Source organism: Sinohyriopsis cumingii, chromosome 9, assembly GCF_028554795.1.
Source record: "Sinohyriopsis cumingii isolate HCF-2022 chromosome 9, ASM2855479v2, whole genome shotgun sequence".
In the NCBI taxonomy this organism is placed as follows: Eukaryota; Metazoa; Mollusca; class Bivalvia; order Unionida; family Unionidae; genus Sinohyriopsis; species Sinohyriopsis cumingii.
Genome location: NC_142969.1, coordinates 90,529,427 through 90,784,426, shown reverse-complemented (window position 1 = coordinate 90,784,426; position 255,000 = coordinate 90,529,427). Strand labels below are relative to the sequence as shown.

The following is a 255,000-nucleotide window of genomic DNA, read 5'->3' as shown; positions in this document are numbered from 1 at the left end:
ACAAAATCTGACGTGTCTGATTGCTTGCCTGCTATATACAAAATCTGACGTGTCCGATTGCGTGCCTGCTATATACAAAATCTGACGTGTCTGATTGCTTGCCTGAACCATACAAACTCTAACACTTCTCGTTGCGTGCATAATATATAAAGAACTCTATCGTGTCTGCTAACAGTGTATTCGGTACGATATATGCTGCAGCCAGCACAAGGAAGATTGCTGTAAATGTTTGAGCATTGAACGTACTTCAAAATTGATATTTAAGCATACCTAAAGGTCCAAAGAGATCCCAAATATCTTCAATGTTATACCCTAGTGGCCAGTTTTGGAGATAGTTGAATCTTTTTATTTATATTTTTTATAAACATAAAGGTCCAACGCAATCCGAAATCACTACAGTGTTATAAGCTTGTGTCCATTTTCTTGAGTTAGTTGAATATGTACCCAAAGAAAATATCGTTACATAGAAAAAGTCTGCAAAAATGTAAAATGTCACTAAAGTACATAAAACAATACCTGAATTAAAAAAATCACATCGGCACAGATTCAAGATCACTGACTCCTTGTGTTTAAATACATAAAAGAAAAAGGTATATTGGGCAATTTATGTTTCAGTACGACACAATTATTAACATCACATTTGTTACCACAACATGATCTGTGCAGTCAATTTTCCAAAGCTCTTGGATAATTTTTCTTGACGCTATCATTTTATTTTCCTGAATTATTATTGCACCTATTTATGATATTGTTATGTGGCATGGCTTTATCATATTATGTAATGATATTGTTATGTATCATGACCCGATCATATCAGATACTGATATTGTTATCTGTAATGACTGTATCATATCATGTAATGATATTGTTATGTATCATGACCCGATCATATCAGATACTGATATTGTTATCTGTACTGACTGTATCATATCATATAATGATATTGTTATGTGGCATGCTTTATCATATTATGTAATGATATTGTTATGTATCATGACCCAATCATATCAGATACTGATATTGTTATCTGTAATGACTGTATCATATCATATAATGATATTGTTATGTATCATAACTTTTTTCATATTATATGATAATAATATTATGTGTTAGGGTTGTGTCATATCAAACAATGATATTGTTTTCAAGATTGACCCAGAAAATGCTGTTAATATTCTTGTTATTGATCACCTGTTACTTTACTCTTACAAGATTTGAGTGGTAATTAGTTTACGAATTAAGTTCAACATATTTACCCCTCCTCTTCATATTTCCCAACTGTTACTCGAGTTAAAAATGTGTATCTATACTATTCCGCAGCCATATTACTCGAACGTGCTTCTATTGCCCCATGAGGACAATCTGTGTTGAACAAGCAAATAAAAACCATAAATTTATTTCTTGTGCTACAAGGCGACTAACGACGTATAATTTAAGTATACAGCCAGTAGACTGGCACAATTTTACATTCTGACCACTTTTATTTTATATTCTGTCTAATAATCTGACACGGGGGACAAATACACTAACATACACACAAGTAAAACCAGTCAAGTCAGTTGACTAAGGAAATACATTGAAACACTCTCTACAAGTTAATTGCTTGGAAGGCATTAGCAGACCAATAATTCACAAGTCAGTGCTTGCCAAATATGCAAGCTAGCATCGTTTAAAGCAGAGCAACTTTTATGAGATTTAAAGACAAGGAAATAATTACTGAAAAGTTAGCAAAATGGGCAAAACATTTCTTAATTTAATTTACATGGAGAGAACTTTCCGAGTCCAAAATAACTTGCAAAGGGCACTCTTACTATAATATCAATTTTTGTTATATTTTCTAGCTGCATGAATCGTGATTATAAATGCTTAGTTACTAATAAATATCACATAAGACCAACAAATTCAGAATAAGTGATATATACTGAGATAGCTTTAAAGGTTTACTATAAGTATAGTAGATTCACTTCATGTGCATCCAAGTCTGTACTCGTCTATATATATATATATATATATATATATATATATATATATATATATATATATATATATATATATATATATATATATATAGACTTGGATATACATGAAGTGAATACTGATAGTCCATCGTGAAGATTGAATACTGATAGTCCATCGTGAATAATCTCTCCCTCTCTCTACACACACACACACACAGCCCCCACCCATATATATATATATATATATATATATATATATATATATATATATATATATATATATATATATATATATATATATATATATATATATATATATATATATATATATATTCTGTTATCCCTCCATTGTGAGTTAGATTTGAATGGTTGTCGAAATGTAAGGTTAATTAGATTGTTGATCTATACTGGTCTAAAAAGAGTGTAGCGGTACTACTGGTGGTGGTGTGAGGTTGAACCTTCTAAGAAGGTGTCCGCTTTATTTGGCTATCATTATCTAGAGAGTGATCGCTCTCTCTATTGATGCCCGGACCGAGTAAATATCAAAAATGGTGTGAAACTTATAGATGGAATAAATAGAGATCTGAGCAGATACATAGAACAGAATGACACGAGCCACCGTATATGGAAAACAAATGTTTAATCAATTACATAAACAACTGTGAAAATACGTTACATTAGGAAGATACATTTATTTTTGGAATAAATCTTTCATCGAATTTCAAACACAAATAGATTTATATAAAGAGCCGGTCTGTTATAAATGATAGAATTAGTTCATCATATAATCGAGTGAACGATCGAAGTCATTGCCTTGTACAACTTCATAACATGCGTATTTCAGTCCACTCCAACTTTACCACGGTGGTTGTTCTGGGTCATTTCGCTTTTTCCCTTTTCCAACCTCCCTACTGTCTCGCCTCTTTCGGCCCTCAAACTTTCTGTGAGTAGGTGTATGCGTAAGTACTTGGATAAGTAGGTACGTTGATACGTCAGTAAATACTTGAGTGGATACAACAGTGGATATTTCAGTGGATACGTCCTTAGATTCGTCAGTGGAGCTATTTATCCTTTCAAAATAAACAGAGATGCAACCTTAATCTTCAGTCAGTTGTCCTACTGGGAACAGGTCATTACTCCCCTCTCGTTATGTCAGATATCGTTCTATCGGAATTCAAACAGATACCAAAGGCTATCTGGTCATGCTAAACATGCAGACTATAAACAACCCTAGGTTCATAAAATTAATGTACTTACTAATGGGTATTCCCTCCCAACTCACATTAACATCACACGAGACATAACAGATCCGTTCTCGTCTCAATAACACAAATAAATGAATGAAATTCATTAAATGAATTAACTACGGTATTTTCAGCGAATACACACATTCGAGTCTTTTTCATCCATGCAATCATCTAAGATCAGTGAATTCATACGGATTCTCGTAATTCATATCAGCGAAAGTAATGCATGAAATTCTTAGATTCTTATAGCAATCAAGACGACAAATTCAAACAATTCGTGAAACTTATATAAAGACGATCATTGTACGAATTCAGATAGATGAACTCACAGTTACACTCATTTCGGGAATATTGATATACGTATTTAAACAAATAAATTCATGCAAATATACACAATTAAACTCAAGAAAATCATTATATATAGGGGCCCCGAGTGGCCGAGTGGTCTAAAGCGCTCTCCGTTACGGATCACTGCCATCTCACCTCTGTCTGCGTGGGTTCGAATCTCGGATTCGGCCAATGTAGGTATGTGAGAAAGCTTGCCAGTAGCTTCTCGAGGGTCGGTGGTTCTAGTCGGGGATTTCCCGGGTTCTTCCTCCACCATTAATACTGGCCGTCATGTATAGCCTATCGTGTGCTGGAAAATGGCGTTAAACCCTACAACAACAAAACAACAACATCATTATATTTGTATCAACGAACTACATGAAATTGACGCAAATACCTTGTGCTTCGAGCTTTGTTCGCTTCTACCTCCGAACTGTGTCCGTCGACTTTCCCGATATCCGGTCCCTTTGACCAACGTTTTACGAGAGAATGTCTTCCAAATTCACTCTTGCAGGAAAGATGCAGACTGACGAGAAATTTTTCCAATGAGGGCATTTTAACCCCAAGAATTTTCGTGTGGGAAAAACGCCCCTTATTTAGGGGTAACAAATCAGGTTTAAATATATTTACCGCCTTTTACAACCAGGCGCCAAAATTGTGGTCAGCCTGACATATATTTCCAAATAACTGATTCTGGAAAAGTTCAAATATGACAGTTCCTATATAAAATAGGAGTTAACCTTCCCTTTTCTTGTTGTCTAACTGTCAATTTAACGAAGGCTTAATTAAGAATCACTTCCTCTCCTGACACAGACATTATAAATCATTGCAGTATAGCGATTTAACAAGCACCTGTCCCCATACATATAATTGTTCTCTGTCCCCAAGTTAATGCGCTCTTCATACAGCGACAAGAAATTTGCATCCTTACAAAGTGCATTACATGCATTCTTCAGTGTATGAAACAACATCACATAGCTTCATAGTTCATTCAAAAGAAATGTTTGGGGTCAGGTAGGGAGAAACAACAAACATTTGAACATTGATCTGAATTTCTTCTAATGATCATGGAATCACTTTTGTTTGCTTAACTTATTTGCTGTTGATTGTATTGTATGTACCGAAATGTCATCTCAATATCTTTATATTCGATGATTCTATGAAAGCTTTTGTAATTGTGTTAAAAATTAGAATTGAAGAATTACCTGTCATTGGGATCTTAAAAAATTGACCTACACTGATTATTATCTAACATGAAAGATGTTGGCTTTTGTTGCACAAAGATGAGTAGATTAAAGTCAACGTGCAAACAGATAAGGGCATCCGCATTAATTAGAAAACTCTTCTGCGTTTACGATCAACACATATTGATTTATATTATTTGCTTATAAATTATCTTCTATCATTCTTATTTTTGTTTATCGTTTACTTCCTATAATGTAACATGCAAATCGATCATTGATGGCTTAAAATTTGCAGCTACTAAATTGGATGCAAATTATTCTTCTCGATAAGCTGCGAAAGTAAAATGGCAGCTTCCAGTTGGTTGATGAAAGCTTCTATTTTACTGCAAAATCGGAAGTAGTATTTTTCTTTTTCTCACGAATAACCAAGAAATTAAATCCACCATGAACAAATAATATTATAAGTGGCTCATAATGTTCAACGAAATTTTATCTTCACAAGATCACCCATATATTTCCCTACAAAACAAAGAAGTTGTTTCTTCATTAATATTTCTAATTTTACAACGAAACATTTCATAAACATTTATATAAAGAAACTGACAAGCATATATAAATATTATTTTCTGCTTGTGTGACACATAAGCATTTTGATGACTTTTAATGTGTGACACATATGCATATTAAGGACTTTCAATGTGTGACACAAATGCATACTGATGACTTCTAATGTGCAAGACATACTCATATTGATGACTTTTAATGTGCAAGACATACTAATATTGATGACTTTCAATATGTGACACATACGCATATTGATGACTGTCAGTGTTGATGATGAATTGTAGACTGAGGATAGCCTGTCCTGATATGGCATACGTGAACGTAACGTGGACGGATAATGCTTACTCAGATATCAGTTTTTTAATATTATATGCTTAATTTTTTCTCCGTTAACTTTATATTGTCAGAATCGTCAATATTTTACGATATTGCACTCGCGCGCAACTCGATATTGAACTCACGTGTTACAAACAGTATATTAGGAACTATGTAAACAAATCATGTACATTCTCGTAGCAGACGCTTTACGTTTTGACTGATTAAATTTGTTTCTGAATGAACTAAACGAGATGTTTCGTGGACTGCCACATACCAGATGCTTTGGCATACTTCGCGTTAACTTTTTTGATATAATGTTTTTTCTTCTTCTCGGATTTAGGCTAGCTATAGACGCCAGACAGGGTCTTTACAAATGACATGCGAGTGATAAGGCATAAACTGTTTTTTTTTTTAGCTGGTAATAAGAATGGCAAAAAAAAAAACAAACATACTTACAGTTTTACAACCTAAATTTCCTCAAAATGTACTTTCTTAGTTCTACAAATCCGAATTACATAAGCCATGTCATGGGTTCTCAAGCTTGATTACACATTTCGAAATTGTACTGTAATTTCTACTATATTCCAATTGCAATTAAATCCTCCTTACCACAGGAGTTCGTTACAAAGAAAACAAAAAATTAGGAGTCTAACATGTAACAATATAACACAAGGAAAGACGAGTCCGCACCCCTCGGCAGTTCCAACCCTGCTAGTTTGTCCTAATTGTGTCTACTAATTTTCAACGTAAGCCAACACAGCTCGACACACTTCGTTCAGTTTGTGACATATTGGAGAAAATGCAATAATTGTTCGCCGATTTTGATGTCTGGACAAGTACCGTCCCCAGCAGTGCTGTTTGCATTCGTATAGTCTTGGATTTCACCATTTACCAAAAGGTAAGATCCGAACAACCTCGAGTCTGTAGTTCAATGGTGAAATCAAAGACTATTCGAATGTAAACGGAACTTTGTAATGAACCCCTGTACTCCTTACTGCACCCAAAATGAAATAAACATTAAATTCCACAGCGTCTTTTTGATAATTACAATTGAAAGACTTCATATTTTCCCCACATTCAATGACAGAACAGAAACACACTTGCAGATGTCAGCACGCGTTTCCTTCTATGCTTCGATCCGATGTATTTCGTGTTGAATTGGCAGATAAATCCAGTCCATAATCATGAAATTTCGTAGAATCGACAAAAATAAAAAGTCTATTCATTCCAGATCACATGGAAAAGTTGTTGCAATGCGCATTCATTAACAATTCTAGCGCGACTAAGTTCAAATTTATCCGGGTGGAGTTATGTGCGCATTAATAATGTTGTTGTTTTGTAATGAATCTGCGCTTGTGTATTTAGTTTAGAATACGGCATACATTCAGTTACTTTGTTTCGTGTAGTGTATTTTTGTTTACACAATTAAGCCTTAGGTTGAATACGAAAATGAGCATATCATAAAAAGGTTACTGTATTTGTATGGGAAAATATGAACTCTTTTTTTCGGATGGATATACTCCACTCCTAAGGTCGTGCAGTATTTCCATCCGAAAATTCGTTCATATTTTTCCATACAAATGCAATAACTTATAAATACTGATAAATGAACTAAGTGTCTCATCAATTGCACGGTGTATCAATTTCAATATTAAATGAAGAGAGAACAGAAAATCCATATTCATGCGATTTTACACAAACGGAAGACATTTTGTGTTTTGTCGATTTCGAACTTCTTGATTCAAATATTATTTTACAAGTCTGTCCCAGACTGGTAAAGATTAAGGAGAATATTACACCCATCTGCTGTAACATCTGTAAGACGACCGGAAAACAGTTCGTACACAAATCTATCCCAGACTGGTAATGGTTAAGGAGAATATGACATCCATCTGCTGTAACATCTGTAAGACGACCGGAAAACAGTTCGTACACAAGTCTATCCCAGACTGGTAATGGTTAAGGAGAATATTACACCCATCTGCTGTAACATCTGTAAGACGACCGGAAAACAGTTCGTACACAAGTCTATCCGAGACTGGTAATGGTTAAGGAGAATATGACACTCATCTACTGTAACATCTGTAAAAAGCCGGTAAAGTAGTTCACATACAAGTCTATTCCAGACTGATGAAGTTTAAGGAGAAGAGGACACTCGTCTGTTGTAACATCTGTAAGATGGAGGTAAAAAAGTTTATATACAAGACACAAAATATATACAGATATACAAGAAGAGAGGCCATTATAAATAAGTATGAGGATGTGCTGCTGACTGTTCAGATCCCCATTATGATTATTCATGTATTGTCGTTTGGAAGCTTCTGTCAGTAAAATACATTCTTTATCATTAGAGAAAATACGTGACAATCTATGTACTAATTTCCTTCACTGGCGTACAACCATAACGATCTACATAGATATTAGCACATGAATCAAGTAGGTTAAAATTTCTGATGAGATGTATGAAAAGGAAGAAGATTGGTTGTCCCTATGCTCCATTATAACATGATTAGATTTCATTAAGATTACTGGCTTCACAAGTCTCTTAATCCCATTACTCTCCTCAAAAGTCCCAGCTCCATTGGTTCAACGAAACATGACATGCTTTATGCCCTAAACCTAACTAGAGGTAATTTCCCCAGGGATAACGCTAACGTTTAGCTTCAAGTTATGCAGAGAGAAATTCAATTTTCTTCGCTGGAAAAGTTACAGCTTTTGTTTTCTTCAAGAATTTGTGAAGGATAGATAATACAAAAACTTGGTTGTACCACCAGGAGCTTCAATGTGGATAAATGTTCGATAAAGTTGAACACGACTGTTTTTAGGTGTACAATTTAAGTTAGTTTCTGCTTTCTCTGAAAGAATCTACAAAGACAGGGAATACTAACATTTTCGAAATATGACGAGAAAATTGCTCTGCGTGAATTAAATGGTTGCAAAGCTATTTTCATTGAGAGGAAATGATTCATAGATAGGTTTGTCTGATGCAAATTCTCCAGCTAATGGTCATATTCATTTTCATATTTATCATACGCAAACTGCTTTAATGTAGAACGAAAAAAAAATGCGTTGCCTTGGTACGCGTGCCGGACTCGCTACCTAAAGAAACGGGTTCGAATTCTGCTCAGACCGGGGGAGGGGGAACGGTGTGTCATTGGGTAAAATACTTCACTAAAAGTGCATCGGCATGACATAACCTTACCTGGTGTATGTGCCCGTTAACACAATCAAATAGTCATTTAATCAATCAACAAATCAATCAGCTCTCTCATTATAAATGCGTTGAACTTTCCTAACAAATCTTGACCCGAAAACAAGGTTCGTTCATACCTATCAAGACTTAACGAAACATTTGAATCAAGAGACAAAAAATCAGTTAGTTAAGTTTAAAGCATAAATTGGTTATAGTTCAATTAAAGAAATGTTGAACACAGGATGTCAAATGATAATCTTCCAAAATATATTATCAAGAACTCAATGACTTTGTTCTTAGGTAGGAACGTCACAAGACAAACAATGATACATGTTCCACTATGTAATTTTGTTGGAGGCTACTTATTTCAATGGCTATCTGGATTCTCTATTTGCTAAGGTTCCAGCTTGCAAAAAGTTCTAAAACTATATACTGGTTTACTTTGGAGATAAGAAAGTTATTTACCAAACAAGATTCAACCGCCTTTTCCCGGTGAGCCGAAGATTAATTTTCTTAGGACTGTTATGGAACTCGATACTTTCCTTTCTCTTCTGCAAAGTTGTGATTTGTTCTCCGGCATCGCCATCGGCAATCGATATTCGCTGTTATTGCAGTTTATTGTACAGGCTTATAGGTTATCATACCGTAGAATTAAGCACACGTATCACAATGAAAAATAGGACATTCTAACATTTCTATATTTGTATGATCATATTTTTCAATTTGGTCGGGATCGAAATTTTGGAGTCTCGTGTCTCACGCAAAAATCTGGCTCTCGAGTCAATTTTCATATATAATACATATATATATATATATATATATATATATATATATATATATATATATATATATATATATATATATATATATATATATATATATATATATATATATATATATATATATATATATATATTAATCTAACCTCATCCTCCGCTATATCTTTTTTGTGTCAGAAAACCGTCCAATTCAAAGTTATATATACAATAAATGACATTATTTTATCTACATGTAATGTATAAAATAGAAACTGTACCTTATATTACCTTACAATCCCCGCCTTATTGTCCGGTTTCAAACCTTTTAACCTGTCTAAAAGTGATTGTCTGGTTTCAAGGCTTTTGACCTGCTTAAAAGTGATTGATGCTCAGTTTATCGCTGTTTGCTAATGAACAGGAAAAGTTTTATCCTGTCTTAAAGTGTTGGAGTTTGTCACGTAATGGTGAAAATGTGAAAATGGAAATCAATGTATATTCCTTGCACACTGTGACAGGGCACGGATTAAAGTTAATATCATTCACAGGCGGGGGAGGGGATTCGCTCATATCAGTTTGAAATGATCTTACGTCACTTTGACTAGCTATCTTTAACTTTACGTTTTGCTATTTAAACATCAATATATAATAACGAAAGTATCAGTTAGTACCATTAACACTAAGAGCATTTGGCACCTGGTATGTGTTTACCTACGTTTCTGTAAGATAGACTATTCCTGGTTGGAGAATACAACTCCATTTCTGTTAAATAAAACATTCCTAGTATCACAAGTGCACCTGAAGCTCATGGTATTTAATTAAAGAACAAATAGTGGTTTGGTTCACGTGTTTCTCGTGTGACAGTATCAGTCAGTGTCAGAATGGTGCTGACAATTGCAGTTTTCGAACATATTTAGCCAAAAGAAGAGTATGAGGCAGCTGTTAACTCGTAGAAACTTGACGGTTTAATTAAATCGCCATGTTACTTTGTCTATAAATTTAATGAAATTTACATAGTACTTTGACTGACTTTTTATTTGTCTTTTAAGTATTGCGTTGTAAATATTTTTTTAAAAATGGCACAAAACAGACAAATTAGTATCGTTGCACGTATAGACTGTAAATTTTGTCTCCGGGCGGATGGCTACATGGAAAAAGTCGTATTGAAAAAAAATCTGCCAAATTAGACTCTCGTGCCAAAAAACGAAAATAAGATATCTCTGAGATCCCATAGAAATGTTGATTTCCTTGTGCCTTAAAATAATCTTTATCTTTTCGGTATTGGTGTTTAGAGATTTCACTTTTCAGTAGGATGGACTGATGCTTTGTATATAACATGATGCCTTGTTGCAGTGTATATGGCCTTATAGTTTCTTACTGTGTATATAGCCTGCTGCTTTCCTCAAGTGTATATGCCCTGATGCTTTGTTACAGTATATATGGCATTTTGCTTTGTTACAGTGTATATGGCCTGCTGCTTTCTTACAATGTATATGACCTGATACTTTGTTACAGTGTATATGACATTTTGCTTTGCTACAATGAATATGGCCTGCTGCTTTCTTACAGTTTATGTGGCCTGATACTTTATTATAGTGTACATGACCTGGTGCTTTTTTATAGTGCATGTGTCCTTTTACTTTCTTATAGTGAATATGGCCTGATAATTTCTTATAGTGTATATGGCCCAATATATTTTTACCGTGTGGGTGTCATGATACATTCTTACTATGTATAAGGCGAGAAGCAGCTGAGATAATAAATAAAAAGTTTTGTGTTTTGATCAATGCAAAATACTTTACTCAGGTTACATTTTCATTGACACATTTGTCTTTGTATCGATATTTTCTTTGCCACATTTGTCTTCGTATCGACATTTTCATTGACATTTTCTTCGTATCGACATTTTCTTTACATGTTTTAATTAAACGTTGGTGCTGCTTTTCCAACTGTGTGGAATGGATTAAATTTAAATAAACTAATCACATATTTCTACAGGAAATGTATATCTTTTACGGAGAACACCACATCGGTTGTATATCATTTTTTCTCTAAATTAGAACCTTTATCTACACGATTCGGGATAATTTTATAGCATTTTAGGAACGAATACATTTTTTTGTTAATTTTCGTTTTAAGAATAGGAATTATATGAGCTTGAGTTCGAATGAGTTATTTAGAAAAGCAGCCAGAGAATTTTGGTGCCTCTGCCAATACTAAACTGTGTTGGTTTTAACGTGGTCTGCAAACAGGCTAATTACCAACTAACATTAATACGCAACAGCGTATGTACCGGTAGACCTCTCTTTCTAGTTCTTGTCCCAACCAATCGTCTGGCTCAGTTTTACTGTAGTTCATTGCTTCGCAAGTTCTCATCATTGCTTCAATTACAGTAATGTGTTTGTTGTCATTGCATTCGAAAACGGCAATTTATCTTGTACATTGTTTAATCGATTGAATCGTTTACAGGAATTAAAAGTCAAATAACAGAACCATTCAAATTCAGGCCTGAATACAACACCACCATTAAAATGAAAGAAAGCAGAACCTGCTCTTCATCCTTGATATGTATTGTATTAAGCGTGCCGATATAGATTTTCGGAGGTAAGGAGTGGTAATTTTATAAAAGAAAAATATCAGGGCCGCTGTATGCATTTATACTCTTTATTTTCATGCCAAAAATGTTGAAAACTGATATCATGGTTTCCTTTGGATGAAAGAAGTTTGCTGTAATGAAATCAAGGATTGGCCGCCTTTTTTCCAGCAGAGAGAAGATTAATTTGGCATAATCAGGATTTATATGAACTGTGCCACCATCTTTTTCATGTATGCATATCTAATTAGGTGTTACCTCATGATAATCAGCTATAAATGAACTATATATGCCAGACTATATGCCAGACATATGTTTTCAGTTAATCCCGCATGCTTTTCTCTATCTGCTTTCAACAGTCAGTAAATTATATTGTGGTTTCAAATTCTCCTTCATCTTTTATAAATTTTGGGGTGTTTTTTATGTGCTAGCGAAAACACTTCGTCAATTAGTTTGGAAACTCTTTCTTCTTGTTTACGTTCACATATATCGCATCAGGAAGCAGTTGCTGACAAAACCAATGCAAGAGCATGTCCACTATACAACCGTGTACCGATAGGATAGGTGTGGTGATATTGCTTACATTTCGTCACGCGATGAACAGATTTGTTGCCTGTTCTCGCGAGACTTTCCATGTTCGCTGCTTTAGTACCAGAAGAGAATGAAAGTTGATGACGTACATGCGTGTATCATATCTAATGCATCAGCAGTCTAAACGTAATATAAAATAGACAAATATTACTAAAATATCACATTTTCTACTCAGGTGAATAGCAGTGATTAGAAACATTTGGGCATGAAGATAGTCTTGAAACATTATAATTACAAAAATGATACAGCATTTAATTAATAAATACTGACAACTGCTGGTATTTACAAAACAGAAAGAAAAAAAATGACAACAAACAACATTCTCTGCAACAACAAAGCAACCTAAACAAACATCTCTACAACACTCTTCTAAATAGACTAATTTTTTTTCTAAGAGCAAACATGTAACATGTGTGAACCTCTAAGATGGAACTAGATGTACCAATCATGATCATTCTAAACAAACACCATCATACAAATGTCTACAAACAGTTCCTGTTAGGTAGGAACGTTACAAGACATCAATAGCGTAATTGTGAAATGAAGATTAAAAAAGGAAATACCGGAATTAAATACAGCAGTTTAGGTCAATCGTGTTCTTCGAATCTATCAATAATTGTTTTCGTACATCTACGTATTCTCCATACAAAACCAAAGACACGTTCATACTAGTGTTCAGATGCTAAATAAAGCACAGTTTACGCTTCTGGTTAAGCTGTGTTGGCTCGTTCGTTATATTCCACAGAGCTGAGAAATTGTGGTTTGAACAAAACCGCACCTGACATTAGCCAGTGTTTCTACCAGATCTTAAATAAGTCATTGTAACGATAACCTAATATTCCTAATCGCATTGTTCTTGAGAAAGGTGATTATTTATGATGTTACTGGTGGTAACAGAGGCCTTATTGTCGACTGATTATTCAGCAACCAGAGTAGGGTATGATCGTATCTCACTCAGTTCTTTGATAGCGCTCGGAAAACACCTACATTAGAATAATGATGCAAAATATTGTATGATGAGGTATTGAAATTTATCAGTGGGAGAACACTTATATCCTCTCGGTGGAGAAAGCACTTTCATCGCCATCGTGGCGGTATGACTTTTGAAACAACGTTCTTTTCCCATTTTGGTAAGGATGTGCCGTTATGAATCTTAATTAAACATTTATTTCCAGTTTTAGAATTATTTAATTTTTTTCTTTTATTCTCCCCCCCCCCCCGGTCAGGATGGACAGAACTAAAAATGTGCCAAGACTGTAGAGTTAAACGAATATAATCAATGTAGAGACGCCATCAAGAAAGTAAACTGTTAACAACAAAATATAGCCTTCAAGTCTTAACCTTTAGTCTAATAAGTTCCACACGAATCATGCGAATTGTCAATGACTTGACCTATTTCACCTATTTCAATTCGCCGTTCTGTGTTACCCAAAAAGCATCGTATACCAAACGGCATGTTACCAAAATGGCATCCTGTACTAAACGGCATGTTACCAAAATGGCATCCTGTACCAAACGGCATGTTACCAAAATGGCATCCTATACCAAACGGCACACTCTTTTAGGGATGAAAACCCTCTTAATTAAACACAGTTGTTTAAGTAGCGATTTTAACCCTCAACACAATTAAAATCATGTCTTAAAACGACGAAGTCAGGCATTCATGAGTATTGTTTTACAAACCGAAAGTTAAGTGAAAATCGAAATTTGAATGTAACATCTTTAACCTAACTAGACTGCAGGCCTTCAAAGGCCACACAAAACTTAACATTTTAATGCAGAGGTAACTAAACTATAGAATACACATCTTTCAAGTAGACACAATAACTAAAATCTTTTGTTTCAAGGGCTCAAGAGGTGTGCCTGACATTACCTCTATGATGTTTCCATAACACTCCTATCCCGCAACCTATACTGTATTAATATGCGCATGCAATGTGATGACAATAATAAAAAAAACATCGCTTTATTATCGTATGAAAACGGTATTAACTTGAGAACATCCAAATTTCAAACGCTATATGTGCAAAGTTGCTATCCTAAACTTATTGTAAACTTTCGAAGTTTCCTTTCATCGATGCAGCCGTTAATGGCATTGGAACAAAATGGAGTAAAAATACACGCAAATTGATGGTTTGTGCCGCAAAAGTATAAAATGAAAGGAAAAATTTACGTCGTTTAAGTTCACATAAAATTCGACCGTTCCGGTCGGCAAAGTGTTTAGAGCGTCCGCTCTGATTCGGGAGGTCGCAGGTTTGAACCTCGGCCAAGTCATATCAAAGACTTATAATAATTGAACTTACAGCTGCTCGCTAGGCGCTCAACATTAAGAGGTTAGTGTTAGGAGTGGTCTGCCTGGTGTCAGGATAATGTGACTGGGTGTGACATGATGCTACATGTCTGCGGCATGATGCCAGACATCACTATAAACTGCCACACTGCAGACATCATAGCGATATGACCGAGGCGGACGCTCTAACCACTAGGACATCCCTAAATCGTTCGATGATTCACAATCATGTGCTGATATGTCCAGTTTTGCCAGCTTGTTTTTACCTTTGTGAATGGTTATGGATGAACTGATGTGAAGACGATTTAAAAGTAATGCTTATCATTCTTTGGAAGGATACCATCTATTAATAAAAACAATGACTTGTGAAATCAATCATTGGTAATGCTCCCCTTACAAAATTCGTAATGCGCAGTAAAGTAAATGTTCATGTCATGAAGTCTGTTTTTTTTTAAAAAAAGCAAATTAAATAGGCAAAATATTATATAACAATCAACATTAAATATTGTGTACAATATCAGTCAAGTAAAATATTTAAGGACTTATATAGAATTTACTATTTACCCCCCACCCCCACCCCAATCCCCCTGTAGCGGTGTGTGGGTGGTTTTCATCGGCGGATTGTACCTACTTACAAAGTGTCCGCTTTATTCGGTTCTCGTTATCTAGGAGATGATCGCCCTTGGTGTTATTGCCCGGATCGAGTAAATATTAACATAGAGTGTGAAACTTATAGGTGGAATAAATAGAAATCTGAGCTGATATATAGAACAGAATGACACGAGCCCCTCTGTACATGAAAAAAAAAAAAACAATTGAACCAGTTACATAAACAAATGTGACAATGCATTACATTAGGAAGATACATTTCTTTTTGGAATAAATCTTTCATCGAATTTCAAGCACAAATATATTTATATAAATAGCCGGTCCGCTATAAATGATAGAATTAATTCATCATATAATCGAGTGAACGATCGAAGTAATTGCCTTGCACAAGTTCATAACCTGCTTATTCCAGTGCACGACAACTTCACTGTGCTTGTTCCCCCTATATCCTTTCGCTTTGTCCCTTATCCAACCTCCCTAAAGTCTCACCTCTTTCGGCCCTCAATCTTTTTGTGGGTAGATGGATACGTAAATACGTAGATACTTGGATCAGTAATTACGTGGATACGTCAGTAGATACGTCCGTGAAGCTATTTCCCCTTACAGAATAAACAGAGAAGCGACCTAAATCGTCTGTCAGTTGTCCTACTGGAAACAGCTCATTACTCCCCGCTTGTTATGTCAGATATCGTTCTGTCGGAATTCAAACAGATACCAAAGGCTGTCTGGTCAAACTAACAACGGCAGACCATAAATAAACATAGTTTCATAAGATTAATGTACTTCATAATGGCTATTCTCTCCTGACTCACATTAACATCACACGAAACATAACAGTTCCGTTCTTGTCTCCATTACACAAATGAATGGATGAAATTCATTATATGAATTAACTACGTTATTTTCAGCGAATACACACATTCAAGTCTTTAGCATCCATGCAATCATCTAAGATCGGCGAATTCACACGGATTCTCGTAAAACTCATATCAACTAAAGTAATGCATGAAATTATTAGATTCCTATAAAAATCAAGACGACAAATTCAAACAATTTGTGGAACTTATATAAAGAAGACCATTGTACGAATTCAGATAGATGAACTCAAACAAAGTTACACTCATATCAAGAGAACTGACCTACGGATTTGAACAAATAAATTCATGCAAATATCAGCAAATAAACTCAAGCAAATCATTATATTGGTATCAACGAATTACACGAGATTAACGTAAATACCTTGTGCATTCAAGTTTTGTTCGCTTCTACCGCCGAATTGTGTCTGTCGACTTTCCCGACAACCGATCCCCTTGACAAATGTTTTACGAGAGAATTTATTCTAAATTCAATCTTGGAGTCACTTATATTTTCACTCTTGCAGGAAAAGTGCAGACCGATTAGATTTTTTGATGGGTGCAATTTTAAAAACGAAGAAATTTCGTGTGGCAACCACGCCCCTTATTTAGCGTAACCAGTCAGGATTAAATATTTCTACCGCCTTTTATAACGAAACGCCAAAATTGCGGTCAGCTTGACTTCTAGATTTCCAAAATAATGATTCTGGTAAAACTCAGCTCTTACAGTTCCGATATAAAATAGAAGTTAACCTTCCCTTTCCTAGTCTGTCTAACGGTTAAATAAACGAAGGCTTAATTAAGAATCACTTGCTCTCCCGACACAGACATTATAAATCATTGCAGTATATCGATTTAAGAAGCACCTGTCCCCATAAATCTAATTAATTGTTCTCTGGCCCAAATCAATGTGCTGTTTATAGATCGACAGAAATTTGCACCCTTACACTCCCAACCCACACGCATCGTTACATAAATTCCATTTAATTCGATTTCTTCAAAGGATTTACACTTAAAGATAAATATTCCAAGAAAATAAAATTGTTGCAATTTTAAGAATAATTTAAGAAATTTAAATTCATTTCTGGTGACTCTTTAATGGCGACCTAAATACATTGAGGGCCTGTCAGCATATATGTATCACATGCTTTTCTAATTTGGAAATCAACATGTATCATAAAGATGCGAGATCAGATGGGTGATTAATTTCAATAAATATATGACACCGTTGTTTTGCCATGAATTGCTAATTATTCTTTCTCAAACCATTATATTATTCAAGGACGCGTTTGTTGACTAATCCTTTCAACACACGCAGTCTGCCTATGATTCAGTCATAATATATGACTTCCGTTGTGGGTCTCTATTTTGTTTTCAGTGTAACTTAATATTTGTTCAACATGCATGTCGGACATGCTGAAAAGAGCTTTCTATCAGTAACGTGCACATACGTGTTAATCTAAGTCTGAATCAGATTGCAAACCTATCGACACACGATGCCGGTCATTAGTAGTATGTAATATTTATTTGTAACGGTTTTATTATCAAAATATATCGGCTCGTACTTGGCATTGCGATTCAAAATTACTCCTCATAATAAGGTAGAATAGGATATTACTTTTTAAAATTTCTTTCTAAAAGCAACAAAAACAATTCCAGTAGGTCACACGCAAGTTGGCGTATAGGAGCACCATTTTTTAGATAATATGTGTGCAAAGTTACCACTCCGTCTTCACTGCGTTTATTTCTCTTATCTGGAAAGCTGTAAGGTGTAGTAAAGGTTCTAGTTAACTGACATGTTACAACAGATCTCAAAAGTATGTTTTCTGCATCTATTCTGGTTGAGGTGTGGAAAATCTATCATTTCTTTATTAGATCAAGGATATTGTTCATTTGTCTGATATAATGATGCCGCTGAGATTGATATGTATAACACAACTCTTGGATGAGCATAAACACCATGATGGCAATGATAGGTAGTAGTTCATGATTTATATTTATAACACAACTCTTGGATGGGCATACACATCATGATGGCGATGGAAGATAGTAGTTCACGATTTATATTTATAACACAACTCTTGGATGGGCATAAACACCAAGATGGAGATAATATAATAGGCAGTAGTTCATGATCAGCTCACCTCGTCTACATTCCAAAATGTACACGCTGTAATGCTTTTATTCTTTTTTTTTTTTTTGGGGGGGGGGTGTCTTTTGACTGTGGACCCATACATTTTTATTGGCAGTTATTTTATGCGAATCTATTTGTTTTATAGTTATTATAATATTTTTCCCAAATGCCAGTAAATATGCTAGTGATTTTTTTATGTTTGGATGGACTTTATTTTATAATGCTGAACTATGATAATAATGTTCCTGTTCTATTTTACTGTCTTGACCTTCATTGTCATTAAGAAAGCAAATTGCTATAAGAATGTCGAATGTACCTTCTTTCTGTCAACAAAGAAACCTTTTTTTTATACTAGCGTCAATCTTTAATACAATTACTTGTTAATAATGACTTTGATGAGACGGAAAGTTCAAACACTTGGTTTATACTGTTAAAGGTAGAAATCAGTCCTTCTTTGGTTGATGGCCATGTAATATGATTTAAACACATACTATAACAAACATATCAGAAAAAACAACAGAAGGGAAACATCAAAAGCACCCCTGTTACTTGTCAGATGTAGACAACATTCAGATAGTTTATATCTTATGTTGATGGCAACATTGTCTGTTCCTTGTCTGTGACGGTATTAAGCAGGATTGAATTTTATGTAGAATTTGAAACGCACGACTTCCGGATGGCCACAATACAGTGTTTATGTAGAATTTGAAACGCACGACCTCCGAATGGCCACAATACAGTGTTTATGTAGAATTTGATAAACGCACGACCTCCGGATGGCCACAATACAGTGTTTATGTAGAATTTATAAACGCATGATTTCTGTGTGGTGTCCACAATACATTGGTTACGTAGAATCTGACAAACGCATGATTTCTCGGTGTCCACAATACATTGGTTGAATAGAAGTAGACAAACGCATGATTTCTAGGTGTCCACAATACATTGTTACATAGAATACGACAAGCACATTATTCATTGGTGTCCACAATACATTGGTTATGTAGAATGTGACAAACGCATGACTTAGAGATGTCCACTATACAATGATTATGTCGAATTCCACAAACGCATGACTTCTGGGTGTCTACAATACAATGATTGACAGATGGAGGACTTAGTATCATTTTCCTGAGTATCATACTGGTTTACAACACATTTGGCAATCCATTATGTATCTTTTCACATGTTTTCACAAAATTACACACACACACACACACACACACACACACACGAGCTTTTTTTACATGCAGTTGTCCAACAACAGAAGGTTTTTGTTCTACCATAATCAAATCATAGATACAGAACTCTCCAAGTATCCACGTTCATGTGTGCTTTTCTCGTCTACTAACGCATTTCCTTGGCAATTATCGATATCGTAATTTTTTCATGTTGGTACTGTTGTATATAGTTGCGCTTTCTTAAACCTCTTTTACGAAAACAACTCGGAGATCCAAGATGTCACTCTTCATTTGGAACTCCTGGATATCTTGTAAATATGTTCGCGGGCTGTTTCTCTTTTTTTATGTCGCAACAAATAGCATCTTGACTCTAATGTGGATACATACGAATCGAGGCTTGTTGTATTCAGCAAACCGTATTGAAAATACAAAAATTGTCATAGGAGAGGAATTGTGGTATATGTATCTAACAAAACGTAATCGTCAATTTGACCATCTCAAGTGCGATAACATCGACGTCGTTTAGGCTGAGGTCGAATTGCCTGGTGATAAAGTAGCTATAGATGTGAAGTTCAGGTCAGTTTACTCTCACGTGGGATAGTAGTGGAACCCTAACTGACTTCATTGGTGACACATGTAACCAGGAGATTTCAATGTTGACTCGTGAAGCCCTCTATTTTTTCTAAGTTTACTAATCAGATACTATTTACGAAATATCTCCTCTCATTCAAAGTGAACGGATACTACAACATAAACATTACTCTGTCCTGTTGTTATGATTAATGATATACAAATCGATATGTCATACTAGTGTATAATAAATATTGATATATCTATTATTATTATTATTATTATTATTATTAAAAGCTTTACAACAAAGCTGATTTCAAACAATGTAATGACTTAATAATGAGTTAATGTATGGCCATTTTGCAATTCAATAACGACGGTAACCCAGTAACAGAAAAACAATCTAATTTCTAAATTTCTAGTTTAACATTTTATGCATTGTATCTACAATTGTTACCATCAGTCCGAATGATAAATCTGGTTAGATTCTCAACTACATTGAACAAAACGAACAATAATGCTAAAATATTTTTCGTAAAAAAAATCAGCAACATAAACAATTATATTAAATCAACTTTCAGGAATAAATTCAACAACATAAACAATTATGTTAAATCAACTTTAAATAAAACCAACAACATGAACAATTACGTTATATCAACTTTTAGGAATAAATCAACAACATGAACAATTACGTTAAATCAACTTTTAGGAATAAATCAACAACATGAACAATTACGTTAAATCGACTGCCAGGAATAAGTTTGATGTATATGGTGCTAGTCAAGTGATGACGATACCAATGAAGGTTTAAAAAGAAAAACATAATTGAAAGATAAAATATTTCCAGTCAGATGAATCTTGTAAATTTGATTTGTCTATATAAGAAAAGTGATATCCATCAAGTTCCTATCAGTAGGCCGATACTTCTACTAATTATATTGGAAAGATATTCGAAAGATGCTTTTTAAAACATGTTATACATATTTTAATACAAGAAGTGTCTTTCCCACATTTACCTATAAGGCTTATTTCCTGATCATTCGAACATTTTTCATCATTTTGAAAATTTTATCAGTGGATATCCAAACTCTCACAATGTTTATAATTAGATTCAGCCAAAAATCACTAAAGTTAAATCAAGTCTGTCTGAGGCATATGGTAATGTATCCATGCTGTGCTCCTGTGTCACGATGGCGTATATTTATGAGTCGATGCATCGTCATGAGGTAATTGGATACCCGTTGTACCGGGACAGGTCATTAGATGCGTTTCACAACTTTTGGCAAAGCTTTGGAAGCATGAAATTGTCTGATGCAGGTACCAGGACGACCAGGCATTTTGCCTCAAAATAATACGTATACAACCCTGATGATAGTCCAACTCAGTGAGGCGATTTGTGGTCTCTGCTCATTTTCTCCGATTCAGACTTTTTTGTTTTCTCTTTAGTCAGGTTCAAAACAATAAATCAATGACTCTTCATCTGTGACAATCTCTTTGAAAAGCGTCTCTGGTCTGTCTTTGAAAAGCGTCTCTGGTCTGTCTTTAATATCTGGCGAGTAGCTGCTTTGCGATTTCAATCCGATCCCGATTTTAAACAACCGTCAACAAAGGCGGGACCCATCTTGCACAAACTTTTCAGAGCTTCTAATTATTCTATTTAAAAAATAGCTGATGAATAAACGCCTGTGGTAATATAAATATCTTCCAGTGTGTGTTAAGCATTTTTATCAGTAGTCTCCTTCACAACAGTCACTTTCGCGCTCACCAGTTGCATATAATGGTCCTTCAGACATTGTGTCTTCTTTCATGGATTAGCAGTCATCTTTAAAACGACGAAAACAACCACAAAATTGAAGGATATGACAGAGAATTACATTTGTAAACGTTGCCCGATTCGGCCTTGATATCGACCAGAGGATACCCTAAGAGCGCCCAGATTTTGCTTAGTAGTAGAAATGTCTTCCTCCTCCGACATTTTTACGTCACTGTCGTTTTGCTATTTTGCGTCACACGCATATATTTGCAGGTGTCTTGTGTGCTGCACGCGCAACTGCAGATCATTTTATGTTACATTATTTTGTCTATATGTAGGCAGTCATCGTATTTACAGGTTGAAAGAAACAAGAAACATATAACAAGCCATTCGTAACTTTTATAATACAGCGTTGTTGAGGTACATAAATGTGTTTACTTCCTTTTACGTCTAGTCCAAAAACAGAGAAATAAGCCACTAACAAATATATTTTTCATATGTAAAATCCCCGTGGCATTAAATCTAATATCTTTTAGCAATGGAATATTAGGGTTGGTTTGACGGAGTGACATTAAGTTTTCGATTTTCCTTCTGGAACTCAAATAAAATCCCCATCTGGCAAGCCCATCCACACCTCCTTCAACCTATAATCACCTTTAATATCAAGCGGATCGATGACTTAAAAAAATGTATTCCCGATGAAGTCTCTTTGGAGAGCGATTGTAGGGATAATTGATGTTATTATATTTCACTTGAATAAAATTAATTGTTCTATCACTCGTATATTCATACACATAAGAAAAATAAGTGGTATTATAATTGTCTTTGCCCGTTCTATATTGAGAATATGATCACTGATAAAATAATTAACGAAGGCGGATAATTATTGTCTTTAAAACTGAGACAGATTCTGGAATAATATGTAATGACAACACTTCTAAGCACTGTTGGTCTTCATATCAAAAACATCGTAATGAAGAAGATATTTCGAGGTAGAGGTAAGTTTTTCGCTTTACGCGTTTTGTGTGTGTGCTTATTTCTTCTTCCTTTGTATATTTTTCTTTAAAGAGGAAGTCTACGAACACGTGCGTATACTTCGTGCTTCAACTGAAAAATATTGAATCTGCACGAAAGTAGACCATTAAAAAATGTTTTAAAATTTTGATCAATTATTCCGTGTGTGTCATATTCTTCATAATTATGCTACATTTATTCGATAAATTTTATAAATTCTTGAGACGTTAAAACTAGATCGATAACACAGTATATAAAGCTCTATCTGCCGTTACGATATTGACGTGTACCAACAGGACTGACCCTGTGATTTTAAATGGAACATTTGGTCATCTTGGTGGCATAGCCCTGAGACAATTAATATGCCGTATTCTACAATTCTTCTTGTAATGGAATTTTAAGATTTCTCGAACTATGTCTATATTCATGCTCTGTCCTGTGAAACAATTGATATCCAAAACCAAAAATTTACTTAGTTCTTTTTTGCCCGCCTGTATATGCTGTGGTTTTACATCAGTGATGCGTAAGCCGCAGTGATCCTTGTAACACCTTTATTGTCGATTAAATGCTGCCTAATACAAAATCGACAATCAATGTATACCATCTATTCCAGCCTGAACACAGCAGGTAGGAAAGGACCCTCTTGTTTCCATCATCGCGCATGTAGGATCTCTCAAAAAGGGCGCGCATATATCAACCCGGTCTTTTTTTCGATATAATTGTTTGTTTTGCTTTCGAGATCTAAGTAAGCGAAAGAGATCGTGAATTTTAAATCAAGGTTTTGTTTAGAACTTTTTGAAATTGTTGATGCTTAGGATTATGTTTGAAGAAGCAATGCAGAAGTGAGCCTAAAACTCAAATAACGTACCAAATTACTGGATAGTTCGATACAATCTATAGCACATTATCTGATGCATGAATACGTTTAGTATTATTTATGATTTAACCAGCTGGTGTTAGGTTACATTCATGTGATAAAAGAGAATGACACTTTTGTGCGTATGGATATATTGCTATATGCCGCAGCAATATTGTGCAATCGTAATTGCAGCCAAGTCAGAGTTGATGACAAATTTATTACGTGTTCCATCGTCATGGCAAGTTTTAGTATAGCTATGGGAATATTTCCTTACGAATGTACTCGTCTATGAAGCAGTCAACCCGTAAATATCTGAATAATTTAGTTTGGTTTGGTGCTTTACGGTACAGCTAAATATGTTGGCTATTTAGTGCCAAGGCAATTGATGTAATATGCCTTGCCCATGGACACACCACAGTAGCTAACCCAGGTTTATCCGATGGTAAGATTCGACCCAGCAGTCTTTCAGTCCTGAGTCTAACACGCTAACAACTGAGCCACAGCACTTTCACATATCCGAGTAGTCTGTAAATAACTCGTCGTTCATAATCTGAAAAATGATATTTAATTTGTGTTATAACTCCTAACACGGTTTCCTTTTTTAATCTAATACAAAGATAATGAAATCATGTTTGTGTAAGATTAATGACGAGAATGTTTCTTGTTATTAGAAATGAGTTTCTGAGTTAGCGACTTCCAGTTTTAAACAGCGCTGTAAGTTCGTGTGTCTGTGTGTGGTTTGTATTTTTAGCGTAGCGTTAAAAAGATTTCAGTCATATCGCTACGATGTCTGCAGTGTGGCGGTTTATAGTGATGTCTAGCACTGGGGCATCATGACGCAGACATGTAGCATGATGTCCCACACAGTCACATTATCCTGACACCAGTCCGACCAGTCCTAACACTAACCCCTTAATGCTGAGCGCCTAGCTAGGCAGATGTTAGCTGTAATTTCGTGTACTGTTTAGATGCAAATGTACATATGTAGTGAGGTATTTTTTTCGGATACCTCATGATTGTATTTGCTTTGCATGAAAAGAAATACTCCTTCAATTCTTACCGTTTATTAAAACAAATACGTCCGTACCATTTTTCTTTTCTTGTAGCACTTTTTAATACTATAACTGTGGTTTGAATGTAGGTCTCAAATTAATTATTCGAAAAACCACATTTTTGTTAGAAAGAATGAGATTATTGGCTTAATACATGGCATTGAATTCATTCTTCAAGCCAGTTATTGGTACAACAGTTATATATTAAAGTATGCCGAGCTTTGATGCCGTATTGAAACTAGGCGTCATTTCGTAAAATGAGTGTAGACCATTTTTATTCTCTACATGAATTGTAATGGAAATTGTCAATTTATAGTAAATTGTAGTTCTATAGTAACGGGAACATGCTGAAATATGTAGAACGAAAGAGAGAGATGTGCTAAATAGATTGATTTTACTTAGGGAATGAATATACTATACTGATCATCTATACTTTATATTTAGATTATTCCACGATAGCACTGTTTCAAGACAAGGAATATTTTTGTTTTCAATTATTCCATGATAGCACTATTTTCAGACAAGGAATTACTTATTTCAAGTATTCCACAATCGTACTGTTTTCAGACAAGGAATTTTATATTTCAAGTATTCCATGATATCACTGTTTTCAGACAAGGACTATTTTATATTTCAATTATTCCACGATAGCACTATTTCAAGACAAGATTTTTTTTTTTATATTTCATCACCCATCACACAATGAGGGTAAGAGTTTCCTAGACTCTATATTTAATTAGGCTCTATTATGCTATTCAGACGAATGAACATTGTGTTATAATGAAACATCAGCTTCCTTTTTCTAGATCAAGGAAGATTTGTTTCATGGGCTTTCATTATTTGACTGGCAGCTACAATGTTGGCATCATCAATCGGTGACCACGTTTCCTAATCGTTTCAGTTCTGCAGACGCCTCACCTTTCCATACTCTGAAACATAAACTAATGTCTGATTGAAAGAAGAACGCATTTATCCCGTTATTTATATATATTTGTCGTGTTATATGCAGTGTTAAAAGTTTAAAGACGCTTTCTCTTCGCATTTTTTTCTTCTTCAAATCACAGCATTATCAAACAATGCTGAAACAAATAACCGAAGTACACCCAGAATGCAACATTTACAATATTGATAGGTCGGGAGTTATATTTCATATTTGACATTTGTTTAAACATGTTTTCTGCTTTTTAATTGCTCGACGTGTCTAGATTGGTTAAACTTTGCGGAAGAAGAGAGAATAGCATTCAGTAACTGTTGTACATTGAATCTTAATTATACGTCACACGCACTTACGTCAGTTCCTAAAAATAGTCATTAACTCGATTTTGGACAAAGGGCACTCACATAATGGCTGCCAGAGCCCTTTCCCATATTATGTCCCTTATTAAAAACGCCGTGCCAGGCGATTATAGATGAGCATTCTAATATTTATTTTCCGCAATGGTTAGACGGTTGTGGCCTGTCCAAGACAGGCAACAGAAGCATACTGTTTACAAGGAGTCCGAGGCCATATACACATTTGTCGGATATATAGATATTGTAAATATCCGTGCGTTAGTCATATCGCTATTTAGATATCATTTCGGTCGTGTATGTTGTCATTTTGAGGTGCCCGAATGTCCCGTAAATAATGTTCCAATATGACTATATACACTACCAACAGTACAGTGCTACCTTGAATTTATATGTATGTTATGCAAAGGTTTATTCAACAAATGCATGATAAACATTAAATTGGCATAACGCACATAATATATATGTACAAATAGTTTTAAAAAGTACGACTAGTGATATTACCTATTAAGTGATGAGTCATTATTACACACCTCAGATATCGCACTACGTATATTTCGCTTTTGTGAACTAACTGATTATGGGTTAAATATTCTATTAACCAATCTTTCCTCCAACCATTATGTTCCACGATCAGCATAAGTATGCGGAATTATATCTTGGAATGTGTTATTTTCATTTATTCAGCAATTAGTAATCCCATTTTGATGGAAACGACACGTAAATTATGTATTCATGCTGTTATTCGTTTCTATTGGTAGCAAATTTATGATGGTACGGCAAAATATTGCAAATTCCGTGTGAAATTATTCAATAAAATTCGAAGTCTATTGTTCTCTTTCTAGTTTTAATGGAAGTAGACTAATGTGTGTAATTTTTTAGTGTATAGATACTAGAAAATATGTAGGAATGCAAGATCTCGATACAATGTAAAAGTTTCAATTGAATTATTGTTTCACGTTCTCAATAAGGGTTTCATTAGGTTATTTTAGAGTTGCCCTAGAAAAGGGAAGGATATATAGAAACCTGGAATATTACCCAATACTTTTTGAATACGGTTTTTGTTCTTTGAAGTGTTCGGGGGTGAGTCTCCGATACACATTATGTCTGGTTTACGTCATTAAACGGAGAAGGATAAGCAAGAAGTGTCTTGCCAAAGGACACGATGACAAAGACAGCATGCCAAAAATAAACCACTACGTCGTTATTTGTGCCTAAACGAACGGCTATCTGCAAGGTATCTGCCATACTGGTCATAAACCCAGTGTCGATGCAAAACACATGTAATTGTATTAATTAAAATAATGTATGTTATTGTTTAATTGTGAAATAAAATAAATACATCCTGTAATGGCATCAAATAAATAAAACATAGTCTTTAATGTTCTAATATAAATTAAACAGAGCCTTGTATTGCATTAAATAATTTAAAAACAGATTTGTAATGGCAAAAAATAAATTAAACACAGCTTTTTCATGACATAAAATAAATTAAAAAATCATTAATAAAATAAAATAAGGAATATAACATGTTAAAAAAAGAAAGATTTTTTTTTATCTACTTACATTTATTCCAAAATTTAAAATAAACCCAAAACATTGCTACGCAGTAACAGCTAGATGTAGTGTATATAAAACACTGCAATAAAATCTACAAAAAATACAATTTTAATGGGCGCACAATTAATGTAACATATGATGTAGCTGAAAAAGAAATGAATTCAATCCATTGTTACAACTTTGTGGTAACAAACTTAAAAACAGAAAAACTATAGAAACAAGTTGATTATGAAAGTGATAAATGAAAAATGTGAGAGGAACATACATTAAAATGATGTGAATCCAAATTTATCATTATAAAGGTCTAAGAAAGTCCTAAACGAGTGAAAAGTCCCTTATAATTTTCAATAGCGAAAATGAGCTGGTCTTCCATGAACCGTGACATGGTCAAGATGCCGTTGTCCATAATTCTTTCAAATAATTTATAACAGTTCTAGAATAATTTGAGTCCAAACAATGAGCACTTTCTATCACCACTGAACATCCCAAATGGTTTTCCTCTCGAAAAAGTATCTAAGTACAAAGTAAAATATGTCGGCAAACTTACATCAGGAACACAAAAGTGAGAATGACTCCAGAAATCGGAATGAAAGTGAATGCTCAATTTTCTCCTTCTATACACCGTATATTGCAACTGTAATTCGCAATAGACCCCATTTGACAACATACACTATTGATTTTAGATAAACTAACTATATTCACATGACATCAAGCAACCAGTGAGAATCCATATAATTAGTGTGGAAACATCGATATCCCATCAGTCACTGAGAAAAGATGCCATAGGCGCTATTTTATGTCTTATTACTATTATTATTATTATTATTATTACCAATTGTCCACGCATACTTAAACAACTATGTATAGATCATGTGTGGTTTGCGTTTTTAACAGAGCCAAATTATGCACACAATTTATAACAAAACATATTCTATACAGTTTATGACCATGAATAAAATTTATGAAAATTAAAAGCAAAATTATATACTATATGTTACAGAAAATATACATATACATAACACCACACAGCCAATCATTTTTAAAAGAATGTGCATTGAAATAATTTCTTTCTTTCGTGATTTTATCCATTTCGTGAGCGCAACAAATATCATATAATAAAGTGTGAACAAGTACGAAAGATTTTAAAACTATAATCATTTAACTATGTAGTTTACATGTTTACATGACATCATTGGTATAATTATTTTTCTTCTTAGTATTTTTGTTACTATTTATATAGTCCAAGACTATATTAAGGTAGCGAGAGACAAAAATATAATAGCGGATGTAGTAAGCGATAAATGGTATGAGAAGACGTTAAATAAATCTACGAGTAGCGGCATGCTTTGTTCGAACAATTGTATGGCGGAATAAAAATCAGCCTGGAAAAAGGAGGGGGTGGTGGTGACATCATGGCCTTTTTTTTAGCACAGGGTTGATTTCAGCACAAACGCCGTTACAAACACTTTGAGCATTGTGTAACACAGCAACAATATGTACGTCACTCGTGCTCAGCTAGAGGTGAGAACCGAAATAACACATTTATCATCTGCGGTGCAAGCAGAAAAGGTTGACCTGGGAGCATTAGAGTACAATAGCGTACAAAGACAATCCTAATCCAAGTAACAGATTCAGGACTAAACTGGCCGTGAATTGCCGGATGCTTCCGACTTGGGGGGGGGGGGGGCTGGGGGCTCGCATTGCCGTTTACATCAGTCTGCTATTTGGGGATACCTATTGTAATCACCAAAAGACCTTTAACTTGTTCCTCTATTAACTGTAAAGAAATTGCACTTGGTGTCATCTTTGGCAACTCTATTTATAATAAAAACTGGATTCTTAATTTGCAATGCTTCAGTTTTTGGTACCTCATTAAGTGATGGTATCTTTGAGGGTATAACTACAGCGTGTTTTATTATTAAGGTCTGAGTACGTCAAATGTATCATGATACAATTTACTCTTCTTACAAATAAGTCATTATTTTCAAACCACTCTTCTCATCGGCCATGTTGCACAGTTTTATAACAGACAGTAGTTATCTGAGTATAAAAGAAAATGAAGAAGATTAAGCTTGCCGGTAGGCCATTAAGGAAATTTCTTGATACTTCTGTTATCCAACAGTTTAACTATGATGAAACTGCTGCCCCGAAAATGGCGTCATCAGCAAAAAATTTTGATATAAAACTGTCTTTATACAATCTATCAATTTAATGGGACTTTTTAAGTATATTTTATCAGAATTTTCACCTCAAATGCATCATGGAAAATGTGGTAACTTTAAATAGATCCCACACAGGTATGAACTTTATTTCAGCTACATAACTGTAAAGTTCATCGTCAGAAAGATTTGGAACCGAAAAGATAAACATATTTACTAGTTCAGACCGAAAAAGTAACCTTCCTTTGTCTCAATTTACAGCAAATGTAAATGTACATGCATGCTAATTAGCGTCAGGGGCAATCGGGCAGAACTGAATAGGATCCAGACTCATCACGTGCAATGTTAAGAACAATTAGGTTATGCATTTACCTTTATTATGTAAGCGATCTGTATGTTATTTTTACTGCCGTTTAGGAGAATGTACAGAGCGGTTATGTTTGTAAACCTGTGGTTCAATATCCACTGAAATTACTCTTCTCCACGTAATAAAGAATGCTTATTACAGATGAACGCTAATATCGTACGTTGTCACGATTTCAATTGCTCGTTTCGTTTATTACTCTGACTGCGCCCGAGTAAGCGCGCACTCACCAACATTTGTATTCTGCATGATCGGGAATTTTCGCTTTTCCACTGTCAGAGGCGGCGTTAGGAGTACGCGGGTCCTAGGGCCATCCATGACCGCGCGGGGCCAGAGTATCGGTATCTCGATTGGTATGCTACTGCAAACACTGATATGTTTCAAGAAGCAGACTAAACTAAGTTGCTGTGGTATCTATAGGCTATCCGGGTACCTGGACAGGAATGACCATGGACTAGAGATAGACGGGACATCACCCGCCTAGCCCAGCGGCTTCCGCGCAACCCGGCGAAAATTTAAAAAACTGAGATCCAAGTTATCGGACAGCCGTTGCCCGCTGGAAGCGTTGAGAAAATGGTTGCGTCTGTCTGCATCTGTGCTGCCATCTGTTTATTGCGTTACGAAGTTGACTAAGTTGACTTCGCAACTTTGCATGCATTACGTGCGGCCTGTATCAGCGTTTCCAATATACTGGAGAATATAGCCTGTTGTTGTTGTTGTTGTTCTAGGGTTTAACGCCATTTTTCAGCACAAGATAGGCTATACATGGAGGCCAGTATAACTGGTGGAGGAAGAACCCTGGAAAACCCAGGGAAGAACCACTGACCCACGAGAAGCTACTGGCAGGCTTTCCCAAGTACCCACGCTAGCCGAGCCTTGGACTCGAACCCACGCAGACAGAGGTGAGATGGCAGTGATCTGGAACGGTGAGCGCTTTAGACCACTCAGCCGCTCGGGCGGGGGGGCCCAATATAACTTGACAAACTTATAAGGACGACCTTAGGCCTGAAGCGCGGCCACCCCCCACCCCCATCTCAAGAGCGGGGCCTGGGGAGGTCGCCCCACTTGCCACTCCCAAACGCCGTTCATGCCCACTGTGTTATACCATAGATGGAAAGACAGGTCGTTCGAGTTTTCTATGTCAAAATTCAATAAGATATATACACAGTCCAGTTTCAGGCTGGTAGACTGAAAATAGTCTACTTATATTATTGTTCATCATTATGAACGTGATCGTAATCACCATCATCATTACAAATTATTATTATTATTATTATTATTATTATTATTATTATTGATGTTTTTGTTGGTTAAGATGTCGAAATTGCATTCCTTCATTAATGACACCGGAAATCATTTTATACCAAATTCAGACAATTTAAAGGAACGTGTGCAAAATAAAATTTCGTGTCCGCATAGTACTTAGAAAGCAACAGCATTTTAACAGAGATCGGCGACGCATGATGTAAATGTGTCATGCGTATCACGTGATACACAAAAGTGAAAATGTAGGACAAACAATGACAGCGGCTGATAATAACGCATGTGTAAGGAAATACAAAACAATGGTATGCATTTGTATTGCTGCTTTTATCTTACTGCCTTCAACAATGAACATTTTGAAGAGTTAATCTACATGTATCATTTCAAAATATGAAGCTTTATATTCTTTTAGTGATAATACACTTGTACACACAAGAATTTTTTTAAACTGATGACATTGTGGAAATGTTTATATTTAGTAAATAACATGCCATCCTGAAATATTCATGAATAATTTTACTATTAGATACAATATCAAAATAAAATCTAATGGTGATGCAAGTTTTGTCTTTTTTAAAGGAAGTTTCCACCGTTTTGGAATCATTGTTTTCATTATATTCTTATTGGCAACCACATCACTGCCATATTAGGCAGTTTGTGTCCCAGCATCACAGACATGGGTTGCTCTACACATAATGGCCTCTTCTGGTATCTACAAAACGAATGAGAAGATATAAGTAAATATGTTACCTATCACAGCTGAATTTTAAATGTGTGAGATTTATACCTTTGTTTACTCGTGTTTTTATTTTTACACACAAAAGAAATATTTGAATAAAGGTTCCTACATATTAAATAAGCTGCCGTTTGAGCAGTAACATTGTCTTAATATGTAATATATAAACTGTAAATTTTGGTAATACATAAATTATGCCCCATGGGCCCCACTACTAGGTTATTTTTTTGCATATAAACATCGTTCTATAGTTTTGTATATCAAGCCTGTAGTAATCTACCATTATTTAGACACCTACAATGATAACATTTTTAAAATGTATTGTTAAAATATTTTTTCTTCTGATATCTGAATTGATGACGGGACCCTAAGTACCCCCACCCTTGCACTGAGCAGCCCTGTATATAATTCTGAAATATACAAATGAGTGAGGAGGCAGGACTCCATATATATATATATATATATATATATATATATATATATATATATATATATATATATATATATATATATATATATATATATATATATATATATATATATACTCTTTAAAGTTTGAGCTGTTGTGTATTTTTTTAAATTTATTTATCTAGACCCCTTCTGTTTCATTCTAGGATCCGCCCATGTATCACGGAACTGAAAGGCTTTGCATTACTAGCACATCTATTGATTCAAAACATCCCTCACCCTCGATATTAATCGAACATGTTCTAGTTTCTAAATAGATGCAAATGACGAACCTGATTTGGTGTAAGCTAGTCTTTGCCGACAAGATAACCAACAGGTCCCCTTACTTGTATTAACGAAGAAAGAACTACTCTTTAGTTTTCTTCCTCAGAGTCGGAAGAGTCTTTCTCCTCTTGCAGGACAATCTCAGACTGAAGAAATTCACTAAAAAGTCGTTACTTTAAATTCATTTCTTCCAGGGTGTACGCCTTAAGTTAAAAGGACCAATCGTAATCAGCCGTTCCTAATTGTTTTCCCCAAGATAATTCTTTCTTTCGTCAGATTTTGACTGCCTAGAATCTGAGAAATACGACACATACCAGCTTCCTTTTGTTAAATGACTATTCGACATGGCGTTCTCATTAAGCGGGTATGGTCGGCATCTTAATGTTTACTTTTCAGGGACAGCTTTGCGATGCCCGGGTCAATTCTAAATTAGCCGTATATGCTGCCTCTCCCTCTTCCACAAATTTAAAAAAATGACATAGGAAAAGCCCGAGTAACCATTCACATGAAACCTTGCTGGCTTGAATGTAATAAAATTTTAATGTACAATTTATTCAAGTTTAATGTTCAATACTTAGTCAAAATTCAACACATAACACCCGTCTTACTCATGCATGCCATTGTTTAAATTCCGTCTTACTCATGCCTGCCTTTGTTTCAAATCTGTCTTACTCGTGCTTGCCTTTGTTTAAACTCCGTCTTACTCGTGCTTGCCTTTGTTTCAACTCCGCCTTACTAGTGCTTGCCTTTGTTTAAACTCCGTCTTACTCGTGCTTGCCTTTGTTTCAAATCTGTATTACTCGTGCTTGCCTTTGTTTCAAACCTGTCTTACTCGTGCTTGCCTTTGTTTCAAATCTCTTTCTCGTGATTGCCTTTGTTTAAACTCCGTCTTACTCATGCTTGCCTTTGTTTAAACTCCGTCTTACTCGTGCTTGCTTTTGTTTAAACTCCGTCTTATGTCTTACTCGTGCTTTGCCTTTGCTTAAACTCCGTCTTACTCATGCTTGCCTTTGTTTAAAAATTTTAATGTAATTTTTGTACGGTTTATATATTTCGAATAAAGTAACATTTGAAATTCTTAAACTTCCCCATAGGACAGTGAAAAAAGATTCATTTAGCATAAAATATTACTGCTTGGAATTACTGACTTCACAATAGTGACTCAAGATCTCTTTAACATAAAACCTTCAGGCTTAGAGTTCCCGACTGTCCACATAGGCAAGTTAACAAAAGATTCATATGACATAAAATTAAAAGAATAATTGATGTGAACTTATTTTGTCCAGACAGTGGCATCTGATTTTAATATTTTAAAAATGCAGCTGTATTCGTGGCTAGTACCGCGTTTCAGGTGTGATTACGAATACCTAAGTATAATAGATGGCATATTGTAGATTTCCCATATTAATTACAATATGACTAATGTTTAGGAAAATTGCTCAGTAAGTACAGAAACAAATATAAACGAAGATGCATAATAAGAAACAGGGCCTGATGGGGGTGTAGTGGGGTCCTGGGTTCCCGGACCCCCCCCCCCATCCCTGGCTATAAGAAACGTACACACACAAGGGTACAGTCACTTCACATTTGAAATTTGTCAATCGTTTTATTTCTTGCGCAAGCTTATAGGGTATTATGCCCACTTTGACAGGCTTTTGCGCTAGTGCCCTTTCGTGGAAAGTCAGGGCCCGTTTGAAATTTTGAAAATAAACCATTCCCATCCACCAACACATGACCTAATCCGGCCGTGGATGTCACTCACTGTCCTTGTATTGTCTACTTGCGTCATTTCATATTTCAAGTGAGGGTGTGACATCGTATGTGTCCAGGAAAAGTGACATTTATGCCAGCGCATATATATATATATATATATATATATATATATATATATATATATATATATATATATATATATATATATATATATATATATATATATATATATATATATATATATCACAGAATCAGATCAAACTGAATTTGGATACGCATTATGAAGATGTAAGTTCTTGTGGTAACTTCGCAGTCAGCTGTCCCTAGAATGTTCTCGAAATGCAATAACACGTGATGTTAATCGAGGTCTTTTTGTAACAAAAGATCTAGCATGGAGTTGCCAATCTCTGTGTTACGTATGTCTCTGGTTATTGGACGGCACAGTTGTTTTGTTACCATCGTGATATAAATGAGCACTGCATTCTTAACATCTTGATATAAATGATCCCCGTATTGTTAGCATCTTGATATAAATAAACCCTGTATTGTTAACAATCTTGATATAAATGAACCCTTTAATTAACGGTAGTATGATATCAAAATATAATAGAGTTGTCTTGTTTAATCAGCCCGGTTCGTAAGTCGTGTATAAACTAAGGCATTAGTACAAGCCAGGTTTGATGTCTGAACATAGCCGCAGACTATAGTTAATCTCTTACGCAAGGTCACTTTGACCAGAGAGAAGATCCGGCATAGTGAATCGGCACAGGCGTTAGATCGAGTGACTTCCCATCTAGGTGTTACAGCTTTGTGCTAGATCAGAGGAACTGGGAGGGAACGGGGCGTGTTCTAAATCCGTCCCCCACGTGGACAGACAGAGAGAAGGACACTGTCCGCTAAGTTTGATTGGATCGAATCAAAGCGATATACTATCGGAATTGAGATGGAGAGTGTGATAACAATTTCGATCCGAATTGTAACTTCTGACTAGCAAGCGAAAAATATGGATGAGCAATATAGGGTTACTCCGAGAGAACCACTCGTAATTTGGCGGTAAAACTTAGAGATGAGATTCTAAGGAAAGCTAAAGCTTCGCAAAGGTCAGTATGTTATTTGCTCGATGTTTGCAGAATATTACGGCATTATAATTGTAATTACGTGTAGTATGTATACTTAATTACTATGAATGTTTAGAACGTAGTATTATCTGTGCACTGTTCATTTACAGGCGTATTTGAGTATTATGTATATAATTATGTAGATCGTTAGCTTGTGGTCAGATTTAATTCTGTAATTCGCTATTAGGTTACTTAGTAGTAAACTAGTGCATTTATTCATGTGATATTTTAGATTTTCCATATGCTTGAATTGTTAATTTGGAAAATGGTTGAAGTGTGTAAGATTAGTTAACAGGGATGTTTGAATATATCAGAGCATGGATATTTGAATATTTGCGTACTTTGTAAGAGTTATAATGTAAAGAAATGCGTCAATTTGTTGTGATATTATTTAGTATAATGGGATTAGGAATTGTACCGATGTGACACACTTTATTGGTGTATGTATGAGAAGTAATTGTTACCGTGCTTTAATGACGACGTTGTTGTACTATACAAGAACGTATGAGTGTTTCGATGTGAATGAATGCGTGCCTGAAGAAATTTAATAGCCGTTATCTGATGATATGCTGGGTGTAGTGTGAGATGAGAGGGCGTAGGAAAATATTTTACCGTTCTTGTGTTTTCACAGGAAGCTTTTGATGGGACGGAATTTCCGGTTCAGATAAGTCCCGAGTCGCTAAGAGGGGAAACTGAAGTGCGACTAGCAGAACAGCCGGAGTGGACATGTTTAGACGGCATAGAGTCGAGGAATAGGAGGAAAAGGAGTCGAGGAGGAGAAAGTGGAGAAGGAGAAGTAGAGAGAAGTGTAGAGAAGTCGAGGAGGAGAAGGAATTTGGAGAAAGTCGGGAAGAAGAGGAGAAGGACTTGGAGGACTAGGAGAGAAGAATACACAGATGAGTAGGATACAAGGACAGGTGGAAAGCTATATCACATCTCAAATCAAATGATGCAACAGGCTATAACAGGGTCGAGCGGAAGGAGATTACTTGGGAAATTTTAATCATTTGATTAATGAATTGTCATTAAATTATTATTAGTTGAATTTCACTTTAGTATATTCAATCATTAAACGTCGGCATTGCTGACCGGGAGCTCGGAGCTTTACGTCTGTCTTTCACTAATTTAACTTCCAACCAAAATTGAGCCTGGGTTGGGCTTCTAAAATAATTTAAATAAATGTTGGAAGCTTCCCACCCCACACCTACCACAGTAACGGCATAACAAACCCCCACCCCACAAGAAGTATTTTAAATTTTGTAATAAACAATTATCATCACATCGCCATAAATAATCTTTCCTGAAGAAGAAAGATTGATACTGCACAATATTGAACTGTCTTTTGCACACTGATGCAAGATATAATTCTGGTGATGATTGACAGGAACTTGGAAAGCAGATGTTTTGAAGCAAAATGTTTGACCTCAAACGAAAATATTGAGGCGTTTCAATATAATGCAAGCAGCTAAATGTATGGGCAGCAATTCAAAAGGTACTGTTTTATATCTTTTCATATATTCTTCTTCGAATTTTTTTGTTTCTATTTTCTGTCGACTCCAAATGAACATAATTTTATTGATTGTTCTTTTTTTTGCACAACCGTTCAAATTTGCGTCCAATTATAAATGTGAAAGTAGAGATAAATGAGTTACATCCTACCACAAGAACAAGTCAACTATCAAACCTTTGTAATACTGTACGCAATGCCAGCGCTAAAATTGATTAGCTAATATTTTATTAGATCGAATGAGACATCATTCTCAGTTAAAATATCTTTCGGGATAACTTAATCTCTGATCCATTTAGCTCATATGGGTATCCAAGAGAAAGTAATTATTATTATTATTTATTGTCTTAGTGCTGACCGTAGTCTCAGCATCGAAATATATTACGTCAAAAATCTTCTTTCATAATCATCAATTTTGACTTATTAAATGCTTTGGGTGTAAACGAATTTGACAGAATATATCAATTCAGAACGAAAGGCAGAAAAATTGTTATAAAGACGAACGGTTGCACTTAAATATATGGTATTTTATAGGACCTTTTCGCTTGTTCATTTCATATTTGATCGCTAATTTTATAAACCATCTCATCCCTCATGCATGCTTAATTTAATGTATAAATGAAATCTTCACTAATACCTTCTTATTTGACTTCATCATTCATCGTATCACTAATACCTGAATGATTCAGTGTATACTAAATCTCATAGTACTTTCATCGTCATTATCTGCTTGCGTGAATGTTTACTTATTCTCTTCATCGATACCTGACCGCTCCGGTGGCCTAGTGGTTTGAGCGCTCGCCTCGGATGCGGGAGGTCGTGGGATCGATCCCTGGCTGAGTCATAGCAAAGAGTTACAAAAATGGTACTTACATCTGCCTCGCTTGGCACTCAGCATTAAGAGGTTCGTGTTAGGACTGGTCGGCCTGGTGTCAGGATAATGTGGGACATCATGATACATGTCTGCGGCATGATGCCCCAGTGATAGACATTACTATGAACTGCCACTGCATCGTAGCGATTAGACCGAAAAATTGTTAAAGCTACGTTAAAAAAATCAAAATCGCATTACATCATCGATACCTGCTCGAGCTAACGTCTAGTTATTCTCTTCAGCGATACCTGCTTGCGCGAATATCTAGTTATTCTCTTCATCGATACCTGCTTACGCGAATGTTTAGTTATTCTCTTCATCGATACCTGCTTACGCAAATGTTTAGTTATTCTGTTCACTAATACCTGCTGGCATGAATGTTTAGTTATTATCACCACTAGAACCCGTTTGTTCAACTAAATGTTCATTTAGTCTCTTCACTTAGCTGGAATGTAAAATTAATCTGAGATGTACAAATAGTCTTGTCCTCATATACTCAGCATTAAGAGGTTAGTGTTAGGACTGGTCGTCCTGGTGCAAGGATAATGTGGGACATCGTGCTACATGTCTGTTGCATGATGCACCAGTGCAAGACTTCATAATAAACTGCCACTGCAGACATCGTAGTGATATTACTGAATAATTGTTAAAACTGCGTTAAAAGTCTAGATCACAGACACACACACACGCACACACACACACACAAACACACACACTATCATTAACCGAAGGGAGAAGAAAGAAAGCTTTTAACGGGTTTTCGGTTCTTCTATTGATTTTCTTAGCTAATAAAAAAAGACCTTGGTAAACACACGTTGATCATACTTAGGCAATTGTCAACTATAATGAGAGTCCGTATGCTTTGCCCGAACGCGATCATAGTTGAAAATGTTGAATTTTTCTATTCTTTGGATAAGGCCTTTGGTGTTTTGATTTCCACATTCCTTTTCTATCAAGAACGTAAAAATCTTTGAGATTGGTAATCCTACTCTCAAACGATTTCGAGAAGTTTCAGACTTCAACCTTTACTTGTATATAAAGGTCCTTCTTTCAGGTGTTTCGTATTTAAGTTCTCGAGGAAAGTTTTACATGTCGTACAGTACTGTGCCGACATACATCTAAGCGCATATTTTTTGTCTCGCAGAAATAGCCGGGTCGGTCCGAATGCGTTCTCCTGAAACATAGCTAACGATTAGCGCTGTGAAATATGAGAAATAAAAATTGTATTGTTTCTAATGATAATTGATATATCTGAGTGCAGTGAAGAGAAATGAAAAATCTTATCTGCAACGGGGATGTTAATTCCAAATCATTAATCACAAAAATCTCCCGCTCTCTATAAAATATGTATTATTTGTTATTATCACATAAAGTGTACACTTTACAAATAGTGTGTGCAGTTTAATATTTTTGATAGTACAACACGTTCACATATCACTTTATATGATTATGATTGGTCCAAATAATAAGATCATGAAATTATTCCGCTGTATTCTCTATACTGATTTTGTTGTGATCGTGGGAAAATTTTCTTTACCCCGTTTTCTGGAATTTGTTGATTTTGCTGTCAACATTTTGGCGGCCATTTTTCGAATCGACTGTCCAAAGAGAATTGGGACAAAAGGTCAGGTCTTTCTGAATATGGCGAATTTACCCCACAGTGGCTCGTTAAGCACTGCATTGATAATCATGAGCTGAAAAAATGGCGTTAAACCCCAAACAAGAATAACAACAACAGCAGCAACAAAGAAAACTATAAGTATTGGTCAATTGATGGTGTGTGTGAGGGGAGGGGTGTGCGGTAATCCTGTAACAAGGAATCCACCATATGTACAAGAATAGTTTAAATGTTAACTTCTAGAAGCAAATGAACTCACCTCTGTTCATGGAAGAATGCAGACGCAGAGCGGTCTCCAAACCGACAGAACGTTAGGCCTATCAAACCAAAGTATATTAAAACAGGTAAAATAGCTTAACCGATCTAATGTTTCTTACGTGATTTAATTCCGACAGTCTCCTGTTTCATATCAGCTAATACAAATATCCGGTCACAAATACATTACAGTAAATATGGAATTTCTTCATGCAGTAACTATTTTCACATGAATATCCAAAACTTCCAGTACTGAAAGTACCAACATTGTTACATTCATCGTCTAACCCAGGGGTGGGCAAACTACGGCCCGCCAAGGGCTTTCATGCGGCCTAGGAACAAGTCATCATTTGCACTGACTCTGTTTATGTTACTCTGTTTATCAAATAAATGTGCTTCTTTTGAAGTTTAAGTTTAAGTTTTCAAATATTAACAACATATTAACAACTGAAAATTAATTATGATGTTATTTAGAAAAACCTTTTGTTTTTGCTATTTCAAATATTAATTATTTTACTTAATAAAATATGCGGCCCGCGACATGGTGTAAATTTGTGTATGCCGCACTTGCACTGGAATGTTTGCCCACCTCTGGTCTAACCTCAATGAATCAAAAAATGTGACATCACACAGAACTTCCACTAGCATTCTGTGTCGAAAAACGATGTTCTCTAAGACAGTTGTTCCATTTTTAGTGAAGGACCTTTGCTCTTTAATTCTTGTTTGTAATTTTAAAAAATCTGCTTAAAAATTTTGTTGGTCATAAAACTACACAAATAAATTGGAACAAGAGTTTAGGACTATTTTTACGCGCAACAATGAAAGGAAAAGCGTAGGAGTCAGAATGAACGAAATTATTTCTTCTTTCTATCTATATCCATGATAATAAAAACTATGTGATAAAAATAATCTCAAATGGATAATGATTTAATATTAAATTTATGAAACTTGTTGAATAATGGCCAAGGCTCGCAAAAGCTGGAGATTATTCAACCCGTTTCATAAATTCAATATTAAGTCATTACACTTTTGATATCCCCTATTAATTACTTATTTTGCATAGTTTACATGAAAGCTGAAAGGCGACTTACAAGTAATTTCAGTGGACATCATCAAATGTAAATGAAGCCATTAAAAACTTAAACATTAACCATAAACTGCTTAGTAGTACGAAATTTTCTGACGAAAAATCGAATCAAATTTAAGTACTGTTTGCGGTAGTAAAGACCTAATTGAAGATAATAATTTTCCATGTACAGTGAACAATGCTCAGTCTAATATTCATTTGGTATCTTCGAGTAATGATCTTTGGGTATGCCCAGGGCACTGTTCTTTTGGTATGCACAGGGCACTGTTCTTTTGGTATGCCCAGGGTAGTGTTCATTTGGTATGCTCGGGGTAGTGTTCATTTGGTATGCCCAGGGTACTGTTCGTTTGGTATGCCCAGTGCACTGTTCATTTGGTATGCCCATGGCACTGTTCATCTGGTATGCTCAGGGAATTGTTAATTTGGTATGTTCAGGGTAATGTTTATTTGGTATGCTCAGGGTAATGTTTATTTGGTATGATTACGGAAGTGTTTATTTAGCACGCTCAGTGTAGTGTTCATTTGGTATGCCCAGGGTACTGTTCGTTTGGTATGCCCAGGGCACTGTTCATTTGGTATGCCCATGGCACTGTTCATCTGGTATGCTCAGGGAATTGTTAATTTGGTATGTTCAGGGTAATGTTTATTTGGTATGCTCAGGGTAATGTTTATTTGGTATGATTACGGAAGTGTTTATTTAGCACGCTCAGTGTAATGTTTATTTGGTATGTTCAGGGTAATGCTTATTTTGTTTGCTAAGGGTTGTGTTCATTTGGTACACTCAGGGTAATGTTGATTTGGTATACTCAGAGTAATGTTCATTTGATATGCTCAGGGTAATGTTCATTTGGTGTGCTCAGCTAGTGTTTATTTTGTATGCTCAGTGTAATGTTCATTAGGCATGCTCTGGCTAGTGTTCATTTGATATGTTCAAGGTAATATTAATTTGGTATGTTCAGGCTAATGTTAATTTGGTATGCTCAGAGTAATGTTCATTTGGTACAGAAAGCAAGCGAAACTATATACATGTTCTGTTCCAAATCAGCGGAATGAAAAAGTTCAATTGGGCCTGGAGATGCGCGGTATTGATTCCATACCCTCCATTATGGACACATGGTACTAATCGTATGAAAAAATGGGAACCAGTCTGGAAATGGGTGAACATAAAATAGAGTATATATGGGTTTGGCTGGCCAGGATTGGTTGATAATGTAAGTTATTTTTTAGGAGAAAGAATCTTTTGAGAGCTTATCCTAGTTGTAACTGAAAAAATCAAGACATTGTTTTATTTATTTAATTTCAGCCCTTTAACAGTCTTGTGTTTGGAACACTCGCTAATGAAATTAGCACCTGACTCTGGTGCGGAATTGAAAGCACATGCTTCAAACACATGCAAGTCCAGAAAATGCCGCCGTTCATACCGTTTTCTCTACACAGACGCTGTCATCCAGGTTTCATCTATGCTGATAAATTTAGGTTTGGTCATGAGCACTCAGAAATGTAACGTTTCTGAATTTTTAATATCATGGTGTTTGCATAGGTTTACTATGGGAACTGAATTAGTAGTGTGAATCCTTATACGCTTTGCGAATATTGCTTGGTACACATTACGAATGGAATTCAAACAATACTGCTATTTATAGAAGTTCGGTTTGGTGCAACTAAGATTAATAGCTGCGGACGTCAATGAAAACATCAAAATAGTTGCAGCTAGGATATTGAGAAGAAAGTACGGATTGAACATTAGTATCAGCCGCCAGATCAACATAATTAGAACGGAATAAACATGTTTATGTCAGTGAGGATGGAAAATAAAGATGAGATGCCTCTTGTTACACTCTTCAAAGTTTACTCCAAAAATGTATGTATCAGAGAAAAACAGGAAACCGATTTGTGGTAAATAAAGAGAAGCAAAATCCTTTAATTCATGAGAGAATAATTATTGATCTGGTTCAGAATCTTTGTGTGAGTGGTTCTCTTTCATAACACTTTTTTATACGAGAGTATGTATAACAAATTGATGTTGGAATTATTAATGTCAGCATCTGATGACCGCTCCGGTGGCCTAGTGGTTAGGGCGTCCGCTTCGGATGCGGGAGGTCGTGGGTTCGATCCCCGGTCGAGTCATACCAAAGACTTACAAAAATTGTACTAACAGCTGCCTCGCTTGGCGCTCAGCATTAAGAGGTTAGTGTTAGGACTGGTAGGCCTGGTGTCAGGATAATGTGACTTGGTGGGACATCATGCTACATGTCTGCGGCATGCTGCCCCAGTGCTAGACATCACTATAAACTGCCACACTGCAGACATCACAGCGATATGACTGAATGTTTTTTAAAGCTACGTTACAAATCCAAATCACAGACACAGACACACACACACACACACACAACACGCACGCGCGTACACACACACACACACACACACACACACACAAACACACACACACACACACACACACACACACACACACAGCATCTGATGACTTCCATGACTAGCATCCCTATCATTCTTTAACATTTATTAATCTAAATGGGAGCTTCGAAATGTGGAAACGAGCTCATCTGACTCCATATCTAAGAATCAGCCAATCCCACGTCACCATGAAGAGAGACATTGTTTCTATTGATCGGTTATAGAGGGAAATTTTGTGATTAATTTCGTCATCATGTCCGCGCTTTTCAGGTTTCACAGTCTTTCGGTGTAATTGCATTTGAATGCGTTATTCTTATACAACACAAACAGGACCGACCGGGGGTGGGGTGGGGCAACCGGGAATATATCTCCGGGGCCGGGGGCCGTAAGGGGGCCAGGGCCGAACAACACTTTTTAATTTTATAAAAGAAAATATTTGTTCGAACAAGAACTAGGAGAGGCCCGGATGTTTCTTACTCCAGGGCCCGTGAGTTCTCTCTACGACCCTGAGCACAAACATCAAGTTAGCGAAGAGGTTTCTATTTCTATTTTTTCAACCCTGTTTCCTTTACAATTTGTAACTCTGAAGCCTAAGTTTTTTTTAGCTCGCATAAGTGTAGATAGTGGCATTTCTGAGCATGACGTACAAATAGTTGATTCATCAGCACTTAATTATTGGAAGATATGCAGATGGAACTCGTGCATTGTTTATGGCATCTACGAAGTTCAGGCAGTAGAGAATATGTGTGTACGAAAATAGATCTTCAACTAGTAACGAATAGAGCGAGAAGGCTCGTGGATTACTAGCTGGTACCAATAACAGCTGTATTGGAGTAAGTTATCTGCAATGATTTGTGCTTACGCATTTAGGCCCCATTAGGAATGATACAACTTGTCAGGTGACGTACCAAAAAAACACCAGGCGATATCCTCATGACATGAACTGTTTCCAAACATGCAAACGTGTCACCGGACAAGCGACACTCTGCTGTGGGATGTGATAATCGATCTTGTCTTAGATGGAAGTATAAATACACTGACTGACATATCTGGGTAAATAAATCTATAATTACATTTATTCTCCATAGATATTTGTGATCAACTTAAAGTTGCTATTGATTTTTATTCTCAATGGGACAAAGAACGATGGCTGATGAAGATTATTTCCCAGAGCGGTAGTATTGGAATTTCATAATGGAATATACAAGTGAATCATATTTACAAATTCGATTTACCCAGACGTCAATACATACAGAAGAATAAGGACGATAGTCGCCATTTATTCCTGATTATTTTGGACCGTAGAAAGATGTTGTTCGTAAAGAATGAGTCGGCAATATTAGAACATTTCTGTGTTCGTAGAATAAATGTCATGAACCGTATTTAAAACGAAAAGAAAGCCAACTACTAAACACTCTTTAGATATTATCGACAGTTGTATCCATTTTCTTTCAAACATGACGCGGTTTGCATTCAGATGGTGAAAGACGTGCAGTTTTTACTAAGATTCCAAACTGTTTATTAGATTTGTAAAGAAAAATGTCCAGCCGTCATAACATGCTTGGAGTGCAAATACGATTACGATTTTATACCGAAGAGGAAATGCAAAGGAAACTTTGGCAACAAAACGCCAAAAACAATATTAAGAAAGCTACCTTTCTGGAGGGCATATTACTAAGGAGTGTTGAGCCAGAAAGTAAGTTAAAAACATGGTGCTAGACGTCTCCTACATTCTCTCTTATTCAAAAGCTAAAGGTCATTCCATTTCGTCAAACCTTCTTTAGATGATAAGAATTACTATTCATTTAGCACTTCTAATCTCCATTTTTTATTTTTTTTAATTTTAAATAATAGATGAGAACACATAAAAGATTGACTAAACTACTCAACAAAAACATTTATTATAAATATGGAGTTTAAATTTTTTTACAAATCCTGTGATTGTAGATGTTTGCATTGTTACCCAATACTGGGCTAACTTCTATCATATTTTACCTTGATTATGATCTGTGTCCAAGTTAGTGGCATATGTAAGATTGTTCTTTCTGGATGTATATGGCCATGATAAGGACCAAGTTGAAAAAAAAATTCCATGGTATTCTTGTTCTTCTAAGCCTGATATTCCAAGATAGCTCTGGCTATTAATGCCATTGGTTATTTGTCATAAAAGTATCCTTTTAGAATTATGCCGCAAGCAATGCTCACCACAGCTTTGAGATCCTCGATGTATCTGACAGTCATGCCTTTTAGTCAGGATAGCAGATTTCATGTACATTCTGTTTACAAAGTGGCTGTGTGGGTGAAATGACAAGGTCGTTGATGCTACTTTCTAATTTTTGGCATAATTTATAACCTTATAATAAGTGCCCGGTTGAATTGTTAGAGAAATGATTTGTCGAATATTACCAAAGGTTAACATTTAAAATTGTAAAATCTCTCTCTCTCTCTCTCTCTCTCTCTCTCTCACACACACACACACACGCACACACACACACACACAGGGAACTTGAAACAATATAACACATGGGGAGACATGAGTCCGCACCCCTCGTTAGTTCCAGTCCTGCTAGTTTGTCTTAATTTCGTCTGCTAATTATTTTATTTTATATACAAGTACTAGGAGAGAAGTCCCGTTTACGTTTGGATAGTCTTGGATTTCAACACTGACCGAACTAGATCAAATCTCTGGCCATCTCCACAGAGCATTTGGACCCAGAACACGTTTAATTTTACAATATAGGCTCTACATTTGTTTCTCAATACTGAACTTTCCACTGTGTGACAATCAATACAAATCATATGTTAATCTCAAATACCTTCAAAGATGACTTCGCGGTGAAGTTCTTGCCATAGGTTCACAGTCATTTCTTTGAGAGGCTGGACTGTAAACAAACCAGCCTGCAATGGAACACATATTTCACTTCCGGATCATCACCAAGACCTTATTACTCACTGTACACTGTCACTGAAACACACTCAGCCAAACACACCGTAAACTCATGTTCTAAAGAATACCTTTAAATCCACACAAAAAATGCCTAAATCTAACTCTTGTATCACCACCAAAAGAAGACAGGAAAAATGGTCTAAAAATAGACTGGAACTACATTCGTGGTACTGAATCGGAACTAATAATTGTGATCTGATTCCATTTTTAGGATAGTCTTTAATTTCACAATTGATCAAAAGGTAAGATCCAAACAACCTCTAATCTAAAGCTCGTTCGGTCAATGGTGAAATCCAAGACAGCTCCGCCACCCTCTCCTCCAATTCCCAATACTCTGCTGTTTGATGAAATGCACACAGTCCCTCCCTCGAGGAAAGCTGAACATGTTCCCAGCGTCTAAACGGCATAGACTGAACTAACGTAATGCAGAATACAAGTGGCTCTGTTTTCAAGTGTATTCTTTGCCAAAGCTTCGTGCTGATATAATTTAATATTTCTCGACATCATACGATTCATTAACAATTATTCGTTGGTGAAAAATGCAAAGTACATCTACAGAAAATAATAAATTTGAAGTCAAGCACAGAATGACCTGCAATTTTCTCATAGTCTGTTTAATAGCTACATGAAGTTGTTGGCGCTACATAGTCACTTTTGTGATGATGTGCCTTAAACACTACTGCATACATGCATATGACGCTGTCCTACTTGATGTCATGAATTGACACGGTCAAGAATGTATTTCTAACTTTGCAAATTTAACACTATAATCTGTCAGTATGTATCGGAGATCTGCATTTATTTGCCCACAATTGATTGGCTGCATTTATTAGTCTGCAATTGATTGGATGCTATGCACATTGTAAAAAAAAAGTTTCACTGCACCAATCGCATGCCTGGGTACAACTTCGTATGGACATTCAGTCAATCGAACACCGCTATCTGACTTATTCGAGTATATGATAGACTTAGTTTTTATCCGTTTAGACCTTTGTCTTTGGTAGTTAAGAAACTCTTTCTATCTTGCTATTTTTGTTTTAAAACTAAATATTTATAACCAATAACATGTTGAAATTTATTCCCAAGATTCATTCTGAGTAGTTCTATGATAACTAAAATAGACACTTGTAAGGCAAAATGAAGGATAAGACCTGAGTAAGCCACATGTTTTCCCCCAGCGGACCTGGGCGTCAAGCCTGTTGCAGCGCGTATGTCGAAATCATCAATACGCTTTGTTTTAAGTTACACGCTTGTGAAGTCCACTGCACCAATGCTTTGGTACTTAGATGAAACGAAAAATGTAACCTGCTTTTTTTTTCGTGGCTTCCGCTTGATGTGAATGTTGCTTGTGCATGTGGTTTCCATTAATCGTGTGGTTGCCACTGCGTGCAGTCAGAGATAAATAAACAATCCAGTATGCATGAAATCAATCCGTGAAAACAAACGAAAAATTAACATTAAACTGAAATCAGAAACATATGAATAGAGTGTATTGCCTTGCAAATAGTAATTTCCATTGATACTGAATCGGAAGTGTACAAAGCATAAGTGTCATGTACATGAACTGGCGGTGGAAAAAAAAACATACATATCGCTATCAGTATACAGGGAATGCTCTAACACAAAGGCACCATTGGCAAACTTAGCGGCCGTGGTCTTATGTTATAGACGAGAACATATTCAACACCACGGTCTCACGTTACAGGCTTAGTCGAATGGGCAAGGTTGTCTTTCTATTTGTTACAGACTTTCAATGCGTATGGCCTACATTTTATCGGACTAAAACGGATTGCAGAAGAATGCAAATATTTTATAGATTAAAAATACAAATGTATAATAACCAGTGATTTTATGGACAGCATGCTTGTCAGATTTTAATACAGGTATTCGTGTTAATTCATTGATCAGTTGATAGTTTTTATACTGAACCAATATGAAACCCATCCCTCTCTTTTTACATTTATTTTCGACGGTAATTAGCTATTTGGAATAGATTCCTATGACAGGAATGCTAAGATATTCAGTATTGGTCGCATGCGTGTTGAACATTCAATGATTGTTGTTGTTGCAGGGTTTGGTGCCATATTTCAGCACAAGATAGGCTATATATGGGCCCCAGTATTATTGGTGGAGGAAGAACCCGGGGAAAACTCCGGAAAGAACCACCGACCCATTTATATTGGTTATAAGCTTTTCTTACATACCCATATTGGCCGAATCCGAAACTCGAACCCACGCAGACAGAAGAGATTGAGGTCATCCGTAACGGTGAGTACTTTAGACCACTCGGCTACTCGGGGCCCCAAAATTCACTGGTAATGTCACGAATAGGCATGTTTCTAATCACCCCTCGACCATCTAGATTTTGGGATATTTAACGCTGTAACAGACAGACATAAATATGTAAACTAAATCGGCTGTTCATTTGAAGCCCAGGTGTAGTCTAGAGGTGACAGACCATTTTCAAACCCAAAGTAATTGTAAACCAAATTGCAGATTAGTTTCTGTGTGAGTTTATGAACATAAGGTACGTGCTTTTCACGAACATGCCTATTACCTTCAACATATTGTGTGTACGTGTATGTGCGCGCGCGCGTGTGTGTGCTGTCATAATACGAACGTATGATGTGGGGCCAATTGTGCTAGGGTATCTTTTAATTTTTGTTTTTTTTACATATGTTTAATGCTTATAAAGTTACCTCAGCGTATTGCAAAAGTAATTATATTTACTATGAACTGCAAAAGTAATTATATTTACTTTACTATGAACTGCAAAAGTAATTATATTTACTTTACTATGAACTGCAAAAGTAATTATATTTACTATGAACTGCGAAAGTAAGTATATTTACTATGAACTGCAAAAGTAATTAAATTTACTATGAACTGCAAAAGTAATTAAATTTACTATGAACTGCAAAAGTAATTATATTTACTTTACTATGAACTGCAAAAGTAAATAAATTTACTATGAACTGCAGAAGTAATTATATTTACTATAAACTGTAAAAGTAATTAACTTTACTATGAACAGCAAAGTAATTATATTTACTATGAACTGCGAAATTAATTAAATTTACTATGAACTGCAAAAGTAATTATATTTAATATGAACTGCAAAAGTAATTAAATTTACTATGAACTGCAAAAGTAATTAAATTTACTATGAACTGCAAAAGTAATCATATTTACTTTACTATGAACTGCAAAAGTAATTAAATTTACTATGAATTGCAGAAGTAATCATATTTACTATGAACTGCAAAAGTAATTAAATTTACTATGAACTGCAAAGTAATTATATTTACTATGAACTGCGAAATTAATTAAATTTACTATGAACTGCAAAAGTAATTATATTTAATATGAACTGAAAAAGTAATTAAATTTACTTTGAACTGCAAAAGTAATTAAATTTATTATGAACTACAAAAGTAATTACACGTACAGTAAACTTTAAACTCGACGAATTGTATTAATTAAAACATATCGTTGTCTACGACTAGTAACAAACATAATTATGTTTACCATCAAGTAGAAAATGCTCATTCTTTAATAGTTCTAATAATATTGGACAAGGCAATGATATTATTTACCATAAATATATTTAATTATGTACCATATGTATTGAAGGCATTTCAAATTACAGTGAAATTTAAATACTAATTATAGCAGAGCAATATATGCACAGCTCTGTCGATTTTCTCAGATTATTTCAATTTCGTGTAATTTGAGTCCCAACTTTGTCGTAAATAATACAAAACAAAGTAAACCACCAAATTTGCTGACAGGAATATTCTGTGTTAAAATGTTATAAATGTTTGAACATATAAAATTAGGAAAGAATTTAATTTGAATGATTTCGTGAAAGAATGCGAACACATTTAAGAAATAGTAAAACCATTGTAATAATACATGTTTTCATCAACCGTATTAAATATTATTTCAATACTGTTCAGTATTGTGCTGTATTAAAAAGATTCTGTGAATTGGCAATTATTTTCAATCGGTGTATTGATAAGGTCTGTAACAACAAGTTTTTAAAAGGATCTAAATTGGACCCAATTATCAATGTTATATTTAAAGAGACAGGCCTCTGTTTCCAAAACAGACAATGCTGAAGATGCAAATGATGTATGGTTAGACAGTTTTATTTCCAAAACACGTTTGACAGAATTCCAATATGTCTTAAGCAGACGGAAAAAAGCATGTCATGCAAACAATAATAGGACCACTATTTGCACAAATTTAGCATTCACTAACAGCTGGTGCCTTTTCTTCTGCATCCTTTCATTCGCTCCATTATTCTCAATAAAATTTGTTTCTGATCGATAACAAAATATTTCAAATAAATACACAGAGCAAATAGTAACCCAGACTTTGTGAGAAATCACTTAAACGGTTATCGAATACTCGTGTTTAGGAGATATTTTCATACGTAATTGTCAATAAATTTGCAAACATTTGTAATGACGCTTCAAAGTATCTTTATTCTGGCTTTACATCAGCATTTAGCTCCTTGACGTAAAATTCATAACTGAATAAATTATTTTTATCTTGGTTGTCCTCTTTTACTACTTGGAGTATGTGTGGGTCTCTTCTAATAAGTTTTGAATCGAGACAAGATGTCACTGTTTGTTTTAATGTAATGATATATGCATACACATGTATAATGTAGTCAGCATACGACTGAAACTTTATTTGGTCTTCTCATGCAACTTTATACTCTTAACTATGTCTGCTGACTTTGGCATATAGTCCATTATCGTCAAGCTACACATGTTGCATATCGTTCGTGTTTTTTTCTTCTTCTGGTGAACTGAGCGTGTTATGCGTTCCGTAAGGAATGCTATGCTATCAAACCGGAAAAAGCAACAAATAGAAAGTCGTCAATTAGAGCACATGTTGCTTTTGCTACATAGTCGTTCGAAGTGACATAATCACCGAGTAGCAATTATTATAGGGTGAAGATGAGGCTGTAGCCACTTTCACTCAGAGGCTCGGGGAGGGTTGGTGAAGATCCGTCATGTGTTTCGAAATTCTGATGAGATCATAACAGATAGAGACAATAGCAGGGGCACAAATTTCGATGGTGTCGACAGGATGAGAAATTACTGCCATATTACAGATAAGAAAAGTGACAAGGTCAAAAAGCATGTAGATTAAAGTTGTGCATCTATCAAGAAAGAAAAGATGGCGATTATGGTTCGTAGCTTGTACGGCTACGATGGTCACCTAATGATTGACAATCAGAACAGTGTTATCAAATACATCGTTGCAAACAACGTGGAAATGGACATGATGTTCTCACTTGGGCAGCTCCAATTTGTTGACATCCTCCAGTTTATGCACAGCAACATGGATAAATTGTATTTCGCACAAAGGTGAAGTACGCAGCGAACGCGGAATCGCAAGGCCTCCTAGTTTGAATTGCAAATGAGTACCGTTTTTCAAAGAAGCTGGCATTTGTGTAAGCACTAACGACCATCAACCACTAAGTATGGCCCTATGCCACCTTTGACAAACTTGCGGCCGGGTTGGAGACACTGGATGTTGGTCAGTCTTTTATTATGTCCAGGCGAGTGCTGCGATTGTATTAGCACGCAAAGTCATGTCCACAGCACGCTGAATCATTACGGTTTATTGGCGTCTGATGTCGAATATGAGGTCTTGTGCTGGCCGGCAGATTGTGTGGCAGATACTTTTGTCCAGAGATTCTTACTCAAATGAAGCCCAGAATATTTTCAAAGTTCGCAAAAATGACACCGCACTGCTTGCTTGAAGAATGGTTGGGCGTGATGGTTGTTCCACGATGATGTTTATTTTGACCCCACACACACTGTGCAAGAAGCGTGTGATTTGGATTAACGTGCCGCACTTTACTGGTCGCGCGCAGTCGCATTCATTCGCTTACAGAACTAAGAAAACGTGAGTAAAACAAGCAGCCCTTCAATAGCCGTGGGACAATCATGTTTCACGTCCTTGGCTGGTGCCATGGAGCTTATTGACATTACAAATACAAATAAGAAAGGACCGAATATTGCCATTCTCATTTCATTACAACTTAAAGCTGACTATTGGAAAATATGAAAAACCATTGATGAAAGTTGTGATGTCATTTTTGTGTCAAGAATGTGTATCCTTAAATGATTAACAAATTATTTCGTACGATGCATTTACTGAACTAAGATACATTATTCGAATAAATATATTGCAGCGCCGTAGAGGTGGGTGACGAGAACTCATTCACAATGTCTAGAGACCCTTGCTCCTATCAGATTATTAGCGCTGGAACCAGCTTTGTAATTAGCTCGGCGTCTATGTTAGCCGCTGAAGATGCCATCAGTTGCGATTTCCGCAACGTCAACGTACAGCTGATGGATGCGATTCTCAACGATTCTATATTTGGCTTGTTTTGGAGGTGAAAATTAAATTTCACATAGCCTGCATAAGTGCAACAATAGCCTTAGCAAGCCATTGGGAAGCAACCTATACACCACTAAACATATATCTAAACATATTTCCAACGTAAACATTCGAAGACAACAATTACCATCCGACTTTAGTAGAATTTATTCAATTCGCCATACAAAACGAGCAGTCTATAGTATGATCAGGAACAGTGCAAAACTGAAAGAAAACAAAGGAAATACAGTATTTATAACACCAATGAATACTGAAGGCATGCATATTTATATACAAACATGATAATATATAGTGTGTACACCTTTATACTTGACTATAAATTATAATAATCTGTGAGTGATGCTATATATTAAACATGAGTCATTTATACTGATTTACTAAAGCCGAGTCCTACCAAAGTCTTACAAAAATTGTACTAACAGCTGCCTCGCTTGGCGCTCAGCATTAAGAGGTTAGTGTTAGGACTGGTCAGCCTGGTGTCAGGATATTGTGACTGGGTGGGACATCATGCTACATGTCTGCCGCATGACGCCCAAGTGCTAGATATCACTATAAACTGGTTACACTGCAGAAATTGTTAAAGCTACGTTACAAATCCAAATCACACACACACACACACACACACACACACACACACGCTGCAGTTAACCATCAAATGAAACTATAAATGTTACAACAAATGCTATGTTATTGCTGTCTAAAGTACACAACTTCCCATTTGAATAGCGCATTTCTCATTGGACTAGAAAACTTCATATTATAATGGGTTTTTTTACAGACTGCGCCTCCATGCACGCCTTAATAAAGTCAATGATTAAACTGCATAATGCAAACTTTATAGTATGTTAGTTATTATGTCTAAAGAATTTAGTGTAACTACATCAATAAGTACTCAAAGATATTGTTTTCCAGGACTGAAACGAGAGCGGATAAAACAATAAAAGGCTAAAGCTCGGAGATAATGTCCCTGCTTTACAGAAAACGGAGAATGGAACCTCGTGCTTGCCACTAGCGATCACGTCACGTTTACTTTTAAAACAATATATTACACTGTAGACACCAGATGGCATAACACTATAAAAGTTAAAACATCGCATACAAGTTAGAATAACATGAAATATAAACCACTGATAGAAGAATATCTAAGTCACAAAGGGAATGACACGTTTTGGTTCAGATTGGTTCGAGGATGAAAAGATGATCGACATTGATCACTGAGACCACACAGAGCCCTAAGACAAAACGAGGCCAGCTAAGGGTAGTTGTACTTTCTCTATCGCAACAAAACCACAAAGTATTGTCCTCGTGGGGTTGTGGGCTCAATTGCTATTCTAATACGACGAGGTATTTGTGAATAGCCATGTGATCTTCAAAATATATGCTCTGTCGCATCACCATAATCAGCCAGAAAACAATCAATCGCTAAAAACGCGGACAGAAGACACGCTAGTCGAGATTGGTTCGAGGATGAAAAGATGATCGACATTGATCACTGAGACCACACAGAGCCCTAACACAAAACGAGGTCAGCTAAGGGTAGTTGTACTTTCCCTATCGCAACAAAACCACAAAGTATTGTCCTCGTGGGGTTGTGGGCTCAATTGCTATTCTAATACGACGAGGCATTTGTGAATAGCCATGTGATCTTCAAAATATATGATCTGTCGCATCACCATAATCAGCCAGAAAACAATCGATCGCTAAAAACGCGGACAGAAGACACGCTAGTCGAGACTCTGTGCGAACGTGTTGAAGACTTCTGTCATTTCTTGATCTGAAACTTAAATGTTTTCAACATCGCCCTTGCCAGTTCACCACGGCTACAGGTTAGATGTGCGTGCCCCCACATTCCCAATTATCGAGATCAATTAAACTTTCATATAATCCTTCTTAGAGAAGAATTGTCATAAATTCGCAATGCCCAAAGCTTCAAGACACAAAAGGTTTTTTTTACTGACAAAGGTCTTGGGATTGAAAATGACCTGCGTGCAGAGGCTAAACGTTGACGTTGTTTCGATAACAACAAAAAATACAGGCGCGCAGATAACGTGGTGAATAACACCGACACCACACTGGCAGACATATCCTTGGGTATCAGTTTGAGAGGCATTGGTATTCGGTAGACCATTACTGTTGTCCCGATTGCAATGGTAATTGAGATCGCTGTTATAGGCTGTGGTCTTTTCCCATTGGCTGTTCCTCACTATGAAAGCAACATTCAAGATGAAGTCTGCGTCTTGACTGAAACCAAGCTTGATACGATTACGTACCACACATCAATGGTGTTGGTAGATAACGTCATGTCCCTGGAGGTGTTTAAACTCATACTTGACGAGAATGTGAAACACGTGGCGCTCAGTAACAACGTGTGACCCAAGACACAAACCCTACACTTCAGTTGTAGTTGACTATGTGGCATAAACGAATTAATATCCCGCCAAAGCACGAGTAGAGAACATGACCTATCTGCCTGAAAATTCGTCATAAGTTGCGTATTTTTAGTCCAGATGACTATAACAGAAAAAGCAACAAAAATGTCAAAACCCTCAAAGTAACCATTGGATCCTAGGCCTACCACCAGAGCGCCTTAGCCCTTCAATGCGGACTTTTAATAACGGAACCAGTGTATTGCCAAACCAGCTAATTACTTCGCCCATTTTAGCACGTTTGAACGAATGCTTCTCGACTGACAACCTATTACCCTTATTCGAAAATGAACACAATGTCATCTACTAGCCCTTGTTGATCCTGTGGTTGTCCTCATCTGGTTAATGTGCCCAGACCGTCCGGAGACAGACTTTATTCCGTTTACTTACGAGCAGTTGTGTAGGGTGTCGCTTATATATACACACATTTATGTTGGTGTGTAGGGTCAGAGTCCAATGCCAATCGAAAAGTTGGAATTCGCCGACACCGGCATAGGGTGACCGCTAACTTGCCGACCTAGCTAACAAATGACCTTTCATCCTGCATGAAATCGAAATAAATATGATTTATGTTCTCAGAAATTGCGAGTATAGCATTCGTTATATTTTTAATTCAGTGACAGACGAGATCAAACTACAGCGTTGATGAATGAAATTAGACCTGGAACTCGCCACTTGCATTCAGAGTCACATGGCTACACAAATCTCGCAACCTTCATGTCATGAAATCAGAGGTCCGATAGTCACGTGATATATATATATATATATATATATATATATATATATATATATATATATATATATATATATATATATATATATATATATATACACATATATACATATAAATATATATATATATATATATATATATATATATATATATATATATATATATATATATATATATATATATACATATACATATATATACATATACATATATATATATATATATACACACATATATACATACATATACATACATACATATATATATATATATATATATATATATATATATATATATATATATATATATATATATATATATATATATATATATATATATATATATATATATATATATATATATATATATATATATATAATCAGTTGCCTCTTGCTATTGCAAAACTTGTAGAAGGAAATTCCTCTTCCGGTATTGCGATATAGTTCTTGATAGCTGAAATTTTCATACAGCTGTATCATACTTTCTTCGACAGTCTAGTATGTTCTAGGTAGCATGCAGTACAAGAGAAGAAAATTACAGCTCTAGAATTTTCATGGAATAATTCATATGTGGAATTTGTCATTACAAAGAATATGATTTTGTATGCGATAGAAGTTGCAAATAATAATAAATAATTACGAGGAGAAAAGGCAAATAAATGAGATGAGTGATGTTACTGAAATTATGCAAAAAGGGCAAAACCTATAATCCATCGACCTACATATAGGTTTGTATTACAGATGGCTCAATCGCACGCGCTTGTATCATTTTGTTAATACTTTGACAATTTTTATTTACCGACATTAGTTTGGCAGATGGAGGTCTTTACGTCCAATTTAAGTCATTTAAATCTTACTCAATCTGTCCCTTTTATAGCGTGTTCACCTAGGTATCGTCTGTACTCGCGTATAAGTCAAATCCAACTACTAACTGCATCAACCTTTATCTAACATAGAATAATGGGCATTCAGATATGGGTCTACGCAGCTGCTAGGAGTAATCAGTAGAACGTTAAACATAGACCCTGATTTGCTGATCAGAGTAAACCTTTATAGGTTGAAAACATCCAATAAAAAATTAACCATCGTCATATACTTATACGTCAAAATAAATTATTTGCTGCCTAGAGTCGTCACAAGCATCAGTTAAAAGAGTCTGGTAAATATATTCGCTTTACAACTGTAATCATAGAAATTATATCTGATCTTTGTTTTTGTATGCATACTCTTGTACACCGTTTCATTTCAATTCTGACGACAATGGAAATATACGATGGCCGATAATTCACGCCAAAATGGCATCCTAATACGATGAAACAAGTTTATGTGATACACGTCGAGAGGTTATGGTTATTTAGTGACACCATTAGAACAGTGAATACATTATCACCATGCTGAAGTACAAACTGACATGAAAAATCATGGGACTCATTTATGAGTTGCGTATTAAAAATCATATTTTAATCAAAGTCGAGAACATTTTTGTTTTACTGAATTGTTGATTTCTTTGCAAAACTAAAGTATCTAAAAAGGTTTAAATGTTTAACAGAATCAGCATGTTTCTAAGCCTGTATCAAAATGCGCTAAGTACGAGAAACTGCGTGCTTCTGGCTTTTCAAAAGAACGCAAGTTATTTTCAATTATTAAAGACAGAAAGCAAATTTGTCGGGAAATAACAGATGTCTCCTACGCTTTAAATACGCCGGCTGATTCGTCTCCAGCATGCAATCAAATCAATCGAGAATTATCCTCTAACACCATTTTTGAACCAGTATCTGACCATGTTGTCGACAATGAAGAACAGAGAATTGAAACATTTTACGTTATCCCTATTCCTATTAAAATTGTTACATTGATTAATCTTGAATGGCCCATATATGCGCTACCAATATTTATGAACAATGTCAAAAAAGGATAAAGTCCTATGCATGTAGCAGCGTTTTGAAACACATCAACACAATAGAGGCTATGTGATGCCAACTGTAAGTACAGTTCGAAAACATGAAGAATCGCACAAATAAAGTGGGAATATAAACCCTTTCGAATTAAGGTAAACATGAAGTACACCAAGAAAAATAAATGAAACGCAGTTGTGTTAATTTAAGACAAATAATATAATAACACGTATTAAGTTCGCAAATCATACCGTTAAAAACCCAATTCCCTCAAAATGTCCAGTATTTATTTGTATTGGGTGCTAGATCATCATACAATTTCTTCATGCATTTGACATGGCACTATTTATGATGTGTCGGAGGGTGGAGGTTGACACACTCGATATGAATGTTTTACACTGTCATCAGACATTCACATGATTTGCACTCTGATCCAAGTTAACTCTTCAGAAGTAGCTACGCATGAGTCAGGTGTATATGTCCGATACGCGATCGGCATAATGCCACGTTATCTCTGGGAAATAGTTCTATAAGAGATATCCAACTCTGTAAATGGAATGTTTTATACTAAAATTCATTGCAGGGTTGTTTTAATTCCTCTATCTGCTCTTTTATCGCCCACTATGTCAATGTGACTTGGCAGCCACCAATACGTAATGCATTTCCAAGATCGTACGATGATACAACATTTCTGTAATATCTGTGATACTAATGGATTGTCAGATTTGAGATTGTGCAAAACTTTCAATGTAGAAAAAGAATCCAAAAAGATGATGAATTTTTTTTGGAGATGTTTCAGTTTAGGTCAAAGCTTTTCAGTATGGCTTTAATTTCTGCTGTATATTTAAAGCTTTTTCAAATAACGAGATTGTGCCTTGGGGTATTGCAGTGGCGGGTTCAACTTTGTCTCCATCTTTAATGTGTGTACAGGGACATATAGCTACAATCGGAGTTTGATTTCACTGAATTTATTCTGAAAGAAGAGACCATTATTTTAGTACTTTTTGCGTTCGCAGAGATAAAATATAACTGTTCAGATTATTGATAACGTATCTGGTGATTTTGGAATTTTGCAATATATTCAATATTGATGTTTGGAATACATAATTTTGCATCATTTCCAACATCGATTTTGTTGTGAGGACGAACTGATATCCTAGAAGGTGGAATAAAGTTTGGATTCTGGGCGACAACTGTTCGATATTTGGGACTAAAGTCTACGTCATATGCGGCTATAGATGGACATATTTGGCAGTGCATTAAGAGCTATAACAGGCAAATGATTATGGTCATGCTATAGTGTCACGGATTTGGTCAACTGTAGGTTGACACAGGATAGCTTCTGGTCCTGCTAAAGTGTCATGGACTTGGTCAAACGTTGACACAGTATATCATCTGATTCTGCTAAAGTGTCATGGAGTCCGTTAAAAGAGTCTTCGAACTCTAAGAGCTAAAGGTGGGTTGTCCGTTTCAGCATCAGCAGATTTGAAATTTAGCGGAACCTTTCGTGTTTTTCACACGACAGAATTTACAGAAAAATTATCTTGCGAGGAGTTTTTGAGAAAGTCTTGGCCAATGTATTTGATATTTCTGGTACGAACGTGACCATTTCCCAAATTTCTTTCAGTGTTTGAAACACCTACTTTTACCTTTGCTCTAAGTTTTCGTAGCATATTCCGTTTGACTTTATAGAGGAACGAAATATAGTATGTCAAAGTTTTCCTCTTGCTCTCTCTAGTAGAACGACGAACGTTCAGCTCGATATGCATGATATCTATTCATATGTTCAGTTCGTGGATTGTCAATGAGATGTTTAAGAACCTTTTCCGGTTCCCTGATAGCGTATTTGCACGCGTCATCAAACCATGGATTATTTAAAAGTTAATAAGCAGCCGAAGTTTTGTAATATATACTCAGCAACATCCCGGAGTATCTTTGTAAATATTGTTACGAATCTACGTCTTAAATTATGAATGATACAGAAAGTTTAACCAGCAAGTTTAAGTAATGTCGAAAAGCAATTTATTTCTCTACAATATAAAGTGAAAATTCAAGAGAAACTAACAGTATTATGAATGAAATCCTTAAAAAATAATCATAAACGTCCTATCACAAGTAAAAGAAAATAGCATGTTCCGAATGAATTTAAGTAGTCTTGAATGTCATGATATAACACAACTCTAGAATGCCTTTGAGCGAGTTTATCAATAGTTCAAAGTAATGTTTATAAACCTAAATATGAATGAGCACTTATGAATGAGCACTTTATTAATTCCAATGAATAATTTAAACAAATATTTTTTCGAATGACATTTGAACACGAATGTAAATTCTGAACATAAACGGATTCTCTCAGGCTGGCAAAAAACAGGAATGCATTATTTATTAAATTCATATTTATAAACAGTGTTACTTGACATAGACGTGAATCGTTCAAACGTAAAAGTCTAGTCTAATTGTAAACAAGACTGGGCCTAGAATGTTCTGAACTCGAATACTTTGTAAGCATTCTATTTACAACTTAGTCATAGTCGAAAGATAGCTATGTAAACATTCTGTTGACAACTTACAATCGTGAACAAAAATTAAGCATGCAAAATAAATTAAATATACATTACAATATGAATATTGGATCCACTACTTTCTGAGAAAGATCAGCAGTCAAATTGGACACGCAGAAGGACTGAAAAGTTTGCACTCTCTCTTTTAAAAAATAAAATTCCATCTATACTTTGAGATTACGGTGTATTACTTTTCAACAATATGCAACGTGGTCAATACCACATAGGTTGTCATCAACTCACCAAGGGAAGTCAAGCAAAATAGATGTAGTGTAGATAGTCAGATATAAGGACGAGTATTGATCTGTGGCAAGACACATGTGGCCATACAACTTAGCTTTAAAAAGGCAAAGATTGTGCTTTGAAACAAAGTCTCCAATTATCTACTCTGGCTCTTGATATCTTTACAGGCCCGATGTGAATGGTGGCCGTTAAAGTCGTCAAGTAAAGGATAGGTTTGCACAAATTTTAAATAAGATTGTTGATATAATATTGATTGATTTGAGCGCTTGGAGGGATATATAATCAGCAAAGTGTAAGAGTTTTGTCTAAGGGTGTTCGCCTGTAGAGCAGAATTAAGATTCATTTGGCTGTGAAGAGTTTTATTATTTATGATAATGGACGCTTTTCCAGTAGCCTTATCAGTATTTATTGGAAAGTTCTTGTCCGGTGTGGAATTTGTTTTCTTTGAAACAGACACTTATTGGATCGTATGCTCTGTGTAGAAGATTAATTTCAGGAATATTCGCCTTTAAACCTCGGCAGTACTGTTTTTCATAACGGTGTTAGACATTTAATGAAGTAGTGGAAGTAAGGTATACGTGGTCTCTCCAGATCTATTATCTCTCGACATATAAATTTATTAAAGCGTTTGAAAGGATCCTCAAGCCTTTTGGGAAATATAGTAGGTTCTTTAATCCTCTCTTTATTTAGTTTGAAGCATACATTTTTCAGCGGCGCCAGCCATCTGCTGCTTTTTAGTTAACCGGCTCTAATCGGATTCTCGGTGGTAGAGAGAGCTTGGGATCTTATGTGATGCAATGATTATTTTACCACAGGGCCCAATGTTTACTACTCTTTTCTTAGGCTGGTTTCTTAATTGCTACGCTGTCACGCTAATTCTTTTAGTTACCTTCTTCGCTTTACATTTGGATGGCAGCTAACGCGGTTTGTTTTTGAGTCAAAACGGTGAAATTGCTTTAACTTTCTGGCCGTGTAATTGCTGTCTGGATACGGGCATTATTTTTGGCAGATTTGTTCTCCACCTTAACTGCGCTGGCGAATGAATTTCATTCTCGAGTCTCCACTTAGGGCAACCACTGGAGTACTAGACAGTAACTGGTAATTTACACCAAATATTTTTGTCTGAATAGGACAGCCTTCTTTAAATTCTTACCCTCTACTGGTCAGACTGGTTTCATCTTGCAGTCATCCTTGTGGAGGTCATATGTCTGGAGATCGGAATACCACAAAAGATTACGAATGAAAGGGTCGACTGGGATATTAAAAAATCCGGCTTTGATTGATGTAGAGAAAGTGACCTCGTTGTAAACGAGTAACTTGCCATGGTAGCAAATATTGACTCATTTCCCTTGAGAGACGTCCTGAGAGCTGTGATATTTGAGGATATCAGCCTTACTGTCGTCACCAAATACCTCCTGACCAGCTGAGATATTTGTGTTGACATATCTTAATCGGTAACCCGACAAACCGCTTGAGCGATGCTGATTGTTAATGCTGGTGTTCCAAGTACTCTATAAGTAGTTGACCCGAACTGAGCTTTTTACATTTCTTGGCTCTCCATCAAGGATCAAATGTGTTTTAACTGTTATAAAAGCGACAGATTGATTAATATTTAGTTATTATGGCTGGATTCAATGAAAATATTCTTAGCCGATTTCCCTGACCCGGACGAATGTTCTCATCAGATACGCTGTTTTAATTATTTCTGGTCCTTTTGAAAAGGGTTTCACACTACTGGTTGAAGTTGTAGTTGGCTTTTCCATAGCATAAGATCACAAGAATGATTCTATTATTTTCATTCATAAAAGGGTTTTTTCATCGTGAATGATAAAATTATGTCTAATTTATTCAATATGAAGCTCTGATGTTTGTGTTGTCGTCGTGTCTATTATTATTTCCATGGTGAAAGCAACACTTTCGATTCTGCAAGATGACTCCGTAACCATTCAGCTTATCTATACGAAACTTAGAACGCATATTAAACTAGTGATCAGTACATGGCTTTTGCCTCTGCCAATACTTAATATGACGCTTTGTTTATATTTTGTCCGTTTGTCTGTCTATCCCTCCAAACTTTCATTTTCGGGGTAAACTTTTAAACCCGTTTAACGTGTCCTTACATAAAGTTAAATAGTGGTGCAAATATGCCCTTTGCAGTTCACGTTTATTCCGTTTCAATATTTTAAACGTATTCATACTTTTGTCTGTTCATCAGTCCATCCTTTATTCTGGCATTAATACTGGAACAAACTCCAGAATCATTCGAAACAACTATAAAACTTTATGAGGTTATTAGACACGTGATCTTAATCTGTCTTTTTCATTACTAATTCTTCAATAGCAGTAAGTTTGTTTTAGGCCTTTGCTTATCGGTCTAACATAAACTATGAAACATGTACATCTCTTGTTTAGGCCTTTGTTAACAGGTCTAACATATTCCTAAGAAACATGTGTACAGCCCTTGTTTTAGGCCTTTGTTAATAGGTCTAACGTAGGTCTAACGTATACCTATGAAACATGTGTACAGCCCTTGTTTTAGGCCTTTGTTAATAGGTCTAACGTAGGTCTAACGTATACCTATGAAACATGTGTACAACCCTGGTTTTAGGCCTTTGTTAATAGGTCTAACGTATACCTATGAAACATGTGTACAGCCCTTGTTTTAGGCCTTTGTTAATAGGTCTAACGTAGGTCTAACGTATACCTATGAAACATGTGTACAGCCCTTGTTTTAGGCCTTTGTTAATAGGTCTAACATATTCCTATGAAACATGTGTACAGCCCTTGTTTTAGGCCTTTGTTAACAGGTCTAACATACTCCTATGAAACATATGTACAGCTCAGATTCGTGTTAGAGACATGCCTTCTGTTGGAATTCTTCCTCTTCAACATTTTCATTGTTTTTAATAATCTGTCCATCCAACTATATATTATTCATACTTTCCTCTCGAAGCATGACGCTATTGGCTGTGCGAAGAATATAGATGACTTCGTCTCTTGCTTGTTTATCTTTAGACAAGTACTTAACTTTTTTATACATTAGACACCATCAGTCCACTAGTGTCTTACACGCATGCCTCGCTATTGGAAATAGCTTGCACTGTAAAGAAAGAACGTCTTTTATCGTCTCTATCAGCTGTGAAATGCTTAAATCTAAACCAGAAAGTGTTCATTTTGGCACAGAAGCGTCAGTAGCATTGGATCTTATGGCTAAAGAGCTGGCACTTTGCCCGTACGATATATAAATATAGCTACCAGCTGCAGGGTGCATGGAAGAGAATAATCACAATGCATCAGTCTTTTATTTCATGCTTCGAGGCCGATCTCATTCTGTTTGTGTCGATTTTAGCCAAATATCGGAAATAGCAGCCCACATTTATGTAGTAACCTCATTATCTTGATTTAAAGCATTTCCATTGACGCTACCTCGAAAATGTTGTTACAAGTCGATGTCTTAAAATATGTAGCAGAAAGAAAGTGTAACCAACCATTTAAGTAAAACCAGCAAGCCATTTGAATATCTATAATACAAATGAAAATTCAAACTATACTGTGAATTAAGTTCCAAATAATCCAACATGTCATATCACATGTCCAAAATTTAGAATGTTCCGAATTAATTCTAGTAGTCATTGATGTCCTGGTATAACAAAATGACGCAGTCCAGAATGTCATTGAATGAGTTCACGAAAATCCAAAACAAATGTATTAATCCCACATCCAATGAATACTTTAATAATTCCAATGAATATTTGAAATAACACAACTGTATAGTCCGATCACAGATGGATCCAAAAGCTGACTGAACAGGAATGAATTATATACATTTTCACTTGACCTATAACGTAGTAAAATGTGAGCATCTAATGGAAAACTCCAATCTAATCTTAAACAAGACGTCTTGAATTAAAATGCTTTATAAACATTCTGTTTGCAACTTACAATCATGGACAAAAGTTAAACACACAATATAAACTAAAATACATAACAATTTAAATACCAAGAACCTCGTAGTAAAATGATAAGTTATATAGATCGGTAATTTAAAAAGTTCATGTCATATGATATCTTCTTCTGGTTTCAGATCCTCATCCATTTGTGGATTATGCCGTATTCTGCAGTAGATTGGGAAGCAGCAATGCTGTTAACCATATGGCCGAAAGTCGCACTGAAGATCATTTACATGAAAATCAATCTACGGACGTTCACACTGATGACGATGACACCGTAGAATCGCTACCGGGGGACAACCACATTCCAATCCAACACAATTCCCTATTACGTAAGAATTCCAGGCAACGTCATGGCAGCACCAGGCTAACCAGTGGCAACTCTTCACAGAGGAATAGTTTACAGGTGAAATCGCGACAGGAACAAGGTACATGTATGTGTCTGTTTGTTTATGCATCATCACATTGGTTTGCCTAGCCTAACTGTGCTTTCTGTTAAACAAGTGCACATAAGCAAACAAATATGGAGAATGCGCAGATTCTTGGTATATACAAAAATATTTTGCTTACTTAAATTCCTTCTGCAAATAATATTACGGGCTGGAATGAAGTTCTCGAAATAATGTTGAATGATGTGTCGCTTTTTACTTACATCTATGACCGTCACATATTTTCGCACGAATAATAACGCAAAGTAGGCACTATAGGTACAACACCACAAGTATCAGTACGAATACTAACGGCAAAGTAGGGACTATAGGTACAACACCACAAGTATCAGTACGGATAATAACGGCAAAGTAGGCACTATAGGTACAACACCACAAGTATCAGTACGGATACTAACGGCAAAGTAGGGACTATAGGTACAACACCACTAGTATCAGTACGGATACTAACGGCAAAGTAGGGACTATAGGTACAACACCACAAGTATCAGTATGGATACTAACGGCAAAGTAGGGACTATAGGTACAACACCACAAGTATCAGTACGGATACTAACGGCATAGTAGGGACTATAGGTACAACACCACAAGTATCAGTACGGATAATAACGGCAAAGTAGGCACTATAGGTACAACACCACTAGTATCAGTACTGATACTAACGGCAAAGTAGCGACTATAGGTACAGCACCACAAGTATCAGTATGGATACTAACGGCATAGTAGGGACTATAGGTACAACACCACAAGTATCAGTATGGATACTAACGGCACAGTAGCGACTATAGGTACAACACCACAAGTATCAGTATGGATACTAAAATCATAGTAGGGACTATAGGTACAACACCACAAGTATCAGTATGGATACTAACGGCATAGTAGGGACTATAGGTACAACACCACAAGTATCGTACGGATACTAACAGTAAAGTATGGACTATTGGTATTAACACTGCATATTCCAGTACAGATGCTAAAGAAAGCTTGCCTTTAGCTTCTCGTGGGTCGGTGGTTCTTTCCGGGGTTTTCCCGGTTCTTCCTCCACCATTAATACTGGCCGCCATGTATAGCATATCTTGTGCTGAAAAATGGCGTTAAGCCCTATAACAACAACAACAACAGATGCTAAAGGCCAAGTATGTAAATAGGTATAACACTTTCTTTGCTATGTGTAAATATTTTCTAGATCACCAGGGCAACTTTTAACCATCGTATTATTTTGCCGATTGAAACAGCAAACGGTGCAACATTGTTATTTTTACGTAATCGTATACCAGGTAAACAAGTGTTATACCCAATACATATAAAAAGACGTTTTGTATTTATTCTGTAGAGTTTCTTTTTTTTAAAATAAAAATAACAAACTCAAACATCAGGTGTAAATCTCATACACAAGTACCGCTGACGTCTGACAATTGCACACTTTCAAATAATTTAAATCTAAAGTAATCCTATAAAATTATTTCTTTCGGTTGACATGTCTAATATTGCTTGAATGAAAACATAATCTAGATCATTGTCTTTCCATCTATGATCTATTGAAACTGTGTTAAAAATGTATACATTTCTCATCGAGGCCACTGTGTATCGCCCCTCACATAGGTTCAATGCATTTGTAAAGTTTTCTATTTCCATGTAAAGAACAGTTGTCAAGAGATTTGATAAATGCATTTTAGGATTTCACGATTCCAAAACTAAGAACTCGTTCATATTCATCTGGTATATAATTGTGAACATATGCCATGTTTATGAACAGGTGAACATATAACATGCATATTGCTGCTAATTTGAATCCATAAGTATGTAGCTGTTCTATATACCAGTCGATCACATTTAATACCTGGTAAATTCTATTTTTTCGCAATGAGAGAGCAAGGATTCATTCAGCACAATAAACTTGTGCTATCTCAGTTTTTCGATATCGAAAATGAATGCGTGTGTAATTCAGACTGACTAAAAATATCATGGTTTCTTGGAGGCGCTTTGCAAAACCACATATGTCTGGTTACGTGTTGTTTTAAATGCTCTGGCAATAAAATGCAAAATTAAATATTATCTGCTAGACCTATGTGGATATGTGAGAAAGCTTGCCAGTAGATTTCCGTGGGTAGGAGGCTCTCCTGGAGTTTTCCCGGGGTCTTCCTACATCCAATTTATTATTATTTCATTATTATTGTAGTAGTAGTATCAGTGTGTGTGTGTGTGTGTGTGTGTGTGTGTGTGTGTGTGTGTGTGGTGTAGCTTGACAAATGTTTCAGTCGTATCGCTACGATGTCTGCATTGTGGCAGTTTATAGTGATGTCTAGCACTGGGGCATGATGCTGCAGACATGTAGAATCATTTATCTTGTCACATTATCTTGACACCAGACGAACTAGTCCTAACACTAACCTAATATTGCTAAGCACCAATCGAGGCAGCTAGTAAATACCATTTTTATAAATCTTTTGTGTGACTCGGCCGTGGTTCTAATCCGCAGCCTCTCGCATCCAAGGCGGATACTCTAACCACTTAGACTACCGGAGCGGTAAATATTATTATCATCTTGCTTGTTAAATTCTCCCATTTTTGTCAGAATATAACGAAATGAAGTGTTTTCTTTCGACATAAGTTTTAATATACGGCAGATATATTAATATATTATCTCGATTTTTGTAGGTTTGTACGATGAATTAGAATACATCATTCGCAATGACGTCAAAGCGTTACCAAGGACACCCGTCAGCAAAGACAGTGTATATTTCCTGTCAGCTTTTTGCACAGATGGCCACGTCGACAGATTGGAAAGAACATGGAAAACTTGGAGTGGAGCGGATTTTATTTTGTGGAAGTGTCCCCTTCCCTTGAATCTTAGAAGAATTACATTCCTAAAGACCACCCACCCATCCGACTCATTTACTTTCGTTGTATTGTGTGAATGTGAGGAAGGACTGAACCATAATTTTATGGCAAAGGAGTTTCTCGACAGGCTGAAATACAGACTATGCGGACTTGTAGGGCTTTACCAAGTGGAAAGGTATTACATTGCATCAAAAACTAAGAGGTAGCAAGTTTTAGTATCGTAAATTGTCCTTTATCCTGTTTCTTACCATTTCCAAATAATCGTAAGAACAGTATTCTACTGTGCGACGTTTACAATCCAGATGATGAAATCTTCATTTCTAAAACTGTATCTACAGAGAGAGAGAGAGAGAGAGAGAGAGAGAGAGTATGCACCTTTCACTTGATTCGTATGTGACATTACACTGATATTACATTGTTTTGTTTTATAAAAATTGAAATTGTACCTGTTTGAGGCAACTTCGATAATATTTACATTTCACCTCCATTTTATATCTTATAGTCCCATGGTACCACTGTTAAGGTTATGGTATCCCGAAACATGTTCCAAAATGTGTGGTGTTATCAAGATTAAAAGATAAAAATATGCACGATTCACAATGTTCATGTTTATTAACAGTATTCATTGTAACACTTGCATTTTTTAAACATGCGTTATTGCGTATGAAGGTGAGAAATTTCAATTCATTATGTAAATCCAAGTAATCAGTCAATCAATGTAAATCGTCTTATTTCGAATTTTATGAGATGTATAAGTAATAATGATGACAAAACTTTGTTATTACGATAGGTACACTCTCTTACGTGGTATTAGTTTGAGTTTTGTATAGGCATCATTGTTGTCATTGACAAGTATGATTTTTTACATTCGTGTTATAACTCTAGTATAGTTTAATATTGCGTCATATTTTGTACAATACGTTCATACTGTTTCACGTCTTTGAAGTACATGTATATTTATATTCGATGAACGGATGTCGGATCGGTACAATCAGCAGTGCAAACTATTTCGAAGGTCACTCAAATGGCCTTACAGACTATAAACATGGCTGCTACAGATTGTTAATACAAAATTAAGGAAGCTGTACTATGTGTTTTGTGTATGGCACTCTTCACTAGACAGATTTCAAACAATATTTGAAATTATTTGTATGTTTTAGCTACACTGGATCACATGAATGGCACTATTTGAAGTATATCGGGAACTATGCATTAATTTATATATATATGCTAACCATCGAATCTGAGCGATGCAGATATACATTTTTATAGTCTAAGAATATAATCATTAGATATGTACAGTGCATGTGTATTTCCATTCATTTATATCCAAGTTACAAAAATGTAAATGTAATAATTTGCAATGCTAGAAGTCTATAAGCACTTGACATAAATGTTTCGAGTAAAATATATGAATATATACTCTGCCAGAACAAGGTACATTAAAGACAAATATGTAAAGTTTGTCAAGAAATGTTTCACCAGTTGAACTTGATTATTGAAACCACATAATGGCTTATTCCTTATTATATACTGTGTTTGACCATTTGCCCTACTAGAATATGTTTTTATTTCTCTTGCTACCAATCATGGCATCACTTTGATATAATTCCCTTGCAAAAAAAACAAAAAACATTGTTTGAGACTAATATGACGCTACCATAGCTGCTAAAGCATTTTGTAACTTTAACTCATAATTGTTTTGTTCATATTTTTTTCGAAAGACGGGTTTTAAATTCTTAGCGATGCAAAATTGAGTCACAAGTATTAAAACGTAATAGTACTGTAGGTACATTATATATCCCTATATTATTATATGATAATGATTGTTAATTGACGAATCTCAAATTCAGCGTCATCTGTCAGTCATATCCCACTAAACTCCACCTGCCTAGCACCAACTGTCATTCAATCCCCAGTAAGCTCGACCTACCTAACATCAACTGTAGGTCAAGACTAACCAGTCTCCACCTACTTAACATCAACTGTCAGTCAGGCCCCACCACTCTCCTCCTACCTAACACCAACTGTCCATCAATCCCCACCAATCTTCACCTACCTAAACCCTACCAATCTCCACGAACCAAACACCAACTGTCAATCTAGTCCCACCAATCTCCACGTACCAAACACCAACTGTCAGACAAACCCTATCAGTCTTCGCCCACCACCAGCGATCAGTCGATCATTGTGTATTCCATGATACAATGTCCTCTCTCAAGCCAGTCTATGCTTGATATATTATGAAATAAAAACGTCTATGGTACTAAGCATTTCTAAATATACAGCGGCCAGGTCAACTGATGGTCAGTCACACTGGCCAGATGTATAGTATTACACGTACAAATTTAAACTCTACTTACTTCGCAATCGTTTGTCCATTTCTATTATAGTTGTCAAATGTTCAAGCAAATTTTATGATTATCAGACAATGTTGTACTAATTAGCAGGTATGGATGTCTCTCATTCGGGGATTCGTCAATTATCATTCATAGTCTCATAAAATATGTCATCTATAAATCAAAATCATGTTACTCAATTAAACGTTATCGAATCAAGATGGTGTTAATCTTTCTTTATCTTCCTCTGATCAGTGCAATAGTGACCAAATTAAACGCTATCGTAAGCCACTTCAAAATTATATGCATTCTGTAAAAACAAGGTCTCAACATGTCTTCTAGATACATAATGGGTGAAGTTAAATTCATTTGGCTTTACTTTAGTTCGTAAGGTCACGCTCTAGAGGTGGTATCCCAGATTTTGTCGCATATATCTTTCCTAAGACTTATATATATATATATATATATATATATATATATATATATATATATATATATATATATATATATATATACACAAACACACACACATGTATATATATATATATATATATATATATATATATATATATATATATATATATATATATATATATATATCATTAGTAGTGGTATATCAGTTAGCTTTATAACATCACTTTAAAGGAGACCAGAAGCCAATGGAAATATAGCATAATAATAAAAGTACTGTAGCAGAAAACCTTATTCTGAAGTATCATCTGCGGCCGTAATGCCAATATTAAAATATTGGCCTATCTTCTAGGAGCTGAATGTCCGTGACCTCGTATGCAAAATTTCCGCACCTATTCGGTTACTTTCGGGATGTGACGTCATAGTAGCGACTCCAGCAGCCCAAATGGGAGTTGCCAGAGTAAAAGACAATACCGTTTTGCGTTGCTTACTGGTGTAATAGAACATTAAGAAAAGCCTGTGGACAAAATTTTTTTTCTTTTCCGAAAGATAAAGGCATAATGAAAGAATGGATAAATTATTACAAACAAGTCGATTTCAAAGCAACACCATACAGCACTCTGTGCTCGTTACATTTCTCAAAGGACTGTTACGAGAGGGATTCTGAAAAAATGGCAGCTCAAGGATACCCAAATGCTAGGCCTAGACTAAAAGTTGGCGCTGTTCCAGACATAACGTTGAATATTTTAAATCCTGGGAAAAGTGTTAAACGTGCGAGTTACGAAAATAGGCAGAAGGCCGAGTAAGTGACCACAAAATGCAACAATCAATTCACAGATCTTTTATCTACACCAGCAGTGCTAAAAATAAATCTGATAGCCCGACACCCTGGGCCCCTCTGGTTTAAGTTCCGACCCATCCTGTATTCAAAGTGAGGTGTCCGTCAGGCTTTTCGAAACAAAAATTGTTTGCCTGAGGAAACTTTGATCGCCCGGGTGAAATGAGTAATTGTATTTTCAAGATGTTGACATACATGCCTTAACACGGCACAATCTAAATCAAATCACTACTGTCCAAGGTGAAATTTAGATTTGATTTTAATCAAATGGAGGCTTTGCCAAAAGTAAGATTCTAAACCTGTCGTGTTTCGAGAAAACACAATTTTCAGTAATCTTATAAAAATTACAAATTTTAAAAAAAATCATTGTATACATGAAGTATGTATAAACGGTAATCTGTAATGATTGGAACTGACATAAAACTATTCCTTGGGCAGTTTAAATAGCAGCGATTAAATGAAAAGAGGTCAAAGTTTCACATTAAATGGCTGACAATAGACACGGGGGGGGGAGACTATTGACCCAACCCCCAACCCCTTGCCCCAATGTGCGAGCGCCATGGGACGTACCTTTTCTCCATGTGATATGCCTTATTATTCCCCCAGGACAAGCCCATTTTGCATATTCTGGTCAGCTCTGGCTAAATTGCAAAATAGCTAAAGTTTTGATTTAAGTACGCAAACAATAAAGCCGGTGTGATTAATGAACATACTCCTTATCCTTGCATTGATTTTGTGAAAAGGACTGCCCTTCGGACATACTTCAAAGAAACCATGTTCGACAGTGTGTGTATGTGTAAGCACCAGCAATTGCTTGACAAATAAACGATGCCTATTTTGTTGTTACTTACGATGCCATGGACTTTAGGTTTAAGTCTTAATGCATGTAACACTGTTTGCTGAACAAAATATTTATTCAGAATTAGTTCTTTAGGGCCACATATACTGCATGGTATATTTTGTTTTATTCCTTGTAATTTAATCATGGTTATTAAACTTTACATATACGGTAGAGGAATGTCAGGTGTTAACTGGCCGAGTTTCTTTGGCGGAAATGGAGATGCGATTTTGTTTGCAGAGAAAATTTCAAAGTGATCATTCATTTAAGCTAATTGGTGACTATTTTATTCTTTTAATTTTTGTATACTATAGTACTGTTGTAGTTGTTTAAAAACATCTGAAATTTACTTGAATAATGTTTAATTTTCACGTTCTATTTACTGAAGAAGAAAAAAAAAAGAAACAAAACTGTTGTGTGATATTAATTATTTCGTCCAGTGCCGGATTTAGACGTGTGTGCGTGTGATTTGAATTTTTAACGTAGCTTTAACAATTTTTAAGTCATATCACTACGATGTCATGTCTGCAGTGTGGCAGTTTAGACTGTGGATTGCATACGCTAAATCTATTTATAAATGTTTTGGGGTTGGGTTTTTTTCTTCTGACAAATGAAAATTGACAGACATAATGTAATAATCGGGACATCGCTGCGAAAAATTTAGAGATATTACGAGATCGGGATGTAGATGAGGAAATACCCCCAAAATCGGGAGGTTTTTCTCCTGGCTTGAGAGTTGACAGGTATGAACTGTCCGGGCTTGTGGAATTTCAGTCAGGGCTTGAGTTTATTTAAGTCACCAGCCCGGGGCCTGTGCCTAAAACATTTCTTTTAGCACTGACCAGTACAGTACATAAACTATTATATCAGACTGCAGATTCAAGTTTTGAATGTGCAACCCAAATGTGGTCTCCTTCCGTCTGCCTCGCTCGCCAATGTTTATGTTTGTATTCGAGGACTGGCTAGTATTGCGTCACGGTACCACGTGATCTGTCGTCTCATCAAAACTCGGAAAAACTCGGCAATTTACGGAATCTTGGTATCTTCCGTGCAATAAAATCACTACCCGCTTAAGATATTTAATTTACAAACATGACAGTCGAATTAAAATCTGTAAAGAATTACATACGTAAAAGGAAACTTTTGATTTCTAGTCTCCTTTAAATGCCCTGTTAATTTTAATGTATGTGGTATATATATATATATATATATATATATATATATATATATATATATATATATATATATATATATATATATATATATATATATATATAGTTACAAGCCAGTTCTCTTTACTTGACCGAGCGGTTGGCAAACCCTGGCGCGATTCTCGCTAGAAGTCATAAGTTTATCCCAATTTTTCAAAGACTTCCATACAACTTCAGTTGTAAATTAGAAACCCCGACGTGTCCATTCTAATTATAACTTTTACCCCAATCACATAAATATACACATATCCCACGGCTGCCACCAGAAATGTTATTGTTACAAGCCAGGGGTCTTTACTTGACCGAGCAGTTGGCAAACCCTGGCGCGTTTCTCGCTAGAAGTCATAAGTTTACCCCAACTTTCCAAAACTTCCATACAACTTCAGTTGTAAATTAGAAAGCCCAACTTGTCTATTCTATACCTAAATTTTACTCTAATTAATACAAGACCACAGGTAAAACAACCTACCAAGCATCTATCAACAGCACTTCGGCATGTTTTATCTTACCAGGTTTCCGTACCGTCAGCCGTTCACGCCTTAGAAAACATACAAGTATCCCCTAACACTGGGAACTGTTCTAACTCCGCCACCTTAGGCCAGTCAATGTATGCTTTCCAGGCACATTTCGCCAATATAACTGCACCACATTTGCCCTCATGGCAACATAAACGGTATCTGCCTAGTCCCTTCTTTCTTATTCCTTTGTGTAATTTACAGGTTTCCTACCGTAAATACTGCCACTGCAGTCACACCACTAATGTACACCACTAGATTTTAATATGGACTATCTTACTACAGGGACATTCATTCAGTTTTGGCCTGAATTCACTACTAGTGAACCATGTCATCATGGAAACTTACTAACACATCACTCCGTGATGTCTGCGCCTAGTAATTGGCCAATTATTTCGGTCTAAGGACATTTCCATTGCGCCGAATTCCAATAATCACACAAGTGACCACACAAATCTAAGAATTCCTTAAAACGGAGCGTTATAGCCAAATGCGCATACTCCAACTTTATTACATATATTTATATACAGATTTATATTAACAAGAATTGTGATAACTATCCTATGTTTGAAAGTTGCTTTGATAAATTCGATCTTTTGTCACCACCACCAGCAGTGTAATGCATCCTAAAAAGAAGCTGGGGTAACCATATTTTGTACCTTCGTCGGAAATGTTCATACGAGAAGGCTTGAAAAAACGTTTGAAGAGCGAAGAGTAGGAACTACAATGTTTGGAACCACAGTTCTGATGTTGGTGTGTTTTGAAAAGAATTTGAGCGAGTAATTCTAGGTCGGAATTACGAAACGAATCCTAAAGTACATAGGGATGTTCTCGTCATATCAAGCATATGCGAGGAGACAAGCATAAGTAAATTTGGAAATTGTTTTAAGCGCTATCGTACTTGCTTACGATTTGAATTCAGTTCGTGAATCATATATTTGGCAAGTCCAGCGGAAAGTGCTCTAAACGACGCAAATGTTGCCTTTATTTGGTCTCACGGGAGGAAAATACCAAACACGGAAACTAACAGCCTTGTCCAGATACAACAAACTCTGTCAGACATGGTTTCTTAGGATTCCTTGCCTTATTTGCGATGGAATAAGTTTCCATGAACCAAAAGAGAAAGGATCAACCATTTATCTGCACTCTAACAGAAGGCACGCAAAGGAAACATATCTTTATGAAGTCTGCATCTTGACTACAGATAATTCTACCTAATTTTGCAATGTATTCCAGGCAAGAAGCAGTGTTAATATTCAGATCAAGCTAATTGAATAATTCAACTAGACCTTTTATTTTCTGCTCTCTTGCAAATTCCTTTGTGCTGACAGCGATTTCCTTATCGATTGGCAATATCATAAGTCTAATACAAAATGCATGTTACTTAGATAAGCTAATAAATTGAATTAGAGATAGTAGTTACTGAGCATAACGTCATCCATCTGATGATGTCGTTAAACGTTAGATAGGTTATATGAACTAACGTGACTTGTCAAAGTGCCCATGTCTAGTGTGCTTTTTTGTTGTTTTTTCCCCCCACCTAGACAGCGACGTCCGCGAGAGAAATGGGCATGTACACTCTCAATAGACTAAGCATCAAGAATAGCCATATTTTATGAAAGTTATAATCTAGACTTGTAGAAGTTTCACTGAAGCATCAATACTCAATATTCGTTTAGATATCAGTTGTACTAGCTTATAAGGCGAGTCCAACTGGAAAGTGCACAGACCCAAATCTGTCGTCGCATAATATGCTGGCAGGTCTTGGTCTGTGCCGTTGTATGGAGTAATCAGTAGATCAAACATCATAGACCCTCATCTGCATACGTGTTATGCTACGGCAGATCAGGATCTTTGCTGTTTGCAGTTTGACTCGTCTTATTAGCGAATATAAACGATAAATATTTGTAAATGGAAATCGAAGCTACACGCAGATATAACAGACCAGGCTGGTATTACGTATAAAATCTTTGTTGTTAATGTCTGTTTTGATTAAAATACTCGAACGATACCCCTTCCCCCCGGCTAAGAGTTTTTATTTCAAATCGCTCTAAAACATGACGACTTAAGACAGAAAGTCGAGCACGAATCAGAACAGGGACTTGTACTAGAATTACATTTGAAGAACTGTTTTTTCTTCTGCATTCCCCTGATACCATCTACAGTCAGGGACGTAACTGGGCGCGGGGGCAGCGGGGAGGACAAAAGTTAAAATGACGTACCTGCCTACAGTGACAGTGCATAAAGATTCTAGAGGAATATTAAACCAGTTCTACAAATCTAAGTATCAGTTGAACTGGAGTGGAATGATAATTGATTGATTGATTGATTGATTGATTGATTGATTGATCAATCGATCGATCGATTTATCGATGGATTGATTTAACATTGACACAATATATATTGTTGAATGACGGGACAATGGGAGTAAAGTAATGTGCCAAAAGACACCTCGACATTTGACTCTTGTTGGTCTCAGTCACACGGAATATTGAGTATTTTGACTAAAGACTTAAAGAATATTGAGTATTTTGACTAAAGACTTAAAGAATATTGAGTATTTTACTAAAGACTAAGAGAATGTTGAGTATTTTAAGACTTACAGCAGGGATCTCAAACACGCGGCCCTCCAAGCCGTATCCTGTGGCCCGCAAAATGATTGGCGTCGCAAGGTATCATGAGAGATTACAAAGGTGGTGCGGCCCTTGGACCATCGAAAATGCCCTCATGTAGCCCTAAATGTGGTTTGAGTTTGAGACCCCTGACTTACAGAATGTTGAGTATTTTGACTGAAGACTTACATAATATTTAGTATTTTAGCTAAAAACGTACAGAATGTTGAGTAATTTAACTAAAAACTTATATAACGTTGAGCATTTTGACAAATGACTAACATAATATTTAGTAGTTTGGCTAACAAATTACATAATACTGAGCATTTTTACTAAAGACTTACATAGTATTGTGTATTTTGACTAAAGACTAACATAATGTTGAGTATTTTGGCTAAGACTTACAGAATGTTGATTATTTTGGCTAAAGGTTTACAGAATGTTGAGTATTTTGAATAAAGACTTACAGAATATTGAATATTTTGAATAAAGACTAACATAATATTGAGTATTTTGAATAAAGACTTACAGAATACTGAGTATTTTAACTAAACAATTACATAATGTTGAGTATTTTAACTAAAGGCTCACAAAATATTAAGTTTTTGACTAAAGACTTAAAAATTGTTTAGTATTTTGAGTGAAGACTTATAGAATGTTGAGTATTTTGACTAAAGACTAAAAGGATATTGAGTATTTTGATTAAAGACTTAACATAATGTTGAGTATTTGGTTACAGACTAATAAAATGTTGGATATTTTGGCCATACACTGAGAGGATGTTGAATATTTCGACCAAGGACTTATAGGCTATTGAATATTGTCAAATTTTAAAATGATCTAAGACTTACGGGATGTTGAGTATTTTGGCTAAAGACTTGCAGGTTGTTGAGTATTTTGACTAAAGACGGAAAGAATGTTGAGCATTTTGGCTACTAAAGCTTGTAACGAACCGAAGGCAGAATTTAGCAGAATCAGAGCATGTGGGCCAGACGTCTTACTAGGAGTTACATAATTTTGGATCTCTAAATTGGCTTCAAAGGTATTTAATCCTTGTACAAGCGGGGCTTCTGCCAAAGGCATATTCGGGCCGGATACCCCATAGCGCACCAAGATGGTGTGAAGAAACCTGGACCCGGGGGAGAGAATATCAAACGGTAGGCGTGTCGACTAATTAGGGATGAGAGAAGCTATATATTCCGCTGGGAGGGGCTAATACTTTTGGCTGGAAAATGCTTCATTCTTATTCGTAAATGCAAACAGACTCGAGAGCTGCAATTTCTCGGGGGGGCGGGAGAGACGTATTGTCTAGTAAAGCAGGAAGCTTATGTTGAGGAGGGAATTTTAGCTAAAAGCCACTCCGAAACTTAACTCGTAAAAAGAAGGGAAATGAACTGGGCAAATAATCTTCTCAAAGAGAAGACGGTATCTTGACCGAGTCACTGTGCTTGATTTGAGTAGATAGTTGAATATATTAGAATATTGAATCCTCACGTATAGTTGCATTTATTAGAATATTTAATCGCATCATATTGTTGAATTTATTAAATAATTGAATTATGACATGTACTTAAACATCCATCAGAATGTAAATTGAGCACTGTGCGAAATTAGACGGAGTTGGATTTATGTGCATATGTATTTATATGTATAATTCTGTAATTCTTAGGACGCATGCAATAGGAATGATTACATAATAACGATGGGTAGATACAGTGTATGTTAAAAATTCATCGAGTAATGTTATTCGTGCGTAGAGCGCAAGGCATGAATCCGATAAGTGGAAATTTATATGTACATAGGGCCTGGTAAAATTGTTCGCCCATTAGTCTGATGGAAGGTCCGTGAGAGAGTGGTTAATTTCAAAGAGTAGAGTAGGGAGACAAATGTGTACGTCCCTTATATTTCTTCAGGAAGCTCCCAGGGTGCCGTGAGAGTCGGTGCTGAGATATTCCAGGGTGTACGAAGTGACGACACCGAGAGAATAAGAAGGAAACCGTGGAAACTTCCAGTGTGTACACAAGAGGCACAGTGTATAGAAGGAGAAAGAGGAAGAAAGGAGGAAAGAAGAGAAATTAGATGAATACTTGGAAAAACTCACTGAACAGAGACTCTCTCACAATAGGACAGCAATTTCTATATGACGAAGTAAAGCGTAAAGGGCATTTAGTCAACCCGGCCATTATTGGATTATGATATATTGAGCTGAAGATTTATGTCCATGAAATTCTTGCTTTCATATATTTGATAAAATTTTTATTTATTCAACCTTGAGTTGTTATATGTATTTAGAGACTCGGAACTGCTGACTGGGGCCTCGTGAGTCATTAAATTTTAATGCACACCTTCTGCAGTATTATTTATAATACCGTAGAGGATCAGCATTATTTATATACAGCAGCGGGGTTGTGACAAAGCTAAAGAGTTGCAGAATGTTGAATATTTTGAATACAAAATTTACAGAATGTTGAGTATTTTGACTAAAGAATAACAAAGTGTTGGATATTTTCACATAAGAATTACAGAATGTTTAATATTTTTTACTGAAGACATACAGAATGTTGAATGTTTTGGCTAAAGACTACCGGAATGTTGAATATTTTGGCTAATCACTTTCAGGATGTTGAGTAATTTGACTACAGACTTACAGGATAATGAATATTGTCAAATTTTATAATGAACTAAGACTTATGGGATGTTGAGTCTGTTGGCTAAAGACTAACAGAATGTTGATTATTTTGACTAAAGAATAACAGAGCGTTGGTTATCTTGACTACAGAATTACAGAATGTTGAATACTTTTGCTAAAGACTTACAGAATGTTGAGTGTTTTGGCTAAAGACTTGCAGAATGTTGAATATTTTGGCTAAAGACTTACAGGATGTTGAGTATTTTGGCAATCAAAACTTGTAGTTTATTCACAAGATGCTTGTCATATCTCAAGAAGTATTTTATCTCATACGGAAATTAAAAATATCGTACACTCATCATAACCTACTTTCAGTACGTTTGACGTTTTCAATATAAACAATGCATCTTAGGGCATTATGTTTATTATTATAGAGGTAATACAAACGATTTTTTAAGAAGCAGAATAAAGAAGTGTAGATACGGAAGATCATGACTTTGACATACGTTTTGTAAACAACGTGAAAGCGGAAGACGTTTTCTATTCAAACATTACTCGAAAGAACATTGCAGTAAATTAGCCAATATTACGATGAATTCTTGCCCCCAATATTCTGTATTCTAACGAGATCGATGGTCCAGTTGTTAGGAAAAGAAGGGCATTTCACAGTCACAATGTGATTTTTTTTGTGTGTGTCTAACTTATGACAGTCACTTGGACTTTTCTGTCTTGTTTGTGACAGTCACTTGGACTTTTCTGTCTTGTTTGTGACAGTCACTTGGACCTTTTAGTCTCGTTTCCGACGGATAATTTATTAAATTTCAAAGCTTTTCATTGCCCAACGACTTTTCAGAAATAATACGAACAAGATATTTTTGTGTGCGGAGAAATACGTAATCTGTAATTTGTTTTTACTAATATTATTATGTTACCGTTTCTCTAGTATTTGACAAAATGCAAATTCAAAATATACAGCGAAATAAAAGTTCCTTAGTAGTGATATAGACATTCGGAAGTGTTTATGATGTCACTCTTCTTTACTCGATCTTTCTCGGGTCACTTACGCATAACCAGAACCGAAGATGTGTATTGCGAAACTTAGTTGCCAGAGGGAGGTAACTAATTCAGAATTTACCACGGGAAAGGTCATTAGTATAGTAATTTTGTGAAGATTATTACCTCACGCAATTTACTAGTGCAGCTGATAACAAACAAAAGAATTTTTAGATAATTGCAATAACACCATTCTAGGAGAAAAGAAGACAAAAAGATCACATGCAAGAGGTTACTACCATTCATAATGTTACTTAATAGTCGGAATAGTTTGCTTACATAGCAGCACAGACCGAAGTTTATTTAAGTTGCAGCTTTTCCAAATAATCACGTGATCAACGTTCGTTTGCCAGGAGCATGACAAAAGGAATTATGACATTAACCGTGTTTGACTTATATCATATTTTTATGTATTAAACATATCCAACAAGATTTGTTCTTCTGTCTTCATTTAAGTGAGCGATATGTCACGCGGCTACTTTTAAAGAAAAATAACCAAATCAATCGACAAGATGGCATTTTATCTATCTGTCAATGGCTGATTTCATGTGGGGGTTTTGTTGATGCCTTTTAAAGGAGCAAAAACCCATTGACGTAGGTAATGACGTATATGTGTGTCTGGAAAAAAACGGTATTTATATTATCATCGGAATAAATGGCCGAACAAGCAAACTTTAAAAAGTAACCGATTAAAATAGGATTATTCCGATCTGGCAATTTTAAGTGAAATTTTATTGATATGTTCTGAATAGCCAGACCCCGAATGATGTCATATGCGACCATATTTGTGATATGCTGGCAGATTTACCATTGTGTTTATATGGTGTTTGGAGAGAGAGATTTAGATTTTTTTAACGTAGCTTTAACAATTGTTCAGTCATATCGCTACGATGTTTGCAATGTGACAGTTTATAGTGCTGTCTATCACTGCGGCATCATGCCTCAGACATGTAGCATGATGTCCCACCCAGTCACATTATCCTGACACCAGGCCGACCAGTCCTAACACTAACCTCTTAATGCTGATCGCCAAGTGAGGCAGCTAATAGTACCATTTTTGTAAGTCTTTGGTATGACTCGGCCGGGGTTCGAACCCGCGACCTCCCGCATCCGGGCGGACGTTCTAACCACTAGGCCACCGGAGCGGTCCTGTGGTGTTTGGAAGTTGAAGTTAAATGAATCTTAAGATACTGTTACAAAACTTACATGCATAAACATAACACAAATCAGGCTTTATGTCAGTAACTATATTTGTACTTTGATTTTGCTTCAGTGGGCCTTATTTAAAATGTTAAAGTTTGGTGGTAGTATATAAGAGAAACTGCCAGGTTGCCCATCGTCCAGCTAAAATGGGTACAACATCGTCTGCTAGTGACCTTATCGGGAAGCAACTGTTAATTAAAATGTGTTCAGAAAACTTCGCCATAATGTGAACAATAGCCTGAAGTATCGGACAATTTTGAAATGTTTATCGCCGTGTGCTTGTCAAGTTTGGCAACTCTATAAAGTTACTATACATTGATTTTGAAAAGAACTCAAGAAATTTTAAAGTTTCGCAAAACCAGAATTAGTGACATAGCTTTGTTATTAAATCTAACTCAGTACTTTTGTAGTCGGAAAAAGAAACAAGAACGTATTATGTGGTTTTTACTTTGATCTGACAGAACTATATTAGCATCATTCTGCGATTAGAACCAGCTGTCCATATAGTTTGTATGATAATAAATATCGACGCTGGTTTAGTTTGGTCGGAAAAAGAAAAGATCCGGCAGGTTTGTCGAAGGGCTGTATTTCAGTAAGAGCTCTTCACCCTATCTTGAACAGAGGACTGTTTTCTAATTGATTGGCCCCATCTATGCAATAATTTATGAATAACTAATCCAGGATCCTCGCCAATGCATACCAAAAAATAAAAGAAGGAATCGTTGTCAAAGCCAGAAGCAATATTTCAGAGGTGAACTGGGATCCGAAATAATCTCCAAATGATTGCTTTCTGGCATACCGTCTCACCAACCATTCATCCTGGGAAATTAAACTAGGAACAATAATTTTATTTAACTGGTTTATCTTTTGTCACTAATGGGATTTTCGTGGTTTTTTTTTTTTTTTTTTTTTGCCTATGGAAAAATCGCAAATGTATATATTATTTATGATTAACGTGGATGGAGGCCCTGACACAATTTCATACAGCTCCCCTTCTACCATAGTATAGATAACATTTCACTTATAACTGTTTCATCGGCTCCGCCACTAATCCGGCCTTGCTTCCATGTGTTGGTCTTCGCTGGCACTTTTTTGTACTGATCATTTGTTTTCCAGCCTATCATTTATAGTTATTTCGCACGGTACATGCCATGTACGTGGGTACTTAAGTTCATTCATTATTAGGGGAGGTTTCTTATTATTTGCACAGACAGATAGTTGCTCCTTTGGTCTTTAAATATATTAATTATAGCAACTACAAAAAAGACACTCACTGTAACACCACAATAAATAAAGTATTCATCTGTGTTATATATAAAAAAATACATATTGAGTGGAGGTATGGTTTGGAATATTCTTTAATGATACATATTGAAACAGTTCTTTGTAAAGGCCAAACATGTTTTTCTAATCAAAAAAGGTTCAGAATCTAAAAGCCATTATGAAACTAAGACAAGAACAAGACCCCTGCTTTACTCGATTGAAAGGGCATTAACGATGCACGACGAGTTATCACGTTACAATCGCGAATAAAGGCGTCGATCAGGTTCTCTAAAAAATTCATTTAATTAGCAAAATTTAATATTTAATTTTGATACTCGTCTATGCTAATCTATATTATATGGGTAAATATTTAGAGCATCCGCTACATTTACATCTAGACACAAGGTTTATCGACATGTGCATCTTCTCCATATCCAGACAGAGACATACACACGGTATATTGACATATACATAATCTCCATGTCCATATAGATAGACACTGACACACGGTATATTGACATATACATCCTCTCCATGTCCATATAGACAGACACTGACACGCAGTATATTTAAATATACATCCTCTCCATGTCCGATCTAGACAGAGACTGACACACGGTATGTTGACATATACATCTTCTATATGTCCTTCAAGACAGATACTTACACATGGTATATTAACAAATGCATCATCTCCATTTCCATCTAGACAGTCAGACATACAGCATATTGACATATACGTCATATATATGCCCATCTAGACAGAGATTGACACACGGTATATTGAAATATGCATCCTCTCCATATCCATTTTGGCTGAGACTGACACGCGGTATATTGCCATATGCATCCTCTCCATTTTCATTTTGACAGATAGACACACGGTATATTGCCATATGCATCCTCTCCATTTTCATTTTGACAGATAGACACACGGTATATTGACATATACATCCTCTCCATGTCCATGTATACAGAGACTGGCACATGATATACATCCTCTCCATTTCTATCAAGACAGCGATTGACACGCGATATATTGACATATGCATCTTCTATTTGTCCTTCTAGAAAGATACTGACTCGTGATATATTGACATATTCATCCTCTCCATCCCCATCTAAACAGAAACTTGCATACGGTATAGTGACATAAATATACTCTCCTGTCCATCTAGAAAGAGACTGACACACTGTATATTGACATATGCTACCTCTCCGTGTCCATCTAGACAGAGACTGGCACACGTTATATTGATATATGATTCCTTTCCATGTACATCTAGGCAAAGACTGACACACGGTATATTGACATATGCATCCTCTCGTTGTCCATCTAGACAAAGACTGACACACAGTATATTGAAATATGCATCCTCTACATGTCCGTCTAGACAACGATTGACACACGGTATATTGATATATGCATCCTCTCCAAACCCGTCAATGCAGACTGACACACAAATATTAATAGAATCTATTTCGGGGTTTGGACCGAGACAAAGAAATCCCAGTCAAGCGTTTGTATTATTTGTCCCCCGACGAGGCTATACCGAGTGGGGTGACAAGTAATGTAACCCCGCGACTGGAATTTCCTTGTCATAGTACAAACACCGACACAGATTTGTTTGTTACCCAATTTATTCCAAATAAACTAAAATAGCCCTGCACCGTTGCAATTCAATTAGCAGAGTCAAAACACATTATTTATCAGGCACTGTTATTGATACTCACTCTATAAAAAGGTCATCAGGTTTTGAACTCTTTATGAAAATTTGTAGTGTAATCGAAGTGGAATCTAGCTTTATAAAAGAAACATAATCAAGAAAAATTTTAATTATTATGTGTAGGAAGTATTGCGCAATGAGTGTTTCGAGCAACGTGCTTTTGTTTATACTGCGCATTAAGACAAATATGTTAATGAGAGCAATGTGGTGACCTGTTGACCCTAACTAAGTACACAAGTTATATGCATGAGAAAATAGAAAAATAAAATCATTTGATCTTATTACTGTAGTATCAAACTGATCGATGGATGTCTTATGAAACTGACAAGTTTCCAGCTCGCGAAGATTTGTTTGACGGCCTAGACACACACAAAAAGAAAGACAAACGTGGGTGTTCATATATGCGATGCATCCTCTCCATGTACATCTAGGCAGAGACTGATACACGGTATATTGACATATGCATCCTCTCCGTGTCCATCTAGACAGAGACTGACACACGATATATTGACATATACATCCTCTCCGTGTCCATCTAGACAGAGACTGACACACGATATATTGACATATACATCCTCTCCGTGTCCATCTAGACACAGACTGACACACGGTATACTGAAATATGCATCCTCTCCATGTACATCTAGGCAGAGACTAACACACGGGATACTGACATATGCATACTCTCCATGTCCATCTAAACAGAGACTGACACACGGTATATTGACATATACATCCTCTCCATGTCCATCTAGACAGAGACTGACGCACAGTATTTTGAAATATGCATCCTCTCCATATCCAACTAGACAGAGACCGACACACGATATATTGCCATATTTCATTAGTGGGAGACAACGGACTCAATATAGAGCCTCAATAGGGTACATAACTCAAATATATATAAAAACCTAACCATAACAGTAATGATATGTTTATGTCCCTTTGTCAAGTTCCGGTTTTACAAGTAAAGAAAGAAGTCGGTTACTATTCTGCTTTGTTCAAGTGATTTTCAATTGAACAGATATTGCCTTTTTCTTTTCTCATGCATGCCTTATTGAATATGTCTAGGAGTTAAACTGTCATATTTAGCGTTATCAATAACCTTGAAAAAAGTGAATACATAGACAAACGAAACGACCCCTCTTTGAAACTGCCATGAAATGTAGGAAAACCATGTGATTGACTTGCGAATGTTGACGCGTGTGAAAACGATGCGTCAAAAGAAATTTAAAAAATATGCAACAAATTTGTTCATACAATCCAGCGTTAACTTTGAAATCACCTCTCATAAAAAAAGTAAATGCTTACAATCGCTTCAGCAAAGCGAAAAGTATTCAGTGAACTTTTAGTACACATGCCACTGGATCTTACTCAGCTTTTGTTTCGGTACGGTACAGGTTTTCAAAAATCACTAATCCATTCGAGGTTTAGTTTTGAGATCTTCCGCTCTATTTGCAAGCAAAAGTTTCTCGCGACGTGTGTTTCAGGCTGTATTGATTATAACTTATACTCTCCAATCTGAATAATATTTGGTTCAATAAACACACACACACACAAACACACACACACACACACAGAGACAGATATATATATATATATATATATATATATATATATATATATATATATATATATATATATATATATATATATATATATATATATATATATGGGACGTCCATTAATTATGTCAACAATTTTTAGGCAATTTTTTACACACACCCCCCTTGTCAACAACTGTCAAACTTTCAGTGACCCCCCTAATAAAATTTTACCCCACCCCACCCTACAAACTAACAATATTTTATACGGCTGGCTTTTATGCTAAAAATAGAATTATGGAAATTAAAAGGTCTACAAATAAATTTTAATACATTTTTTTTTACTTGTTTAACATATTTCTTGGAGGGATAGCTCATGGACTTCAATATATATAGCATCTATACATATAATATAGATGCTATTTAATAGAAGTCCATGGATAGCTATACTATTTAGATGTCTATGGCTCAGTGCAGTCTTTGAATTTAGTAACAGCTTCCCTTAAAAATCTGTCTACAGCCTACAATCTACATTGAATAAAAACAAAATATGATGATGAAAGACTATGACTTCCTTGGCAAGAGCTCAACCGGTTTAGGATTAAACTGGTGGGCTGTTGACGGGCGAGCAAGTGTGTGCCATACCAACGCACCGACTAATTTCCTATTTTTTTATTTATTAAATTTATTGTAAAAAAATAACATTGTTGACGTCAATTTATCTTGAACTCCCCCTCCCCCATGTCAACAATTGTCAAACTTCTTCAAACCCCCTCCCCCCATTTTGTTGACATAATTAATGGACGACCCCATATATATATATATATATATATATATATATATATATATATATATATATATATATATATATATATATATATATATATATATATATATATATATCCTGTTGGTAGTCTTTTCTTTTATTAAATATTTATTTAAAGGCAAATGCCGTCGATTTGCATGGGTTTTCCCCATACTGTGACAATGAAATTAACTGTTGAATTACTACATCGATAAAATGAAGTTCCTAAATTTTACAATAATTTTGGGATTGCGACGTTTAATCTATTTAGTTTGTACATAACAGTTTTTGCCTTATAATACATTTTTGTTTTAAAAGTTTTAGAAAATAATCGTGTGTTACAGATTGTACCAAGCCTCCAATTACTTTTTAAAAGACAAAGTCCACTGCAAGTGCACGCTGTGATCTTTGAAAGTATGGCATATATATCGATCTATCGTTCTAACAGCGTTTATTAAAGTTGAAATGACCATAGCTTTAGTTCTTCTTTTTCTGAATTAAATTTGCGTTCTTCCCTTTTATCCAGTTCAAATGAATTTGTTTGCCAACAAACTGATTTCTTCCTTACGACAGTCAGTTAAGGTACATATTAAATATTAACGTGCTACGGTATACATTGTTGTCCACACATTCAGGATATCTACTGCTATTTTAGAAGATATAAAGAAATATTACACAAATGCATTTGCATGTTTAAACTTCATTCGTGAAATAGTTATTTATATCCACTAATAAAACATGTATTTTTTAATAAAATTAGAGACAAATTCCTTCCATTTTGCGTGTATTTGTTTCTCCATTTTTGTAAATGCAATTAACAGCTGCATTACTACCTCGAGAGAAAAAAAAAGAAATGAAAGTTGTACAATAACTTTAAGACAGCGATGTTTAAAAAATCTTTCTTGTACAATAATGGCTTTTTTCCTATACAAAAATGAGAATTTTTCTTTCATTGACACATTGATTCAGTGAACTCTGGCAGAAGGGTCAAACAGACTTCGGAGGGTAACGTTATTAAACAGTACATTTTAACGACTGTGAGTAACTTGTAAATATGTCTGGTTTCTGTTTTTGTTTATTTCTGCAGTCGAGCTTAAATGATTCTGTGCTGGCAAGTTAGCAGTCTACTTTGGATATATATGCTGTACCCAAATTTCGATTGTCTCTTAAATTCGGGTTGCAATAAACCCTTATCAGTGTATGTTTTCTATATCGTTTTCAGACATGACACTTATCGTGATGAAAGTTAAAGTCACTACATAAACAGTTTTATTACTATATGTAATCAAGAGATTTTTCTTTCTAAAAAAATGTGCCCGTTTTGTCGTTGAGCATAACAGGTATGCGATACTGTATGGGTGACACAGAATATCGATTAGCAACAATCCGTGTACGTTCAGTCACTGGCAATTTGCATGATACATGTGGAAAACTAATTATTATAGTTAATATTTGAAGTTCGTTTTTAGGCATTACTGGTCACACCTTCTCTTTGATTGCATCAATATGCACCAGACGCGCAACAGTTTTGTCACGTTTTATGATATGTTCATTGAGATAGGGAGAGACAGCGAGGAAGAGTCATCAATACTAAAAAACAGTCAAGCAGCGGATGAAAGTTACATTGATGAAATAATTCAGGGTAATTATCTAATATAATTATCAACACTAACAGTTCATTGCTGGCCTGCGCATTTGTTTTAATCATACTTGTCACTCACTCGAGATGCTGGCCGCATGGATGGGATCATGTCACGATCACTCGAGTTGTTGGCCACGTGGATGCAATCATGTCCCACTTACTCGAGTTGTTGATCGCATCACTCGAGTTGTGGGATTAAGTCGTTCACAAGTTGTTGGCCACATGGATGAGATAATATCACGCTCATCCGAGTTGTTGATCGCATATATAATTTAGACCTTACTTAAATCATTGAGATGATGTAATAATCAGAGTTCCCTTTGATTATCGGCAATTGTGAAACTCGTATATTTGCTAAATAATATTGCCAACGTAACAATACATGCATAAATAACATACGATCCGTCCTAATTTGACTTGATTTTTATACTTGAACTTAATAAATAGATTGTGACCTTATTCGTCATAATTTAATTCCATTTAACTACTTTAAGACACATTGATAACATATTTCAGTGTATCTTTAAAAGTAATGTAACATAGATCTGTATAAATGGATGCATACATAAAGATGTGCAAACATAAACATATACATACACACACATGCACTCACGCACACGTATAAATACATACATACATACATATAATCCATCCATCCATCCATACATACGTACGCACGCATGCGCGCACACACATACATATTTACATACGTACATATATACATATATACATATATACTTCCATGCATGCATGCATACATACATACATACATACATACATACATACATACATACATACTCGTATACCACGTGTTTAGGTTTGAACAAACAGTAACACAAGAAAGAGTGAAAACAATCAGCTTTGAAAAAATACAATAATTTATTTCCCTGGAAAAATTCTGTAAAATTAAAACAATATGAACTTACGGTTTTATAGAATCTAATCCAAAAATAATCCAAGAATAATCCACGAATGAAAATTTGAAGTCCTAATAACAAAATGTCCTACTGATTTCAAGTTCGAATCCCGACGAAGAATCCAAGATGGAAGACGATGACGTATGGTGAAATATGTAGTGTTGAAATCTACAGAGCCTTGTAGAAATAATAATTATCACTCAGGTTTCAGATAGCTGAATACATTTTTTATAAACAACCTGTCCTTGTTCGACAATATTACATGAGCACATGTATTTTCCAGAAAAGTAACAGAATTAATCCTTTTAAATCCAAGTAATTTGAAATAACTCCTAACAGCACAACATACAACTTCCAATTTAACAGCCCAGCTTCTAGTGAGAATAATTCTCCAAAACATAGACTGTATCGTATTCTAAACGAAAACAAGGGGCAACGTGATCATCTTCTCAGAGTTTCAATCATTTTACTCTTAGAAATAAAAAGTATTAAAAAAATTTGTTGGTGACCAGTTTAAGTGGCAGGAGGTAGTAGCCTACTGCCGAGCTCTGTAGCGTCAAGGTCACGTATGATACACTAAAGTGGGTGTTATTATAGAAAGGTAGATGTAGCTCTACAATGATACCAAATAATCTGGAAGTTCTAGTTGCACTACAAAATACAGAGGGAAAACCCTAATTTTTTCTACCCAAAATTCGCCCGTGGTTGGAATCCGAGTTTGTGTCCGGAATTTTGACTTTTCGGTCTCAGATCTAAGGCAAACTGGTATGAACTGCAAATAGACAGATGAACCTTTGAAAAAAGTAGGATAAGAGGATAAGATGGGCATTTGGAATAAAGAGTGGTCTCGATACGAAAATAATGGGTCCGTTAAGCACCAAAAAAAATTCCAACTTTTACCCTTCTGCTCATGCGCGAGCCAAATACCCATGAAAATCGATGTTTCTAACACAACTAGGTGCTATTTCATTGGAAGATCACATGGAAGTTGATGTTTTCGGATGTATACAGAAATAGCTTTCAAAGTGTATTTCCTACTCGAATTTCAGACGAAAACGTAAAAAGAAACCTCCAGGTGTTAACGCGTTAAGCACGAAGTCCCATCATCACCTCGACAACAACCAATCATTTTAAAATAAAATAGAACTTATTTACGTGGATGCTACAAATTTTGAAACAAGGCCAGAATTTAGATCAACATCTGGTGTTTATAAACTAACAGTCAAGGTCAAGCTATTTTCTGAAAAAAATATCACATCTAGTGAATAAATTTACATTACAATATCATGTAAAGAAAATAATAAAAACATGAAAACTGACAAACAATTAAATTGAAATAAATATAGACGAACAAACAAAATGATCAATCATAGACAGTACATAAATCATCGAAATAAATAAATATCGGAAATTATGAAATTTTGGGCAGGTTGTCATGTTTCTCAAGAGATATAATGTTCTGAGTCCGTATACATTTGTAAACACGTTTTGGCAGAGTAAATAGGATTTTAAATCCATGTGTTGCGTTGAGTTGATCGAAGTTTTCTGAAAGGCCGCTGATTCTGTTGCACTTTCAATACTATACATTATTTTGCTTCATGTTTACCTTTGTTTAGGACAGTTTAATTTTCCCAAAGTTCTTAGTTTTTACATTTGTAGAACTTTCCATTTACTTGGCACTATCTACCTACTATTATACTGTGGTGCCATTAAACGCTTATACATACATACATACATCACACTATTTTAAAGTAAGCACATCCGTAGTAAAACTAAATAGTTGTACCTTATTAGTCACTGGTTATCGTGGGAAATCAAAGACTCCGTTTTGTCTGATTTGTCTATTGTATCCAGGTCAAACTCAACAGATTTCTCCATTTTGTCCAGGTCATTATCAACAGATCTTTCCTGCTTTTCCGCTTCCAACATTGTCATTCGGGATCTTCTGCTGCGTCGCAGAAACTCTTGATGAAGATTGAACATATGCCGAACAAGGTGCTTCACAAAAACCTCAGACGAATTGCGTCCAATCAGCTGGATGATAATAATCCCATCCTGACCGAGATGAGAGTCTGTAAATCTCGCGAGATCTCGCATGAGACGTCGTTTGATATGAATTACGTTGTCCAAGTCCATATAACGTTTTATAAACCTGTGGAGATGAAAAGTGGACAAACATAAATTATTAAACCTCTTCAGGCGAAATAATATATTTCATGGATCTGGACAAGAAAAAGAAAAAAAAACAAAGAAACAATAAAATAAAATAAACACAAGCCTTCATAATAAAAGTTCACAAAGTATGATAACTCTGGTGTATTTGTTTGAATGAGTCTATGCAGGCGAAAATAATTCATTATGATGCATACAAAAAATACAGGAGGAAGAAAGAAATAGTGAGATTTTTAAAAATAAAAATACTTCAAACTGGACAATGTAAGATTAGAAGATGAAATTTCACATTATTTTCCTCAGTAACTTATCGAAATCTTCATAAATAAAAGTGATTTAAAGAACCATTTTGTTCTTTACACACAAACATATACACACAATGTATGTATGTATGTATTTATGTATGTATGTATGTATGTATGTATGTATGTATGGATGGATGGATGGATGGATGGATGTATGCATCGGGATACTTATAAAGGTTAAGAATCCTGAAATCTTCGCCTATAGATTGGTATGGGGGATATGTATTATTTGGCGAGATTCTTTGAGTTTATGTTTGTTTGCCGTTAGGGGCTTAATGACATTTCTGAGTAATGTTACAAGGCAGCCGGTATATTTGGTGGCGGAAAATGCCGGGAAGATCGGGGAAGATAATTGCAAACTTTCTTACATAACCAAGTTGGTCGAGCCAAGGCGAAAGCATACACGAACATAGATGAGATGTGAGAGGTTAGTAAAGTAGCGCCAAAGAACACTCGGCTGCCCGCAAACACATTTGTTAATAAGTTTTGTTTTAAAATTGTTTACAAGTCAGACGGGGTTTCCGTCATTATTGCACAGGTCAAAAGAGTCATCAGGTTCGTGTGTTCCTTTATCAAATTAGTAATACTAAGTTATGGTCTTTATCAAACTAGTATTACTAAGTCATAGTCTGTATGAAAATAGCATTACTTAGTCAAAGGCTTTATCAAATTATTATTACAAAGTCATTTTCCACGTAAGGCCTGCCAGGATGAGGATCTTCAGATGCAATTTTTTTATAAAAGTATTTTCTTTCTTTGCGTCGGCAAGAACTACATCTACTGGTGTGTCTTTATAAGTATGTCCGTAGGAAATTCCTGATGCTCGTTAAACTACTCAGGCTTTTACCCTCAAGCAAAAGAAAAACAACATGATATAACAAACTTGACACACGTATGACAATAATAACACATGATATGACAATATTAACACATGTATGACAATACTAACACGACATGACAATATTAACACATGTATGACAATACTAACACATGACATGACAATATTACCACATGTTATGACAATATTAACACATGTGTAAGCTAACATGTGACCCGGAGTACGCGTAAAGAGCACTAATACATTTATATTTTCATTACCTGCTGCGGAATATCGGGACGACGCTTCCGACAAGCCAGGACACGAAACCAAGACACGTCACAATGCTTACAAATAGCAACCATAGCCACACAACCATCAGGACTTGTTCGCTGAACTGATTGACATGAATTTCACACTGTGTTGAGAAAACCAGACTTGAAGCGGATGATCCATTTGTAAAGTTGCATATAACAGATTGGGGAAAGCTCGGAGAGTGTTTCCAAAATTTTGATTTCGTTTGTCTTAAGTTTCCAAATACAATGTCACCATAAGAGTTTGCTGGGGCATCTTTATACGGGACAAGGATAGAGTCAATAAATACAATTTGGCAGACAGCATTGACGCTGTACATCAGTTTCAACAGCAAAAACTGGAAAGACAAGAAGCCCCATGATGAGCAAGGCAAAAAGGAAGATCTGAATCTTTCATGCAAGAAAATTGCCACTTTGCGCACCAACATTTCTCTGTCTGTAATACTGAGGTACTGGTATCCATTGACCAAGGCAACAATTTGTCTACAGGAAAGGCTGGAGTAACTGTTGAGCGTTGTAAAGACAATGTCAGGAAGTTTGAACAAAAGAGCTTGCAAGCACAACAGTACTGGAATCCACTGATACAAAGTGGTTCTCTCCTCTGATGCTATTCTGGGGTCCCAGTGAGGGAACTGACGTACTGTAGGTATACCGTGAATATTGTTTGGTGACGGTCCGTATGAAGGAATCATCCTGTTGGCTCCCCAGCATACGGACTGGACCATGCCCATGGTATCGCCAATCAGATCTTGGACTAACCAGCACTGGATACGGTCACTCTGCTGTATCCGATAAGCGATTATTAAGGCAACCATTATCAGAAAAAGGAATGTCCACACGTGGTTCAACCTGTCGACCACATCTTCGCTTCTGCTCCGTCTTTGCCAAAAACGAGATGATTCGTCCGTTGTCGTCATTGCATTACTGTGTCTGAAAAATTTTAAATGCACGATCACGTATTGGTTTTGTAAAGTCCAGACTTTACTAACTATAAATTGTTATCTCAATTCCCATTCTTATAGCTAGCCAGGATGAATGTATAGCAAAGATCCGGATGGGCAGAAGATGTATACAAAACTACATACCTGTTTGTCTGGAATTCTTAAAGAGCAACTCTGGTATGGCCCAGACTTACCTTGAGGCCTTCTGTGCAAAACGTAATCATACGCAATATTAAACAAGTTGTTACCCCTGTCTTGAATTAAAACGTGCTTCTGATTACGTATTTATTGCATACCCCTCGTTTACGCTTTCCGAATGCTTTTATCAATATAGCGAAATGGATCAAAGCGTATTGGGTATTAGAGGTATTCAAATCGGCGACTCTATGAATATTAATAGACATTCATGTTCATGACAGTGCAACATTTTATTTTTTGCAGATAAATTTATGCCGGGGTGTTAATTTTTCAGTGGCTTCAAAGTTGTCTTAAACAAATTCAACAAAAGGAAGATTATAAGCGGGCAGCTAGTTTTATCCGTCTAAAGTTTACTCGATAAAAAATATTTAAAAAAAATACTACACGTGTTGGTGTGTGGATATTTCCATTTACGTTTTCCATCTTCAAATCAAAGCGAAACCGACGTTCCCTGGCAGCAACATGGATCGGTGGCGTGGGAACAGACATGATTCATTAACGAGGTACATGAATGTAAACATGTATATTTTTATTTTTTTTGATTACCAATATCCACCTGTAATGCGAGAATGTGCATTCACTAGCCTATGCATAGAATGACTGACAAACGAACGGAAGAAAGTAAGCTTGAATGCTCACTTAATAGCTATGTCTACCAAAACTAGCGGTACAATGTATCAACGGAATGAAGAAAAAGATCAATATTTTATGACTGCATACATAAAGTTGATGGAGTAATTTTATCAACTTTCATACCAATGTATGTATGTATGTATGTATGTATGTATCAATGTATGTACCGCCATGTCGGCCAATTCTGCGCGTCGGGTAATTCTGCGCAACGATACGTAATTTTTGTAAACATTGGATCACCTGCTATTTTGGGTCAAAAATCCATTTTGTGTCAAGAAAGAACAATCGTATATTAATTAAGAAAAGTGATATTCATAAAGTGTACAAAAATATCCCACATTTAGACTCGAAATGCACATAAAAATGTGATTTCTAAATGGCAATGTGAAGACCCACTCCATGACCTTCTTGAACCTGTAACCCAGAAAATTCTATTTGCTATGCATCTTTTAGAATAATACAAATAAATACATTATATAAAAGATGGAAATATGTACCTTAAAACAAAACTGTATTTTAATCCAAGTTTCCAATTTTGCAAGAAGTTGTCCCACACGTACAAAATTGTCTGCTACCCAACGTGTCTACTTGCCGCTAGAACATAAATTATCAACAAATTCCTTGGCGTATTGTCTGTATCTAAATTCTGTAGTAATTTTTCCCCATCAACAAGACGTTGTAATCACATTACATCCTATTCATTGTTGTTTCTCTTCCACGTAACAGCTTATTTTTCATAAAATGTTGAACTTTATTAACTTTTATACAAGATCGGTTTAGTTTGCGAAATACCTCTTGCCATTTATTGTCATTTTTACGTTGAATTTTGTAAAACTAGCTATAAACCTGACCTAATTACTCGACTGAACTGCTGACAGAAACAGTCCAAAGTAATACATTTAATTTCTGTAGCCCAAATGGATAAATATGACATCTTTTCAAAGCTATGCGCAGAAAAACGGTGGGGGGGGGGTATCCTCTGTGTCCAAAACTAATATTATTTTGAGCAGAATATTCTGGTGACCATTGCATCTTTTCAAATGACAAGCATTGCTGTATTTTATTTTTGTCAATCGCTCGAATTCCGTATGCGTTTTGCTTCAATATTGGAAACGAAAACCTTAGGTGCGCAGAAATGCGCGACAGCAGTGTATGTATGTATGTATGTATGTATGTATGTATGTATGTATATATATATATATATATATATATATATATATATATATATATATATATATATATATATATATATATATATATATATATATATATATATATATATACATATATATATACATATATATATATATATATATATATATATATATATATATATATATATATATATATATATACATACATACATATATATATATATATATATATATATATATATATATATATATATATATATATATATACATATATATATACATATATATATATATATATATATATATATATATATATATATATATATATATATATATATATATATATATATATATATATATATATATATATATATATATATATGAATATATATATATATAAAGATAAATTTATTTCGAGGTGTTAATTTTTCAGTGGCTTCAAATTTATCTGAAACAAATTCAACAAATGGAAGTTATAAGCGGGCATATGTGGTTCTGAGCATATATGCATTTATGGATTTATACGAGAACTAATTATAATCAGAAAGGTATTGATTAAAACAACAATTTAAGCATTTATACTGCTGACGCAAGCGAATGTATTTAAGTTTGCCATTTCAACTGGGACAAAAATGTTTAGATACAAGATTTGATATTGGATAACATATACTTACACCGTTGTTAATATATTTTTGTGCATTAATTACCCACAGGTACGATTCGATATATATATATATATATATATATATATATATATATATATATATATATATATATATATATATATATATATATATATATATATATATATATATATATGTGTGTGTGTGTGTGTGTGTGTGTGTGTGTGTGTGTGTGTCACGCACACAGGAACTTAAAAAATTTCTAAAAGTCGGCTTGAGAACATGCTAACAAGAAAATTGAACTTGCCCTTGGACAAATTGAGGCTGCCCAAAAAATGTTCTGGTATTAAATGTTTTCGTAATAGCTAGATTTGAGAGAGAGAGAGAGAGAGAGAGAGAGATTTGTGTTTTAGCCACGATGACTGAAACTGTATTGTACGTTTAGCAGCAACATAATAAACAATGCTATTCTAATTTATCAGTTAGATTTTAATCGAATATTTTTACGTATCCAGAATTAACCGACGTTTAGGTCCTCAATATAGCCGCGGGCAATTTATTTGCCGACCGAGCATAAAGATTGTGATGATGCGTGTCAGCGTCTTTAGGCGAGTACGGTGTGCTACTTTTCAATACTTGTGAGATTTCATTGTAAGGTGTGTGTGGAAATAAAAGTCACTAGTCAATAACGATTAACCACCAGATTTTCAGTTGATCGGCGAACCGAAAATAGAACACCCACACACTGTGTTCATTATCTCTTGTTTATGTGGTATATATATATATATATATATATATATATATATATATATATATATATATATATATATATATATATATATATATATATATATATATATCGGTGTGTCGACACCTAACTACCTTTTTGGGGATATAGTATAACGACCGTGCGTGAACACTTAGCTACATTTCTCTAGGGATGATACAACACTTAGCTACCTTTTCTAGGCATGGCATACCAACCAGCGTGTCGATACTTAGCTAGCTATATTCTGGGCATGGTATAACTACAGGGTGACGACTCTTAGCTACGTAACCTTTATTCTAGACACGGTATAAGAAAGGTGTGTTGACACTTTGCGATCTTTCTCCAGGCATGCTATAATTAAATATCATAATAGTTATAATTAATAATTCGACACTTAGCTACCATTATTCTAGGCATGGTATAACTACGGTGTGGCGACGATTAGCTGCCCTTTTTCTTGGTACGGTATACATAACAATGTATAACAATGTAACAATGCATAACATTGTATTAAAAGTGTCCTTAAACGAAAGGAAAGAAAAGAAAGAAATATCAAAGCTGGATTAAAAGACGACACTCCTTTGACCCTGTAATGTTTTGTACAAAAGAAAACGACGGTTTCGATCTTAGATAAACATCAAGAAACGGTACGTTTCGTAATAAATATTTTTTGCGACTTGATTGTAATTGAACTTTTTAAATAATTTGGAAGAAATCTTTGCCCATTCCAGTATTCAATGTAAGTTCAGGGCTAAGAAAACCGCCGGTTTTACAAAATAGTTCATGCTCCATGCTTCATAAATCTTGCAGAATGCAAGAGTTTGAATTAGTTCATTTACAAAAAGTGTCTACAAGTTGTCACCAGCTACGTTTGTTAAGGTTGTGTCCCCGTGCTTCCACTTCTTGTAGTACTATTTGTATCAGTATGGTACCGCACACCATGTGTGTAATTAAACTATTAATTGTCTTTGCTATATGTGTAAACTTTAAATCGATATTAAGGTGTTCACAAGCTTTACAAAATTGGACAGCCTTGTCTCAAATAATGTGGACATTGAAAATACGAGTCTACAAATATTGTCTACGTGATTTTGAAACATAAAATATAACAGTTGTATAGGAAATGTCATATCAAGTTTTGAGGAAATGTAGATTTATGTTTAAAGTGAAAATTTTATACAGTCGAAAATACATGAGTGATATTAGGGTCTTGCAATGAATCAGTTGCATTTACATATAATTTTGTCTATCGTTTCGTTGAAGAATATTATTTACCAGATGTAATTCAAAATCCTATTTCTATTTCTTAAATCCCTTTGAGAAAATAAAAATGCAATGCGGCACTTACCTGTTTCAGGTAAGTAAGAAATTTAGATATGTAAAAAAAAAAAATCCTTCGGCTATGAGGCGTACATGCTAGGCTTGTATCACCAGTTGTTTTCTTAGATGAGAAACGACAACTTTTTGATATCGAAATGTTTCGCACACTGCACATATTTAAACTAACTCATGCGGGGTCTTATAATTACCTAATTAGATATATTTCCTTTTATACCAATCGAATATTTCACAATACCTCATCGCAAAAGTCTGGTATCGAGCACTTTCATCACCCAATTAGCGTTGCCCTTCCTTAGTCAATTTGTGAGTCACTGAAGCAAAGTCAATGTGATGTATTTACTCACTTATAAATCCGATTCAAATGCAATAACGTCATGTAATGCGTCGACAGATCAGGGTCGCTTTATTTTTTTCTGACCAATCCTAATAGACGGCATAGACTTGTATTTGCCGACGCATGATGCGACAACAGATCTGGGCATATACGGCTTTCAGTTGGATACGTATATACAGGAGTACATACGGTAAAAGCTGAAAGTAGGCAAGGTTATTGATATGTCCAAATGGTTCATGGTTACTATCGCTGTTGATTATTTTGTTTAGAATTTTTGTGCCCTTTTGGAAAAAATAGATGACATTTTAGTATGGAAACACAATTAAAGTCTAGCTGGTAGAGATAATTAGTACACCTGGAAAATGCTGTGAGATATTTAATCTTTACCACAGTGGATAGATTTGCATAAAGAGCATTTAAGTATATGGCTTGAGGTCTTTGAAGCAGTGGACAACAGAACATAGGATATGTACAACTCATTAGTATTATACCCCCTTTTGGACGTAAGCAGGGCCCTGGGTGAATGATCTAAGGCGCTCGCCTTTACAGTTCATTCACATCATCTCACTTCACAGGTGCTCGACGCCAGCTTGATGTTGAGAAAAGAAAAACAATAATCTAAAGGAAAAATCATACCGAGTGACAAAAATACCTTAGATTACCCAAATGACCCGTTATGACATAGGACCCTCTCTATCATAATATATAAGAGAGAAGGTACGGAACTTCCAAATACTTCGTTCCACCCATGACCCTCGAATTCCTTCTGCTATTTCCGATTTTTAGGACACACGACCATACCATATGGCTTGTTTTACTCCTGAGATACTTCTCTATTCATCAAGTCATTATTGACTTTTCTGCGATGTACCAAACTGAAGTTAAGGGCTCCGAGTGTATAGAGTGTAAATGAGTTTCGCTGGCCAGGAGTGTTTGATAATGAAAGTAAGATTTTAGTAGAAAGATTCGTTTAACGGCTCGTCTATGTTGTAACTGAAGAAAAAAAAAAGAGAGACTATTTTATTGGTAGAATTTCAGTTCCTTTATAGACTTGAGTTTGGAACGCACATTACAGAAATTAGCACCTGCCTCATTGGTGCGGTATTTAAAAAAAAGCACTCATTTCAAACTCATATAGATTTTTTTTAAAAATGCCGCGGCTCATATGGTTTTCTCTACACAGAAGCTGTCGTGAAGTATGTGTCTATACTGATAAATATAAGTTTGGCTATTAGTCCTCAGAAATATTAAGTTATTGAAATTTGTATACCCTGGTGTTTTCATTGGTTTACTAAGTAGTACAGCGAGTCAGATTACTGAGATCGTATAGTCCCGCAGCATACGTCACTGTTTACATCATTGTGGTAATGTAGGTATCGTAAAATGCTCACCACAACTGGCGATGTGGAGTAGTGAATTTAGGGAAAAAGAAGACTCAGGTTAAAATGCTAATCAGTCTGCTGACTTCGGTGATGTGTTCACGTCTAAACCTTGATGACCCAATGTTAAAGTAATAATCGTCTAACCTTTAATTTCACCTGAATATGAAATTTTATAAGTTTCTTGCGTAGAACTTTTCTCATGTATTCTTATCAATCAGTGAAAGCTCTGTAATAAAAAGACGTGTTAAGGAACTTACAAGCAGAATACAGACCAAACACACAAATCGGGAGATTGTTAAATAAAAATTAAAAAGCATGTATGCAACTACCAAACTTGTTCTTTCTATACTTTTATGCTTATTTCACAACGTTATATATATATATATATATATATATATATATATATATATATATATATATATATATATATATAGAGAGAGAGAGAGAGAGAGAGAGAGAGAGAGAGAGAGAGAGAAAAGATATTAAATGGGACTGTTTACATACTTACATATTAAAAAGTATTTTAACAGAACGTTAGATAGAAGATATGTTGGCTTTAAACTGGTCCGATAATGACATGAACGGTCTGCTAATTATACAATTGCAAAGTGCCTGAAGGGAAATATATAGTGTTTCAAAGATTTTGTAAAAATCGACCTGTTTCGACCAAAAAAGTAATTTACATTTGTCTCCACTCGTTGGGAATGGAAATGGCGATACCTCGGAAGAAAGAAAAAAAAAAACCTAGGACCTATATACAGCAAGAGTAGATGGGAATGACTACGTACCTGCACAGTATACGCGATCCGGCGATCTGAGTTGTATTCAGAATAAATTGGGGAAATGTACATCTTGATTGTGTTATGTAGTTTAATATCCATCTAAATGACTCATTTACAGGTCATAAAGTGAATGTATATGCTTTTGATCACAAGCAAAACGCTAGTATTGCTCGTTTGTATCGACACGTGGTGGTTTGTTTGGGTTCTTCATGAATGCATCCAGGTGCAACCCAGACGATACGCTGGTGCTTGTCGCCACCATCGACCCACCCAACCTCCCCCCACCAAACAAAAGAAATACTGCAATCGTCGCCACTGCATATACATGTATCTTGTTTATCAAACGACGTCATATGAACATCATATACCGTGACTGGATTCATTACGAGCAATACGACAAAGATGCATTATTTGTCGCCGAATCATTCCCATTATTCCCCTTAATTCATTCACGACATTAGCAGGGAACTATCTTTAGCTAGCACTGCAACATTTATTCCATAAAGGTACTGTAATACGTATGACATGGTTCTACTTTGCCCAGCGTACTCGTGTATGTGACTGAGTTCTTTGCCATGTTTGCAATTTCCCTTTTTCACGCTGAATCACTCAATCGAAGTATATCCAACATAAAATTGTGTAGAAAAGCCTCTTGGTGTTCCGATGTGGGACAACCACGCAGGCAACACGATTTGCATTTGGCATAAGTTGGCACAAAGGAAAGTTACATGTTTTAACATCTCTACATGCCCAAGAAGGCTACTAGAATGATCTTAGCAAGTATGCAGTTATCACAAAACCCATCACTCTTTATGATGCGTAGAAGTATATGTCGTTTTAAAACCAGTTTTCTACATCAAATTCAATAAAACACGCATACAGTCTCTTTAATTAGAAACAAGGATGAACTTACTCACCAAATGAACGAAAATCGCAACGTTGTTATTCTTATTTACTCTTTCTTCTTCATTGCTTTCTTGTATTTCTTGTCTATAAAGAATTGAATTAAATTTAGTTGTATCCATAAATATAAAATTATAATGCATACAAAATGTGTATGGATTTGTACTGAATAAGCGTGATATTTATTGTAACAACAACAATAACAATAGTAACAAAAATATTAATAACATTACTCAGATAAGTTGACAATAAGACGACTTAGTTTAATGCCGACATTGCACTACAATAACCATTAACTTTGTCCTGATCCGGAATATTTCAGCTGCTACTACTATTTTTGAAAGTCTTTGCTATGATTCGGTCGGGGATCGAACCAATGACCTCCCGAATCCGAGGCGGACGCTCTAACCACTAGGCCACCGGAGCGGTCCGAGTTTTGTTTTGTCTATCTATATATCTATCCAAAACAAATCTCTCTCTCTCTCTCTCTCTCTCTCTCTCTCTCTCTCTCTCTCTCTCTCTCTCTATATATATATATATATATATATATATATATATATATATATATATATATATATATATATATATATATATATATATTCTTATGTCACTTGTTTAGGCTCGAATAAACGGTAACACAAGAAAGAGTGAAAACAACAGGCTTTGAAAAAATACAATAATTTATTTCCCTGGAAAAATTCTATAAAATTGAAAAAATATGAACTTACTGTTTTATAGAATCAAATCTAAAAATAATCCTAGAATTACCCAAGAATACATTTTTTTGAAGTCCTAATAACAAAATGTTATACTGATTTCACGTTCGAATCCGGACGAAGGATCCAAGATGGAAGACTATGACGTATGCTGCAATCTGTAGTGTTGAAGTCTACAGTTCCTTGTAGAAATACAAATTTGCACTCCGGTTTCTGATAGCCGAATAAATTTTTATTTAAAAAAAAAAAACTGTTCTTGTTTCACAATATTACATGCGCACACGTATTTTCCAGAAAAATAACAGAATTAATCCTTTTGAATCCAAGTAATTTGAATTAACTCCAAACAGCACAACATACAACGAACACTTTAACGGCCCAACTTCTACTGAGATTAATTCTCCAAAACATGGGTTATATGGGCTTTCTAAAACGTAAACAAGGGTCACGTGATCATCTTCTGGTAGTTTATAGAAGCAAGTACTTGTTACAGATCACATTTACCCAGTGTGACCATGACAAAAACCAATCATTTTTACTCTAAGAAATAAAAACCTAACAAAATATGTTTATATCTTAAAGACAAGGTCCCATCATGACCTTGGAAACAACCAATCATTTTAAACTAAAATAGTACTTATTTACGAAGATTGCCACAAATTCTGAAACAAGGTCAGGATTTAGATCAACGCCTACTGTTTATAAACTAACAGGCACGGTCAAACTATTTTCTAAAAATGTATCATCTCTAGTGAATTTACATCACAATATCATGTAATGAAAAAGAATGTTAAAAAACCTGACAAACAATTAAATTGAAATAAATATACATTAAATCAGATTATTTAACTGCGCTTAACTATGTCCTCAAATAAAATCATGAAACGAAGTTCACACTTCAAGGTGCGACATCGTGCACGACGTCTATTTTGTGTAAAAACAATTATCCACAATATGTTGACATTCTTGAATTCTTTTGGTGCAAGTTTGTCTTAGTTCTTTCCTGTAACATTGCAAAAGCTCAACTTTTTAACTGCAAGCTTGTACAGCAGCTGGAACGACATCAAGACTATCGTCATGGTTGTTAGTCACAGATGACCCTCCACCCCCCCCCCCACCCCCCCGTGCGATTTTCCTTGACAAAGATTTGCTAAGGCGAAAAAGGGTTAAAATCCTCTTTTTTTTACCGAGTGTCACAGCTGGAAGTTTCTTGCCACCTCTATGGGCTAGTCATAAACGCACTTCCTTCGGCCATCTGAGACCACCTTACGAAACTGGGTGTTCTACAATGCCTCTGCCCGACGATAAACAGGGCTTCAGGAAGATATTCGTTGCTTGCAGAGGCGGGTGCCAGTTTTCATCAAGAGTTTGCAAAGAAGTCCTGCTACCCACCTGCTACCCACCCGGTATAAATGACTTGCCTCGTGGTAAATAGCTTTTTGTATGATTGCATAAATATGATATACAATCAAACGGATGCATACTCATCCATGAAAACCTAGGAATACTGACAACATTATGCACGCAGAATACTAATAAGTAAACATCAGCTCAAGATTTACTCACCCAAGCTTTGATCCTATGAAGGGTATACATTAAATTTGATCCCATGAAGGGGATGGGGTATACATTAAATTCTGTCCCATGAAGGGTATACATTAAATTTGATCCCATGAAGGGGGTGGGGTATGCATTAAATGCTGTCCCATGAAAGGTATACATTAAATTCGATCCCATGTAGGGTATAAATTAAATTCGGTCCCATGAAGGGTATACATTAAATTCTGTCCCATGAAGGGTATACATTAAATTTGATCCCATGAAGGGTATAAATTAAATTCTGTCCCATGAAGTGTGTACATTAAATTCTTTCCCATCAAGGGTATACATTGAATTTTATCCCATGAAGGGTATACATTAAATTTGATCCCATGAAGGGTACACATTAAATTCTTTCCCATGAAGGGTATACATTAAATTTGATCACATGAAGGGTATACATTAAATTTGATCCCATGAAGGGTATACATTAAATTCTGTCCCATGAAGGGTATACATTAAATTTGATCCCATGAAGGGTATACATTAAATTCTGTCCCATGAAGGGCATACATTAAATTTGATCCCATGAAGGGTATACATTAAATTTGATCACATAAAGGGTATACATTAAATTCTGTCCCATGAAGGGTATACATTAAATTCTGTCCCATGAAGGGCGTACATTAAATTTGATCCCATGAAGGGTATACATTAAATTTGATCCCATGAAGGGTACACATTAAATTCTTTCCCATGAAGGGTATACATTAAATTTGATCACATGAAGGGTATACATTAAATTCTGTCCCATGAAGGGTATACATTAAATTCTTTCCCATAAAGGGTATACATTAAATTCTGTCCCATGAAAGGTGTACATTAAATGTGATCCCATGATGGGTATACATTAAATTCTGTCCCATGAAGGGTGTGTGGGTATACATTAAATTCTGTCCCATGAAGGGTGTACATTAAATTCTGGAGCTTCTTACTGTAGATATGATATGAATGTTCAGCTTTCGTGTTTACATAGCTTGCATTAGATAGTGTGTTTTCAAGTCTTCATCATTGCCTAGGGGTAGAACTGACGGAAATCCGAGCACACGGGCAATATTTAGTATCAGCATCTTCGTCCATGTTTAATTTATTTCTATCAATTGGGATTATATAACCACTATCATCGACCAGCGATGTAAGTATGGCATTATTTTGGCAATGACTTGAGTAGATTGGTGAAATACAAACGATTTACGAGTTTGGGTGAATCTAAAAAAATTGGGGTAATTCGCAGGTCGCTACAGTATTTACATCAATTGAAACTTCATACCACCAATTATGATTTCAGAAGCAAAGTTGATCATGTCCCTAAGATGACCAGTACACTTATGTATGTTGTTCTCAGGCTAAATAGGATTAGATGGAATTTTGCAAAACTTTAAAATAGTTACAATAAAACTTATGTAGCACTCATTATTTAACTACAAGGACGTATATTAATACTACCGAAGAACACTATTTACGAATATTAATCAAACGTGGATACACTAGGCGATTAGATGCTCCACAATGACAAAATAAATGTGCAATAGTATACCCACTAGCTAAAATGAGTACGTACTGCTTTCTTTTAGATCCATTTGTGCCTTTCACAACTTTGGTTGTAGAAGCATTGATTGTGGTTGGTTTTGTCATGTACGCAATAATGATGGTCCAACAACGGAACACAACTGTTAACAGTGGCTCTGGTAATTCACGATATTTTGCTGCTAACCAGCAGGCCATACAGCATTAAGGCGGAAGCGCGTGACAACCAGGTTCTCGAATGTGTTAACAAATAAGGTGAAAGCAAAAATATATGCCGTTATGACATCACATTTTCCCGTTATTAAAAGAGAGCATTGTATGTCGGAGGTACACTAGGAAAAATCTTGGATTCAGAAGGCTGTTATTCCAATGATGTTGTTGCTTTCTTTATTCCCGTTGTTTTGAGGGGTAAAATAGAGCCAATTGAAAATTTCTGGAGATGGTGTTCATCGTCTCCTTGTGGACTTGGTCTCTTTCACGGGCTATCGATTCTCACGTATATACTTCGTTAATCACAACCGATCCTGCGAATTGCAAACTGTATGTAATTTTTCATTATATTTTTCAATCTCAAGGAGGGTAATTACAAACTCATCCTCTGAAAAAGCATTGTCGCCAAGCATCTGATATATATATATAGTTATCATTCTTATTTACGTTGGTTTCGGATGGCGTTTCATTCCGGATTAAATTTATTGATATAGCCGATAAGTACGTGACACATTTCGTTGAGTTTCGGTGAGCTACTACTGGGCCTGGCATCAGCGTTCGCGATCACGCGTTGCCTTCTGAAAGGTTAATATTGCTCGAGATGGAACGCAGCTTTTATTTTCTGTGTACACCACCATGTGCGAAGGATTCGTACTCCGTTGCGGTATGCCTATCCGGGCCAACCGGGTGCAGCGCACTTAAAAACGGCATCCACAAAATGATATACGAGAGCTTTTGCAATGAGTTTAATGAGATAAAATCTCGGACTTACTGCAATGAGCTTAATGTGGACTAGAACTCGGACTTTCTGCAATGACGATACTCTAGATAAACACTCGGACTTTCCGCTGAAACGCAGCGTAAATAAATCAAGGTCTTGACATAATGTGCAAAATATTATCAGCAAAGGATACCAACCAATTCGTGGTGGTGTATGGGACCTCAACCTGCATGCGTTTAATCACTAAATGAAACGTGAAGTTAATTACTTCATCCATGGCAACAAAGTCAACCAAGGGATTGTGCATTTTGTGATGGACAAGTCACAGTTTTACCCCAGCAGGGTGAGAGCGTCTCAATGAAAGCGTTCCTGTGCAATCCTGGGTCGACAAACCGAAATGCTTACCTCGATAATGGGACCAGGAAAGGCCTTTACGTACAAAAACAATTTCTTGCAAGCTACATGAGAATTAATTACTATGTCGTCATGCTAGTGTGTCTGCTACACACGGGTGCATATAACACCTAATGAGTAACATCATTTTTTGGTGATTGTGCTGAGTCGTGAGGGAATAAGGGCTCGTGTGTGCAGGCAAGGCGATGGGTGCCGTTTACCCTCAGACCTGGGTTCGAATCTCCGTAGAGTACGAATTAAAAATTCTCTAACCTGTATGATGGTATTATTGTATTAAAATATTAATTCTGCCTGCTATTATCAAGCAATTATATATCTATATATATATATATATATTGTATTATGTGCTTGACCTTGCCTATCTGACTTTTGTAATTTTTATTAAAAAGGTGTTTACTTGGATTTAGTTTCAAGGCCTAACTTTATATACAAACTTCGAATGTTCTAGAAGTGAACATCGTTACAATTTTCGTGTAAGTTCCCATTTAAAATGAATAATCTCTTGGAAATTATGTTGTGTCTTAGGTCAAGTGAAATTAGTCTAAATAGGATGAGGCAAACAAAATCATTCATTTTTTTAAAGTTCAGTCGGTAGAGTTCAGATATAATTTGAGAGGAATCGAGTATTTAAATTTTATTCGTTGGAATTACAAAGTGCTTATTAACTTGTTTAACTTAAACACTACTCTGGGATTATTGCGAATTCATCAAGACTATTGGCATATCAGCATATTTAGGATTATTGGAATTCATTCGAAACATTTAATACTTTTGAACTTGTCATATGGCATTTATTATTTTTGGGAATTTCATTGACAATACTGAAAGTTCCTTTTAAATTTAAATATTGTAACTTAAAGAAATAAATTATGTTTTAATTTGACTAAATACAGATTTAATAAGTTTATAGAGATTTATTATAGACAATATATTTAATTTAATTTAAATGTGCATGTCTATTCTTTTAAATTATGTGTCAATTACATATTTATTTTCATTCGTAGTCATGTATTCGTGATGTACTTTCACTGAAAAGGATAAACCATGAAAAGAGGTATATACAGTACAAATACTGAACCTAATTTCACATGTAAATGTCCTAATTTATTTCATTGTAATCATTACAGAGTCTTAAGCAATAACGCAATTTTTATTATATTGCTATTGATGCTTGTGGTATATGACGATATTTTTTATACAATTATTAAATCTGGCTTTGTCACATTGAGTCTGCCTTTGTCATACGCTGGGTTACTTGACTGTCAAACTATATTTGCCTTTGTTCTATAAAATATTTACACTATACGTATGCAGTATAATACTGTTATAATATTACTGAGTTTATCTCAATAATATAATTATTTATAAACAACTAGTTAATGAATATTTATTAATAATTGTTGTCATATGTCACAAGGCTAACTAAAGGGAGACAAAGCAAGGTTGTGTATGTACCAATTTTACTTTCAACCAACATTATAACACCCTTTATAAAAATTGTAATTACAATATTGTCAAAATAAAGTTAATATGAGCAAATAAAACAAAAATAAACTGACTTTATCTGACTTTGCATGACTTCGACTTTGCGGTGTTTAGTAGGACCTTCAAGTATCTGAATGATCAGGATTATACATTTGAGTTAACTTTGGTACTTGTCCTATAAAAGGTGTAGATGGCACATATTCCATCAATACAATTCCTTCGATGCTTTTCTCGAAAACCAGTATTTAAATATAATACATGGTTGAAAAAGGTACAATGATAAACTATTTAGACAGGCGGGTAAATCAAACCTTATGTAAACACAGATATAAGACACTCGTGACAATTTGTAGAGTGTAACCTATTTTCGAGATTGGTCAAAGTCGTGCAATGAATTTGTTTTGCATTTGTTTTGTTTTTTGTTGTTGAAATAATACATCAGCTGACCTTGGTGTAGTTACAGTTTACTTTACGGCGTTTATTTCTTTTTAGGACTTAGTAAATATTCTTAGTGCATTTGCCAACAATGCTTTATCGAGATTGCATTATGATTGCTAGTCCTACATGTAAGACATAACACATGTTGATTTTGTTTAGGTGCTATGTCTTACTAACCAAATAACGGCCTTGTATGGCGTGTTCTGATGTCGTTGACATCGGAATGAGTAATCAAAGTTTCAGGAACATCTCACACTTGGCAGCCTATATCAACACTCTTCCACTAATTTATGTGTAATTAATATACTTACTGTGCTGTCTTTATCCTGGCAGAATGAAAATATGATACCAACAAATGAATGCATTTTCACGTCCCATTAATATACATTTGAATTTGTTGCAATGCAACAGTAGTCGAGGTATGCCGAAGTAAGTTCAAGTAGGTACATGTTGGGGATAAGTTTCTTGAATGAAACGAACCGTTACTTACAGTTCCAATAGGCATAATATATTTTTATTTGTTTTGTTAAAGAATAATATTTTAACTTAACCCGATTTCGGCATTCCTGGCTTTCGTCGCTTTCCAGCCAACTGAAATGTAGGCCAACAAAACTTGAAAATAGGTCCATTTCTTTTGTGATAATTTGAATTTATTAGAGAAAAGACATCAGAGTAAGTAAAGTCTGACTAAAACATGACTTTACTTTGTAGAAAAGCATCGTTATTTTAGTTGTCAGTTGTTTGAAATATTCCTGACAATTTGACTTTTGTAATGAAGTTTATCGACATTAAAACATGCTACACAGTGCCATTAATTAGGCTGTAAGACCTTGACACCCACAACATAAATATCAGCGTCAGGTCTTACAACATATCCCCAACATGAACCTACTTGAACTTGGGCATACCTCGACTACCGTCGCATTGCAACAAATTAAAATGTATATCAACGGAACGTGAAAATGCGTCCAGTTGCTGATATCATAATTTCATTCCAACAGGATAAAGACAGCACAGTAAGTATATTAACTACACATAAATTAGTGGAAGAGTGTCGATATAGGCTGCCAAGTGTGTGAAATGTACCTGAAACTTTGATTACTAATTCTGATGTCAATGACATCGGAACACGCTACACAAGGTTGTTATTTGGATAGTAAGACATAGCACCAAAACAAAAGCAATATGTGCTATGTCTTACATTGTAGGACTAATGTGGGGGATATGTTTCCTGAATGAAATGAAACATTGCTTACAGCTCCAATACGCAAAATATATTGTTATTCATTTAGTTAAAGAATAATGTTTCAACTAAACCCTATTTTGGCATTCCCAGCTTCATCGCTTTCCAGCGAACTGAAATGTAGGCCAACAAAACTTGACAAAAGATCCATTTCTTTTGTGAGAATTTGAATTTATTAGAGAAAAGACATCAGAATAAGTAAAGTCTAACTAAAACATTATGACTCTGCTTTGTAAAAAAAGTGTCATTATTTTAGTTGCCAGTTTACCAACTGAAATGTAGGCCAACAAAACTTGACAAAAGATCCATTTTTTTTGTGAGAAGTTGAATTTATTAGAGAAAAGACATCAGAGTAAGTAAAGTCTAGCTAAAACATTATGACTCTGCTTTGTAAAAAAGTGTCGTTATTTTAGTTGCCAGTTTATGAGATATTCCTGAAAATTTGACTTTCGTTACAAAGTTAGTCGAGGTCAAAACATGCTACACAGTGCAGTTAGTTAGGCAGTAAAACCTTGATGCCCATGATGTAAATATCAGCAAACATAAATATCAGCTACTACTCATGGAGACTATTTGCACATCCGCCTTGTGGTCACATTTGTAAAGAATATTCGAATGGCCTTCATGTGTCCACTTTTGGCAAAACTGTTTGCATGTTCGCCGTGAATTTTACAAAATGTACCTTACCGTAGCTCGGAAAGACTATTTGCAATGCCGCCCATTGCATAATATACTTAAAGGCCTACAATCACAGGGGCTCGTGTTGTTGCTTACAATTTCATGATTGCCTTCATGTTAGGACTGATTTGGACAGATTGCCTTCATATTGGGACTGATTTGGACTGATTGCCTTCATGTTGGGACTGATTTGGACTGATTGCTTTCATGTTGGGACTGATTTGGACTGATTGCCTTCATGTTGGGACTGATTTGGACTGATTGCCTTGTTTGTCAGCTATTGCAAGGTGTGTAAATTCTACTTGCCTATAGTAACAGTCATTTCATAATCCATCTAGGTAACTTTCAGTCCATAGTCCCATTGTAAATTGTAGATAATCCTCACTCAATACCGGCAAACAGGCAAGCTATTCAAAATATCTGCCAGAGGTTTCTGATGTGCATGGCACTCAATGTAGCCATACATTTAGAAAAGAAACAACTACAGTCTTTCAAAAGGTGGATAAAATTGCATAAGCATTTGTTCTTTAACTGAGTTATTAAAAAGTGTATAATTTTCCTTCTTTTGCCTGTGCTATTACTTTGTCATTAAACTGTTTACCTCCTTTCATGCTTATTTTTATACAGACTTTATCGGTTTTGTTTTCGATTGTTTGGCTACAAGTATGGGATCTGTCATGTATATCATGGAATTTTTGTCTCCAACTCTTTTACTTTAGCTATGGCACATGTTTACACAATCAAACTGTATATATAATTGTTCAGTTGTTTCTTGTCCTTACTAATTGACATTTAGTACATTACATTGTAAAACTGCCAGCAAATATATTCAGGTTGTCATTTAATTGTATGTCTCAATTTTTTTATTTTTTTTTCAATTCTTCAGAAATGTTTCCACTGTGGTATAGTAAGGGCCACAGCTCAGATGCCACCCACAGATGTAAACCCTAAGCAGGTTGCAAAGGCACCCATGACAACAAAGTCTGCCAAAATTGAGAAGATCAGCAAAGCCATGCAGGCCTACATAAACAAAGCTAAAGAGCATGGTAGGTTGTTGTAAAGGTTGACTGCAATACAGGCCTACATTAACAAAGCTAAAGAGCATAATAAGTTGTTGTAAAGAGTGACAGCTATACAGGCCTACATAAACAAAGCTAAAGAGCATGGTAGGTTGTTGTAAAGGTTGACTGCAATACAGGCCTACATTAACAAAGTTAAAGAGCATAATAAGTTGTTGTAAAGAGTGACAGCTATACAGGCCTACATAATCAAAGCTAAAAGAGCACGGTAGGTTGTTGTAAAGGTTGACTGCAGTACAGGCCTACATGAACAAAGCTAAATAGCATTGTAGGTTGTTGTAAAGGTTGACTGTAAAGCTGTGCCGATGTCATTTTTTGCCGATTATGCTGATGCAGCATATAGCCGATTCTTAAAATTGCCAATATCAATTCTGAGACCGATTATTTCATTATTATTTGTTTTATAACAATGACTCATTCAGAAACATAAACCTATTTGTGTAATGCAAGCATGCATTTTCTGTGTGAGTTATAACAAGGTTGTTTATGCGGCAAGTAAATCTGAACTTCTGTATAAAACAAACAGAAACCGGATAAGAAGTATATTGCTGTTTATAGAAAACAACAATCACACAAACATAAAACTTGAAAAACTTTAAAACTAACATTGATAAAACTTATGGTTTGCCAATTCATGGTATAAATGAATGAAAATGTATTAAGCTAATCTTTTAACTTATATTCATTGATGCAGGTTGTCATTACTATATTTCAGCAAATGACTAAAAAATGGTAATAACAATAGCCCAATAATTATTAAAATTAATAATACGCATGCTTGAAGACTAAAGTTAGACATCACTGTACGCTGACTGCAGCTAATACTGAAAGCATAGTTGAGGTAGGTTGCAGAGATCTCGGAAATGCTTAATTACGTGTATTTGGATGCCAATTTTTGATCTGGGACGCAGAAAATCACTGAGGCGGGAGTCCTCCATACGCATGTAATAGGTGTGCGGCAAAATTCAAAGACTTGCCAGTCCTGCTTCAGCCACCTGCTTTGTGGGAAAATGTGTTGATCAATTAGCTGTGTTGATATTTACAATGACAGAATTCAGTGACTGAAAGCCCCCTTGATGTACATACATGTTGCCATTATAAGAGTACATCAAAAAGAACATGATGCAATAGCTGGGCGACAAGTTCAAAGGATTTGACTGGCAGCCGGGTAGGAAATTGTACTTATATTTACAGTGATTGAATTCAGAGTCAGAAAGACCCAGAGATGTACATGCGTCATTTATAAACGTACATCAAATAAACAACTTTTGCATTCATTATTGTGTTCATTTCCGAATGTATCAGAATAACTAGTGCACGTGACCTCAGAATCAAAACATGTTGAGACTTAGACAAAATGCCATTCGTAAATTTGGATAAGTATTTTGGGGTTAAATAGCTAATTTATGAAGATTGTAACAAGATTCAGAAGAGTGCTAAAGCTGCTAGAAGATAGTTCCGATAGGACAGTAGCTTAGTGTAAGAAAGTGTGTGATGCCTAGCTTAGTGTTTGGAATAAGTCCTTACTTGGATTGACAAAATTCAGTATCCCTCTGATGGATGAACAAGAGCTATTTAAGAGGTACATTGACCAGAGGCATAGCTGGCGGGGGCAGGGGGGTACATATGTCCCCAGGCGCCAAGGTACAGGGGCGCCAAAATGAAGCTTACAATGTTACATTATAATAAGTAAACAAGGGTAATATTCAAAAATGTGATTAAATGGGGAGGGGGCTGTGGCGCCAATTATATAGTTCGTCCCCAGGCGCAAAATATCATAGCTACGCCTCTGACATTGACTGACCATACCTTTTTTAAAATGCCCCTCACCTTAGCCCGGTTAGCTCTAGTGTTGTAGCGAAATGTATTCATCAAGACATCAGTAGCTAGGCCTAGTTTTGATATCAGTTACGTTAAAAAACAAACTCTTGCTGATTCACAAGCATATGTTTTGATAGCTGATTGACCATTAACCCTTTTCTGAGTAAGGTAGCAAGTATCAATTTCCTGCATGATATCCTTTGATGATAAAACATACAGACATGTGTTTTAAGATCAGAATCGGTGATCTGGATATATATTAACTGCCTCTTGTACACTATTTCATCATAAAATTAGTTTGAAACTGTAAGTGAACCAGTAGGCCTAATGGGAAATAATGGCGGACTTCGCTAAGTCTGGGATGTACCAGTTTATTAGGTTGTCTGTTTTCGTAAATCATCGGGCAAATATTTTCAGAAAAATATACAAATCATTGAAAGCAAAGCCAAGGTATTATTTTATTAAAGATTTAACTTTAAACTGCAAATTATGTAGGTCAGAAAGGTATAGGACAATGCTATGTTGTGGAATTTGTGAGATGCGCTTTAAGGTCTAAGCTGTTTTCTGACTTGACACGTATTTGCAAAAATACGGGGAAAAAACAGCAAATCAGATACTATTTAATCATTGCCTAAAATTACTACAAAAGGACATAGACAAATAAATAAACCATAAATTTGCAATCCTGTCAATGGACTGTTGTAATAAAGCTATATTAAAGTGAGTGAAAACCTCTCCATCTAAAAATAGATGCACTCACGTCTGTGTTGATGGTGGGACTCCTATTTTTACCAAAATGGGAGTCCTGGACTCCTAGTTTTAAAATCCTAGTGAGACCTCTGGGTTGTATTTAAGCAACAGTAACATTTCTCCCTTCTCGTCAAGTAATGATCCACGACGATCAAAAAAAATCTGGCCTGTGCCACTAAACAGCTGCTCGCTCAGAATGCTTGAAGCTGGGGCAGACAAATAGTGTCTAGCTAATTTGGCCAAGTAGGGGAACTGAAACCTGTGAGCATTCCACCAGCCGTATATCTTCTTCTCATGGCAACAGAGGGCTGGCCAGATACAAGCATCGTGTCAAAGGCATCATTCAAGTGGTTGTTTTGGACAGGTTCATCACAGGCCACAGAAAATAAATCCCAGAGACACGACGTTGATGTTCCAGTGGCGTTTGTTTCAGTTTCAGTTTTTCTTTTTTTTGGTCAGGGGTTCCTCCTGCTAGTCAGCTGACACAACTATGATGCATTCTGCTCTAAGCCATTCTTTGGATCTGGTCACAAGTAATTCTTCGCTGAATAGGCAATGTTTGTGTCGTGGATCCAAGATGGTGGCCAAGACAAGCGTCTTGTTGCTGGCAGTGTCAGCAAAGCGTGTGTTCAGTGACATCACCATATCACGGTGCATTGTCTGAATACCTTGACTCGCTTCGTGCTCTCGAGCCAGCAACATTCAGAGCATTTTCAGCATAGGAAGAATGATGGATGGTGATGTTGAGCTATCACTTACTTCCTTGGTAATGTCCACAAATGGGCCTAACGTGTCCACAATATTGATAATCAAGACCCACTGTTGGGCTGTTAGGCTTTGGCAGGGCATAGAGAGTAGTGTAAGCCCACAAGACTTATTTTTGTTCATAAAACGAAACCAACATATTGTATGTAGAATTTCAGCGTACCTGGACATCCTGAATCAGTTTCTTTGGGGCAACGCCAAATTTTTCCCACTGCTCTTTGAGCTGCTGTTGTACCAGGATGGAGTGACAGAAATCGCTGAGTATGGATTGCGAGAGCGCCAAAACATCTTTGACAGCTCGTTGCGACAGAATGCTATCACTGACAACGAGCTGTAGCATGTGTTCAAAACAGCTGATGCTGTCGATTTCAGCCAGATGCATTGCTTTAACCATGCTTGCACCTCCATCATGCAGAAGAACATGGATATGAGTTTTGGGAATATTGTATTCATCGCATAATTTGTCCAGTTTGCTTGCCAAATATTCTCCTGTGTGTTATTCATTGAGAGGCGTTGATGCTAAATTCACCTGTTTCTGCTGAAAGTCTTCCATCAGCCAGTGTGCCATAAGACTCAACAAGGCTACACCGATGGACGGGTCTGACCATGGTCAAACTAAGGTCAGATTGGGCAGAAACTAAATCATGCACCTTGCTTTGTATCGCCTTATTCATGTCAGGTATCAAAGATATGGAAAAAGTACTTCCAACTTGGAACTTTATAGCATGGTTCTGCCTTGGCCATCAGACATCAAAATCCAGTGTCTTCAAAAATGGAACATGGCTGCACATCTACTCTCATGAGCTCTGCAATAGCTTTGTGCCAACTAATAGCTTTTGGGTTGTCAGATGCAAATGGCTGCTTCCAGTCCAGCAAGGCATCAGTAGTCGGAGTATGAGGAGTTGCTGCAGCTGCTGAAGTTAACTGCGCAGCATCCTTTTCTTTTTTATCTGCCAGAAACAGGCCATGTTCAACGATGTGCTTGCAATGCAAGTGCTGGAAAAGATTTGATGTCATTTATTTTTTAGAATCCTTTCCACCTCTAGAAATGCATGCTTTGCAAAGTGTGCAATTTGCTTTGGACTCCTTGACTGCATTTACTCTGAAGTAATTACAGACTAAACTTGAGTGTTTCGAGTTCGACATTATGCATAGGCTTGGTAGTATATTTAATAGAGTACAATTGCTAGTCAATATTAATAATCCAGTCGATTCACGCTCTTGAAATAATGTTTTAAATCAAGTAAGTTACTACTAAGGTATCCACCTGGCTGGCTGGATGCGCGAACCACGCTGTGAGTTGTGCGCTGAAGCAGCTCAGCAGCTGGGGTAATGTCACTGGCACTGGTATGCCAATATCAATGCTGCATAATATTTGTATGTCAGCGTTCAGCTGCTTTAGCATTCGACCGCTATTTGTTGATTAGCAGCACTGCAGGACCGGCTAAAGAACAGATTAACTTTAGTGAGTCATAGTTTCGTAGTACTTGGAAATTTCGCTAGCTATCTAATCAGCCTAGATATCTGCTAATGTGTATGTTAGAAGTTCAACAGCCACACAAGGCCTCATTTGCTGGTTGGCTGCTTTGATTGGGATGAGTGCATGAATGGTATTGATAATTTGTTGTGTGCAGACAATCAGCGGTAGTTTACAGCAAGTGTGTTAAAAAAGTATTTTCTTTTTAGAATATATTGTTTTTCAATTAATCCCCAAATCAGATGTTTGTTCCTTAATTTCCACTATTTAATTCTGATTTAAAATTCAAGCCATGTCAAGATGAATGTTATGATTGAATTTATATTTTGGAAATTTGTTTACATCGGCACCGATTATTTCTGCCGATACCGATTATACTAAATGTTCTAATAATCAGCCTGATTATGAGTATGGCTGATTAATTGGTACAGCTTTAGTTGACTGCAATACAGGCCTACAGGAACAAAGCTAAAGAGCATGGTAGGTTGTTGTAATGGTTGACTGCAATACAGGCCTACGTTAACAAAGCTAAAGAGCAAGGTAGATTTTTGTAAAGGTTGACTGCAATACAGGCCTATATAAACAAAGCTAAAGAACATGGTAGATAGTTGTAAAGGTTGACTGCAATACAGGCCTACATGAACAAAGATAAAGAACATAGTAGGTTGTTGTGATGGTTGACAGCTTTAGAGGCCTACATGAACAAAGCTAAAGAGCATGGTAGGTTGTTGTAAAGGTTGACTGCAATACAGGCCTACATTAACAAAGCTAAAGAGTATGGTAGGTTGTTGTAAAGGTTGACTGCAATACAGGTCTACAGGAACAAAGCTAAAGAGCATGGTAGGTTGTTGTAAAGGTTGACTGCAATACAGGCCTACATTAACAAAGCTAAAGAGCATGGTAGGTTGTTGTAAGGGTTGACTGCAATACAGGTCTACAGGAACAAAGCTAAAGAGCATGGTAGGTTGTTGTAAAGGTTGACTGCAATACAGGCCTACATTAACAAAGCTAAAGAGCATGGTAGGTTGTTGTAAAGGTTGACTGCAATACAGGCCTACATTAACAAAGCTAAAGAGCATGGTAGGTTGTTGTAAAGGTTGACTGCAATACAGGCCTACATTAACAAAGCTAAAGAGCATGGTAGGTTGTTGTAAAGGTTGACTGCAATACAGGTCTATAGGAACAAAGCTAAAGAGGATGGTAGGTTGTTGTAAAGGTTGACTGCAATACAGGCCTACATGAAGAAAGTTAAAGAGCATCATAGGTTGTTGTAAAGGTGGACAACAATACAGGCCTACATGAACAAAGCTAAAGAGCATGGTAGGTTGTTGTTATGGTTGACAGCTGTACAAGGGCTACATGAACAAAGCTATAGAGCATGGTATGTTGTTGTGATGGTTGACAGCTAAACAGACCTACATGAACAAAACTAAAGACCATGGTAGGTTGTTGTGATGGTTGACAGAACCATGCAGGCCCATGTGAAAAAAGCTGTGAAGTAAAAATATGCGATATTAGTTATTTTACAAATTCCAGGTGTTGTTGTGGGCAGCAGGAAATATCTCTACAGGCTGCATGCAGGCCATGTGTTTGAGACCCCTGACTTACAGAGAGCTCTGAGTGTAAACAGTACTCAGTTAGTAAATAATGACTAAATTGAGGTCACTCTGTTGGCTATTTATCCAATGATATTGGTCAGTTTGAGACCCCTGACTTACATACTGGTAGATCAGTATTCAGGTAGTAAATAATCATTAAATTGAGGTCACTCTCTTGGCTATTTATCCAATTATATTGGTTAGTTTGAGACCCCTGACTTACATACTGGTAGATCAGTACTCAGGTAGTAAATAATCATTAAATTGAGGTCACTCTGCTGGCTATTTATCCAGTGTTATTGGTCAGTTTGATGGTTATGCAATTATACATGAAGCATTCATAATTCATAATTTTATTCACTTTTATGTGATGAAAAAATTCATTGGACTTTTATTTTTTCAGACACGCTTATTTTCAAGTCATGTTCAGCTGTAAGAAATTGGTTTTCAGATCATTTTATTATCAGACTGATATATAGATTGTAGGGTGTGTTCCAGATTAATATGTTTACCTGACAGTTGTGTTTGTAGTGGAAATGGCCATTGTCTTCATGGTCTGCTTTTCATGGCGGAGTTCTAAATAGCCTTTGTTTTAGATATCATTATGTTTAATGGTCAGTGTTTTAGTAGTCAGAATTTTTTATTGGTCAGTTTTTTTATCAGCCAAAGTTTTAAAGGCAGGTGTTATAATGGCAATGTTTTACATCATAAAGGCATGTGTTATAATGGCAGTGTTTTACATCATAAAGGCATGTGTTATAATGGCAATGTTTTACATCATAAAGGCAGGTGTTATAATAGCAATGTTTTACATCATGAAGGCAGGTGTTATAATGGCAATGTTTTACATCATATTATTGAATTTGACTAAGTTGATTACCTCTTTATAACATGTACCCAACTTAGAACAGTGTAAAACCTGGCCTGGAAATCACTAAAATATTGGAGTTTGGGATTTAGTTTGTACTATCAGAAAGTCAGAAATGATCTTTCAAAAGGAACATCTTTTGTGATGGATCAAAACGAAATCTCAAACTCAAAGAGTTTTATGAATTCAATACCAGATCTATTTTAAATTAATCTGCAGGAGATGAGACCTGAGTCTACAACATTTATAGTTTGGTGAGCATTATATAAATGTGCAATCTGAAGTTCAGTGGGTATTACACAGAAGTACAGTCTAGTTTGGTTAGGATTGTATGGAAGTACAGTCTATTTTGATTAGCATTGTACAGTCTAGTTTGGTTATCATTGTACAGAAGTACAACATTTATAATTTTGATCCCCAGATAAGATGATCCAGGAACAGACAGAAGAGTTTGAAATTGGGAAGAGACATCTGGCAAACATCATGGGACAAGATCCAGACAACTTTACACAAGAAGATATTGATGTAAGTTTCCTCTAGCATATTGTACTTAGATTGCCTTTACAGCGATCTTGGAAACGCTTAATTACGTGTATTTGGATGCCAATTTTTGATCTGGGATGCAGAAAATCAATGAGGCGGGAGTCTTCCGTACGCATGTAATAGGTGTGCGGCAAAATTCAAAGACTTGCCAGTCCTGCTTCAGCCACCTGCTTTGTGGGAAAATGTGTTGATCAGTTAGCTGTGCTGATATTTACAATGACAGAATTCAATGACTGAAAGACCCCTTGATGTATATACATGTTGCCATTATAAGAGGACATTAAAAAGAACATGATGCAATAGCTGGGTGGCAAGTTAAAAGGCTTTGACTGGTGGCCGGGTGGGAAAAGGTACTGATATTTACAGTGATTGAATTCAGAGTCAGAAAACCCAGAGATGTACATGTGGTCATTTATAAAAGTACTTAAAATAAATGATTTTAGCATTCATTATTGTGTTCATTTCCGAAAATATCGGAATAAGCAGTACACGAGAATCAAGACATGTTGAGACTTAGACAAAATGCCATTCATAAATTTGGATAAGTATTTTGAGGTTAAACGGCAAACTTACAAAGATTGTAACGAGATTCAGAAGAGTGCTAAAGCTGCTAGAATTGATAGTTCAGATAGGACAGTAGCTAAGTGTAAGAAAGTGTGTGATGCCTAGCTTAGTGTTTGGAATAAGTCCTTACTTGGGTTGACACAATTTAGTATCACTGATGGACGAACAAGAGCTATTTAAGCGGTACATTGAATGACCATACTTTTTTTTAAATGCCCCTTGCCTTAGCCCGTTTAGTTCTAGTGTTGTAGCAAATGTATTCATCAATAGATCAGTAGCTAAGCCTAGTTTTTATGTCAATTATGTTGACAAACTCTTGCCGATTCACAAGCATATGTTTTGATAGCTGATTGACCATTAACCCTTTTCCGAGTAAGGTAGCAAGTATCAATTTCCTGCACGATATCCTTTGATGATAAAACATACAGACATGTGTTTTAAGATCAGAATCGGTGATCTGGATATATATTAACTGCCTCTTGTACACTATTTCATCATAAAATTAGTTTGAAACTGTAAGTGAACCAGTAGGCCTAATGGGAAATAATGGCAGACTTCGCTAAGTCTGGAATGTACCAGTTTATTAGGTTGTCTGTTTTCGTAAATCATCGGGCAAATATTTTCAGAAAAATATACAAATCATTGAAAGCAAAGCCAAGGTATTATTTTATTAAAGATTTAACTTTAAAATGCAAATTATGTAGGTCATAAACGTATAGGACAATGCTATGTTGTGGAATTCGCGAGATGCGCTTTAAGGTCTAAGCTGTTTTCCGACTTGACACTTATTTGCGAAATTACGGGGAAAAAACAGCAAATCAGATACTATTTATTTGCCTAAAATTACTACAAGTATGTATACAAATAAATAAACCATAAATTTGCGATCCTGTCAGTGGACTGTTGTAATGAAACTATATTAAAGTGAGTGATTACATTACGTAAACCTCTCCATCTAAAAATAGATGCACTCACGTATGTGTTGAATCTGTAGGAAAGAAGGGACTGCAACTTTTGAGGAACTGCAACTTTTGATGATGGGACTCCTATTTTTACCAAAATGGGAGTCCTGGACTCCTAGTTTTAAAATCCTAGCGAGACCTCTGCCTTTAGTTAAGCTGCTGGAAAACCAAGATGGACCATAAAATAGGGTTATGAGAATATTCAGATAGTCCATTGTCAGGGTTCTGAATTTCAAGAATGTCCAGATGATTCACAGTTAAGGATTATAGAAGTACCAAGATAAGCCACAGTTGAGGATTATATATGTACCAAGATAAACCACGGTTAAGGATTATAGATATACTGCGATAAGCCACAGTTATAGATCATAGAAGTACTAAGATAAACCAAAGTTAAAGATTATATATGTGCCAAGATCAGCCACAGTTAAGGATTATAGGTATACCAAAATAAACCACAGTTAAGGATTATAGATATACCAAGATAAACCACAGTTAAGGATTATAGATGTACAAAGATAAGCCACTGTTAAGGATGTTAGTAGTACCAAGGTAAGCTGCAGTACTGTTATTGACTATAGAAGTACCAAAATAAGCCACAGTTATAGACTATAGAAGCACCAAGATAAGCTACAGTTAAGGATTATGAAAGTACATATATTAGACACATTTAAGGATGATAAAAGTACTGAGATAAGCCACAGTTAAGGATTATAGAAGTGCCAAGATAAGCTACAGTTAAGGATTAAAGAAGTGCCAAGATAAGCCACAGCTAAGGATTATAGAAGTACCAAGATAATTCATGGTTATTTGATTATAGAAATGCTAAGATAAGTCATGTCTGTTTAATTATAGAAGTACCAAGGTAAGCCATGGCTGTTTGATTATAGAAGTACCAAGATAAGCCATGGCTTTTGATTATAGAAATACCAAGATAATTCATGGTTATTTGATTATAGAAATGCCAAGATAAGCCATGGTTATTTGATTATAGGAGTACCAGGATAAGCCAAGGCATTTGATTATACAAGTACCAAGATAATTCATGGTTATTTGATTATAGAAATCCCAAGATAAGTTATGGATATTTAATTATAGAAGTACGAAGATAAACCATGGCTTTTTGATTATAGAAATCCCACGATAAGTCATGGATATTTGATTATAGAAGCACCAAGATAAGCCATAGTTATGAGTTGTATAAGTACCAAGACAAGACACATTTATGGCTTACAAATGTCATGATAATCCATAGTTATGAGTTATAGAAGAACCAAGATTATCTATAATTATGGCTTATGGAATTACCAATGCCCCTTTGTTATGAGTTATATAAAATGCTATGATGACACATTATCCCAAAGTTACGATTTATAGAATTGCTACAGTGACCCTTCAATATAGATTAATAAAGTGCCAAGATGGTCCTTAATTATGAGTTATCTAAGTGCTATAGTGACACATATTTGATTTGATCTAATTACCTAGATGGTCTACAGTTATGGGTTATAGGAATACCAACACAACCTTTACTTACAGGTTCTTGAATTACCTAGATGGTCTACGGTTATGGGTTATATGAGTACCAACACAACCTTTACTTAGGGTTCTTGAATTACCTAGATGGTCAACAGTTATGGCTTATAGGAGTACCAACACAACCTTTACTTGGGGTTCTTGAATTACCTAGATGGTCTACGGTTATGGGTTATAGGAGTACCAACACAACCTTTACTTAGGGTTCTTGAATTACCTAGATGGTCTACAGTTATGGGTTATAGGAGTACCAACACAACCTTTACTTACAGGTTCTTGAATTACCTAGATGGTCTACAGTTATGGGTTATAGGAGTACCAACACAACCTTTACTTAGGGTTCTTGAATTGCCTAGACGGTCAACAGTTATGGCTTATAGGAGTACCAACACAACCTTTACTTGGGGTTCTTGAATTAGCTAGATGGTCTACGGTTATGGGTTATAGGAGTACCAACACAACCTTTACTTAGGGTTCTTGAATTACCTAGATGGTCTACAGTTATGGGTTATAGGAGTACCAACACAACCTTTACTTACAGGTTCTTGAATTACCTAGATGGTCTACGGTTATGGGTTATAGGAGTACCAACACAACCTTTACACAGGGTTCTTGAAATACCTAGTTGGTCTGTGGTTATGGGTTATAGGAGTACCAACACAACCTTTACTTAGGGTTCTTGAATTACCTAGATGGTCTATGGTTATGGGTTATAGGAGTACCAACACAACCTTTACTTACAGGTTCTTGAATTGCCTAGATGGTCTACAGTTATGGGTTATAGGAGTACCAACACAACCTTTACTTAGGGTTCTTGAATTACCTAGATGGTCTACGGTTATGGGTTATAGGAGTACCAACACAACCTTTACTTACAGGTTCTTGAATTACCTAGATGGTCTACAGTTATGGGTTCTAGAAGTACCAATACAACCTTTACTTCGGGTTCTTGAATTACTTAGATGGTCTACAGTTATGGGTTATAGGAGTACCAACACAATGTTTACTTAGGGTTCTTGAATTACCTAGATGGTCTACAGTTATGGGTTATAGGAGTACCAATACAACCTTTACTTAGGGTTCTTGAATTACAGTGGAACCCCGCTACAACGCGATGATTGGGGTCCATAAAATCGGATCGCGTTAAAAGCGGGGTCGCGTTAATGCGGGGTTTTACAATATTTAACTTTTTTTCCGAGAACATATACGTGTATACATGTGCAATGATCAAAAGTCGGCTTATCATCAGATGAATATTAACTGGAATGCATTAATTAAGATATATTCAAAATAATCGATGGCTAATATATTTATAGGTTATTACTGTGCATTAAAAACATTTACTAATTTTTATTTGTTTGAACGATAATACAGATTGACCGATAATACCAGACTATCGCTATATCATGAAAAGTGTATCAACACCGTATGCTACCGTGCCGTCGTGGCATGCAGTTCATCCATAATGGATGTAATTTCATTGAAAATCGTACAGATTTAAAATATTCAATAATTTTGTAATAGTCTGAATTCGTCGTGTAAAATATAGGATGAACAAAATATTGAAACCATTTACTTGCCGTCTGATATCGTACGGTCATTGCATGCAGCTATTCCCGGGTCTACATACGGTGTCTGTATTGGATATTATTTACTTTCAACTGTTTGTTGTTTGATCACACCGCCAAGCACAGCACACATGTTGGCGGCTTTCGTCCTTTGATGTTTATTAAATTGTGCGACTCTTGTATCAACCACAGCTTTGTCTGCTGCTTGGCTGTGATTGCAGTTAAATAAGAAGCCCATGTCGGCTATTGTTTGAGCAACGACTGTTCCCGGGTCTACATACGGTGTCTGTATTGGATATTATTTACTTTCAACTGTTTGTTGTTTGATCACACCGCCAAGCACAGCACACATGTTGGCGGCTTTCGTCCTTTGATGTTTATTAAATTGTGCGACTCTTGTATCAACCACAGCTTTGTCTGCTGCTTGGCTGTGATTGCAGTTAAATAAGAAGCCCATGTCGGCTATTGTTTGAGCAACGACTGTATACAGATTTCATGGAAGACAATCACAAAGACGATTTACTGGCTTTACTCATGGATCCGTAATAAGTAACACTTCCGATAATGTTTACTTCGGCTTAACAATTCAAAAACCTAATGAAACCAGTTTTCTCTTCTAGAGTAGAATATGGAGCTTCACCACAACCTGTTCAAATTGATAAATTTCAGAAGCCAAGCGTTGTACACACTATTTCTCGTACGTTATATATATCGTATTATTTTAGAATTCATACACGATCACTTCTCCAAAATCACTTAAAGAACCTGGATAAATTGTTAAGTTCCGATCGTTTATTATTAAAAGTCATACGCGAATTCTTCCACCAAATTATAATAAACGTTTTACACACTATTTCTCGTACGTTAAACAAATATTTTCACAGTCCGATAAAAATACACGTAAATGAATTTAAATTTCAGGAACCATGCCACGATCATATTATTTTAAAAGTCACAACTAATCTCATGCCCAAAATGAAGTTAATTTCTTGTTTTGTTGTTTTTACTTTTCTCCAAATTTTTTTTTTTCATGTGTGAATGAATATACGAAATTTCGGGAGCCATGCTACGACCGCGTTATATCCGAATTCGCGTTATGGCGGGGCGCGTTATAGCGGGGTTCCACTGTACCTAGATGGTCTACAGTTATGGATTATAGGAGTACCAACACAACCTTTACTTACAGGTTCTTGAATTACATAGATGGTCTACGGTTATGGGTTATAGGAGTACCAACACAACCTTTACTTTGGTTTCTTGAATTACCTAGATGGTCTGTGGTTATTGGTTATATGAGTACCAACACAACCTTTACTTACAGGTTCTTAAATTACATAGATGGTCAACAGTTATGGGTTATATGAGTACCAATACAACCTTTACTTAGGGTTTTTGAATTACTTAGATGGTCTACAGTTATGGGTTATAGGAGTACCAACACAACCCTTTACTTAGGGTTCTTCAATTACCTCAATGGTCTATGGTATGGGTTATAGGAGTACCAAGACAACCTTTACTTACAGGTTCTTGAATTACCTAGATGGTCTATGGTTATGGGTTATAGGAGTACCAACACAACCTTTACTTAGGGTTCTTGAATTACCTAGATGGTCTACAGTTATGGGTTATAGGAGTACCAACACAACCTTTACTTACAGGTTCTTGAATTACCTAGATGGTCTACAGTTATGGGTTATAGGAGTACCAACACAACCTTTACTTAGGGTTCTTGAATTACCTAGATGGTCTACGGTTATGGGTTATAGGAGTATCAACACAACCTTTACACAGGGTTCTTGAATTACCTAGATGGTCAACAGTTATGGGTTATAGGAGTACCAACACACAACACAACCTTTACTTAGGGTTCTTGAATTACCTAGATGGTCTACGGTTATGGGCTATAGGAGTACCAACACAACCTTTACTTACAGGTTCTTGAATTGCCTAGATGGTCTACAGTTATGGGTTATAGGAGTACCAACACAACCTTTACTTACAGGTTCTTGAATTACCTAGATGGTCTACGGTTATGGGTTATAGGAGTACCAACACAACCTTTACTTACAGGTTCTTGTATTACTTAGATGTTCAACAGTTATGGGTTATAGGAGTACCAACACAACCTTTACTTAAGGTTCTTGAATTACCTAGATTGGTCTATGGTTATGGGTTATAGGAGTACCAACACAATCTTTACTTACAGGATCTTGAATTACCTAGATGGTCTACAGTGAGGGATTCTGGACGTATCAAGAAAGTCCAAAGTATCAAGATGCACACAGTTAAGGATTCTGAAATGACCATGATGGCCCTAGCTAAGTGTTAACTGGAAGTACCAAAATGGTCTAAAGTTAAAGTACTGTTCTGGAAGTGCTAGCATGGCACACAGTTAAGGATTCTGGAAGTACCAAGATACCCAGTTTTGAACAGTTCAGTATGTGTCATTATGTCTCACTGTTAAGGGCTATGGAAATGCCAAGATGGTCAACAGTTATGAGTTTTTATGCAGCAATCAAGCTGATTGTCAAGATCACTCAAATGCTAAGTGTTGAACTTGTCTGTTGCCAGTGTCAACATTAAGACTAAAACTCATTGGCACCTAAACTATCAAAGGAAGAAAATGTTTTTGTGTGTTTGAGGATGTATGTTGTGGTATTTATGGATGCATGTGTGTATGTACTAGCTTGTGTAAAGTCTGAGCCAAGATGGGATTAATATTTGTATCTTGCCTTTGAATAGAAGACTGTGGTACATGTGTAGCACTGGGCTGCATTATGATACATGTGTAGCACTGGGCTGCATTATGGTACATGTATAGCACTAGATTGCATTATGGCACATATGTAGTGCTGGGTTGCATTATGGTACATGTGTATCACTAGATTGCATTATGGCACATGTGTAGCACTGGGCTGCATTATGGTACATGTGTAGAACTGGATTGTGTTAAGGCACATGTGTAGCACTGGACTTCATTATGGTACATGTGTAGCACTGGAATGTGTTATGGTGTAAATGTAGCACTGGACTGCATTATGGTACATATAGCACTGAACTGCATTAGGGTACATATAGTACTGAACTGCATCATGGTACATGTGTAGCACTGGGCTGCATTATGGTACATGTGTAGCTCTAGATTGCATTATGGCACATGTGTAGCACTGGGCTGCATTTTGGTACATGTGTAGAACTGGATTGCATTATGGCACATGTGTAGCACTGGACCTCATTATGGTACATGTGTAGCACGGGACTGCATTATGGTACATATAGCACTGAACTGCATTATGGTACATATAGTACTGAACTGCATTATGGTACATGTGTAGCATTGGGCTGCATTATGGTACATGTGTAGAACTGGATTGCTTTATGGTACATGTTTAGTACTGGAATGTGTTATGGTGTAAGTGTAGCATTGGACTGCATTGTGGTACATATAGTACTGAACTGCATTTTGGTACATATAGTACTGAACTGCATTATGGTACATGTGTAGCACAGGGCAGCATTTTGTTACATGTTTAGCACAGGGCTGCATTATGGTACATGTTTAGCACTGGAATGTGTTATGGTATAAGTGTCTCACTGGACTGCATTATGGTACATATAACACTGAACTGCATTTGGGTACATATAGTACTGAACTGCATTATGGTACATGTGTAGCACAGGGCTGCATTATGGTACATGTTTAGCATTGGGCTGCATTATGGTATGTGTGTTACACTGGGCTGCATCATATGCAGATGTGCAACAATCTTTGTATTCATGTTTATTACTGGGTTTGATTGTTTAAGAATCGGCTAGGAGTGAGAAATTTGTTTACATTTTTAATTGTTTATACATTTTCAGGTTATTAAATACACTTGATGTATTGAGACAGTTGGGTTTGGGGTGTGTGTTTGTGTGTGTGTCTGTGTCTTTGTGTTCTGGAGATAAATTAATCAGTTACCAAATTTGTTAAAAACTGGTTACTGCTAATATTTATTTTTCAGTAGTTGTCCAGGTAATTCTTACAGCCTTATTGATAAGTTCTGGAGATGGTCCATAGTTAACAGTTCAGGAAGTATCAGGATGGCCTATAGTTAATGGTTCAGGAAGTATCAGGATGGCCTGTAGTTAACAGTTCAGGAAGTATCAGGATGGCCTGTAGTTAACAGTTCAGGAAGTATCAGGATGACCTATAGTTAATGGTTAAGGAAGTATCAGGATGGCCTGTAGTTAATGGTTCAGGAAGTATCAGGATGACCTATAGTTAATGGTTCAGGAAGTATCAGGATGGCCTGTAGTTAATGGTTCAGGAAGTATCAGGATGGCCTATAGTTAATGGTTCAGGAAGTATCAGGATGGCCTGTAGTTAATGGTTCAGGAAGTATCAGGATGGCCTATAGTTAATGGTTCAGGAAGTATCAGGATGACCTATAGTTAATGGTTCAGGAAGTATCAGGATGGCCTGTAGTTAATGGTTCAGGAAGTATCAGGATGGATTCTTGTTAATACTTCTGAAAGTGTCAGTATGGCTGATAGTACAGGGTTTTAGGAGTTCCAAACCAACCTATAGCTAAAGATTCTTGAAGTTTCAACATTACACTTTTTTAAGGGTTCTGGTGGTACCAAGATGGCTGAGGGGCAACAGGTGGCTAAGTGGTATAAGGTTCACGCCTTTTCTAATCATTGACATCTCACTTTAGTCAGTGTGGGTGTGAGTCTCAGGCTTGGCTAACATGGGTATGTGAGAAGGCTTGCCAGTAGCCTCTCTTTTGTTGGTAGTGCTTCTCAGGGGTTTTTCTAGGCTCTTCCTCCACCACATAAACTGGTATTGCCTATCATGTGCTGAACAAATAGCATTAAACCCATAACAACCAACCAGCCAAGAACGGCTGATAGTTAAGGGTTCTGGAATGATAGCATGTTAATGGTTTTTGAAGTTCCATGGTGGCCCATATTGAAGAACTCTAAAAGTACCAAGGCAGCGATTAAATAAGGGTTGTGGGAGCACCAAGGTAGTTCATAGTTATGGGCATGAAAGTACCATCCATAATGGACAACAAAAATGTTAAGGGCTCTGGAAGTACCAGGATGCTCATTGCTAAGGGTTCTGGAAGTACCAGGATGCTCATTGCTAAGGGTCCTGGAAGTACCAGAATGCTTATTGCTAAGGGTCCTGAATGTACCAAGATAGTCATTGCTAAGGGTCATGGAAGTACCAGGATGCTCTTTGCAAAGGGTTCTGGAAGTACTAAGATACTCATTGTTAAGGTTCCTGAATGTACCAAGATAGTCATTGATATAAGTCCTGGAAGTACTGAGATGCTCATTGCTAAGTTTCCTGGAAGTACCAGGATGTGCATTGCTAAGGGTTCTGGAAGTACTGAATGCTCATTGCTAAGGGTCCTGAATGTACCAAGTGCTCATTGATAAGGGTTCTGGAAGTACCAAGATGCTGTTGGCAATAGGTCCTGGAAGTACTAAGATGCTCATTGCTAAGGGCCCTGGATGTACCAAGATTCTAATTGCTAAGGGTGTATGTGCCCAGATGGCATTTATTCAGGGTTCTTACCAGTCAGTATTAGCTAACCTTGTATGTGCCCAGATGGCATTTATTCAGGGTTCTTACCAGTTGGTATTAGCTAATCTTGCATGTGCCCAGATGGCATTTATTCAGGGTTCTTACCAGTAGGTATTAGCTAACCTTTTATATGCCCAGATGACATTTATTCAGGGTTCTTACAGGTTATTATCAAGATTGGTTCCAGGGCTACAGTCAGTAAAGATAACATTATATGCACACTGTTAGCATGGCATACAGTTTGACTCTTTTGAATAGTCTGTCCTGTCTTGGAAATTCATCAAAGATAACATTATATGCATACTGTAGTGTGGCATATGGTTTAGCTCTATGGAATAATAGTCTGCCCTGTCCAAGGAATGTTCAGCATGGTGGACCATTGCTTGCACTGAGCTAGAATGGAATTGAAATCTTAACATTTTAGTTCTGCTGTTATACATTAGCTGATATTGTCTTTAGAAAATATTTAATACATTTATTCAATGTCCTCGGGTTAATATTTCTAAATGCACATCAAGCAAATGCCATTTAGGGTAAATTAGGCATGCAAGAATGATTTTGCAGTATTAATTAGGGTTACCTTATGACCTCTATTTCCACTGGTGGCCCCAGAATTTTTATGTTGAAATACCCCAATCCAAGGTAGAAACATATGCTTTTAGGAATTTTTCCCCTCATTCCATTCATATACATAATATATGTTACTGGATTGGAACTATCATTTTACCCTTTTCCTTATTGGAAGCCATCTTGATCTTACAAAAGATTGCCAATGCATTTTATGTATAATAAATATTTTGATTCTTCAGCATAATGTGCATCTTTAGACCATTCAATTTTCATAGTGATGGATATGTTGAATATTTATTCTGGATGTATAGATGGCAGTAATGCTGTTAATGGTGGATACATGAATTTTGTGCATTGAATTGCTTACATTGAACACAGGGTCCAAGCTTTTGTCTGTTTGAGTGTGCTTGGGGTTATGGTCTGGTGTGAAATTCTAAATGACTTTTTTGGTAATTTTACTTTTGGCAAACCAATTTTGTTTTGGTATGACATTCAATTTTATGCTTTCTTATTGAAAAGGGAATAGAGGTTTTAGTAGTGTTCATTATTCTAGTTTGTTGACTTAGGTTTGCCTGGCAAATATGTTGCAAAGAAGAGTTCAGAACTTTAATTTGATGTGAAATTATCTAAAGGTACCATATGATTGTAAAACAGCTTTATGCCTAGTAACATGTAAAGGTGACATAGAAATATTACAATGCAGCCTAAATTTATGTTTAGATGAATAAAGAATACATTGGTTGACTTCATATCCTCCATCTCATATTAAGGACTTGTTCTAAGAAACTTGCTTTTGTGCTGCAGAACACAATTATAGTAACCACTACAAGAAAAGGCAAATTCTCCACAAAAGAAGAACAGAATTAGGGCATTTTTTTCTCTTAAAGTGCATTTTTTGCAGCACAGTATCTTTGCTCAGTATACGATTTACATATCTTTTAAGTAGTATGGAAAAATGTTGCAATTTTAGTGTTCTGTTCTGCAGTTAATTTTTTCATATTTCAAATTTCTCTCTCATTTTTCACAAGTACATAATATTCTGAACTTGTTTCTAAGCCTGTTTCTTTTCCCAGCCATTGGCCATCTATTTTATTGAGAATATGATTCTGCAAGGATAGAGTTACTCATACTGCAAGTAGAGAGTTACTCATACTGCAAGGATAGAGTTACTCATACTGCAAGGATAGAGTTACTTATACTGCAAATAGAGAGTTACTCATACTGCAAGTAGAGAGTTACTCATACTGCAAGTAGAGAGTTACTCATACTGCAAGGATAGAGGTACTCATACTGCAAGGATAGAGTTACTTATACTGCAAGTAGAGAGTTATACTGCAAGTAGAGTTAACTCATACTGCAAGGATAGAGTTACTCATACTGCAAGTAGAGAGTTACTCATACTGCAAGTAGAGAGTTACTCATACTGCAAGGATAAAGTTACTCATACTGCAAGTAGAGTTACTCATACTGCAAGTAGAGTTACTCATACTGCAAGGATAGAGTTACTCATACTGCAAGTAGAGAGTTACTCATACTGCAAGGATAGAGTTACTCATACTGCAAGTAGAGAGTTACTCATACTGCAAGGATAGAGTTACTCATACTGCAAGTAGAGAGTTACTCATACTGCAGGTAGAGAGTTACTCATACTGCAAGTGCAGAGTTACTTGTACTGTGACTAAAGAGTTAATCATAGTGCAGGTACAAAGTTAATCAATCTGCAGTTACTTTACCCACAATGCAAGTACAGATTTACTCATGTTGTGAGTACAGAGTTATTCATGCTAGAAGTAGAGTTAATAGTACTGCATATGGATTACTAATACTGCAAGAACAGAGTTATGCAAATTATGAGTACATTGTTACGCATAATGTTTTTATGTAAATGCATGCATATTCGTTGTTAAATGCTTTGGGACTTCTTAAATTTGAAAAAAAGTGCAAAGTTGAACTGATTCTACATAAAGGTTTTGAATAACTTGATTCATAGTGATTCCTTCACTTTCTTCTTCTTGTTCATAGCGCAGTTTTGTGTCTTTGGAAATCTTTGGCTATTTACCTGATGCCATTACTAAAAGAACTGCTGGAAATGTAAATTGGGAGCAGGATCCTGTTTGGAATATTAATAAACTTAGTGAAAGAAATCACACATTTCTTCAATATTTATTTTTCTTGTTTCAGAGAGCAATACAGTACCTGTTACCATCCAGCCTGTTCCATTTTCGAGCTCGTCCATTAATGAAGGTAAGTTTATGTACAGCAATTTTATGTGTTATTATCTAAATGAAGGTAAATTTTTGTATGGTAGTTGTATGTGTTATTATCTAAATGAAGGTAAATTTTTGTATGGTAGTTGTATGTGTTATTATCTAAATGAAGGTAAATTTTTGTATGGTAGTTGTATGTGTTATTATCTAAATGAAGGTAAATTTTTGTATGGTAGTTGTATGTGTTATTTCCTACTGGTAAAGACAAATTAAAATGTTTAAAATGTTATGTAGCTTTCTTTATAAAAAAAAGTATTTTTATGTGATACAGATTCAGTGGTTTTGATTTGTACATGGATATAAAGGACAATGTAATTTCAATAAGTTCATCTGCTGTAGAGATTTTCCTTTCAAAAGTTTTTTAAAAATATATTTTAGAAAAGAATGGTGATGGGTGAAAGATTATTTATATACTTCCAAATACATTACTGGTTACAGGTATCATTGGATATCAGAAATTCTGAGCAAATATGCAGTTTTTTCTTAAGTAGAGTTTTAATAGAATTTATTTTACAAAAAACTTAGAAGTAATGGTTTGTCTTCTATGAAGTTTCCTGCTACTAAATAAACATTTTTAAGTTCTGAAAGATTTTGTATAAACCTTGATATGGCTAATTTTAACAGTGAAATGAATAAATGGAATGCGGAATGAATACATACAGAATACAGAATGAAAACAGACACAGAATGGAAAAATTAATACAAACAGAATGCAGAATGAATACAAATGAAATGATGAATACATTTTGAAGAAAACAGCACAGATGCAAAACAAAGAATGCAGAATAATGAATATTAACTGAAAATGAAACTAAATCCTAATGCAGTTCATGATTTTATTTGAAAGTCTGTAATTTCACGATAATCCTAATTAATGTCGAGAATTTATATGAAAATATATTTTTCATGATAATCCTAATTTATTTAATGAATTTGTTTGAAAGTCTTTATTTTTCCTGATATTTCTAATGGATGTCCTGAATTTATTTCTAAGTCTATATTTTTTGTGATATTCCTAATAGATTTAATGAGTTTATTTTAAATTCCATGTTTTTCGTACTAATCTTATGCATTTCATACATTTATTTGAAAGTCGGCTTTTTTCATGATAATTCATGAAATTTTTTGTTTCAATAAATCAAAGATCAGATTGTTTAAATTGATGATCTTTACCCCTTATAAGCTGTTACATTTTTCTTGTCATGGGAGGCATAACCGTCAAATTCCAGCATTGACTACAGTCACCATGTAAATGAAATTAAAAGCTCAGCAATACACTACAGTTATATTTTTGCATGTATTGCAGTTTTATTTCAGTTAATATAATTTAGTTGTTGTCTTTTGCACTTGATGAATTTTCTGTCTCAATAAATCGTATTTGTAATGAGACAATAAATTTATTGTCTTGTGATAAGCCCACTTTCTACACTTTGACAAACTGGCCAGGTTGGCCCCACTCCATGTTTTATTGTACAAATAATGATGTAAAGATTAATTTATTTTGCATTTGATGTCTCTCGTGTAATGTACGTATCTTCTGAAATTTTCTGTTGTTTTAGCATCCTCTGGAGATCATACCCAGAAGAAAAGGTAGGTTAAAATAAGTCTTTTCTTTGTTAGCTAATTGTTAAAAAGTGCTCCTTTATAGTTAGACAGTTTTCCATTCACCATAATATATATTAAAGGTAGACCTGAGATTCCTTATCACTTACCTCAAAACTATTACTGTCATGCAATATCAGAAATTTGTTTCATTGACGCTATCAAAGATTAGTGACATATATGTTTTAATGTATGTCAAAGTATTGCCCCATGTGTTTTGTGACTCAAGTCTGGGTAACATCACAAGGATAACTCCACATTGCAAATCAGCATTATTATTCAAATGTTGGGAGTGAAGTTTTTAAAGATTGTTTTTTAACTGTGTCATGAGAGGGACGTGTCATTGGTCATTGTAGCAGTAGCAGTATGTCTTTGTCATGGGAAGGATGTGTATCATTGGTCTGTTATGGGAAGGATGTGTGTCATTGGTCAGTGTAGCAGTAGTAGTATGTTATGGGAAGGATGTGTGTCATTGGTCAGTATAGCAGTATGAGTATATTATGGGAAGGATGTGTGTCATTGGTCAGTGTAGCAGTAGGAGTATATTGTGGGAAGGATGTGTGTCATTGGTCAGTATAGCAGTAGGAGTATATTATGGGAAGGCTGTGTGTCATTGGTCAGTGTAGCAGTATGAGTATGTTATGGGAAGAATGTGTGTCATTGGTCAATATAGCAGTAGGAGTATGTTATGGGAAGGATGTGTGTCATTGGTCAGTGTAGCAGTAGGAGTATGTTATGGGAAGGATGTGTGTCATTGGTCAGTATAGCAGTAGGAGTATATTATGGGAAGGCTGTGTGTCACTGGTCAGTGTAGCAGTATGAGTATGTTATGGGAAGGCTGTGTGTCATTAGTCAGTGTAGCAGTAGTAGTATGTTATGGGAAGGATGTGTGTCATTGGTCAATATAGCAGTATGAGTATATTATGGGAAGGATGTGTGTCATTGATCAGTGTAGCAGTATGAGTATGTTATGGGAAGGATGTGTGTCATTGGTCAGTATAGCAGTAGGAGTATGATATGGGAAGAATGTGTGTCATTGGTCAGTGTAGCAGTAGGGGTTATGTCTTTGTTATGTCCCATTACATATCTGATCATAGATTTCGGGCCTATAAGTTTTTGTTGTTGTTGTTGTTGTGGTGTTTAACGCCATTTTTCAGCACACGATAGGCTATGTATGGTGGCCAGTATTAATGGTGGAGGAAGAGCTTGGAAAGAACCACCGACCCACGAGAAGCTACTGGCAAGCTTATTCACATACCCACATTCGCCGAATCCTAGACTTGAACCCACATAGACAGAGGTGAGATGGCAGTGAACCATTAACGGAGAACCCTTTAAACCAACTCGGCCACTTGGGGCCCTTGGACCTATAAGTACTGGTGCATGGTGTTTATAAAGGAATTGAATGACATTTCTGTGTCCTTCTGTCTTCATGGTTTAGGTAAGAATTTAGACACCTTGGGAGAGTTTCCACCCAATGCTAGGCCAAGTGCATGAGGTTTATATTGACTTTGATGAACCATGCCATCCAGCTACACCTCAGTTATGATGCCATCTTGGTTGTTGACCATACCATCCAACCGTCTAACACTTGATCCATACTGCCCTGCTTCATCTCAGTTAGATACCATCTTGGCTGTTAACCATACCATCCAAGAGTCTGGCACTTCATCCATACTGTCAAGCTCCATCTCAATTTTGATACTGTCATAGGTTTTGATGCCATATCAACTACTGACTACTGTCCAGCCATCGGGCTCTTGATCCATAAAATTCATTGACCATATGGCTTCAGGTTCATATCGTCCTATGCCTTTCCAAGGAGAGCCATGTAGTGTTCACATCAGATTGTTAGATCCAGCCATCAGCCTAACATTAACATTACTCCAGCAGTGCAGCCATCTACACTGCTGTCCATATGCCCAACACCTGTAGTGGCAGTTTTTGTTTTTGACAAGGCATCTGTACTGATTTGATGACCATATCCTGCAGATATGGCTAGCCATTTACTCACAGTTTATCATTTTGGATGGTACTGTGACAGTCTTGGAGATGAAATACTAGTGGCTTACAAATCCACTTGACACCAGCCCAACATCCAGATGGGCATCTTGTGCAATGTTTGCTGGTTTCATTTTATGTGGTGAGATGATCTTATTATTTCCTCTTTCCAGAAGTAAACCACATTGCCCCTGGTTGTGCTGCTTGCGTGTAGGAGAGTATATTAACCTTCATATCCAATATCCTTCCCTCAGAGGTTACCTGAAGTATATTTTAGATGCTCAATTTTCGGATGCTCAATATTCCCTCCACCTATTACCTATTCCCCTAACATTAATGCATACATGCCAACCATTATGCTGTTGGCATAATCATTGCGCTTTTTTTTCCGCTAAGCTATGCCCTATGCATTAATTTATTCTGATTATGTGTTTTCAGTATATCCCCCTCCAAAAAAAAATTAATAATTTATTTTCCCATTCTTATTAACATCCCATTAATCCCACAGACCGTATTCTTGAAAAGATGGCTTCTTTGTAACTACAACATAAGAGTATGCTAGTCTGTTGACTTACATGCACTTTCCTAACAGTATTATGTTCTATTTATAGCAGTTGCCCTATTTCCAAGAAATAGGCTGGTTCTACTTTCAAAGTTTTGACCTCAGTTTCTATTTATAGCAGCTGTATGGCTTAGTTAGGAGAGAACAGATTGGTTTTCTAACTTGTAATCTTTGCTCGCAGATTCTTTGTTCAAATTGATATCTGGTGCAGAACCTGTCTGTAGGTATTCGGCGCTAAAAGTCAAGTCAGATTTATTCTAGTTGATGCGTGTGTTAGAACAAAAATATTTTTCAGATAAATTCACACATGGATTAGTAAAGATGAAAAATTGATTCGGAGATGAATACATGAACAACATATTACAGCATTTAATTCTATGGCAGCTTCATGCTCCTTGCAGGCTGCGTGGAAAGGATTTTAATAATGGTCTTGGTGGTAAAACAAAGAAACCTTGATTTACTTTGTTTTGCTAACTCCAGTACTACGTTAACTTCTTTTTTTTACAGCAGAACTAAATTGTGGACACGATTTTTATAAATGCAGAGGCGTTATATACCGAGTTCTTAAAAGAACACAGACTACCCCTAGCGGTAGAAGACTACATTGGTCATTTGTTCAAACGGATGTTTCCTTATTCCAAATTTGCAGAAATATGCATATGCAAGAACAAAATCATCTAACATTGTTAGGTGTTTAGCAGAATATACTTCACTTAAAATTGCAGAAGTCATCAAAATTGGGCCGTTTAGTATTGCAACAGACTGGAGTACTGATTATGACAACAAAACGTTGTACCCAGTCTGTGTAAGAGACCTTGACGATGAAAAGGGCAAAGTCAGAGTGCTCTTCTTTCATCACCAGAATTAATAGTAGATTCCACTCGAAAAACAATTTTTTATTTGCTTTATAATGCTTTGAATAAATACAAGTTGGCAGAACTTTATGGGGGTTTTCAGCTGATGCTGCATCACTGATGACTGGAATTCATAAAGGAGTTACATTCTATATTTTGAAAAATGTCTCCATCATTATTCATATCAGGTTGTCTCTGTCATATGATGTACCATGCTGCAGGAAAGGCTGCTGATAAATTAGAAGAACTCTTGAAGTATCAAGTTGTTACTCTACCTTACAATGTACTTCATGCGGACAATTATGTTATATGTGGATTACTCTTTCTCTGCTCGGATTACTCTTTTGGTTCATTTGGATTACACTTTTTCCTCGCCAGGGGTTGGCATGTATTTTAATGGAATCAGGGAATGTATTTAAAGAAGAAAGCAGATTGTTTTGTAAATTATGTTTCTTCTAGAATACATACCTGATCACTTTAAATACTGTCTATCCTTCCCTCAATGTGAGCATCCTATTACACAATGTTCTGCTCAGTTTAAGCCAGTGCCACCTGTATATGATCAGGGGAGGTAATGAGCAAGAATTATTACCCTTTGTGTGTGTGTGTGTGTGTATGTATATATATATATATATATATATATATATATATATATATATATATATATATATATTTTTATTATAGACTGAAAGATGAATTTTCATCTTTGGGATGGCTCGATTTGGAAGTTTAGTTTGGCTTATATTCCTAATGTTAATGTGATCAGGTAAATATTCCTGGAGAAACATAATTTATTGAAATATTTGCTATTAATTGAAAATTATACCAGAAATATTGGGAAATGCAAGTGATACCATGTACCTAGTTTTGTAGAGGTAATTCACAGGTATAGCTAATGCTGTACTTTCTGTTTCAGTTCCACAGTTTGGATCAGATGGAAGACCACACCATTTTCTGTTTTACACAATGAGACCTAATTATTATGAAATTGTGTATGTAAGTATCAAAATATCAAGAATGACACGTTTGTTGCCTTCAACTTCTTAACACAAAGGCTAGTTTGTCTTACATTTTTGAGTGTATATACACACACACTAATTTTATAAGAAAAACATGATGTGGTATTTATGTTATTATACATTTCATAATGAGATCTTAGTGTGTCCTTGTGAAAGGTACTTAGCCCCATTTAGTCTGCATGATATAGTGAATAATGTGTTTAAAGCACCTTTAAAACCAGCAAACCAAAAACATCCATGATGAAGATTCAAAATTATCAGTAGAAGAAAAATTATACTACTTTTATCACCACACTGGTAATAACACTTTGGAACTATTTTCTTTTCCAAGTTTTCTTTTTCTTTTGCTTCCACTGTCTCTCTCCTCTTTCCTCTTTCTCCCCATCAAGGTGAACAAATTAAAAAATTTGTGAAGACTGTAAACATTCTAGTAGTCATTGATCCAGTGCCGTCAAAATAATGCCAAAAATGGAACTGAAAACAATGTAAAGTAGTCTTCAGATTTCAACTTTTTAAAAAATAGTTTTCCACATGAATCATGAAAATTTTCAGTGATTGAACTTATGATTTTATTTATTTTCAGTATTTAATGTCACCCATACATTATCATATACCAACCGCTCTGGTGGCCTAGTGGTTAGAGTATCTGCCTTGGAAGTGTGAGGTCGTGGGTTCGAACCCTGGCCGAGTCATACCAAAGACTAACAAAAATAGTACTAACAGCTGCCTTGCTAGGCACTCAGTGTTAAGAGGTTAGTGTTTGGACTGGTCGGCCTGGTGTCAGGATAATGTGACATGGTGGGACATCATGCTCCATGTCTGCGGCATGATGCCGCAGTGCTACACATCACTATAAACTGCCACACTGCAGACATAGTGATATGACTGAAAAATTGTTAAAGCTTCATTAAAAATCCTAATCACACACACAGACACACATTATCATATATCTGTTATATATTATGACAAATGATGCAGGTTTATAGGGAAAAACTCTTGATTAAATATAGTAATAAAATTGTTGATTAGTAGTCTTGACACTAATCACAATCATGATCATGTTTGAAAATAATGGAGACATGGGTGATAAATGAGTGTTGATTGCAAACTGAAATAAAATGTCATTTTAAATTTTGGCCACAGCATCTGTTGCTGCACTAGAATGCATGCCTGCCCACGCCACACATTTCACATTCAAAATAATATAAAAAAGAGAATAATGATCGTTACTGGTAACCTCACAGTAATTACAATATTTTGTTACAAAGTCTGTCTGATTTGACTGCTCTGTAATGTTTCTACAGTGCTCCCACCTCATCAGTATACACTATATCAAACTGTGCAAGAGATGAGTTTTTAAAAATTAAGATGTATTCATTTTCATGTAACAACAGTTATTAATTTGGCAAGCAATGGAGACAAAATATCCATGCAAACCAACAGCTTTTGCCTTTAAATTATATATAATAAAAAGAAAATTACATTTTTTTAAATAGAATATAAAATCTTAATTTACGACATTAATTCACTAGTATGTTGTACTTACAGTGAAACACTTTATAAATGTATTCATTATTTGCTTTAAACCAGTTCCCATGCGGGGCCCCGAGTGGCTGAGTGGTCTAAAGCGCTCCCCGTTATGGATCACTACCATCTCACCTCTGTCTGCATTGGTTCGAGTCTCGGATTCGGCCAATGTGGTTATGTGAGAAAGCTTGCCAGTAGCTTCTTGAGGGTCGGTGGTTCTTTCTGGGGATTTCCCAGGTTCTTCCTCCACCATGAATACTGGCTGCCATGTATAGCCTATTGTGTGCTGAAAAATGGTGTTAAACAACAACAACAACAGTTCCCATGCATTTGGAAGTTTTGTTACTATTCAGTATTTTAACCCTTTCAACATGGATAAGGTAAACAAAAGTGGTCAAATATCTGCATGTATTGTTGTTAACCATGTGATGCAGGAATACTTTTGTGTACAGAAAATGTAGCATCTTAATGGCATATTAATCCAAATCATAACATGTGAAATTCTTGAGGAAATTTTTAATTTGAACTCTGGCAGCAAATGTCAGTGATTTGACAACTAATCTCATGATTATATCAGTGATATGGCAGCTATTGTCAGCAATACAGTAGCCATTATATGCATTATGGCAGCTATAGTCATTGACATGGCAGCCATTGTCAGCAATACAGTAGCCATTATATGCATTATGACAGCTATAGTCACTGATATGGTACATGGTTGGAACAGTAACACATGCTTGCAACAGTAATGCATAGTTACAACAGTAACACTTGGTTACTTGTGGAAATCCAGAAGCTTCATCAACAAAACAAGAAATGCAAGTTATTTTCACAGTCCTTAAAGATTTACCAGGAACTCTGTGTATAGGTGACATGAAGAATTAAGCTTGAATAGGATTAGGTCATTGGGGAATCAGTTGAGTCCTATAAATTCATTAGCTGAATTTCTTCAGTTTTTAGTTTATACTTCAGTATCAGTGTACAAAATAACATTTGTATATCTTCATTTCCTTGTAAGTATGTAATAAATAGATTATTTAGTTGCGTTTCCTGCCAAAGAGTCCACACAAATATATTCAGTATAAATTCAATTGTCCATATGCATTCATTCTTTCATTAGAGATAGTGGGATAATTTTGATTAGTTAGCTTTTAGTCAATTTATATATATTTGTCAAAAAAATTGATTTAGGCCCAGCTTCAGGGTCCATACATATCAGTATGTGTATAGGATAAGAAAATTCAATACCAGTTTGAATTAATGTTGTTCACACCAGCATTTCATAAAGTATTTTCCCCCAAATGTTACAAATTGTTTTCTGTCTGCCTATATTACTTCATATTGTTTACATATATTTTTTTTGTATTGATAGACTTTCTTTATCTATGATAAATTTGTTTATTTAAAAAAATATCAGACACTGCATGATTGTAGAATAATTTCAAAATTTCTATATTCTAACATGGATATTCATTTAAACTTTAATTTCTGAATTTATAGTTCCTTAAATTCAATACTTCATGCAGTTATGTCTCATTTATTTTGAATTTTCTCTGCTACAGAAAGCTGCCTGGAAACTAGAGGAACTCAAAAAAGTAGAAGACCACTTGCATCAAACAGCTAGTGAGGATGTAATAAACAAGGAAAATAGAATGTTAGTACTATTGTTTTTTATTTGACCAAGTACCTTAAACCAAGATTACTAGGTTTTGAGGCAACTTAAGAACCAATATTGGTAAAAGGAAAACATTTGGCGATTTACAGTGCAATAGAAATGTTGTGTATTGAGACCATTTATTGTAATGCTGTTTATCCATATTGTTTTGTCATAAAGGCTTTCACCAGTGTCCCTGAGAATTAAAATCCACAAGTGATTAAGATCATTTATCTAGCTGACCAATTTTCCAGACAGAATCATTGTCTCTTTGTGCCCTTGAGTAATTGTCATATTTAAAGTACTTCTCAGTACACTAGCTGTGCGTTACAGAGGGCATATCCAATTTAAAACACTTCACAGTCCCCTAGCTGTGCATTACACAAGGCATATCCTATTTAAAGCACTTCACAGTACACTGGCTATATCTTCACAGGGCATATCCTAGTTAAAGCACCTCACACTACACTAGCTGTGGCTTCACAGGCATATCCTGTTTAGAGCACTTCACAGGACACTAGCTATGTGTTCACAGGGCAATTTAAAGAACTTCAGTGTGCACTAGCTTTGGCTTCATATGTTCACAGGGCATACTATATTTAAAGCACATCACAGGACACTAGCTATGGCTTCACAGGGCAATTAAAAGAACTTAAAAGCACATGAGCTTTGGCTTTACAGGGCATACCATATTTAAAGCACTTCACAGGGCACTAGGTGTGCATTACACAGGGCATATCATATTTAAAGCACTTCAGTGATGTAGGTGTGCATTACACAGGGCATATCATATTTAAAGCACTTAAGTGCTGTAGGTGTGGATTACACAGGGTGTATCATATCTGCTGCTATATTACTGGCATTACTACACTAATTAAGTCAACCAGGTGTTTTTTAATTCTGTTGTAGTCCCTAAGAAAATCATTAATACTTTTTTTTCCTACATTTTTTCATGAGATTTGCTGACCAGTGAGGATGGTTAATCATCATCATTAAAACGCAGAGTAAAACCCCAAACAGAAAATGAAATGTTTATTGAATTAAGCCTCTTGGTTTTTATGCAGGTTAGATTAAAAAAGAAATCAGGTGTGATTCACCTGGTTCTGGAAGAAAAAATTCACTGAAAATTTAAGTGGTTTTGTTTAAATAAAACCTTTTTCCAGAAAATGCAGCATAACCAAATGTCCAAGTTTAGTCTTATGGTATTTGAACTAAGAGAAACCTACAACTCATCTACTGGATTTCTACTGTAAAGTAGAGTAATGAAGGATATATCTAAGGAACTTAATTCATTTAGTGGTTCCTAATATACACTGCTCATTTTTTAAGAGTGATTTCTAACAAACAGTGTAAATCCAGATCTTTAAGTGTATTGAATGCAAGTAAATCTGTCAGCAGATTAAGTACTATCTGTTAGTGCATTAAATACAGGTAAATCTGTCGGTGCATTAAGGGTCTGCATTGTTTGCAGTTGGATGCCCATTGTTTCAAACCCTGTAGTGGTCACTTTTACCAAATTTGCATTTAAAATTTGTTTTCTGTTTAGTTATGTGTTCTGTTTACATTCCATTCACATTTATGCCTTATCATCTCACTTTTTTTTAATTAAGGTGTCAAAAGTATATTTAGATTTTGTGTTTGCTCCATTTATCCATTTGCTCCTTTTCATTTTTGCTTCTTTAAAATGAAATGTAAATGCATTTACTCAAGCCGGGTTTTCCTTTTACGAACGCATTAAAGGGAGAAAACAGCAGATTTAATATCTTGAATAATTACTCGTTTGCCGTACCGAAATAGCAAATGCATGAAAAGCATGAGATGACATTGAATTTAGAATAAAGTAAAATATTACTAAAAGTACAATAAGTGTACAGATGTATACAGGTGGACCTGCACTAATGGTCACATTAATATAATGGTCACCAGGTCTCAATGACCATTTCAGTCTCTCTCCATGAAATTTCCTCAGTAAAAGCCATGTAATAAATGGTAGCTGCTTTCTGTGTGGTCAGCAGTCAGGTATTTTTTAATCACGATGTGGTTTCTTACTGCTTAATGTTGTCACTCAAGTGTATCGTGCAAAATGAAGCATTTGCTTAAACACTTTATATCTATCATGCAATTTAAACATGTATGTGGTCGTTTTAGTGTATCATGCAAAATGAAGCATTTGCTTAATCACTTTATATCTATCATGCAGTTTAAACATGTATGTGGTCATTTTAGTGTATCATGCCAAATGAAGCATTTCGTTCAGTCGCTTGAGTTTATCGTGTGAAATGAAGCATTTGTGTGATCACTTGAGTGTATTTATCATGCAAAAATGAAGCATTTGTGTTCCCGAGAAAGTCATTTAGTGACTTAAATTCATGTCATGTGATGTGTAAACATGCCTTATTTAGTTATATTGACTGTATTCAAGTGTGGCAGTGTACCTTTAAACTGGCTAATCTCTCCGCTACATTGTTATTTTAAGGATTTGATTAAAACCACAATATTGTCTAGATATTCATTATAGTGGTAAATATCATTTAGACATTTTTTGTTGGGGTAAATATCATCTCAGCATTGTTGGAGTAAATATTTGAGGTAAATCATCATTCTTATAGCCCTCTATGGTAGTGATCTGATTGCTGTGTTAAACATATTAATCAGAAAATATTATTAGAAAACTAATTTAACCTTGAATCCTCTTTAGTTTCATCAAGCAGAAATATTCAACAATTTCTTAATCAGTGTTTACTGCATAATAATAGCTTGGGAGTCATGATCATGTTATGCTTTTCCAACATATTTTTTCAAATGCAAAATAATCAAAATCACCTTTTAAACACTGCTCAGGTAAGTAAATTATTGGAAGTAAAAAAAAAACAGCTCAAATATAATATCATGGGAAAGTCTACATAAATCCATATGTACATAAATGTATTGTGGTCTGAGTAAAACAAACAGATGGTCACAATGTATATACCATATCTTCATTAAATGTCCAACCTTGTTGAGATGAAAACATTAACTGACAGTTAACCATTAGATTACTTATTTTACTACAAAAATAGATAATGGAACAACATTACAGCCAATGTTTCATATAAGATAGGCCATTGGTTAACAAATGTAAAGAAATGTTATGTCAGATTCAAGCACACAAAAGTGAAGATGAAAACTTGTGCACATTTGATACAAGTACACGATGGGAACAGTGTATCAAATTAAAAGGCATCAAAAGTCACCAATCGGTCACTGAAATGGCCCTTTCTATATTTGGCTTAGGTCGGTTACTTCTGAGACAGATAGCTACAAGTACAGTATACAAACAGCTGAGCTTCCTATCAAAATATTCTACATGAAAAATAGACGAGGGGAAAGCTTAAAGAAGTACATGAATCAAATATTTTCCCACCAGAATTTTTTATTCATAAATTTATAGGGTGAATTGTTTGACTACAAAATGATGCCAGTTACCTGAAATAATAATAACAATAATAATGGTGTTCAGTGCATGGTATTTGTTCAAGAACTAAGTTCCTGCATTCAGAGGTTACCTGTGCACAAAGGTCAATTTGTCGTTTTTCCAAGGGTGGCTGCTTTTCTTATGCTTGGCTGTAGTTATCTGTAGGTTTTCTTTCCTATTTTATTTTGTTCAAACACAGATTGTACAGACATATCCACCTAAGGCAGTTGTGTTTCATTTCTGCTGAGACATAAACATTTGTCTCAGATTGTAAGGGGTACACAATCTTCTGTCAATTTAAAGAATCTAACCTTGAATTATTATGCAGAAAAGATACATTTTCCCCCAAACTTGACTCTGCAAATATGAGTGAATAATACATGTATCTGCAATAATACATCATGATGACTTGTTAAAAACATTTTAGGATCTTTTAGGGTGTTCATAAGGCATATGGTAAATGGAGTTGTTTCGCTTTAGTTACGTAACTTGTGGCTGCTAATAAATGGGCTGCTTTTTCAGTGTGAATATGGTAAACAGGGTAATACAATTTTTACAAATGATGGTCACCAGTAATTGGGCAACATCGAAAAAGAGTGAGAATGGAATCACTTTTATTCAAATGCAGTGTTTCACTGTTTGTGATCTTTATCTTTAAGGGACCTGCGAGGAAGTGAATGGGTCTCGTACAAGACACTTAAGGACAATCTTCAAGAGAAGATAAGTGAACAAGATGTATGTATGCCTGCATTTTAGCAGTATCTAGCATGTGATTCAATATACGTAGATGCTCTGATAACTGTCAGATCTGATATCATTAATGTTGACATTTCTGACAGTATCTTGATGAGTTTAATGTTGACATTTCTGACAGTATCTTGATGAGTTTAATGTTGACATTTCTGACAGTATCTTGATGAGTTTAATGTTGACATTTCTGACAGTATCTTGATGAGTTTAATGTTGACATTTCTGACAGTATCTTGATGAGTTTAATGTTGACATTTCTGACAGTATCTTGATTAGTTTAAGGGACCAAAGTTGAGAACTGTTAGTAATTTGACATTCTTCATATTGCTATTACAATAGTTTGACATACTTTGTATTGCTATTACAGTAAATAGACATACTTCATATTGTTATTACAGTAAATAGACATACTTTGTATTGTTATTACAGTAAATAGACATACTTCATATTGCTATTACAGTAAATAGACATACTTCATATTGTTATTACAGTAGATAGACATACCTCATATTGCTATTACAGTAAATAGACATACTTCATATTGTTATTACAGTAGATAGACATACTTCATATTGCTATTACAGTAAATAGACATACTTTGTATTGTTATTACAGTAATTAGATGTACTTCATATTGCTATTACAGTAAATAGACATACTTTGTATTGTTATTACAGTAAATAGACATACTTCATATTGTTATTACAGTAAATAGACATACTTCATATTGTTATTACAGTAGATAGACATACTTCATATTGCTATTACAGTAAATAGACATACTTTGTATTGTTATTACAGTAAATAGACATACTTCATATTGTTATTACAGTAAATAGACATACTTCATATTGTTATTACAGTAGATAGACATACTTCATATTGCTATTACAGTAAATAGACATGTCATATTGCTATTACAGTAATTAGACATACTCCATATTGAAATAAAATAATTAGGTGTACTTCATATTGATATTACTGTAATTAGACATATTTCATATTATTATTACAGTAATTAGACATCTCATATTGCTATTATAATAATTAGGTGTGCTTCATATTGCAGTTAAAGTAATTAGACATATTTCATATTGTTATTACAGTAATCATGACATAAGGTTAGGGCAATATTTTTTTATAAAGGTTGAAGTCATCGTTACAATTTGATGACACAAAAAGAAAGTGAAATGTTTGTTAATGGTTTACTAATGGATTCATAATACACTAAGATCTTGTTATTCCCATTAAGTTTTCATCTTAATCCTTAATGTTTTGAATCAGTATGTATGTTTCAAGGATTCCCCATTTCCTTTGAACATGTTTATTTCATCGGTCTTGTTCACATTGTGTAGAGGTAAATATTAGCAAAATAGTTTGCCTTTGATTTTAATGAAAAATTACATTTGTGTTGAATTGGGTACATCTGTTTGAAATTGAGGATTTATTTTCATGAAAACATGAATTCAATTGTTTTACAGTATGCGAGATTAATTCTGTTACTTCAACGTATTGCGGATCACCCTTTATCGAAGTTAGAGGAGAAGTTTATAATGCAGTATCGTAAAAAATTAACGCCGATGTCCATTTTGTCTGATATTCCAAAGGTGAGCTTATCAAATAGTTAATTCAGATGCCTTGATTCATCGCTAACTTTTAATAACTCTTGACTAATACATTACAATCTTTCAGTAGAACATTATAAACTTTGTTGACTAATACTGCATTGTCTTTCACTGGAACATAATATGTTTTGTTCACTAATACAGGTACTGTCTTTCAAAAGAACATGTATATTTTGTTGACTAATACAGTGCTGTCTTTCAGTGAAACATACATGTTTTGTTCACTAATACAATACTTTCAGTAGAACATTACATTTTGTTCACCAGTAGTGTTGTCTTTCAGTAAAATATACACATTTTGTTCACTAACACAATGCTGTCTTTCAATAGAACATACATGTTCTGTTCACTAATACAGTACGGTTTTGTGAACTAAGACAGTGCTGTCTTTCAGTAGAAAATTATATGTTTTTAAACTAATGTGATCCTGTGTTTCAGTAGAAAATTATACATTTTTTAAGCTAATACAGGACTTTCATTCAGTAGAACATTACATAGAAGCCTTAAAGGACTCACAGTACTAATTATATGGAAGAATGGGAACCAGTCTAGAAATTGATGAAGATAAAATAGAGTATATATAAGTTAGTCTGGCCATGATTAGTTGATATTGAAAAGTAAAATGCTTGTAAAATGAATGTTTCGAGAGCTTATAATATTTGTAACTGAAAACATAGAGGCAATGGTTTATTGATGGAAATTCATTTCTTTTACTGTCTTGACTTTGAAACACTCATTGGAATGAGCACCTGATTCTTTTGGTGCAGAATTGAAAACATGTTTCAAACACATGTAGATAAAAAGAATCATGGGGGAAATATGTCTTTCTCCACACATAAGGTTGCGTCAAGGATGGGTCTGTACTGAGAAATATAGGTTTGATCATGAGCATTCAGAAAGTTGAAGCTATTGAATTTTTAATATGGTGTTTCCATGGGTTTATTTTGGAAGGTGAATTAGTACCATAAGTACTATAGAGAACGGCCCAAGATTCATTCCAAACATGTATGAACAATTGTTTAACTATAAAAGCAAAATTCATTTTTTGTGGATAAGAAGCAAAATTAAAACCTTTTGTCTACCTCAGAAAGAATTTCAGTTGAAATTAAACATACTTTCAGGTGGGTCAACCATTGCCTTAAAAGGGGGTGGGGTAGAGTATGTAGATTTGACTATGATGGGATGACCACTGTCATCATACTTAATGAGGATGACTACTCCATCATTCCTAATGGGGTTGACCACTGTCATCATACTTAATAGGGTTGACCACTGTAATCATACTTAATGGAGATGACCACTGTCATCATACTTAATGAGGATGACTACTCCATCATACATAATGAGGATGACTACTCCATCATACTTAATGGGGTTGACCACTGTCATCATACTTAATGGGGATGACTACTCCATCATTCCTAATGGGGTTGCCCACTGTCATCATACTTAATGGGGATGACCACTGTCATCAAATCTAATGGGGTTGACCACTGTCGTCATACTTAATGGAGATGACCACTGTCATCAAATCTAATGGGTATGACCACTGTCATCTTATTTAATGGGGATGACCACTGTCATCATACTTAATGGGGATGACCACTGTCATCATACTTAATGGGGTTGACCACTGTCATCATACTTAATGAGGATGACTACTCCATCATTCCTAATGGGGTTGACCACTGTCATCATACTTAATGGGGTTGCCCACTGTCATCGTACTTAATGGGGATGACCACTGTCATCATACTTAATGGAGATGACCACTGTCATCATACTTAATGAGGATGACTACTCCATCATACTTAATGAGAATGACTACTCCATCATACTTAATGAGGATGACTACTCCATCATACTTAATGGAGTTGACCACTGTCATCATACTTAATGGGGATGACTACTGTCATCAAATCTAATAGGGTTGACCACTGTCACATACTTAATGGAGATGACCACTGTCATCAAATCTAATGGGTATGACCACTGTCATCCTATTTAATGGGGATGACCACTGTCATCCTATTTAATGGGGATGACCACTGTCATCATACTTAATGGGGATGACCACTGTCATCATACTTAATGGGGATGACCACTGTCATCAAATCTAATGGGTATGACCACTGCTATCACACTTAATGGGCATGACCACTGTCATCATATTTAATGGGGATGACCACTGTCATCACACTTAATGGGGATGACCACTGCCATCATACTTAATCGGGATGACCACTGTCATCAAATCTAATGGGTGTGACCACTGTTATCACACATAATGGGGATGACCACTTTCATCATATTTAACAGGAATGACCACTGTCATCATACTTAATGGGGATGACCACTGCCATCATACTTAATGGGGTTGACCACTGTCATCATACCTAATGGGGATGGCCACTGTCATCAAATCTAATGGGTATGACCATTGCTATCACACTTAATGGGGATGACCACTGCCATCACACTTAATGGGGATGACCACTGCCATCACACTTAATGGGGATGACCACTGTCATCATACTTAATGGGGATGACCACTGCCTTCATACTTAATGGGGATGGCCACTGCCATCACACTTAATGGGGATGGCCACTGCCATCATACATAATGGGGATGGCCACTGCCATAATACTTAACAGGAATGACTACTATCATCATACTTAATGGGGATGACCACTGCCATCTTACCTAATGGGTATGACCCCTGCCAATTTACTTAATGTTGATGGCCACTGTAATCATACTTAATGGGGATGACCACTGCCATCATACCTAATGGGTATGACCACTGCCAATTTACTTAATGTTGATGGCCACTGCCATCATACTTAATAGGGATGGCCACTGCCATCATTCTTAATGGGGATGACCACTGTCATCATACTTAATGGGGATGACCACTGTCATCATACTTAATGGGGATGACCACTGCCATCATACTTAATGGGGATGACCACTGTCATCAGACTTAATGGGGATGACCACTGTCATCATACTTAATGGGGATGACCACTGCCATCATACTTAATGGGGATGACCACTGTCATCATACTTAATGGGGATGACCACTGCCATCATACTTAATGGGGATGACCACAGCCATCATACTTAATGGGGATGACCACTGCCATCATACTTAATGGGGATAAATATTGCCATAAAACTTAATGGGGATGACCACTGCCCTCATGCTTAATGGGGATGACCACTGCCATAATATTTATTGGGGATGACCACCACCATCATATCTAATAGGGATGACCACTGAAATCATACTTAATGGGGATAAATATTGCCATAAAACTTAATGGGGATGACCACTAACCTCATACCTAATGGGGATGACAAATGCCATAATATCTAATGGGGATGACCACTCGTGATTTTGTATCCCACCAGTTTCATTAACTGAATGTCTTGGAACTTCATCTTTTTGTATTTTAATTAACTTAAGTCTACCTCAGTTTAGTTTTAAATTAAATGTATTCATGGAGAAATTTAGGTTTATTTCTGTCTCTCAAACCTCCTTTTCTGAAGTAGTGCACATTTAGTGTTCAAAATTGATATTTGATTCAGTAAATGCATACTATGACAAGGATGGTAACATGCTTAAGTCTTAGAGTGATAAATAGTGATAGAAAACAAGGTAATTCTGAAGTCATGTTCAGATATATGTAATTAGTTTTTTTTCTTCTTCTGATTTTCTGAACTGAAGCTGAAAAAGTTAAATGTTATGGGAAACATACCGCTGCCATTGTAGGTACACATGGCCTTCCAAAATAATTTAATATTAACTAATGTAATCTTTGAAAGCAGAACTATGTTCACTCTTTGTTTATGTATTAGGTGTATCAAGTAAATAGGACTAATGGTACTGATTGTATGGAAGTATGGGAACTAGTCTGTAAATTGTTAAAGATAAAATAGAATATATATTAGGTGTGGCTAGCAACAATTAGTTAATGATAATGGAATTTAGTTCTTTTACTGGCTTGACTTTGGAACACTCATTACTGAAATTAGCACCCGAGTTTTTGGATGCAGAATTGAAAAAACATGTTTCAGTTACTTGCAGATCAAAAAGTCATGCGGAACATATGGTTTCTCCACACATAAGGTTGCATCAAGGATGGGTCTATACTGAGAAATATAAGTTTGATCATGAGCATTCAGAAATTGAAAGTTATTGTTGTGTTACTCAGATGGTTATTTCCATATGTTTACAATGGGAGCTGAATTAGTACAGTAAGTCTAAAAGTCCGAGGTTTGTTATAATTTATGCCATCATATAATAAAATATGTAATAAGCAAGGCCACCCTTTATGGTATGTTACAAGGGAGGCCACCTTTTTATTAAATTATATTTAAAGTGAGGCCATTTTATATTGAGGAATGTTACAAGTTAGGTCACTTTATATAGAAGTATGTTACAAGTGAGGTCACCTTTTACTGAGGTGTTAGAAGTTTGGCCACCTTTTATTGACATATGTTACAAGTGAGGTCATCTTACGTTGAGGTATATTGAATGTAAGACCATCTTATATTTAGAAATATTATCAGTTAGACCACTTTATTTTGAAGTTTGTTATAGTGAGGTTACTTTTATTGAGATATGTTATAAGTTATGACACCTTATGTTGAGATGGTAGAATCTTATTTTATTTTCAGTGGTATGTAGTTTCCTTCTACTCAAATCTCATCTTAATTTTCACAGAACTATTGACAAATTATTGTTCTGAAGTTATCATAAAAGAGACTTGTATCTGCATACATACGAGTCCTTGATTATACACAGTAGTGATCAGTGACAGGCAGATAGGAATTTTTATATTATTTTGTCTTTCATATTTGTTAAAGATTTTGCTTAATAATAAACTGTTTCTTTCAGCCATTGCTTGATGAGGAAGGGAAAGAGTATCAGGTTGGACAAGGTCTGTATGAACATTTGATGGTTCAGAAATGAGTAATTACCTGTCTAAAAACAGAGTGACAATGATAATTTCTCATCACCAACAACTCAAATGAAAAAAATCAATACTATATATCAATAAAGAGATTTTCATGAAATTATTTGTAATTATACTTTCTTCGTGATAACTTAAACTCACCATCATCTTCAGTTACAACACTTTGTGAATGACTTGCAATTGAACTAGGAATAACCCTGTCAATATCAGGGTCAGGAGATTGACAGTCACTGTGAATAAAGAAGAAAAAGGTTTATTTGCAATAACACAAGTTGTTTATCACATAAGTAGACCAAGGATTGTTAATGGCTTTCGCTTGTGATTAAGAAACCCTATGATTATGGGGTCAAAAGGTCAATGGACACTGTGACTGAAAGAAGAAAATGCTTTCCACACAATATTGGTTCGACATTACATAACTGGACCAGATTTTATGGATATTTTGCAGATGGTGTAATGATTTTGGGGTCAAATGTTCAGAAGTCAGCATACTGACTGGAATAAGAAAAATGGTTCTGCACAATGCCTTTAGCTGTACCAGTAAGACCTGAACCAAACTTTGTGGATGGCATCCACTTAGGCTAAGAAAGAAGCCTGTCAGTTTGGGGATCAATTGGTCAAAGTTCAGGGCCAGAATGAGCAATATAATAATAATAGTTTATATCTCAGATATGTTCCCTAATCACATTGCGTTAGGAATATTATCCTGCTACCTCATAAAACCAGCCCTACTAAAAGACAAAAGACACTTTTCCTGTCTATCTCATATAGACAAAGGGCAATAGCTCATGCCCATTACCTCCCTTTAACACCACCAGGTGTCACTATCTTTCAGCTTCACTACTGTGCTGATAACATCATTCATTTTATCTCTGACAATCCAAGTCATTTTCGTGTTCAAATTGGGCCATCCAATTTTCATTTTGAATTTATTGTGTGGGACAATCATTCTTGCGCAGGTTGTGTACATTTTTTTTACAATTTCTGCCAAAGCTGAGTGACTTTGTCACCTTTATGATCTTCATCAATTTAAGACCAAACTACACCAAGCTATCATGGATCTTATCTTACTTATGAGTTAGCATGACACTGACTATTTTCACTTACTTTGTTAATAATGGAGTTGGTTTTATTGAGTTAATAACAGGCAGCATTGCTAATTTATGTTTCTCCCCGTCCTGTGTTGTTTCAGTAGACATGTCAACTAAATGTATGAAATGCGTTGGTGTTGGTGTTGTGTGATTTAACGCCATTTTTCAGCACACGATAGGCTATACATGGCAGCCAGTATTAATGGTGGAGGAAGAACCTGGGAAAGAACCACCAACCCACAAGAAGCTACTGGCAAGCTTTCTCATATACCCACTTTGGCTGAATCCGAGACTTGAACCTACGCAGACAGAGGTGAGATGGCAATGATCCATAACCGAGAGCGCTTTAGACCACTCGGCCACTTGGGGCCCCTATGAAATACATAAGTTCTGAGCAAAGTCTAGAAGGCATAAAATACAACAATAGTTTTGATTACTCCATAAGTAATGGAATATATTAGTGAGTTGGTAACATGTTAAATTACCATTTTATTCTTTGTTTTTGAAACAAAATGAAGTGAAAATTGAGAGCAAGGAAGTCAGCTGTGACTCTTGTTTAGTATATACTAAGTGTATATCATCAGTGACATGCAGTATGTGTAATACTTGGTCAGAGGAAGTCTGGACTACAGTATTAGCGAGTTAATAACTTGCTGAATTGCTATTTTATGCTTTCTTTTCTCTTCTTGTGTTGTTTCAGGAGAAATGTCAACTAAATGCATGAAATGCAAAGTTCAAAGCAATGGTCCATCATGTATAAAAGGAAGAAAGACAGAATAAATCATGAAAGACAATGTTGATATCCTTAGTCTACATCCAAGACAAACTTAAGTTTGTCACGGTAAATCGGATTTATTGAGGGTAGTGTGCCCCCAATTTTTAGGTGGCAGTCCTGCATGTCCAAGCATGGCCTTCTGGCCTGGAAGTCCAGACCCATTGGGTTTGTGCTAGATCCATTGAATCCATTTCATAATACAGCCTCTCCATCGCCAGCTGTCCAGCCATCACTGACCCTCCAGCAATGGAGACCTTTTGAGAAAACAGTCAAGCCAACTTGTTTGTTGCTTGCAATTCCAACTCATGGGGGAGTGTCCCTCAATTTTAGATATCCTAGTAGGAATAAGTCCCCCACATGTCTGAGCATGGCCTTCAGGCCTGTATGTCTGGATGCATGGTGTTTGTACCGAATCCATCGGATCCATTTCATAATATAGCCTCATTGTCACCGGCCATCCAGGCATCACCATCCATCCAGCATGGGAGACCTTTGGAGAAAATGGTCCAGGCTACTAGGATTTACATTAATCTTAGTGACAGATCCAACCATTTAGCAATACTGTTGGTGACATAACCTTAACATGATGGAGATTTTAGTGAGAAATCTGTCTGTCCAGCCAGACCCTTGGACTGGCTGGTCCCATTAACAACTGTCCAACCATCCCAGCATGGGGACTTTTTGATAAGTCAGTCAGGCCAACCAGGATTTACGGGGATCTTAGTGACCAATTTATTCATTTAGCCATACCATTGGCAACATACCCTCACTGTGACAGAGATTTCAGTGAGAAATCTGTCCAGCCAGACCTATGGGAGCCGGTACTGGAGATAGCCAGAGTATCTTCTGTGCCATCAGCATCCAGGTTCACCATACGCCCAGCAAACTAGCTGGCTGTTCTGGAAGGGCAGGACTTCCACATGTTCACTACTTATCTACATGGGAGAGTTAGTGACATTTTCAAAGAGGATGGCTTTGCAGATTACCCCCTTTTGGTCAGTTTAACTCTTTGGAGGAAAAGTGAAGAAGTTTGATGGCAGGCAGCTTAGAAACTGCTGCTCCAACTCACCAATCAATGCACGCAGGCATTTCAAACAGTCAGATCCGTCACTGTGGAAGGACAATAAGCGGACTAGAGATAAGGGATCTTTTTAGTCAAGCAAAATTCAAGATGGAGACTGCAATATGAATCCATCTCTCCATCTGATGGGACAAGTATGCCATCAGTCTTGATTTTACCAATGCATATTTTCATGTCCCTATCCATCCCCGTATTTTGGAAATTGTTTCCATTTTGCTTACTGTGACACAATTTAGAATTTCAGAGTCCTACACATTAGCCTGAACATCAGCCCTTGTTTTTTTGTCAGGTTATGGATTACATCATTACCCTGTTCTGATCAACTTCATTTACGATGACAGCAACATACCTGGATGACGTCCTAGTGAAATCAGGGAAACAGAATATCACCTCTCAAGCCCCTGGTTTGTGGCGGAAATGGATTATATGCTCAGTGTACTCAGTGGTCTCACAAGATCAGAGACACCTCATGAAGATCACTGTTGATGGGATTAGAGCAATCTCTGTGAGTCTCACATTCAGATGTAATGTTTCCATCCGAATTATAGTAGAAGCTGTTAGCTGGCATGCAGAGTCAACCGTATTGAGTTTTTATGTCAGAGATATAGCTTCATAGACACAAACCTTGAATCTGATTGGGCCTGATAGCAGCAGTGCAGATGGCCACCAGACCCAGTTAAAACAATCAACATAGTCTATCAGCTTCATTGGATTTGCCAGTGAAATTTTGTGGGTAAGATTTCAATATTCGTTTTCTTAACCATATGTAGGGGTCACACACACAGTGGCCTTAGGCACTGTTGCTTATATAATTAGGAGAATGGGTTATTGTTTGCATGGGGAAATCCAGCCATCATATCTTGAAAGGTACCTGAGGTAGAGGTCAGATGCTTACCGTTCCCTCCTCCTATTACCTATTCTCCTAATGTGAGAGGGGGAACATATTTGAAGGAGAAAGACTGTAGTCATCTTTCACATTATATAAGAACAAAACCTATTTTGAAGAATGAGGTGTCAAATTTTAAGGCTAAGATAACTTTGAAAGAAGAAAAATGTTTCTTGCATATTAAGAAACTTATTGATTTTGGTGTCAAGGGTTAGAAAAATGGGTTTTGCAGATATGAAGCTACTGCAAGTAACTTTCAAATTAAACATGATTGAACTATTCATGTAAAATTTGAAGAGTGAGTAAAATTACTTAATTTATTAAAGTGTATATAATGAACAAGAAGGTCACATGTCTGCAGATAACCAAAGCTTGTTTTTCCATACGGATTTTCTGTGGACAAGTTTCAGTAAACTTCAGACTTATTGCAAATAAGTACATTACTAATTGTAAATGAGTCTATTACTTGTTGCAGATATGTCTATTCCTAATTGCAATTTAAGTATATTACCAACTGCAAATAATTATATTACTAATTACAAATAAGTCTCTTACCAATTGCAAATTAGCCTATTACTAATTGCAGATAAGTCTATTGCTAACTGCAAACAAATCTATTACTAATTGCAAATAAGTCAATTACTAATTACTAGTTGCAGTTAAGTCTTTTACTAATTGCAAACAAGTCTAATACCAACTGCAAATTAGCCTGTTACTAATAGCAGATAAGTCTATTGCTAACTGCAAATAAGTCTATTACTAATTGCAAATAAGTCAATTACCATTTATTAACTTTACTTGAGTCTTTTACTAAGTCAGACAAGTCTATTACCAATTGCAAATAAGTCTATTACTAATTGCAAATAAGTCTAATACTAATTGTAATTAAGTCTGTTATTAATTGTAAATAAATTCATTACTAATTGTAAATAAATTTATTACTAATTGTAAGTCTGTTTGCTAATTATAAATAAGTCTGTTACATCAGCATTTGGTATTATTTCTAGACATACATTGGACAGAAAGGTTTTTGATATAGCTCTGCTTGTACTGAGGATTTAATACCATCTTAAATTTTGAATTTGTCAGTATTGTTCTTTCAATTTACTCATCTCCTCCAGGAAAGAGGAAGACGGCAGTAGCCAATGTCAAGTTGTGGTTCAGCGGAAGTGGGAAAATCTCCATCAATGGTGAAGATATCTCTTACTTTAAGGACAGAATACACAGGTACCGCCAGAATTGAAGATTTTTACATTTAAAATGAGATTTGATGACATATTTTTATGACTCTTCATGTGGGTAACTAAAGTGATACAGTGGAATGTTAATTTTGTACAAATTCTCTAAAGCTTGTGAAAATGATGCTAGTTGGTGAGAAATTCAAAAAATGTCTTAACTGTTTTAGAAAAAGTATACATTTGAAAGGCCTTTGTATAAATATCTTGAATTTTAAAACTTTGCCTTCATCTCTTTACTCTGTTGAAAGGAAACTTTATAATTTAATTTATATGTGAGGAATTCTGGTAAATCCTGGTGTTTAAGGTAAAGGAATTTATCCCAAAACCACTGTGTTACTTTGATCAATAAACTTGCATTGTACTTATTTATATGTTACATGTATAACAAAATTACACATGTTTTGTTCTGAGTGGGCATGAAAAGCAAGCTTGATATGGTACAGGAATATTGAGGTAATTAGGCTGAGACATATGTTCCTACGACATATCAAATTAATTCTTTCCCACGATCAGAATGAAACATTTATGTGCTTTTGTATTTGTTACAAATCTCCTTTTTATTCAAACATTCTTTTGATATTTTTGTAAAATGTATTCTTTAAAAAAATGAATTTGGTAATTGCAGTTTTTATGAAAGATCTTTTACAATCCGATTCTACATATACTGTGCAGTTGCATCATTGATCTGTCTGCATTCCAGATATGAATTTACTCTTTTAGCTTTAAATTTTAAAAATATTCTATGGGACATATGAATGGATTTAATCTGCAGCCACAGGCAAATGGAATTTTTCATTACTTATTGAAGTGACCATTTTTCTTCAATTCTACTTGCTGAATAGACACTCTACTTCCAAGCAAATTTCAGGGCATATTTCACAAACATTAATTAAATACATTCAGTTTTGTACAGAAAGCTCAATAATTTACATTACATTCAAACACTCTGATTTTATGTTTTTATTTAATGCAATAAATGATAGATGCAATGATCTTAAAGTGATAGTTCAAGCATGTATTTTTTAAACATAAGATTCTGTCTCATTCTAACATGTGGACTAGTTTTTTAATATTCATTTGGATATATTTTAAAAAGAAAATTCAAAACAGTATTGCAATATTGTTCCATTTGCTTCTCTTTTTTTGTACAGTTCCCTCTGTGTGTCCCAGTGTTGTAAAAGTTTCAGCAATATTATAACAAGATGTAATTCTTTGAAATTTTCATAAAAATCAAAACAGCTGCTGATCTCTGTGATATGTCTATCTTTGCAAATGTTTGTCAGTTTTATCATTAGATTTACTGAACAAATTCAATTCTGCAGTAATTTTAATAAACACAATAGCTTAGGAGAACTACTACTACCTCACAGATCCAGCCCTCCTAGGCTAAAAACTTTTAGCTGAAAAGCTGAAAACCTAAATGGCAGTTAGATTGAGTGATCTCCCCTTGATACTGGATTGGTGCAAGATCCTGTGAAATTGTCAGTTACTATTTCTGCCATGCAGAGTACCATGCTCTCTACTGAGAGGCTTCACAAAATCCATACAAGCAATTTGGAAGTTTTCTACCTAAAAAGAAAGTTGGAATCAGTTTCATCTTAAAAGAGAAGTATACTCTGTCCATAAATTTCCAACCTTTCTGTTCTTTTTTGTCTTACATATTTGGACCCTGGGTGAGACCAGTCTGACAACCACTCAACATGTGTAATTTTCTTTGGTTGTCATTCCTTTAATACAGACTTGCATATGATGGAGAGAAGTCAATCATAGTTTGAGGATGGCAGCAAGATGGAGAGCAACAGCATCAGTTACAGTCTCGTATATTGGAATTCCGGACCAGATATCTGGATCAATATCCTCTACCTGGTCTCAGCTTCAAGATGGCTATGTTCCTTCATGACTGGACTTGACTGTATAACTCTGATTGACATGGGCCACAACCACAATTGATCATAAAGTATCAGCCACCAGAAAATGAACTCGTCCAGTTCAACAACTCATGTAGTGCTGCTAAGCACTTTCCAAATATGATGCCAAGTTTAGTGCTGTAATACCCAAGAACCCACTTAATGAAACCAGATATACAACAGACTAACCCACAAATTGCTTTTAAGCATTTCCTGCAGACAATGCCCAGTCTATACAGGTACTCTCGTGGATCAGTCTAACACTCATAGTGCTGCTAGGCACTTTCGGTGGATGATGTACAGTTCATTTATGCACTCTCATGGATAAATCTTTCCTGCATAGTACCTTAAGACAATTCTGGCATTGATGTTTTTCTTGGGGCCTCAGTGCTGCAAATGTAGTGGGCTACCTTACTCGACATTCGTTTCCAACTGCTTCGCAGGTAGCAAAGGAGATATCAGCTTGTACCTCAATCATAAATGACAAAAACTGGCACTCAAGTACCCTCTTTGTTATTAGATCTTACTTTGATGAGTGAAACTTGGAATTGCAGGCTTGGGCTAAATTTTTCTGTCCAATCCCATCTGAGTTCTGTTCTCGTTCCTCTACATCATGTCCATACATGCCAACCATTACACTTTTGGAGGATTCTCATGGGTCAGTGGTTCCTTCCGTTTTCCCGGGTTCTTCCTCCACCATTAATACTGGCCAACATGTATAGCCTTTTGTGTGCTGAAAAATGGTGTTAAACCTACTACAATAAATATAAGCAATGCCAACATTAAATTCACACAATCAGTACAAAACCTAGGTGTTACTCTGGACAGTACTCTCACATTGCACCAACATGTCATGAACATATGCAAGGCTGCATATCTTGAGCTGAGACGCATCAGCTCAATTCACAGATATCTTTCAGTTGATTCCACTAAACCACTTGTGTGTTCATTAGTACTTTCAAGACTGGACTATTGTAACTCAGTTCTGTCTGGTTCATCTCAATATCTACTCCAGAAACTTCAAAAAGTTCAAAACACAGCTGCTCGGATCATACTTAGAGTACCACGATCAGAGCACACCTCCCCGCTGCTCTGTACCCTACACTGGCTATCCATTTGATCCAGAATCAAACACAAAATTTGTTCTCCGTGCTACATTTCACTGTCGGACTCTAATCCAACATACCTATCTGATCTCACCTATGTGTACACACCAGCAAGATACTTGTGTTCCTTTTCTGACAATCGTATACTCATTATTCCCACTATGAAAACAAAGTCATATGGACAGCGTTTTTTTGCATACCAAGGCCCAGCAATGTGGAATGAATTGCCCACTGAACTTAGATTCAAAGACACAGTGATCCCATTCAAGAGGGCTCTCAAAACTCACTTATTTCGACTGCAAGAACAAACTTAAAGACCTAATAATGTTTCCTACCTTAAATATTCTCAGCATGTTTAATGTTTTCTGATTTCATGGTGTTTGGTTTTGTAATCATATCATTATATGTGTTTTTATCTTACAGGTGTTGTCTAATGTTGTAAAGCGCTTAGAGCTTCTAAAGATTAGGTGCTATACAAAGTCCTCATTATTATAATTATTACAACAACAACAACAACACTTTTGGAGGACCACTCTGGTTGCCTAATGGTTAGATTTTCCACCCCGGATATGGGAGGTCGTGGGTTCGAAACCCAGCCGAATCATACTAAAGACTTCTAAAAATGGTACTAACATCTGCCTTGCTAGGCGCTCAGCATTAAGAGGTTAGTTTAGGACTGGTCAGCCTAGTGTCAGTCAATGTGACTGGGTGGGCCATCATGCTACATGTCTGCAGCATGATGCCCCAGTGCGAGAGATCACTTTAAACTCCCACACTGCAGACATCATGGCGATATGACTGGAAAATTGTTAAAGCTACATTAAAAATCTAAATCACACACACACACTTTTGGAGGAGCTGACAGTGGAAGAGTGGGTAAAGCGCTCATTTTTACAGATCACTGCCATCTCACCTCTGTTTGCATGGGTTCAATTCTTGGATTTGGACAATGTGGGTATGTGAGAAAACTTGCCAGTAGCTTCTCGCGGGTTGGTAGATCTTTCTGGGGTTTTCCAGGGTTGTTCCTTCACCATTTATTCTGGCTGCCATGTGTAGCCTATCTTGTGCTGAAAAATAGCATTAAACCCTACAACAGCAACAACAAAGCTTTTGGAGTAATCAGTGCACTTTTTTTTCACCAAATTATGTTTTACACTTGCCTATATATGGATTATACTTTTTTTTTCCTTTAAAAAATAAAAATAAAGTAATAAAATTGTTGTCCTTTTTATCATCATCTCTTTAATTCCACTCATATAAATTTGAGAATATTCTTATAAAGGTGACTGCTGCTTAAGAATAGTGTAAGAGTACTTTCCTTCTTTGCTATTCATAGCAAATGTATATGACCAATTTCCAAGAAAACAGACTGGTTTTTCCCAATATCACTATTCTGTCACATATTCATTATCTTGATAAGCCTGTTAGGCAGCAGACCAGTTCATACTTTTAAACAAAATGGCACCAGATGTAAAGCAATATGTTTATGGTGTGAGTATTTGGATGTTATATGATGAAGAACTTTAGAGCAGAAGGATTTATTCAAACTTCAAAGCATATCAAATCAACATCACTTTGCAAACATTAAAAGAAGAGTATGAGAGTAAGGTAACACAGCACTCTGAACATGTTATCATGCTCATAGCAGGATTCCAGTTCATGATCATTCAGCAAAAGTTACACATGTAAATTAGTTACATTGAGGGCTGGATATAAATAATATCTCAGTATATTTTACTTTGGTATTCTGATTCTAATCCGTATGGATATTGCCCATTGTGACAATAATTTTGACCAGCAAAAATAAATTATCATTGTATGTGCTGTACTTCAGGCATGTAATGTATAGATTACACTTGGTATCACTCAGCCGGGGTTTGAACCCATGACCTCCTGCTTCCGATGTGGTTAGAGTGTCAGCCTCGGAAGCAGTAGGTCATGTGTTTGAACCTTGTCTGAGACATACCAAAGACTTACAAAAATGGTGCTAACAGCTGCCTCACTAGGCGCTTGGCATTAAGAGGTTAGTGTTAGGACTAGTCGGCCTGGTGTCAGGATAATGTGACTGGGTGGGACATCATGCTACATGTTTGCGGTGTGATGCCTCAGTGCTAGACATCACTATAAACTGCCGCACTGCAGACATCATAGCAGTATGACTAAAAAATTGTTAAAGCAACGTTAAAAATCCAAATCACACACACCCACAAACAGAGACTGGTCTCTGCAGAATGGGTCAGGAATCCTTTGATTAAGGCTAGTAGCCAGCCAATTTAATGAATAACATTGGTGACATTCGTGTGTTTGATTTTCATTAGCTAAACCAGTGAAGCAGATAGCAAGACAGATTTATCACTTTTCTGAATGTGGCATTGATTTCAACAGTTTTAAGATGTATAATGCTTTTTATAGATTTTTTTAAAAGTCAGATAGTAGGCATACAGGCAAGAGGTGGTATTAGCTACAATCCTTGTTCATTTTAATGTAGTGCTTTGCTAATCATTCCAGAGAGCAGCTGCTGTTCCCACTACAGGTGGTAAAGAAGGTTGGGGAGGTGGACATAGAAGCAAAAGTGGAGGGAGGTGGACCAACTGGGCAGTCTGGAGCAATACGACTTGCAATGTCCCAGGCACTGCTGACTTTTGTAGATAATTCTACACAAGAAAAAATGAGAATAGGTAATATATTCATCAATGTAACATACATATCAAGCTGCATATCTGAGTCATCATGGTTACCCCCCCACCACCAAATCTTGGTCTTCATGGTTACCAAGCAGATTCGGGTCTTCATAGTTTACCAGCAGATCCGGGTCTTCTTGGTTACCTGGAAAATCTGGGTCTTCATAGTTTACCAGCAGATTTGGGTCTTCATGGTTACCTAGCAGATCTGGATCTTCATGTTTACCCAGCAGATCTGGGTCTTCATGATTACCCAACAAATCTGTCTTCGTGGTTACCTAGCAGATCTGGGTCTTCATGTTTACCCAGCAGTTCTGGGTCTTCATGTTTACCCAGCAGATCTGGGTCTTCATGGTTACCTAGCAGATCTGGGTCTTCATGGTTACCTAGCAAATTTGGGTCTTCATGGTTACCCAGCAGATTTGGGTTTTCATGTTTACCCAGTAGATCTGGGTATTCATGGTTATCCAGCAGGTTTGGGTCTTCATGGTTACCCAGCAAATTTGGTTCTTCATGGTTACCAAGAAAATCTGGGTCTTTGTGGCTACCCAGCAGAGTTGGGTCTTCATGGTTACCCAGCAGATATGGGTCTTCATAGTTTACCAGCAGAACTCTTACCCAGCAAATCTGGGTCTTCTTAGTTTACCAGCAGATTTGGGTCTTCATGGTTACCCAGCAAATCTGTCTTCATTGTTACCCAGCAGATTTGGGTCTTCATGGTTACCCAGCAGATTTGGCTCTTCATGGCTACCACTTCGGTAGCCTAGTGGTTAGAGCATCTGCCTCAGATGTGGGAGTTTGTAGATTTGATCCCTGGCCGAGTCATACCAAAGACTTATAAAAGGACTGGTTGGCCTGGTGTCAGGATACTGTGACTGGGTGGGACATCATGCTACATGTCTGTGGCATGATGCCCCAGTGCTAGACATCACTATAAACTGCCACACTGCAGACATCATAGCGATATGACTGATTTTTTTTTAAAGCTACGTTAAAATTCCAAATCACACACACACACACACACACATGCTACCCAGCAGATTTGGGTCTTCATGGTTACCCAACAAATCTATCTTCATGGTTACCCAGCAGATTTGGGTCTTCATGGTTACCCAGCAAATTTGGTTCTTCATGGTTACCCAGCAAATTTGGGTTTTCATGGTTACCAAGAAAATCTGGGTCTTTGTGGCTACCCAGCAGAGTTGGGTCTTCATGGTTACCCAGCAGATATGGGTCTTCATAGTTCACCAGCAGAACTCTGTCTTCAAGGTTACCCAGCAAATCTGGGTCTTCTTAGTTTACCAGCAGATTTGGGTCTTCATGGTTACCCAGCAGATCTGGGTCTTCATGGTTACCCAACAAATCTATCTTCATTGTTACCCAGCAGATCTGGGTCTTCATGGTTACCCAGCAGATTTGGCTCTTCATGGCTACCGCTTCGGTAGCCTAGTGGTTAGAGCATCTGCCTCAGATGTGGGAGTTTGTAGATTTGATCCCCGGCCGAGTCATACCAAAGACTTATAAAAGGACTGGTCGGCCTGGTGTCAGGATACTGTGACTGGGTGGGACATCATGCTACATGTCTGTGGCATGATGCCTCAGTGCTAGACAGCTAAATCGATTAGACGTGTTATGGTCCAGCTTCCGTACTTACACTAGGAGAGACAAGTGAAAATGAGAAAGTGGCACAAATTTTGCTTATTATTTCCTTGACTCCATGAGTCCTATTTTTGGTAAACAGAACTGCCATAAGCAATGGTGATTCGCTATTGCTCATTGACTGGTGGTTTCCTTGGATACTTAGTTCTGCTGAGTATGTGTTTATGGAAAAGAGAGACATAGCAGTTACTCAGATGTGGCTGTGGCTGCCATAGTGGTTGTATTGAGCACCACTATATTTTTCACATTTTTTTTTCTGATGTTTCCTTAACCCCATGGTAGATTCTGTTTATAGTCAGGGTGTTTTATTAAGCAAAGACAATTAATTCTGCAGTGCCATAAGACAACCCACTGATTGTGGGGTCAGGGTTACAGTAAAGTTTTTCATTGATTTTCTTGACCCTATGATTAATTGTATTTGTACTTTGGTTGCCTTGTGACCATGTGAAGACCATTCATTTTGTGATCCACAGTTCATTCCTTGTTTTAAGTAGGTAAAAGTCACAGATTTGCAATTTAGTTTTGGTTTGTTTCATTTGCTTCCTTTATAGTTGTTATTTTTCAGGGGGTACCAGTTTGTCTGCATTTTGTATATTCTTAAAACCACATATTTTGAGAACCAATGAATAATTATCCTTTTGTGGAAATAATAGGACGACTTTCTACATCCACCTTTATAAATAATAATGAAAATGTCATTTATTTGCACAACCATGATTAGTGATTCCTGTAAAAATTAATCGATAGTATTTTTATGAATATTGATACCTATGAAAATGAATCAACAGTATTTGTCAATATTGGTTCCCATGAAAATGAATCAACAGTATTTTTTTATTAATATCTTCATGATGAAGTAAGGACATTTCTCCTTAAAATACGTTCCCAGATCACATTAACGTTAGGGATATAAGCCTGCTACCTCTCGAATCTAGCCCTACTAAACGACGAAAATTCATCTTTTCGGTCTATCTCATATAGACCAAAGGGCAATAACTCTTGCCCCTTACCTCCCCTTGCCACCGCCAGGTGTCACTAATTTTTAAGCTTCGCTTGTACTGATAACACGTACATTATACCTCCAAACAATCCAAGCCATCTTAGCGTTAAATTGGACCATCCGAAGTTAAATTTGGATTTATTGCGTCGGACAATCATTCTTCTACAGGTTGTATACATTATTTTACCAGTTTTGTTCAAAATTGAGTGACTTTGTCACCCTTACGGATTTCATCTACTGAAGACCATGCTACACACACTATCGCTGAACTCGTGTTGTCAGTTAAGAGTTAACGCGACACTGACTAATTTTGCTTACTCCGTTAGTAACGGTTGTGGTATTAGCGAATTAATAACATGCTGAATTGCTAATTTGTGCTTTGTTTTCTTTTCTTGTGTCGTTTCAGTAGAAATCTCAACCAAATGCATGAAATGCGAAAAGTTCAAAGCAAAGAAGACAACCATGACTCTTGTATTGTATGTACCAAGTGTACATCATCTATACCATGCAGCGTGTGTAATACTTGGACAGAGCAAACATGGGCTGATGTAGTCCAGAAGGCAGCAGAAGGGAGGGATAGACGGAATAAGTCGAAGAAAGATAGCATTGATGTCTTCAGTATACATCCGAAGACAGCCTCCATTGCAAGCCTTGTGGGGGACGTTGGGGTCCCCCGTCCACCTAAAGTTTGTTGTTTGCAACAGTCAGCCACAGTTCACATCAGTGGCAATGGAGGAAAATAATGTTGACAGGGTACAACAGTCCACCTTGGAACAGATGCGTCGTTTGGGCCAGGAAACGACAAAGCAGCTATTGACATCAGGCCAGATATTACCCTTATTTCCCTTGCTCGCTTCCACAGCTTTTTCTGACTCTTTGGGGTAATGTTCCACCAATTTTAGGCTGCCCAGTGGGTGTAAGTCCCCCCGCATGTCCGAGCATGGCCTTCGGGCCTGTAAGTCAGGACGCATGGGGTTTTTACAGGATCCAACGGATCCATTTCATTATACAACCTCTACGTCACCGGCTGTCCAGCTGTCCCAGCATGGGGACCCTATTGCTAAAACGGTCAGACCAAATATGACTTACGGGGATTTTAGTGATAAACCCGTCCATCACGCTGTACTGCCGGCAACATACCAGTACTATGGCGGAGATTTTAGTGAGAAATCTGTCCATCCAGCCAGGCCATTGGAGCAGCCGGTACCGGTGATAGCAGGACCGTCGCCAACATTCAGGCCAACCACAAGCCAGACAAACCAGCCGGCAGGGCCGGCCGTCCATATGTTCACGGCTTATCCACAAGGGAGAGTTAGTGACAGTGTTAAGGATGACGGAATCGCTTCATCTATGCCACCTGGTATGCTCTATCCAGAAATGAAAGCTATTCCAGAACACGACTCGACACACAGTGAGGGTGACGAAACTCCTGCAAATCAGCCGTACACAGATCCAACCATGGAACGGACTGAGTTTGGCTTCAAGGCAGCAGTGGAAGAAATTTATAGGGTGTTGGCAACTTCAGAATGCCCTCCACCTCCTACTGCCACTCAAGACTACAAAGTTAAGGCGTCTTTAGATCTTGATGGGGAGGAAGAGACGCCGTCCTTCCGGCTCCTTCCCCAGTCGGCAAAAATTAAGGAGATCAATGATCGTATATCAGGACGAATAGGTGATCCGGGGAATGCTAAGGCGTTCTTTTCAGAAAGCCAAGTACCAGTGGTCGTTGGTACAAAACTCATTCAGACGCCTTCGGTACAGATCTTCCGGCCCTGGGCAAAAATATGGCAGCAGTTCACATGTCCGCTCCACTGTTTTACGAAGTGGACAAAAATGTGTTCCATGCCACGTCAAAGCTAGTCCGGAATGTAGTTGCTACGTCTTCAATGTTAGACTTGGCTTCATTAACCATTTTCCGACTCGCAGAAAAATCTGACAATGACCACGCTTGCTAAGCGATGGCCCGGATCGCTAGAGTTATTAACAGGGCAGCTCACCATTCCATGGCTAATGCGTTGACTGCTTCTGCCAACTTAGACCTGATACGAAGTGATGCATGTCTGCGGTCCACGTCGCTCAAGCCCCATCATACTCTGGCTTTACGGATGACTCCGTTTGGGTCACCTTTACTCTTTGGAGGAAAAATTGAAGAAGTTCGGAAGCAGGCAGCTCAGGAACTGCCCCTTCAACTCGCCGCCCAACCCTAGCAGGCATTTAGAAAAAAATCAGCCCTTGCCACAGCGGAGGGATGATTGCGGACCAGGGACAAGGGATCCTTACAATCAAATGAAAAATGCAGTATAGATCCCAACCAAATGCCAGGAGACAACAGTCTAATCAAGCTAGGAGGCAACCATACAGAGGCAGTAAGAAACAAATTTTCTCCATCTTCAAGCCTCCTAACTCTAAAAATTGACATACCCTCTCCACCACCTGCAGACAGCCTACTGAGGGCGGCTGCCTCCTGAAATTTCAGGACCACTGGACCACCTTTTTTCCTCAGAAAGATTGGGTGATCCAGGTCATTTCGGAGGGACTTCGGATTTCATTTATCCAACCCCCTCCCCTGTCCTCCTCTCCCCTCTTCACGGACGTACCGTCCGATCGGGAGAAGGATACCTTTCTACAACAGGAGATACGGTCGCTCATAGAAAAACGGGTGGTGGAGATTGTGAAAAAACCGCAATCGCTGGGGTTTTATTCCAGGCTGTTTCTTATCCAGAAGGCAAATGGCAAGTTGAGGCCGATCATCGACCTGAGTTGCCTCAACCAATACATTTTACCACCGAAATTCAAGATGGAAATGGCGAGATCAATCCGTCTTTCCATCCAGTGGGACGAGTATGCCGTCAGTCTAGATATGACCGACGCATATTTTCACGTCCCTATCCACCCCGCGTCACGGAAATTTCTCCGATTCGCTTACCGCGATGCGGTTTATCAGTTCCAGGTCCTACCCTTTGGCCTCAACATCAGCCCTTGGGCTTTTACCAAGGTTATGGATTGCGTCGTCACCCTGTTCCGCTCGACTTCATCTACAGGGATGGCAGTGTACTTGGATGACATCCTCCAGAAACATATGGTAAGTTCTATTCTGCTCAAAGGCAGAAACGATCTTTTAGCACTTTTAGATCATCTAGGCTTCCTCGTGAACTGGAAAAAGTCCGATCTCCGTCCATCCTAGCATTTTGTCCATCTGGGTATGGAGTTTCTCACCGATCTGAATCTGGTACGGCTTCCTCGCACTCGCGTAATCCAGATTGCCGAACTCGTTGAGTCCGTTTCCAACAGGACATGGATTTCAGCGAGAGAATTCTTGCCACTCCTCGGATTATTCAGTGCGGTGGCGGACTTGATCCCGCTTGGCCGTCTTTTTATGCATCCCTTACAAATGACGTTACTGGCACAATGGCGCCCCTTTTCAAGTCCCCTCAATCAAACAATAATGATCACGCCCGAGATACAATCGTTCCTGTGTCAGTGGCACAAGCCCCGGTTGGCTGTCCATGGGGATTCCTCTGGAGATGCCCCAAGCGTAGATAACTGTATGTACCGACACCAGTACCTACGGTTGGGGTGGCCACTTGTTGCCAGACTTCGCTACAGTCAGTGGCACGTGGGAGCCAGGGGAGAGGCCTCTCCACATCAACCTTTTAGAAATGAGGGCTGTCATCAATGCCTTTCATTTCTGGAAGGATCAACTCTCAGGAAAAACTGTCTTCATTATGTCAGACAACTCTGTGGTGGTGACTTACCTCCTCAAACAAGGGGGCACCAAATCACCAGACCTGTGCAGTCTGATCTGGCAGTTTCTACATTGGTGCGACAACCTCCACATCAACATACAAATCAGACACATTCCCGGCAGACTCAGTGTCTTGGCCGACACTCTATCCAGGAAAGGCCAAGTCATTCACACGGATTGGTCACTCCATCAATCAGTCTTTCTTCGAATTTGCACACTTTGGGGGCGTCCGATGATCGATCTTTAAGCGACAAGGTGGAATCGCAAGTTGCCCACCTTCGTCTCTCTGGTTCCAGACCCAGAGGCTTGGGCCGTGGACACTCTGTCAATCAGCTAGGAGGGGTTGTGGGCATTCACCTACCCTCCCACAGTTTTGGTACAGAAAATAATCCAGAGGTTAAGGGGTCAGAACTGTCGGATGATTCTGATTGCCCCTCTCAGATGGAACAAGTCCTGGGTCACCGATCTACTCGATCTAGCGATAGATCTACCCAGGAAGATTCCAACCAGCCCAAATCTTCTCAAACAACCGCGGTCACAGGTGTTCCACCCCTGCCCGGACCGTCTCCTTCTTCATGCTTGGCTCTTGTCCGGGCAGCCTTGTGAGACAAACAATTTAAACCTTCGATTGTGGAGAGAATCTCAAGAGCAAGAAGGCCCTCCACTCTGAAGGCTTACGAGGGAAAGTATCATGTTTTCAGGGACTGGTGCCATATCAATAACATCGTCCCTTGGAGTGTCTCAATCCCTCAACTGGCTGACTTTTTTCTCTGGCTTTTCGAGGAGAAACAGTTGGCCCCAATTACTATCAAAGGCAACTGCTCCATGATATCAGACACATTCCACCATCATGGTAGATGTGATATTGGGCATAACAAAGATCTATAAGATCTTTTAGACAATTTTGATTTCAGTCGACCAAAATCCCTCACCCTGTTTCCAAAATGGAATCTGTCCTGGGTTTTAACATGGCTCAATTCAGACAAATTTGAACCTTTAGCCCACATTCGTTAAAGCTACTATCATACAAAACATGTTTCTTGATAGCCTTAGCTTCAGCATGCAGGGTGAGCGAGTTAATGCCCTTTCCAGTGACCCGAACTTTCTTCAGTTCAGATCAGATGGTTCGGTGGTCCTCCTGACGCAACCAGGCTTTGTAGCCAAAAATGGGTTACCATCCATTGGCAATCAAACAATCGTCATTCGCTCGCTCTCTTCCATAGGTAAGTCAAGAGCAGCAGCCATGCAAGATCCTGTTCGTGCACTCAAGCACTATTTAAAATGCACAGAGGCATGTCAGGACACACGTAAGCACCTCTTTCTTCCGGTCAAAGCTGCTAAACAGGATATCACCCCTCAAGCCCTTGCTTCATGGCTGAAGTGGGTTATATGCTCAGAGTACTCTGAGGTCTCACAAGATCAGAGTCGCCTCATGAAGATTATGGCTCATGAGATTAGCGCAATCTCGGCGAGCCTGGCATTTGAATGCAATGTTTCGATCTGAGATATAACAGAAGCTGTTGGCTGGCATGCAGAGTCAACCTTCTCCAGTTTTTTATCTCAGAGATTTGGCTTCGCAGAGGCAAACCTTGAATCTGGTAGGTCCGGTGTCGGCAGCCCAGATGACCACCAGACCCATTTAAAACAATCAGCACAGCCTATTAGCTTCGCTGGATTTGCCAGTGAAATTTCATAGGTAAGAAGATTTCAATACTATCTTCTTAACCGTATATAGGGGTCACATATCACGTGACCCTAGGCTGTGTTGCTGATGAAATTAGGAGAACGGGTTATCGTTCAAGTAGGGAATCCAGCCATCATTCCCTATAATGTACCTGGGGTGGAGGTAGGATGCTCAGCATTCCCTCCTCCTATTACTTATTCTCCTAACGTTAATGTGATCGGGGAACGTATTTGAAGGAGAAAGCAAATATTTAGTAAATTGTGTTTCTCTGAGAATACTTACCCAATCACATTACTTAAAAACCCTCCCAAGCACCCCGCTATGCGAGCATCTTCGTATAATATATATTGCTCAGCTTAAAAAACTAGTGACACCTGGCGGTGGCAAGGGGAGGTAAGGGGCAAGAGTTATTGCCCTTTGGTCTATATGAGATAGACCGAAAAGACGAATTTTCATCTTTTAGTAGGGCTGGATTCGAGAGGTAGCAGGCTTATATCCCTAACGTTAATGTGATCGGGTAAGTATTGTCAGAGAAACACAATTTACTAAAAATTTGCTTTCATGTTGTGACTCCATTTCAATTATTTTGACAAACTAATTTTAGTAATTAGCATCAGTCAATACAAGCTTTACACTAGTACTTTTGGGGTGAGCTTGACATGCAGGTCATGGGCTTCGTGTTTACCCACCTTAAATTCAGGAATTTAACAATGCAACCCATAGGATTCATGTTCACCCACCCTAAATTAGGTAGACGAGTTATGCAGTCAATGGGGTTCATGTTTACCTGAGCTCAGATGGATAATTTAACTATGCAGGCCATGGGCTTCAAGTTTACCAATGCTAAATGGTAATTTAACTAAGCAAACCATGGACTTCATGTTCACCTATGCTGAATGGTAATTTAACTGTGCAGGCCATGGGTTTCACATTTACTCATGCTAAAATGGTTAACTTAGCTATGCAAGCCATTAGCTTCATATTTACCAATCCCGAATAGTAATTTAACTGTGCAGGTCAAGGGCTTGATGTTTACCCATGCTAAAATGAGTAATTTTACTATGCATTGGGCTGTCTTTTCAGAATCTCAGAAATAAGCCCACACCAATGAATTTGCTTCGCATGTTGGCTCGCAAAGATAGGACAGTCACCACAAACATTGCATATCAGCGAAACTGTTCTGTTATTACCCCTGCTGTGGAGTGGAGATCCAAGTACACTTCTTTAGTTTTTATCAGATATTTCATCCTAAAAGGTTCAACTCAGTCTTGCAGAACCTTTACCTATGGTGCAGAAGGTTACCTTTCCTGGTTGTTCAACAACTTCGTAAAGATGTAGCTTCATCATCTTTGCTGGATTTGTGGGAAGGAAAGTTTTTGAAGCCTCTCCTTGACATATAGTCTATTTCCAGTCTGATTATCTAGAAGCTGTTTCACATACTTTAGGGGAACAGAGATGGACTCTGTGAGAAAGGGGATGTTTCTGCTTCCACCTCTTACCTAACAACCTTAGGTATTATGATTGGGTAATGTATTTGATAAACCAGTAAAATAGGTTTCATCAATAATACTTATGGGATCTTAATACACAAATACCCTCCCAGCCTCTCCACAGTTATACACATATAGAGAGCATGCCTTCCTTCCAATAGTAACTGATGATTTCATGGGATTTGGCATGAAGGGGAGATCACTCTAACTGCCACCTAGGTGGTCCAATTACTTTTAGCTTTTTAGGTACAAAGTTTTAGCCTGGGAAAGCTGGAAATGTAAGGTGATATCGGTTCTCCTAAGGTATTATGATTGGGTGAGCATTATCAAAGAAACATGTTTTACAAGAAAAAGCTGTCATCATGACCATAAGTCTTTATCTTGCTTTTTCCTTTTTTTCATTCAAAACGTATTTTTAATTTATCACAGCGGGGTTGCTGACCAGAGACCCCAGGAGAAGGGAGAGAAAGAAGACAGGACAGGAAGGGGCCAGAAGAAAGTACACATGGTATGAGATCTTCATAAATTCATCTTGTGGAAAAATTATCTACATTGTGATGTTTATAGTTTTCAAAATTACCCAAGCTTAAAAACCTTCATGTAATCGTTCAGCTGTCAGAAACTGCATTGTAAAAATTTAGACAGTTTTGGTACATACACACTGACATTGTACATGTATGTTTCTAACTTGACTTTCCTTATTTTTAAAAAAACGACAGAAAGAACAGCTCTTAAATAATTCAGCTAAATTAAAATGAAATTTGACTTAATTTGAGCTTCAAGTCATTTCAGATTTAGAAGCATTATGCCTGTTTATATGGCTTAAATTAGAATAAAAAAGTCCAAACAAAATACTAATCCAAATTGGCCTTACCAATTTATACAAACTTAGAAGAAGAGCATCACAGCATCGTGACTATTTTTATCAAATTAATTATTTTGAATGCCATAATAGAGAGCATAAAACCTTACAGTAACTTCTCAAAATTACTCGGACAAGTTTTTAGTAGCTTTTCAGAGCTGATGCAGGCATGAAGCCCTTTCAGCTTTTATATGGCCAGCTGGCATCAGACCTCTTAACACATTAACCCGTAGCGACGACTTTATGGGGCAGGAGGTAGTGGCCAGTAGCCTACTGCCATGCTCTGTAGCGTCATGGTCATGCATGATGCACTAAAGTGGGTGGTATTATAGAAAGGTAGACAGATGTAGCTCTACAATGATACCAAATAATCTGGAATATCTAGTTGCACTACAAAATAGAGAAAGAAAAACCTTTTTTTTGGATCCGACTTTTTTTTTACCCAAGATTCGCCCGTGATTGGAATCCGATTTTGTGTCAGGATTTTAGACTTTTTGGTCTCAGATCTAAGGTAAACCGATATGAACTGCAAACAGACAGATGAACCTTTGCAAAAAATAAGATAAGATGTGCATTTGGAATAAAGAGTTGTCTTCATGCAAAAATAATGGCTTCTTTTAGCAAAAAAAATTAAAAAAGAAGTCCAACTTTTACCCTTCTGCTCATGCATGAGTCAAATAGTCAACGAAAAACGATGTTTCTAACACAACTAGGCAGTATGTTATTGAAAGATGACCAGGGATTTGGTGTTTTCGAGTCTATTCAGAAATAGCTTTCAAAATGTGTTTCCTACTCAATTTTCAGGCAAAAATGACAAAAAGCTCATGGGGTTAATGTGTTAACAAAAACTGTTTGATCAGTTTCAACTCAAGTTTTATCGGGAATCATTCCAACTTCATTGTTTTTGAACCCATATTATCTTGTCCATTTCATTAATGTTGACTTTTAGGCAATGTAAGCACACTCTCAGGTGAGTTATCTTAGGCTCACTAGGTACTCTTCTTCATATGTGGTATATTCAGATATGTTTTGAAAGAAATATAGTTTGCAAGACTGACTTTTAGGAATATTTTTAAGGTTGTGTTTCACCACAACACTTGCAAGGATAGACAAAGTTAACTTAGGCATAAAACCAAATGCCATTGACTTGTCTTGTTTCATGTTTTGATTAGCCTGGATTCTTATAAAGATAGACAAAGTTAACTTGGATACAAATTAGCAATCACTTACTTGACTTTTTTTTTTAAGCCAAGACTTTTTCAGTGTTTCATTTATGATGTTGTGTATATTATAATTTTGATGGAAGTGTTTCAAGACTTATTTTCTTTTTTTATCACAGGAAAAAGAGATGATCAACCCATTTCATCAGAAGCCAAGGAATAGTCAGCTAAAAGTTTTTACTACTGAATGGGATTTGAATCATGATTTTATATTCACAAGAAATAAACAAAACAATTTTGATGAGAACAGTTAATAATGATTTCATTTGTTCATGATAATATTTATATTAACAAATATGTTCAGAGAAAATCCCATGAATAATAAATATGTTCATAAAAATGTTTTGACTTTTTATTGTTATTAAAACAAAAAGGTTTGAAGAGTCTGAAAAGCCAAAGGCTGGTTTTATATCATCAGGTCCATATTTTTTCTATGAATGTTGATCTCTTATAGATATTAAGGTACAGTCTACTACACATTTTTTTAACATGAATGTTGATCTTGTATAGATATTAAGGTACAGTCTATTACACATATTTGCAATATGAATGTTGATCTCATATAGATATTAAGGTACAGTCTACTACACATATTTTTAATATGAATGTTGATCTTTTGTAGATATTAAGGTACAGTGTACTTCACAATTTTGTATCATCATCAATATTTAATAATTTTTAGCTCTGCTAGCAGTAGGGCCAAGTGAGTTGATGGTAATGCCTCCATTGTCCATCTGATATCTTTCCATCAGCAATCACTTGTTACCACTCTTGAGGCCATAGGTCATCAAGATCTCGGGCAGGTTCAGTAATGAGCAATGTCCATGCACGTGAATGACATGGTTTTACATCAGATTGACTGAACTAGTTACCACTCTGGAGAACAATATATTTCTTGTCTAATTCTGAACAAACTAGGAATTTTAGTCTATCAATAAATAAAATATAAGAAGAATTCTATATTGAGCAAGATCCTTGAATATTAATGAGGTAATCACGCATCTGATTGATGGTTTCTTACCACTCAACAGAAAAATTAACACGAAAAATGTTGGATCTTGCATCTGACTGGAGATATGTACACTAATGCTGTAATCATGCATCTGACTGGAGATATATACACTAGTGAGGTGATCTTGCATCAGACTGGGAATATACACTAATGTGGCGATCTTACATCTGAATGAGAGTGTGTATACTAATGAGGTAATCTTGCATCTGAATGACAGTGTGTACACTAATGAGGTAATCTTGCATCTGAATGACTTTTTGTACACTAATGAGGTAATCTTGCATCTGAATGGCAGTGTGTACACTAATGAGGTAATCTTGCATCAGAATGGCAATGTATACACTAATGAGGTAATCTTGCGTCTGAATGACAGTGTGTACACTAATGAGGTAATCTTGCATCTGAATGGCAGTGTGTATACTAATGAGGTAATCTTGCATCTGAATGACAGTGTGTACACTAATGAGGTAATCTTGCATCTGAATGACAGTGTGTACACTAATGAGGTAATCTTGCATCTGAATAACAGTGTGTACACTAATGAGGTAATCTTGCATCTGAATGGTAATGCATACACTAATGAGGTAATCTTGCATCTGAATGACTACACTAATAAGGTAATCTTGCATCTGAATGGCAGTGTGTACACTAATGAGGTAATCTTGCATCTGAATGGCATTGTGTACACTAATGAGGTAATCATGCATCTGAATGGCAGTGTGTACACTAATGAGGTAATCTTGCATCAGAATGGCAATGTGTACACTAATGAGGTAATCTTGCATCTGAATGGCAATGTGTACACTAATGAGGTAATCTTGCATCTGAATGGCAGTGTGTACACTAATGAGGTAATCTTGCATCTGAATGGCATTGTGTACACTAATGAGGTAATCTTGCATCTGAATGGCAGTGTGTACACTAATGAGGTAATCTTGCATCAGAATGGCAATGTGTACACTAATGAGGTAATCTTGCATCTGAATGGCAGTGTGTACACTAATGAGGTAATCTTGCATCTGAATGGCAATGTGTACACTAATGAGGTAATCTTGCATCTGAATGGCAATATTTCTGCACTACATAGTTTCATACTGCACAGCATATGTCTAAAAATAGTAGAGTGTATTAGTAACTACTTTGTAAACAAACCATGTACACTCATGTAGTAGATACTTTAGCTTTTGTTGATTAGATGTGTTTTTTGAATGAACTAGACAGGCTGTTGCATACAGTTGAAAGTAGAGATGATGTGGATGAGTTCACGGAGTCAAAAATGAAGCTTTCAAACAAGCAAATAAATAAACATGATTTTCACAATGTCATCAATGAACATGAGAGAAACAGTAATTAAAAATACCATTCTGATCATTTAAACAGTTATTAAGGAGATCTGTTTGTAATTTTTTAAGACTAAATTGTTGAGACTATATGAGGTCAAAGGATATTGCATATCTATCAGAGATGTACCGTTATACAACTAGGTCAAAACACTAAATTCGAGAAAAAAATGCAGCTGAAGGTTTTGGTTGGAAAGTAACAGCATTGGAACCAAAAAGGCCCAGAACCTTAGAAAGTATTTTTTCTGCTTTGTACATGGACTCACACAACAGCTGCTATGAAATTTTGCCCATTTAACTATTTTGATGCAATGTTAGGCTAGCAATAGAAACCATACAGGTCATAGCTGGGGTCCCACCAACAGTGAGCATGCAAGTGACAGGGCATAAACATATGTCTTCTTTAGCTGTTGATAAGACTGGCATTAAATATACTTACACTTTTGAATCCTGAATTTCCTCAAATGTAATTTCTTTTTTCTGCAAATCCAAATAACATGACCCATGTCATTTGTTCCAAAACTTGATACACACAGTGAAATTGTTCTCCAATTTTCACTACATTTTCCAACTGAAATCATATTCTCCTTACTGCACTCAAAATGAAACAAATGTAATATTCCAAGTACCTTTTGGATAATTTCAAGAAAAAGAATGTTTCATGCATTATGATAAGAAACAATCAATAACAGAACAGAAACAGGTGCATTGATTCAGTGCCAGTTCACAGTTCAAGTTACATGCACATTGTACTGAATTGACTTAGTTATAATACAAAATCCAGTCCATCACAAGTGGAAAAGCAAAACTGAGCATCAAGAAAACAAAAATCCATCCATTTCAAACTAACTGGAAAAGTTGTTTCAGTGAGCATTCATTCACATTATGACTTTAAATTCTAATTTTAAGCAGGCCAAGAACAAGAATTTTTATAACTAATGTCGAGTGTGCTACTAAGTTCAAAGGTACTATGTGTGCATTAATATTGTTAGTGTGTACCGATGAATCTACGGTTGTGTATTTATTTTGGAATACAACATAAATGCAGTTACTTTTTTTCTTGTAGTGTATTCTTTTTATTATTAAGCCTTAGGTGGAAAAACAAAATTAGTATATAATAAAAAGGTTACTGCATTTGTATGGGAAAATATGAACTCCTTTTTTTCATACTAATATTGCAGTCCCAAGGTCATGCAGTATTACTCAGAACTTGTTCATATTTTCCCATGCAAATGCAATAATCTATTAAACTGAATGGAATATCTGCACTAATAAGGTAATTGAGCATATGACTGACAAAGCTTTTTTTTCTATCTACAATTGTTTTTATTGGATTTTGATCATACATGTTGCCTTACTCGTCACTGTTGGTTACCTCCCTTTAGTAGAATAATGTCTCTGCTGCAACTCTGTAAATGTGGTGGTAAAATGCTGCTTGGAGTAAACCATATGCTTTGATAACCACATCACACTCAGTTTAAATTTCATTTTATTTTGTCTACATTGGCTTTAGTGCAGAATTTGACAAATTTGCTTTGTGTAAGAGGACAAAGTAAAAAATGATGAAGCACATGACTGACAGTGTTAGAAAGCAGACATCACAACATATTGATGACATTACAATTATGTACACCTGAGTTGCGATATTTTTCCCTCATTTTTTATTGGATTTCAGTTTGATAAAAAAGCTGTGATCCAGTCAGTATGCTTGTGTACTGTTGCACAGAGATGATGGACTAAGGTTTAAATGACCCAGGGGTCAAAAAGACTTAGGCAGTGAGATATTTTTTAAAGAGCATGACCTGATGCATAGGCCTACATCTTCAACATCTTAAATAGGAGCAACAGTAGCTCAGTTGGTAGAACGTTAGACATGGATCATGCATTCAGTATCCACTCAAGCCAGCCCAAACTGACTGCTCACTTAGCTCCCATTTTCTCTGCATGATATAGCCAATAATGTTTAAACAGAACCATTAAAATAAACAAACACAAAACATCTCAGAGGAGTGTAATTATGAGCAAGATTCACACATAATAGATAGTATTGCATCTGATTGGCTGGGATTGTAGAACTGTCATGACTAAGTCCCGAGTTTGATCAAGTCATCAAGCTGTTGATTGAATTTTGTGTGTGAGCAAAGTCTACTCTTATTAATGAGGTAATCATCTGATAGGTCCATTCTTGTTAACACTGTGGAGACCAAAATTTAATAAAGTCAATCTCAAACTTGGTAACTATCCTTATATCATCATAAGCTTCCATAATATGTGAGATCTGTACAAATTATTAAGTTGATTTTGCTAATGATGGGCCAAGCTAACTTCTCTAGAGACTATATTTTTCATTCAAGTTTCATTTCACATGGGATATCATGAAAATCTTGCATAAGTTCATTTATGAACTAAAAACTTTTGATCTTTAGTTTGCCTTTATCTTTGGAAAACATTTGTATGACACAGTAGTGTAGGTAAAATCAACAGGTTGGGAGATTGTTTTCTCACGATACTGCAGTATATAAATCTGCACATTGGTCATCTGTTGGCTTACATAAGCTATGTGAGTGATATCAGGCCCACTTGAGCTTCTTGCTTCTACTTCAAACAGTTATTTCATAGCCTAATCGGATGTTCAGTTTTGTTTATTTAGAAACAATATTAATGGTAAACCCACTTTTTTTCCCTGGTAATCAAAATATTAACTTGCCTAGTTTATGGCTTAGATTAACTGAATTTTCCAGCCAACAGCTTACTCCTTTAAGACTATTACGTTTTTACAAATAATGTGACTTGGCCATTGCATTTAGCCAGTATTACTAAACATGTATAGAAATTTCAATCAGTTATTCTGAGTAAAGTCTTGTAAAAAGAAGACAGTGAAAAGTGTTGAATGTTGCCTTTCACATAGTTTGCTGTTTTTTCATGGCCATTGCCATGAAATCTGCGTTGTGGTGGGGGTAGAGTTTTAATGATTTGTAAACATTAAATTAAGTATATATGGGTTTGAAAGGCCATGACTAGTTGATAATGAAAGTAAAATATTTGTAAAAGGAATTTTGTGAGAGCTTATAATATATGTACCTGAAACAAAATAGAGACATTGTTCTATTGATGTAATTTCAGTCTTTTTAGAGATTTAGGACCCTTCAAAACTGAAACTAGCTTCTTCAGGTACAGAGTTGGATACACATTTCCAAAACATGTAGGTCAAAAAATGCTGGCATGTTTATGGTTTTCTCCACACAGAAGTTTGCATCAAGGACAGGTCTGTACTGTGAGATACAGGTTGATCATGAGAATTTAGAATGTAAAGTTAACAGTTATGACCAACAAAGATGAAAAGTTAATAAAAGTACTTAAATTACTGGTTAAAGACATACAGGTTTTATATTAATTTTTGTGTGAATCTCATAAAAAATTAGGTAAAAACAACAGCAGGCATTTAAGCTAGAATGTGACTGATTTCAGGTCGTAATGGTAGTAGTGTTTTGCAGCCTGGGAAGTGGTGGATGGAATCAGCAGAATGGAGGGACCCTCATCGATGGACTGGAACAGATTTTAATTGATTATTCATCCTTAATTGTTCTTCTTTCAATGTTCTTTGATATTGAAACAAAGAAAACCATTGAGCACACGTTAAAGATATGACAATACAACACTGTTTTGCACATCATTTTCATTATATTTATTTGCACAATGAACAGAATTGCAGCTTCCATTAACTATTTGTACATTCCAAGTTTCAATATTAAATCTTGAGAAGTTTTAATGTTATCATATACATATATTCTCAGTAAGGAGGAATCGATACCCATGTGCGGTTAGTTCAATTAAATCTTTAATGGACGCTTTGCACAAATCACAAACAAGTTTTGTAATTCAATTCACATTAATACAATTTTAGAGTTATTTATTTTTAAATATGTAGATATGTCACATAGTCTAATACAAAAATTAAATTGCGTGTACAAACAATTTGCGTAAATATAGAAATCTACGTCCGTTCCGGTCTATTTCTGCATTCCGTTGATTCCATAACGTGTCAATCGGCGCCTGATCGGGCTTTTTAGTATAATGATTGGAAATCCACGAGGTATTCCAATTGAAGTGCAAACGAAAAGAATCGCAAAGCGACGTTGATATTCGAATGATACTTTTTGTTTAAATTTATCTTTTTGAAAAGATCTAAGAGCATTAAGATGTCGAATTTAAAGAAAGCTGCAAAATCTGGAGCTAAGACCTATCGGGAAAGAAGCCAGGTTTGTAAGAAAAGAGAGAACATGGATACACCTATTTGTCGACACCTTATGAAGTTATGTGTACTTGTCGGTGAAGGCAGTTCCACTGAGTATCCTTCTCCTTATCATGTGTCTTGTAGATCTTAAAGATTCCTATACTCTTCCCGATAGGACACACACTCAGGGTGGAAACTTGTTGGCGTACCTATTTATTTTCTATTACACAGTACGGCCATTAACCATGCACATATTTTCGGGGTTCACCAATTTTCGGCGTTACTTTTACATTTCCGTTTTTTAAATTTTTTAAAATATAAATATGACATTCTTACTATTGAAATAAAAATTTAAAAAATCGGTGTCTCAACTGGGAAATTACGGACATATTATTCAAGAAGATAGTTGCTAATATTGACCTATCAGCTAGTTATAATCTAGTACTAATATTAGTACGCATACTCCTACCTTGTGGACAGGGTACTAACATGAGCATATACCTGTCAATGGATCAAGCCGGGTGTGATTCACACCTGGTGCTCTTTTAGCCTAATAATAACACTTTGAACATATTCCTTGTATATAATCCAATAGATTGAGTAGTCCTCTTATTTAATACCGGAAGTATCGAAAATCATTGTAGAAATAGTTGTAAAATCTTGTTTACCTGTTTTAGCCGATATTTTCGTTTAGATGTCTGCCATATTAGTTCAAATAATGATTACTTCCATTCTCAGCCTTGTTTGTTTATGTGCCATATAAGGACATTGACGCCTTATTTGGAAACGTAAACAAATCGTAGTAAAATTTGGCTCCGTTTGAGTCAGAAATTCTGTGCATTAAAAGTATATACGGTTTATCGGCAACTTTGAAACTCCACCAAGAAGTGATTATTCGTCACTTGATTGATAATAATATAGCATGGAATATCCAAATATGGTCTGGCAAGCCTTAGGTAGAAAAAGGGGTCATGGCGAGAGTCTCGCGTTATCTGTCATGGTGGACAGGGTGAGGTTACTGTAACCATGCCAGTTTATTTTTTCGTGTTGGTGCTTAATAAATTCAAAATAAGCCAAACTTTTTTCACAACATGATAATACTTATGTAGTAGATTTCTGCACTGTTTGTTTTTCTGACTTTAGTGATGATATTTTTTGCTCCATTACATGATATGGGATCAGTTCGTAGCCTCAACCACAACAAATAAAGTTGAGGCTACGACAGTGTAGCTAGTTAAAATCTAGACCAACAAGTCGGCATATAGATACACTGAAACACTGGAACGCATCGTAAACACCCATACGCACTTAAGTTATATGGTATATCCCACAGTGTATCATTGTCTGTGTATGAAAAAGTCATAACTTTGGTAATTTAATATTAGTTATACAATGACATAAGATGTATTTTGTTATTGATATTATAATTAAAAATAAGACTAATTATTCTTTCATGTTTACAGCAAGTTATTTTTGTGCTTTAATTTTAGAATGCTGGCTGATGTTGAAAGGTTGATTTTCAGCTCTTAAATTTGCCAAGATTTAAATTAACTAAGGATGTACTGATCCAAAAATGTGTTGAACAGACATTGATATTGTGATGAATAATTATGTAGCAGAGTAATCAGTCATTTCTTTTAATTTATGGAAGATGTATCTTTGTCATTAACCAAATCTATACATAGAGAGAACACCATCATTTTCATTAAATGTTCACTTTTTTGTAATAATTAATACAAGGCCCACAAGAATAACGGAATATAGAGGATAATGTAAACCCTGCAATTTCCAGTTATTAATTTGCTTTCCAGTTCTTGTCTCTAAAATTTTCTTTTGCATCACTTGTTAGCAGTAATGAAAGTACACATCACCCTATATATAACTAATATTAAATTATCAAAATTATGAATTATACATACTCAACCAAAGATACACTATGGTATGTATGATATAATTGAAGAGTTTCAGTGTTTCTATGCATTATCAGCATTTTTTATTTCATCTGATATGACTTGTGGCAGAAATATACTGATTGTTCTGCACTTGCTACTAATTAATATATTTATTTCAACTGCTCCAGATAAATATAATCTCACTTTTGTTGAGCCATGACATAAAGTCCTCAACCAATCTCTGTCAGAACAGAACACATAAGCATTGAGCTGCTGTTGACCACGAATTTGAATTGCTTCCATGTACATGGAAAACAGCATTACTCCAAAACCAGAGCATTGTGTCTTAATCATTCAATGCATTAGTCATTTCCCAGTGATAAAGGTTTCACTAGACACTGTCCCCCAAATTTAAATATGGGGGACAGTATAAAGCTGTACCGATTAATTGGCCATACTCATAATCGGGCCGATTATTAGAACAATCAGTATAATCAGTATTTTGCAGAAATAATCGGTGCTGATGTAAACAAATTTCCAAAATATAAATTCAGTCATAACATTCATCTTGACATGGCTTGAATTTTAAATCAGAATTAAATAGTGGAAATTAAGGAATAAACATTTGTTTTGGGGGTTAATTGAAAGACAATATATTCTTAAAAGTAAATACTTTTGAACACTTTTTGTAAACTACCGCTTTTTGTCTGCACACAACAAATTATCAATACCATTCATGCAGTCATCCCAATCATGGCAGCCAATGAGGCCTCATGTGGCTGTTGAACTTCCAGCATACACATTAGCAGATAGGTAGGCAGATTAGATAGCTAGCGAAATTTTCAACTACTACGAAACTATGACTCACCATAGTTAATCTGTTCTTTAGCCAGTACTGCAATGCTGCCAATTGACGAAAAGTGGTTGATGCTGAAGCAGCTGAACGCTTACATACAAATATTATGCAGCATTGATATTGTCATGCCAGCACCAGATATGTTAACCCTGGATACTCCAGCTGATTAAGCTCACAACTCGCAGTGTGGTGTGTGCATCCATACAGCCACATGGACAACTTATTAGTATCTTACTTGATTTAAAGCATTGTTTCAAGAGAGTGAATCAATTGGATTATTAATATTGACTAGCGATTGTACACTATTAAATATACTCCCAAGATTATGCATAATATTGAACTCAAAACACTCAAGTTTAGTCTGGAACTACTTCAAAGTAAATGCAGTTCATGAGTCGAAAACAAATTGCACACTTTGCAAAGCATTCATTTCCAGAGTGGAAAGGATCCTGCACAGTTAACCTTACCACTTGCAGCAACTCCTCGTACTCTCACAATTGACGCCATGCTGAACTGGAAGCAGCCATTTGCATTTGACGACCCGAGAGCTATTAATTGGCACAAAGCTATTGCAGAGCTCATGGCAGTAGATGTGCAACCGAGTTCCATTGTTGAAGACATTGGATTTTGATGTCTGATGGCCAAGGCAGAACCATGCTATAAAGTTCCAAGTTGGAAGTACTTTTCCATATCTTTGATACCTGACATGCATAAGGCGATACAAAGCAAGGTGCGTGATTAATTTCTGCCCAATCTGACCTTAGTTTGACCTCTGATGCGTGGTCAGACCCATCCATAGGCGTAGCCTCTTTGACTCTTACGGTACCCTGGCTGATGAAAGACTTTCAACAGAAACAGGTAATTTTAGCAGCAATGCATCTCGATGAATCACACATGGGAGAATATTTGGTGAGCAAACTGGATAAATTATGCCAGTAATACAATATTCCCAAAACTCAAATGTTTTTCTGTGTGACAGAGATGCAAGCATGGTTAAAGCAATGCATCTGGCAGAAATCAACAGCATCAGCTGTTTGCACACACACACACACACACACACACTGCAGCTGTCGCAATGAGCTGTCAAAGATGTTTTAGCGATTTAATAGAAAGAAAAAAAACTTACATAGTTTTTCAGGTGTGGTTTCATTAGATCCTGGTAGTTGGGTGATGATTATAAGTAAATACTTTTAGGAAGGCTTCAATAAATGTATGGCAGTTCATTTGAATGTTTTCTTTTTGCAGCCTGAAAGCAGAGCTCATCTTGGATTTTTGGAAAAGAAAAAAGACTACAAGCTACGAGCAGAGTAAGTATGGTACTTGCAGTTTTGATTGACGATTTCAAAGAGATTCCACATTCACATTTTTGACTGACCATTTCAAAGACATTCTGTATTCACACATTTGATTGACCATTTCAAAACCATTCCAAATTCAGTTTCGATTGACCTTTTCAATGATATTCCACATCCACAGATTTGGTTGACCATTTCACAGACATTCCCCATTCAGAGATTTTTGATTGAACATTTCACATTCTGAATGTCTTTGAAATGGTCATTCACAGTTTTGAATGACCATTTCAAAGACATTCAGAATTCTACACTTGCAGTTTTGACAGACCATTTCAAAGACATTCTGCATTCAAAGATTTGATTGACCATTTCATAGACATTCAACATTCACAGTTTTGACTGACTATTTCAAAGACATTCCAGTTTCACGGTTTTGACTGACCATTTCAAAGACATTCTGCATTCAGTTTTGATGGACCATTTCAAAGACATTCTGTATTCTCAGCTTTGACTGACCATTTCAAAGACATTTCTGCATTCACAGATTTGGTTGACCCTTTCAAAGACATTCCAGATGATCAGTTTTGATTGGCCATTTCAAAAACATTCTGTATTCACAGTTTTGATTGACCAGTTCAAAGACACCTTTAATGTAGCTGGAAGTGACATTCTGTGATTTAATTCTTCATTAATCAAATCACTCCATCAAACTAGGAATAGCAGTTGACCCCTTTGTTGGATTTCATGTTGATGTTTGTAATTGTTTAATGTGAAAGTTGCTTTTGAATATTTAGTGCTTAAATTGATTGCTTTATATTGTATTATTATTGACTGACATGTGAAGCATAGAGTAAACCTGTTGATACAATTTGTGTGACAGCCATATGGCTCTTGATCGCATATTATGTGACAGCAATAGATCACATATTATATGACAGCCAAAGATCACATATTAAATATTATTATATTATATGACTGCAATTGATCACATACTGTTATATGACAGTCATAGATCACATATTATTGTGTGACAGAAATAGATCACATATTAAATATTATATTATTATGTGACAGCCATAGATCACATATTATGTGACAGCCATAGATTACATATTATGTGACAGCCATATATCTCATATTATGTGACAGCAATAGATCACATCTTATTATGTGACAGCTGTAGATCACATCTTATTATGTGACAGCTGTAGATCACATCTTATTATGTGACAGCCATATATCACATCTTATTATGTGACAGCCATAAATCACATCTTATTATGTGACAGCCATAAATCTCATATTATTATGTGACAGCCATAGATCACATCTTATTATGTGATATCCATAGATCACATCTTGTTATGTGACAGCCATAGATCACATCTTATTATGTGACAGCAATGGATCACATATTATTATGTGACAGCCATAGATCACATTTTATTATGTGACAGCCATAGATCACATTTTATTATGTGGCAGCAATGGATCACATATTAAAGTTTGGTCTGAAAACTTACCTTTTAAAGACATTGGATGACATGGATTATGAGCAGGAAACAATTTATATTAATCATGATTATGTGACATATGTAAATAATTTTTATCATACTATAGTAAAATATATAAATTTGATGGGATGTTAATTTTGTAAAGCTAATCAAGTTGTCATCTAGACATTTAACCTCAGTGCTTGTCGGACTAGAAAGTTGTCTCCAGATGAAATTGGCATGCACTCAGAATCACTAGCCAAGAAAGTGAAAGAAGCAGAACACAGAACAGTAACTGTGGATCTAACTTTAATAAAAACTGGAGAAAATAATTCCCGTAACTGGGATTACCAGCGTGACTTCTGATCGTATGATTGCGAAGACTACAAAAGTAAATAATCCTTTTATGAATTTAAATTTTTTTTTTAAAAATGGCTCTTGTTCACCACAAGATTTCTGGGGAATACATTACCAACCAAGGCATTCTTTCACAAGCAGAAAAATCAGTAACTTTGCCGAGACAAATGTGTTATTTGGATTACAAAGTCAGGGGTCATTGCAGATTTTATTGGTTTATAAATTTGCAGCAATAAGAGAAAGATTTAAAAGTTTAAGTATAGCTAACTAAAAAGAAGATGAATCATTATCCTCTTTGATTTTTGTATAAAATGCTTCCAATAATAAAGTACAATAAAACCGATGATAGTACACATTTTATGATAGGCAATAAATTTAACTGCCATTTGGTTAAAAACATTTGTTCGGGTTTTGTATAGGCGTATATGTAATGTATTGGTCTGTAATATTGCTACAAAAAGATTATAAGGAGCCTGTTAAAAGTAACAAAATTATTATATGAATGGACAATGCATTTGTTTGTTAATTGTGCATGTTGATTTATTTGTATGTTTAGAGAAAGAGAGAGAGAGTGTGTTATGCAAGTTGCAATATCCTATTTCAAGCTGAAAAAGTATGGGTCAGATGAAAATTTGTCAGTACATTTTTGACCCCCATATTTTTCATTTGACCCCCACTTGTTACACCAATGTTTTTCTTTTATCCTCAGTTTTATGCCCATGGGGGATGCACTGTGTGCCAACTAAACAATGATTTGTGTGTGTTTGTGCATTTCCCTTTCTTTAACATAAGATGCTGGAGACCTTAAATTTATACTAATTAGCTGTTTACTAAGTACTTATTGATACTATTGTTATACATATCTCTAGGCTCCCACCCCCTCCAGCTTTAGTGCTTATTGGCTCATATCACTTTTGTTTAATACCTCCATAAGTTAAACCTTTGAGATAGCTGAATCAAACTTAACCTGATCTTGAAATATGACCAGTATTTCTTATATAAAAAGTGAAATTTTAAGTTGTTCACATTTTTATGATAAATTGTTTATGCATCTGTCTTACTGTCCATCACTCTGTGCCAAATATCTCCTCAACCATTTGAAATATCTTTGTAAAGCTTGGTATGCATTTGTATTATTACAAAGAAAGTTCCATATACAATTGGCTTTATAGGAATAATACTTAATGTTGACATGTATCTCCTGATATTTGAAAATTGGATTAACATTTCAGATTTTAGCATTTATTATGGAATTTGTTAGGATTTTGTGTCATATACTTGTGTTTCTTTTTAAACTATGTCAGTCCATATTGCTGTTGCTGTCATCGTTAAATTTGGTATACATTTGTATTGTGGCTAGAGTTTATTTTGCATATCACAAGTACATGCTTACGGACAGATATATGTGTAGTTTCTATAGGTATAAACACTATGTACATTGTTTTTGGAGCCATATTTCATGTTAACTTGCTATTGCTGTCATGGAACTCAGTATGTGTGGTTCCTAAGCATTGAAACTTGGAATTATTTAGTATATTACATAATATAGGTAACTTGGATTAACAATATATATGCAATATTTTCAAGTGCTGACCATACTAAGTCTGGTTTAAACTGTTTCACTGTACATGTATGCCATATGGTTTTGCTTTTTGTATTCCTTTTCAGAGATTACCAGCGAAAGCAGACCACTATTAAAGTTTTGAAAAGGAAAGCCTTGGATAGAAACCCAGATGAATTTTACTTCAACATGGTAAAAACACAGAAAGTGGTAAGTTTTTGTTCTTAAGTCACTTTTGCAGCCATTTAATTTTTGTTGTTTAAATGTTGCCTTTATAGGATTACTTACCAGGCAGCTTATATATCTCTTAGCCCACCCCATCATTAGGATAGCCCTCTAACTTGCCCCATAATCAGGGTAATCCTCCAACCTGCCTGATTATCATGATATCCATCTAGCCCATCCCATCATCATGATATCCATCTAGCCCACCCTGTTGTCACAATATCCATTAAACCTATCCCATCACAAAATGATATCCATCTAACCAGCCCCATTATTATGATATCCATCTAACCCACCCCATCATCATGAATTCAATCTAACCCACAACATCATCATTATATACATCTAACCCACCCCATTATCATGATATCCATCTAACCCACCCCATCATCATGATATGAATCTAACCCACAACATCATCATGATATACATCAAACCCACCCCATCATCATGATCTAAACCATCCCAAAATCATGATATCCATCTAACCTACCCCATCATCATGATATCCATCTAAACCATCCCAAGATCATGATATCCATCTAACCCACCCCATCAACATGATATCCATTTAACCCACCCCATTACAAAGATATCAATATAAACACCTCCTCATCATTATATCCATCTAACCCACCCCATCACAATGATATCAATCTAAACACCCCCCTCATCATTACATCCATCTAACCCACCACATCATCATTATATCCATCTAAGCCACCCCATCATCATGATATCCATTTAACCCACCCCATCATCATGATATCCATTGAATCCACCCCATCATGATAGCCATCTAATCCACCCCATCATCACGATATCCATCTAACCCACCCCTTCATCATGATATCCATTGAACCCACCCCATCATGATAGCCATCTAACCCACCCCATCATCGTGATATCCATCTAATCCACCCCATCATGATATCCATCTAACCCACCCTATCATCATGATATCCATGTAATCCACCCCATCATCATGATATCCATCTAACCCACCCTATCATCAAAATGTAAAATGGTTAAAATTGCTGTTAAACATAACATACACTACATTGCTTAACAGTTCACAGGCAGGCTATGCGTATGCGGTCGACTAGGTAACGTGTTCTAATTATAGCGCACTGCACTTTGTCACTATGCTCTGTGAGGTAAAGGGCTAACTTGACTACCAGTACTTATCAGGATGTACCCACCCATCATTAGGATATGTAAAATTAGACTTGTTATTAAAGACTCACAGATTTTCTTTATGAAATTGTATGCACACATTTATTGCAAGGTCTAGTTGATCTTAAATGAAAATGGTGCTGTTAGTACTCCTTCACCTAAATGGATGATCATTTTATCATGGTCTGGTCACTCAAAGACTTCTTATCATCCAAAATGAAAATAATTCTAATCTGATGTCCAACTTTGACACCATCAAGAAAAATATGTTGCTACTTCTACAGAATTGTTTGTTATATAAACATAGGGTTTTTATCAGAAGACTTGAGAAGTCTGCCTAAATTAAAATGGTGCCAATCGGATATACAGCATGGCCACTGTGGGCGGCTATCCTGATAATATTATTGCTTCTAATCCTGAATGGAAAATCATATTGGCATTTCATCAGAAGACTTGAGAAGTCTGCCTAAATTCAGATGGTGCCAATCGGATCTACAGCATGGCCACTGTGGGCGGCTATCTTGATAATATTATTGCTTCTAATCCTGAATGGAAAATCATATTGGCATTTCATCAGAAGACTTAGGAGGTCTAGTTGGTCAATGGATCCACTCACTTGGGCATCCAGTATGGCCACCATAGTGGTCATTTTCAGAATCTTGTAATCACTACTCCTCCTCAATACATTGCCACAACAACATGGGGTTTCTCTAAAATACCATGTTATGATTTCTAGTCAGTGGTAAATACAAATGGTGCTGATCTGACATTCAGCATTTCTGCCATGGCAGCTATCTTGAAAATCACATCTCTACACCACCTAAATGGAAAGTCATATCTGCTTGAGACTTTCACCTGCAATTTTCTTATGGTGTCTAGTTGATCTTAAATTAAAATAATGCTGCTCAGACATCCAATATGATCACTTTGAAAATCTTTTTTTCTACTCCTTTTGAATAGATGGTCATATCGACATGGGGTTTTTCCACTGAAAATCTTACTTCGATGTCTAGTTGGTACTAAATGAAAATGATATATATCTGACATCCATTATGAACACATCATCTGTGATCTTGAAAATCATGTTATGAATAGAAAGTCACATTAGCATGGGATTTTCACCAGAACAGTAATCATGGTATCTAGTTGGCCCTGAATGATGATGGTGCTGATATCAAATATGGTGCCACAATAAACATATTGAAAATTGTGCTAATTGTGGATCAAGTATGGCTGCCCCAACAGCTGCCTCGAAAAAGTTTGTTACTATTATCTCTTATTGGATGGTCACATTGACATGAAGTTTCCAACAAAAGACTTCTGATGATGTCTACTTCATCCCAAATGAATCGGACATCCATGATGTCTATCATAGAGCTGATTTCAAAATCATGTCACTGATGAACATCACAGATAGTTTTAACAGTTAGCCATTCAAAAAGAAAAAAAATGGTCTTGACTTGGATTTTTGGATATTTTTATTTGGACTTTTGTTAGAAGTTATAGTAGCTGGAAATATCCTGAACAAGCTTTGTAAAAGATCATCAATAAAAGGGTCATTGGTATATTTACACAGATTGTCAATAAAAGGGCCATTATTAGATTTACACAGATCATCAACAATAGGGTCATTGTTATATTTACACAGATCATCAACAAAAGGGTCATTGTTATATTTACACAGATCATCAATAAAAGAGTCATTGTTATATTATACAGATCAAGGGTCATTGTTATATGTATACAGATCATCAATAAAAGGGTCATTGTTAGATATACACAGATGATCGATAAAAGGGTCATTGTTAGAGTTACACAGATCATCAATAAAAGGATCATTATTAGATATACACAGATGATCGATAAAAAGGTCATTGTTAGAGTTACACAGATCATCAGTAAATGGGTCAATTTTAGATTTACAACATGCATGCTTATATGTGCTTATCACAAAGTCAGCTGACAGCAATTAAAAGTTTGTATAAATAATACAAAACCAGTGTCTCATCTCTTATCAAGTCAGAAATAGCAGTCTTGATATATCAGCCATCAGGCAGAAACTTAAAGCAAATCTTTCAAAACAGTCTTCTGTTTCTATTAGTGGATTATCACCAGACCAAGCACCAGATAATAGGGAAAATGTTGGTGATTCAAAGTTCACATGATCAAAATGTCCATGCTGTAAGATACATTCATTTTATCATTTACTGCACATGCTTTGAGATATCAATCTTTCTTCAGGATGGTGAGCATCGGGAAAGAGACTCAGCAGAGCCAGAAGCAACCGAAACGCAACTAAAAATGATGCTGTCCCAAGACCAAAGATATGTCAACATGAAAAAGACAGCAGAGCTCAGGGTAAATGCAACACTAGAGTGTCTGTTTGACCCTATAGGGGAATTCCTGACTCCCAGAAATCGATGTGAAGGTGCTTGGGACTCTCCATTTGGTTTCAAAGGACCTCATTTCATGCAGGTTTCTCATGACCTTATCTTTTTTAAGGACGTCCTGCAATCCAATTGGAATTTGAATTCAATGAATATATCCTGAAAACCTTCCTGAGAGTTATTTTATTTGGCATAAAATGTCCTGGAATTTGATATTAAAAAGCTAAACTAAAACGTTTATTAGAGAAAATGTTATTTTTCCATAGTAATTTTACAGGAAAGAATTTCACAATGATCATTGTATTAGATTGGTATCCATGGTTGAGTCTGGTAACATAGATTTTTGGACATATTTTATCTTTAATCAAAGTATCAGACTTTAAAAATGACTCCTGACATTTGTCATTTTCCCCTTAAAGTATCCTGGAAAACTGGAAAAAATAAAAATCATTTTGGTACAGGAACTATGTTCATGTTTACACTGAGGTGTGTTTTAAGATAAATTTTAAACAACTCATTTAATTTTTCCACTGAGGTATTTTTTAAAGCATGCTTTTGTAACTTTTGAATGAAAACGTTTTTTGTTTTAAAAGCTAAAATATCTCAAAGCAGTAAGTGTACATCCAAACATACAAAAAAATATTTGAGAAAATATCAGTCACTGACTTCTAGGGAACCGTTACATTTTGCAATTACTGGTGACTGCTGAGAGAGAATCGTTTCTGCCTCCTGTATGCAGACTGAACATGTTTCTCAATAGACGCATACCTTTGGGGCTTTGATTTGTGGAATTTAAATTTTATCTATTTCTGATGGATGGAAATTCCAACCATTACATCTTTGTGATGTATATTAATTTGGACTGGAGTATTAATCCAGATTACCCTGATTCACCTTGAACATAATTTCCTATTAGCCCTATACTGTAACAGATTGACTTTATGCACCAGTGATTGACATTTGCTTTACTACGACAGAGGTCACAGAAATGCTTAATCATGCATATTTGGATGCAATTTTTTTTATCTAGAACTAAGAAAATGACCGGTGCAATGATGTGCTGTAATCGGGTTACAGATGCTGACATGTATACGTAATAAGCTGCTAATTGATAACTGTTGTGCTGTAATCTGAAGTGTTGAAGGCCAAAATGCAGAATGTTTTATGAGGTGTTATAAAGGGATCAAAGGTGGTTAATTATGGCTTTCAAATCTTCTAATAAAAATCAGATGACCTCTGCTTTTGTATTATTGACATGATCTTGTGTTGCTCAAGATGTTTACAAAGGAATATTTAAGGGAAGTTAGTTCATGTAAAATGACAAAACATAAGCTTTATCATGATAGTAATACAACAAAATTAACCTTGGCTATAAAAAAAATGAAATTTTGGGGAGACATCTATCTGAAACTATTTCCTGAGGATGAACCTGGCTTTGGGGAGTCACATAAAAGCAAAAGTTTGATCTTGCGGGCTGAGCATGGTTGTTTTGTCATTCCCACATTCCAGTGCTAACACTGAGAAGACATTCTTCATTCTTTGCAAAAATAAATTATTTATGGGGAAATCTGGACCAGAAAACTATTGAGAGTCTGTTAAATGTTGAACTTAATAATCACGATATCAATAATGTTGTCCAGTCAGTGATCTTGTGAATGAAACTAAAAATGCTTATGAAGTTAATTTTTTTAAAAACTTTAAGATATACCAATCTTCCTCTTTCATTAAATTGTCATATACTGGCCCATTTTAACTAATCACAATGGCACAAGAAGTATATTTTCATTTGTGTCTTGATCTCAGAAATGATATGCTAGTGCCGATCATTTTGACTCTCAGGCTCCAAAGAAACAGATTAGTTACAATTATAAGGAGAATAAATCTCCTAAAGTCGTAAGAAATCTTGAGCATCAGTTACAAAAACTGTACAAGTGTTTCCCTTTTTTCAACGTGAAACTAGAATTCTTGAGGATCAGCAATTTGCACCAGGAATCACAAACAGTGCCAGCTGTGTGACTCTGGTTATTGCAGTTTTGACTCTTTGAGATTTTTGGTGTCAAGGGTCAAATGACTCATCAGTTCTGAAATCTATCGAGAACCCTAAACAAATGGGACATTCATAGAGTTCCCAGTAATTGTGCGATTTGAAGCTGTTCAGATGTTTTGAAAAGAGATGTCAAATGCGAGCAATATATTATTAAAAAAACTTAAAGCAGGATGGTGCAGTTTATATTAAACACGTAACACCATTACCTTTAAATTTACATAAAAGATAAAACCAGACAGTGTAGCAGAAAATTGTAAAATAAAGCAGAAAGCAGGATAATGCATTTGACATCAAAATGTATTAAAAGCCAAATCCCTTTAGCTAAGGTACATTCACTCTCCAATAATCTTAGAATTCATTTGGAGGAAAATTCTGTAAAATTTGTTTCATTGGTTGCAAAAACAACACTTTTCCTTTTAACTGTATTAAGCTGACAAATCTCGTCTATGAAGATGGATAAATTTAACACACTTAAGCTGCCAGATGACTTTTCTATGAAGATGGATAAATTTAACACACCTAAACTGCAAATGACTTGTCTTAACTTCATGTCTAGGAATAAGTTCAAGTTTAACAGACTTAGCAGCTCTATAACTTTCCTTTGAATATGGATAAATTCATGATGTTTACAGTGACTAAAGTTCACCCATTGATTCACACTCAGTATTGAACAGTCTGAGATGTTGTGTGTTTCTTTTATCTTAAGTTCACAGATTGATTCACACTCAGTTTTGAAAGGTCTGAGACGTTGTATGTGTCCGTTTGAGATGTTGTGTCTGTTGTCTGAGTTGTTGATTGTGTTGATTGATAAACACACTGATTAAATTTTAAAAAAAAGCTTCTTATGGATCCAGTACAAATTCCATGTGTTTCAGTTAAAGGTTTATTAGTACATTACAACTTGTACAATTTTTCATTTCTCCTTCATGATTCATTCTTATATGCTGTGTGTGCTCTGGGGTCTCACAAGATTAGAGTTGCCTCATGAAGATTACCACTCAAGATATTAGAGCCATCTCTGTGAGCTTCGCATGAATGTTTCAATCTGAGATTTATAAGAAACTTAGCTTCGCAGAGGCAAACCTTGAATCTGGTAGGTGTGGTGCTGGCAGCACAGATGACTAGCAGACCCATTCAAAACAATCAACACAGCCTATCAGCTTTGCTGGATTCACATGTGAAATTTTATTGGTTAAAAGATTTCAGTATTTACTATCTTAAATGTAAGTATGGGTCACGTGTCAAGTGACCCAAAGCTGTGTTGCTTATGCAATTAGGAGAACAGGTTATCATTTGCATGGGGAATCCAGTCATCATTCCCTAGAAAGATACCTGAGGTTGATGTTGGATGCTCAGCATTCCCTCCTCTTATGACCCATTCTGCTGATGTAATTTGATTGGGGAACATATTTCATGGACAAAGCAAATTTTTCAGTAAATGATGATTCTTTTAGAATACACGTTACGTAAAAACCATCACCTGGCAGTACCAAGGGAAGGTAGTATGCATGAGTTATTGCCCTTTATCTACATGAGATAGACAGGAAAAGACAATTTTCATCTTTTAGTACGGCTGGATTCATGAGGTAGAAGGCTAATATTCCAAATATAATATGATTGGGTAAGTATTATCAGTGAAACATAATTTACTGAAAAATTTGCTATCTCTGTCAGTTGGACTTTGGTTTAGTGTTAAGGCTTTAATGACACTCCCATCAATAAAGCAACAAATAATTTACAATGGATATATAATTAGCTCATATGGAAATAGGAGCCTTTACACTGACTAGAATTAACTCATCTGGAAAACTTTTGAACTATATGTCCATGACCACTATTCATAAAGATGGAACGGGGCTTCCATTAAATTGATACTTTATGGAGTCCTGAGGACCCCCATATTTGCATTTTATTGTGTCCTTACTAGATGTTAAAGGTTCCCACTTGATACTTTATACTGTAAGTTGTTTTTGTGTGAGAGAAAGAGAGGTCTCACTAGAATTTTGGTGAAAATAGAAGTTCCACCAGTAAAAGTTGCAGTCCTCTCTCACAAGCATGTTGGGCACACATGAAGTGGATAAATGTCCATTATAATGTGGGGAATAATAAGACACAAAACCTTGTCAGTTGTATTTATTTGTAATTCTTTAAATATTAATGTATTAAAATTGATATCCCGTCCGTCAACCTGGGAACAGGCTACACAAGGCCCTTATTTAGACAGTAATATGTCATGCCCTCCAAAACAAACATATCGGGCAAGGTGTCTTAATTACAGAACTGGATGATCGTAAGTTTAATTTTAAATTTTGCATGAGCATTCATGTGCTTAAACCAGAGTGCTGTATTACATTACTCTCATATTCTTCATTTAATGTTTGTGAAATGGTGTTGATTTGTCCTTGTTTTCTCATGTGACATGTCTTGAAGTTTGCAAGATTCATCTGCTCTATTATTTTCCGTCATATAACGTCCACAGATCACACCGTAAAGAGCCTTGCTTATACATGTAATCTGATGCCATTTTCTATAAAGCCATGGACTGGTCTGCTACCTAATTTTATTATGAATATAATGACTCTGTAAGGCTTAGTTCAAATTAATGAAACCCATCTGTTTTTTCTCAAAAATAAAATGGGTCATATACAGTTGCTATAAATAGAAAACAAGGACAATTCTTACATAGCAGTGATGTTTTTAAAGCAGATTCTCAAATTTATATGAGTGGAATTAAAGAGATGATACTAAAACTGATAAACACAACTTTTAACTGATTTTTATTTATTTTATTTTTCAATTTACCAAAACAGCGTAATCCATATACAGGAGAACACAAACTTAATTTGTTGAAAAAAGGTGTAAAAATTACGACAAAAGCATAATGGCTGGCATGTATGCATTTAACCCCCAAAATACTTATCCAAATTTGCAAATGTCATTTTGTTCAAGTCTCGTTGTGAAAACAACAAATGGTAGTCATATTTATTATCGTATGGTTTATCTTCTAATTTAATTTGAATCCTTCGTGCATTGTCCTTTTCAAGATCATGTGCACTATACTTATTCAGTTACACTCAGAAATGAACACAATGCATAATTAATGAGCATGACCTCAACAACATCATAAAAAGTCCTTGAGACCTCTATTTTGAGAAAATTCAACCTTTTCTGCAAGCTGGAAATTGGCTTGGTCAGCAATTTATTTTGCATCCTACGGGACTCATAGGCTGATGTTTTAATATGTCATTTGTAATTTTATTGCATCGGGGATGCACATTTGTGCATTATCAGAAGCCCTGAGGAATGATTATTGTGATTGACATGACTCGGGTACAAGAGTACCAATTAGTGACATATACTTTAATTTGTGTTTCAGGCTCAAAAGTCAAAACCCATAGGCCATTAGATATCTCAGGTATACATGTGCAAAGTTTGTTTAAAAATTTGCCCTGGTATTTGCAATTTTTTACATTTGACCTTTGCCCGCCTCTCAGAGATCCTTCAGGTTTGAGCCCAAATATTGTACCTCTAGTCTCTCAGACTGTCACCACAGAAACAACATGTGAACCAAATTATGTAAATTTACATCAGCTCTTTTAGAAGATGTACATTTAATTTGGGAAATAAACATAACATAGATGGGATAGGTGGGGTATCACAATTTACTCACACTAATTTGTTTGGAAATTAACTTGGGTTGCCTGTCATGGAAAACTTCGTTGATACACTAGCTGCAATCACCATTCCCTCCAACCCTCAGCATTTCCTCCTCAGATTTCACTATTCATACTGATTGCAGATGATGTGGAAATGAAAACATTCAGTCTCTATGTGTGTCATCTAGTGGGTATTTTTAGTATGTTGTTGTGGGGTATAATGCCATTTTTTAGCATAAGATAGGCTATACATGGTGGCCAGTATAAATGGTGGAGGAAGAACCCAGGAAAACCCTGGAAAGAATAACCGACCCATGAGAAGCTACTAGCAAGCTTTCTTACATAACCACATTGGCGGAACCCGAGACTTGAGCCCACACAGACAGAGGTGAGATGGCAGTGATGTGTAACGGTAACTTTAGACCACTCGGCCAGTCTGGGCCCTCAGTTTTAGTATGTATTTAAACGTTAAGAGAGTATGACTTTCATGTTGCTGGATGAATTCTGATGCATAATTGTTTGAAATAGTTACACTTCTTGTAGTCCCGTAATCTGGACTTTTCTTGATAATTTTGATGCATTCATGCAAGTTCATAAAGCAGTTCCAGTTTCTCAGACTGTGTTTTATGCAGCTTAAGAAAACCATAGTAGGCAATGCGGGCATCCTTATCAGATTTACAGAAAATGATGAGTCAGGGTTGTATGTCATTTATAGGTATATATTAAAGACATTGGATATAAAGGGAAACATGAAATGATTTTCTTCGTTTTGCTTTTCAGAAAATTGAGAAGCTCAAGTCATCACTCCATATGATAGGGATTGACAAGAAGCCACAGAATAAACATGTTATCTTTGTGGACAGCAAGAAAGAGGGTGAGCAAGAATGCTTCTCTCCATATAGGCAAAAAATTACTTTTTTCCAAAATTCATATTCAGGCAATAAGTCTAAACAATTCAAACACAATTTCTAATGGCAAGTAGATCACATTAGCTTCTTTTAAACTATTGTTTACTATTACACCAGCCCAACCCCCTTATGCAATATGGAGAGCTGGAGTTAAAAAATTATTGATCACTCTGTCTCTCCATTAATAAATATGTTCATTTTTTGGATTCAGACTATCAAACTCTTCATGGTATTATAACCATCCTTAGTATACATGTCATGCAACTGTAAAGGTGCCTTTTGATGCATAGAATTTGTCATGTTCAGTATATTTTGTTACCATGGAACAGTGTGGCACAAGTATTATACAAAATGAGAGAGATGTACCGTAGTTACTAGCATACAAATTGAGAGTGACTTAACATACAGTAGTTGTTTAGATGGTATACAAATTGAGAGTGATGGACCATGTGGTACTAGTACAAATGGTTTAAACCTTGTGAGTTCTGGACTAAATGTACTTTAAGTAGAAGTCCTTACATAAGTGGGGGATATACAAGAACATTTGGTACTTTAAGTGGATAGAGGGGACCTTTTGGTACTTTAAGTAGAAGTCCTTGCACAAGTCGATGAGAAAAGGGACTATTTGGTACTTTAAGTGGATAGAAGGGACAATTTGATATTTTAAGTAGAAATCCTTACACAAGTGGGGGATAGAAGGGACCATAGAGTACTTTAAGTAGAAGTCCTAACACAAGTGGGAGATATAAAGTACCGTAGGGTACAGAAAAGTAGAAGGCCTTACACAAGGGGTGATAGAGGGTATATATTATCTCTACATGACTCTTGTTTTAAATAAAAGTAAAAAGTTAGTTTTCGTATTGCCTGTAAAATGTAACCAGTGGTAGATACATACACATTGATGTGCTCCGAGTTATATTTAATGCTCTGTATTTTAGCAAAAATCTTTGACCTGGCAAATGTAACAGGATAAAGTCAGGTGTTAAATCTAGTGAAAACACAAGAGAACATGAATGAAATGTTATTATGATGCAAGTGTTTGAATATATAATTTCTAACACATTAGATCACAACCTTACTTAATCTCACATAAACATATTAAAGTAATAGACTGAAATACATAACCTACATGAGGGTATTCTATGAAGTATTCAAAACTCTTGCCATACCTTAACTGGCCTACATATCATTTTGATGCAATTTCATTAAAATAGATTGTCCATAAATACATGAATAGATAAATGTATAATTAGCTTGTCAACAAACATGACAGGTGCTCTTAAATGTCATCAGCAGATCTGTGTATTGTTCAACAGATGTGATAAATCTACAGATTGTCTATCATGTAGTGAGATTGGCATTTATAATTTTTAAAATAGTACGCTGCTCATCGGTAAATATGCTGCTCCTGCTATCCCATAATGCCACATGATGACCATGAATAATCCTAAACCACCACACACAATATGAGTATCTGATTGCATGTATTTCACTCCTCCTGGTCTACTGAAGAAGGTTCTTTTGGGGTGCCTTGCTGTTGGTAGACCCATTTTGTCCACAGTTCTTTGCCCTTTGTGCTGAGTTATGCTGTATCATCTGTCACCATTGTCACTGAAGCTACCATTAACAATGATTTCCAGGTTATACAGCCCTGTGGATTTCAACAACTCCCCAGAACTGTTGAATAATAAAGTCACACTGCAAAATATGTGTAAGTTCAAACATTATGATATGCATTATGTTTAAGTGCACATGAACTTAGTCAAATATTACACTCTTATTCTTCAAGAAAGACTGAATGAGATTATAAGTATGAATTCTTCATGCATACATAAATCTGTCTGCAACAAAATAATCCCTCTGGACTATAAGGGATAAAATTATTCTCATCATTTTTTGAAAACAACACATAAATAACATACAAAGGGTGTCTCGATTGCTCGCACTTCACACATGCTGCAGTAGGTGAAAAAATTTGCAATTTTGCAAATTTCAAGAAGACAACCATATAGCATTAGTAATGCTGTATGTGACAATGAAACACAAGTCTATATTTAGGTAAAAAAAGATGACTAACACATGGAAACAAATGCAGCACTGACTTAATAAACATATATTGAAAGTTATTAAATGTACATTTAATCTAAAAATTTATTGGTTTATACAATGTCAGAATGTTTTATTCTCCCAACTGTATTGTATATCGCTCTGCTGTTTTGTCTCCAGTATGCTTACGTTATTGATCAATCTTTAAAAATATATATTTATGTTAATATATAATACAAAGGTATTTTTGTGCATGCAGTTTGACGACAGGGGAGCACATGATAGCTCAGTTTGTAGAGTATTGATTTTGTAATATAGAGTCGGTGTGCTTGGTATGTGTCCTTTCCAGCCAGGGTTGGCTGCCTCATTGTATCCTTACGAAAGGTCTTTAGATGCCATTTCCTCAGCATGTTATTGCCAATAATATGTTGAAAGTGCTGGTAGGTGAACACCGACAAAACTATCTAGGAAAGAGTAAAGGTATTTCAGGGTTTATAAGAACTGTGAAATTAAAAAAATCACTTCAAATAAGCATTCATTGTAGGACTTTACAAAGATTACATAAACCAGTCAACAGTGGTCACTAATGGCCACCATTTAAAATGACTGAAAATAATTGTAATTTAATGTGTGCTTGATTTTTTTTTTGCAGTGCAGGAATTTGATCCAGCCAAGTACTTTAACACCCACCCTTCTCTGGTGAACAGAGTGTACAACAGACCCACGCTTGAGGCCCTGAAGAGAGGAGACTTTCTTGGAGACATGTCTGAGGAATATATGAAGGTACAGATATGCACAACTGCAAATAGTTTTGTTTTGTTTTGTGATAAATGTTGATTCTCAGCAGTGACAATGTCCATACAGCCAGTTTTGACGTAAGGTTGTTTTATTTTATTTTATACCTTTGACTTTTTTACTCGAGTAAATTTACTCTCATTTAACTGAAGTTGGAAAAGGGTTAGGGTTAGGGTTATTTTTTTAATTCCTTATTACCATATTCTCAGGTGAAACTGGGACTGCTTTTTCTTTGAGGTTTCTTGGTTACAATTGAACAAGCATGAAGAACTTTGCCATAGTCTCACATGTCATACAAAGGGAAATTGGCAACAAATCTGTACCGTCAGGTTAAAAAATTTATCCAATCTTGCTGCATATAACTGTCAAAAATAATGCTGTAATTCCCATGCCATGATCCCATCAGAACTTCTCATAATGTCTGACCAGAAACAGCTCAGCCACTATCAGCCTGGCCTTGAATATGAAATTTTCAGTCATTCAGCTGGTGAAGTCTTCTTTGATGCAGAATTTGCACAACATCTATACATCACTTAAATGGGTGTTATTGACAACAGTCTTAGTGAAGATAGATGGTCGTGTGCATATCAGCTTATCTGAATGTAATTTGGTTTATGATTTAAGATAAAGTTTGTATCAAAAAAGTTGAAATTGTAAGCATTTTTTTCTTCTTCAGATACCTTGTGCAATCATAATACCTTAAGTGAACTACTATTACCTTGCAGATCTAGCCCTCCCAAGTTAACACTTTTGACCTATAAAGTTAAAAAGCCCACCTAAGTGGCAGTGAGATAGAGTGATCTCCACTTGATACCAGATTGGCACAAAATCCTGTAAAGCACACTCTCCACTAACAGACAGGCCTTCTATAGTCTGCAAAAGCAGCTTGGAAGTTTTCTGCCTCAAAACAACTTGTCTCATCTTTGAAGGGAAGTATACTCTGTCAATAAATTTCCAACTTTCCTGTTCTTCCTTTTGCCAAAAACAGTTTCCTAACTTTCTATGTTATCACTTTGCCATCTTCACACACATAAGCGCCTTTGGTACATATGTGCTAAGGTCTGTATGGCATCCCCTAACATTGCTATAACTGTCTGGTGTGTGATATAGAAAACTCATTTACTATTGCTGCATCATTTCCATTGAGTCAGGATACATACTGTTGAGTTTATTATCTCATCGTAGCATCTGATTCATAGTTGTATACCTGATGCTTTACTAATTGTACCTAGTGGGTAACTTGGCATGACACTCATAAGTTCATACTGCAGGACACTCACTGCACTACATATATATATATATATATATATATATATATATATATATATATATATATATATATATATATATATATATATATAGTCTAGTTTATTTTGTCTTACAGATTTAGACCATAGGTAAGACTATTCTGACAACTACACAACATGTATAGTTTTCTCTTGTTATCATTCCTTGAATACATGTCAGACTTGCATCTTATGGACAGAACTCAATGGGCAGCAATTCTTTGGGTGCTAGAGAGAAGAAACAAAAGCATAGCTTGAGGGACAAAAACATCAACTTGCACACAAAGGTTCAAAACCATATCTTTTACTGGGGAGCAGGATGGAGAGCAGCTACAGTCTCAGTTACAGTCTTGCATATCAGACTTATGGACCAGATACATGGATCAAAAGGACAGTGTTATGCCAGTCAAGATGGCCATGCTCCTTCGTGACCGGACTTGGCCATATAACTCAGGCCATGACCAAAATTTATCATACAGTACCAGCCTCCAGAAGATGGACCAGTCTGTTCCATGACACATATAGTGCTGCTTGGCACTTCCTGCATATCATGCCCAGTTTAGTGCCACAATACCCATTAACCCACTTTGTGAAACTGGTTATACAGCAGAGTAACCTGCATAGTCCTGCTATGCACTTCCTGCAGATGATGCCCAGTCAATACAAACACTTTCATTGATCAGTCTAACCTGCATAGTGCTGTCAGATACTTCCTGTGGACAGTGTTCAGTATATATAGGCATACATGCCAACCATTACGTTTTTGGCGAAATCATTGCACTTTTTTTCACAAAATTATGCCATGTGCAAATTATGTACGCCATACACATAAATGTATTCGGATTACTCGTTTTTGGTATATCCCCCTCCAGTTTTTATATATATTTGTTTTCTCATTTTTTTAACATGCCATTAATCCCAAATAAAATATTCTAGAAAAGACTGCTTCTATGCAACTACAACATAAGAGTCCATTGACTTCATGCACTTTCCTAGCAATATTATTATCTATTTGTAGCAGCTTTCCAATTTCAAAGAAGCATGCTGGTTCTACTTTCAAACTTTTTCTAACTTGTAATCTTTGCTCACAGAGTCTTTGCTCAAATTCATATCTGGTACAGATCCAGTCTGTAGGTATTTGGCGCTAAAAGTCCAGTCAGATTTATTCTAGTTGATGCATGTGTTAGAGCAAACAAAATTCAAATAATTTCCCAAATGGATTAGGAAAAGACAAAAAAAATTGATTCAGGGATGAATACATGAATTACACAATACAGCGTTCCATTTTAGGGCAGCTTCATGCCCCTTGCAGGCTGTGTGGAAAGGATTTTAATATTAGTCATGGTGGTAAAACAAAGAAACCTTGAATTAACTCGTTTTACTATCTCTAATACTAAGACAACTTCTTTTTTACAGCAGAACTAAATTGTGGACACAAATTTTATAAATGCAGAGGCATTATTTACCAAGTTAAAATTGCAGTAGTCATGAAAATTGGGTCATTTAGTATTGCAACAGACAGGAGTAGTGATTATGACCCAGTCTGTGTAAGAGACTTTGACAACGAAAAGGGCAAAGTCAGTGTTCTTCTTTCATTACCAGAATTAACAATAGATTCCACTGGAGAAAACATTTTTATTTGCTTGAAAATGCTTTGAATAATCATAAGTTGGCAGAACTGTATGGGGTTTTCAGCTGATACTGCATCAGTGATGCTAGAATTCATAAAGGAGTTGCATTCTATGTTTTGACAAATGTCTCCATCAATGTTCATATCAGGTTGTCTCTGTCATATGATGCACGATGTTGCCTGAAAAGCTGCTGATGAATTAGAACTCCTGAAGTATCAAGTTGGCACTCTACTGTCAATGTACTTTATGCAGACAGAGTTGTTTTCTGGAAGATATAACTTCCCTCTTCTTTGTCATGTTATGAAAGGAATATTGGTTCTTTACCATTCTAATGCTGACTGTGAGAGATTGTTCATTAAGAAAAGTAAAACTGAATTCAGAGGCAGGCTTTGTGATCCAGTACTTAGTGTTCTACTGGTGCGTAAAACATTCACAGTCTCAGCTGGTACAAAGTGTTTTGAAATGCAATACTAGAGTCTGTTGCTTTTTAAAGCTCAAAGTTGTATATATGAAAACTTGAAGCAGTAATTGATGTTAAAAGTCCAGAGGGATAAATAAATCATTTTGTACATATGCTCATTGACTTTGTGTCGTGTTATATGTGGATTACTCTTTTTCTGTTCAGATTATTTTTTTTTGTCCACTTTGTTACCTTGCATTACATTGTTTCCTTGCCAAGGATTGGCATGTATGTATAGGTACTCATGGATCAATCTTACCCACATAGTACACCTCAAGACACTTCCATTGTACAGTGTCGATCTTCGTTTCTCCCTTTCCAGTAAATGTTTCTTCTCTCTCCCTTAAGCCTCTGCCACTCATAGAAAGCCTCTACTTAGCAATACCTTGGGGCTCCAACTCATAAGTGCTGAAAGTGTAGTGAGCTGCCATTCTCAACATTCTTCGCAGGTAGCACAAGATGCATTGGCTTTACTACCTTTATCCAGAAATGATGAAAACTGGCCCTCAAGTTCACTTGTCATTATTAGATTTTACTATGAGGAGTGAAACTCCACCTTGCAGGCTTGGGCTGAAGAAGTTTTCCACCCACTCCCATTGGAGTTTCATCTTCTTTCCTCTACATCACCTGCCAAGTCTACAGTTCCGACATCAGATGATTATTGTCTACAGAAGAATCTACTTTCAGTTGCTTCCAAAGTCTTACTAACTATTGATATTTTTGGATTGCTTGCATCGTCAATTACAAGTTGCACGTGTCTACGTTTATTTCATGCAAATGCCTTCTCTGTTTTCAATTTGGATACCCATGACATCATGGCCATGGGATTATTGTTACATCTAATATCTATTATGATCTTCAATAGGCAGAACACTGCTTACCTTTTCCCACCCAAATCTGACCAGAAATATATGGGAGTATATTTATAGACTGGTCCGCTTCATAACATAGAGGCCCAGCACATGAACTTAAAAAATGTAGGACAAGATGCAATAGTCTCTGCCATCACATTTCTTTCATAGACCAAGCTGTGCTTGCAACCTTCATTGTGTAGTCTTCTCTTTAATGTTCAGATTGACAGAATTTACAGTAAACCACCAAGAATACATTTCTTCCATCTCTCACAGTCACAGCTACAGCAGATGGATTTGCAGTCACTCTTTAACTTTCTAGCTAAAAGGTTTTAACTTTGAAAGGCTGATTTGCAAGGTAGTAGTAGTTCAATGGTGTTATGGTTAGGTAAGAATCATTAAAGAAAAAATTACTGAAAAAAATTGGTTTCCTTTGTTTTTCATTTGCATTTAGGGATTTTATTAATTTTGGTGAAAATTTGTAAATACATAACAAAAATAATGAATCTAATTGTGCTTTGTATTTTCTGGTGCTGACAGCTCCAAATGATCTAGCAATCAAGATCACATTACTGTGATAAATATATGTGTCAGCTGTAGAGCTTGAGAAGAATATAGGTACTACTTTTTCCAACAGCATTGTTGCTGCTGTCGTAGGCACCAGCATTTCATTTTCACTGTGGCTTAGAGGTTTGAGTGTCTGCCTCAAATGTGGGAGGTTGTGGGTTCGAACCCTAGCAGAGTCATACCAAAGACTTAATAAAAGCGATACAGACAGCTACCTCGCTGGGTGCTCATCATTAAGAGGTTAGTGTTAGGACTGGTCGGCCTAGTGTCAGGGTAATATGACTAGGTAGGACATCATGTCTGTGATATGATTCCCTAGTGCTAGACATCACTATAAAATGCCACACTGCATACATCATAGCGATATGGCTGAAATATTTTTAAAACTAACTTAAAATCTTAATCTTGCACATACACACACATCATTTTCTCCACCACTGTTGCATTTAGGGTCATAGAACTTGGTGAATGCCTTCATCTAGACTCCTTTCATTCAGAACTGAGTTACAGGGACATACATTTGTATCGTGTGTTGATTTGTCAAAATGTTGCATTTAAGGTCATAGAAGTTGGTGAATGCTTTCATCTGGACTCTGTCCATTCAGAATTAAGTTACAGGGACATAACATTTGTATCGTGTGTTGATTTGACAAAATGTTGCATTTAGGGTCATAGAAGTTGGTGAATGCTTTCATCTGGACTCTATCAATTCAGAATTAAGTTACAGGGACATACATTTGTATCGTGTGTTGATTTGTCAAAATGTTGCATTTAGGGTCATAGAACTTGGTGAAAATGTTGCATTTACATAGCTGCCAACCCTCACGAATTTGGTGTGAATTTCACGACTTTTTCAGCGATTCACAAATTCACACCGCAAGCCAAAAATTCATGAATTCTCCAATCCTCAATTATTTTAAATCTTTAATAAAATAACCGATTTCCCGTTAAGCGCTAGTCGTGATATTTGCAGTTGCTGAAACGGTCCGGTACTGCTGGTCGTGATATTAGTAGATCTACAGCTGATTAGTACAGTTGGCCCGGTAGCAAGCATTTTAGCCTATTTTAATTTGTATGTATAAGAGTAGTTTTACAAATGCTTTTAAGAGAAACTGGGGCCTAACCGGAATTTTGCTCCGCGCATGCATCACCAACACTGATTTGAGTTAAGGTTCAGCATCGCATGTACGATTTTGAAAACGTCTTCACCACTAAGAAAAAAGAACTCTATTACTCAAAAAGTGAAGTTTAATTTGGAATATATCAAAAATTGGCTGTGCATTCTGACATTAAACATTGATATTCATCATGCTTTTTGCACTCAGTGCGCCATCACAGAGACGATGTGAGGAAGCACGTCGGTTGCAAAAAACACGTAGAAGTTCAAGTTGGGAAAATTAAGAATTCGCAGATTTCCGCTCCGGAATATTTTAAACAATTGGCGGAAGAAATGCAGGCTGCTAACGCTGAAGCATTATTTGTGAGTTTTCTTGTCGAACACAATCTACCTTTATCAGCTGGAGACCATGCTAAACATTTGTTCTGACAAATGTTGCCGGACTCGAAAATCGATTCCAAATTTTCCTGTGGAAGTACCAAAATGTGCTGCAGCACCTGTGCATTCCTCACAGCAACAGTGCAAGTGAAAGTGTATTTTCTCTTGTGAGGAAAAATAAGTCTTTAGGGCCTCTTTAGCTGCAGAAAATTTGTCAGTAATTTTAGTCACCAAGATCAACCAGCCGGCAAGAAGTCTGAACTGTTTAGAAAACAAATTTACGATCAAGCAGTTGAGGAAGTTCAAGTCTGCGACAGTATCATGTCTTGATAAATAAATATTTCTGCATATATGTAGTGTTTTAGTTTTATATTGCGAACTTGATATAGTGTAGTATTGACGGTCGGAGTGGTCAGAGTGGATGGAGTTATTGTCATGGTATTTTTCACGAATTATTGTCCAAATTCATGACTTTTTATCCCCATTTTCACTAATTGTGAGCCTGGAAGGTTGGCAGCTATGCATTTAGCTCCATTTCTCTGAAACTTACAAAAAGACATTTTAACATAAACTACTTTAAAAGTCGGTGAGGACATGTCATTTGAGATATCTTGGGTATTGAAAGGGAATACAGTTTATCCAAGAGATTTTAATCATGTTACATGGATTTTATATGTTATCTTTATCCATTATTTTATTAGCATTCTGCAGAATTTCAGCATCTTCACATTCATCATTTTACCTTGTACTTAACCTTTAAGTTTATTTGGAATGTTTTATCATTCAAAGATTTTGTGCAGTTTATTTTTTTAACTTTACCTTTAGTTGGTACCATGTATCCACTGTTGTGTTGGTGTGCTATAAAATATTACTTCATCTTCTGGTGAATTCATTTTGAGAATTGCTATTATTGACCAGAGATGCTGCCAGGGTGGGCAAGTTATACACACTGTGCAAAAATGTTACAAATTTGAACACTTGGAAAGCAATTCTGCTAGAAAACTCCCACAGATTAGTTGTACGTCACACATTAAAATACACTTGGCACAGTATAGAGCTTTTATTTAGTTTGACAAATATGAATCAAACAAAGATAAAAAGCAATGATGCTTATTATCTGTCAGTTTTAAAAATATGCAGATGTAGATAATTATAACAAAATAGTTGAAAATAACACTAATTATTTATAAAAGAAAAACATGTTTTAGAGTGATTCTGCAGTTGTTGCCCTTTCTTTTTATTTGTACATACACAAACTTTGGTCTACTTCTGGAAGGTGATATTGTAGTTGACCATGACTAGATAAAAAATTACAGATTTTTTTCAACTTTAAATCAGTGGTGGTGTGAATATGCTTTATATCCTTTTGTCAGTTCTGACTTCTCATCAGGCTTGTTACCTGACTTGTCATCTGGCTTGGCAGTTAGGTTTACTTGTAAGGATGAAATAGACTGAAAAATCTTGGGTCAGAAGGTTAAAGGTCAGATTTATGTTTGAGACTATATCATCTGCTTTTGCTCTCTTTTGTTCTTTTTTCTCCTTATTCTAGAAAGGTGATGCCATGATTCACAAATTTGTTCACTGATGTGAATCTCCCAGATCTACAATAATCATTTTTGCATCTTTTCACGCTAATTTATTCAAACATTCCTCAAATTCTCGATGATCTGATTATGTAACCAGTTACATTTTTAAAATCTTGTGATTTATAATATGTATATTTGGAAGACTTGCAGAACTTAAAGTATAGAAGTAGATAGAGCTATAGAAAAGGTTGATTCAACCTAATATTTCGTATGTAGTATTTATTTTCAGTTCTTTTTTTCTTTTTGTCAGTAAAACTAGTCTAAAACAAGTAAAATTGCTGTTATAAAAAGGTTTTGGGCATGCATTTTTTATGTGCCATGGTAATGATTATTGGATATGCATGTGTCATAGCAGTGTTTTGTAGGATGTGACATGCTAATGTTTTGCAGGATAAACATGTGCTGTGGCAGTATTTTGTAGGATGTGACATGCTAATGTTTTATAGGATAAACATGTGCCATGGCAGTGTTTTGTAGGATGTGACATGGTAATGTTTTAATGGATAAACATGTGCCATGGCAGTGTTTTGCAGGATGTGACATGGTAATATTTTATAGGATAAGCATATGCCATGGCAGTGTTTTGTAGGAAGTGACATGGTAATGTTTTATAGGATAAACATGTGCCATGGCAATGTTTTGTAGGATGAACGTGTGCTGTTACAGTGTTTTGCAGGAAGTGACATGGTAATGTTTTATAGGATAAACATGTGCCATGACAGTGTTTTTTAAGATGTGACATGGTAATGCTTTATAGGATAAACATGTGCCATGGCAGTGTTTATAGGATAAAGATGTGCTGTGGCAGTGTTTTGCAGGAAGTGACATGGTAATGTTTTATAGGATAAACATGTGCCATGGCAGTGTTTTGTAGGATAAACATGTGCCATTGCAGTGTTTTGTAGGAAGTGACATGGTAATGTTTTATATGATAAACATGTGCCATGGCAGTGTTTTGTAGAATAAACATGTAACATGGCAGTGTTTTGTAGGAAGTGACATGGTAATGTTTTATAGGATAAACATGTGCTGTGGCAGCTGAAAATAAATATATCCTTTAACTCAGATTTCAGTGAATCATTATTTCTGTCTCTATATCTAACATTTAGATCCAAGAAATATTTTTCAATATATATTGTATGACCTCCTTGATGCAGCTGTCTCTGCAGTGGAATAATTTTGTATGTGTACAGGAAGTAGTCAAAGTTTAAGCTTATGTGAAACTAAATTAGTAATAAAAGAGAAAAACTTAAAATTACCTGGATATAGAGGGTTTGTTATAATTAAAGAGAGGTGACCATGCTTGAAATAAAAATTATTTAAGTCAATGATTTTACCTCTGCTCATCTTTTTAAAAAAATGCTTTTTATTTCTCAGGAAATTGAAGAAGAGAAAGATAAGAAGTACAAGGAATTAGCCAGAAGGATTGCAAGAGAAAAAGAATTATCAATAATATCACAAAAAATGGAGATGAAAAAGCATCTTTTGGTAACATTTCACTTTGATATTTTGCTATTGCTTTTGTAACTACTCCCTATTTGTCATTGAAAAAGTGACCTTAAAATTAATATAATGTTATTTTGTAAGTCTTTTTATTAGGTAAATAGTCTGTAAATATTTTGTATTAAATGAGAAAGTCTGTATGTTTGGAAGTTTCTTTAACAAATCATATCTTTGATATACAGTTACTTTCAAAATGAGAAATATGATATGTAATGTATTAAATTGGGAATCATGATCTGAAGTGTATTAAAATGGCAAAATTGAGAGCTGTAGTGTATCAAAGTGGGATTCATGAGCTGTAGTGTATTAAAATGGGAATCATGATCTGATGTGTATTAAAATGGCAATCATGAACTTTAGTGTATTAAAATGGGAATCAAATCTGTGGTGTATTTTTCAAAAATCATATAAACTTTGCATAATTAGTTGGCCTTATCTTAATCAAATATTCTACTTTATATATACAGGATAAGAAAGCGAGGAAGAAAAAAGTCCAGGGTGAGACAAAAACATCAGCAGCACAATACAGATGGTGTTACCAGAGGAAGAGATGATTCTAATTAACACATACTATTTTTTCTTGGCATTCGTGTTATTTCCACCTAGACACATGCTTATATTAGTAAGCATTAAGACTGCCATTTTCTGATTTGAAACAAAAGATGTTTCAGTGTTGAGTTAAAATGAACTACTTATGGGACAAAAACGAATTATTCTGTTATGCTGATTAATCGACCTTGGAAATATTGTTACTACTTAGTAGTTCAAAGGACATTGGCATGCAATACATTGGGCAAACATTCATGAATAATCATGATTATTACACTGCCCTTTGTTGACAGAAGTGGTAAACACATGATACAATGTTAAACGTAAGTATACTGTCCCATCTCATGTTTGTATTGACCAGTCAAACTTAAGTGTACTGTCCCATCTCATACTCACATTGACCAGTCAGACTTAAGATTACTGTCCATTCTCATATTAATATTGACCATAATATTGAAAAAATATAGCAAACTGTATCAGGAAAATTTTATCCATATATCTGATAATGTTTAGATATCTTGTCCCATTTAATATTTTCCCAAGAGTCCAAAATTATCTTGTAATAGTTAAGTGGAGCTGAGAACTGTTAAGTTTGATCTTTAAAAATTTCATCTTGTTCCAGACCTGATCCTTTCAGTCAAAGCAGTTAGATCAAGAAAAGAAATGCAGAGTTTTCAAACCAATTGGATGAAGTAGGATTATAAGGATAGCTTCAGTAATTAACTATCAATAAAAACATAAAACTTGAAATAGTTGTTCTTTGATTATTAACTTACCTGGCAGTATGTCCAAGTGAACTTATGGTATGGCTCTGTGTCTGTCAACTGTCATCCTTTTGTCAACTTTTTCTCGTACCACTCTGGAGACCATGTTTTTTTTTAAATCCCATTGTGATCAAACGTGGAATATTTGCACTTGTTGAGGCGATTGAGTTATTGATTATGCCTGGTGCCACACTGGAAGCCTTTTTCTGCTCCAGTGCTGCTCAGACTTGGACTATATACTTATATTCAAGGTCTTGGATGAGTGTGATAATGAGTGAGATCCATGCGTTATAATGAGGTTATCTTCTGTCTCATTGTCTGAGGATGCATATCTCTACTGTTGAAGCCATATTTTGGATCTAACTTTGAATAGACTTGGAATATATGGTTTTATTATATACCTAAGTGTGAAATATAGAAAACTATTTGGGAAATAATTTTCATAATTTGTAATTCCTAGATTTTCACGTGTAAAATATATCTTTATATTTTCATATGTGGAAATAACAAGATTTTCCATCATGCCTGGTGATATTTTATTGTGTTTGCCTGCAGAAGTTACATTTGCAACAAGAAAAACCAGCACTTTTGGAGCTGAACGAAATAAAATGGGAATTTCATTACCTTTCAGACATGGAAATTATTTTGCTCAAGTAACTTGGCTTTATGCTGTTCATGTCTCTGTAAGTTATTTCTGCCATTTTGATAACAGTGATAAACTCTTTCTGGTGCATTGTAGAAGCAGACTTGCTGTGTGGTCAAATAGGTCATATAGTTACAATTTTTTAAAGATATTTATTGCAATATATTTGGTCATCTCCCTATTGCTCTCTTAAGTAATGTAAATTTTATATGATGAATCGGGTTGAAAGTGAGGAGAATATTTTGAAAGAGGGGTGGTGGTGGCGTGCTGAGTTTGTTCTACGCTTCAGTTCAGGAATATTTGGATTCAGGTTCAAGTTTGGAATTCAGTATAAAGAAAACATTCTTTTTCTGTGTGAATACTGAATATATTTCATCTTTAAAAAAGAAAACAATATGTTTTAACTTGTGGCTTTGTCACTTGTTAAAATAACACATATTTTTGTACCACACATTGAAATATATCTGGTTTTAAGATAGGAAAAGAAGACAATGTATTTTTTATGTTTGAGAAGTATTTAAGAGTGAATATTTATGCTTTCATAGAGAAGACAGACAATTAAAACAACATTTTTTTCATGATTTTGGTTTATTATGAAAAAGAATGAGAAGAAAAAGAGACATTATAAATATTTTCTTGATTTAACACAGCTTTTCTCCCAATGTAAAAATATGCATATGAAATCATATGATTAAATGAAACAAATGTCATGGACAGAAAGTATGCATCAGTATTACCCACAGCTTTATTATTCGTGTAATACATCAACAATAAAGCTAAATCCATAAATTGGTGGTGTCAACTTGTTATACATTGGTGTTTAAATAACGTATGGTGTTTCATTTGATATTACGTAAAATCTTAAAAATTTGTTGATGCTATGATATAGCTAAATTATTCTAGGTAGCAAGACTTTAAGATATAATTACATATTTCTTTGCCATTGAGATGCACTTTCATTTTTTAACGACTATAATATGATTTCAAGATATGTTTGTCCTACATTCCAGTTCATTACTACTTTTAGGTACACTGAAGATTTCCAGTTTCAAATTTAAATGTTTTAAAAGAACACACTTGAGAAACAAGGCAGTACTAAAACTTGTTTAAAAGGTAGAAAAAAATTAATTGATTTGGGGAAAAAAATCCTATTTGACTTAAAGTGCCATAACTCTGCCAAGCCAAACAAAATTGGTTGTCATAAATGGACTTACATCAGGGATATATTTTTCTGTTACCGTTGTTGAAATCTGAGAAAGCTCTGTTTATATTTACATACATTTATTGATTGCATTTAATTTCATGATGCCCCAGTGCTAGACATTACTATAAACTGCCACACTGCAGACATGGCGATATGACTGATTTTGTTTTTTAAAGCTACTTTAAAAATCCTAATCACACACACACACCACACACACAAATTTAATTAGTGAACAATACATATTCAGCATCAAAGAATTTGTAGCTTGTCATACTGTTTTAAACAAACATGAGATTAGTTACAAAGCTTCCACTCAGTTACATTTATTCTCTTGTCACACAAAAAAACAATGCATTTAAAATGTTTACATTTGAACAATTGAATGATGAGTGTTGGCAAGAAAAGGGGGGGGGAGGCATAAAACTGAAGGAAAAATATGCCCGAAGAGACATCATTTATATAAGTGAAACAAATATCAACATCAAATGCATTATGAGCCTTATGTTTCAAAAAATTCCAAAAATGTGTTTGTGTAAAGTAAATCAGCACTTCATCTCCTGAAGCAATTAACTAATTGAAATCAACACAATTACAGACATGCACCAAAAGAAACAGAAACAAAACCCTTAATGTCATAGAAGTCTCTCCTCATCCAAATTCTAGTCAGTCTCAAAGTTTTGGAAGACTTTTCTTTAACGTCTTTATGATCATCAAATCAAACATTCATTTCTGTGGTTCGGGTCAAATTGTATTTTGCCCATCCTTCTTTACACAATGTCTATGTTCTAAAGATACTTCCACACACAGGGTATCCAATTTACATGTCCACAAGGTAATTTATGATAAAGTGGATGTTTTGAAAAACTTGTGATGCTCCATCTAGTCATACAACTTGGATTTTAATGGTTGACACTAAATCGATGGAATTGCCTTGGTCACAACTGTCTCCACCACCTGCTCCTTCCTCCTCCATTTTATACCAGCTGCCAGGTTCGAAGCAAAAAGCTGCATATAGATATGTTAAACCCAAAAAACTCCAATCTGGATATGGTGAGAAAACGTTCGCATATCTTCTTTACATTTCTAATAATCTAAGATGTCAAACAGCACAAATGCATTAAACAAAAACTTTTCAAATATAACTTTATATAGATCTCATAGCAAACTCAGAAGAAACCAATCCTGGGTATACCCAACAGGTTTCAACTTAAAATATTTAGCAACGAACATTATGTACTGCATAGAAACAAAGCTAACAAGATTTTTTTTCTTCAAACAAGAAACGACAAGTTCACTGAATGTAAAAACACCATACAGAAGATATAAAGTGATGAGATCATCCAATTAATTTCGTGATTACAAAAATTGAGACAAGAGAATCAATAAAACAAGAACGTTGTTGAAAAGGCTACAAACTTGTCACTTTGTCTATGCTAACCATCCAGAAATAGCTTGATGTGAATAACAAATATAATGAAACTTTGTTTAATATATTAGATCTTTCAAAGTGCCTTGTTTTTAGGATAAAGAAAGGCTTAGGGTAATTTTAGGCGTGTGAATCAGAGGCTAAAATCCACCCCATGTAATTTACACCTATACTAATTTGTCGGAGATGAAAATTCCAAATAAAGAACACATGATCTCATTTTACAGCGCCAATATGACAAACAAAACCTCCAATAATGACCACACATCCAGTTATGAGTTCTCCAATGATTGCACTCCTTAGAACACTTTTCATCTGACAGTAGGATTACATATGATGCAGCAGCAAACCACAAACAACTGGTCATTGTAAACCAGGTGATATACGTACGCCGCAGCAAAAACCACAAACAACTTGTCATTGTAAACCAGGTGATATACTTATGTCACATTAATCAACCACAAAAAAAGGCGATAAATAATAACAGGTGATATAAAATGTATAAGCAGTAAGATCAGAATCAAATTAAACTGAATGGCACAAGACGGACCGACTTGGACCAAAAGCGAATTCCCAACGATGCATTGATGCGCATTTCATTCAGAAGGATTGTACCGCTTTGAATTTGACCAGCTTTTAGTACATGTAACATATCTAACTGTAAATCATTCTATTTCAATTTTTATACAGCTTTTCGAAACAGGATGGTGCCAATATATAACTCTTAAAATTACGATGGAATCAGATCATTTTAAATGATGATTAATTATGAATGTTTGCAAAACCGTTTTCTTTAGAAATAAAGGTCCTTAGCTGAATATAGCTTTGCATGAAGATGCTACCTTTAGTTCTGTAAATTAGATGAATTCGTAAGTATCCAATCTGTGCTTTCGTCCAGATCTGAAAAAGTTTATCATTTTAAGAAATGAAGAGTAGAAAGTGATTTAATCTATTTGAAAACAAAAACTAGTAACAGCGTTCAGTAACTTGAGTATACTTCATTAATGATTATGGGAACAGTTTGATGAGTTGGTCTGTATTTGGAACAAACTTGGTTGAAGTTTTTCGAACCTTTTAGAAAAATTCATCTCGCAGAATAATTTAGAGACAATGGCACAAAGAGATTCCATTCTTAGCTATAGCAAAATCGCTACGAGAACTACGTAACCTCTTCTTGGAACCCAAAACCAAAACATATGCAAATACAGTATTGCATTGAAACTAATGGCAAGGTCCATGTAATAAGTAGTTGAGAGTTGCCAGATAAGATAAATTATAGTAAGTTCACAAAATATTTATACAATTTTACACATAAGATATCTTAATTTCAACACACCTATTACATAAGAACATTCCTGGAAAAATTGTTTTTCTTTCTTTACTCACCCATTTGAAAATATAACATTATACTGTTTTGGACAATGTTCAGTTGTACTGTGATCAAAGACCTCGTACTGTCTGACTTTATTCTCAATGGCCATGTGTGCATATTTATATTACTATTCCTGTTGAATAAGTAAAGCCATATATTTAATGAATGTTTTTCATAAGACAAGAACAATGCCATTAGTGCAGAAATAGACAATTCATTATAAAAAGCAACTTTTCTACTGAACAAAGCTTTTAATTTTGCATATTTATATTGTAAATCCTTGAGAAAGTTTCAGATTCAAAATCTGTATTTTTTCTCAGATTTTGAGAAACTAAAGACAAATACTTTTTTATACTTAAATCCTTTTGCAAATGTACTATTAAATTTGCAGTCAGAAAATCGCTGTTGATTTACTGTGGTTATTTCCATAAAGATGTTTGATCGAATTCCATGCATAAAATTTTATGATGACTTTGTCCAACTGTACAATTGATAATTTTTTCTCTATTGTGTTAAAACTTACACCAAGTGCCCCATTTCAAATCAATTGGATAAAATATGGTTATTCTTTAAATTAACTTAATGTATGCATGGCAATTCTCTCTTTCCTTCATCGGCTATTAATTTTCGGATGAATGCAAGTGATTTCATTGCAACAATGTCTCTCTCTAAGCATCGAATTAGGTTCAAATGAAAGGCAAATTTCTGTAAGGAATGCTATTTATTGTCTATCATATTACATGCCATATCATACTAAAAGGTGCAAAATTTATTTTGTGCACATTTAAAGTAAGTGAACAGCAGAGCATTTTTAAGCTGTAAAAACATTGCTTTCAAAGGGAATTGATGGACTAGTATATGGCAGAACAGTGTCAACCAATCAAACTGAATTTATTCCATAGTGTCTTCATTAAAAGTAAAACGAATATATTTTATCATGGCCAGATATTAAGCACCTAATTATTTTGTCTGTATGTATTGTGGAAATATGACTGGAGCGTCACTACCCTTCAACTCCTTTAGTCACATTATGTAAATTGAGGCAGAGTTTATGAAATATATATTCTTAGCTATTGCCACAGCATACGAAATTAATACAGATAAGAATTGATATATGCTTTTATTGTTTTTTTGAAATCTGCAGGAGTATGGTTTCATCACAATGTGTAATGTTTGTTTTGTTTTCATTGCAAGTTTATGCTTGGAATGATTTACAATTTGGCTTACCTATCTTCTTTATATTCTATAAATAGGGCCATGTAGGTAGTACCATGAGGTTAATATACATTAAGAAAAAACAACAGTTTTGAATCACTATGTCGTCCAATTTTGCGCGTCGGGTAATTCTGCAATACGATACGTCATTTCTGTAAACATTGGATCACGTGCTATTCTGGGTCAAAAATCCATTTTGTATCAAGAATGAACGATTGTACTTTAATTAAGAAAATTGACATTCATTAAGTGTACAAAAATATCCCACATTTCGACTCGAAAGGCGTATAAAAATATGATTTCTAAACGTCAGCATAAAGACCCACTCCATTATCTTCTTAAACCTGTAACCCAGAAAATCCCATTTACTATGTATCTTTTAGAATCATACAAATAAATATATTATATAAAAGATGGAAATGTATGCCTTAAAAATTCTGCATCTTAATCCAAGCTTCCAATTTTGCAAGTTGTTCCACACGTACACTGCCGTCTGCTACCCAACGTATCAACTTGTCGCTTGAGTGGCATTCTCAAGAAATTCCCCGGCGTATATTCTGTTCCTACATTGTTTAGCAATTCTTCCATATAAACAAGACGTTTTAAACACATTACATCCTATTCATTGTTGTTTCTCTTCCACGTAATAGCTTTTTTAAAAATAAAATTATAAAATGTTGAACTTTACTAATTTTTTTTACAAGATCGGTTTAGTTTGCTTAATATCTCTTGCCATTTATTGGCATTGTTACGACAATTTTTTTTTTTTTGGGGGGGGGGGGCGAGTGGTCTAAAGCGCTCTCCGTTATGGATCACTGCCATCTCACCTCTGTCTGCGTGAATTCGAGTCTTGCATTCGGCTAATGTGGGTATGTGAGAAAGCTTGCCAGTAGCTTCTCGTGGGTCGGTGGTTCTTTCCGGGGTTTTCCTCCACCATTAATACTGACAGCCTATTGTGTGCTGAAAAATGGCGTTAAACCCTTCAACAACAACGTCGAATTTTGTAAAACTACTATAAACCTAACCTAAATATTCGACTGAAATGCTGATAGAAACAGACGAAACTAATGTATTTCATTTCTATAACCCGATGGATAAACATTACATCTTTTCAAAGATGTGCGCAGAATAGGCTGACATATCGCGAGTCATGCAAACACGGGGGGGGGGGGGGGGGGGGGGCAGTGTGGTATCCCGTGTGTCCAAAATTAATAGTGAACATAATATTCTGGTGACAATTGCCTCTTTTGAAATGGTGAGCATTGCAGTATTTTATTTTTTTCAATCGGCCGAATTCGGTAAGCGTTTTGCTTCAATATTGGAGATGGAAACCTTAGGTGCGCAGAAATGCCGGACAGCAGTGAACCTGTCATCATTCAGATTCTTCTCGAGTTGTTATGAAACTGATTTGGATGCCATCTTAATACCAACTTGTGTGTGTGTGTGTGTGTGTGTGTGTGTGTGTGTGAACACCGTCGAGAGATTACTTTACAACCTTCATGACCAGAAAGACCTCATCGTCTTATCCCACACTTTTCATATTTACCTTAGGGACCGTTAGGTTTTGCTCTAAGAATTAGACCTTCAAACTTTGACTATGTCGCTGATCTCGCTCTACTAGTCGTCTTCATTAAAAATACGATTTATATATTTTCAACACTTGGCACAAATATGTTGCACACATTGCGACCATTAGTATGTTGTCATTATTTGCCTTCGAATATGAATCATTTATTACAATGTGAATTATACTAGGCGGACGTGCACTTCGCCCAGCGACCTGAAATGACAAATCAAAAAAGGCTACAGAGGTATATATTCATTCCTCTTCATTTACAAAACATCTGGAAATGACCTGATACTGACAAAATGGTGGTGAAAACAGACAAGATGACCAATATATCGAACAATAGATTGATAAATAGATGAATAATATACAGATATTAGATGTAAAGATAAACGAAAGGAAATTATGGCTGAATTTGAGATTTGAATGAAACTGTGTATTATTGAAATCTAGTTGCCATGGCCAGAAAGGAAACAGGTAGTAATCGCATCATGTTTAATAATTTGGTTGACATAAAATCTTTATTTCTAGTAATTACTTTTAAATACGTACCAAAGCGTCTCACTTTTTCATCTCGCATCTACATCTTTTATGATAAATGAGAATTTTCCTAATTTAATATAGCCTTGGATTGGACATTTCCGAAAACGTTCCGTCATTACTTTTCATCCAAAAGTACATACCACTCTTTATTCACTATTTTTATAAAGCTTGTTACCATTTCTTGAGTGGCCGAGTGGTCTAAAGCGCTATCCGTTACGGATCACTGCCATCTCATCTCTGTCTGCCAATGTGGGTATGTGAGAAAGCTTGCCAGTAGCTTCTCGTGGGTCGGTGGTTCTTTCCGGAGCTTTCCCAGGTTCTTCCTCCACCATTAATACTGGCCGCCATGTATAGCCTGTCGTGTGCTGAAAAATGGCATTGAACAATACAAGAACAACAACAACAACCATTTCTTGATTTTAAACAATATGGATTAAGAAATGACGCTAACAACAAATAATAACGATACATAAATGTCGTCTTAAAGTAGATATATTTAAATGGAAGTTGGTATTAAGATGGCATACAAGTCAGTTTCATAACAACTTGAGAAGAATCTAAATGATGGCATGTTCACTGATGTTATGAGACTTATAAAAACAGCACAAAGTTCATAAGTATCTGAGAAAAGACATTTATCCGCAGGAGTACACTAATGATTTAAGGAAACTAAATAACCACAAATTGATAAGTTGTTTTCCAGTGTCCGAAGACCAGTAAAATAGATGACGGTTACGATTAAGAAATCTCATCAGTGAAATTTCTTTAAAACTTCCGTGACCGTTACGCGAAGAAGCCTTCTTAAATCTTGTGGTGTATTTTTGTTACGGCCTTCTGCATTTGGCCAGGGTCATTCGTTATGCACCTAGATGATAATAATTTGCATGATAGTATGGGGATATGTCAATAAGATTGCTTCAAGTAACTTTCGATTTGCAAAGAAGCAAACAAGTAGCGTTGTTTGTGTTAAGTTCTTCTCAAACGCTTTTGCAAATGCTGGTTCAAGTTTCGAATGCAAGCTTTACTCGTGTATACTACAAGCGTGGTCAGACCGCTCAGGTGGCCTAGTGGTTAGAGCGTCCGCATCGGATGCGGGAGGTAGTGGGTTCGAACACCGGCCGAGTCATACCAAAGACTTAAAAAAATGGTACTAACAGCTGATTCGTTAGGCGCTCAGCACTAAGAGGTTAGTGTTAGGACTGGTCTGCCTGGTGTAAGGATAATAAGACTATGTGGGACATCATGCTACATGTCTGCAGCATTGATGCCGCATTGCTAGACATTACTATAAACTACCACACTGACATAGTAGCGATATGACTGAAAAATTCGAAATCACACACACACACACGCGCGCGCGCGAGCGTGTTCGTATTCTTGTGTTTAGATTTAATGGCTGTCCATGATTTATTCGAGTCTTTCCTACAAGTGTTTATTGATTTCGTAATAATTTCAAAATGACAATAAGGACTTTAATGAACTTTTGTTGGAGCTGGTGGTTTTCAAATTTCAAAATAGAGTCCAATTCACCATTGAGATATCTACCTTACTGCATCCTTTAAATATTAAATGACATAAGCACTTCTTGTAAAAGTCCTTTTCATTGGCAAGGTTGCTTATTTGTGAAGACCCCCATCTCGATAAATCCTTTCAGTCAAGCATGATAATGTCTCCACCAAATACAATTATTACATGCTCGTGTCTGCCTCGTACTTCTTCCATCGTTCTAGCTGTTGAATTTCGAATTCATCGGTGTCAACTATTTTAATCGGGCATATATGAAACCAATGTGTTACAACTCTATCGACTTCAACTAAGAAACAGAAAAAAGAGAAAACCAGAACGTTTAGTAAAATTCGACAAATAATATATCTCCCTTGAATATCAAGAAAAAATTTAAAAAGAATGTGTGCTATTGTGAACTAAATGCATTCCATGTTACAGTTTTTCTGTACCCGCAAGTGATCATTTTTAAAATGATTTCCCTTTATTTAACATTATGATATCAGTTTCAAAGAACCAGATTGATGTTCTGTGTTATACATTTCCTTTTTTTCATCATACACTACTTGTTTTATTTTCAGATGAATCTGACGATACTTCTGACTTGTGAAGCAAATAAATTGACATGACACCAAACCTATTGTCTTCTGAAATAGTTATAGCACTTTATGTTACGTCATTTTGTCCAGCAAATAAATTGACATGACACCAAACCTATTGTCTTCTGAAATAGTTATAGCACTTTATGTTACGTCATTTTGTCCAGCAAATAAATTGACATGACACCAAACCTATTGTCTTCTGAAATAGTTATAGCACTTTATGTTACGTCATTTTGTCCAGCAAATAAATTGACATGACACCAAACCTATTGTCTTCTGAAATAGTTATAGCACTTTATGTTACGTCATTTTGTCCAGCAAATAAATTGACATGACACCAAACCTATTGTCTTCTGAAATAGTTATAGCACTTTATGTTACGTCATTTTGTCCAGCAAATAAATTGACATGACACCAAACCTATTGTCTTCTGAAATAGTTATAGCACTTTATGTTACGTCATTTTGTCCAGCAAATAAATTGACATGACACCAAACCTATTGTCTTCTGAAATAGTTATAGCACTTTATGTTACGTCATTTTGTCCAGCAAATAAATTGACATGACACCAAACCTATTGTCTTCTGAAATAGTTATAGCACTTTATGTTACGTCATTTTGTCCAGATTCAGTATTACATTCAAAGAGTATTGCATAATCGCTGCATCATCTATTCGGAAGCATTGTTTTAGAATATTGCATCATCAACAGAAGCTAATATTAGTTGTCATTACATTGTCAGATCATCCGGATGGCTTCATAGAGTTTTCTCCTTAGGGATGTGAAGTGTTATAATTTGATATTTTCTTTAAAAAGGATTTATTTATTAATGTTTTCGAAATCAAACAAGAGGATAAAGAACAATTGCATTGGATTAAGTTTGACGACAACGACCAAATATGCTTCCATTTTGAAATGTGTTTAAACACGTTTTGAAACCTTGCAGAAATACTGGTCGGATACAGATTTTATGCATAAGAATAAAATCACAAGTGAGTTCTAAATTCTATATACTTTTAGATAAAAGAAAATTGTTCAGTTTTAGGTCAGCGTTACTTTTGTTCAAAATTGTATTAGGAGCTATATAACGACTTAATTACCCATAAACGTTTTGCAATTGTGATCTTTATTTCTGAATACATATATTTTTTACACTAACTGAATGTGTGATTTAATTACTCTTTATTGTAAAGATACAATGTATATCGATATCAACAACATAAACTTTCCTGGTTGAAATAAATTTGAAGTAAATAAACTTTTAACTCGTGCTTTACATGGTCTTTAGGAACATTTGATCAGACACCAGACTAGCAGCTGCATATACTGCTCGAGCAAAAGATGTGCCCTTGATGGTGTAAAAAAAGCTAGATTCATAGGTTGTCTACTTTTGTAAAAGACAAAATAAGGGTTTCCACCAGACAAGAAAAGATTAGGTTATTGACTCTAACACCAGAATGTTTGACAAATGAGAGAATGATCCAGGGATTCATTTTTAGAGAACATATGGCAAAGAGAGCTAGGCAGGCAAAGAAGTAAGATGGCATCTTAGCTGATCCAGACACCGGACAAGGAAGTGACTGACAGGGTTGTGAATTTTTACCAGTCTAATGAATATTCCCTCATATGCCCTGACAAGACTGGAGGCGAATCTATACTTATCAATTATGTGTGTCCATCGCACTATTTTCTCAAAATGGCAGAGGTTTGCTTGTAGATTTACTCTGGTTCTTTCCATTTATCTCCTTCCTTTTCCCACCCTCAAGACTTGAAAAAGTCAATTTGATCTTTAAGGGTAGACAACAAATTTTCATTCATTAAAATTGTACTAGTTCTTTGTCTCTTTCATTAAAATATAATCTTCCCTCAATTTATACATTTGATTTAATTTATAAATATTGTGTGAATCTATGTTAAAATTGTGGTTAATAACTATGCTGTGCCGATACATTAATTAGCTGAGTAGTTTCCGATCCCTCCACAGTTAACTTAAAATAAATAAAATAGGGAAACCTAAATAGTAGATGCCAAGAGATTTTGCAATGCCAATAAGCTAGCAATATAATATACAGCATAAAGGTCGTAGCTACTGCAAGTCCTGTTGAATTGAATGCATGAAATAGTTAAAATTCAAAGCATATAACCCGATAATAAATACAGAAATGAATACTTAAATCTAAACGACATAATTCACATTTAAACGGGTTAGACTTTTATGGACGCTGAAAATTATCAGTCGTCAAAACTTGAGTTTTATCGTAAATATTCAAATTTCATCTATCATGAAGGGGTGGATATGGGATATCACAATGTCGAACACCTTATTCTTTGTGATAGTTTTTTAATTTTTTTTTAGTTCAAACTCGAACAACCTGGAAATGTTTCCACTCGTCAAACTCTAAATATATAAACGTTAGCTGTAACGGATCTAAAAAAAAACACCAAATGCCATCCAAAAAAGGAGACATTTGAAAGCTAAAAAAGTCTTGAAGTATTCGGAAATGCCATCTTTTGTATTGATTAGACCTTGGATTACATAGTTTATTATCTTCTTCTATATTACTGCACTAAGGAAATCCAGCAATAACATCTTTAGTCGGGGTGGGCTTGGTTACGCAATATCCAGTACACATTTATTTGCCACTATTTCTCTATTTACTTTATAAAAATGTATGTTCTTTTTATCAGGCAAGCACGTAACGAAGATAGAAGTACTTCTAATGTATATCATAAAATGCAATGAAGGACATTTGAAGTCAAATAATCTTCCTAAACTCTTTGCTACTTCAGTAAAATAATCAGTGTTTAGAAATGTACTCATCACGGATGTTACAGCTAAGATGATAATATCTGACAATGACTTGTTTGTCTCTCAGCTGGTCTCGCCCTAACAAATGATCTTTGATCTTTTATTGATTTGCTTCTTGTCCATTGTTTCCAACCCCTTGTCAGTTTTATCAGTTTTATATGCGGATGTCCCATTACTATTCTTCTTCGTTTGATGACTAGCAGATTCTGACATTAACGTATGGAGTTGTGACCCATGATTGACCTAGAATAACCGAATGACCTTAAATTCTAGCATTCACACAGGAGAGGGGTTGATTTAAATTTCATTTTATATGAAGATGTTTGAAAGAACTTGAATAGTTCCAAGGACTTAAATGATATTTGTTCTTGTCCATATAGACTTCTAGCTGCTTAAAGAACAAACAAGAATGACATATAAATAATCAGCATTGAATACCGCGATATAGAAAAATAGAACAGGATTAATTATTAGTTGAGTTTCTGTAACTGGTCGTTACCCTTTACTTCAGAAAAGTTTATAATCTCTCTAGAATTGTCAAGTATCCAGACATTAGGGAACAATTATTTTATATAATTACTTGAAACTCAGTCCTTTTGGAAGTGGGAAATTGATACATATTTGCCCTTAAAGATTCTGGTAGTTGTCATTGAGTACATTACTGTGTCTTTATCGCAGAACAAAAATTATTGGTTACTCTAACATGCGGAATCATAATTATTTCCAGAACTCTAAGTTTTAGTAGCGTTATGTTTTGTATACAGTGTCTGCTTAGTTTTTCCATGATTGAGGGTAATACTTGCCTGATTTATGTCATGATCCTTCAAAGTAAATAAGATGCTTTCTTTATTTTAAGTATGGTATAATACTTCTTCCCATAAGGATTGATAGCTGTGAATATTGGTAGTAGACCTGAAATTCTTGAAAATGTATACCTCTGAATATCTACATTTCGGACATAGTGCGGCATTGCTCACAACCTGAAAGTCATAAATGTTCCCTAATGGGAGGAGAAATCCTCACTTTTGAATAATTTCATTTTTTGAGACTGAATTTAATATGTTGCCACTAAATAACCGGAGGCTTTTGCCGTGTATTGAAACAAACCTGTAGCCGAGACACCTGATGATATCGTAAGCAGGCAAGATATGGCGAAATGTTGCGTCACACGTGTGCAGAATGACCACAATAATGTGACCGGCATCTGAGCTCGATTTTATTCATTTATCGGGAACAGTCGGATAGTCTCCCTATAATTGCGCTAAAAGTTGGAACATACGTTAGATTAGCGCATGACCAGCTAACAATGTCATGTAGACCGCACACAAAAGTATAAAATCTCTGAAGTTAAGGATATAGCATTGATAATTCTTCCATCTAATAAGTTACTATTTTAATGGAATATATATATATATATATATATATATATATATATATATATATATATATATATATATATATATATATATATATATATATATATATATATATATATATATATATATAGAGAGAGAGAGAGAGAGAGAGAGAGAGAGAGAGAATGATTAAAGAGGTGGGGCTCAGAAATTGTATCCTTGTCGCAGGTGGTTGCCATATAAACATCCTATGTACCAAGTTTCATGAACCTCCACTCAGCAGTTATGGACGAACACATCACCGCAAAAATTAAAACAAACTCAATCAACGAAGTAAATGAGTTTTTTTAAAAACAAAATGACTTCAAAAAACATGTGCAGATCAGAAATAATATTAATTTATTTATTTAAACAAAAATAAGAGAAACTTTCATCACAAATTGTTCTCATACTGACGAAAATGTACAAATTTCCAGCTGAATAAACACATATAATTATAATCTGCTTTACTTTCAGAAACGTTATTAAAGTAATATTCAATTTCATTTCATATGCAATACACATGCAGTAATAAATACAGTTTTAGCGAATAAAATAAAACTGTATAACAAAAACAATGACACAATGGACACGGAAGTACATATTTGATGTGATAAGTTCAGCACCCTCTAACCATGCAAGTATTTAAGAAGAATGGCAAAATCCGTCATACGTATAATTCTTGTCACTTTTAATAGAAAGGTATATCACAGTGTCTCCCATTGCTCATTTTACAATGCATTAAGTTGCATTAGTTAGACGTATCGAACATCCTGAAGTTTATTTGCTTTCATGATGCAGTGTCTTTATATAATAATGATAATAATAATAATATTATTATTATTATAGCAACAATACAACAACAAATACTAATAATAATATTATATTATTATCATTATTATTTTTTGTTGTTGTATTGTTGCTATTATTACATTTATTATATTATTATAACTTTATTTTAGACTTAAGATAAAGAAAGCATTCAGAGAGTTACACGTACAATATTTAAGTCAAAGGGTTCATGAAATGGGAAGCATAACAACACGAATAAAATATATTTTGAAATACTACTATAACCTGATTTAATTGTACTCCTAAAAAAACTTACTTTGTTCTAAACTTTCATATCCAGTTAGGAATAAGAAGGTATTATGTAATCTAATTCAGCATGAAAAATATGACCACATTCTGACCTTTCATATCCAATTAGGAAAAAGAAAGTATTATGTAATCTATTTAAGAATGAAGAATATGACCACAATACGATGCAATGTGATTTCATAATAAACGACACAAATAAAACACGTTTGCCACATCTTGTAGGCACATTTCTAAGAACTTTAAAGTATTACTATTGAACAGTATATAAAACAAATGATGCAGTACTCTAACAGGTTCTTATATCGATATGAAAAACACAAATATAGCTGGTGATCGCCTCACATTCTGAAAAGTTCAGTGCCACACTCACACACACACACACACACACACACACACACACACACACACACACACACACACACATGCACAATATTATGAGATGAGTTAATACATTCACACATACACACACAGATACATACACACACATGCACAATATTATGAGATGAGTTGCTACATTCACACATACACACACAGAGATACACACACACACAGATACATACACACACACATGCACAAATACAGCTGGTGATCACCTCACATTCTGAAAAGTTCAGTGACACACACATACATGCACAATATTATGAGATGAGTTACTGCATCCACACATAATCACACACACACACACACACACACACACACACACACACACACACACACACACACACACACACACACAGAGAGAGACACACACGCACAAACACACACAGATACACACACATACGTACATACTATTATGAGATGAGTTACTGCATCCACACACAGAAAAACATTAAAGATGTTCCGGAAAAGGTTGAACTCATCGCTACACATCCAGAATATGGCAACATGTTATGGTATAGCATTAATATTAAAATGTAATCTGCTGTTTGCTTCAGAATATTGGTTTCAAGAAACATGGATTAGATCCCACAGTAACTTTTCATATAGATTTTGGGTACCCTTTTCACACCAAATGAGCACACGATTAAAATAAAGATAAGTGTTTGCCAGATAGATAAACGTTGGCAAAATTGTGATGCAAAACTGACGGAAAAGTTGTAGCATAAAACGACAACGCAACAAAACAATCCACTACAAGCACACGACGTGCCTTTACGAATAGCCGAAAGGCAATTCTTAGTACATACAAAGTTCCCAAACTTAATTCACAATTACATCTACTGAAGTAACTACACTCATGAAAATGAACGTCAAAGACACTTCACTGGAGGGTCTCTCCAAATATTTTTTTTACAAACTTTGGTAACTACAACGTAAAAGATAATGGATCAGTGACGGCCACTAAAATAAATCATTTCATTCTAGAAATAACCCACGTGCAAGAAGCCTCTCTTCGGCATCCATCCCACTGAAACCTTCCTTTTCACACACACACACACACACACACACACACACACACACACACACAGACCCACACACACCCCGTGTGTGTGTGTGTGTGTGTGTGTGTGAAGACACTCCACTCAACTATTTCCTTCACGCAGTCAATACCATCCATCAAAGTAAGAAATTGGTCTTGAAGACAACCCACTTATGCTTTGAAACTAAAACAAACTTCCTAACACAGAATAGTTCATGTCTCCTTTTGTACCCTTAACTTTATTGCATATACCTTTCAAATAAACTGTACCACCTTTTCCTTTAAGTTTTTGTACGAGTGCACATTTAATTTTTATATGGTGGTGGTGGGGAAAATTTTATCGTTCGAATGTTTAATAAAATTTTGCCGCTACGAGGTGCTGAGCTTGAACGTCACGACATGGTCAAGACTGGCTGATAAATCCCATACTTTTCTTATCAACACTGTTCAATTCAATCGATGACTTAAAGACTCAAGCTACCGACGTGGCTCACCATGGTAAATTCATAACTTCTGTCCTCCCTTCCTCCTAACACAATAACCCTCTCAACCGTGACACACATGACATAGTCACAATCCGTAGCACATCTTATACGCCATCCTCCTATAAATGCATTTTCAAAGTAAATTTTAAATATAATTTTTAAAATGTAATTGTAAAGGCACTTAAATGTTTATCCGAAATTTGAAACCATACCAGAGACACCAAGTGAGGGCCCCGAATATTATACTCCTCTTGAAGACAATCACAGCTATGCATCGTATGTACCGAATTTGGTCAATTTCCGTCAGCGGCTTATGAGTAAAGGACATTAAGAATAGACGGATCGACAGACGTACCCCGTATGTAAGAATCAAAATAAAGCATGTGAGTAACAAATATCAATCCACAATCCATACTGCAAAACCACCTGAAAGAAATTATACACAGATGGAATTAAGCAAGCGCTTTTTACATTAAGAGAGTAGCTATTAAATTAAAACACAACACAAAAATGATGTCATCCACCCCAGTCGGCATCACCTTAATGTTCAATCATTGTGCAACACACTGCTACGGATGCTGTGAAAGCCCATTATTTCGATAATGGCCAGACACCGAGTAACCCTTGTATACAGAAGCTATCTTTAATCAAACAAATATTAGTATGCCTGCAAACAAAGACACGATACATGGTTTACCGCAATTTTGGTAGAGAAGGGTCGCCCATCCACTCCGTTTCACACCGACCCTTTGCATATTCAACTAGTGGAAACATTGTTAAGAATATGTGGCCTCTTGCAGACAGAAGAGCTACTGCTCACGGTAAGCGAAATCAATTGGTCATTGGGATAGGTTTTATTGTCTCCATTACATGTTCAAAATAGCGACTTCCATGATGTTCACATGTCTTGACGTTAAACAAAGCTTGCCTATGAACGAGTTTAATTAGAAGACGCCAACATGGCAATATATAAGGTTCTCTGCAGAGACCGACATGATTATTGCGGTCTGTCTTCCAAAGTAGACGTAACCATTTTAACAAAACTGTTTCAAAATTTTAATCTTTGTTTTAGTTTCGTTGGATCAAAACATCTCCTGATAACAAATACTAATTGTAGAACTTTTGAGTCGTACCATCAGTACGAATACTTACCGAGTGAATCAGCTATGTAGCATTATTTCAATCTGTTTCAGGTTTCTGAAGGTTTTGTACAATCAAATCGGCGCTTTTAGATATAAGTTAGACATGAAAGAAAACATGTCATTTATTCTGAATGATAATTGCAGGATGTTAATAGGAAACACTTGCTACAAGAATAATAATACTTAAACAAATTTCTACATAGCTATCTGGAAAGAGTAGACATTTTGTGTAAGTTTGTGCGTTCAATACATTAGATGTCTTCATAGGTAGTTTCTTTGGCATTTTGTCCGGACCTGAAAAGAGGAGAGTTATGTCATATCAGTAGACAAGTGGCAGAAATATGTCCACTACATAAAAATACAAAATATTGTGGAATAAGTAACTTTTTAAATCTCAATGAAACTAGTTCGAAAACTTGAGGGAAAAAATATAATTTCAGAAATAATGACAAAAATAGACACAGTTCTGTTGAATACAAAATCGTTTGAGGAATTGTATAACCTAACGCTGAATATATAAGACTGAAGCATATGGATACAAGATAATGACCGAAAGGTAATAGTGTGTTCCAAAAGCAGCTGAAAGGCAACAAATATGAGAAAATATCAGTTACAGGAATTATGTCCATTATATACCATGGTTTCCGTGTGATGGAATTTGTGAATATATGGAAAATATGTTTGCTTTTTGAGTTTACTTTAAAGGAATATTTCACGAGTGAAGAGCAAATACTGGATTGTCAAAGTTTGTGGTGGAATTTAAAAGGTATAGGGAAAAGCTGAATATGGATCTGAAAACTAAGCTGATACTTGAAAGCTATTTTATGTTGTTTGGAACTTGATTTACCGGTAGGTACCTCTTTGGTATTGGTATTTAATGAAAGGCATTGAGTTAAAGGTCTTCGTTGTGCATTCTCCATTACTGCTTTCGTAAATGTACGGTGTTTGCATAATTCAATATGTGTCATCTTGATGATAATGATGATGATGATGATGATGATGGCGGGGGGTAAGAGGGAAGAAGAAAAATATTTAAGCACAAATATGAAAATGTAACCAAGCTAAGAGAAATTATAGTACATAAATGGAGAAACGTAGCTTGAGAAGATGGTATCGCCTTGATGCCAATTTTTCTCACACTGCTACATTTCTCATAACTCATTATGAATATATATTTACACCTAGTAAATCCACCTCTTTGACTGTATAGTGTCGTACTGATTTGGGCCATATTTCACGGAAGTATGATCCAAGACCTATTACTGTCTGACTTTGCCCTCTGTGGCATTGTTTGTATCAGCCATGATAGAGTTGACATACGGGATATCATTAGGGACTTCACTATTCCTGTTCAATATATAATATCATTTATTTATTGAATATTTTGCTCACTATAAGACAGCTGTTGATTCAAAAACTGTTTCGAAATCTACCATTGATCTTGCCATTAACTGATTTGCTTGTAAGGAAATAGCTGCTGCTTTCCTGTGAGTATTTTAGTCGAAATCCATTTCATTAAATTTCATGATAACAATGTCTAGCTAACTTGTATGTTCGTGCTTTTATGTAAATATTTCAAAAACCGCTTTGTTTCAAATGAAGTGGATAAATAGGTATATTAACTAGACTGACTTTAACTGTTGCAATTATTTTAATTTTCATTTTGGTCTCTTCCTTCTTTAGTTATTTTTTGCTTAGGCATATGTGGGGGATTTCATTATAGCAACTTCTCCGTCTAAACATTTCGTTAATTTCAAAGAAAAAATAAAGTTACTTAACAAATGTTAAATTCCTTATCGCTAAAGAGTGGAACGGAGAAACCATATAGCTGCAAGCGGCGATGTAATGCAGTCGACAGCTATGCTGCTTACGATGCTCGTACCTTTGGCATAGCGTCATTCGGTTTTTTTGTTGGTGACACGTCTTGAACGATAGTGTCAAATACAATCTTTTTATGTTTCGCTGATTGCGATTGTTATTGTGCACTAGCCGCGCTGGCACTTTCACCACCGGCGGTACTCGACATCTTTATGGAAGTGACACTGGAATTGGTACCTAACGCCACGTCGTCACCCACTATAAGAAGTTTATTGTTTTACTCCTCGTAGAAGCATACTTAAAATCCATGTCGCATGTAGAGGCCACACCAAGGACGGAATCTGTCTTGCTTCTGGTGTGTCCGATTACTTCCTGGTACTAGCGTATAAATTCTAGAATGATTTCTTCCTGGGCGGTTTTATCTTCTATGTTTGGTTAAAGGTCTTCCGATGCTATCGATCACTTCCCATATGTTGTTAACCATTTGTTAGGCGTAATTGATGCTACAACTATACACTGTGCGTAAGCCTTGGTTTTTGCTAATGCCTTAGCTGTTATCATCATCCCACGGTTATTAATCCACCTCAGTCAGATCAATACAACCAGCAACCTTCTGGATGGAAAACTGCACCTTGTTACAAGTTATGTCTATACCTGGTGAGGCATACAGAGAGTCACGTGCTCATTACTTTCGCGGACACAGATAATGGCTACAACAGCATCCAGGAACTATCTGTATGTAATGTCGTGTACTATTACTCTCTAAATGTTTCAAGAAAATGATGAGTGGTCATGTATTTAACGGCCGACATTATCGCGTTGGTCAGCAGGATTACAGTAATGAATCCGTCTGTTTTGCCGACAAAAAGCATGATATTTGTAATTCTTGGCGCACCCATTGACAGGCATGTTGAAAGCCATGTAATTTCCAGATCTAATAATCTTAAGTAATTGACGTCTTTTACATCCCAACAATCTTACCAAAAAGTCACGTCTACATGTTAGAGGTGCGTGTCCGCAGGTGAGCTTACACACCGCCACCCCTCCAGAGCAATTAAATAGTCATTATAGAGCAATCAAGTGATGCAATATTCGAAGATCAGTAACCCACATAACTTTTGCCTGAATGATCATAGAGGTCGCAGAAGCCTAACATCGGTGTGATCTGTACGAAAGGTTCATGTGAGCAACAGATGCAAAGGACGTTGCTGGCATCACAATGGTACTGTATATTCTGGGCACTGGGGTGGGGTAGGTAGATCTCTTGCCATCAATCTTTGCAGTTCTTTTCGATATACTCTTGGATATAATAACACTGCGCCACGGTTTTCTCTCGGTAACCAGAGCTTTTGTTTGCCGGCGGTTGACGAAGGCCAGCATAAATGGTGAAATTCGCGTTCTGGCCAAAACATTTTTAAGGCACTACACGACAATGCCAACTCTCCGGAAGATTTCAAGCTCTCATAGAGTAAAAGTAATACAAGTAATGTATTTGCATTTACGCATCATAAATATAAAATGCTGCTTTACAATGTAATACTAATTTTGTTTAACCAAAATTGTTTGCATGTTTTCTATATCTTTTAAAACTCAAACTTCAACCCTAAACTTCTGTTGTATGTGATAGTTTAACAGTATGAGATGTATATTTGTGTGTATAGTGTGTACATATTCCTACCCTATTCTCCTCTTACACTCCACTTCTAGGGTTATGTGGATTACAAAAGGTTATACGGCTGGTAGTTTTATTTATAATGGAAACCTTTTGCATAGCCGTAATGTTATATATCCTTTAAGGCCGTAGAGCAACATTAATTTAAACCTATGGACCTCTTTAACATGGAATTCCCATTAGAAGTCATCGAAGTCCGGGGAGAGTTATGATATTAACTTTTACATGATACTTATTTGACCTATTGCCACAATGTTAACTTCCCATGGTCGCCAGAGTGACACATATTATTACTGTGATCACGGAACGGTAGAGTTCCGACATACGTTATGACGTAACATTGATTGTAATGGTATACTTTTGTTGTTGTTGTTGTTGTTGTTGTTGTGGGGTTTAACGCCATTTTTGCAGCACATGATAGGCTATACATGGCGGCCAGTATTATTGGTGGAGGAAGAACCAGAGAAAACCCCGGAAAGAACCACCGGGTATACTTTTGCATTTTGTATCTAAATATGAATAAAATAAAATTAAGTAATATTATTTCTTCTTTTTCTTTTTCTTCTTCTTCTTCTTCTTATTATTATAATTATTAGTTTTGCTCTAAATATCTCACCGTGTAGCATAAAGCCTAAAGAGGGTGGGCAACAGTGAATATCAAATACAAACAGGCCAAATATGTTCGTTCAGTGATGATGTAAACGATTCTTGTGGCAAACTACTTTACTAAAGATGATAAGTGAATCCTATTTTCTGTTGTTTGGACTTTATTTTTATGTATTTTTATGACAATGTTTTTATTACTTACATTTATCAACAGTTTAGGCATAATTAAAGATCTATCTATCTATCTATCTATGAAGAAATCGATTTTAAAAAAATGGAACTATAGCAAAGGTAAGGCAGGCAGATTACCTAAATTGGACTTCACCCTCGGGCCTTGCGTGTATCGTCATGAACGTGTTGACATACAGAGTGTCGTTAGGGACGTCAGTCCTCCTGTTCAATATGAAACTTCATTATTTATCGAACGTTTTACACACACCAAGAACAATATCAGTTATTGATGTGCGTATAAGCTTATAAAGTTCAATATCCTAACACTTTTCAATTGTATCAAGTATTTCTCGCTTCATATGTTTATTGTATATCGTTTGGAAATATTGGCTTGACAATGACAAATATATATTTCGTAAGTCTTGAGAGGTCACAGAGATAACTGAGTCAAATTATGTTTCGAAATCTACTGTTAATTTATCATTTAATGTTTTGATCGTTAAAAACGGCCGTTGTTTTACTGTGGTTATTTTAAGGAGGTTCTTTAATCTTTCATTTAATGTCATGAAGACATTGTTTAATTATAAGATATTGGTATCATATGTTTTGGTCTTTATGGGTACTTACACCAACCAACAAGTTTCGAATCAAGTATAAGTACGCTTATATTCTTTTTTTCTTTTTTAGGTATTCTTTATTGGGCAGATGTAGATGATTTCATTTAAGCAACGTCTCTGTCTCACAACTGCATTAATTTAACAAATGTTATTTCTTATCATTCAGAGCATATGTGAGTATCTCGTGCAAAAGGGATACAGTATTGTGCTTATATCAAGACATGGTGTAAAGGAATGTATATTGACTTCCGAAACATGTTCCACAGAAAGGTGCAAATTCGTTATCGATCGAACGGTGGAATATTTTGAGTAAACCAAACGTTATTCTATTGTCTTGAAAAGAGGTGATTAAACATTGCTTTGCCAGAAATAAAACATTCAACTGGTAAGTATCTAGTCAGTCCCTTTATTCTGATGCATCTTTGAAGCAGTGTCTTATGGGAGTCAGTGGCACATGCCAACGATGTATGTTACTTGTACCCGGCAGAGGATCGAGGTCTCAAAGAGTTATATAATGTAGCAAACTAAAGTAGATCTTTTACAATTTATAGTGTTACCATACTAAGTACTTAAATCTCTAAATTAGAAATAAAAAATCTCGGCCTGCCTCTCTTCCTCACTGTGTTCTGAAAAAAGGTTGTGTTGTTAGTGCACCCGAAAAAAATCTTATCAAAGAAAATTGTTTTGAAAATAGTTCATGCTTTTGTGTACGACACTGTGCTAAGAATTCTTCTAATTTCCTAACCATTCTGTCAGTACAGCAAGACATTACATCAACTATTTAAAGATTAATTACTATTAGGCATTTGTGTTCGCACAAGATATGTAGTTCATCATTACCTCTGACACACTTTCAGTGATTACGATTATTCTCTTGTAGAAGAAACTTCTGAGGTTCGTTTCCAATAATTTTTGCAAAGAGGGAAAGTATACGTATTTCAAAATAATCATATTAAAATATTGATTACACAATTGTCTACGTAGCATTGGATTGTATCTGGTCTGTGCATTGAATATTAAAACTATCATCTTTATAAAAAATTAAAACAACAGATAATCTTTTACATAGTGCGTGGTAACCTCAATATATACCTTTTTGGCAAACTGCGCCTCGCTTTTTGGCTAATAACTTGAGCAAGCTACTAAGTAATACCCCAATAATAAAAGAGCCTAGGCAAGCTCCAACTAATATCCAAGTGGTTCGTTCAGCCCGGTGATCTGTGAATTATAATTGAAAAGAGGTACAATTAATTTTCATAAATATGTTTTATGAAATTTATTTATGTTATATTTTGTTAAGAATATATATATATATATATAATATAATAGTGGAAAACAAGTATCTAACTAGCCTAAGCTCTTTCGACTCTTAACGAGTCTTTTTCAAAGGCAAATACGAAACCTAGACACGATAAACAAACAAAACAGAAAAACCGTTGTCTTTGCAAAACTTTACGTGACTATGACTTGTTGCGGATGCTGGAAGTTTTATTGTATTGGAGGTCAATATATATATATATATATATATATATATATATATATATATATATATATATATATATATATATATATATATATATATATATATATATATATATATATATATATATATATATATATATATATATATATATATCAGTCGCTCTCAAGTGTCATAGATCATCATCCAGTGTCTCACCAATTATACGCTGATGACACCCAAATATACAAATCTAGCCACCCAACTGAAGTTGATGCTACCATCCAAGGTGTAGAGATGTGCATTTCTGATGTGAAATCATGGATGACAGGTAATAAGCTGCAGATGAATGATGATAAAACTGAGGCCATTCTGATCACAACACAAAGACTGTCTCATTCAGATCCTTTACCTCAAACAATAAATATCAGCAACACCAACATTAAATTCACACAATCAGTACGAAACCCAGGTGTTATTCTGGACAGTACTCTCACATTGAACCAACATGTCATGAACATATGCAAGGCTGCATATCTTGAGCTGAGACGCATCAGCTCAGTTCGCAAATATCTTTCAGTTGATGCCACTAAAACACTTGTGTGTTCATTAGTACTTTCAAGACTGGCCTATTGTAACTAAATTATGTCTGGTTCATCTCAATATCTGCTCCAGAAACTTCAGAAAGTTCAAAACACAGCTGCTCGGATCATACTTAGAGTACCACGATCAGAGCACACCTCCCCGCTGCTCTGTACCCTATACTGGCTATCCATTCGATCCAGAATGAAACATAAAATTTGTTCTCTGTGCTACATTTCACTGTCGGATTCTAGTCCAACATACCTATCCGACCTCACCCATGTGTAGACACCAGCAAGATACCTACGCTCCTCTTCTGACAATCGTATACTCATTATTCTCACTATGAAAACAGAGTCATATGGACAGCATTATTTTGCATACCAGGGCCCAGCAACGTGGAATGAATTGCCCACTGAACTTAGACACAAAGACACAGTGATCACATTCTAGAGGGCTTTCAAAACTCACTTATTTCGACTGCAAGAACAAACTTAAAGATCTTAATAATGTTTCCTACCTTAAATATTCTCAGCATGTTTTTTTTAATGTTTTCTAATTTCATGGTGTTTGTTTTTGTAATCATATCATTATACGATTTTTGTTATCTTATAGGTGTTGTCTAATGTTGTAAAGCTCTTAGAGCTCTTAGAGCTTCTAAAGATTAGGCGCTATGCAAAGTCCTCATTATATTACATATTATATATATATATATATATATATATATATATATATATATATATATATATATATATATATATATATATATATATATATATATATATATATATATATATATATATATATATATATATATATATATATATATATATATATATATATATATATATATATATATATATATATATATATATATATATATATATATATATATATATATATATTGTTAATTGTTATATGGGAAACGCCATTTGTCATCACAATATATACTTTACATGGCGGCCAGTAATAATTGTGGAGGATGACATGGGGCTATTTCAGCTTGCATTCTCATTAGATTTCATTTTCATGCATTTTATTTTTTTCTCTCTAGGCGGATATAACTGTATGTATCCCTTAAATATGCTAGGAATGAAAACAATGACATAGTTCCAAGAAGTCAAGTGCAATACCAAGTTTGTATGATTCGCTTGATGGTGTTGGAAGAGAAACCACGTGGACGAAACAAACAGCACGTCATATTATCCTAATTAAGAGAATGACTAGTAAATATGAATAATAGTAAGGTTTGGAACAATAATGCCTTATGGAATTTTCATTCAAAAACATGTAAGATAAATATACTCCTTGTCACTTTACCTGCTTTACACAAGATATTTATAGGTTACTGCATTTGTATGGGAAAATATGTTGTTGTTGTTGTTGTTGGGTTTAACGCCATTTTCAGGACAAGATATGCTTTACATGGCGGCCAGTCTTAATGGTGGAGGAAGAACCCAGGAAACCCCCAGAAAGAACCACCGACTCACGAGAAGCTACTGGCAAGCTTTCTCACACACCAACATAGGCCAAGCCCGTGAATCGAACCCACGCAGACAGAGGTGAGATGGCAGTGACCCGGAACGGCGAGCGCTTTAGACCACTCGGCTACTCGGGGCCCCGGGAAAATATGAACGAGATTTTTGGATGGAATACTGCACGACCTTGGGAGTGCAGTATATCCATCCGACAAAACGAGTTCATATTTTCCCACACAAATAAAGTAACCTTTTTATTATATGCTCATTTTCTTATTCTACCTAAGGCTTAATTATATAAACAAAATACACTACAAGAAACAACGTAAATGAATGTATTTCGGATTTGCAGAACTAAGAAAGTACAGTTTGAGGAAATTCAGAATGTAAAACTGTAAGCATATTTTTTGCCATTCTCATTACCAGCTAAATGTGATGGTTTATACCTTTATAGCTTGCATGTTATTTGTAGGTACCAAGCAATTTTATGAAATCTGGTGTCGATCACAAAATCTGAAACATTGTATCAAAAAAGATAACGCAGAATGTAGCAAAGCAGCTGGTATGTGGCAGTCCAGGAAACATCTGCTTTAGTTCATTCAGAAACAAATTTAATCAACCAAAACTTATTATACCATCTATGCCAATGTACAAGATTTGTTTACAATGTAGTTCCTAATACACAATTGGGCACACGTGTCCTGCGCTTGGGTGCAATATGAATATGTGCAAAATCGTAAAATTATGAATGATTCTGATAATGTAAAGTTAACGGAGAAAAAAAAAATGAGCATATAATAATTATAGGTTACTGCATTTGTATGGATAAATATGAGTTTTTAGAATGGAACGGCGATTCGAACCCACACAAACAGAGGTGAGATGGCAGTGACCCGTAACGGTGAGAGTTTTAGACCACTCGGCCACTCGGGGCCCTGGGAAAATATGAACGAGATTTTCGAATGGAAATACTGCATGACATTTGGGAGTGCTGTATATCCATCCGACAAAACGAGTTCATATATTCCCATACAAATGCAGTAACCTTTTTATTATATGCTAAAACAAATTATTCTACCTAAAGCTTAGTTATATTAACAAAATACACTACACGAAACATAGTTACTGAATGTATGCCGCATTCCAAACTAAATACACAAGCGCATTTTGAGGAAATTCAGGATGTAAAGCTGTAAGCATATTTTTTTGCCATTCTTATCACCAGCTAAAGAAGACAGTATAAGACTTGGAACTTGTAATTTATTTGTATGGACCCTTTCTTGCGTCTGTCGTATACTGTAGCTAGCCTAAATTCGAAACATTGTATCAACAAATTTAACGCGGAATGTGCCAATGCAGCTGGTATGTGGCAGTCCACGAAACGTCTGTTTTAGTTCATTCAGAAACAAAGTTAAACAACCACAACGTAAAGCGCCTCTTACGCGAGTGTACATGATTCGTTTACAAATCAAAAGTGCTGGCGTCTGCGTCCATTGTTTGTTTACAATAGAAAGTAGTTCCTTATGCACGTGAATGCTACATGTGTATTAGCGCGCGAGTTCAATATCGGGTAATACTGAACGATTCTGACAATGTAAAGTTAACGGAGAGAAAAAAAATGAGCATGTAATAAATTTCATTTTTGCATTACAATTACTTTGATCTAACAATATCTCTGTTTATATGTCGCTACACCGGAGACATATATGAATGATGCTGTAACGAGAAATTTCGAACGTTCAGTTACTGGTGCGAAACTTTATGTCAAAGTCGCATTGATGGGTTATCCCTCAGAAGTTTAATAAAAATACCGCATACGTTATGTTTATAATGCATGATATTGCTTGGCATAGAAATCGCTAACAGTTACGCACTAGTCTTTGTGTACTTTGCACTGATCTCTCTTCGAGAACGTTAAATTTGTTTGTGTGGAATACATATTATTCAGCTTGGCGTGTAAATTGAGTTTAGATTTTTGTTGCCACGAAGTATCTTAAGTTATTTTCATAACAGGTACCATTTTAGTTTATTTCAAAAGCTCATGGGTTAAGGCATGGTTACCCATATTATCCTTGTCTCTTGCTGACACTGCTGTAGTGACACGAGATGCCGATACAATGAAAGGCTGACTTTCAATTGACTGTAAACCATCTTCGTGGGCGGTGCAGAATATTGAGAGGTTATCATTCCTTCCCAGTGCACAGGCATCCATACATAAGGTCAGTATCGGTCCACTCAACCTTAAACAAGGCTGAAGTTCAGTCAGATTGTATCCACTTAGTCTCCAAGTAAATGAGAGCTGTTTCCTTGTAAACATGGGCTGAGTGTTAGATTCAGAAGCGCAATACAGTTCATACGGACCCAATTGTGACTCAGCCTCTTGGCTTCGTAATAAAATTACCGGCTGTGTGGGATAATCTGCAACGAAAATTGCTATGTATTGTACAGTTCTTTTAGTACAAGGAGGAAATTAAATCAACTCGTTACAACGATTACGTTCATTGTTCATTTCTAGCCACTCCGTTGAATTTACGAATCTTTTGTTCTAAAACATCATATCATAAATGCCTCTGTTACCATTGTGTATAAAGAAGAACATGAAGTCAATAAGATAATATGATTTGCTTACACTGTTATAGTAATTACTTTAAAAACCTAATTACATGTAAATATCTACATTTAAAACCCATTTTCGTCAGGCTTCAATGCATGCGTACCATCTTCTGAAGTACCCACTGTAAAGGCAAAATTCCAAGAAATTTCAAGAACATTGTAAAAGCAATATACGAAAGAAATATGCAAGTTTTGTACTGGGAAATTTAATGACTGATACGAAAACTGAATACAGATTAAGTAAAAAACTGACAACGTTCGCTCCTAATAATATTTGTCAGAACCTGAATATTCCATTGTAATTCAAGTCCTTATTACTATATTTATTTTTTTACAGTAATTTAGGCTGAACAATCTATCCGTCTGATTTACATCGTATTATGTACTTTTAACGAATTCACCATTTTTAACTCCCGTACTTAAAAAGAAGAAGAAGAAAAAAACATAACGTATCGGCATGGTAAGCTTATCTGTCGTAGTGCCGTTTATATCAGTCACGGGTTGATTACCCAGTAATTGTATGAGCCAAGGGGTCTAAAAGCAGTTAGTAATGGGGAAAGAGAGAACAACAATCCATACTCTACCCGTTATTTTAATAATGAATGCAGTTGATCTCATCCAAAACCTATCACCAATCAAGTAGTAGATTCCCGCATCTGAAATATCCACATCCAGAAGCACGAAGTTTAGATAAGTTTCACCGTCATTAATAATTATCCTTATCCTTCTTTTCCATTCGTCGTCTATAATTATCCCTTCTTCAACTTTTGTTAAAAGAACCTTTCCGTCGATAGTTTTCAAATATGTTCCTGGCCAAAAGAGATGCATCCATACGGAGAAATTGCATCCTTGTTGAACGATACATTTGAATGTCGTTTCCGAGTTTTGGAATTCCGATAGGTATGCATTACCTGTAAGATGAACATAGACACTTATGTTATGAATATATGCACATATTTTATTATTCAGGAAAATCAAGGAGTTGAGAGAAGCACGGTCTAGTTATAGATTATGAATATCAGATTTGACATTGTTTTACCTATCATGTCTCTCTCTTAATCCTTACAGTAGCTATATGGGGCGCATGGGGGGTCTATGCAACATACCATTGACATTGGCGGGAAAAATTGTATGGTCAGTGGGAACTTTACATGGGAATGGCTCTTGGGAGTGAAAGGAAATTTAACATTGGAATGGCACTTGGGGGTGACATGGAATTTAACATGGGAATGGCACTTGAGGGTCAGTGAGAATTTAACATGGGAATGGCACTTGTGGGTCAATGAGAATTTAACAAGGGAATCACACTTGGGGGTCATTGGGAATTTAAAATGGGCGATGTCATAGCATTTATAGGGACATGTCTTTATATGGTCATAAGGGTTTTATAGGGACAAACAAAACTTAGTCATACTCGAACAAACAAACACAAGCTTTTACAATATGAAGACAAAATACTTTTTGGCAGTGAGTATAGCTTTTCTAGGCGATTGAGTGGCCCTGATAAGGGCCGTTGAGTTCCTCTTATATTTTTTCCAGTTCTTCCACCACTTTCTGACGTTTTGGTGGATATATATCTTCTTCTTCTTTCATTCCTCTGGTATCCAGTCTGATTGCTCCATCCTTCTAAACCTTTCTTGGACAATCATCCAATTTTCATTCAGCTTGGCAAAGTCATCCTTTTTGTTCTTATTCTCTTATTTCTTCCTCTCCTTTGCCCAGGTAGCTCTGATCTTGTCCACGTCCTCTTCCATGACTTTTCGGGCCATCTCATCTTTTGTAAAATTAATTTAACCCATTTCACACTCATTATTGATGAGTAATCAACTTCACTTTTGACTGTTTTCGAAGAGTCTTGTAAATATTGATCTATTTTTAGTCGTGTTAGGCACATGTGATGGCGGATATGAGCCGTTAATATAAAATGGACATATATTTATGCCAGGATGATTTCTTTTAGTTTGGTCAAATTTTAGTAACAAGTTTGTTTTGTAGAAGACGTCCATTAAAGGTGCTTTTATTTTAGTAATCGCGACCACGCTTAAAGGCAAATCAGCGCGATTTGTACAGGATTGGAAGGCCTTTTTGCCAGCATACTTGATGCCAAATGTGGTAAATGTTTGTTCATCTGTTTTGAAGAAGTAGTCGTTTGAATGTTTTTTGTTCTGCTTTATATCTAGCAACTACACATGTTGTATTAACAAACATAATTTGTACCAAATGGAAGGGCGATATGCCAGGTTGTTTTCACTCACATTTGGTCGATTTCTGCTCAGCTACTTTATACAAATCATGCAACAAATTTTACATTGTCATTACTGTCGGCCATAGTTTATGGCATATATGCATCTTCTATAAAACATTAAAATATCTTCAGGAGAATAGGTCATTGAAAGGGGATTTTGTATTCAGTAACCTTTGGTATATTTAATGCCGGATTGGCATAATATTTATAAATTTGAAATGACATCTTCATAAAAAGATCTGTAATAATTTTTGTTGAAATAATTCCAGTTTTTTGTTTTGTTTTTTAAGAAGCTGAAAATTACAATTGTTGACAGACGACCCACGAAGCATGACGGATAAGTTAACAGTGACGATAAAGGTATGTCCTAAATGCAAGACAGAAAAAATTATCTGAGTTGTAAACAACTATCCCTTAATGAAAAGACTGTCAGAAGGATTACTAATAGTGGAAGAAGTAACAAAAGATAATATGACAAAAGTATAACAAACAGTGGCACATAGAAAATATGGCATACAAGAATAAAAGCTTGAAACAAATATAACACAGTGATGAAAATTGCAGATCAATTCAAATAAAGAGAAAACAGAATTGTAAATGCACTAGGGGACATAAAAACAGATACCGCAAGAAACATTTAGTTGCACTATTGATTAGTTTTATCAGAGAAGGTTAAATTGCACTAAACCAGAAGATGTCAGTGACAGTAACCGTTATTTTCATCATTTTGTCTCATGCGTATACTTCGCTTTGTCTGATCCTGATCAACACCGAAGATGTTTTATGTACTAATGCACTAGATATATGATACCAAGTGAAAAAAGAGCTCCACATAATAAAATTACATCAAAGAAATATATATATATATATATATATATATATATATATATATATATATATATATATATATATATATATATATATATATATATATATATATACATGAGCACAATAACAGTGTCAAATTATTTAAGATTGCAAACTTCACCACTGAGGAAATTTCGAATATCATTGATTGGTCTGTTTTATCTCTTCTTTTGTCTAATCTATTTGTCACCATCATACGATTTCGTTACACGATACACAGCTACCCATATGAAAGCTATCGAAGAATATTTGGCTAAAGATAAAAATGCATAAACAACAAACAAAAATAAATATATCAACAACAAACAGCAAGAAAAAACTGTATTTATCTAGCATTTTGTCAATATCTCAGATTGATGATTTTTCCTTTTCTTTTTTCAAAATGACATTAACACCGCGGAGTGAAGTAAATCTGATATGTTTAAATGGTATCAAACAGGTAATCAATTCACACAAAGATAATCCCAATTTAAGTGACAAAAAGCTAGTGTATAAAAGCATTACCTCTGAGGCATTTGTTACTATTTGATGCCATTCATTCGTCTTTTAATTTATTTTGCAATCTAATTTGTCGATCGGAGGAAATTTGCGAATCAGTTATGTTTCCATGTAAAATACAACGTCTGAACCTGATTAGTAACTTTTAGCAGCTCTGTCATTCCTGAAAAGTTCATATGTCTTCCAGGTTTGTTTCTTTTCTAATTTTTCGGATCCCATTTCATTTAAATATTTACCAGTTATCTCTTACAATTGATATGCTAAACTCATCATTGCTTTCTGACAGTCAGGAAAAACGGAGTTTTAGATATAGTTCTCTTCTATATATCCCAGTTCTTCTAAATTTAAATAACCCATTATTACTAATATTGGTGATATGTTGGATTAAGCAATAGACAATCTTGTCTCTGAATATGCGACAATAGATGCGCAAGATAAAATAAAGTCGACGATAATGTAAATCTTGCTAATCGCTTTAAAGAACAAAGTATAATACGCTTTGATGATGTTATCACACCGACAACTTTGATGATTTCATGTTCACAACGTTAATAAGAAGGACATACTGCAACGTCTTGGTGTTGTTGTTGTTGTTGAGTTTAATTATAGTGGCGTGCGCACAATTGTGCATGTGCCACTTTTTTCTGACTGCACCGCAGCCTGCTAGTTGTTCCTGGGGAAGGGAATGGTGCCACCTCCCCCAGGCTTTAATGGATTCAAGGAATGCTGATAGTTTGGCCTCAGTCTGTGGGTCTATAAACGTCCCTTACAGTTGAATGGTTGGCTGTCATTAGTGGGAAGGAGAGCTCGGGAACGGCCCTGCTTGCTTTACATCGCTGGTTTCTTGTTGCATTTGCCTGGTATTTCTTGCGATTTTTTTTCTTCGATTTTTTTTTTTCTTCAAAATGTTCTAAAAGGATGGGGGTATGTTCTATGCTGTTTATAGAAGTACTTAGTAGAAATCATGTAGGAAGAGAGATTTTCAAGGTTATTATGGTATTACTAGTCGAGGTGTTTAGGGTGTGCTTCCTACGTTATGTTATTTAAAAGGTTTCAGATATTGCCTCTTTAAGTTATTTATTAATTAATGTTTTTAGGGATTGAATGTTATTTATACTTTATTTAGCAAGAGACCGGAGTCCTAGCCGATTACACGGTTCGTTAAGGACATCTAAGACATCCGATTTTGCGGTTTCCTTAGTGTTTTTTTTTATAGGTGCTTCGTAAGTGAATTATTTATTAATACTTTTATAAAATTCAATGATATATTATGGGTTTTTATGTGGTGGTTTCTAAATTTATTTAGCTAGTTACTGGGTATTTTGGTTTTGTGGGGATAGTAATTATATTTTGTTTCTAAGTCCTGCTGAGTCTATGAATTGATTTATATTTGTATATGCTGATTGTTTATTTTTATTAGAGTCCATAAGTAACTCTGCGTATGTGTGTGGTGATCCAATCTCTATTTGGTTTTTGATAAATATTTTCCGAGCGGGGTGATATTTTGGGCATATATTGAATACGTGGTGTAGATCTTCGGTGGTGTGGCAGTTAAAGCAGTTAATAGTTGCTGGTCTGGGTCCTATAAATCTTCCAAAACTGCTTGCTAGTTTAGTTTTTCCAGTTATTATCCTGTTTATGGTTTTCTGTTTTAAATAGGTACCCTTAGGTAGCTGTACGTTCCTATCTACGTTTTTTTTTGGGTTTCATGGGGCTTTTTACCTTTTGTGGAGGAGTTCCAAAAATCTTACCATGTTTGGTCTATATATGTTTGTGCGAAGCTTATTGCTTCTGTAGAGCTATAGTTAAGCTTGATAGAGTTTTGATCTCCTAGTTTGGTTTTTGCAACTTTGTCTGCTATTTTGTTGCCAGAGATTCCAATGTGCGACGGTATCCACATGAGGTCGATTAATTTATGTGCTGTGGTGATATCGTCGATTAATTGGCATGCTCTGTCGAGGAATTGTTCCCTAGAGTGTATATTGCGATTTTGGATCGATCTGATAACGCTTAGGGAATCGCTTATAATGACTGCTTTAGGCATTTGGTTGTCTTTGATCCATTGTAGTGATTCAAGTATAGCCCAGAATTCAGTGGTGTAAATGGAGCAAAAGTCAGATAATCTGGATCCCATTTGTATATTGAATTCAGGGATGACTATTTCTGCTGCTGTTCTTGGTGGGTTGTTTGTTTTTGATCCATCGGTATATATTTTAACATAGTCCGGGTATTTTTGGTTGATTTCGTTTACCAGTACAGGTTTTAGTAAGTTTTCTTGTCCTTCTTTATTGCCTAATTTGGTAGCTTCAATGTTAATCCTTGGTGGTTTTTGTAACCATGGTGATTTGTTCTGGTCTGTATTGTTTGTTACCTGTTTTTTTAGTAGAGGTATCTTTTCTCTTAGTTCAAGGATTACTTTGCCACTTGGTGTGGTGGGTATGATTTTGGGTTTGAAGACAACTTTACACTTATTTATAGCTATTTTGGTGGGATGGTTGTCTGGGTGGGTATCTAACCGAATGGAGTATCGGAGGAGCAGTTCTTGCCTACGTAATTTTAAGGGTAGTTCTCCTGTTAGTGTTTGTAGTTCTTCTAATGATGTTGAAGGGAGTGTTCCTGTGCATAATAGTAAGGCTTTTCTCTGGATAGTGTCAAGTTTTTGTAGTACAGGTTGCTTAGTCGAGTTATATGCTTGGCAACCGTAATCCAGTTCTGATCAAATTATGGTTTTATATATCGTGAGAAGCGTTTCCTGATTGGATCCTCAGTCAGTCCCTGTGATGTTACTGAGTAAATTGAGATCTTTGTTACAATTCTGGGTGAGTTGTTCAATGTGCTGTTTCCATGTGAGGTGGTTGTCAAAGAACATTCCTAGGAATTTTGCTACTGTTACGTATCTGATTAATTGATTTTGTATATAGAAGTTTGGATAGACGAGGTTGTTATTTCGTTTGGGGGTGAATATGATTGCCACAGTTTCTTCATGAGATATTTTGAAACCCCATTTGTCCGCCTATCTCCCTATGTTGTCTAGGCTCTGCTGGATTTCTTTAACTACTGTGTTATTGACATGATTTCCATTCCTCCATATGCCACTATCATTCTGCAAATTGTGACAAATTTATTTTTGCGGAGGCTGCATTGAGGTCAAGGTCGTTTACCATTAGGTTAAATAGTAAGGGACTTATTACACTGCCTTGTGGTGTTCCATTTTCAAGTCAAAATTCTTCCGAATAGGTGTTGCCTATTCTTGTGGTAATTTTCCGGCCTGTGAAGAAATCGCCAATCCAGTTGAACAAGCGTCCATTTATTCCAAATTGGTTTAATTTGGCCATTAGTCCATTGGTACATACTAGGTCGAACGCTTTTTCTAGGTCTAAAAAAACCGCTATGAGGTTGCGATCGGTTTTCCTATGTGCGTTAAAAGCGAGTTTGATGTCTGTTTCCAGTCTGAGAAGTTGGTCAGTGTTGGACCGTTTGTTCCGAAAGCCACATTGATTTATGGAGAGTAGGTTATTGGTTTCTATTTGGTGTTTTAACCTATTTGCGATTATTGTCTCCATTATTTTGCAAATATTGTTTGTAAGGGAGATGGGTCGGTACGAATTCATGTTGAGATCCTTACCTAGCTTGGGGATTGGTATTACTATGGCCTGTTTCCATTTGGTGGGTAGTTGGCCTTTATCCCATATCCTATTAAAGAGTTTGATTATGGCTATTGTTATATCGATAAGTAGTTTTTTTTGTAGATAATGTAACCTAACTGATCCTTACCAGGGGATATTTCGTTTTTGGATCGTAGGGCTATCTTCCGCTCATGTACTGTGATGTCGCTATTTAGGTGAGATTCTTTTGTTCCTTGGTTTTGAAACATTTGAGGTTGGATTCCCTCCATTAGTTTTTTGTGTTCTTGAAAGTTTCTGGTGTGATTATTGTTGCTACTCATGTTCGAAAAATGCTTCGCTAGGAGGTCTGCCTTATCTTTATTTGTTATGGCATTTTTAATTTTTGGGGCTGAGGTAGTTGCTTTCCCTTTTATGGCCTTTATCTTGTCCCATATTTGTTTTGAGTTTGATTTTAGACTCAGTTTAGAGCAAAAGGTTTGCCATAGAATAATTTTAGCAGTTTTTATAGTTTGTTTTAGTGCTTTTTCTTTATCTTTGTATTGCTGGAAGTAGATATAAATTTTGGTGCGTTTATATTTATTTAAGGCCATTTTTTGTCTCTATGTGCTATAGTGCACTGTTTAGTCCACCATGGTACAGGGTTTTTATTTTGGATATTAGTTGTCTTTGGGATGCATCGGTTAGCTGCTTCTATAATTGTGTCTGTTATGTTATCATAATACATGTCAATATTTGGGCTTTCTAAGTTATCTGGATTTACTCTAGCTAGTAATAACTGGAATTGGTCCTAGTCTGCCTGTTGGTACCTCCATTTAGGTGGGGTTTCGTTTGGAATGTGTTGAGTTTTTGTTTGAATATAAATTGTGATGGGAAAATGGTCACTTCCTAACGTATCTTCTTGATCCACCCACCAATTTGTTATTTGAGCCAATTTTGGGGTAGTGATGGTTAGGTCTATTGCTGAGAGAGTGCCATCCTCAGGGTTTAATCTAGTGTTCGATCCGTCATTTAAGATGACCAGATTGTTCTCAGTTATCCATTTTTCAACCATTTTCCCTCTTTGATCTTTCTTTTTACCTCCCCATAATTCACTGTGTGCGTTGAAGTCGCCACAGATCATTAGACTGTTGTTGTTATTAGTGATTGCCTTTAGTGAGATTAGGTTGGTAGGGCAGAAGGTACCCCCTGGGTCGTATGCATTTATTATTTGAATGTTTGCGGTTCCTATATTTATCATTACTGACATTATTTCGATGCTATTATTGATGTTTAGGTTAGGGGATACTTCTATTATTTCATAGTAGATTGGTGTATCTATTAAAAAAATTGCTAGTCCCCCCCACTTTCTGTCCCATGGGTCTATTTTTAAAGAATCCCTGGGTATAGCCTTGTAGTTTGGGCAGGCGTTTGTGTTCTTGTGTTATGAAGGTTTCCTGAAAGCAGATTACGTCTGGTTTTACGGCCGTATTATTCAGTTTGTTCTGTAGTTAGGTTTTAAAGATTCCTCTGCAGTTCCATTACCAGATGGTGATTTTATTATTTTTTGTACTATTCATTTTTGACGTTGTCTTTATCTGTTAGTCTTGTGGTCCAATCAGCTAGTATGGTGAAAATAGTTTGAGGGTTCTCATTATGCTACTGAGATCTTGCATTAGGGTTCCTGTTGTTAGGTTCATTACTTCCTGTATTAATTCTGTGTTGGAGTGTGTGTTAGGTTTGGGGATGTTTGGGGTGACAGTTTTGTTTGTATCTGGAGTGTTATCAGGGTGGTTATGGTTTGTTACAATGTGGGTTGTAGTTTTTGGTTCTTTTGTTTAATGATTCGGGGGTATGTTTTGTGGTGCAGTTTCCCTTCTGATTCTGCGTGGAGAGTTTTGGTGCTCATTGATTGTTTCAGAGGTAGATTTTGGTGTGTTGGGGTTGTTTTTTTGACAGATAATGTTTTTGGCAGAATGGTAGGTGAGGTGTTTTTCGTTCATTAAGTCCACTATTTGTTTCTCTTTTATTGCAAATCTGCATTGTGTCGATCTAGGATAATGATTTTCTTTACAGTTAACTCATTTGGTTTAGTTGTGTGGCATTCTCCTTTGTGTTGACCTCCGCAGTACTTACATCTGGGTTTGAATCTACATCTGAGGGCATAGTGTCCCCAGTGCAGGCATTTGGTGCAAAATCATGGCCTATTTATGTAGTTTTCCAGCAACACGTCGACCCATTTTCGGGTTTTCTTTTCCATAAAATACTTTATTTTTTTTTATTTAATTTTCTCTTAAACCTTTCTTCTAACGATTCTTTTATCTAAGTAAATTGAAAAGTATTAAATGTTATTCTTATCGAAGAAACCTTTAACGTTTCTTTTTTGTATAAAATCTTTCCTATCATCAAGCTGTACCTTTTGAGGTTTTGTTTTCAAAGATTTCTTTATATACATCATGTGTGTAACTTCTCTTGTTTTCCCCTTATACTTTTCTCACGTGTATCTTGAAGAAACATCAATGACAAAATATATCTATATATTTAACCATGTTTTTAATATGCTTGCATTTCAGTAATTTCATCCGGTCACTGGTCATCCTCGTGACTAATATCGTCTCTACTCTTATTGAACTATGTTTCTTCCTGATTGTGCAACATGTACGTAGATTACACAGTTAAGTATGTTTTAATTCGACGTGTTCATTTTCATTTTTCCGCTGGATTTGTTCTGACAGCTGATTGATATGTGCCTAAAAAGCTGTACTTTCAGGATTGTAGGAAAAATATCTTAAATAATCATCTCATTTACCTTTCCTTATGTGGATTTGTACCTTTAGTACATCATTTTCAAAAAATTTTTAAAAAAAAAATTAAATAAAATATTTTCTACGAATGATTTATTGTCGTTATGTTTTATTACGAAGTGCAAATGACACTTCCTTGCAACAGGTAATTTTTGGGCCACGATTACCAACTTTTCTTCAAGTCTTTTAAACGTATGAAAACTTTTGGATTCATCTCGAACTGGGCAATTTCTGTAGTAGATTAAAAACATAGCTACTTCACATATCGAGTCTTGTTTTAAATCTCTCTTTGCACTCCATAAATTCTATATATGTCTTTGCTGAGTCCTTTTCTTTTAGGCCATATAGCAAGATCTTCAAGTTATACTGTGTCTTAAGCTGAATATGTGTGTATTTACTCACTTCCAGTACGTAATTTATTCGTTCAACATATTTTAACCATCATCTTAGCGATATCATCATTATTAAATCAGCATATTTTCTACAGCAACATTCTGATGTTTAAATTAAATAATAAACAGTTGTATTATCTTATACAGTATATTTTATTTTACAGCACAACTATATTATTTATATCACATACAAATACATATATATGCACTTTGAATGGAGTTACGATATGCTCCGGGCAACTATGTATTGACCGAATGAATGAACTCCTTACATCCCTGCGAGTGTGTCCGCTAAAAAATGAAGTTCTGCGATTTTTCTTATTGTTCACAATCACATATGCAAATTGATAAGTTGATTGTTTTCTTTTCTTTTTGAGTTTCTATTTTTATTCACATTTATTAAGTCAATATAAGACACACTAATGATTTAAGCATGAACTATGGTTTTTATGAAGAAGGTAGTATACTACAAACACGGTTAGCCTCTTGTACATTGAACCCGAACTGTCAGGCATTGACGTACTTGTGTATGGAAATTTAGCATGGAATAGGTAATTAGAATATTTTAATACTTTGACAGTTCATCTAAGTCGTTATTCAGCTTTAATTAACATTTCTAAAGTCTATAAAACTCTCTCTCTCTCTCTCTCTCTCTCTCTCTCTCTGTGTGGACGGCTTTACTAAACTTTACCATCATTCATAGCCCAGATACATCATCGTATGACACAAGTGACAATCCCCAACACTCATATCTTCATGGATTCTCGCCCGTATCTAGCTACGATAATCCAGAGAGAGAGAGAGAGAGAGAGAACCATTTCAACATTTTTATCTTTAAAAATTAACAATCGATTTTTAGAACATTGCAATACATTTAAGAAACAACAAAGCATTAAATACGCCACAGTATGTGTGCCTCGTAACCGACAAATATAACATGTAGGCCTAGCGTCGACTGACCATTGCAGCTTTATTAATATTATGAACACTGCAGATAGATCCCAAGAAAAGCGTAAAAATAACGTTACGACGAACCAAATTACTGTAGATTACTTGGCACAAGTTCAGTTTTAATGTTTTCTACCAGCGCAATATGTTTTTCTCTCTCACTCCAGATTTTTTGCTTATTTTGTCCCTAAGGCACGAAAGGGCAGAGGGGAATGGAAAAAAGAAAAGATTCCGATGAGTTTGTGCACTATTTTAATTTAATTTAGAAAACATAGACTATTGATACATTTCATCGTTATTTGCATATGTCATTTATGATAAATGAATGAAAATAAATTCATCATTGATCTATTGGCCTGCAGCTGAAAG

The 255,000-nt window shown here is 35.7% G+C and overlaps 5 protein-coding genes across 9 annotated transcripts in view; 3 read left to right on the top strand and 2 right to left on the bottom strand.

Moving 5' to 3' along the window:
- LOC149792226 (uncharacterized) overlaps window positions 1-70,771 on the top strand; it is a 79,707-nt gene extending 8,936 nt beyond the window's left edge. Inside the window, exons 1-3 of one of the 3 annotated variants that reach the window (XM_089970760.1) lie at window positions 44,458-45,436; window positions 65,055-65,354; window positions 68,031-70,771. In XM_089970760.1, coding sequence (XP_089826886.1) covers window positions 45,280-45,436; window positions 65,055-65,354; window positions 68,031-68,419 — 846 coding nt within the window. In that variant the 5' untranslated portion in view covers window positions 44,458-45,279 and the 3' untranslated portion in view covers window positions 68,420-70,771. Of the gene's footprint in view, window positions 1-44,457; window positions 45,437-65,054; window positions 65,355-68,030 lie in introns of those variants that run through there. The other 2 variants (XM_089970762.1, XM_089970761.1) reach the window with 2 other exon arrangements.
- Window positions 70,772-91,401: 20,630 nt separating this feature from the next.
- On the bottom strand, window positions 91,402-106,946 carry LOC149792225 (innexin unc-9-like). 3 transcript variants are annotated; one of them, XM_089970756.1, is made up of 4 exons: window positions 106,305-106,946; window positions 102,443-102,515; window positions 93,336-94,298; window positions 91,402-91,912 (listed from the first exon to the last, which is right to left on the bottom strand). In XM_089970756.1, the coding sequence occupies exons 3-4, from the start codon at window positions 94,283-94,285 to the stop codon at window positions 91,555-91,557; spliced, it is 1,308 nt and encodes a 435-aa protein (XP_089826882.1). In that variant the 5' UTR covers window positions 94,286-94,298; window positions 102,443-102,515; window positions 106,305-106,946; the 3' UTR covers window positions 91,402-91,554. The 3 variants fall into 3 exon arrangements, with proteins under 3 accessions (XP_089826882.1, XP_089826884.1, XP_089826885.1); XM_089970758.1 differs by lacking the exon at window positions 106,305-106,946 and adding an exon at window positions 104,332-104,551; XM_089970759.1 differs by lacking the exons at window positions 102,443-102,515; window positions 106,305-106,946 and adding an exon at window positions 101,532-101,771.
- A 2,299-nt stretch (window positions 106,947-109,245) lies between these two features.
- On the top strand, window positions 109,246-176,203 carry LOC149792224 (small ribosomal subunit protein uS9m-like). Its single transcript, XM_089970755.1, has 14 exons — window positions 109,246-109,371; window positions 112,346-112,505; window positions 120,239-120,342; window positions 133,320-133,382; window positions 134,965-134,995; window positions 139,341-139,420; window positions 142,533-142,624; window positions 146,738-146,813; window positions 148,310-148,435; window positions 153,358-153,400; window positions 158,391-158,496; window positions 164,029-164,198; window positions 174,209-174,287; window positions 175,981-176,203. The coding sequence occupies exons 1-14, from the start codon at window positions 109,291-109,293 to the stop codon at window positions 175,991-175,993; spliced, it is 1,224 nt and encodes a 407-aa protein (XP_089826881.1). The 5' UTR covers window positions 109,246-109,290; the 3' UTR covers window positions 175,994-176,203.
- Window positions 176,204-182,295: 6,092 nt separating this feature from the next.
- Window positions 182,296-213,819, top strand: LOC149792223 (putative U3 small nucleolar RNA-associated protein 11). The gene is made up of 8 exons (XM_089970754.1): window positions 182,296-182,472; window positions 186,441-186,502; window positions 190,009-190,111; window positions 193,544-193,660; window positions 200,173-200,266; window positions 202,999-203,129; window positions 212,395-212,505; window positions 212,988-213,819. The coding sequence occupies exons 1-8, from the start codon at window positions 182,413-182,415 to the stop codon at window positions 213,072-213,074; spliced, it is 765 nt and encodes a 254-aa protein (XP_089826880.1). The 5' UTR covers window positions 182,296-182,412; the 3' UTR covers window positions 213,075-213,819.
- Window positions 213,820-237,725: 23,906 nt separating this feature from the next.
- The window catches only part of LOC149792222 (uncharacterized), a 50,517-nt gene continuing 33,242 nt past the window's right edge, over window positions 237,726-255,000 (bottom strand). The window contains exons 4-6 of the mRNA XM_089969545.1: window positions 242,724-243,080; window positions 238,236-238,361; window positions 237,726-237,769 (exon numbers count right to left, since the gene is read on the bottom strand). Of these exons, the coding sequence (XP_089825671.1) occupies window positions 237,726-237,769; window positions 238,236-238,361; window positions 242,724-243,080 (527 nt within the window). The remainder of the gene's footprint in view (window positions 237,770-238,235; window positions 238,362-242,723; window positions 243,081-255,000) is intronic.

Excerpts from the sequence above, each read along its gene's own strand:
- LOC149792225 (XM_089970756.1), bottom strand. The coding sequence starts at position 94,285 with ATGACGACAACGGACGAATCATCTCGTTTTTGGCAAAGACGGAGCAGA. Across the intron at positions 91,913-93,335 it reads GTCCCGATATTCCGCAGCAG|GTTTATAAAACGTTATATGG; the intron begins GTAATGAAAATA and ends TCATCTCCACAG.
- LOC149792224 (XM_089970755.1), top strand. The coding sequence starts at position 109,291 with ATGGCACATATTCCATCAATACAATTCCTTCGATGCTTTTCTCGAAAA. Across the intron at positions 133,383-134,964 it reads GAGCTCGTCCATTAATGAAG|CATCCTCTGGAGATCATACC; the intron begins GTAAGTTTATGT and ends CTGTTGTTTTAG. Across the intron at positions 148,436-153,357 it reads TTTTGTCTGATATTCCAAAG|CCATTGCTTGATGAGGAAGG; the intron begins GTGAGCTTATCA and ends TGTTTCTTTCAG.
- LOC149792223 (XM_089970754.1), top strand. The coding sequence starts at position 182,413 with ATGTCGAATTTAAAGAAAGCTGCAAAATCTGGAGCTAAGACCTATCGG. Across the intron at positions 182,473-186,440 it reads CCTATCGGGAAAGAAGCCAG|CCTGAAAGCAGAGCTCATCT; the intron begins GTTTGTAAGAAA and ends TTCTTTTTGCAG. Across the intron at positions 186,503-190,008 it reads GACTACAAGCTACGAGCAGA|AGATTACCAGCGAAAGCAGA; the intron begins GTAAGTATGGTA and ends ATTCCTTTTCAG.